This window comes from Python bivittatus, unplaced genomic scaffold, assembly GCF_059951505.1.
Source record: "Python bivittatus isolate LINGU-HERP-01145 unplaced genomic scaffold, Pbiv_v1 ctg000610_np1212, whole genome shotgun sequence".
NCBI classification, from domain to species: domain Eukaryota; kingdom Metazoa; phylum Chordata; class Lepidosauria; order Squamata; family Pythonidae; genus Python; species Python bivittatus.
The window spans coordinates 46659725-46948082 of NW_028277088.1; the positions used below are offsets into that span (position 1 = coordinate 46659725).

At 37.0% G+C, this 288358-nt stretch overlaps 1 protein-coding gene across 1 annotated transcript; it reads left to right on the plus strand.

Moving 5' to 3' along the window:
- The first annotated feature begins 5422 nt into the window (after positions 1-5422).
- On the plus strand, positions 5423-149422 carry ARPP21 (cAMP regulated phosphoprotein 21). The gene is made up of 21 exons (XM_088150953.1): positions 5423-5888; positions 48815-48986; positions 50389-50555; positions 50940-50981; positions 51842-51925; positions 55140-55290; positions 58113-58191; positions 60335-60394; positions 61442-61582; positions 80995-81103; positions 83408-83509; positions 93696-93733; positions 94455-94508; positions 95483-95715; positions 105515-105727; positions 107445-107608; positions 109159-109263; positions 111508-111765; positions 118265-118391; positions 144808-144956; positions 148668-149422. Exons 3-21 carry the CDS (start codon positions 50421-50423, stop codon positions 148923-148925), a joined length of 2502 nt encoding a protein of 833 aa, XP_088007079.1. The 5' UTR covers positions 5423-5888; positions 48815-48986; positions 50389-50420; the 3' UTR covers positions 148926-149422.
- The last annotated feature ends 138936 nt before the right edge of the window (positions 149423-288358 follow it).

Here is a 288358-nt window from a genome sequence, read left to right on the forward strand (position 1 = left end):
TTACCTTCCCCTAATCGCAGCACAAACGTGACCTGGTAACTGTTTTTTTCCACCATATCCTCATCACATTGCCTCTATCTCATGGCTGCAGGAGACGGTGGACACCTGGCTTCCACAAAGTGCCTGCTAACATAATGCTTGACCAACACTTTCCATAGTGCTTTTCCAGCCCTCAGCCTGTACTTTATAAACACAACTTAGTGCTATATTTTTCCATTAAACTTTTTAAACAAAAGTTTAATGCTCTTATGCAATGGCTGGGCTATTTTTGAACATGGGTTTACTGCGAACAGAAGAACACTAGATCTATATTCAGAAATAGGCAAAATGACAAGTCCCAGGCTCACGGAGAAGTTATGCATTGGGGATGGTCTCTCTTGCTTTACCCATCCACAACTACAACCCGTTAGTCAGGCAACCTGATAGGTAATCCACCCCTCTGTTCTAAGCATTTGCCTACACTTGCCCAATTCCATTCCACCTCATGTTAGAAAAAAATTATTAGTGGCTGTTTTGTCACCAGAACGTGGAAGGGTAAAGTAGCCAGAGAAATCCACAAACCCTTTCTTAACTTGGCTGTATGAAGTACATAAGGCCTGCATTGCTTACCAGCCCCATTACTGCTGCATTTTAAGAATAGGCAAAGGGGGCAATACAATTTATTCTGGCATTCTTTTCTGGTGGATAGCACTTTTACATAACATCTGGAAGAGCCTTACATACATCTGTTTAGAGATATACATAGAGATATTATTCAATAATATTTTCTTCCTTTGATGCAAATGAGTTTTTCAGCTGGTTTGCAGTAGAGCTTATGTTATTTTTGTTATTATATTCTGATCTGAGTGCTTTATTGGTGGCTGTAAGCCACTCTACTGTGCATTCTGTTGGGGTAGAAGAGGATGGATAAAGATGGTTTCACAAATCAATCAGTAAATATTAAAAAATGTATTGTGACAGATGCTTTTATGGGCAGCAGTTTACTTTGTCAGATATCAAAGTCATTTTTAAATAATTGCAAAACAAAAATAAGTTATGGTGTTTGTCCTTTCAACAACTTCAAATGACTCCTTTTTTTCTAGTAGCAGAGTAAAATCTTGTCTGGACCATCTTTTAAAGAAGCAACCTTGTCAATGGTTTATATTGTAATTAGATTTTTAAAAATGTATTGTGTGGTTTATTGGTATGTTGGCTAGTTGGTTGGCTCAAGATTCTAAACTAGATTAAGTTCCCAAGATGATTTAGGTCAGAAAGGTCAATAAAAATTAAAAATATGGCTTTATTTAACAGATGAAGTAGCACAAAACTGTATGATGAAATAATAACAGAGTTAACACCAACTTTACAACTTTTAGTATAAAAACCCACAAAAATACCATATAAGCTCTGTTTACAGGTTTTAGGACCATGACTATTTAGGGACAGAATAAAGACTATAAACTCATGTCTTGTTAAAATACATGTCACCTATTTCACAGAATTCCAGTTCCAGGATATCTTACCATGGATCACTTTATACTATTTATATATTGTACATGAACATAACCATGGGCATTCACAGAGGGCACAAGAACAAATGACAGTACATGAATTATATCATAATCATGCACATGCCCACGACTTATGATGTCCTTTCACAAGTGCATAATAATGGCATTTGCATGATTACAACACCCTACTTGTGTTGTCATTTTGGCATCATACTGTGTATACATACATACATACATACATACGCTATATATTACAATCATGAATGGTGAACAATTTTTTAACATTCACAAAATGATCTAATCCTTGAAATTTGCATTTTCACAGTGAAATTGCCTTACTAGATCTAAGTCTTTTTCAATCTCATATTTTCATTGTTTCCCTTCCTGTAACTATGTGTTTGATCCCTCCTTCCTTCCTTCCTTCCTCCCTTCCTCCCTCCCTCCCATCCATCCCTCATTTTAGAGCCCTTCCATTCTCTTTCTCTTCACTAGTTCTTTTCCTAATTTAAATAACACCAACAGTACTACCTCAGGTTACATTAAAAACTCCAATTTCTTCTAGGTGAAGCTAAAAAGGCTGATAATTCCTGATGGTGATACAAGGCTATAAGTACTCCCATAAATATTCTGATAAATGTTATGATTTGTAATTAGATTGAATTTTAAAGTCATAATTACAGCACTATAATCCTAAGATTTTTCCTTAAGTATCTATTTTGCAATTTTTGGCTGAATTATTAGGGATTATAGACTTGAATTTCTCTATATTATCAGACATTTGTAACTTGCTTATTGAATGTCTTAAATGAGTTTTGTCTAATTAGTAACTTCTCATGATCTCTAATAGTGAATTTCTACCAAAGAAACCTTATGAGCTGATAGCTAAGAGCTCAACTATATTTTCTGCTTGAACATCTGAGCTCGATCTTCTTCATCTGCAGAGAGGAAAAACCTTGCTAATTTGATTAAGCAAGTAGGTGGCAAATCGTCTTCCTGTGCTTCCCCCCCCCCCCCCCCACTCCTTGAAGAAGGGAAACACAGACATATATCTTGGGTGATTTAGATTAGGAAAAAGTGTGCATGTGTGTGTGTGTGTGTACATATGCCTTGGTGATAGTGGTGAAATACCAGTTCCTTGAGTAAATTAAAAATGAATCAATCTCACTGTAATTTGTAGCTTTGCCAAGTTGCTAATAAAATTTTAAACTGTTATGCAGTTCTATTTCTGAGGCTATTTCTGAGTGCTGTTCAAATTCTTTTGAAACGCAAAACAATTGACTATGGTCTTTATTTCAACTACTATGTGTTCCTATGGAAATGACTTGAAGGAACGCAGAAATATCCTGATTCAGATATCATACAAATTGATATCTCCATGAGTCCTCTGTCTTTCATATGGCTGGATTCAATATCTAACAATATAGAAACTGCCTTATATTGAGTCAGATCATTGGTTCTTGTAATCTAGAATTATCTGACTGAATAGTAATCCCTGTCAGGAATTTTTCTCTCCCAAAGTGGTGATGCCAAGAATTAAATCTGAGAATTTCTATGTATATCTATTGCAGATGCACTGTCTCACGTCAGTTTAATTTTTTAAGATTAAAATACCAGCACTTGAGGGAGCTATAAACTACTCCTGCTATGTAAGCTTTTTCATTCTGCTCATAGTAGCAACCATTGGTGAAAGAAGTGTACTTTCTGCATTTGCTGCCTCTTTTAATATTATTTTGCACATTGCAACTATCACGTTGGCACTGAAAACAGGTGGTAGAAATGCATTTTAATATAAAATAAGACTATTCTGTAATAAAACTAAAAGAGCAACACTCCATTTAATAAAGTTCATTTTTCCCAACATTATAATGGGAAGCAATTCAATATCAGCAAGCCTTATTTATGGCTGCTGCTTTGTTGCCAAAAGCTAATAAGAACAAACCCTGTTAGGAGTACATTAATGCTGGCAGCTTTTGGTATTATTGGCTGAATGCCTCCAATCACTAGAGGTATATACCAAGGATCTGCTAATGCACAACCAATTGGGGGTCATGCTTTCAGAAGTCTGCCTAAAAAGCAGGTGTTGATTTCTAAGGATCCCCCGGGGATATTCTAGTTTTTGTTTTGTTTTGTTTTGTTTTGTAAAAGGCTTTTATAAAGTAGCTGACTATCTCAGCTCTGAGAAACTATGATCCTCCATACCGTATACAGGAGCACACACAGTTTACTTAATAAGCTACAATGTATTATCAAAGTATTCTTTGTAAGTAATAATCTCAGCAAAAGAGAATAAAATGTGTTCATACTTTATGCCTGCTTTCTATTTATCACTCACATGATAAAATCATTGAATGCCAATAACTGCAGTTATTAATTCTATATCCTTTCAGATTGCTGTAGTGGGGTGTGATGGTGTGACAAGGCATTCACTAAAGCATGTGTTCTTCCAGCAGCTGGCTTGCTGGGTTTGCTGTAAATGATCCATAGCAATTAGATCTGGGGCTGCACAGCTATAATTTTGTTACATATTAATATCTACCTAGCAAAAAGAGGTGAATGCCCTTCCCTTGGCTGGGTACAGAATGAGCACTCCCAATTTATTCACCGGGGCAAATGAATGATGCATTTATGCATTAAAAAGATGATCATCAATTATCATTTTTCTATATTGTTTATTTAGTAAATTTAGTGCACTGCAATACACTTAAAGATACAGGATTAATACAAGTTTCTCCTGGGTTAGAGCATGAAAAGACTGATTAGATCAAATTGCAAGACGAAACTTAAGAACTAAATGTACTGTAGAATTGCACTACTGTCTGGTTGCCCTGAATTTTTCCCCAAATAAGTATTCTACCTATTCTATTTGATGTTTGTTTATCATTTAAAAGCCATTACACATAGGGAATGAGCCTAAGGATCTTGGATCTGTTAGGTTCAGCCACAAGCAACACCACAGAACTCAAGTGTTTCAATCTGTGAGCTGCTACTTTTTAAACATAATTCTGCATTCAAAATAAGAAACATTTAGAAAATATAATCTCTCGCAATGAAAAAGATTGGGAACTGTCCTCCCCTCCCCCACCACACTTGCTCAAAATTCGGGTGAATCAAAAGGAATACAATGAAATTGGAGGAGGAGGAGGAGGAGGAGGAGGAGGAAGTGGAAGAAGAAGAAGAAGAAGAAGAAGAAGAAGAAGAAGAAGAAGAAGAAGAAGAAGAAGAAGAAGAAGAAGAAGAAGACACAATAATACAGTACATTTAAAACAAAAATTCTGCTTTAATATTTTGTTTGGAGAAGGATTTATAGATTTGTGGGATGGGGCAAGAAGAAAGGACGGAGCCATAGACGTGCAGAAGGAACTGCAGAGATTAATGGACCTTCTTCTGATTAGTGTTGTTCATATGCTTTGTGTCTCAGCTTCAGGCTGAGGATGGGCGGGCGCGTGTGCGGGGCGGGAGGGGGGCACGACGAATGGGTGACACAACGTGCCACCAAAAAAACACACACACACATTTATGAGGCGGGCAGGCAGGCAGGAGCTAGCCTTGCCTCGTGTACCTCCGATTGTGGAGTTTACAGAAAAGGAGGCCGTCCGTCCGTCCGTCCGTCCTGACAGCGGCGGAGTCAGCAGCTGGCACGCTCCTCTTCCTGTCGCCGCTGCTCCGGCAAAATGAGCGGGCGCGCAAGAGGCGCTGAGAGCAGAGAGCGCGGAGCCGGCGAGGTGGGAGAGCGACAAGCACGTTGTCTTTGGTCCGCCGTGTGGGCGGGGAGAGGCGAGGCTGAGAGAGGAGGAAGAAGAAGAGGCAGAACCGGGGCTCGCAAGCAGACAGTAGTGAAGTGAGGAGACAGGGCGGCAGAAGGGAAGCGAGACCCAGCCAGCCACGCACTGCCAAAGGGTTGGGCCAGAGGGTGGGAAGCGGACAGAAATAGAGGCAAAGGAGAGGGGCGAGGAAACCGGGTGGAGACAGAAGCAGAGGGGAGACTTTGCGGGGATCAGAGAAGCCAAGGCAGAGGATTCAGAAGGGCTCTGAGGGGGGACAGAGGAACGGGGCGGCGCGGCGGGATCTAGGAAGAGACAATAAGCGCTACCTCGAGAGAAGTCTGAGGAAGGCACAGGGAGAGAATAATCTCCGTAACGATCCGAATCAGAGCCATGCAGCCGAAGAAGTGAGGAGTGCAGACGGGTACAAAGAGGCGCGCAGTCAGGCAGCATCCCCGGAGAAAGAGCGCGAAGTGCCCGGTAGTAACAGCTCTCCAGCCCAGGAGGGGAAGAGGAGGCGGAGTAGACCATGCCTTGCAGGAAAACAGGCGTATTGTAAGAGCACCCTCGTCTGCAGCCAGAGCAGCCCCAAATTACATCAAGACGCTGGGGGGCATATCCGGTGTGTTCATTCAAGGTAAAACCAAGACACCTCCCGCCCCCAACAACCCATTTCTACGTGTCTGCCGCGTGTTATGTTTCTGTACCATTTGTAGCAGCCTAAGCTTTCTTGTCCTGTCTTTGAAGCCATTTGCTGTGTCTCTGCGCGTCTCGATTTGATCAGCTCAGGGTGGGTCTGACACATGAGGAGGGAAAGGGGGCTTGTGAAGTGCATCTGAGTCTGGTTGGTGCTCTGAGCGTTTTAGCGTCGCCTGTATCCGAGGGGCTTTGAAATGGCAGTGTATTGCTGTTCCTTGAGATAACTAGTAGGCGGATTATGTTCAGAGTTCTGCGGTGTTACATTCTGAAAGATGTGCCTGCCTTTTGGATGACTTTTTAATTCATACCTGCGTGTGTTTAAAAATTGAGGGTTTTTTTAAGGATAAAGAAACATAGATAAAAAGTTTTCCAACTGAGCTAAAGATTCTCTGCCACATTTCTCCAGGCTTCATAGGTGCCAGACCCCTGCCTTGCCTGTAAGGTACTTCGTGCATCTGTACTATTGTAAATAATAGAAGGTAGATAATTTAGGAATCACATTCAAGCTGTCTGGAAGACAGGCAAGTGTTGTGGAGATAAGGGGTTTTCAGTCTGAGAAACATTGATTTGCTTGCAGTTAAGATTCATAGTACATTAATATATAGCAGTGGTGTGTTTTTTTCTTTCACATAAGTAAGTTAAATTAAACTCCTTTTTCACCACAACCTCTGGAATTACAGTTCATGTGATAGAGAAACTTCAAATAGTTCCTTTAATTTAACATTAAAATGGCAACAGATATTTGCTATTGTGATTGTTGTAGATGCTGGTTAAATGCTGTTTTAGATGCTGGTTAAAAGCCCAAAAAAGTCAGTGAACCAATTACTTAATATTGACAGAAGTCTAGTAAAAGAACACACATTGTTTGTCAGATATTCCTAGTGCTAAACAGCTGTGTTTTGATTTGGTAAGAAGTAGCATATTTGGGTTAGCATCCTTATGATGTCATGGAAGAAATTGCCCGATGGCTGTGAAGCTTACTGTATCTCACTTAAGTATCTGAAATCGGCAGGCTGTCTGCAGTGTTCATTGCTTGCAATTACTTCATTGCTGTCATGCTGTACATTTATTTTGAGAGTCCAAATTGTGTCAGATGCTTTGTTTACAGATATAAATAAAGCATGGATTCATTTTGTCAACTCCTGTATATCTAAGTTCATGCTGAGAACTTTTTGGAAAAGTATCATTTCATCCAACTATGCTAACTGATACAAGCTAAGCAGTCTTTCCTTAAACTGTATGCTTTTACCTTTCCATCTGCTGTAAATCCATCAGTGTTACTACTATCCATTTTTTTTAAAGCAGGAGAGGAAATATGTTGCTTTTGTGTCCATTTAGAACAGCTTATCTATTGCTCATCCATTAAAAAAAATACAACAGTGATAAACTGTAAGAATAATAACATTGGTGTTTTATATTTTGTTGGTTCAGAATACTTTCTAACTCTGTCATTCAAAAAATAAACTACACACTGTTTTTTAAGGCAAGCTAGTGTACACAATTAGGCTTGCAATTTACTAATTTTACAGCGACTTTGCTCTCAGTTTTGAACTGAGCCTGGTTACCTTGAGAACTGTAGCATTAGCACTGTTCGAGCATGCTCCACTTGTGATTTCGGGTGTGTTCTCTTTGTAATGCTACTTAATGAAGAACCATCTCAGTCTGCCATAAAGAAGCATTATGGAAGAGGAGAGCAATGATTGGCTATGGCTGCTGAAAAAAAAAAGCAGAGGTAAAAGCTGTCCGTGGAACATGGTGAATCATTATTCAAATTCTGTGTATGATACCACGCTATACAGTATTAAAATAACGGCTGGGTATTTTACATGTGTTCCAAGTAAATCTTTGCTGGGGGCAGGGAAAGTAGCTAAGAACTAAATGAAGGATGTTTAGAACTTGTGAGAAAACATAAAATATAGGTAAAAGTCTGAGTCTTCTTAAAGATGTAAATCAGTTTGGCATTATAAAACAATTTAAATTGTAAAATGTAACATTTATTTCCCGAGTGTTTGTTAACTAAAAATATTGTAAAAGAGCTTTATTAAATAATAAGCATATCTGTGAATTGTTGCTGTTTTAAGTGTGAAAGAAATGCATGATATTTAATTAAAAATCATGAATATTGTACTTTCATGTTATGCTTATGTAGGTCTTAGAAGTTCATTTAGTTCACATAATTCATCATCATTATTTTGGTGTTTGCAGAAAGTAAACAGTTGACAACCCCTAGTGATATTAATGGGTAAAATAACATGCCTATAGATTTATTAAAAATTCATTATGTATGAACATAAAATCCTTAGGTATGGATTTGTTTATGAAAGCTGCATAAATATAAAGCATACATGTCAGGAATTTGCAAAAGTTTGTCTTATAAATATTCTGCAAAACATTTAACATAATAGTTTGGAACAGCGTATATGTGTATCTTGATTTCTGTATGCATTTGTTTCATTAACTAAATTTAACCTGAGAGATCCAAACAAGGTTTCATTACTCAAGCAAATTTTTCAAGTTCCATTCATATATACTTGAAAATAAGTCTTTGGCATAGAAATATGTTATTTTGCATTTGTGTATGCACAAGTGTGATACTGTGCATGTTACAAACTTGTTCTGAACTCTGAATATATACAGATATATAGATATGACCTGGTGAACCTAATCAAAGAAATACCATTTGAAGCAGACAATGAAATTTGTTCTTCCCAAATTATCTTTTCAAAAGAAAATGTAATCCTGTAAAGTTCAAGAAATGTCCCAATGTTAACTGAAGTAAACAAAGTTAAATCTATATAGGTGGAGGACAAACTCTCAGATATCAAAAATGAAACATGGACATTCTGAGTTTGGAACCCAAATGGCATCAAAGTCTAAGTATCAAAAGATCCAAGAAAATGGGTAGCTGGTGATATGTGATATATGACAGAATAAATACCAATTTGTTTGCCATTTATGTTGTGTATATATGAAAATATTTTCAAAGAATAAGTGAAAAATTCAGTCATCAAATGTAATGGCAGTTTTTCTCATTGGCTGTAGAGCCTGATTTCCTGTGACCTAGCTAAATGTATCAGATTGTATATTTTCCATTGTTCATCAGCTATCTAGGCCTAAATCTTAGTTTAATTTTTAAAATGTTTGCATATAAAGTACACTTAGAAATATTTTGCAGAGAAAGAGTATTCTGTTTTTTTAAATATAGGATTATGCAATATTTACATGCCAAAGAAGTGAGCATTCTTAAATAAAGGTCTACATAGTATATGAGAAATATTGTTGGATCAGATACAAATCATCCTAATCAAATTTTCTGTAGTAATACTAGCCACATATTTCTGTAAATAAACAGTCTATGAAGCCATTTAATTATCATGACTTATGTAGACACTATAACTGTAAATAATTGTAAGATCCCATAAGTCATTGGTCCTCATAATTATTTTACTCAGTGAGACACATTACTTATAATAGAATATATTTCTTTGGTGTGTATATAATTTTTAATAGGTAATTATAAAATATTAAACATGAAATTATAATGATTTAATGATTTCAAATGACAAATTCATGCATGTGGAAGCTAAGATTCTATGTATACCAACAGATCTCGTTCACTTTTTATAAATGGATTTTACCATTTTTCATTGGGCTCAGTTAAAATGGTTAGAATATTTGTAGTAAAAGAAATAATGAAGTGAGTGGTGTAATAAAACTAGATTCCTAAAAGAAACAAGTCAGTGTTTTTGAATAGGAACCTTTGCAGCAAAATGTGCTTTATAAATACCATTTACTTCTGAAAATATTTTAAGTTTTGGAAATAAGTGCATTACAAGAAATTATTAACGTTTTATGAAATATTGCTTTAATTTAAACCTGTTCTGAAAAAAAATGACACAGTTGGTAGAGTACTATGAACTAGAAAAAATGTCTGATCGTATTATTATTTAGTTGAAGATTTTCATACTAAAATTCTATGACTGTACTTTTTAAAATAATATAGCAATTTGGGGAATGTGTGTATACTAAATTATAACTTCTATAGAAACCATTATATTTATATCTTTTAATTTATATATTTTCACATTATGCAATTTTCAGTTGCTCAATTACTTTCAATTTTTTAGCATCAATGAATTAATCATTGCCATGCTGTAAGTACAAGCTCGCCCATATTTTATCTGCGGGAAATATGAGTCATAGATGGATTATAATGGGTTTGTATATGCATAATTGAAAGTGGTGTGTGTGTGTGTGTGTGTGTATTTTAGTACTGTAAGGTACAATCGATAGAATGTAAGCACTTAACTGTATTTAGCTCCTTCCGGTAAAACTCATCTTTCTTGAGATTACACTCAAAATATTTTTTTTCCTTTAAACTTTAAAAAACAAAATTAAGCTAAACTATGTGTGAAACAGTTTGACCAAATTGGAGATAAGCTACTTCTAACTTATGTTAGAAGAAGAGGCTACGTGGACTATAGCCTCTTCTTCTAACATAATTCTTTTTTCAGTTGAACTGTTTAAGATTAGATGGGTTAATTTTTGGTTTAATTAGCCTGCGCTTATAGGCAAGTTAGGTTATGTATTGTGTCATTGTTAATGTGCTCTTGTTTTTTTTTTTTTCCCCAGTACTGTGTTACCACATGCTTAATTAACATTTCCATACAATGCCTTTGGATTTATTTCTTCTAGTGGATTTTTAAATAAAGTCTATGTGAATCTAAATTAAAAAGTGATAGGGTTCTTTTCTGCAATATTTTTTTTCAGTAGACCAACACAGATTTTATGTTTACCAACATAACTGTAATATTTTTGTTTTGAATACATAGTTCATACTTTTTCTAAAAAGAGTAGTATAGATAAATCACCTATACCAACTCATTGACATGTATTAGACCCATCATAGCTATTTTATCTAAGTTATTCAATAGGATCCAGGTTCAGTTAATTTAGTCTGGGTCCAGCATAATGTTTACAATACTTACCTGTCAGAGTAAAACACGATAATGTACTCTACTAGAACAATAACATTAAATTATCATGTTCACATCTTTAACATGATAAAAAGCATTACTGTGTCATCAGTTAAGTACACAGATCTCTACAAAGGGGCTGTATGTACTTGATTGCTTTTGCCGCAGGGCTCACAATTTTGTTTTCCTTTTCCTTTTTTCTTTTTAAAAGCCCAAGGAAAGCTTTAATTCAAACGCGAGTACATTAGAACAATTTCATGAATATCTACAACAGTGTGGAGATTTTTTTGGAGAGTTAAATCCTTTTGGAGTATAGGAGTCTAATGAACAAACTTTAATGAACTTTTGGGAAATCTCTCAAAGCACAAAAGACCACTTAAGCTTGTATTTTTCAGTGAGGTTAGCTTTTTCTTGTCTCTGTCATACTTTTCCTAATTTAAAAGAACTAGCTGCAAACCAAAAGTGTATGTTTAGCCATGTCCTTTTTTTTCCGATTTGCAAGCGAATAAAGAGCTATACAGTAGATTCATATAAATGTTCAGGTTTTTGATAACAAGTATATGTGCAAGATACTCCTCTGCTAGATGATTAACCTATAGGAATAGTACAGTTATTTTTGCAGTAAGACTACTTAAAAACAAAACCTACAAAATACCACATTTCAGAAAGTTTCCTAATAATATAGGAAGCTAACTCATATCCAGTCAGGCATTTGGCATATCTGGTTCATTCTCTAGAGTTGCAGGCTGATCTCTTTTACATCTCTAACTTGAGATGTAAAGGATTGAAAATGGCACCATTAAGCAACCAAACGACATTACTGAACAGCAAGTTTTACCATTTCCTGATTTTTTTTTTCATTTTTAATAATTATTCTGTTGTACTTTGAATGGTTAGTATTTTGGAGCTGAGACAAAGATCAATTAAAGACCAATTTTTACCATGGCCAATATTGAAGTAATTCAGTCTGAAGATCTAGAAGTCCCTATTCCTACTAATGCTTGGGGCTTTTTTCAATACAGGGCTCCTGATCTTCCAATTCTGAATGAATTGCCTTCTGAGAATGGATTGTTCTCCAGTCTGGTCTCTTGTTGAATTATTAACAGGAGTCTGTTTTCCACTCCTTAGCGTTGTATCCTGTATGCTATGGTATTCTACCAATTACAGATAGATTTTAGGTCCAATACCAGTATGTGACTGGAAGGTTAGAAGGTTGTTTCATTTCATGCTGTGTGCCCATGCCAATCAGATACACCATGTTCAAAAGGTACTCAACCCTCCACAGCAGATATGGGCAAATGTAGAGGCTAATTAGGATAGAGGATTGGTGAAAATTACCATCCTTCTGTTCAAACAGATTCCTTGAACTAAAAGACAGCATTCACTGGAAATCTTAATGATGTGGTGTGATAAAAGATACCACCCAGCAATAAGAAATGTGCAGGCTTAACAACTGAGGATGCTAGTTATCTAAATGAGATTTCCAAGTATGTTTAACAAGGATACTTGGAGATATAACTAATTTTATGTGCCAATTAACTGACGCTGCATATGTGCATGCCTTTCTAGTTTCAATGAAATATGCTATGGAGATCTTAAATATATTTCAACTTCCTGTGTTCCTAGAACTCCTGGAAAAATCCCCTGCAGGGCTGCATAAGAAAAACTCTCATTTTTGCAGGTGCTTATAGTTAGGTCATTCAGGTTCCATGCAATTTTATTGGATCAAAATGTTCATTTTTTTTCCTCCCATATATTAATTGATAAAATGTAATATTCTTGAATTCTGTTGGCTGAAGAACAAGAAACTGAAATAAAAGAGATTACTAACACAAATCTGATGCAGTAACCTGTACAAATATAACTTAGTGTACATTAGATTAAAATTTATGTATGTAGACTAATAATTTTTTTGCAAAAAGATTTTAATTTTTTTTTTAACAAAAAATAAATTTCTGGGATTACTGGGTGCCATTAATAAATAGTAGTAATCTACTACTAAACAATAAAAAGTAAATAAATGTTGATTTATACTCACCCAGTAATCTCTTGATGTGTATGACTAAATCATCATGTGTAACTTGCATGTGTGACTGAACCATCAAATATAATCATACCCCATGGGCATACATATACCCACATATACACGCATATACAAATCTTTAAGTTTCCTGTTCACCAAGGAAAAGTACAATAGCAACATATGAATTCAGTTAAAAATTAAAAATAAAAACCATTAAGAAAATAATTGCAAGAAACAAATCATTTGAATATTCTCTTAACTTACCTAAAAGTGATGTCAGCTTAAGCATGTTATACATCCTTAAAGGGGACATTTCATAAAGCTACCATTGAAAATTATTAGTGCCAATAAAGATATTTACAGCCATAATTGTCCAATGAATCATTTTTAGAAGAAATGGGAAGGTTTTGCATACGTCAGAGCCACACAGAAACAACAAAACAACAGAGTATGTGCTTCTCCAGTGCCTGTACTACAGAGACATTCGTACTAGCCTGAACTCACCATTACTGTATAAATACCCAGAGCACACAGGAGGACAATTTTATACCATCCTCTTACTTTCAGATACCAACCCTGCTACAACATACAATGTTGCCAGGTTCTGTGCAGCAGTGCTCAAAATTTGTGGGATGATGACCTGTACTTGGGGCTCAACTTTATGAACTAGATTTAATGAATACCTAGTTCACCATATCACAGTGCTTTGTAACTTGATAGATATAGTCTTCCACATACTAACCTTTTATGCTCCCCTATACCCATCTAATGCTTCTGCCCCTTTAGATTGTTGCTTTATATATATACTTTTAGTTTTTAATTTATATTTTCTAGCTTTTCATAATTTTTTTAGACTTTTATTTCTACTCTTTACACATTTATGCTTTTTAATGACTACCCCACCCTCCTTATGCTGGTATATGACCTTAATAAAGATTTGATTTTATATGTCAGAACCTGTATTTTACTGGGAAACATCTCAATCATAGTGGTTTTCCACTAGCCTGTTCAAATCAAGCTGAACAATAAAGCAATGTGTAATACATGAAGCAGGCAGAAGCAGTATTTAGGTAGCACAAACAGTACGTCTGTATTCCTGGAGAACACATACATTTCTGTAATGGACAGAGCAGATAACCACGAGGAACAGGAAGAACAGCCACAGCCAAGATAGTGGTCAGATAAAAGAAATCCGAGTCTGTTTCTCTAATTCGAGAAAACATCTCAGACATGACCCTCCCTAATTCTCATGAACATGGGGGGCGGGGGGAGTGTATTCAGACTTGCAAAATTCTCTTACAGTAGCCTTATAATAAAGCAGCATCAGCATTCATAACTTTGGTTTCCTAGTCTGGTCTACCTTGAAGTGCTGACAATTTCTGGCCAACTTACAATGTGTATACACTGTTTGCTTTTATACAATGGTAAGCAAGGACTCCAAGTTTATGATACCATGTGAATGAACAATGTGCTAGGCATACAACTAATTCACCTCAACTTTTGCTGGCTTTATATTATTTTTATATACTTCTAATCAGCCAACTAGGATTTGTAATTCAACCAGTTCAAAGCTAATTTGAAAATTATGCCATCTTTGAGTGCAATTAATCATAAAAATATGCTAGGGCACAATATGAAGTTAGTCCTCAATTTGTTTATTCACTCATGAGGAAAAAAAGTGAATAGATTTAATAGAGGAGCATGCAGAGCATACTATTCATTCACTTTATGGCTAAAAGAGCAAAGCTTATGACCTTGCAAATGCCATCATTTGGCAATTACTTTGTATTGGCAACCAAATAGATCTGTTCGGTAGGTATGCATGCTGAAAGCACAAATTCTTCTGATAAATAAAAAGGTGAATGTTTGAACTGTATTGATAAAACATTATTATGATAGTTATTACAATTTATATATAGTAATTACAGCAAATACTGTGAAAGCACGACCACTTTTTGCAATTTATTCTGGACTTTGGAGTGGGGGGAGGAAATCCTGTTACATGCTTTCATGCCTAAGAAGAAATTACCTTCTTATACTGAAATGTAGATATGGAGACTTGCTGGACCAAGGAAGCAAACATAGATAGTATGAATAAAACAGGATGTTATGTGGTAATGGGTTTACATGCACTTTCGAACAGCAACAGTTTCCCTCAAGAGTTAGGGCTAGGGTTACATCTGGGTTTGTAACATTTTCTTTAAACAGCTGCTTAAAGTGTCTGCCAGCCTGACTGGCCATCCTACTGACCATCAATTCAGCTATTCATCTCTTTGAAAATAGGCTTTCTGTTTTATAATATAGTGCAAACTGAATTCAAAGTTACTGTCAATATTTCTATTGAAACAAATGAACAAACAAACCTAGTATATGGTTGTGGCATATGTAGTGAATTATCTAACTCTTACAGGGCATTATATTGCTAATTTTACTAATATGCTTTTTTGGGGGGGGGGGAGGAGGATATGAGATAAATCTACTAAATTCAAAAGCAATACCAAAGATAAACATTTTGTGAAATAATTTTAACAAGATATTTTATTAAAGTTATAGGTAAATTATATGTATTAGGTAACTGGCTTAATTGTCCTGGTTTTTTTAAAAAACTTTTCAACATTTAAAATCTGTATCAATTTACATAGATTTATTTAGATAACGTAAATAATCCTATAAAGCTGGGAGGAACATTACGCCACCATCTGCAAGGAACAAATAAATATAAAATGTAATGTGGTATCAAACCTTATAAAGAACAAACATTAACTCTTGAGAAATACACAGCAAGCTTTATAAAACTAGTAATTTTTAATTGTAATTAATACTGACAGAGATTTCAGTAGCTAGGAAAGAAAAATTCCATAACTGACATGGAATTTAATAACAGCAAGTTGAAAAACAAATGCTAATAAATTATTTTTGATGTAGAATAATGGGACTTTTTTAGAAGACAGCTTAATATACAGTTTAGTAATCCCAAACTAATTTAAAAGATAAATAGTCAAACATTACAGCATTTCAGGAGCATATTCATCTCCGTACACACAGAGCAAATTATTATATATGGAGACATAGTCATCTGTGGGTAGCTACAATAACAACAACAACAAAAAAAGGATACATGTTCTGTGTCATTACAGTGCAAATCCCACCACCAAAGTTGGATGCAAGTACATATGTCATGGGCTTTGCATCGTGACATTACTTGTACCATTTCCACTACATAACCAACTCCTGGGGATGGCTGGGGCACTATAGGTAGACAGTTTCCAGGCCCAGAAATTAGGAAGGTGGTCTGCTTTGGACAAAGTAGCATAAGTGCATAAATTGGGGTGTTATTCCAGTCTGTCACTAGAAGCATGATCACCTCAGTAGTAGAAAAGCTTATACTTGGTTTCAGTTGATTGGTGAGCTATGTCTGTACCTGGACCAAGAGAACCTAGATTTAGTGATCCATGACTTAACAGTGTGATGATTGCATAACTGCAATATGTTGTTTGTGGGATTATCCTTTAAGATAGTCCATAAACTGCAAATGGGTAAGTTGTTAAGTGAATAGAACCATGTAATATTGGTCCTAAAAGTGCTATTCTGCTTGGCTGTGAGCTACTGGCCCAGTTGTATGTGGTGATACTGCTCTCCAAAGCTTAGAACCCAAGTTCTGATGGCTCAGAACCCAGCTACTTAAAATATTGCTTGCCAGGACCACCCAACCAATGTATTAAAACAGTTGGGAAGGCTCTCCTCATGATACAATCAGTAGGTTCAGTTCATAATGATGTGGTGAGGAATAGGGACTTCTCTGCTGTAGTGCCACAATTATGGACCTCTCTGACAGTTGAAATGAAGCTGGCCTCTATCATGTCTTTTTTAAAAAACTAAAAGACATTTCCTCTTTTCCAGGCACATGTAGAATAATAATTGCCTGGACCAGGTTTCTTTCTGAAAATGAAATTTATTTAAAACAATGTTATTGTTATTAAAGAATATGGTTGATTTTATTATTAATGATTACATTTTTGTTCTGGGCTCCTTTCTTGTCCTGGTCTTCTTGGGAAGGAAGAACAGTATAAAAATACATAAGAAAATGACTCAGGGATAAGGCAAAGGGTAAAAGCATAAAGCTAGAAACCATAACCAGGTATAATAGTATTTCTACATCTGAATAGGTTGTCTTTTGCTGTACTTCTAGAAGAACTCAGCATCAAGGCCAGTGAACAATTTTTGTTTCTGACATTAATTGGCATATATTTGAGATCACATTTTCTACAATTCTTTTTTTTTTATGCCACAGCATATTCATCTAATCATTATGCTGCAAATATTTTCAGCTTTGAAATATCCACGTGTTGTTCTGCATAATATCCATATAGAATCCAAGTAATTGTCAGCTATTGATTCAAAAGCTATACAAAAATTATGTAGGAAGATTTATTTTTGAAATTCCACAGTCCCATTAACTTTGGAATTTCGCAGAATAGAATTTTATAGGATTTCAGAAACAAGTCATCAAACCTAATTTGCATTTCTTTTGCCTAGTTTCATTATAATGCCAAATCTATTTTACTCCAATGTTTACTGTTGGATATTAAACATCTTTAGGCAAGAGGGCAATTGCTTACTGATGAATGATTGGTAGTGTGAAAAACTGTTTTGTGCATTATGCTTTCTATTTCAATAAGGTTGCAATACTTGCCCCATCTTGGCATACCCTAAATATATGAGAGCAGTTTATTTTTTTTAATTGACAACTCATACAGTCAATAGAATATAAAAGAGAAAGTCTGACCACCTAATTGGTACAACAATGTTGACAACTGTTCGCTGCAGCATGCCTTGTCAGTTGGTTGAATCTGTTGAGTTTCTGCTAAGGCTTACATGCTTTAGTGCCTTAAAAAGCATTTGTTTGCTCTTAAATAAAATATGATAGCTATCTACATGAACCATTATTTATGAAGCTGTTTCCTGTCTCTTTTCTGTATGGTTTAGAATATTCTAGGAGTGGCGGGTTGCAGCAACAGTTTATATTTGGGGATGATCAAAGCTTTCTGCTTGAGTTAGTTGGAGAAACAATGATGACCTGACTCTCTTTTTTATTTAACGGAAGATGGACCATGTTAAAGAAAAAAGGAGCATTTCCAAAGAGGTTATCTCTGTATGGCTGGAAGAAGAGAGATCTTGAATTACATGAAAACCTTAAAAGCAATAGGCATTGCTACCTTGTAGCACCTTAATGTCTTCAAAGAGTATGTGTTTCTTTAAAAGTCAGGAGAATAAGGAGATCTGACTTATGGGTCATTCTTGCTAGCTGTATCCTCCCATAAAGTTCAAAAGAAAAAAAAAAGCTTGATATAAAAGACAAGCCAAATTAAGAGGACTCTTGACAACACTGTTTTCTCCACATCATAAAGAGTACCTTTCTTTCCTGAATTTCATACTGCTTCTGAAAATAGCTGGAGATTCTGTGGCATCTAAGTTATTAGGTAGCAACATTTCACCTTTAATGCATGTCTAGGCAAGAGTGAACGTAGTAAAACTAAAACACTCTAATTTCAGAACAAGTGAATTATGGATATCATATTTAAAAACAGAAAGATATAATGTAATTCTCTAATATAAGCACTTCCGCAACAGAAGACAAGAAGGACAAACTCAGATATACAAATGATAATTTCCCCTGATATTTCAGAATGAAATAGCCTGAATGCTGAGAGGATAAAATTAAATTCACCATAATTTTCTTTCTAGTTCAGCACTTATTATGCTGAAACTGTATTAAAATTTTGTCTTATTGCATTGTAGGGGAAAAAAAAAAAGTACACAAAACATTTCTGAGGAGACATCTTTTATGCCTGAAGTCCAAAAAACATGATAGCAACAAAGCTTTGATACATTTGGGAACAAAGGGAAGAAGTTAAATATATGTATTTGTTCCATAAGCCTACCATGCTTAGCTGTGCTATAAAACAAAATAAATACAATAAAATGATTTCACCATGGAAATTATTGTCAATAATGTTTTCCTGATAAATTGTTGCAACGAATACATATGAATAGTTTTGTAGTACGGATGGAAAATTAGTACTACGCAATTGTGATTAGATTATGTTCTTATGCAACCATTCTGCAACTACTGTTTATTTTCCCCACATCTTTGTCTTAAAAATAGGTATTTAAAATTACCAATATTTAAAGAAAGTGGTTAACTGCCTGAACTCTTAACAATCAGAACATCAGACTGTATACCTTTTGATACTACAATATTGAACTGTAGTGTAATACAGTTTTTGGAAAGTCCCATTGAGATAAATGGAATTTGTTTAGTAAATGTGCATTGAACTATGGCCAGAGCAATATGTTCCTAAGCTTTTGTGACTTTGTATAAGGTTGGAACTCTGTAAGAATATCTCTCTGTAATATGACAGTTGGATTCTGCAGAATTGTGAGTAAGCCAGGTTTTAAGGAAAAAAGGGAAAATAGAGAGCATGCATGATTGCTTCAGAAAGAAATTGTCCCATCTCTTCTAATCTCCCTGACTAATACCTACCATAATGAAATTTGTGAAGGGAAATGTTTCCCTGCTTCTTCAAAAAAAACCAATGAAATTGAACAAGAATGGTATACTGTATTTTTATTGTTTGGTGTTACAGGGAAAGCAAATGCTTTTTTTTCATGGCAGTTATTTGCAGTTACAAAATATAGTTCTTATCTTGAGAACAGGTTTACTGGTTGCAATTCTAAGCAAAATTATGCTCAAATTCTGTCTGTCTATCTATCTGAATTTATATGCTGCTCCAGTCCTGTGGGACTTTAACTGGGTTACGCTCTCTTCCTATAGTACGAAGATTAAAATAGCAAAAGTAGTATAACAAAATATATATTTTTTAAAAGTGCATAGTTTTAAAAAAAACTATGGCCACCAAAGCACAATACAAATGCAAACACAACCCCTAAACAAATGCATTTTAACCCTAATGTTTCAAATTCTGGCTTTGCTGTTTGATAAAATATCTCCCTTTGTATGCCATCAAGTTTAAGATAAAGTCAGAAGGCTTAGCGGTCTTTTCCATTTGTTGGGGTTTTTTTTCACATTGTTAGTGTAAAAAGGAAAAAAAATCAAAATGCTGTTTAAAATTGGGTGGGAGAAGTACGGTGGATATTTTTAGACAGGAAATAGAACATTAATCAACTGTCTGTGCTTAACCACTGGTTGATCAAGGTGTTAAAACAATATTCTACACTCAAGCTATCCTCTGTATTATGTTTTTAGAAATAGATTTAACTAGATAAAAGTTGTCAAGCCTTTCTTTTCAAAACTATATTTTTATAAAGAGAAAATAATCTTGCTGGATGAGGCCAAAGGTATTCTCACAGTAGGCATCCAGTTGTATTCACGAAGCCCCAAGCAGGACAGAAGGACAATACTCCTTTTCCACCGTTGCTCACATCTGGTAACAAGGTGTGCCATTTGTGATTCAGAAGATAGCATGAAGCCATCAAACCCCTAATAGATATTTCTTTCTATCTATAGCCATATACAATCTCTATACCCATATAAGACCTCTATAACATGATTTTGTTATGAAATTGGGCAAAGGAACCAGGTTATCTGAGGGACCGTTTCATCCCCATTACATTGACCCATCCCACCTGGTCAGGCAGAGAAGGTATGTTATGGACTCTGTCAATGAAAGAATGTCGACTGGCAGGGCCCAGAAAGAGAACCTTTTCTGCCATTGCCCCCACCCTATGGAATACTCTCCCCCCAGAGATGAGGTGGAGACCTTCCGGAAAGGGGTGAAGACATGTTTCTGCCAACTAGCGTGGGGTGAGAAGAGGGGCAAGCAACCCTGCAGGTGGCTGGCACCTTGAAGATGCTCCCATAAGTTAATAACCATTATTTACCATCAGTATCTTGGAAGACATTATTTATGTACTATATGAACATGTTTTTATTGTATTTTTATTGTATTTTAATTAATATTTATTCTTGTTTTGTTGTAAACTGCCCAGAGTTACTCTTGAGTAAGATGGACTGTGACTAAATTTGAAATATAAATAAAACAAACAAATAAATAAAGGAAGGGTTAGCCAATGGATTACTTATAAATTGAGCCAGTGATGAAACAAATGTTTAACTGTTATTAGAGAACTCAGATTAAACTTGATATAAATATTGCTAAAGATAACTAAATCATAATGCTTAGTTTCAGACACATTTGTCTGATATCTATCAACTTGTATGAAAGGATGTGGTTCTGTCAGCTCAAATGGACCTGACAGTTAAAATTACATCAAATGTAGATCCAGGCTGAAAAGTAGGAGATAAATGTGATGTCTGGACAGAGGCGTTTAGACTGACAAATGAGAATTGGCACCAAAGCATACCAGACATTGTGTAAGGCAGGGATCACAAACAACCATCTTGGAGGTTAAGTGACACCCAGTTTAGATATAGAGCTGAGTGAGGAGTGGGGGAGAATCCCTCAAATGTGAAAAAAAAATGCAGTGAACTGGTGCCCAAGGTCAAGGACAATTTCCAAATTTTAATCAGAGACGATGAGAGTTCTGTGATTCTGAAATTACATTCAGTATTGGGTAGAAAAAAGAGAAAAATGTTCTTGTCCTGAGCAGTTAAAATAAAGCATAGAAATTAGCTATTCCTAGATTGCTCTTAAACCTGATTAACAACAACAATGGAGGAAATAAGTGTCATTGTAGTGTAATACTGTTCAAGTACTGTTTTTACTTTCTTTCTTAGTGGAAAAAATAAGGAATTAGTTCTCTTCCAAACTTGTTTGACTGCAGCTCTGGAGCCCTGTGTTCCCAAGTTTCAGCAGTGTTAGAGAGCAAAGCTGATTTATTTCTGGCTCAACTATGGTGCAGTTGAAACTATTGCAAAGGATTGGGGGGGGGGGGGAATCAGAAAAAAAGCTGTGACTCCCCTTTCCCTGCTCCTGGTCTGGGATCCTGGTCCGATGAGGAAATGGTACTTTGAGCAGATTGGCTGGATCCTATATGCAAAATGCCAGGCTACTGGGTGGTTTTTTTTTCCCCCGTTTAATATAAGGTGAAAGTGAAGGGTTTTATTGCTGCAGGAACTACAACAGCTTGAGTCAGATGGTGATTTTCAATCCCTGACAACATTGCAAGTTGGCAGAAGAAATCAATAATGGATCAACTCTAAGTGTTTCTAAGGGCTTGAGGTATAGTGTAGAAGTACACTTAATCACTATAAAAGTTAGATACAGGGTAGACAAGGTTGGGGGTTTTTGGTTTTTTGTTTTTTACTTCTTGGATTGATGAATGCTCATGGGTATTATCCAAGACATTTCAATGCACTTGGCCATCTAGCTGTGTTTTGGTGCTCTTCGGGTCAACTCCTTGAGTAAGTTCTCGATAGTAATGTAATGGCTAGAATCTTTATTATTTTTTTTCCTCACACACACACACACACACACACACACACACACTGTCTTCCTTTCCATACATCCCTTAAATATAGATTTTCTTAGGCCTCAGTGGCTGTCTCAAAAGGAATCTGACATTCCTTTTATGTCTAATCTCAGAAGCAGTTATTTATAATATTTATTTGGCTTTACCTACAGAGAAGATGTGAATGGAAGAGGAGTTCCAATTTAATTGCTTCCTTATTGCCAAAGTAAAGTAATTTTTTATAGTTCTAAACATTTTTGTGTTCTAGAATTAGAGAAAATATAGGTAGTGGCTACTTACATCTCATTTTTATCTGATTATTCATAAAGATATTGAAGAATAGAAAAAGATTCCCCACATTCTATCATACAATATCAATATAAATATGTGGCATTAACATTCCCTTTTTGGTTACAATTTGGTTTCCTATTTACCCGAAAGTGGTGTTCTTCTGAAAAATATTTGTCTTTAATATCTTAAATCAGATCTTGGACTAGGATCAGGGAGTTCAGATTCAAATCCCTCAGCCATGAATAACTTTGAGCCAGTCATCCTCTTTCAGCACAAAATATCCCACTGGGTTATTGGACAATATTGAAATGTAGGGCTAAATATGCTTCCTTGAGTTCCCAGAAAAAAAGATGATACAAATCGAACAAGTAAATACAAATATGTAGTAGAAAACAGAATGGATAGATAGACAGACAGATAGGCAAGCTATCTCCTTTGGACTATGGATTTGAGATCTGTCCTGATGAATTTGCTTTGCTTTATAACTCATATAAAAGGGAGAGAGGGAGGGAGAATCTTGTTATATGTGATTTTGCTCTGCCTTTGTTTTATTGTTGAAATTCTGTACCAACTTTGTGAAATAGGTCACTCAGAATTCTTTACAGAACAAGGACAAAGAAAGCAGGACCATATACAGAAATGGACAGTAAACAAGGGAATGTAACAAAATGTATTTATTTATTTAATTCAGTTCCGAGGCCGCCCAACTCTTTAATGACTGTTTGGCTTACAATTAAATTTAGAAGAATTTATGAAAAATAAATTATATAAAATTTAGATAGAAGCTGAAGGGGGTGATTGTTATAAAAATATAGAAAGTGAATTTGTCAGACAGATCTTCTTGAGACGACTTGGAATTACATGTTTAATTCCTCATAGTATCTCCATTGAATTCACCATTGCAATCTGCCTAGTGACTCATCTGCAAACTGAAAGCTTTTTGTTGGATAATCCTTTCTTCTGAAGTCTGATAAGTCTACCAAGGGAAGATCCATTTTAAGTTGTGATGTTCATGTTTTCTGCTTTTGGAGTGAATAAGCTCACCTGGAACTATCCTGATGTTCCTTTCAATGTCAAGAATCAGGAAGATGAATTTATTTTCCTTAGCTTTAAAAGCCTTTTCACTCACATTGCTGTTTTATCTGTCACTTTATTATTGCATTTTAATTACTATACTACTCTCTTTAGATATGAGCCATTTACAGATGTGCTAAAGTTGCTATTTTAAAAATGTATACCCAACCTGCTGTTTTGTGTGTGTGAGGGGTGTGCATTCAGAGGATGTTTGATTATATATTTGAGGCAAAAGTGTGAAGCGTGTGTGTGGAAAAGAAAGACTCTTTATTAGGGCTGTGCAGCATTTTAGATTCAGTCTCCAAAAGATGCTTCAGAGTATGCAGGAATGCAAACATGGCACCTATCTGTAATACTTTAAAACACCATGTCTTTTCACAGAATCACGTGGCTACCACGCAATACCAGGAAAAGACACCATTGCTTTAAGATGCTGCAGAAGGTGCCACGTTTGTCCTACTGCTTATGTATTGATATGTTTGTGTTTCCAAAGTTGGAGTATTTTAAAGGGAAGGGAGATACTACAGTGGAACCTCGGGTTACGAACGCGTCTGTTAACAAACTTTTCGGGTTACGACCAGCTCCGGCCACAAAAATTTACCTCGGTTGGCGAACTCCGCCTCGGGGTACGAGCAGGATACGCGGCTATTTTCCCTCCTGTGACACGGTCCGTGGCCATTTTTCTGCCCCTGACACGTGGTCCGCGGCCATTTTTCTGCCCCTGACACGTGGTCCGCAGCCATTTTCCGCCCCTGACACGTGGTCCGCGGCCATTTTCCGCCCCTGACACGTGGTCCGTGGCCATTTCCCACCCCTGACACGTGGTCGTAGGGAGGGGGACTCTCCCTCCAAGCAGTAGCCGCCTCCCTGTCCTCTACACCAGAATGGATTAACGGTAATTACATGGAACCTTATGGGGAAATTTCCTTCGGGTTGTGACCAATTCGGGGTGTGACCAGAGTCATGGAACGAATTAAGTTCGTAAACCGAGGTTCCACTGTAGTTCCAATTATAACAGTAATTTAAGTTTAATAAACCAACAAGGAGCCTCTTTGCTCTTTTTATTCTTAAGCAGTCATATCAGAAAAAAATTAAACATAGTTTCTTTTATGAACTAAAATGGAAAGGTATAAATATCAGCTTTGGATCAATCCAGGGTATTAAATTAAGTTGAAACTATGATTGTATCCGAATTGTTCATCTGTTTATTTAAGAAATGTATATTGCCTCCCTGCTCGAACACTTTTAGGTGGTATACAATCGGTAAACAATCGAAAAATACACTTAAAAACAACAGTTAAAATTACTAGGCAATCGGAACCCTATTAGTAGTTCTATCACTACTTGGAACATACAGTATATCTTAAGTGAAAACTTTACTGAAACTAGTGAAATGTTTGCTTCATGATTGTGAATATTATTTTCACTATTATATTCATCAGGACTTTGACCTGGCCTATATATTCAACGCAGTGAAATAGTAAAATGCAGATATTGTTTCAGATCAGAGAATACTATTTTTCAAAGCTCCCCTGTTTGGGGAGTGGGGAGGATTTAAAAACATACAAAGAGAAAAACAGCCTAGCAGCAAATGGCTGGATTAGAATCTTTCTCCATGATACACTAATATTGGTAATAATACATAATATAATATTTTATACATTGGAGCATTTAAAAGTATCATGCCGCACTTTTAGTAGGGTAGACAGAGGTAGTCTTCCTAAATTCCTAGAACAAGCCTTATTTTTTTTGTGATAGGTCTTTTTGTGTTTTGACTTTGTTATAACTATCACTATAACAGCAGTGTTTGGAATGACTCGGGTGTCTGTGTGGTTTCAGATGTAGGTGAATCTCGTTCCTTTCACAAATATGGTGAATAACCCTATTTTAGTAAACTGCTGATCTTCATAGCACTACTGGTAAGAATGATGCATATTTTAAACTTAACATGGTGGAAAATCTATTGGTTTTCTAGAAATCCATTCAATAGCTTTTTGGAGTTTAACCTTTTTCTTGTACTCTCATTGTACTGTATTTTTAAAAATACTTTAGCAATTTTGTCAGTTACAAGATCCTTTAAATATTTTGGACATCCAATATAACATATGATTTCCCACAACTTCTAGAGATATTATTCTTGGATACTGTTTAATCAGTGCGCAAAACTTCTCCCAAATTTTTAAGGATAGAAAATGGCTCTTGACTGCAGAGGCATTGCTTAAACCTTCAAGGATTTATATGAATATCCCAGTTGCATGTAAATTAATATATACATAATCTATTTCAGTAGAATGGAGAATTAGTAATTGGGCATGTCAGGTTAGTAAGTTGATTTTATATAAAGAAAAAAGTGGATTGGAAGAAGGATATTTGAAAACTTGTGCTGTTTCTTACTATGAATGATAGGTATTTCTGCAGTACTGTGTAGCTGTATGTATTTCAGTCTGTTTCCTCATTACATTAAGGAAACTTGCTTAGAAAAATAAGCATGTTAGGAAAAGTATGTACAAAAGTATACAGGGACAATGCACACAAACGATGTACAAATTTTGTGTGAACGTTTTAGAATGCAGACTGAAGTGCAAATGGATAAACTAAGCTTATATTTGGAAGCAGGATAAATTGAATGGAACTGAAATGGACACATCAAATTTCAAGCTAATACCTTTGACAAGCATAAAATCCTTATACCAGCTCATATTGCGGCTATTGGTTCCTGTCCTTTGAAGATTAATTATTCTAGAGGAGAGGATTTCATTGCAAATGGAACATATCAAGAGAACCATGCATTCTCATGGAAGGATTATATAGACTCTTGCATTAAGATGACGAAATCCTGTACATAATAATGGCCAGTTGCAAAGGAGCAGAAGGTTCATGTTTTGTTATGACAATTAGGGTTCTCTAATTAATATTAATATTATTTAAAATACCATGACTGATTGTGATACAAAGAACATATCTCCCAATCTACTGGCAAGGATCTGCTACATCACTCCTACACAACTTCTGCCTATCAAGATGAATGCAGCCTGTTTGTCCTGCCAGGGGTTTGGCAGTCCTTGTGCTTTTGAAATTTCAGGCAGACAGGCAGGAAAAGAAAGAAACAAGTGGCTGGTGTGCCACATGGATCTTGATTGGTCACAGATTTTGCAAGCTTGCCTATTACTCACATTTTATATTGTGAATATTTGTATATATCACCCTGTATGAATTAATTTCAGAAAGCTTACAGTTGCATAAAAATGTAATATATGAAAACATCAGTATAGCTATAATAAAATAACAATATAGAACACATTTAAAATAAATCAAAGAGACTTGACAAACAAAAAAATCTGATGGCTGCGTTTCCTTTGCAGGGTGTTAGAAAAAAAAAAACAATACCTTAAACTGGACCAGCATAATGATACTCTAGTATTGATGATATATGGTTTCAACCCTGTATCCCTAGTTAGTACAGATCACTATATTTCGGGGCAGGGGGGTAGGGTGGCTTCTGAGCTATCTTCAAAAGCATGAATTACATTGTACAGATGAGTTGTGGCCATAGCAGGGGTAATCGTGGACAAGCTCTTCCCAAGCAGAAGTTGTGGTTGACATCTAGCTCATGCTTTATAGTGCAGAGGTGACTGATAAAACAGAATCTAGGAACGTCTTCAGCTGCATACCTGATCCATACATGTATGAAAGCCTGCATGGGTCTCATTGAACTACCCTCCTAAACTAGATATATTTCGTAGATGTGATGTTTATGTACCGGATATTATCCAACTGTCACTGTGTTCTAGGCACTGGTTAAGGCAATTGACTTGTCAAGAAATAATGTTTGGTAACATTAACATTCTTATGAGATTCTAAATCTGGAGATTTTTCTCAGTGGCCTTATAAAAATATTTAAAAGCATGTGTACAAATGGAAATGTTCAAAGGTATCACGGAACTAACAAATATACCTCCAACTTCTAATTAACTGATTTGATTTAATAAAATTTTGATACATCTCCTTTTGTTTGCACCCATAGATATGTCAATTTGCATAGTATCAACGTTATTATATATAGGAAGCAGAGATAAAACATTAACCGTGCAAAACATGTAGTTTGCTGAAGAGTAACCCAGGGGTAATTAACGTAATATATAGTGTCTATTTGTAATAAGTAGCATTTTAATGTAGACGCTATAACTGCAAATATTTGATAGTTTTAGTAAACAGAAAATGAAGTTGCTGCAATTGATCTGGTGAAAACACCTTGTTCAGACAAAAGTTTCTTGTCTAATTATATACCTCACAAAAACTTCCCTGTGCAGTTGTATACCCCAGTATGTGATTGTCTCAATACATTAGTTGATGCTATGTTTGGTAAATATGTACTTAATGAAACAATATAAATTATTCAGTGACCCAAGAAATGGAAAGAAAACCCTAAAGTCAATATTAATGTTATTTGATACAAAGTATTTTTCTACCCTCAGTAAATTGATCAGCTTTAAGACTTTCTGATCAGTAAAAGAAAATTAAGGAATCTCATTGCAATTATTTTAGGAAACAAATATTAGGGCAGTATACAAAATTAAACAAAGCAATTAATGTAAATCTTCATAATATAATATAGATGTGAGGGTCTGGATGGGGAGGAACCAATTTCGACTCAACCCAGGCAAGAAGGAGTGGCTTTGGGGTTTTGGCCTTTCAGGGTTTGGTGATTTGTCATCTTTGACTGGATGGGGTTGCATGTCCCCAGACTGAACTGGTACATAATTTGGGGGTCCTCCTGGACTTACGGCTCCTGCTTGATGAGCAGATGGCAGCCATGGGTGGGGGGCCTTTGCACAGATTTGTCTTATGAGCCAATTGTACTCTTTCCTTGACTGGGAGGCCTTGCTCACAGTCACTCCTTAGTCATCTCGTCTTTGGATTACTGCAATGCACTTTACATGGGGCTGCTTTTGAAGACCACTCGGAAGCTTCAACTGGTCCAGAATGCTACAATGTGCACAGTTTTAGGTGTTTCTAGGTTCGTCCAGTGCAGCTTGTGCACACTTCTGTTGCACGAGTTGCATTGGCTCCCAGTTTTCTTCTTTAGTTATCACCTTTAAAGCCCTACATGGCACAGGAGTAGGTTATTTGCAGGACCGCCTCTCCCTGAGAGTATTTGCCCATCCTACCAGATTGGATAGCATAGGCACACTCCAGGTCCCTTCCCTGAAATCTTGCCACCTAGTGGGACATTGGAATCATGGGCTTTCTGTGGTTGTCCTTACCTTATGGAACACCCTCCACTCAGCAGTCCCCATCCTTTTAGTCTTTCGGAAGGTACCAGTAGAAGAGAATATATGTAGCTCAGAGTTGAACTGTGGAGTCCTTGGGGTTCTCTGAGCTTGATTATTTTCTTGCAGGCATTTAATTACCTGGCTAGGTAACATCTTCAGTCCCTTTTGGAAGGCCATTAAGACCTTGCTTTTTATCCAGGCACTGGGGTAGATGAAAATATCTGGAAATGTGATGGAATGGTTTGGTGAAGGTCGTGCTTGGGGAAATAAGCATTTCCTTAGCCCCCGGCAGGAGTGTGGGAAGGTTAAGAAGATGAGACTGGCACCATCCTAAGGAATTCGCGGTGTTTGCTTGCTGGCTTGAGAAGTTTAAATTCAGTCTGGCAGGAATCTGTCTTGTGGTTGGAAGCTAATAAAAGCTATCGAACTAGACCTGTGCTGTCTCGTGGAGTTCTTTGGGCTGAACCTAACAGGAGATGATTATGGGGCATCCCAAGGGATGACTGAGGCACTGGGTTTTGTTTTGGTTCTATGGTTTTATATTTTTATGGTTTTATAGTTCTGGGTTTTATTGTTGCTGTGAGCCGCTCAGTTGTGTTTTAAGATAGGCAGCCATACAAATCTTTTAAATAAAATAAAAAATAAAATAAATCTGACAATATATATGGAAAGACATTTCAATTGTGGAAGTTCATGAGTGATGACTTCCACATTTTTACTCAAGTGAATTTCCCTGATAGAATTATCTATTTTTTCCAGATACCCCCCCAAGTTAAAATTAGTTTCTAAGATAACTAAGAAACCTCCTGTACTGTTAACCTGTTTTTATCTCAGTGCTTTCTCTGAATATGTAATGGTATGTGGGAATGACCTTAGGAGGCAGGAAGAAGAATCGCAACCTAGATTACAGTCTGATAAGATTTGTGTCCAAAGGAGGAGGGGTGGCAAAAGCATCTCAGAAACATCTCCCTAGTTTTCAGGAGAATAAAAGTGAAGGAAGGAAGGGGTAGTTGCAGACTTGCAAGATTGATATTAGCCTTGTGAGGTAATCCACACAAGAAGCACAACGAGGAGTACTAGCTTTATCTTTATTGTAAGGTTACATTAACAGAATCTTGCAAGTCTGAAAGTACAAAATAAAGGCATCGCTGCTCTGAGCTTCTATTCCTTCCCATTTTAGATCATTCTCAGCATTCTATCTTCTTCTGAAATCTCAGTTTATAATTTGCTACTGTTCATTGATAGATTATTTAGAAACATCTAGTAGTAAATTACCACTGCACTGTTTTTTTATTATCTAAAATCTAAAACACATCTAGCTGTATGTCACAAAGGATTTTAAGGACTGCAATGAAAAAATACACTATTCCAGCTTCTTCCCTACATTTTTTTTGTAATGGAAACTAAGAATAAGTTTTCTATTAAATCTTCTTTAAGAAGGAAAAAAAAGCTATTGATGCACAAAAAGTATTTTAAAATATCCAGATATCTTCCATTATTTCTCCTACTGTAGAAGCAGAAGCAAGTGCTGCAACAGTACAAGTAGTACTTTATAGAGGTGTTCTGAGCTTCAAATACCTTTTCTAAAAGATGCTTTGTACCATATGGGAGTGCAGCACTGTCAACTGCTTATTAAAGCAGCCACATCTTTTTCCAGCATTATGCAGCTACAGTGCGGAAATGAAAGTGGCTGATTTAATGCTGACAGGTGCTACTTCATGCTTGCACATACTGTACACAAAAACCTGAATAAATGAAATATGAAGCTTAACATGTCCTAGTATTTTGTATGTGTCCTTTTGGAAGATGTTTACAAGTATTATAGTCTGCTCTTCCTAGTTGGAATTCGACTATCCAAAGCCACTTATATATTGTTGCCAGGAAAAGTGTACTCTTCTCCCCAAATTTTGTGATGACCTATTGAAAAAATTACCCTGAGATCCATTGGTGAAAATGAAGACTTTTAAAAAAGGGGTTCATAATGTTTAGCAGAGTAGCTCTTAGACAGAGATAGCAGGGATCTCTCAATTTCTCAACTAGGTAAGGAAATATTGTAACATCAGTTCAATTGGTGATAGAAAATAAGAGCATTTTTTCCTACCTGGGGAGCCTTGACTGCATTGAGTTTTATATGTATGTTTTCATGAATTGTGCATAATATATATGTAGCTTTAGAAAAATGAAATAAAGGCTGTATTCCAGGTTCAGGCCACCTTGCATACTTCTAGCATGTAGCCTTCAATACAATTATCTTTGAAATGAAAAGTCCAGGGCCTGATTCTTTGAAATACCATCTCTATTGTTATGAACTTCTCTTCTGTAGAGAGGCCCTTTTGAAGATGCTGCTGCTTCTGCATTGCTCCCAGGCTAAGGAATGCACTTCCTCAGAAGTAAAAAAAAATGCAACAGATCACTTGGTTTTTATAGGCTATTATGGATTGTAGATTGATAAAAATTATTGTGTTTATATCCTAATCTAAATATCCAGGATATGGTTCATATCTCATATTGTCATTAATTAATGTGTTGTGCTACTTCAATTCATGATACGAACAATAGTGCCATGTAGGACTTCTAGAACGAGCTGTGAAATATTGGGCCTTTTGCTTAGCAATTTTATCACAGCAATTTACAAAAATAGTCTTTTTAATCATTTTCATAATATAGTGCAAAGCAAAGCCAAAAAAAAAAAAAAAGGATGCATTCAGTATTTCCCTCTTCTGAAGGTTCCACATTACGAATGTATAGAAAATTTTGGCAAATCAAGAATTCTGTTACCAGAATTATTTCAGAGAACTGCAGTTGAGGAAAACAGAAGAACTACACATCCCTAAATGCACCGAGAAGGACAAGTTTTCCTGTGTTTCATTAGAAATGGGTTCCCGACAGTTTGGATTAATTTATTTTCTGTCATTCTGAGCTAAAGCCCCATTATGCTCTTGTTGATGCTCTTGTGCCACACTCTGCCCTGAATGCTTTTGCATTGCAGCTCCATTATATTTCCCCCTGCCCCAAATTGACTTGATCATTGACAACAAAGTATGGGTGTCTATCAAATTCACATTCCAAATGAAAATACTGTCAAGGACTGTAATTCTAGTGGAGTATGAATCTTGGTCAAACATTACCATGTATAAAGCAGGAAATACCTTTTTATTTTCATGCAAGTACACATACTTGGAGAGCCTTTAATTTTGTCCACCTCCTATCTCCTTCATTTTGTAATCTTGCACAAGGACATATGTGGTTGAAATGAAAGAAAGAGAACCTTCACTTATAGAGAGTATTTGTATCTAAAGACACTACATAGAATTTATTTCTGTCAGGAATGTTGTACAGGTAGACCTTGCTTAATGACTGTCCTGTTTAGCAACCATTCAAAGTTATGATGGCACTGAAAAAGTCACTTTATGACCAGTCATTGCATTTACCACCATTGCAGTGTCCCCACGGTCACATGATCAAAATTCAGGCATTTTGCAACCAGTGAATGTTTATGACTGTCACAGCATCCCATGGTCATGGGATTGCTATTTCTGTGCTTCACAACCGGCTTCTGACAAGCAGACTCAATGGAGAAGCTGGCAGTAAAATTGCAAATCACAGTCATGTGATGTCTCAGTGTTCCATGGTGACTTGCTTAATGATGAATGGGAAGTGACATAAGTCATTTGATGTGATGTTTTGCTTAGCGACCATGTCACTTAGCGATAGAGTTGTTGGTCCCAACTGTGGTTGCTAAGCAAGGTCTACCTGTAATTTTTTCCTTGTCTGTTTGCTTCTACCTTAATTTAATTTTAATCAGGGAGAGAAAACATTCTATCAGCTGGATACACAAAGTTTTCTCCATGCTGGTAATCAAAAAGTATACCAATCTCATGTGTAAACTTTGAAGCAACCCACTTATATTCACCTGGACATGCAACATACTGTGCCCAAAGGCATTCAAGCAACAATGAAACTATGACTTTCCCAGTCTGAACCGTTGTAATAGAGATGAACCTGATAAGGAGTTTGAAATTCTTCAGCATTTCTACAATGATTGAGGCTTTTCCCAACTGTCTTCAACATGTTTGCATGCCTGGGTGCATATGGAAGAATGGAGAGAGAAATGACCTGCTGTGAAACTCTTTTAAGTACAAAATGGAATGAAATAAAATCTGCCAAACTGATGCTAAGAACAAAACCATTGTAGATGAGAATGGAAGAGCAGGCTGCTTAGCAAAATTGCAGGCCCCTGTGCTGCCTTTTTTCCCTCCCATTTGAGCCTTCTCTCCAGCATCAGCAGGGCAGAGTTGCCAGTAAAGCTGCAACCTTGACACAGGTGTAGGGAGGAGAGAATGGAGGAGATGCGTGTTTTGGAGTTCTGTAGCCACCAGCAAACTAAGTACAGCAGCCAAATGAAAGAAGGTGTTTTTCCTTCAGAAGGAGTGGATGGTCCAAAAGAGAGGGACAGAAGTATAGAGACCCAGCAAGATAAAACACAGTGTAAAAAAGGTTCAAGAGTCCTACATGCTGGCCATTAACAGATAAAGAAGACATCTCAGAGAGGGCACTTAAGGCAGAACAGGCTTAAGAAAGAAACGATGCATACTAGTAGTAGTATAGAGCATAGTATATAGGGAAGAGTAATTGAAGAGTAATAGTATATTATAATAGTAATTATCATAGTAATAGAATAGATATTAAAATATAGGAAGCACTCACATATTGCTTTTATATGTTTGTGAACCCGTGATACTGAGTTATAACATTTTTCAAAGTAGATACATGAAATCAGGGAGACAACAAAGAATTTTCATCAAACGTCACAGACTTCAGCAGCATCACAAAAGACCAAACATTATACGAATATCAAATTTTGAATACTGAGATCCTTTAAAAGGTGATAGAATGTTTTAAAACTTTTGCTTGCTAGCCCAAAGGAAAAAAAGGAAGGCTGTGCGTGAAAATACCAATTTTCATTGCATTGATTTGCGAAGCTTTTAATGTCCTTGCTTTGAGAAGTTGTTACTACCCTAATTTCATCTGAGATGCAAGCATTAAAAGTACTGGTCAAATGATTTGGGTGTATTTTGATACAAATGTACAGAAATGTTAATATATTATCATCTGCAACTTATACCACCCACCAACCTTTTATTTGAACATATTTACAAATATTTTTTTACTTAGCTTTTGTGTCTGAATAAGAGCAGTAGCAGCACAGTGAAGGAAAAATGAAAAGGAATTTTTAACCTTTATTTGCTATTTAATCCAGAAAAGGATGCAGAATCCTAGATGGCCATATGGTTCTCTTCGTCAGAAAGTCAGTAAAATGTTTTAAAGTTGAGTTAGCTTTTAGTTACCAACTCAGTACGGATGGGTGACTTTGACCAGTACTTTAAATCTTTACATACAAACCATAGGTATATTTTGCCAGTAATGAATGGTTTATATTTTGCTATTCTTTGTTTTGCTTGACTTGCTGCAAGGTAACTATTTTTCCTTGAGCTTTGCCTACAGCATATTAACAGCAAATATTTTTGAGAGTTTGCAGAAGTGCACTTATATATATCCATGTATATCTATTATGCTATTCCCTTCGAGTCTCCTCAGCATAAGAAACAATGTTAGTAATAATAAGCTAAAATGTTGGAAGCTGAACTAACTAAAGCTATTCTATACCAACACTATTCACAAAGCATCCATACCTTTCTATACTTGCAGACAAACTTCCTTTTACAGTGTCCATACGCTGTTTCCTATACTGCCTTTAAACTCCTCACCTATCAACACTGAGTTCAGAGAAGTCAAGATAAATAATTGTGGCAGTGTAATCAAAGCCCCACCCCTTTCATACATGTGTTGACATAACATGCAGACACAAAGGGGTGGGGCTTTGATCATGCTGCCCAAACTACTATCTTGACCTTTTTTTCCCACTCTGCAGCCCCATGGATGCGGTTGTAAAAGTATATTTTAAACTTCTGTTGATGCATGCCCCTGATATACTTGAAACTTCAATAAAAAGTTGAGTATGTAGTCATTTTGAATAGGAATAAAATGTTCATGGATTATCTAACTTCCTTTCCCTATCTCTTTTTTATGCTTTAGTTCTGGCTGCTTTGATGCAGTTAGACAGTTTAAAATAATATTTTTTTTTCAGATAAACCATATTTTTAAAATCTATCTAAGCTTTAGTTATTTGATTCAGTTAGTAAGAGTTAACATTTATTAAAATGCTTTTCTTTGTTTTCTTTGAACTTTTCTGAAATTTCTCTCTGTTTAATTTTCAATGGCCTAGATAAAAGTAAAACTTAATGGGATATGATTTGATTTCTGTTTACTCATTTTCTGTTGTATATCCATGTTGCAGTAGTGTCTCAAATAGATATTTGATCAAGTTAGTTTAAAAAAAGAAAATACATGAAAAATGTCAAACATTGTGTTCATTTGCTAAAGATTTTATGGGATTTGCCTTAGAAAATTGAAAAACTGTTAGCAACTAAAAAGCTCAAGTACTTCTATTACACAAATTGTATCTGACTATTAATCATGTGAAATAGCTCAGTACATGATATCATAACCTTTTTATAGCTAATATGCTGGCATATGTGTTGTATTTTATTTGACCCTTTTGAATGAACCACACTGGGTTTTATTCTTTCACAATTACTTTTTGGATTATCAATTATACCTTGAGCCCATATTTATTTTGAGTTTGTTTAAAAATCAAAAGAAAAATCTAGCAACCAGTTAGTCTACATTCATAGAGATCTTTTTCTCTTGGTTCTACATCTCTTTTGTGCTTCTTCTCAACTATCTTTTTAAGCCCCCTTTTCTTAAGTTCGATTCTTGATTCTTAATCAGTTGTCTTCTACTCTGTACCATTCCTTTAATTAACCCCCTCCTGAACCTCATATCGCTCTCTCAACTCTTTCCAGTTCTCTGTCAGGACCTTAAGGGAATTATTTTCAGGCTATGTAAAGATGTAATCTTAGTCAAATTTGCCAACTTCTTTCTCAAAGAAGTTCAGTTGAAAAAGCACTAGAGGCTTTGTTCATTAGCACCTAGATTGTTTGTGAAGGTTTCAAGTCTTTATAACAGCTATGCTGTTGGCTGTAAGAGGTTTCAGCATTACCAGCACAAGAAGACATAAATTCTAGCATTAGCTTATTCTATATTGAGATAGTTTACAATACTTTCTTAGCTAAGAGAATACTGAGTAATTATGACTATAATCCTTTATATGTTAATTTGTTTGAAATTATACCTTGCAGGAGCATGAAATACAGTAGGATTAATAGTGTTGCATGAATAGATTGTTTTATAAAACAATTTGCAGTAAAGTGTCTTCATCATATGTATGCTCTTGAATCTATGTACTATTTGCTACTGGATTGTGAGAATGATGGCATAGCTTTGCTTTCTGTTGATAGCTTGGCAACATTTCTATTCATTTCCAAACCCTACTAATTCATGTGATTTATCAAGAAAATGACATCCTTTGCAAGACATGATTCTGAATGTAAATTAGGGAAGTAAAAGGTAAAGTATAAAATAAGAAGTGAGAAAGAGACCAGGCTTGGTGTAGTGGTTAGAGGCTATGAGCTAGAAACTGGGACTCTGTGAGTTGTAGTCCTGGCTTGGCATGGAAACTACCTGGGTGACTCTGGGCCAGTCATTCTTTCTCAACCATAGAAAGAAGGCAGTGGCAAACCACTTCTGAAAGCCTTGCCAAGAAAACTGAATAGACTTGCCCTTGTAATCACCAGGACGATGCTGGTCAATGTCACAGATAGTAACGGTCCTCTTAAGTTTCAAAGTGATACAATAATATTGAACACAACAAGCTCCAATTGCTTTTAAATGCCTTCCACTTTTTAAATACAGTGGTACCTCTACTTATGAACGCCCCTACTTATGAAATTTTCGAGATACGACCAGCTCTGGCCCGAAAAATTTACCTCGATGTGCGAATTCCGCCTCAAGGTACGGCCATTTTTCCACCCTGACATGTGGTCCGCGGCCATTTTTCTGTCCTGACACGTGGTCCGCGGCCATTTTTCCGCCCCTGACACATCCGCGGGTGTTTTTCTGCCCCGCCGTGTGGTGCGTGGGCGTTTTGCCACCCCGGTGCGCCCCTGACGCGCGGTGCACGGGCGCTTTTCTGCCCCTGACGTGCGGCACGCGGGCGTTTTGCCGCCGTGCGGCACGCGGGCGCTTTTCCGCCCCTGATGTGTGGTCCGCGGACGCCAGAACGGATTAACGGTAATTACATTGAACCTTATGGGAAAATTTGCTTCAGGGTGCGACCAAATTTGGAGGGCGGAACGGATTAACCATATTTACATTGAACCTTATGGGAAAATTTACCTCGACCTGCGACCAACTCGACTTGCGATCAGAGTCACGGAACGGATTAAGTTCATAAGTAGAGATACCACTGTACTTTCCACCATTGCTACATTTCAGTAATATAAACCTATTTTTAATTACTAATGCAGGTCAGATCCACTTTCCACACCCAAACCCATCAGAATAAGGAAGTTTTCACTGCCTTGCAAAATACAAGCAACGTAGAGATTCTGTATTGCTCATGGGCAAGATATTTTAATGTGGAATTTTCATATGTATAGATCAATGTAGCTTAAAAATAGATTGCAGACTTTATATGAATCTATGGCCATTCCTATAAAATATGTATTTTTATTCTCCCATGCAAACATTACAATTATAAAAATCAGTACCAGCAGCTGTAACAGTATCTTGTGTAGCAGTTGAAGTTGGATTGGGGAAGGCTGGCTTAATTTCATGAGTCAGGATTTGAGGTGCAGTCCTAAACAAATTGCATATTCTTATCTATATAATTGACTTAATTGAACACACACACACATATATACAATATACATACACACACATTTCAGTTTACTACCCACAATGGCACTTGGCATGTCATGGATGCAATTAAACTCTTCAGAACTAAAATGGCGACTTACCTGCTCCGTGGGGCACAGATCTGCAACTGTCGCAATGTGCCATTCTAGGCACTATTCTACATGCCCAGATGTATCACCAGCTCTTTAGTAAGTTTAGAAGTAAGCCTGACTTCATTAGAGGCCTAAATCTGACACTGCCATCTGAGATATTGGCTCAAACTTGTCTACTTTGAAAGCTTTCTAGTTTCTTTGATTTTACAAGGTAGCTTTATAACTCTACAGACTTTCCAGAAGTTCTCAGTTGTCTATGAGAAACAACTGTTGGAAATTTAACAATGGATTCTCAACCTAAATATGCTAAAGGGCCAATGCTTTAATCAGAAACCATCCAGTACAGAGAATAATTTTTACATTAGCTCATATTGATGTCTTACCTTCAGCTCTTCTGGAAGGGCGAACCTATGGTACACTTAAACAAAACCATTTATGCCTATGTATTTTAAAGGAAATTAAGTAAATAGAACATCTCTTTTTGCTGTCCTTTTTTATTTAAATTGGTGTAAAGTTTAATTATACCACTTTTAGCAATCAGGTACAGCAAAACAGATGCTGATCTTATTCTTCCCTCTTAGCAGACATTTCAGAGATGACCTCCAGGAGATTAAGTAAATTGTGCTCAGTTGCCATTGCTATTCAATAAGAAATTGTTTAGTTTTCCCTGTTTAGAATCTTATGGAACCTCAAGGCACAATTTTAAACCTGCCATTTTATGATTTTACAATGTTAAGTAACCACCATAGTTTATATCAATTTAAGCATGGTAGTGATCTAATGTTTAATACTGGCAATTTTTTAAGTAGTTCTACCAGTTCAGTAAATTAGTTCTGTGTCTTACAGTTTTTTAAAAATATTATTTTAGTTTTTATATAGCTTCATTGTATTTTATTGTAATTGTCTTAAAATGATACTCAACTTTGGTTGCTGACCATAACAATAAAGTTAGTTAACTACTTGTTTCTACCTTATGTCCATCTGTAATATAAGTACCTTCGTGTGTTTTTATGTTACAATGTTGGCTGCCAGTTATCTTCCAGGACTGTAATGTATTTTGAGAAATCTCTTCTGAGAGCAAAATTCATCTCAGTTAAAAATAAACTTCATCGTTTCACTAGCAATTGTATTCTGAAACTCTTCTGGTCTTATTTGCATAAATGATAAATTGCTGTAGTGATATTTTACAGTCTCATCTGTTGTGCTCTCCCTAGAAGGTGCTACTGGGTGACTACTGCTCAGTAGCTAGGCCATTGCATCTTGGTGTCCCTTAGGGCTCCAATTCGTCCCATTTGCTGTTCAGTATCTACATGAAACCACTGGAAGATATCACAAAGAGCTTTGAGTGAAGTGCCATCAGGATGCTATTATCACACAGGTTTTTTTCTCCTTGCCATTTAATTCTAGCGAAACTGTTGATTCCCTTGAACATTGGGTAATGGGCTGGAGAAGAATGAACAAGCTGAAACTAAACCCAGATGAGATGGAGATGCCCTAGGACAACAGCAATAGGAAACCAGGCTGTGGGATTGAGATTCAACCTGTTTTGAACAGGTTTGCACTCTCCCTGAAAGAGCAGGCCTTTGTGCTGCTTGATCCCAGCTGTCTGTATATGCCCAGGTAGAAAGTGTTTATTTGCCCAATTATGCTTAGTGTGTTAGTGGCAGACATTTCCAGAACTGGTGGGATTAGGTGATGGTAATTCATACCTTGTTTCTTTCCCAACTTGACTAATGCATTGCAGGTATGTAAAATGGTACTTGAGAATTGTCCAGAATCTTCAATTCATGAAAAATATATCAGCTAGGCTACTGGCTGTTGCATGAGATTGCCACTATATTATGCCAATTTGAAAGATGTGCCATAGTAAACATTTGGTCCATAATTTCAGGCTCTGAATATCTAAGAAGCTACCTTTCTCAGGCTAAACTTCCTTAATATTTCAGTTCAGCAGGAGAGATTCTCCCAAAGTAACCCTCAGTTTTTGAGATCTACTTCTTGGGCAAATGGTAGAGGGCTTTATCTGTATTAATGAGGAAATGTCTCTCCCCTCCTCTCCCCCAGAACTGTGTCAGTCATTTTTATCTTGGTCAAAGACTAGGATACCTCAGGAACTGTATTTAATCTTCACCGTTTCTGCTTTCAGGACACAACATAAATAAATCTCATAAAACATTCTGCATTTTAATAGAGGCAATTTATTCTTATTCCAGACTTTCATAACAAGTTTACTTATTTAGAAAAATAGACTTATTTCTTAGATCCAATAAAAACTTTAAGAAAATGGGTAAAAGCAAGGCTATTTAATTGGTATTTAGACCTGCTCTAAAACAGAGTAAACTTCTTTTTCAAATTTTCTAAAAGATATATAGCCTGAACATGGTTGAGTCTTCAGGAACAGGAATTCCATACTTATCTCTAGGAAGTGCTTCAACCTCTTTTAATTTGTGGAAATGGGATTTCAGTAGGCATCATTCTGTGGTTTCTTAAGAGTTAGAACTTGGGGTACATGTGCATCATTAATATAGTGACTGTCTAGTTTTGTAATTTACACAAGGACACAAGACAGGAAGTATACATTATATGCATCCTCAAAAAAGCAATATAAAAGTCTAAAATCTAACCCTAACCTTCTAAAGCAGATTGCCAAAATTGAGATTGAAGAACTGATGTAAAGTGGTCTCAGTATTTTATCACTTATTAGTAAATTGATGACTGCACTGTGTAACCAGTAAAAGTCTTTAAAAAATTAGAGGTAGTTGTATATAGAGTGCATTGCAACAGTATAATAAAGATAATAAAGTCACAACTGTTGCCAGGTAGTCCTGTTTTATTGAGAGAGATATACAGTATCTTCTTTGTCTTAAAGAATTAATGCGCAACTCATATTTTGAGTTATTGAATAAACATGTTTTATTTCTGCTTTGGGAATATTTATTGCTGCATAAATGGCCAAATCTGCTAGTCATTTGAATGAAATTATTAGTAGTAAAAATGGAGCACAAATAATTATGAGTTTCAAATAAATACACACACACACACACACACACACACACACACACCAATATCCACATAAATATTCAGTGCTCGATATTCACAAAAGGTATGCTAAATTTTCCCTGAGGTTTAAGCTTAGAAAACTAATCACATGTATCAGGCAAGAAGAAGTAAAGCAGATATCATTCCAATTGAGTCAGTGTATTAATAGAAAGGCTAAGATACATTAAGGTCTTTCTCCATCCAAAAGAGAAAAAAGAACAAGACTGAGCCAAGATATTAGTGCAAAGACTGAGATACGTGAAGACTAAGATATATGAAAATTGGAAAGACAGATATACTGTACATATGCTTTCCTTTAACCAAGCGAGGGGAAAAAAAGATGGAACTAGGATTAGGAAAACATCATGTTAATGTAGATGCAATCACAGCTGAAATTATTTGTTCCTTATCCAATATATATTTTTTATATCCAGAATGTCCTAAATTAGTTTCTTAATAACTGTCTGAAACTATACGGTCAATGTGAATTACATGCAAGATTGACCAATACTTTGGGCCAATAATTTGACTCTATATAAGACACTTCTTTGTGAAGAGACAAATGTTTGCTTAACACTCCATTCTTTACATGTGTTTAACAGTTGACTTACAATAATATTTCACATTTTAGATATGTAATATATTTAGTATTTGAAGACATCTGACATTCAGAAACATTCAAATTAGTTAATCTGAAATATCAAAGAAAGAACCAGTGGACATTCATTTCAGTTTTAGAAAAGGGAAAGTAGATTTCCCTTCAATACCAGAATTCAAACAGAAATTTAGAAAAGTTGAAATATTATTAGTTTTTCATCAACATTATTTGGTTGAGGATTTGTAACTATTCCCTTTATCCTCCCATCTATCTCTTGAGAGTGGATTGGCCTTAGTTTTTCCTTACCTAAGAATATCTGTCTACATACTATTACCAAACTAAAAATAGCTTATAATTTGTTGAAATAATCATAGCTTTTCAAGTTACACAATACCAACTCAAGCATATAAATAGTAATACTTCCATTCAGGAATTTCTGTTTGCAGAATTCCAGTGTATTTCTCAAAATGGTTAGCTATCTTTACAAGAAAACACTTTTTTCTATTCCATTGGGTGTTATTTTAGATTTTGCCTTGATTAGTATTTTCTATGTCATATGAAATAGATACTGGAAGTAATGAAGATATTTTTGAATCAATTCATTACAGTCAATTCATTCATTATACCTTTTGTTTCAGATACATATACTCTTATCAAAATTTGGCTTTATTTTAAAATGTTGTCAGATATTGTGTGCCTAAAAGAGTGCCACTCTTGTTTAATATGAATATAAAAAAAGATATCAAACAAACAGATTAAAATAGTATAGCTGCAGCTTTATGGGAAAAAAAATACCTGCTTGCACATCTGAGTGCAGCTTGACAACAGCAGTAAATTTTCTCCCAAATAGTTTTAGAAAGTGGTGTTAAGAATTCCCTTGAGAATCTATTCAAATCTTACTCATAACAACACCAACTTTTACAGCTGTATTTAAAGTAACAAAACAAAAAGAACTTCCTCTTTTATATTCTTAGTTTCCCTGTCAACAGTTTAATAATCGGCAGACCAGAATAGAAATAGGGAGATTGTAGACAGCGGATCCAGAGGGCATCAGATTGAAAAGGCCTACTTTATACTTATAGAATGAACTTAAGTAACTGTAAGTTTAAGCATCCCATTTTTGTAGCACTAAACATTTGATTTTGTTCCAAGGTCAAGTGAATTCAAGCTTGATAGAAGGACAATTTGTGGCAGAAAAAGTAAAGTATATGTGAATTTGATTTTCTTTGGAATAAAAAGCATACAATGAATTCTGTAGGATCATCTGTATTTATTGTAAATAATATGTTTATTGTTTTTACTTTTGTGAAGTAGCCTTCTAAATTGAATCTGTAAATAAATAAATGAGTTATTTAATCTTTTATCACTTTCAGATAGAATTGTCTTTCAAATAGAACTGTCTTACATTTGTGCGGTGTAAATGTCTTAAATTTGTACAGTAATTTCATAGTACAGAGTTAGGTCTGAATTTATCATAATCTTCCTCAGAGATACCTGGCACTGATCCAAAGTAGAGCTGAATCTCTGCTTTGTGCCATGCATTCCTGCTTCTTCTCAATCATATGAAAGAAACTAGAAGCTTTTAATTTCTCTGTTATATACGTGTCCTAAACTGTGTTTGATTTTACTTCCATTTTTAAAAAATGAGCTAAATTTCTAAAACTTGGATTAAAGTTCTGTTGTAAACCTTCATGAAGATAACCATTATATTAGCAGAGTAGGAGAGAAAAAGGACAGGGAAACTATAATATCTAGGATTTTCTCATAATTTAGTACCTTCTCTGTGATTTGTTGAATAGACTTTTTAAAAACCTTTGATAGTAAGATGCATGGAATCATAACTCCAGAGAAGGTACTATTAGTGATTTGAGTCACCTTTATGTTTCCTTGTAACGTATGGCTAATTTTGAGGTTTACCTGCTGAGTACAAATGTCTCTTAGTATGACTTACCATTTCTGCTCTCAAGTTGTTGTACCACTATGCACTGGGTTTTGTGGATTTATCAGGGGAGTTGATTTAATCCACATATACTTTAATTCAATTTCATTATATGTATTGGAAATTCAAATTGACTAGGCTCTTCAAATATTCAACTAATTTCACTCTTCTATTTAAATATCCTTCGGTCTGTGAGGGCCACCACTTGTCATCTGGACCCATGCCCCTCCTGGGTGGTGAAAGCAGCTCGGGAGGGGACATGTGGTTGAATCCAGGTGATGGTTAAGGCATCCTTGCAGAAGGGAGTGTTTCCAGCACCCTTTAAAGAGGCGTTGGTGCACCCCTTCCTCAAGAGGCCTTCCCTGGATCCCACTGTCCTGGACAATTTTCGTCCAGTCTCCCACCTCCCCTTCTTGGGGAAGGTGGTTGAGAAAGTGGTGGCTTCGCAGCTCCAAAAGGTCCTGGAGGAAACGGATTATCTGGACCCTTATCAGTCAGGTTTCAGGCCCGGTTATGGAACAGAAACAGCATTGGTCGCACTTATGGATGATCTCTGGCGGGCGCGGGATGGTGGTAGTGCGACCATCCTTGCTGTCCTTGATCTCTCAGTGGCGTTCGATACCGTCGATTATGGTATCCTATTGGGACGGCTCAGGGATATGGGGGTGGGCGGTACAGTTCTGTGCTGGTTCACCTCCTTTCTCCGGGGCCGATCCCAATCGGTGGTGATAGGGAGCAAGAGGTCCCATCCTCGGCCCCTCCTTTGTGGGGTGCCGCAGGGTTCAGTTCTCTCTCTGCTCCTTTTCAACATCTATATGAAGCCGCTGGGTGAGATCATCTGTCATCATGGGATGAGGTATCATCAGTATGCTGATGATACTCAATTATACATTTCTATCCCTGGTGAGGTAAGTGATGCCGTTTCTGCCCTCTCGCGGTGCCTGGAGGCTGAGAGGGTCTGGATGGGGAACAACAGGCTCCGGCTGAACCCTAGCAAGATGGAGTGGCTGTGGGTTAATGGCTCCTCTGTATCCGGGATGTTGTCATCTTTGGTTCTGGATGGGGTAGCACTGCCCCAGACAGACCCAGTGCGTAACTTGGGGGTCCTCCTGGACTAACAACTCCTGCTCGAAGAGCAGGTGGCAGCCGTGGCCAGGAGGGCTTTTGCACAGCTTCGGGTTGTGCACCAGTTACGCCCTTTCCTGGATCGGGATGCCTTGCGGACAGTCGCTCATGCCCTCGTTATCTCCCAGATGCGCTCTACATGGGGCTACCCTTGAAGAATATCCGGAAGCTTCAGCTGGTCCAGAATGCGGCCGTGCGAGCAATTTTTGGGGCCCGAAGGACCCATATAACACCTCTGCTCCGTGAGCTGCATTGGGTACCAGTTTGCTTCCGGGTCCAATTCAAGGTGTTGGTTATCACCTTTAAAGCCCTACATGGCATGGGGCCAGGCTACCTGAAGGACCGCCTCGCCCCCACGATCTCTACCCATCCCACCCAATCTCACAGAGAGGGCATGCTTTGGATCCCCGTGGTAAAAAAACTTTGATTAGCGGGGTCCAGAAGGCAGGCTTCTCTGCTGTGGCCCCCGCCCTTTGGAGCATCTTGCCCCCGGAGGTGAGACAGGCCCCCTCACTCCAGGCCTTTCGGAGGGACCTGAAGACCTGGCTCTGCCATCTGGTCTGGGGCAGGGAGGGAGGATATCAGAAGTGGGGTTGGCTGGCCCCTTAGTGGGATGCTGTGCCCCCAGCGGCCTCTTGGATTTTTTAGTTGTTTATTTTTCTAATGTTTGGTTTTATAACTTTTAATGGTATTTATGTTTTTTAGTATGTTGTAAGCTGCCCAGAATCCCCCATTGTGGGGAGATGGTCGGGCACAAATTAAATAAATAAATAAATAAATAAGAAATTTGGACTAATTTCTTGATGTGTGTGTTTGTGACTATGTATAGAGATAAAGATGTCCTCAATTTGCTTTTAATTCTTGGCAAATATATGGATACAGCTATTCCAGCTTTTGGCAATAGTATGGAAGTGGTTTCAAATTGCAATTTCTGGGATTTGTTTCCCCACCCCCAATTTAGCCTACAGTCTTTGTACTCCCTCATCACCCATGCAAATGCTAAGCAGGCCTGACCTTAGTCAACAAAATTGGCCAGATGCTGCTGCCTGCTGAGACACACACACACACACACATATACATGTACAGGCAGACTGAGCATAAGAACTATGATGTCTACATTTCCTGATCCATGTAAGTGCTTTTTTTATATTATTTTATAGACTAATAATTCCCTGGTGTCTTGATTGTCTCCATGAGCATTTTTAGGTTCAGTGGGACTAATAGTGTACACCTGTATCTGTCTACTTAGAAGTAAGCATAATTAATTTTAGTGGGATATGATTCCAAGTAAGTAGTTTGTATAGGATTGTGCCCTTGTTAAATAAATAAAATAAATAAGCAAGATACCATGTAGTTTAAAAAATCTTTTAAATATAGAATATTTAAAGTCTATAGTTTTAATGTGTTTTATTATTGTATTACTTAGTATGTGGTTTATTTTTAGAAGGATCTAAAATTAAATTGAAGGTAATGCATAGCAATATTTAACTACAGTGTATAGAAATAGGTATAATATTATTATCAGAAATAATAAAATAGCGTGGAATTATTTATACAAAGTTGAGTTTGGATTTTGACCTTCATAAAGAGTCAAAGTCTCACTGAGATAGTGTTGCACATCTGGAAAAAATGGGGAGAAAGGAATATAGTTGCTTGTATAACATGAAGCTATAACAGAATCAGAAAAATTGTTCATAAGAGAAAAATTCTCTGAAATATTAAATTAGGTAGCTTTACAAATATAAGAATTGATTAAATTAATTCAAAAAGGCCATATTTTGATTCAGTTTACATTTATTTTTGTGCATATATGTATATAGTGTTGACATCAGAATTTAATATCCTGGTTCTAAGCGCATTGCTTAGAAGAAAATATGTGGATTTTAACAGAGTGGAATGTAGGTTCAAGTAAGTCTGTAATCTGGTGCACCTTATTTTAAAGTAAGCATAGTTGGACTTGGTAATCTTATGAGGGGACTTTTTAGGAAGTAAAATGTTTTACGTAACTGATTTAAAGTGTGATAAATCGGCATCTCAGAATGACCCTTACATTCATTCTGTGAAGTAGGGCTAGGAAATGAATCCCTGAATCCTGCCTTGGTGGAGCTTACCTTGATTGGGGTCTCTTCTCTGATAAACATGGATTGGATAAACCTGCATGGGTACTTATGACTGTAAGCCCCCATATTGACAGGCAGCTCCATGCATTCTGAATGGTAGTTGTTGCTGTGCAATCAGAGGAAAATTGCTAGCTGGAGAAACAGTAGTGTTTTCTTGATGACACTATTTAGCAACATGGTCATTGGGAAAATGGAATAACTCTGAAGCAAAAATGCTGTCCTAAAGAAAAACATCTGGATTCCATACATTTTAACATACCTACAGTTTATTTGGTTTTGAACAAACTAGAGTCAGAAAGTAAAAAGAAGTTTATTTGCATAATTTTAATGATGCTTGATGTCTATTGGATGTTTCAATACCCATTCAGCCTTGGTTTCTATTAGATTTATTTCAAGCCTAACCAAGATTTCTTTAAAAATCATAATCTTGCCCAGACATTTGCATTGTTTTCAAGCACAAATTCAGAAATTCAGGCTTCATAATGGATTACTAATTGGATTAATTTAGAAATCCTTTAATATACTTTTTATAGTGATTATTCTCCACCCATTATATTTTCTGTTAGAGAACATAAAATAAGGACAATTTTATTTTGTTTCCTTGAAGATTAGCATATATGCAATCCATTGTTTTTATGTGAATACATAGCTCATGTTCAGATAATCTGAGTATAATTGGTTTTTTCTTAAGGTGTTTTGACTACTCCCATTGTTTGTATTGGATTTGCATTAAGAATATTTTTGAGATAATGAATACTGTGTTGCTACCAGTAAGTTTCAGCTAATACTACATTCCAAATGGGTAGATAACAGTTATAGTGTTGCTGCATATGAAGCAGGAAAGCATGAGGGAAGCACAGTTATCTCCTGGTGATTGACTTCTGAAATATGCTGTGCCTCACCAGGTCTAAGAATAAGGGGAAATTAGAATATATTATCTACTGAATATACCTGAGGCATCTTACACTTCACAATTTAAGTCCAAAGTAAGTTACAACTAGTAGTACAGTAGCAATGTATTTTTTTCAAAGATAGAATGGCGATTTCAGTCGCTAATAGTAGGACTGGGAAGTACATCAGATTCAGTGGAAACAAATATTGTTTGGAGTACAAGCAGAAGCGAACATAGCGCCTGTCTGCAGCTCCTTAAAGCAGCTGCCTGTTTTCCTGAGATTATGCTGCTGCAGTTGCCAAATGATCCTGGGAAAAGATACATTTGGTTTAAGGAGTTACAGACAGGTGCTGTATTCATGCTTTTATATGTGCCAGAAGACATGCACATCTCTGGTTAATAGTCAACTGCCAAACCTAGCTCTCTAAAATATCATCGTGATATTTTGGTACTTTATGGATGTTTCTATTTTCCTTTAAATCTCTCATCTCTTTTTAGCCAAATGCCCAGGATGTTCCTGCCTCTCCCGCAGTAATGTTTTTCTTTTACATCCATATAAATTCTTTCTAATTTCCATTGTCAGACCTATTAATTCCTGTTGAGCTGTTTCAGAGTCTCGAGCTTATTAAATCAGCAATTTATTCTATTGAGATCACTGTTTGTGGTTCTTTCTGTTTTTTTAAATTGTATTCTCAAATTTGAGATTGGAGCTTTCCTTGCAGAGCAGACAGTATTATTCTTTTCTTTAAGGACAATATTGATTTCCATGATGGAAGCGAGCAGAAAATACTTTTTTTTAGTGCAAAGTGTTAGAATTCACTAAAAAGGTTAAAATTGAAGTGAGTAATCTTTGGCACATAATATGCAATTGTTAATTTTAGCTCCGTGCGTAGGAGCTGTTATGACTTGAACAGCCGGCTGTAGCCTTCATTAGAGAAGAAGCACACAGTTTTTGAGACAGGTGGAGCTGGATCAAGCTGTGAAAGTGACTTGCTTGAAGCTGGTCATTAGTGTTAGAAATCTGGTCTCTTTATTTTACCTTTTAATCTTACTATGATTATAACTATGATTATTGGTATTTACTTTTTGTCTTTTTTCCCTCCCTGCCAGGTTGATGACAGTGATCTGTCAAATTCTATAAAGGAACAGCATGGAAACTGGCATCCTGAACTGTTAATGGGGTCATGGGATTCACACTGTCATTGATCACTTGTGTGGATTTAACCAGTGAGGAGCAACAGAAACTGATAGAAAGGTATCAAGAGTTATTACAGCACTGAAGGTAAATAACATCTTTGTTACCTACCTAATGACAGTAGATTTTGTCTGTGTGTGCCCTTGTACAATATCCACACTGGATTTTGCATGTGTATAATTGCTGGAGTACATACCAACTAATAAAGTTAATAGAATTCATGCTAGTTATATTTAAAATGGTGGGAAAATATTAATTTCCAGACATAAATGTTCACCAGAGAGATTATTATCCCCCCACAAAAAAGATCTATGCTAATAAAAATAACTACTTGTTGATTGTTAGGAATTTACACTTTAAACCATTGCTGTTTTGCCCCACTGCTCCTACAAAGAGAAATACAGAATACGTAAGCTTGAAAGGAAGATTGTTCCTTTACAAAATCATGCTCAGTTTTCTGAATTTCTGACCACTCAGTGTACTTTGTATTTTCTTTTGAAATAAACAAAAAACAAAGATTTGAGGTATCTCTTCAGTATGAATTGCTATCTATAAAAGAAACATAATGAAGTTTATATCTATCAACTAACCGTCATTATACTGGGAGAAGGAAAAATAGTAAAATCTGTTTAGAAATAATTGTCTTTTTCCAGTATATTTTTTCCTTCTTAAGGCTTTTTGTTCTTTCCACCCACTTTTTTTAAAGAAAAAGTACTAAATTATTCATGAGACACATTTGACAACCAATCAGGACAGAGGTGTCAGAGAGGTATTTTATGGATATTTTTAATTTTGAAAAGCTATTCTGAGATTCTGTACAAATGACTATTGTGAAATGAGAGCAAAGCCTTGCTTTTAAGATCTTCATCAGAGCCATCTGCCCAGAGTTTCTGGGAGAATTTTCACAGTGTTGGAGAATAAGATGGGGTTTGGAAAAGGCTTTTGAATTTTATAGTGGAGCTGTCAGTTTGACGCCTAGCAATGAAGACTATGAGAGCTTTAGTGCCAAGTGGAGAATTAATGTTTATTTTGAATCGTTATTTCTTCAAGGTTTTTTTTGCTTTCATATGTGTGCACATGGGGATGGCTGAGTGGTAGGTGTGTGTTGATTCGTTTTCTTCTTAAAACGAGACTGATGTTCTAGTAGAAAAAATGTATACCCCACCAAACTTAAATAGCATGAGTAGGTTACCATTAATTTGTTGCAACATTTTCCCGGTAAAAGAATTCTTAAGCATGTTTAGGTTTTGCAACTACTGGGTGAAAGGTGTGGGAACAGAAACAGCAATTTTTCTGTTCTCTACTATGATTACTTGAATTAATCTAAGCTACTTGTTTGTTTTATAATCTTTAGCCTTCGCCTAGAATTATTTAATCCATTACTGTCTGAATCATACTGAATTCTGTTGGGTTGGATTTATGCCAATAAAAATGGGAATAAAATAATATAAATTTTTACCTATATTTTGTTTATATCTTGACATTTTAGGTCATCAAAACTTATTCTTTTAATTTCTGAGAATGTCTGAGCAAGGTAAACTAGAAGAAGCTGGAAATGAGCTAGACTCAGCTCTCTCCCAACCAGAGAATTGCATTCTTAGTAAAACAGAAAACTCAGAAGTAGATGAAAAAGAAGAAAATGGCAAATCAGATCAGGTAATAAGAAGTGGCATATTTTCTAATAAAGCTGTCTTCCTTTTCTCATTTTTAATTTATTAGATGTTATATTCTATTAAAATTTTAGGCACTCTTTGTCCATTTTCAAATGTATTAGTATGGTGCATGTTTCTGGAAGATTTGCTAATATTCACTAACATATTAAGATGGAAATAGGATGAAAATAGGGAGAAACTTTCCTTTAATCTAGACCTTTATAAAAATAATTACTAACACAAGGAAATGGAAACCATCATGGCTTGTTAGCATCCGTGACTGAGATTAAGGCAAATTATTTGACAGTTACCACATGAAGTGCTATTATTTCTGTTATACATATTTTCTGCTAATCGGTTTGCATATTTTGTCACTTGCTTTTCATAGAAACGAAGTGTTAACCAGAACCAGCAGAAAAAGAGATCCAAGGTAGAGTTTTTGTCTGTTTCCTCAGAATTGTGATAAATTGGCTTGGGATGAAAATTTGCATCCTATGGCTGCTGATGAAAGTAGTCCCCAGTTTAAGAATGAGTTCCGTTCCCAAGGTCTCTCCTTAAGTCAAATTTGTGTATGAGCCAGAACTGTATTATTGTATAATACTGTATAAGTAGTAGTATGTAATTAACTTGAACTGTTGTATATTTAACTCAAATCATTGTGTATTTAACTTAAATTTTGCTACAGTAGGATCTGTTCTTAACTATGTCATCTTAAAACCGGGTGTTCTTAACCCGGGGACTACCTATAACTTTTATTTAATTCAGGGCTGCAGCTATTAGTTTTTTTTTAAATTTCTGCCTCAGTTCAGTTTGATGGTCTTTTAATGCATTGGTTTGTATGTTTCTGCTATTTAAGAAAATACATTTCTTCTTCCTACTCTTGGCAAGTTTCATGTCTGCAGATGTCTAGTTTTTAGAGATGGAAAGAGACAATTAAATTATCCTTTCTTGTTTTAAGGATTGGAACATTTCATTTTACCCATCTAAAAATGTAAATTAATTTGTTACAGTTAAGTATAATGGTCCAAGTTTATGGTGAAAATCTGCACTGTATTACTTTTTTTTAGTCATGTTTTTCAAAAGTACTGATTTATTTTCAGATATTCTAATATCAATTCCCAATCCATTATTCTTAGGGCAACTGGGCAATAAATACTTGCATGCCCGTGTATCACTTTTAAGTTTTACTGCTAATAAGTCTCATCTTATTTATTAGATACACTACGCATACATGTACATACACATACATGCATTATTTGTTTAGAAAATTATTTTACTTCTCTATTTCAGTCAGGAGGTAAGGGGAAACTGGTACGAAGCCTTGCTGTATGTGAAGAATCATCTCCTCGTCTGGAATCAGACACTGACAATCAGGTATCTAAAATAGTTTCCTAAGCTGCATGGATAGCTTTCCTTTTCCTGTGCATGATAACAGTGTATATTTGTAAAAGAAATTTTTAATTTTGGAAATTCAAAATGGCTTTTCACACAAGCATACTTGATTTTTTAGTGTATGTCTTTGATATACATGAGTAGCTCAACAGTATATCACAGGGTGTTATTTGCTCTCTTTTTTTCCAGAGCCCTTGAAAATTTCAACAAATGGAAAGGAATTCAAAAGAATTCAGATTAATTATTTTTTTAAAATAAAATCAAACAAAAAGTTAGAATTGTTATTTTCTCTAAGGCTATCTCTTTTAAGGATACACCAGACATAGTATTGAATCATACAAAATCTTTGTATTGCTTCCCATGAACTAATTTATAGTTACAGCTCAATTTTTGACCCTCTAAATTATAGTTATCTAGAAACAAGTGCACTGTATTCCACATGGTTTATTTTTCTGATTCCTGGAGCCAGTTGTCCAATATTGCAAAATATGTATTTTATGAGTCTGTATTAGTATTGTATGAATCAAGTAATTTTTTAAATATATTTCAGAATCTTGTCAATTTTTCCTATAGCACTTACTGCAAAAAGCTTACATTTCCATTTGCTTAAAAACACAAATTTAACAAGAACAGAAACCAAAAAAAGTTATTTCTTACTTGAAAGAAAGTTATTTTTTTTCAAACTTTTTTTACTTGAAGATTCAGATATTATTTGAAGAATGAGATCAGCCCTAGAGAGGGAGAGGAGATAGGAAATGAATGCTGAACTTCTGTTAGCACAAAAAACAAATCACAGTTAAGTGTACTTTCTAAAAGTTTCCTCTATGAACTTGAAATGACTTAAATTCAGCTCTTCTCTTTGGACTTTTCCATGGAGAGTTTTTTTTCTTTGTTCGTTTGTTCGTTTGTTCGTTTGTTTTTTGAATGACCAAAAAACTCACTATCCCATATCTTACTAAGCTGTGGGGATTTTATACATTCTCTTGCTGCTCTCCAATGACATTTATGCGGTATAATAATCATTAGATTCTTTTATTAATTGTAGGTAGTTATTTTGAAAAGCAATTCTAATATTTGGCTCAACTTGCATTATTAGAAATGTATGGCTTTCGTTCTGCATTTTATTTGTGTTTTCTATCATTTCAAATGGAATCTGAAAGGAGAAATATATAAATATATCAGATTGTATTAAATGTTGCATGATAGTTTCTGATGTACTCTCTACAAATGAAAAAAGAATGTTATATTCTGTAGGGACTAGCAAGTTTGGAGGCAAATATCTCTTCTATATTGCCCCAATGCCATTTCTTATGGTCCCTACCACTGTTTGATTCACCATCACATTTCACCATAAAGTTAATGATGCAAGGATTAAATATTTTCTGCTACCAAAGCCTGCTTATTGAGGATGATTGGCTTCATATATAAATTAGTTAACAAGTGTACTTGGTTTAAAGGCTGATGAACTTTGCACTAGGAAAGCTAGACCTGTGCTTTCTTCTTTTAATTGATTGAAGGAAACTGGAAGAGTTATATCGATGGAAATGGATTATTTTTGAAGTTAAGTTGGATTTTTCTTTATTAGTTTACCTAAACTGTTTACAAAGCACAGAGTCTAAATTATCAGAGAATGTATGGTACATTGCCAGAACTATAGAGTATGGATTGTACTACAAACCTGATGTTTGTATTATATTTGAAAATTTGCCTTGATTTTCCTGTGTAGGAAAAATCTTGTTTACCTGTATTACTTGATCATAAAAGTTTACCTGATCTCACATTCTGTCCTTACTTTAAAAGGAATGTTGCCTCTAATGTTGTTATATTGGTTTATTAGTGTATTACTGCAAATTCAACATCTCGTGTTTGCTACACTTATCTTGTATGAATGTACTTATCAACGTTGTAATTTTACTATTGAAAAAAGTCAATAAAAAACAAATATAAGAAACAAACACCAGATTTTTTTCACGACTCTGCAGCATTCCTGTGTGTTTATTTCTAATGCAATGAATATATAGAAATGTTATGTTACATGTATGGCATAGAATATACGCAATACAGAATGCTTATATGTCTGTTTTAGACTGTTTGTAAAGTCTGTCTTTTTTTTTTTTCATCTTTTGTAAAACAGCAAGTGCACTTTAGCAATCACTTTGACTTCAGCATAAAGGACTGAAGATGTCAAAGTCCATTAAAACTTTTTCCATTAAGTGATTTCAGTGAGACTTAGCCCACAGCCATGTACTAGATTGTCTTCATAGGCAGTAAACAGTTAACAGCCTTTTCCCCTTGACTGCATAATATAAAAATATTTTCAAAGGATAAAAACATTGAGCATAGATAAATTTGTAGGTATTTGTAAAAATGATTAGACCACCTCATCAGTTAATTTACTTATCAAAAAGCACATTTGGGTTCAAATTAGTATATCTTTAAGTAAGTCTTCAAGCATTGCTAATACGAATAATATTAGCAGAGAGCTTCTGTGACACTGCTCCAAAGTACATTTAATTGGAAGCATGCTAAATGTTTGAGAAACATTTAGGATCACTGCAGATATTCATGTTATATTTTAATTTTAATTTATAAAATTAGGCATAATTCAGATTTTTTTCATTTATCTAGCATTGGTTTTAGATGTAAAATAGGTATTTTTCCTGAAAGAACACATTAATAATTCCTGGTATAATATGAAATTAACTACTACATTTGAATACTGTCAAGTTCTAATTTTAAGTACACTTTATTGAAAATAAGTCCCACGGTATTTTAAGAGAAAGTTAGTGCTGTCTATGTCTTCAATCAATCTGCACTGATATGAATTCTGCTGATTTTGGTGGAATTTGAATATTAAGAATTTCATAGTTAATATTTCAGCAATAGGTCCTTATTACTTTATTACTTGTTTGGCACTTCATTTAAAATGGTTCTCATTAAATCCATTGGATATACTGCAAGCAAATTAGGTTTTATATGTTAACCTTTTCAGGACTAAATTCTGATCCTTGGTGATATTGCCTAAAATATATATACCAACCAAAAATTATCCCTAAGAATACATTATCCTTTTAAGATTAAGTGTACCAAACACTGTTTGGCTCCAGCTTTTCTAAGCATGCACTCTGTTATGCATTTTGGAAGCCATGCCAATTTTCCTGAATCTGGCCCTAAATTATTATATTTTTTTCAACAGGAATCAATACAACTACAGCTTTCAAGTTTCCCCAGCCTACGAGAAGAGGATAAATCTAGTAAAGATGACTCTGAAAAAGAAAAAGAGAAGGATAAAAACAAAGAAAAAGATAGAAACAGTGAAAAACCCAAGATAAGAATGTTATCAAAAGGTGAAAAAAGTATTTAAGTCATTATTTAGTCATTTATTATAGTCACATGAAGACATTTTGAATGTCTGTATTTGCTTCTGTCTGTATTTGAACTAGTTTGTACTTTTTATATTCTGTACTTGTTTGTGAGATTGTGGTGTATGTATGTGTTTATATATTATTTGTAGAATACATATATGATTGGTATATAACAAGTGTGATATACAGACCAAACTCTCTTTACAAATCTCAAACCCTGGCTGGGCTAAAATATGTGCTGAAAGGGTACATTAAGCTTCCAAAGCCATACTAATTCTGACAATAGGTACACCCATATAAAGAGACTTAAATAATTTAATAATAATTAAAAGAAAAACTTTTTTCTTCAAGGGAATACATTCATTTCCCCCCAGAGGATTCAGAGATCAACCATGGTGCACCTCAACTTTTGCATTCTGCCCTCTTCTCTTTCTCACCGTAGAGAGAAAATAATTGCATCAGAGCCTCAGAAAACTGAAACTTGAAAGCACATTTAACATTTTTCATAAAAATAATATGCAGATGACCCAGTTGTGCTAGCTATAGTATGGTAGAAAGTGTTATTCATAACTCAGTGCGTTATATATCCTATCTACATATTTTCAACCTGATACTGAAATCCATAAGTAGTGTTTATAATCAGAGAGAAGTAGAAGCAGGGGAGGGAAAAGGGTGGGGTGAAGGAAGAGTCCCTATAAGGTCTGTCTTCTCTATTGTACCTGCAGATTTCTGGATCTGTGCACACAAACTGAGTAGCTGCTTAGAGGAAAACAAACCCTGTCCTTGCAGACTTTTGTACCCATTGTTGAATATGCTCCAGCACAGAAACCTATTGCTGCAATAATAGTTTGCTGTGTATGGATTGTCCCTCATTTAACAGAGACGTTGTCACTTTTTTCTTGGGAATGTATTTTCTTGGCATTAGACTTTATTCATACATAAGACACAGCTTATTTATAAATAATTATGATAAATGTCACATATGTAAAATGCAAAAATGATGTACGGGTAGCTCTAAAAGATTTTCTAATTATAATGAACCTATCTTGTGATTAAGATACACAGGAGTGGCCTCTTTTTATGCATGCAAGAAAAGACCTTCCCCTGTGTAAGCCCCAAATAGTCAGAGTGTCCTCCATTCAGAGCTTCCCACCCGCTCAGCTAAAGTGTGCTGGGTTGTGGTAGCTGCAGTTAAAAGGAAATGTGTTAAAACCTCTTTCAGTCACCATTATAAATTATCCTTAATATTTTACTGCACCTTCGTTTTTTAAAAGATTATAATATTTTCATTTTGTATGATATTATTGGGAGTTTTAATTCGTGTTCTACTATCTTGATGGCTTTTCGCAGATAGGTGCCATAGAAATAATTAGTAAATAAGATTATCTATTTGAGATATCCAGTCCTGACAAATGATGGTAATAGGCTTCCTGAATGAAGTTTTAATTTCAACACAGCACTGATGTGCTGACAGTCTGATTTAAATAAATACACTGAAGATCTCTACACTAGTGATTTATACCATAACTAATTCAGAGTCTATATGCATTTTTGTCATATATACCAGTACCCAAACCTTTTGCTTTCGTGACAGCTAGGTCTGGAATACAAGCTATGTAACTCTTTAACATAATGCTTATAATCTAAATTCAGGAGTCCTTTATGGATTTGCTCAAAGGATACACACTTGATAGATGATTCCAGGAAAATAAAATCAATCTATTAGCAGAATCAAAGTTCTCTATCATCTATTAGTATTTATTGATACACACACACACACACACACACACACACACACACACACATATATATATATATATATATATATAACCCTACCTTAAAATGTTCACAAGTCTTATTTTATTTTAAGACCTATTCATTGTTCATGTTTCTCTAAGCAGAAACTACTGATATCTCTAGATATTTTACTTTTATTGAAATTCTGTAGCTATTCTTGATGTAATATATCTTTGATCCAACCAGGTAAACACAGTCAAAGGCACCAAACGTGCATGTACATGAATGCGTGCACATGTACCGTGCACATACAGCATTGGTACTGACAAAAAGCTAGGATTCTAATTTAACTGTAAGTGAGCCATGTACTAGTGCTGTCACTCATACTTGATTCTACTTATCAGCAGGAGTGAGTAAACAAACCACAGAAATTTCTTCCATGATTTGTTTGTTGAAGCAGCCAAACCAACAGCTTTGTCTTCCTTTTCTAACAAGATGAGTCAGAAACATGCTATATAGCTAGCTTCTTAATTCCTGCTTTTGAGGGGAGGAGGTGAGTAGGGATTTGACTGTCCAGTGAAGAAATCATGGAAAAAGCTTCCATGGTTCATTTCTCCATCTCCACAGTCAGGAATAATTTAATGGTGTGTACCAGCAGTTTTGGAATAATGCGATATGCAAACATGATCAAATCCCAAGCTAGTTTTGTTTGCCATTCTATCTTCTATTTTTGCTTGACTCATCCATCCTTCTTACACTTGCTCAAGCAAATGCAGATATGTCCAAAATTTAAGATATGCCTATTACTTAACTCATATATTTTCAGTTTGTCAGTTACAGTTTTTTTAAAAGCATAGTGCTTTATATTATTCAGTTGTGCTTGGTGCTTATAGTTAAATGGATACGCTTCCCCTGTCCCATTAGAATAATGTTGTTAATGTAAGTCACAGCCTTCATAAATCACACTCCAAAAGACAGCTGGAGAGGAAGAAACTTTATTCCACACAATGGCTATGATTATTTTAACTTTTTAAAAATGAAACTATTAGTAATGTATGTTTTTTCAGACTGCAGCCAAGAATATACAGACTCAACAGGCATAGATTTGCATGAATTTCTGGTTAACACATTAAAGAATAATCCCCGGTAAGTCTCAGTTTCTCTCTCCCGCTTTTGCATAGCTTGTGTTCTTAGCAACTGGGAGCTATTGAGCATTTCTTTCTAGAAAATGTAGTATTCATCGTATGGGAAATAATGCCCATGATTATGTTAAGACTGGTTTTTGCAAGGTCTCCCCCATAAGTATGTACTATGAAAGCTTGTAGCCATTTGGCCATCCTTGTGCACACATACATACACACATGTGCACACGGACACAAATGCAAAGCTTCTGTAGTATTCCAAAACAGCATCTAAGAAGAAAAGTAGCTCAAAAATATGCAGTGCTTGTCAAATATAGCTAACTGTGAGAGTTGTTTCTCACACTGATAGAAGAATTCGCTATTATCAAAAAGGTGAACATTGAAAACTGCCTACTAGTCATAAAAGATGCCATCTTGTCCCTTACATAGAGCAGGAGAAAATGAGTAAGAATTGTCTAATTTCAAACAAGTCTGTGTACTAGAATTCTTACGTTGTAACATTTACCTTCCCCTCATCAGGGTTCTTTGAAATTTGTTCTTTGGATTAGCTTTTTGCAGACCCGAGGGCTGGAGGAAGATCTAAAACCAGCGTGTTGTAGGGAGTATTTATAACTCCAGAATTAAATGCTTCCAGTTTTTTCATGAGAAACACTCATGTTTTTGCATGTTGTCATATGAATATCCTCAGAATCAAAGTAATCATGAAGGGTTCAGTCCAAATAACTGTGAAAAAAACAGAAAATGCCTTTCCATGGGAAAGTTAGCATAAAATTTATAGCAATGTAATTCTACATAATTTTAGGAATTAAGTTATAATATGAATAATAGCATGTAAGCAATATCTAGGTTTAACCTACAAATTCTGGTGGACAGTAAAGCATTTTACAGGAGTAGAAATAACATCCCCAGATTTGGGGTTATTTCTCCAGTGCAACACTTTTCTGCTAAGTGAGAAACGTATTTCCAAATGGAATAGAATAGTGAAATAGAATAGTGGAAGAGTGCTCTTGGAATCCTATACTATTTTTTGTCGGATGTATAAGCCTACCAAATCCAAAGACTTAAAGAAGCATACATATTTAAAACATCATTTAAAAAATAAATACAAAATGAAATACACAGATACAACACATGGAGAAAAGAATACAAATAAGTCTTACTACCCATCATACATCAGACAGGATCACAAAGCCAGTTTTTGGATCTTTTCTGAAGGAAGGCATGCTCAGGACCAAGTGGATCTTCGTGGAGAGAGTATTGATATCATTAAGCAGGTCAGGGCTAACCAGTTGAGTAGGAACTGTCCCTTTGGATCTTTAATCCCAAATGTTGCCCAAATTCCCATAAAAGAATTTCATAGAACAAACTTCATTTTTTTTATTCTTCTCATGACAGTGAAGCTTCTGACATTTGTTGACTGAGATGATAACAGAACATTCATGAATATTACAGTTGTCTTAGAACCAAGTTGCCAAAATATTTTTGAGCTTAGTTTCTGCAGCGAAGGATGTCAGTTTGGCTGGAATGAACATTTCTGACGACTGGGGACTGAATACGTTCGTGGGAATGGACTGGAAACTTTATTGCCAAAATCCCAAAACCCAGATTTTGTGTGTTGTGATTGTTGACACTTGAGCATAAACATGGTGGACTTAATTGTGGAAGACAATCTGAAAACAAACAGCAACCCTCTTCCCTGGGCAATATAGCCTAAGGGATATGTCAGTTTTTATAGCTATACTGAAATCAGAGGGTTGGTAAAAATTATAATTATTAAAAAGATTAGTGCCTTGTTAGACATTCTGCATTTTTTGAAATACAAAGATGATGGAATATGCACTGCTATCTATGTTAAATACTTCACTCAGTTAAAAAAAAAACACATAGCCATATTCTTATTTCTACTCTATTGTAAGAACACTAAGCCTGATTTCCTTTCTTTGGATGGGAAATGAAATGAGTCCCATTCTTTTATTAGGAAATGAATTGAAACATATTTACTGTATGCTACTCATAAATAGAACCCAGACCTTGGATTTCTTTGAGAGGGACATGATGTAGCATCAGAAATATTTCAAATGATGCTCCCTGTTTTTTCCCCCCTCAAACTTCAATTGTTTGAAATATTTATTTATTTTTATTAACAGGGATAGAATGATATTGTTAAAAATGGAGCAGGAAATCATTGATTTTATTAGTGATGAGAGGTAAGTTTATTTTCAGTATTGGCTTCTTGTTTTGTGACATCTTTTGCTTGAATTGTGTTAGAAATATATTCTCAAACCAATTTGATAGTATTTGTGATGGAAAGCATGAGCAAGGAGGATTCTGGAATGGAGCTTCAAGGTTACAGGGAAGAGAGAGAGACATTCCAAGGAAAGTACCTCCTCAGCCCTCAGCTGGACTGTGTGAAGGTCAAGAGAAAGAGACTGGCCCCTCTCTAAGGGCATAATGGTTATAGTTGCTGTCGATGGGGGATTAGAGTTAGTCTGGCAAGATTCTGTCTCTTAGGTGCAAGCTAATAAAGAAGCTGAGCTGATTTCTGGACTGTCTTGTGTGATTCTTGGGCTGAACCGGGCAGTATTCCTGAGAATGTCATTATCAATATTTGTTCATCAGTGTACAGTAAAAGGAATGTTGCAAATACCTTATATATTCCTTAATTGCTTTAACTGGCTTTACGACAAGGGTCCCTCGTCCCTCTACTTTCACTAACAGATATAGGAAGTAATTCCTTATATTTATTTGGCTTTAAATTTCCAGTTTAATCACTGAAGGATCCAGGGCCAGTGCCCTGCCTACATAAGTAGCTACCTACTTACCAAGGGTAGTGGTTGAGGCATTGGGACAACCACTTCCTCACATGCTTTGGAGGTATGGCATGATAACTTATATCAAAAACATGCATTTTCCATTTGTATGGGATTGCCATTAATTTCACAGGTCAAATTTCCAGAACTATTCAAAATATAATTCTGTCACTCGTTTTGGTGCCTTCTCTTCACCAACTTAACAATATCCCTATTTATCTAAATTGTATAAAAATTGGAATAAAGTAAGAGAATGTTGGAATGACTGGAAAAGAAGTTGAAATAAATGAATGAAAGTAGCAAAATCAGTAACAAGTCCATATTTGACATTAGAGAATTCAGCATAAAGTGTGTATGATTTTAAATATGTTTAAAAAGTGGACTGCTATTATTCCATCATGTCAGAGGCTGCATCATATTGAGCCCTTTGACGTTTTGTTCCAGTAATCATTATAAAAAGTTCCCCCAGATGTCGTCGTATCAGCGAATGCTGGTGCACAGAGTGGCTGCTTACTTTGGCATGGATCACAATGTGGATCAGACTGGGAAATCTGTAATTATCAACAAGACCAGCAACATGAGAATGTAAGTGCTACCTCTCTTTTCTTTCTGCTCCCCTTTCCTAAAAATCCTGTCTGCATTTCATTCATTATATCCAGGTGTTTTCTTTGTTCTTTCATTCTGTTTCTTCTATATTGAGTAATTTTTTCACATTCATTCTCACTTGAATAATCCTCAAGTCTGTCTTTGGAAGAACAGCGAAAACGGGAAATATCTTGAAGCAAATCAGTCAGTGGATAAGAAAGCTATCCTGCATTATGCCTCTACAATGAAAACTTATTTTCCTGCTTTCTTATTATCATTATGTTTTTGGAGGAGCAAATATGATTTGTACCTGGAGTAGTACAAGCTATGATGGGTAATGATACATTGAATGAATAAGTTTTAAAACAATATGGCATTTCTATCCCTTTTTTTAAGAGATCTTTTCAACATTGGATGCTTTACTGGTATAAGCCCTTTTTTCCATCTGGGTTACTATTCCTTCTCAATTTTTAACTATACCTGAATTAATTCACTTTGCATAGTAAATAAATTTAAGGTGTTTGATTACCTGGAAAACAAAGATCACATAATATAAGAGTTTCTTTGGTGTCATAAAATAAGCAAGACTTGTTTGTATCTCTTGCTTTTCATATCTCAAAACATTAAAGGCACCCAAATAAAAATAGCTGGGCAAATATTAAAGACCTAATATTAAAAAATGGAAAATCTCTGCTCAGTGCAGAACACTGGGGGAGTTCTCTGCGCAGTTTTTAATCCAAGATCTGCCCTCTTTCTCAGGAGAGGAAAGATTTTTTTTTTTTTAATTTCAAATAATGTCAGTGTTCCAATGAGGCTTTTAAAAAGGTTCCTATGGAGCAAACAGGATGTTTTAAAATCCTAATTGCAGTGCAGAGCGGCATATCTTAGTATGGGGGATACTGTATGGTTGAGTGCATGTAAATGAGGTGTGTGAACAGAGATAGCTATATAAAAGGGATACATGGAAAAAGATAGTTCGTTTAAAGTATGCCCACAGTGAAATTAAGTCACCTATTTCTACCATGCAGCTCTTGATTTACTTGGCTCAGGCTAATTTGTCCCTTAGGGAAAAATAATTTGCACATCTTTACAGTAATGTCTGATTTCTAATTATGACATCTCAGATTTCGTGCCACTTCTACAAGACTGATGTACAGAGTTTTTTAGTCACCTTTTTCGGCATAGGAAACTTGTAGATGCAGATTGTCCTGTTGTGTGTATTGAAGGCAACTGTGCAGATTAATTTGTTGCTTTCATTAAATTAAATGATTAAAATGATAGATCAGCCCATACAATTTCTCTGTGAATGATTCAATGTACCTGGCTTCTGTAAGAAAATTGCTGGATAAAAGCAAATAATGGAACCTTTTTTTATATATGAATTTTGAAGCTAAAGAATTAGCTGCATGAGTCAAATCAATCAAGTAAGTTAATCTCCTCCTTCCACCTCTCCTATTAGCCTTTTGTTTTTTCCTCTTCATACTTAATATAAAGTAAATAAAGTTTATTTTTTCTTCTTTCTGCCACTCTGATCTAAGAACACTCCTTGTTGCTCAAACAATCAGTTACCATTTTCTCCCCTTAAAATGTAAAAATATTCCGTGAAATCAACAAAACAGTTCTGCATGTATAGATACTTTAGTAGTATATATATTTCATTTTGTGTGTAATTCCAGGAAAGACACATTTGATTTAAAGAGTTGCTGTCCACATCAACTTTATTTATTTGTTTATTTGTCCAATTTATATAGCCACCCATCTCACAAGTGACTTTGGGCGGCATATAACAAAGCTAAAGCAATTAATATCTAATACAGTTATCATTACTATTATTAAAAACATTAAAGACTATAAAAAACAAAGCTAAAACAAAGAAATAGTAAGCAAAGGGATGTTAATAATAATGGAGCCACTTCACTAGTTCACCAGTCCCCTGGGGTCCCCAGGCCTGATGGCACAATGAGGTCTTGAGGGACCTGCAGAAGATCAGAAATGATGGAGCCAACTTCACCTCAGGCGGGAGAATGTTCGACAATGCAGGTGCCACAACAGAAAAGGCTCTCCATCTAGGGCTGCCAAAAGTAGCTTCCTTGACAATGGAACCTGTAACATGCCCTCTGCTGGATCTGGTGGGATGGGCAGATGTAATGGGGAAGAGGTGATCCCTCACATAACCCAGTCCCATCCCCATGTAAGGCTTTAAAGCCCAACACCAGACCTTGAATTGGACCTAGAAACAAACCAGTAACCAATCCAGCCTGCAAAGCAGAGGTGTCAGTGTGTGTTCTTCCAGAAGCACACATAACTGCCCAAACCACTGCATTTTACACCAGCTGAAGTTTCTAGATAGTCTTCAAGGGCAGCCCCATATAGAGTGCATTTTAGTAGTCCAAGTGGAAGTGATTAGGACATGAGTGACCGTGGTCTTGATCTAGGAATGGGTGCAACTGACGCACAATACAAAGTTGCGCAAAGGCCCTCCTAGCCTTGACTGCCACCTGTTCATTGAGCAGGAGTTGTGAGTCCAGGAGGACCCCCAGATTGCATACAGAGTCTGGGGCAGTGCAACCCCATCCAGCACCAAAGATGGCATAGTCCTAGAACCAGGAGAGCCCAAAACCCAAAGCCATTCAGTCTTGCCAGGGTTCAATTGAAGCCTGCTGTTCCCCATCCAGACCCTCACAGTCTCCAGACACCAGGGTAAGATGTCCACAGCACCACTTAATTCACCAGGAATACAGATGTACAGTTGGGTATCATCAACATACTGATGATACCTCACCCCATGGCAATGGATAAGCTCACCCAGTGGTCTCATGTAGATGTTGAATAGGAGAGGACAGAGGACTGACCCCTGTGGCACCCCAATCACCACTGACTGGAATCAACTCTGGAGAAAGGAGATGAACACGCACAACACTGTGCTGCCCACCACCCATCCTCTAAGTCAATCCAGAAGGATACCATGGTAGATGGTACTGAAAGCCACCGAGAGGTCAAGTAAGCAAAGATGGATGCACTCCCACCATCCTGCACATGCCAGAGATCATCCAAAAGCACAACCAATGCCATTTCTGTTTTTCCTTTCAATCTCTAGTAGGTGATGTTTAAATCCATAAATATTAGACTTATTAGCTAGGAGCGAACACATTTCGTAAATATATTACAACCCTAGAAATTTTTTTTGCCATTCTCATTGCTAAAATCCCACAGTGTAATGTTTCTTAATTAACTTGATAGAGATTCAACTGTATGACTGTGGGGGATTCACTGCTCAAAATTAAGCTGACAACAAACATAGTAATAAGTAACCTAACATGCTGAACTCCCAGGAGTTTGTGCCATGTGGATTACTGTTATAACACAAATACATACAATTACCTCATGATGGAAAATTCATATCTTCTAGATATATTATGAAACAAGTATATAGATCCAATAGCTTAAATAATGGTAAGGATATTTGTGAAGAGTATCTTCTTTTCCAAAATTGTGTTCTAGTACTCTAAGCAGGATGAGGAAAGAACAGTTGTCGATGCATATTTTGGCAAAAGGAAAAAGGAAGGACCTACCATTTGATGGCTGGTGTGGGTCTTCCGGGCTGTGTGGCCGTGTTCTGGAAGTTTTGTTTCCTAACGTTTCGCCAGCATCTGTGACCGGCATCTTCAGAGAGCAGGAGCACAGACAGGAGCAGTTCTCTCTGTGCCCAGGATGAGGTGACCCTTTTGTGGGTATTTATAGAGATCCCCCCCCCGCTCCTGTCTGTGCTCCTGCTCTCTGAAGATGCCGGTCACAGATGCTGGCGAAACGTTAGGAAACAAAACTTCCAGAACACGGCCACACAGCCCGGAAGACCCACACCAGCCATCGTATTCCGGCTGTGAAAGCCTTCGACAATACATCGACCTACCATTTAATTATTTATGAACTCAGCAGTAACAACTTTTGTGGTCACAATTCTTTGTTTCTTGGTTACATAAATATTTTTTTGTTCTTCATTGTTTCATATCTTAGTCTCTATAAAAATATCACAGAGATGATAAAACAAATCCAATAAGCTAAGTTTTTCCCTGAAATGTTTGTACATCACTCCCCAAAGTCCCATACATACACACAAGGACAAAACGTAGGCAAAATGAATCATATACAATGACTCTATTATTATGATTTTTTTTACTATAATATAATATAATCTCTAAACTAATCTGTTCGAAACTGAGCTGGTCATGGATTTTAGAAGTGAAACATTGTAATAAACTATTATAAAGTGTTAATTAAAATCATTACTGTCTTTGTTAATCACCATAGCCTCAAAACTCAAATTATAATCTTGCCATAAATAAAATTAAAACAATTAATCTATATTTCTATCTTTGTAAGTGGAAAACAACAAAAGGAAATATAGTATGTTAGAACATAGTATTGGAAAGTTATTGAACTTAGCATAGTATCCCAGGCATAGACTTGGAGCATTTCTTTGGACTTAGCAGCTTCCAAACTATTGGGATATCAGTGCTTTTTCCATTGTATTCTCACAAAATCAGTATTTATTTCTCTGATTGAAAGTATCTGCTTTCTCTCAAAATCCCACTCATGTTGTTATGGAGCTCTAGGGTTCTGTGGAATCCAGTCTGAAAATCCTAAATCTGAAAGAGAAACTCTTACCATAGAACATTCCAGTAAACTTTTTTAAAAATCTGCATTTAAATGACAACTAAATATTTCCTTGTCAATATTTAATTTCCTATGTGCAGGGATTTTTTATTCTATATAAAGAACAATTCATTGAGCAAATCTCCACCTGTGATCTCAATTGGTATACTTATTTTCTTAGTGAGAATCAGACATTGTGTTCTCTCACTAGAAGTATAATTAACATTAGAAATGATTAGTATTATCCTCAGCTGTAAAAAAAATAAATAAATTGTGGGTTAAGGTACAATTCAAATATTGTATATATTTACCCAGTATAGAGAAATATTGATTTCTACAAACTTTTGAACACACTATTCTGTATTGGTGGGTGGGTGTGTTGAAGTTGTTGTTATTGTTAATCTACAATTAGATTCAAAGTTTAAGACTGGTGGAAACTTAATAATTAAAGTTCTAACCAAGGACCTAAGAATTATTAAGGTAGCATCTGAGAATATAGGTAGTTCCAAGCAGAGTATTTTTTTTATAAAATTAGGGTATTCCGGTCCGATAAATTCCAAATTTCCAAATACTGAGGGAGTCCTTTAGGTGTTGCTCCAAGAGCTCCAATCATGATTGGTATAGCAGTGGATTTCTCTTTCCATAAGCATTCAACTTCAATCTGCAAGTCTTGGTATTTTTTCCAATTGCTTAGTCCTAGCAATTGCTGAAGTCCTAGCATCACCTGATATAACAACATCAGTAAACCAGGCTTTTTTCTTTTCAATGACTGTTACATTAGGCATGTTATAAATAAGATGCTTGTCTGTTTGGATCTTAAAGTTCCATAAAGTTGGTCTAGTGGTTAAGCACCAGGATAGAAATCGTGAGTTCTAGTCCCACCTTAGGCATGAAAGCTGGCTGGTTGACTTTGGCCAGTCACTCTCTCTCAGCCCAACTCACCTCACAGGGTTGTTGTGGGGAAAATAGGAGGAGGAAGCAGTATTAGATACGTTCACTGCCTTGAGTTATTTATAAAAATAATAAAGGTGGGGGAAAAAAATCTAAAAAAAAAAAACACCTTAACCAATTCATATTCCAAAACGTTCTCAGCTTGATGGTCCCAGTAGTTCTTGCTACAGTCAAATCCAAACTGGTGGAAACTTAATAATTAAAGTTCTAACCAAGGACCTAAGAATTATTAAGGTAGCATCTGAGAATATAGGTAGTTCCAAGCAGGGTATTTTTTTGTAAAATTAGGGTATTCCGGTCTGATAAATTCCAAATTTCCAAATACTGAGGGAGTCCTTTAAGTTTCCAGTGAATAATTTTGGGAAGTTGGTTATGATGCTGCTTGTAGTCAGTTTGTGAAATTTTGCTGCAGCGATTCATCAAATGGTCAGTTGTTTCATTCTTTTCACTACAAAGGTAACATTTACTGTTGTTTGTTACATGCTGAATTTTTGCTTTCATGCAATTAGTTGGCAAAAAGCTTGTTCTTCAGCTGCTAAAATAAAGCCTTCAGTTTCTTTAATACTCCTGATCTTAACCAGCTCCATGTGGGGTTTTTATTGGCTTTTCCTTCTATATCCTTCAAGTATTGACCATGCATTGGCTTGATCTTCCAATTAACCAATTGGTTTTTGACTGTTTCTTTTCTATACTCAGTTTTCACCTTCATTGTTTTCAAAAGCATTCCTTTATTGAATTCCCTCAATAAAGGTTCCTCGCTTTCTTGATATAGTCATTCAAGCCATGCTTTTCTTCCCTCACCGTTTGTTTCACCCATAGGAGTCCTCTGTCTCCTTCGGCTTTTGGCAAATACAGCTGATCAAATTCACTTTTTGGGTATACAGCATGGGACGTTGTCATTAGTTTTTTTGTTTTCTGATCCAGTTAATATTATTATTATTATTAATAATTTTAATTATTAATTTTAATTATATTATTATTGTTGTTGGTCGCACAGTCAGCCAGATGTTTAGACTGGATTTGGCATTTTTATCCACCTATCGAGTCCTTCCCAAGGACCTGTGATAGGCAGATGATGTTAAAGATACTGTCGCAGAATATAAGCTGTTCCAAGTAAAGCTGCCTTTTGCAATTGACTGATGGTGGTTTTGTCAATGTCTATGGCACTATTGGTACTATCTTTGCTTCCTTTTGCCACAGTCATTCTATATCTATTTGCAGGTCTTTGTATTTTGTGATTTTTCTCTAGTTCTTTCTTTTGTATTCTGCTGTCTCTAGGTATTGCAATGTCCACTGTCTAGACTATTTTGTCTGTTTTATCAACAATTGTTAAGTCTGGGTTGTTGGGTGCTTATCTGTTTGAATTCTAAAGTCCCAGAGCATTTTAGCTTCTTCATTTTCTATTCCTTGGTCTGTTTTGTGGTCCCACTAGTTCTTGCTTGTAGGCAAATAGTACTTCTTGCAGATATTCCAATGCACCATTATTGCTACTTTGTCATGCCGTTGTTTGTAATCAGTCTGTGCAGTCTTCTTGCAGCAGCTAACTAAGCGGTCCAGTGTTTCTTCACCTTCTTTGCAGAGGCGGCATTTGCTGTCTGTTTCTGTCTTCTCAATTCTGGCTTTATATGCATTTGTTCTTAAGGCTTGGTCTTGTGCAGCCAGAATTAGCCCCTCTGTCTCTTTCTTCAGCTTTCCTGCTCTTAGCCATTGCCAGGTCGTGTTGTTATCTGCTTTGCCTGCTAGTTGTGTGTGTGTGTGGGGGGGGCGGGTACTGGCCATGTAATACTTTGCCTTGCCATGTCTCTTTTCTATTTTTCATTTGGTCTTTCTTGTAGGCCACTTTGGTCTCTTCAGTATTCAATAAGCCTTCATGGTGTACTAGCTTCGGTGCATCTTCTTCATTGTCCTTCAGATATTCTTCTAATGCCCTTTTTCCTTCTTCAACTGTCTGGTGTACTTGTAACATTCCATGCCCACCTATGCTCCTTGGTAGGTAGAGTCTGTCACCATTACTGTGTGGATGAAAGGCATGATTCATTGTCATTATTTTTCTGGTCTTCCTATTCCAGGGCTTCTAATTCTGCTTAAGACCAGTCCACTATTCCAACTATGATTCTAATGATTGGAATTGCCCAGGTGTTAATTGCCTCGATGGTATTTCTGCCACTGAGTTTGGATTTTAAGATCTTCACTCCTCTGATGTATTCACTACTAACCTTCTTCTTGACTTCAGCATGCTTGAGATTGTCAGCTTGAAGGATGCCGGGTATTTGTAGTGATCTGTGATGGAATGGAATTATGAAGGCCAGGCTCAGGGAGATAAGCATTTTCTTAGCTTGCCACAGGAGCGTGGGAACTACAAGAGGATGAGACTGGCACCTCCCTGAGGAATTCACACTGTTGTGGCTGGGATTTGGGACCTGGGGTTTCAGTCTGGGAAGATTCTTGCTAGAGGTTGTAGCTAATAAACATAGCTGAACTGATTTTGCATTGTCTCTTGGAGTTCCTTGGGCTAGGCCTGACATGATCTTCTTCATCCAGACTCTTGATGTTATTTCCATAGGGCATCCTGATTCCTTCAGTTTTCACTATTTTCCCCCTGTTGATGGTAAGGGTGGCACATTTGTTCAGTCCAAACTGCATTGCAATATCTTGGCTGTATATCCAGACAGTTTTGAGCAGCAATTCAATTTCAGATGGTGTTTTTCCATACAGCTTCAGATCTTCCATGTAAAGGAGGTGGGATAGCCTGGCAAAAGTTTTTGATGTTTGATAGCCATGGCCTGATTGGTTCAGTATTGTTGACAGAGGAATCAATGCAATGACAAGTGATAGTGAATCTCCTTGAAATATTTTTCTCTTGATGTTAACCTCTCCCAGTCTATCACCATTGACCAGCAGCTGTGTCTTCCATTGTGCCACTGATCTTTGCACAAAGTTTCTGATGTTTCTACTAACTCTTGTTATCCAGTCATATGGCAAGGAGTCAAATGCCTTTCTGTAATCAATCCAAGCTATATTCAAGTTGGTCTTCCTTCTCTTGCAGTTTTCCAAAATCATCTTGTCAATTAGGACCTGATCTTTTGTTTCTCTGCTGTTTGGGAGTTTTCCTTTCTTAGGAAGGAAGGTGATGGGTTTGTCAGTGGATAATCAAAGTCCACCTAATTTTACAGGCAGTATAACAAAATTTAGCTACATTCAAGGAGACTGAATCATACTGATCTGATAACAACAACTGTACATAAAAAAGATCAGAATTTCCCAGGTGTTTTACCAGGTAAGGAATTATAAAGTTGAATCCTTATAGAGGGCACAGTATAGCTGTGGTTTCATCAGCCCCTTGTCCACAGGGGCACAGTCTGAGCTCATAGGGGACTTTTTTGTATTGGCCCTCCAAAACTGCTGTGGAGAGAACATTGAAGTGTGCTAAAGTTAGTGCTAGTTGTATAACTGTAAATTGTGTCAGGTAAGGAAATGAGGGTAAAGTTTTTGTACTATTTTAGTAGAGTGAATTCTGACTGGAAGTATGTTGTATATATTTTTTTTAAATCTAGAATGAGAAATGATGAAATTATTAATGCAGCAGGATCTGACTTTGTTTGAACTCTCTCTCTCTGCAAATGTTTTTGCCTCATAAAAAATAGCATCTTCTTGGGCATTTTCCTTACCCTTTTCCCCAAATCAGAAAATTCTTCTTCCTCTTCCTTACCACTGTGAATTTACACCATTGCCATCATTTACATTGTTATCTTTAAAAATAATGCAATTTCTATTCAAGATCCAGTTGTGTATGCCATTCAGTTTATGCCCCCAGAAGCTTGCTCAGAAAATATTATAAATCAACAGCCTATCAGAGATATCAGAATGAAAGAATTAATTAATTGTAGAGTGGGCATGCTATGTCAGAGAACATATGTGCTGCACAAATATGGCCCTAGCATCATAGTTAAAGTATTTTGACACAGACTTGAGGCTGGCTACAGGTCAAAGTAAACAGTAGGCAAGCCACCTGACATTTCACAGTTTTTCTGGATATATCTATGAAATAGCAAAAGAAGTCATTTTATCAGTAGATTACTCCTGGTGTGCCCAGATGGGCTGTGGGAAAGACTGAATGAGACCTGGGCTTAGTAAAATTGTATTGCTCAGTATGCATCACTTTTGACTGAACAATTTAGGTCAATCCATATTTTTAAAGTAACTTAATATGCATTCCCTAGTCTAATATATGGTTGGAACATATTTCTAATTTGGTTGTCTACTCCTCTAGCTTTTTATTGTTATTTGTTAGTACATTCAGAAATACATATTACAGAAGAAATTGGAAATAACTCACCATGCAATTTTTTAAAATTTGCAGAAAACCTGTTGGAACAGAGTTAGAAGTACAAAAAATTGTGGCCCACAAAATTAAATATTCATGTGAGCCATGTACAGTCCAAATGTTTTGCCTCTGGTAGGTAGCCATATATGATTAGCAAATAGTATGGATCTTACAGGAATTTCTAAATTGATGTGGAGGCATCTTTTAGTCTTTCCAACCCAAAATAATGTTGGTGTGAAATTATATAAAGAGCCTGTCTATCACTCCATCAGTAGGATCACGTTCCTAAAACAGAATGGAATGGAATGATGTCTGGTGGCGAGAGAAATTCCACTGAAAGAAATATTAAGTTTTAAAATGTGCTATATCCAGCTGGGCATAGTGGAGAAAGGCATTCCCAGAAAATTCCCCCTGTTGATCTCCATGGGACAGGCGGTTGACCAGTGACTCAGAAAGTTGCAGATTGTTCCATTCTAATTCTGCTCCCACATCTTTCTCAGTCTTATGACCTAGGATGTATTATTTAACTACTGTATTCGATTTATTATCCTACCATTTTATTTTAGGGGATTTGAAAGAATACCAAAAGCCATGTTCTGCATGTTTTCCCTAACTTGTTTAAGAGAGAGTGGGTATGATTAATTGGTTGTCTAATTACCTGAATCAACTTTAAGAGAGAAAAGATGAGGTGATTTCCCATATTTCTTGTTCTAGTAGTTCATTCTACATCACAATTTTCTTCCCCTTAATTTCATTTTAATTAGGAAACTCTCTAAAATTAATTGTAGAATGTATACCAATTGGACAATGTATACCAACGTTTCTTTCATTTGTTTTGCATCATTAATTTTTTAATCTCATTTAACTTATTAAAAAGCCTTAATGTTATATCTATCAAAACACTTGTATTTTCAATGCACGTTTCCTCATTGCATTAACAAATCTGTGTACAGGAAATCATGCATCTAATCATATCAGATTAGCACACTGGAATACAGAAAATTAACAATAGTTGTGTAACTGACACTTGTGGAAAGTATATATGGTATATTGGATCTACTTTAGAAACATTCAATTGTCATACAATTCAGATTTCCAAATTATTCCACAGTATGGAAATGCATTAGTAAATAATGATTATTTAAACAATATTGACCTTTCTCAAATGCATGCTTCAGTTGTGTTTCACCACTTTCTTGGAAATGTTGTAGCTGCAATACATGATTTCAGCACATATCAAGAAAAGAGCAGCACACTTCTGAGAACCAGCCAATACATTCCCAAACTGTACAATATCAGTTCCCATGTCTGTTTGGCCACATGTTGTATTTATTCCATGTTTTTCATAGGAAATGCAGCAACTGCTGAATGAATTTGAATTTCACAAAATTTTCATCACTAATGTTTTTAAAAGGATGAAATCATCTGGTTCTGAATGCAAAAAAAAAAAAAGATAAACATTTCTACCTCTTTAAAAACTTTAGGTAATGTAAATAAAATACAGTTTGAATTCATAACAAGTAGAAATGATAGGCATGGAAGGGAATAAGAGATAAATACGACAAAATCAGTGGAAAATCTGAACAGCACTATGCTAAATCTATTCAGCTCATTTGAATTCTCTTTGAGCAGCAATTTTTTCACTTCCTGGGGAGGAACATGTATCAGCTACATTGGCCTCCTGGTAGTGTGTTTTTATAATTAGATTTGCATTTGGTTTGGGGATATGTGTGTTAATCATCTTTCATTTGCATTGGACATTTTTTTTCCTTTTGGAAGTATGTTTCTGATTGTTGTCCTCTACGTATAATTCCATTTAAGTCATATAGCATGCTGTTTTGAATCAGGTTCATTTTTATAATATTTGAGTTTTCTTATAATGCTGCATATCCATTGAAAATGCAAAATGTTAACTCATACTTTCCAACCAATAGCACTGCTACTCAAATATTTTGCAAACAATATTTATTTGCATTTCCGAGGTCAATTCTTTCTTCTCTGCTCTTTGCTGGTTTCAGTTTTATCTTCAATCTTTTCTTCCTTTCCTATCTGTCCATTTGTCCAATATGATTAAATGCAAAAACCAATTTAACTCACTTTCATACTGTCATTTATCACTAGCATAATCTTTCCACATCATCTTAAAATTGCTCTATTGCAGTGCTTCATATTCTAAGTATACCATTTGTGATAGTCATTAGCTGGTAAATTAATTTATCTCAAAACAAGTCAGGTATTTCTCAAATACATCAAACGATGGTGATACCTACTCTGTATGATCAGCTTGCCTTTGATTCTACAATATCCAGCATAGAAAGACAAAGCCAGCTAATGGCAAATGCTTCAGTTCATTTCTTATAAATGTAGATTCCCTTATAAATCATGATGCCTGATACATATTTATTTATTCAAATTTTCTTTCCTCTACCCAATGCCAGTCTGCCTTCCATCCCATTTGCTTATAATTTAACTATAATGTATATTTTTCACCTATAGATCTGCATGTTTCTAACATTCACCTAACCCTGAGTGTTCTTCCTTTCTAAATTGTGACTATTATTTAACTTTTGCTACCTCTATTTTTTTAAATTCTCAACTTCAGCTCATTTGATGCATATCTTTTTGGTATCTTGTTAATTATTCTGCTTTTAAATATTCTGTTAATCTTGGAATATCTGTTTTTTTACTTCATTCTGTTTGTTGTTGTTGCCTTTTTTATTACAGATTATCTTTAATTTAGCTGAAATTTTTGCAGCATGTTTAGCTGAAATGTTTGTGGTATGCTTCATAAGTACTTTGGTGCTGTTCCTTTTGATTGACTTCTTCTATATTCGCTTCATTTTCTGTTTTGTCCTACCTAAATATTTTTTAAAGAAACTGACACTATTGATGTCACCCCTTTGAGGTAGGCTAAGTCAAGAAACACACACCACAGAGAGTCCAGGAATGCTATTTTATTGTTGTTGGGTATAATAACAGACTCTTGAAAGCCTGTCCAAGTTTCTCTCTGTCCCATAAACAAAATAAATCTGGGGTTATTTTGAGTTTATTTCTCATGCTTGCGTCAATCTCTGGACTGTGTAATATCTTCTCCAAGTCTTTCCTTAATGTTTTGTTCCTTCCTTTCCCCCTTAATGGCTCTTTCATACCTTCCCCAAGGGTAGCTCTAAATTCCTTTACAATGTACTTAGAGCACAACTATTAGAATCAATGGAATTTAAGCTACTGTAACTACAGAAAGCTGTCTTAGAATAGTAATGAAGTGATGACAGCAGCCGCTAATAACGCTATCATAGACAATATTTCTGTGTTCTGTTGTTTTCTTCCTGTTTCTAATATGACTTCTACATCACCCTTTTAAGTTTGTTGCCACCTGCCAACATGGATTGGCCAAGCCAGGAGATTAGCAGTTAAGCCCCATTCACTTTATTGTGTATGTATTAAGGTTGATTGATTATAGATTTAATATATTATACACAATGAGGATGGGAAGATAGGGCTGAGAGAGAGCGACTGGCCCAAAGTCACCCAGCTGGCTTCATGCCTAAGGCGGCACTAGAACTCATGGTCTCCCAGTTTCTAGCCTGATGGCTTAACCACTGCACCAAATTGGCTCTCCTATGCCTACGGTAGTATGCCTAAAATAAAAGAAGTAGCCTTATTTTCTTCTTAAAAAGAATGAGAAGGTTGAAAAGATAAAATGGACAAATGTAACGGACATGCTTCCAACAATTAAATCCAGCTGTCAGTGTGATGGAAGTATTACCCAAGCTCTAGCAAGATGATCATGGAAGTAAGCCCATTTACTCAGGGGACTTTAATTATTTAATACATCTGGTTTATTAAAGGATAAATGTGCTATCCCTTCTCTTGCTGCTATTTTTCCCACAATCCCTGCAGAAAGACAACTAATAGAATTGTTCAATTTTCTTTCCCACAAATAGATCTACATTTTATTGCATAGCACCAATTCTGCAGTATGAAGTAGTAAAAATTGCTCAATCCCAAAAGTTTTGCTTGGGCCAGAAGGCTGGAAATAGGTAACTAGCCTACAGGATAACACCTGAAAACATACAATTTGGTGGCTTTAAATTCAGGGAGGAAGAAATCTGCCATCTGTCTTTTGGGGTGTATGTTGTATGATGCACTTCCTGCATCAGTGTGAAAATCCCTGAGAAAGGACATAATGATAAACATGCTCAATGGCATGGCCAAGAGCCTTCCACATGGTTTGTATTGTCACATGGAACTTTCTACCTTCACAGACTCAGTGCTCTTCCTCCCTCAGAGTATGATACACTATATTCTCTTTTTATGTGTGTTTAAGTGTTAATTTGATCATTGTTGAGGAGCAATAGTTTGACCCACTAGGATTTTTTTATGTATGTACAAGTTTCTTTAAATACAAAGCAACCCTTCCTTTTTATTTTAACACCTTTAAAAGCATAATCTAGAAAAAAGAGGAAAGAAACAAGAAAGCTATGCAAAATTAAACTATTTTTCAAAGTAACATTAGATTAGCACTATATACAAAGATAATCTTATATCAATTGTTACTGTTATTAAAGCAGATCAGTAATAATTAACCAAGTCAACCAGTATGATAGAAATCATCAATCAGAACAAAACGATAGCAGTTTTTATCTAATTTAAGAAAGTCCTTGTTATAATGAATTAGGCAATATGTTAAAATCTTATGTTAAAAGAAACCCAAACTTCAGACACAGTACAAGACCATGTGGAGAATTATAATACATAAATGGTTTCCAGGCTCAATTAAATTCTGAATCAGATTTGTTTTTTCAATACAAGCTTATTTTTCTATGGATTTATACTCAGACAGTCCAACATTCTTCTAAAGAAGGAATTATATGTAATTTCCAGTAAGAAGCATGAGGTATCATGGCAGGTATTATATAGCAGCTGGAAGGGAAAAAATTAATATTTAAAATTGGTTTCATGCTATAGTGAATCATCTTCAGAACTATTGGACTTTATGACACTGACACCAACACCAAGTGCGAAAAAATGATCCAGGCTGATTATTACATTCCCAGTGGCACTCAATACTGGAGTAATATACCAATAAAAAGATATCCTGTACTTGTTTTCTCTAATATTCACAGTAAATTTGATATTTATTTTCTATGGATATTTCCATTGTTACATATCAATTGACCTGTTTAAATTCTACATATATTTAATCATGCAATCTTTGACTTTTTCTGAATCCTATTTCATTATATGTGTATAAATAATACCCAACAGATGTTCTGAATTTTATGTTTTTCAAGTGTAGTCAGATCTCATTAGTGTCCTGCCTTGTCTTTGTAATTCCTTTTGAACTATACTATTTATTTGAAGATATTGGAACCAATGAGGCACATCTGTGCTTTCCAAGAAGAGAATCTCGAAAGATTTCATTTTTGTTGTATTCAATCTTGCAATTTATGCAAATTATTATCTCTCCACCAATTGTTCAGCTTTGTAAATATTTAGTGTTGGAACCAGGGGCGATATGCCTGGACTACTTATATTTATCCCATACTTTTAGTGCACTATTTATGATCAACTAATCTTTTATAGACTGGACACTTTTGTTTGTTTCCAAACAAAGATACTTATGCAAGCTTTCTGGGAGTCCTGGTACTTCAATAGAAGTAACCCAGCTGTATGATGATATGATCCAATCTACAATTCAAGTTAAGTAACTGGCTTGATAATATAGTTTGAGATTGGGACAGCTAGTCTAAGATTCTTTTCCTCTTCCCAAATCCTAAATTTAATAGTTTTTTTTTAAATTTGAATAAATGAGATTAATTATCATTGCCGCTTGTGTAATGTCTTTTTCCTCATTTCATGATTCATTCCAAGCTGTGGGAGAAGTTAGAAGACTTCTTTTTTATTTTCTTACTTTCCTTTTATGACCTCCTGGTCTTCAAACATTGCCAAAACACAAGCTGCTGTAGATTTGCTTTAGGGTAGGTTCATTTAGGTAAACTCATTCCTTGAGGACTAGAAAATGTTTGTATTTTTTTTTATTATTATTATACCTTGCTGTGTAAACTGTATAGAGCATCTTCATCAAAAGACAAATGGGAATAATAACTTGCACATCTGAAACTGATGCTGTAGAACAACTTTACTACAGAAAATCTTTTGGAAATATGCTGGACAGCATCCAGCGCTATAAGATGTCTCCCTGTATGATGAAGTTTTTGCTTCCTTCCATTCCACCTTCAGTATATCTAATAGTGTGAATAGAACGGTAACCTGTTCTATCAGGTGAAAGAAATGGATACGTTGTTATACTCAGGGGTGCTCCTATTATCTTTTTGTTTCAATTTTGGAAAATTGTGGCATTTTTCAAATAGTGTGCATTACACAGATTACATCTAAGCAGAATTTCTATCAAAACCTGAGCCTTTAAAATAGGTGCAATATGGTGCAATTTGTATTTATAGTGGTATTGGTTCTTGCACAATTTTTTATGGTGATATATTTCAGGTAATGTTCGAACTGGTTTTAACAATCCAAATGTAAATTATACACACAACAAACTTAAGTGTTTTCATATAATTAGCCAGTTGACTGTTGCAATATTGATTTTAAACTCTGCTGATGCTTTGGAGTAGTGTGTTGCTTCTATAGATTAGTGGTTTAAAAGTAGAATGATAATTGTCTCCATATTTGCGGTATAATTCCAAATTGATTACAATTTACCCAGAGATTTGCCTTTATTCCAGGTAACACATTTTAATTAAATGTTGCTTGGTCAACTAATGATTCATGTCATATGAAATCAATCTAGCTTGTTGTTTCAAATGCCTGTGAAATAAAACTTCTGGTTCATTTGTTTTTGTTTTCCTGAACTCATTATACATCCTATCCATTAAACTCACTAAGGTTGATTTGAGTTTTTTCTTAAGCCTAGTTTTTAAATTTGGATCTTACCACATTCCTAATGAAGTTGTTCTCCCCCAGAAGTCATGATATCCATTAGAGCTGTGCATGATATCTGAAAAAAATATTTGCAAAGGGTTGCAAAGGTTCTGAAAAATCTTGCCAAGAAAACTGAAGGGACTTGTCTAAGCAGTCTCCAAGAATCAGACATGATTGAATGGATTAAAAAAAAAAAAAACACTGGCAAAACATCCCTCTTCAAAGCATTATAGCAGTCACTTCTTTTGGAAAGTTTGCATGGCTGCTTTGTAAGCTGTCCCACTTTTCTGCATGTACAAACAATACTTTTCACTGGTCCTTCCAGTAAATCAAAATGATTGTGTGTGGATGCAGGCATTGTTGCAGACTGCCTTAGAAAAGCTGTGCACATCTTCCAAGAATGTAGCTGCTTTAATGCTTCAAGGAGGGGTACCTCACCCTTTTTGTGAAGCAGCCTTTTCAGATGTTTGTGAATGAAATCTCAGTTATAGAATTGTGTTAAGAGTGAGTCGACTAATATACAGTACTATGGCTGCACTGTTTAATGCTACAAGAAGTGATGGAAAGAGAATTGTCTGTCTTGACTTGTTACTAGCAGGGAAAGTAGAACAACAGTAACGGTGAACCCCAACAGCATTATCAGTGAACTGATTTTAAGTTGGCTGCATAAATTTACCTTCATGAGTTCCTGTTTCATAATTACTGCAACTCTGTCCAGAGGGGTAACCTAGGGATAACCCTAGGAGTAACAAGGAATGTACAAATAAATGTGCTGAATTGAATTGTCTTTGGAATTAGAAGTCAGAGCTAAGTACTATAGGCATCTGAATAAATGTGTTCTTGATTTTTAGAGAATGAAACTATTTATCTACTACTACCATTAAAGTACGGGAGATAACATTTGAAGTTATCTATCTGTATTGGAGTAAAAATGCAATTAACTAGCCTTTGAACAAAAACAAAACCGAAGAAGTATAAATTGTTACTATACATGAATATAGATGAAAAACGAATGCCAAAAATTTTGGCTACTATTTAAGTGCTACATCAAGTATTCCTAATATAAGCAATTGCTATTACCAGTAATTGGATAGATTGATGTTATCTTGGGATTTGGTTGTAGCATTATCAAATTGTTTAATTAACTGCGGGCTATTAAAAATAGTCACCAGTTGATTTGCAAACAATAATTTATTCTGATTTTGTTCTGTTTATAAATGTAATATAAACATAATATAAACGTTTGTGGGATATTATTAATACAATATACAATGTACCTTACTAAATTTCACCAACAAGTTTATACTCTAAAATAGTAGAAAATAATAGAACAGAGAGAGAAAAATAAGAAGGAAACAATAGAAAATAACAGTCTACTATGTCAAGTGATGTTTTGGAAATAAGATTTATTGTATGTATGTAAAAGAGAAGAAAGGGTTCTCTTTAAAATCTGTGAAAATTTGAGTTTTCACATTTTGATTTTTTAAAAAAGCTTTTCCCAAGTTTGGGGTTTGTTTTTGTTTTTTGTTTTACTTTTGTCGTACTGCTCATGCTGACAGGGGATTTGCACATAGATTGAATGCATTACAGTGTTCCATATGATCTTCAGATTCTCAGATCTTCCCTTGACAATCCTCTCTGTCTCTTGTGAATGTTTGTGGAAGTGACACATATGCACTGAGTAGAGAAAGAGCCCTTATGTTCACACTTTTCCTTGCATTTTATAAACGCTCCTGAATTAATAAAGCACACATTATGTGACAACATATTATTTTACACTTTTCAAAAGAACGTGCTGCTTAATGAAGCTTTGGCAGAAATAACAAAATCTGGGATGTTAATAAACTGTGCACAGTGTCTTGGAGAAAAAAAAAATTCTAAGCCTGCAGTTATGTAAAGAAACACTTTTTTCTCTACATCTTTTTTGAACTAGGTTGTCAAAGAACACAGAACAATTCATCTCAGCCTCTGAATTTGAAGTTGTCAACTCATAATGTCTGGCCATTTAATCGCCATCTGGATGGAATATAAATCAATTGTTAAATCAATACAACTTGACAATTTTTATTTTTTTTCCAGTTTTCCAACAGCTGGATGATTATTTGTTTAAAGAAAATAACAGTCAACCCATCCCCTCCAGTTACCAGCTGAATGTAATGCATGATACATTATATAAAACACCCCATCAATTTACTGTTGCTTATCAATCTAGATAAACTTTACTAAACTGCAGCATTTGAAGGTCATGATAACTGGAGATGCAAATTGACATTATATATTGGCTAGTTTTTTTGTTTGGTTTTTTTTGTACTTCAGTCCTTGCCAACCAAGACTGAATACTGCAGTAGTCGATCATTAAAATTCAATTTGCCACCTACATAACAACAAAAAATATTGCTACCAATAGAGCAGATTTCTGACATTGGTACTGAACATCAGCAACCACAGCTATGTTCTAAATGCCTCCATTTAAAAAATAGTGCTGAAAAATTAAAAGCAAAACAAAATGGGTTTTTACTGATATGTTTTACTTTGCTGGCAGACCAGAGCAAAGGTTTTCTGAACATTTAAAAGATGAAAAAGGTGAAGAATCCCAGAAGCGATTTATCTTGAAGCGAGATAACTCTAGTATTGATAAAGAAGACAATCAGGTTGGTTCTTAGTTCAAGAGTTGCTTTTTTTCCTTTTTATGTTACTTTGGAAATGGGCTGACTGACGTCTTTGGAATTCTTTTGTTACTGCTGCTGCTTTCCTGCTCCTGTGTTATCTCCCTGTCCTTCTCCTGCAGTCTTTTGGCACCCGGTGGAATAGCATCAAGCCATAAATGTGTTTGTTTTAGCAATGGCAGTTTGCATGGGCAGATTTGCTTGGCACAAGAAATGCTGCATGTTGAGGGGCGATTTGGGATGTTCAAAAGGCCCCCAAACTAATGGGATAACTTGTCAGCTACATTTTGGCATCTGCTTCTAGGGCACGTGCCAAGCTCTACGGTAATGCCAATGTGCTTGAAGGTAATACAAATGAATAATAGCCATAAAGTGGGGGTAGCAATTCAATGAGATCAAACTGATCTTGCAGTCATCTACGCGTGATTTTTCATTTGGTAAAAAATATTTAATATTTCAGATTCCCCCAGCACCATGTTTATTGCAAATAAAGCTTATTTGCTTGCTTTTGCATGTGTGTGGCAGAAACCTACCCTCTGTGTGCTGCTGATCATATAATTCTGCATTATAGATATTAATATGATATCATTATATAAATGTTTCTAGAACTGGGTATTTTAAAAGGTTTCTATTAACAGAAAATAAACTGTAAAAAGCAAGTGTTTTACTCAAAAAAGTCCTTTAAATACAATGAATACAGTCAATTCAAAACAAAGAACTCAAAAAAGGGCTTTGATTCTGGAACAGCTTTCGTAAGAATATTCAAGAAGGTAAGCGGAAGGGCGTATTCACATTTGATCTTTAGCACTTTGGTAAATTCTAATGAGTCACTCACCATCAGATACTATTTTCTCTCTTATTTTGTTGTTTAATACATAAATGTTTTCCTAGACCCTGGGTGTTTGAGCTGGCTTTCAGAAAAGCAAAGAGAGGATTTAGGGAGCAGGGATTGGGAGAAACTACCCCAAAATGGTATGGAAACAGTATTGGGGAGGGGGCATTAGGAGAGATACAATGTTGGTGAAGCGTCTGGAGTGCTGCAGGTGAAGGGTAGTTGGTAATAAGAAGCTTTCTGTGAGTCTCTTTCCCATTTAGCGCTTAATGCTTTGTGGACATTAGAGCAATGAAAATCTTATATTTTCTCTTGCTTACAGTAAAAGCCTAAGGTTCATTGTTTTAGCATGATCAAAACTCTTGTGCACAGTATTCTCAGAAGCATTTTTCTCCCTCATCAATGAGGCTACTTCAGCCTTTTGTATCATTTGGTTTTAATTTTCTTTTCCTTCACTTGATTGATAGCTGTAACTCCAGTACTGACTCCTTTCCGTAAGTAATGGGAATGTTAACTATTTTATTTACTTCAAATAGTTATTCAACCTGTATCAATGGAATTAAAGATAGATACAATCAGTAAAAACAGTAAAACAATCGAGCAACCCTAAAACATTCAAAACATAATCACATAAAATTACTAAGGCCTCAAGACCTTAAGGTTCACAGCCAGGATTTTACTTGATATTGAAATGAAACAAGTAAGGAGCCAGCTAGCCTTTATGGTGGGGCATTCTATAATCAGAATGCAATGACCAGGAGCCTTGCACCTGACACAACATAATGTACATTTTCCACTGGTAGTTAAAGAGGATTATTTGACAGATTCAAAACATAGAAAAGTATATTCAGGTAGTCACTCCCACAGATATCAATACTGAACAAATCCCAGAGTTGCTGGGAGCTGGGCAGCATATCAATTTAATAAATTATCATCATCAGTTCTAAACTATTGTTTAGTGCACAGCTTGGAAATACTATTGATGGAATCCTGAAAATACAGGAGTCAATTCATGGAAGTTCCATTTAACAGAGAACAGGGTTCATTTTTTATATTAAAAATTATACAAATGAATACAAGTGGTTCCAGGAAGTTAAAATGGAAGCAATTACTAAAGAACATTATGGAGCTGCTGCCAGCTAGAACAGACACTACTGAGCTAGATCAGCCAAAGACATGGCTCATAATAAGGCATCTTCATTGACTCACAGAGCTTCCTCCCTCCTCCCCCCCCCAATAAATATAAAGATAATGATATATTTGTGTGGCATCTGATATAAGTTACATGGCCTAACACAGTGATTCACAGGCAACTTTAGGAATGAGGCAACACTCTCATTCTCATGCCTCACTTGTTTAAGCGAACATTTATTTTTCTCAGCTGACAGTTACTTAAGTGCAGTTTTTAGCAGCTCAATTCATATAATCCTCCTGGTTTTTTTTTTTTTTATGCTCAGCAAAAAAGAACTCATCCATTTAGAGATGACAGACGAAGTAAATCAATTGAAGAGAGAGAAGAGGAATATCAGAGGGTGAGGGAGAGAATATTTGCACAAGATGTGAGTAGTTGTTTTAATTGCCTCTTCAGTGCTATATCTTTATCAGAGTCAGCCAGAATCATTCCTCTCTGACACTGTGGCAAGATTGCACTTTGTGGCAGGAGACTGTGGAGGAAGGTGATTTGAACCAGAAGAAATCCTTTTGATTTTGTTTGGAGTGTGTGTGTTGTTGGTTGGTTTGTTTATTTCTGGAAAAGGCAGTAATTGAACATTGCAGGAAGTAAAATTAGGTCTAATAGGGCAGGTACCCTGGCTTCCTTTGGTTGATTTGATAGGTCATTGCTGATGTATGGCATATGTGTAAAAACCATCATGCAGTGAATGGGGCTGGTGATGTGATGTCACAGAGAGGCTTAAGGATCCCATTTTTTCCTTAATTTGGCCAAAAAAATAGAGGAAAATCCACCCTGTTTCAAATATGTTGAGGCTTAAAGGACAAAATAGAGGTCTTCCTTTTGCTCCTTATTTTACCCAAAAGGTGGCCAAAAACCTTGGGGTGGTTCTGCCATCCAATTTAAGTGGTGCACTCTTGGATGCTTTAGGGACCACCAAAATGGAATTGAGGACTATATATAATCTGCAGATGGACAACCCCTGATTTAAAAGGAAACTTGTTTATTTTTTATTTTTTATTTATTTATTTATGGTCCAAGACCAAGTCAATCTGAAAACGCACCACACCATTAATACATGCATAAGTAACTATATATAGTACAGTATAGTATATACATATATAAAAGGAAGAAGCCTATAAAGTTAGCATTTCATTGAAGGCACCAAATGGTTTCTATAAGCTAAGGCTATAAATAAAAATTTTGCTACTGCCTTTGAAACATTTGGGTATTGGTCATTTAATAAGAATACTGCAATCCCTTCATCATGAGTGGAGTTTATCAGACTCAATAGCGGGTGTATTAGCTCTGATTGTCAGTGCGAATACAATGGGCACTTTAAAAGATGTTGTTGTTTTTTAACTCAACTTGTTTATTCTCATTTTTCTAACAATACAGTGAGAAAAAAAATAGCAAAAATGTGCAGATTTCTTAAATATGGTAATTCACTAATAAGGGGGTATTAAAAACAAAAACAAAACCTTTCAAACAATTCTAGAATGTGCACCAGTAAGGAGAAAGGGTAGTGGTTCTAGAATTGCACTCACTATGTTGTCAGATAAGACTCTTCCTTTTTATCCCTGTGCTCTAGACAACTGGAGCTATGCCTGACACCTAAATTGTTTGGCCGGTGTCTTCCAACAGTATGAGCCTTCTCTTTTGAAAAAAATTCCAACTGTAAAATATTTGTTGCTTAAATTAAGATTAATTTATGTGCCTGACTTTTAGGCCCATAAAAGTGGTACAGACTTTTTTTTAAAAAAAGAAGGAAAAAAACTTCAGCCCACCTTACCCATGATAATTATTAAAATAGTCAACCCCAGGATTGAAGAAAGCTTGCCATTCTAGGAAAAAGAACTTGTTTTTAAGTTGCAGTGCTTAGTTTTATCTGTATGCATTACAGTATGATAAATAGCAGCAGAATTCCATAATCTTACAGGCTGCAGAAGTATTGTTCAGTTCCATAAATCACAGTCAATGGCCATACAGGCTGTGAATTATAGGAAGGGTAGTCCAATACATCTGTAGGATATCAAGTGAGGAAAAGCTGGATTATATATTTCATATACATTTGGGAGGATTATTATTTAATCCTTTAATAAAATGTTGTATCTATTTTTATTAAGCTCTGTACATTCCCTGCTCACAATCCTGATAGTGGAACAAAGGAATGGGAGAGGGCAGAGAACAAACACTGGAGCAGTTTCTTGTTTAACAATGAACGGGGCTAGGCAGGTCTTGTTCGGAGTGGCAGGGAGACGTGAATTAAACCTGCAACTCATCCTCATCTGGCAGATGAAAAGGGCCGTTTTAACCTAATGAGGTTTTATTCTACTATACTTACTTCAAAAAGGGTCACTCATGTAATCATCTTCCTCTTTGTATAACATTACATTTGCTTATTAACACTTAGAGTTAAGGCTGTGGGCTGCTTCTCAGATGAAGTATTCCTTTCAGAGATGTACATCCAAATATAAGGAACATTAATACAAGTTTCACAGAGCATATTCCATCTTTATAGACTTATAGAAGAAATTCCATGGAGCAACCATTTGATTATTTTTACTTTAAGCCGTTTTACAGAGAAACTTCTAAATCAATACCTTTCATACTGAATAATTAACTAACATTTAACAGAACAGTGGTTCCATTCTCAGTACGACAGTATAGCTAGAAAAATCTTAAAATCTCCAAAAGTTTGTTCTTAATGAAAAGTAGCCATAAAAATGCCCATCTGAGTGGAGGAAAGACCAAGTGATGAGGCTGATCATGAATTCCCTTCCTTGCTGTATGTCTTCTTATTTTCTTCCTCACATTCTAAAGTAACTAACATAAATATAGCACTGAAATAAATAAGTGGATATCATTCCTTTAACTTTCTGAGGTTATTCTTCAGAAACTCACATTTTACTTTCTATGTTTAAAGAGCATTTGCAACTATAGGAATTAAGAAGGTAGATAAGAAGCTTGGCTACGTTGCTAAAATAAGAGAATTTATACAGCAAAGAAGTTAGAGATAAACAAAAAAGCAAAACTGTACCTGATCACTGCAGTTGTGTTTGCATCTGAGTTTTGACAAGTAAAATTTTCTTCTGAGATATTTCTGAACTATTTATTTGTTCCAGCTGAACTGCTGTATTGGTGATTTACAGTGCAATCGTTTACATGCCTTTTTAAAAATATAAATTCTACTTAATGCGATGGGATTACTCCCAAGTAAGTTGAAAACAATTGAAATTTTAATCTAGTTTTCATTTTTTAAAAGAAAAAGATGTGAACATTTCAGGTTCTATAACTAAGAGCAGAAAAATACTAGTAGACGTCTTCAAGGGTTTTTGGGGGGGGGGTTGGTTTGGTTTGGTTTGGTTTGGTTTTTAGACTTTTATCCCCCCTTTATTATTTTTCATAAATAACTCAAGACGGTGAACATACCTAATACTCCTTCCTCCTCCTATTTTCCCGACAACAACAACCCTGTGAGGTGGGTTGGTTTTTATTCATTAAATCATAAGAACAGTTGGTTCTACTTAGATGCATAGAAAACAGACAAATTTATTAATGGATTCAGAATAGTTGTTTTGTTTTGTTTTTTTTACAGGTATGCATGGTTCAAAAATGGTTCCAAGGAAACCCTTCAGATCTTGCATGAGCATGCTTGCAGTGTTTCTCTGCTATTCATTCAAGCAGATGCTCTTTTTTCAGTCTTTTTGTGCAAATCCTGCACAATTTAGGAGAAGCATGCAGAGCTTGGCTTCTGGAATTATTTTTGTACTGAGAAAGAGCTTTGCTTCAGGTCACATGACTGGGGAGGAAGAGGGAGGGGGCTTAGAACAGAGCAGTGAGAGACATTCTGGGCTGCTGTCTACCTGGGTCTCCTACACGGATGAATTGGGAAATCTTTTTTGGGTGGGCTGTATGTGCGTGTTTGCTTTTTTCTTCTGCAGCCCTTGACCAGATCAGATCCATTTTGGAAATCAACTCTTCTTTTGCTGGCTTCTGCTCAGCTTTTTGAAAATTTATCCTGCTGATGGATGAATGGATAGACAGACACAGTCCTGAGCCCCTTTTCATAATTTCTTTCCAACGGTCCATTGGATTGAAAAGAGTAAACAAAATGTGGCTGATTTAAGGACCTGATTCATTAAAGTTAACAGATTGACTCTTAAAGCAGGTATATCTTTTTGGAAATCTGAAAAAAGACAGACTGCTTTAATAAATAGCAATTAATGCTAACCTCAATTTATATGAGGTTTGAAAGGCTCTTTCCAAATTATTTTTGAACGATGCTGAAATATTTTTCGAGATTAGTATTGCAGATACTTCTTTCTGATACATATTCTGTTTTTCCTCCTCTTTTTGTTCATGTGAAATAAACAACCTGTTACAAACATAAATAATCCCACTTCAGCCATACATAAGTAACTTAACTAATTGCAATAATAGCAAGGTTCTTTAAGTTATATTATGTTCTTGTGACACCTCTACTTTGTGAGCTGTACTGGCTGGCAGTAAGCTACCAAGTGCTGATTATTACCTAAAAGCCCTTCATGGCATAAGGCCCAATAATTTGAATAACTATCTCCTGATTTCTGCCCAGCTGGTACAAGCCAGCAAGGCTGGCATACTCTTGATCCCTTTTATTAAACAGTGTCATCTACTGCATTGGGAAAAGGAAAGGTGCCTTTTCTGTCATAGCACCTGCCCCTGGAATGAAATGTCCCCTGAAATCCATGTGGCTCCCACCCTGATGGCATTCTGGAGGCCCTTAACACTCTAACTGTTCTCCTAGGCCTTGGTTTAGTGGGGATGGAGCCCCTTGTTGGATGTGTTTCGGATGTCTTTCTGCATTGTTTGACCAGATTCCCCATCTTGTTCATCTCTTTTGTACTGTATTTCTATCTTATTTTGTTATTTAGTGAGCTGCCCAGAGTCATTCTGGAGTTGGGTGGTGCCTAAATCAAATAAATTAATAACCTGACTTGTTAATTGTTACAAGAAAGATACTGCTGGATCCAACATACATACAGATAGTCCTTGCTTAACAACCATTCATTAAGCAACCGCTCGAAATTACAGGGGCACTGAAAAAATGGACTTATGACCTGTGCCTGAAGATATGGCCGTTGCAGTGCCCCTGCAGTCACATGACCAAAATTCGAGTACTTGGCAGCCCACCCACATTTACGACTGTAAGAGTGCTGCAATCCCCCACCCGCCATCTCCCCCCATCTATGTCCTTTTGGCTGTCCTGCACAGTGGCACTCAGTGGTGGCAGCACCGGGGCTGCAGCTGAAGTAGAGGCCCTAGGCCTTCAGCAGTCTCAGCCAGCTGCCACCATCCCTATGCCTCGACTTCAGCCCCAGTACTGCCACTGAGAAATGCTGCCTCAAGCCCCACACCGCTGGCCTTTGCCACTTCATGCCATTCTCCAAGCTGCACCTCTTGTTCCTTCTGCAAGCTGGCATTCCATTCCTTCCCCAAGCCAGCACCACTCATTCCTTCTGCAAGCCAGCATCCCATTCTTACAATCTTTTGGAAACCTTCTGGTTTTCCCCAGGTCTCGCAAGAATGGGACACGTGCCATTCCTTCTCCAAATCACAAAAGTTTCCCAAGGATTGTGAGAATGGCTGGCAGAAGAGAGATGCCAGCTTGGAGAAGGAATGGGACGCTGGCTTGCAGAAGGAACGAGAGGCACTGGCTTAGGGAAGGAATGAGAAGCGCAGCTTGGAAAATGTCGCGAGGTGGCAAAGGTCAGCAGTGTGGGGCTTGAGGAGGCATTTCTCAGTAGCAGCAGCAGCAGCAGTGCTGGGGCTGAAGTTGAGGCCTGGGGTAGTGGCAGCTGGCTGAGACTGTGAAGGCCTTGGGCCTCTACTTCAGCCCCAGCTCCTGGTGCTGCTGCCAATGTGTGAGACTCTGCAGGGTGGCCAAGAGGGCACAGATGGAGGGGAGATAGGCAGGTGGGGGGAATTGCAGCACCCCTGCAGTCATAAGTAATGATGGCAGCCAGGAGTGCTAGGATTATGGTTGCTAAGCAGTCACATGATGATTTGCTTAATGACCACATCTCTTATTAACCTAAATTCCTAATTTTGGTCATTAAGTGAGGACTATCTCTACATGCATACATATAAAAGACTTAACAAACCCATGGATTCAACTTGGACAGATAATCAGACATCACTCAATTACAAGAAAGACAAGTTTTGGAATATTCTCTTTAGTTTTCTGTACTACCTCATTGACAACTAACCCTGGTCTTTAAATTAGGGCAATTAAAAAGACAGAAGCTAAACTGATGTTTGTATATTGAATGTATGTACATACTGGATAATATGGAATTCAAAAGTATAATAATCAGTTAAGATTAATGACATTATTGTTACTACTTAGTCTCTTTATATACATATGAGGCATTGAGACAAGGAATGCATGAAGGATTTATTTGTGGTCATTAACTACCTGTTCTTTACACTGATGTGCAATTTTTGAAATATATAAGTTTATTACATAAATACATTTCTCAGTTATCTAAGGAAAAGCTTTTTTTTTTTTAACTAATATAATGTGCTATTAATAGCTAAGAATGAATTGGCAAATGGCGACACCAGGGACCACCATGACTGTAAGCTATAATGGCAAGTAAAAAAACTCCAGACTTCAGTAGTACTGGCAAGAAAACTTCATAACTCTGTTCATGGAGTCACCAGAAGTCATGCTCACTTCAAGAGCATTTTACTGTTAGGAAAGATTCATGTGGCTAACAATCATTCGTGGATAATTGTCAGAACATTTTCATAATAAATTCACACTATCGACTTTTTTGATTCTGTAAGAATCCCACTGTATGTGCTTCAAGTCTATCTTTAGTCTGTATGTGGTTCAAGTCTATTTTTACTCAGGCATTTTGTTTAATGACCATCCATACACTGATGCAGCATGATAATGATTACATGTTTAGCAAATAGGCAATTCTTGGTAGTATGTATGCTCTATGTACAATATCCCAGGTCCAATTATTGTCACATTGAGAGAGAACTGGAATGCCCCAGTCAATGTGGACAATAGTAAATTAGTTGAGCAAATGGACTTATCAGACAGGGCACTTCGCGTATTGCTTATTTGTCTGCCTCAAGTCTACTTGTAGTGATTTTTAACAGAATACTTCGGTATTATCAATCAGCTCTGAAAAGAAGACTGCTTTTGACCAATGGCAAAAAAGAGGCTTGTCCAAAAATCAAAGCTATTATCTGCTGGAAAAAATTGGTCAACCGAAGCTGACCTAAAACTACTTTATCTACTCGCAATACATAAAATAGTTTTATTGTCACCATTTGTCTACTGCTGGGGTGGGTGGGTGAACTTTTACTGTAAGGAGATTTATTCAGAATAAATTAGACTTCATTTCCAAGCTGCTTTATAATCTGTCTGGGCTGAGGTAGGAAATACATATTCCGGCATTCTCCAAGTCAATATAAAAATAGCTTTTAATCCTTTTACTTCATGGTGGAATGATAAGGATAACTATGGATTAGTTAGTTATTTGTATGAGCTCTGTAAATGAAAAGATTGCAACTTCAGACTCAGGCCACGAGGATAGTGAAAGCACTAGGAAAGTTCATTTAAGTGGAATAAGCCTGGGATAATGATGTTTCAAAACAAAGGTAGCAGAGGTGGAGAATTATTGGATACCAAAGGAGTTTAGGAGAAGTTGGAAATTTGGAAATAGTTGAGAAAGTCACTTATGAGTCAGTAGATTCAGTGGCTGTATGGAAGAATGCTTGCTTCCTGAGTGAAGATGGCCATGCTATTTGTATCTCGTCTCATTTTATCTATCTATCTATCTATCTATCTATCTATCTATCTATCTATCTATCTATCTATCTCTATCTCTATCTCTATATCTATATCTATATCTATATCTATATATATATATATATATATCTTAATCAGATACAACCTAAGGAAGTTCCATTTAGTATCCACTGAAATCAGTGAGAGTTTTCATATGTAACTAATCCCACTGATATGAGTTAGCCCTAAAAAAACAACTCTGTCTTAATTCAAGCCATATCTTTTATGTTCTTCCTTGAATGTTGATGGTTGTCTCTTCTGATTTTACAGTAAAGCTATAATAGATGAGGACCAACTGTCAGGTTCATGGCTGAACCTTCAGGACAAAGCAAACACTTTATTTTCAAATCACACTGTCTTCCCCATATTCTTCTGAAACAATTATTTTCAGTGTTCCTTTTGAACTATTTAAGTGTTTTATATAGGTTCAATTTTGGTTTTAAAAAATCAAAAGAAATTACATACCTGAATGCCAATATCTATGGATGTAAAAAATGTGGGAAGGAAAAATCATGTTAAAAGAAAAGGTTTTAATTATGTGGGAATTCTTTAATAGGAGCTTTAATAAATACATTTATACATATATTCAGCTTTCTATACTACATTCCCTTATATTTGGGACTGGCAAGCAAGTGAGAAATGTAAAAGTAGTGTTAGTACTTGCTATGCTATCATAGCATGAGCATTAAGCAAATGGAGCATTGCATATAAAAGAGCAAAGTGAATCTCAACATGATAATAGCTAACTTGCTTCCCCTAAAGCTTTTTGGCTCTTTCCTTTTCTTTCTTTTCTTTCTTTCTTTTTAAATAACAAGGGTTAATATAATAAATTATGTCTGTCTTCTGTGCCATGGAGACCCACATCAGCACTGAGAAATGGATATTCCAAGAGATGGCATGGCCTTGTGCCAGCTTCTGCAGCATGGAAGATGAACGGAGCTATTATTGAATGTATCCATAAGGCTGTAATGCTGATTACACTGATACCCTTCAAGATACTGAAGAGGTAACAGACATCTCACATTATTGATAAGATATCATTCCTTAGTGCTTTTATCCCTATGCTTTTGACATAAACAACAATATTCCCCTGCTCTTTCCCCCCAAATCCTGGCCCTTGTATGCACAGGTCAACTTCTATAGTCTCTTACAAAGATTTTCACAAAATCTTTTAATTTCCATATCTAGCATGTAGCTCATAAGGGAAAATTAGCACAATTGACGATGAAAAAGCAAAGCATGGTCGTCTTGAAAATTGTTGCCGTCAACATAGAGGATTAGTTTTTACTAAAGAGATGGGTAGTTAGAAGACTTGTCTTTTATCTTAGAAGAGAAGTGAAATTTAATGCAACAGAATAAGCTGCTCAAGTTAACATTGAGATGAGTGTTCTTAGGAGCAAGGATTATTGTATGTTCCCACTCTGAACATATTTGTTATTCTGCTCATGCTCTAAACTATTTAGATGTAGGACACTGCTCTTAGTCCCCTGAACTAAAACTATTATTAGTTCTGCCACTGTAGTTCATTCCCCTATGGGAAATCTTATGCAGAGTTTGTACCATCAGTAGGAAATTGCAGCTGAATATTTGAACAGGCCAGTTACATTCTCTCTGTGGAACACCATATATATTATTACATTGTGAGTTTAAATCATCGTTATAGTTTATTACAAATGAATGGTCTGCTAGAATGAAGTGTCATAGCTTCCTTCCTCAATGTTATTTGAGTTTACATGAATGTCTAAACCATATATTTTTCACAAGAGAGTGCTAGAAATAAATATGGATATGTTCTATGGTTTATCACTGCTCTTTCATGAATTCTTTTTCTATTCATCCTGTCGAAAAATGGAATTGTACAAAATAAATGGATTTTTATAGCACTAGAATTTAATATGTCCTGGTTATGCCATTCTGCTAACTCTCTTACACACATTCTCTCTCCTTTTGTTCAGATTCACTGCAAGTAAATTCCAAAAATCATCTATTTGCAGTCTTCATGAATGTGAAACTAAAAGTCAAAGGGGATGAGAATTAGTCATATAACAGTAAACATAGACTTATTTTCCTATATAAACATTGTTAGAATGAAATATTCTTGCCAGTGGACTTTTTTTTTTGGTCAGGTGGTTCTTACGTAGAACAAAACCTTTTTTTTTTTTTTGTCTACTATTTAAACATAATTTTCTTATAGTTAGATGCTTTCCCCCATCTGGGTTTTACCAGTTCTGCATACAGCATTTGTTCTGTTTCTTTTCTTTTCCCCATCCACTGCTTGGCTCCAAGTGAAAGAAAGTTGAATTGTAAATTTCTTTGAAATTCATGTTAGTTGCAGTTCACTTGTGGTAATGATTTCCAATTAGATATGAAGCACATTAGGTATAATTATTGTAGTTTGCAGCCTTACTACGAGCAGTATACCAGGAAAGTTGCTCCTTGTCTTTTCTTCTAAAAAATTATATAAGTACCTTATGTTCCTATGATCTCTTCTGAAATTAAAAAAAAAACTCTGATATAGGCTAATCCACAAAAATTGTTCTAATCGGGTCCTTGTTAACAAATGTCCAGTATTGCTTGTCTGTGATGCATGGGCTGCAAGCTCTTAGCACTTAAATATGGAAAGTAGATCTGCATTCCAAGGGGGTGGGGTGGGGTGGGGGGATGGAACTGTTAAGTATTAAATCAAGAATTAAATCCAATTTGTTTTCTTTCTGTTTTTCAGTCAGTTTGCTCTCAAGAAAATCTTTTTGTGGATAACAGGTAGACTTATGCCTATTTTATGTTAAATTTAGCAGCTATATTTATTTTTAATTTTTAACGGTGGGAAAATATCTTTTACAGAATATACAAGTGTCGCCTAAGCATTTTACTGGGAGATCTAAATGATTTCTCTCACTTAATTGCAATGGGGGACTGTTAACTTGTCATGCAAGGCAATACTACTAAAATGAGTAGGAGTTCACAAATGCATACCATCCATAATTCTAATCTTGATCCCTCTATAAATATTCAGCTTATGGTAGCTATTTTACCTTATTCCTTGATAGGATCATCTCTATGAGTATGTTGAATTTCAGAAGAAAAGCTAGATAAAATTTATCATAATTCAAGAACAGAAAGAAATTTGCCATCTTTTCTCAGATGCAAGACATTTCTTTATTTATGGAAAACATAAGTATTCCTTTATGATTTTATTATTAAAAATAATAAATGTCTTAATGTTATCAGAATGTATTCTTATGTCACATTACAGAATGATGCACTCTCTTATAAGGTTTTTATAGTCAACATGGTGTTCTAATATAAAAATAGCTTATTGAAAAGTAGATAAGAAAGAAACAAAAGGTGTTTATGGTCACTGAAATAAAGGTAGTCCTTTACATGTTACAAAACAGAAGTGATAAAATGTGGTTTTGATATCAAAAGTATCAGTGTATATATCCATTGTTGTTGTTTTTTATTTATTTCCTTTTTTCATCAGACTCTTGGATGACAGCATGTGCAATGAAACTGTCAAAAAAAGACAGCTCTTCAGGTATGCAGAGTGTCCTTAAATATAGATTTACAGTTTTATGTTGTGAGAACTTGTATTTTTTATTTTATTTAAATAGATCAAATTCATATTGAAAACAGAGAATGAAAAACAAAAGCAAACAAGTTATATATACACATATATGGAATCTTAAGAAGAAATACAAAAATATTTAATTTTGTAAATAAATATTATTTTAAACTTCTGTAAAGCAGGCTGTGATTAGGTGTGGGTGATTTTTATTTTTGCCAAAATTCAAACTTTTCTGACTCCAAGTCCTTTTTATCTCCATTTGCATTTAATTAAAAAAACACAACAACATGTTTGCATATTTTTATACATGTCTCTCTAGAGCACTTTTCCAACCTGGGCAACTTCTAAATGTGTTGAGTTTAACTCCCAGAATCTTCCAACCAGCATGATCATTGTGGAATATTTTGGAAGTTGATTCCAATATTTTTGCCAAGATTGGAAAATCCTACCATCAAATACGTTCTATTCTTTATGTATATAATTTTACAAGCAATTCTCAATAGTAAAACATAGTTTTACATATATTTTTCTCTAATATAAGTACTATTGAGTGTACTTTTCGTAATGTCCTATCCTTTTTGCTTACTTTTTACAACTTGTCTCAGCCAAACTAGGAAATATGTTCAATATAACTATATTTATCATGATTTTTTTTCTTTAAACAATGCAACCCTATCACTGAAATTGAGATTAAGAAACTGAATGTGACACAAGCAAAAGTGATAGATTTGTCTATCCTTCTGGCTGACTGCCCACAAATGGCTTGCTAAATATCCTGGTTTTATTGTTGCACTGCACGAACTAAGTAACTCACCGCCATCCCCAGGCACATACATACCCGGTTCAGTTGATCTAGCTGAGATTTTCTTTAGCCTAAGGTAAGGAAGAATGAAAGTTGATCTAAGAGTTTGGTGTTGAATGTCTTTGTGTCTTTGATGCTGTAGGGGTAACAGAGATAGCACAGGGAAGACATCTGGTAGTCGGCAAAGCAGCACAGATAATGAATTGAAATGGAGCGACCACCAGAGGCCATGGAGCAGCACGGACTCAGACAGTTCCAATCGCAATTTGAAGCCAGCAGTAACGAAGACAGCGAGTTTTGGTGGAATAACTGTTCTGACAAGAGGAGATAGCTCATCAAGTAACAGAAGTACCGGCAAACTGTCTAAAGCAGGTAGCTAGTATTTATTAGGTTTGGCAGATATTTCTGTACTGAGCATAAGCATTTGGCATGCAAGCCTATTTATAATAAATATTCAGTATTGAAAAAGAGTTGCTTAAGATCTTTCCCTTTCCATTCGCGTTTCAAACCCAGGGAAGTGGAATATGAGAGGAAGATCTTATATTCTGTTTAATCCAAGTTGTAAAGACTGTTTGGTCTTGTATGTTCTGGTGGTTTTACAAGTCATGATTCCCGCACCTACAGTTTGAATTCATTCTTCAGCCTTAGGCTGAGAAAGGATGTGCATGCATGAATGTCTGTTCAAGAGCACGCCTTTCCTCAACCAGGAATTACGCTAATGCTTCGGTTTATGACACTCTTATTTCCCAGAATTCCAGCTTCTATAATAGTGCAGGTAGAAATTCAGAAGGTCTGGATTGGTTTCTCAGCCTTATCAAAGATCAGAGATCAGATCTATTGTGTCTTCCTCCACATGAGGATGAATAGTTAAGTAAAAAACCAGATTTTTAAAATGAAAGCTGGGAATCTAACAATCATTTGTCATTAGCTGGGTGCATTATAAAGACAGGAAATTAGACATTCTTCAACACTTTTCCTATAAATAGATAGGTGATGATAAGCAGGTCCACACATTCATCTATTCTTGCTGCTAAACTGAAGAAAAAAAAAACAGCCTTTCAGGTTGTAGTTAATAGCCTTTCTCTTTATTTTCGCTAGCATTTTTTCCAATTTAAATTTCATGAATAAAATAAGCTTGTTTTAAAGGGTTAGAAAACAAATAGTTCAGAGTAGAAACCATGTTAAATGTTTATAGAGAAACTGTCTGAATCATTGGCTGTTAAGACTTCAAAACAAAGGTTCTTGGAGAAAGAAGAAAATCCCTCTTCCTTCCTGAAGTGGTTTAGAAAGAAAGTCTAATATTGCTCACTCTGCGCTTCCTTCTTTACGCGATATGAAGCCAGTTTACCTTGGTGAGCAAACTTTCCACCTCAAAAGCAAAATCCTCTCTGCTCCATGTGCTGCTCAGGTCTTTCTGGATTAGCTCTAATAATTCACTTCAGATGATCAAGAGTTTCCTGCTTCTGTTAATTGCAGAAAAAAGGATAAAGAGGGCTTTAGCATCAGTGGATAGGAGACTGTAGGCAACAGGGAAGGGAGACAAGGACTATATGCACTGGCAGAGATAGAACAAGAGTTTAGAGAGAAAGAAGTGGCAGGGAACAAAGAGATTAGCAGATTGAAGCCCCAAAGGGAAAATTGGCTACAAAGGAAGGCAAGAAAGGATGATTTTACAGAGGGGAAAGGGGGGCAAATTGGAAGCCACAAGAATCAGGAGCAGCAGAGCAAGGGTAGAAACAAAAGGGTGACTTTATATAAGGTAAAGGCAGTGAAGAAACATGCAGTTTGAAGCTACAAAGAGGCAAAATAAGGAAAGGAAGGAAGCAGCAGTGTGATGAATGAAACATTTTAAAAGAGCATTGAAGAGGGGAATAGGGAAGGTGACAGTAGCAGTTTTATGTTGCAAGAGGAAAAGAAAGAGGAAAAACAGTAAACACCGAGAAACATACTTACATTTTAAGTTGTAATTGTGATTTGGAATTAGCCAAAGGAAAAGTGGAGAGGAGCAAATGGCATTAGCAGCAGCTGGAGCAGCTACAAATCTTTATATTTTTCCCCAAATCCGTCTTTTTCTTAATCTGTAAATGCACTTCCATGTTCGCTTTGTAGTGGGGCTTCACATGTTCAAATGCTGTAATTATTCTGCATGAAAGGGATTTTGTTTTCACTGATAAGTAGTGTCCTCTTTTATACACAGTTTGCCCCAACCAAAATGGAATGTTCTTGCTGTACAGTTGTGATACTTTTGATTGTTATGTCAATAAATTTGTGCATGGGGAGAAAGTAAATGAAGGAGGGAGTACATGAACAGATCTGAGACTTATGCATACAGCATTAAATCTTGTTCTTATTCAACTTATAGACTAGTAAAGACAAATAGTAGTAAAGACAAACAGCAGAAGAATATAAACAGATCTGCTTACATTTTTTCTCTGGCTCTTCACTAGTTCAGAACAGTTTATATATAGTTTGGGTTATACTTTTCTTCTCTACAGCTTTGAATGATTTCTAAAACCAATTAAAATATTCACTTTGCTATGGTTTTCAGGAGCATCTCTATCTGCCTTAGGGTCACCGAAATCTGGACTTAATACAGTAAACATATAGCTGTAAAATTGTGTTTGGGGAATTGGACTAAATATGTAATAGTTGGGATATGAATATATATTCTATCATGGCCTAGTTAATAAACATTTCCTTTAATTTAAGATTAATACATGAAAATACAAGTAATACTAGGGAGCTATGGGGAACAGTGGTTTCTTGTGTAAAAAAATCAGTGACGCAGCTCCAAAATTCCAGCTAATAGTAAAAACATATTCTCTCTATTCCATTCTGAAAATGAAAAATGAAATCATTATATAAATACCAGATATCAATGAGCCTATCTGGGACAAGGACTGGTTGTTAAAGCTTCTAGATAAGAGTTGCAATTGGGCAGAAAAGATGCAGGCTCAAATTTTCACTTAACCATGAAGTTCACTGGGTGACAACCACACAGCCCGGAAGACCCACACCAGCCATTCACTGGGTGAATTTGAGCCAGTCACTTTTTCTCAATCCAGTCCTACCGCAGGGCTGGCTCCATGCATGCATCCCAGTGCCAGCATCTGAAAAGACAGCATCAAAAGTGTGTTCTGCCAAGAGATTGCTGGACCTGGCACAACTACTTAGGAATAATGTACTCAGCTGGGGTCAAAGGTTGCTGGTAACATGCTCTCAGTAAGATTATTGAAACAACACTGATTTATGAATGCCTCTGTGGATTTCAATTATAGAACTGAATATTTGGCTCAGTTTGGATCTACTGGTTTTTGCAAATCATAGTTTATTGGTTTGGATGAAACTCACCGGCTATGGCTTGCTGATTAACCAGGGAAATATTTAACTGTCATATTCAGAGTAGAAGGGGAATGACATGGAACAACAGGTGTATTGTTCTTGATGTTTAGGCATGTAACACTAAATCCGAAGGCTATCAAATCAATGTACGAACTTCAAACAATAACGAACAATGCTTGTTTTAATTTGTTATAATTTCATGTGATTTTATTGCTTGTATTCTGTTTTGTAATTAAGCTTTAGAAAAATTTCTAATAGTGAAAAGAAGGCAGTAAATTTTCTAAATAAATTTACTTATTTCATATAGCATATCCCTTATCTGAAAGAATCTCAAGACTCTGTACAAAAATCAGCAACTTTAAAAATTTACTACAATCAAAAACCTAAAATCTAATTATACTAAAAATGCAATTATATTTTAAAGTATTTAAGGAATTATTTTAAACCATTAACAGGGTGTACTAAATGCATTATTAAATTTATAATAACTTAGAATCTAAATTAAGATGTATTGACCTGAAAGCAATGTAAACTTGTACACTGTTGATATTAAAACCAATTCAGCAGATGTATCATGTTTCTTTGAGGCCTAGAATAATGTAATAATATTTGCTTTATACCTTCACATAATCTTCAGTCATTTTCAGATCACTTCTCTTGACATAGTTAAAGCTGGAACAGTGAAATTAAAATATCCTGTTTGTTTCATAGCTTAGGTAGATGGGTGTGTATTTCCTCTTTTCATCCATAATTTTGAAAGATTGTCAAGATTCTGGAAATGAAAAAAGCTGTAGAAACTCGGGGGAGGGGGAGACAAGATTGGTTGTCAAAATAAACATATAGCTTTCAGGCTGATTGAAGAAGAGTCAATGAGTCAGGCTGATTGAGGAAAAATCCCAGAAATGACTGCTGGGTGATAAGAATAACTATTCAGAATTTTTTAGAAAATACATTCTCTTCAACCTGTTCTTTTAAGTTCCCATAAAGCCAATTACACCCATAAATGTTAACATATATTTTTCAAGTTATATAGAAACTATTCTAGACTCTAAGTTCATTTCTCAGAAGTATTAATTTGTAATTTTTCCTAAAAGGAGTTAAAATGATCCTTGGTGGAAAGGTACAGCTGTGATATTGAATGAAACTTACCTATGTAGAGAAAAGAAATCACTGAATACCGAATCCTAGCCATTGTTGGAAAAAGAATGCTGGAGTAGACTGGACTGGGTCTGATCCATCAAGTACATTAGTCTATTCTTATGGGAGTCAGGTTCAATATTTTCAGTAAACTGTAAGTGACCAGTGGCTGAGAATCAGACTATAAGTGTAGAACCTCTTGATTTCTCTGATTAAGGACAGAATTGCTGCAAGAAAGTAGATAATTAAATTTAAATACCTATACAAATATACCCAACATAGGTTGTTAGACTGTCCAAGTAGATTTATACAATGAATGATAAATGCCCCAATCTGCATTTGGAATACCAATGCACAATAAATGCATCTTATAATTCTAATCATTATATAGAGAGCAAAACAATGTGTTTCAAACTATTTCAAGCATCAGACTTCCAAAACTTCCTATTTTGAGTGTGAAATTGCTGCTATGAATGCAAAATAGGCTGTTTGGAGCCTGTTCTATGTGTATTGAGCTAAAAACACTGTTGCAACACTTTCAGGATGCACAAAACAGTAATTTTGCACTCAAGGTATTTTGAAAAGTTTCCTGTTCAAAACTGTTTGAAACGATAATTTGGAAACCACAAAGCAAACGTTCTTTGATTAGTTTCTTTTTATCAAAATACCACTGTGGAAAATAGTAAATTTCATCTATAATTGTTTTTGAAAATATTAGAGTTTTAAATTGATGTTGAACTAGAAGAGATATATTCAATCATATTTAAAAAGAAAATTGGGGTAGAGGCGTTTTTCCAGGTTACAATCCCACGGGTGCCTTTAGCAAATGGATATTATCTTCAAATGGCAACTTAGTCACAGTGCCTTCATGATGCAAATCTGAACCTTATGTACTAATTTCTGACATGATGCATATTTTGTCACTTGCTCCTCTTCCATGTAGATGTCCATGTATATACTTGGAGTTTGGTCCTTAAAAATCTGCCTCCAAATGGAGAGACTTATGTAAAAAATTGTAAAATTACAAGAGCAGTTTGATATGTTTTAACCTTCTCCCTCAGTAGTTCTTTCTTAGGAAATTGGATGAATGAGTGTGGGAAATCTTATTTGTCCTTTAAAATTTAACATGGTAATCAGCAGACATTACATTTTGGCACAAAGAGCATAACTAGCATCTAGGTTGAACTGCACTAAGTTAGAAAAATTAGCCTAAAGCCATCAATAATTTCTTTTGTCATCCTATGTATTTGTATTTATTTGTTACCATTACTTATATCCCAGCTGACAAGGGAAATAAGGCATTGTACAGATACCCACACCATGAATATGATATATAGAGAGAGAGGCATTGAAACCTGTTTGATGTTGACAGGCTTTGTATCAATCAAATTATTTTTATTACACCTTCTGTACCCCAGTCAATATTATAAATAGCATATACTAAATTCACCACACTAAATTGGGTATGTCTCCGTAGTTTGTGGACTGGGACTGTCTGTAGTCCCCTGAACTACTGTACTGTTTTGCATATTCCCAACCTTCTAAACATCATGGCGCTAAAGTTTTGCAGCAGGTTACCAAATCAATGATAACAAATCTCCCCTGCATTCAAAAAAGAAGAAAAAAAATATATAAACTTTTAAATTGCTTTAACAAAGAAAAAAAAAGTTTTTCTTTTAAAAAAAAAAACAGTAACATACAACTAGGTGACAATCTGGCCTTATCAAATCATGATGTTATGATGCTATGGCTCTGCCCACTGTAGTACTAAGATGTGAAAAAGAAATGCTGCCCATGTCCATTGAAAAGTTCTCCACTGTTACCCTAAATGTTCTGAAGTAATCTACATATTTATTTCTAAAATGTTGGTCTATGAAGCAATCAACAAAAAATAGAACTCCAAAATATTTGATATGCCAATATTCACTCATTGGATTAACTGAACAATATATTTTTATTAAGAGTTTTTATTAAGACTTTTGATTATAATAGTAAAATCTAATACAAACTAAACTTAAAAACAAGATAATAGAATGAAAGTAAAAAAGTGCAAGGAAGAAAGAAAAACAGAGAAGAAAGAGAAAAGTAAGAATATAATGAAGAGAAAAGAAATATGTAAAGAAGTTACTTCCAACCTTCATCACAAGTATAAACAAATTTAGAGATTCTTCACCCCTTCTAAGGTTACAAACAATTATCTCTTCATCCCATGTCCCATCCCTTATCTATAAACAAATCCATAAAACATCTTTTCAGTCCTGGTGTCAGCAGAAAGTCCATAAAGGGTTGCCAGAAGTAACAACATACCTTGTTTTAACCTTGGTCACATAAACAACTTTATATTCCTTCCTTTTACTTCTAACAGACTTAATCTTTAGTTCATTCAAACATTGTCATAGGATTTGATTTCTCTTCAATTCTTCTTTATCGCATTGCACAGAGTTCTCCAGGTCTTTAACAAACCACTTTTGTAAATCCAATAAGAAAAAATTATCCAGGTCACTTTCTTGGTTTATCATTTATATTTCCCTTTTGTTTTTTAAAACATCAGCCAGTTTCCTTTTCCAAGTTGTTGTTTTGACCTGTCATTTGTAAATCCACTTTCAGTGCCATCTCTATCTTGTCAGATAAAATTTGTTCCACATCTGTCATATCTTCAATAGCATCTTTTGATCGTATTCTATCCATAGAGGCAGACATCATGACTGACACTGTTGATATTGTGGCTGTTAATTTCTGGCACCATTCTTCAAAAGTCTCCTTTAATATTTTCAATTTGATAATGTTTTGCATCATTTTGTAGGTCCCAGTTAATAACACAAAAGTTAGGCTTGTGGTTTTTTTCCTCTGCCTAGAATCTTTAGTCCCCTCTAGTGTTCAGTTTTTAAAATCGTAAAATTACTTATCTTTGTTATGTCTTGCAAAAATAAAAAAAGAGGTCTATTTCCCACGAGAAAATAATTTGTTCTTTATCATTCCAAAATCTTATTGAAAACATTTCTATATTCCAAATTTATCTGGACCCTTAGTCTGCTTATAACTTTCTAAAATCAAAATCTTAGTTGGTTTTTTGCTGTTCATTTCAAATTCTTTAAATTCTTAAGCTTATGATTAATTTTTTCTTTTATTCAAGATTGAAGGCAAAGTCATCCAGCATTTTCAAACATATGGTTCCAAATGTCTCTAATAGCTTAAAAGTAGTTAATAAGCAATTTCCAAAAGTGATTAGAAAATGAGGTTAGTGAACTTAGTGTCCTTTAAAAGGTGCCAACTATGGTTGCAAACAAGTTGGCTATTTCTGTCATCTCCCAGCACTTACATCCATGGGAGACTGCTGTCCTGCAGTCTCCCTGTGGAATGCAGCTGTCTGGACCTCATGTGGGCAATCTCCCATCCTTTCCTTGTCTAGAGATGTTCCAAGGGACCGGTCTACTCACAAGTTCCTTGATCTTTGCTGTGGTCGTCTCTTTGGTCCATCATTCCTCCCACAGACGCCCGGGTTAACTGAACAATTCTAAACATAATACTTATTCTGTCATTGTTCTTAACTGTTTATCACATATTATGGTTCTATCAAAGACAAAAAAAACCCTATTTTAATTTAAAAGCATAGCTTGTCTCTTGCCTGTAACATACTATCTGTTGCTTATACATTGTGAACTATAATGGATATAGAGAGCTGCATTATTAAAACTGTAAATCAATACTAAGGCTGGAAGGAGATTAATAATTTAAGAAATCACTAGAGCTACAATCCTGTAATTTATGACATCAAAGTGTTCAATTAAGATTATGTAATGTAATGCACCAGTAGAATTACAGTACTGGGATTTTGGAAAAATCAACATGTGGATTTTCCATTTCTTTGTTAGCAGTACCCCATATCTTAAAATATTTGGACATTGTTTTACTATACTTACATGAGTCTAAGTCTAAGTCTACCTATTACTGAATGAATATTGCTAGTGTTGTAGTAAAGTGTCAGAGGTTTGTTTTTTAACTTGGAAACGTAAAGTAGATTCTGGAAAACAAGGGGGCTCCTTTAATAAATTGCAGACAAATGCTGCATTTGTACTCCCACACTTTCTGAAGTACCTCTTCCAATCCGAACACAAACTATTCCACAGCCCTAGTTATTTGTGTGGTTGATTATTTAATGGATGACATTCAGAAATCAAATAAGAGTGCATAGGATAGTTCTTGATGAACTGAAAACAGAATCTGACATGAGTATCAAACCAGCACAGAAGGCATGAAACAAGTTTTAGTTTGCATGGAAAGGAATTCGCAAGATATAATAGAAGTAGAAGGAAGATACATAGTAAGTGTGGAACATAATGAATATTTCAGGATTAAACCTTTATGTTTTGTTCATTTTAATTATAGCCTTTGAACAGAAAGAAATATTAAAATAGGTGAAAAAGTATGTCAGTAATTGAATTTCAAAATCTGTACTTTTTAAATCTATGTGTGTGAACATGTGGAAAGTAATAAACAGTAAAAAATGTTTAGAGGCAATTATTATAATTAATTATTTAACTAAAGAATCAGTTCAATAATTGTTGAATTATTATCTTCCTTTTAATTAGTTGTTACATTAATAGATCTATTATTAAATGTATTTCTATATTACCAAAAGTTAATAAGTGCTTACTGGTAGTCCCCACTTGGCAACCACAATTGGGACTCCATCAGTAAGTGCCATAGTCACTAAACAGAAGACCCTGATGGGCTTACAACCTCACTTCCCCTTTGGTCATTAAGTGAGTCATCATTGTGACTGCAATTTAGAATTTTACTTCTACCTCTATTAAGTCTGCTTGTCGCAAGGCAGTTGCAAAGCGTACAGATGTTGATCCTGTGACTGCAGGATGCTGCAACAAGCATAAATGCAAGGATTGGTTGCAAAGCTATCTTTTTACACTGTTGTAACTTTGAATGGTTGCCAAATGAGGCAGTTGGTGAGGACTACCTGTATTAGATAAGAAAGGAAGTTTGAAATCTTAAGATCTGAAAAAAAACAAAAACTAATATTTGTTCTTAGAAAGAAAACTCTCATCTCACATTTCTTTTTTGTGCTATGTTATGTATTTAAAAAGCATTAACAAATTGGCCTCAAAAAATGGAATTCTTTTCATAATCATCAAACTAGTAAATGTTTGTTTCAATGTATTATTCACTAAAACTTTAATTGATTAACCTGCAATATTAACTAATATACATTTTCAGTCCTAGGTATAGCCCTACTTCCAAATGAAATTATTGGACAAGTTAAATTGGAATGTATTCAAGCATGAACTGGTTAAATAAAATGTAACACCATTCTACCAAGACACTGTTTTAAAGTTAGCTCTGATTTGTATATATTTATTTAGTTGTTCACCTTGTGTAGGTAGGTTGTGTTATACCCATTGTTCTACCTTTTCTTTGTTTTTACTCCTGTTGGATAAAGTATGGGTGCTGCTGACTCCAACAACAATGACCTTTCTAAATTGTTTTAATAAGTGTCAAATCTTAAGATGTTTGTACCACCCCAGTTAACCCTACGCTTAGCATTCATAAAATTTGAGGGTGAGGGAACTGTGGATGAGGGTACATGTATTGTATCTGTCATGTAGAAGTTGTAGGCTGTGTTCTCTCCATGAGTGCCCTGAAAATAAATTCTTGTAATAAAAAGTGAAAATTTGTTTTATAGGTTCAGAGTCTTCCAGCAGCGCTGGGTCCTCAGGATCTCTGTCCCGAACACATCAGCCTGTCCCTGGAGTTACAGCCACATCTTCAAATAGTATATCCTATACAGAGAATGGGATAGGTGGTCAGGGGGTACCAAGCAACACCAGCTATATCATACTTCCACTTGAAGCTGCAGGGATACCGCCAGGAAGTATTCTGCTCAATCCACACACAGGTCAGCCTGATTGTCTTTCTCATTCTTCCTGTTACTTTTAACAAATCATGGCCCTTTAAAAAAAGTGTGCTGACAATTATTACAGTTTTTAAGCGATGGATACCAGTTATTGTTAAAACACTTATAGCAATACCCAGTATAGCATGCATCAAAGTTATCAGTGCAACCAACCTTTAAAATAAATATATTTTTAATTGTAATTCATTTTTAAAAAATTAAAAAGGAGTAGCAACTGAAATAGTTAATTAAGGCAAATAACACCAAGCATGCGTCAGCCAAGGGTCTGACAAAATGTAATTGGACATCATAATGGTTGATGAGCCAGTAATAGAGCAAAATCGTCTAATTTCTCTACCAGCAGGTTTGGTAGAATTTTTTTAAAATGTATCTAGTTCAAATATTTGCTATTTAATATTGTAAAGACAATGAAGACTTCTTATGAAAAGAACCAATTATATTCAATAGTAGGAATCCACATATGTCCAAAAATGCATTATAGAATGCTGTACTGAACCACCTGAACACCCAAATGGGACCATACTCTCTTAGAGAGGGCTGGACAACTCATGTTCATCCAGTAGCCGTAATTAAATAACCCTAAACTGCATGTAAGGGATGCTGGGAGCCATAATTCAGGAACATCTGGAGAGTGAAAGATGTCCCACCCTCTGTCAAGAGAAGACCAATATACTGATTGAGCTACATAAAACATTGCAAAAGCATTCATCAGGGTTATTTAAATAATTTGAACCTGTGTCTGTTTGTACTTCTAGTGGAGTTTTACTGCTAGTCTTGTGTTACCTTTTGTCCACATTTTCATCCAGGAGGGGATGTTCTGTGCACCCTCCCCCAATGTGTTATAAAGTAGGGATAGGCACAGAAAGTCCTCTGTATACCAGCTCCCTCCCTTTGGAATAAGCTGCCCCCTGTAATTCGTAGGCCTCCACATTCTTGTCATTTCAGAAGATCATAAAGATCTGGCTTTTTAATAGGGTATTGGAGTATAGAATGATGGCACAGGTCACTTATATCCCACAAAGGTTTTCTTTTGATGCTTGTTCTTTATGCTATGTTATATTGATGTGGATGTTTACATTATTTTGTTGTATGTATATAAAGTGCCTGGAATCTTAGGAGCAACATAGGTAATGCATTTTAGTAAATAAGTGAATCCTGCAGAGGAGTAAGCATTATGAATTTAAAATGTTATTTAGGTTCTATAATTTATTTATTTCACTAATGGAAAACAAATCCTTTGTTACTTATTACTATTCCCTATCTCTCCTCACTTGGATGTTCACAGGAGCATAAGGATTAAAAACCTGAAATGTGCTTATTTCTCAAGTTGTACAATAGTGTACAACAAACTATATTATTGCCTAAAGCAAGAAGTGGTTGCATAATGTTTGTTCCTCTGCATTGATGGTCAGGTGAAACTAGGGTGGGAATTATTTTAATTTTGATTAAATATATCTTAAGAAAAAAGTTGACTAATGATTGATGAACAGACATTAAGCTTACATGAAAAAAGGATGACCTGATTACCTTTAAATTAGAATGTTGCCAGCAAATAGAATCTTGTATACTTTTATGTTTAATGGAGCATGTCGATTAATGCATGAGGAAACAAAATATGCAGTTTGATGTTGTCATTTAGGAGTTACTGTGTTTTATGAAGTTGTATTTAAAAGTATGTTAAATGCTTATTTTTTTTCAGGTCAACCATTTGTAAACCCTGATGGTACACCTGCTATATATCACCCTCCAGCTGGTCAGCAGCCTGTTAGAAGCCAGATAGTTGGACAGTCTCAACAACCACCTTCATCCCAACAACCTGCCCAACAACCACAGCAACAAATGACAAGTCATCTTATCACACAGGTATGAATGATCAATAGAAGGAGCTTCTGACTTACATAATTCACTAGGATCAGTATCAGTCATTGTTGCCTCCAGTGAGTCCAACAAAAAAAAACTGAACACTCCCTGGGGGCAGTAGAATTTTTCAGAACAATATTGAAATTGCACATGACAGAAAATGTGCATCCCTATTACTTTCCTACTTTGCCAACAGTGTAAAGGTAAACTTGCATACTGAAGGAGCTGTCAGTGGAAAAATTAAGTTGTAGAACTAGTTATAGTAGATGCTTAGTAGATCAGAAAATATTAAAATCTACCTATTTATTTCTACTAAACAAAGATTATTATTACTATTTTGGTTATTACATGTGGATTAAAGTTATAACAACCAACATTGTTTTAATTGGATCTTTGGTTATGGTGATCTCAGTGAGTCATCTGTTTAATTGTTCTAACCTTTATCCAGAGCAAACCCCTTTTCAAAGAACTTAAGTAAATTTAAGATTTTGCAAGGCATCCTGGGAACCTATTGAAAATATAAGGCTCAGTGGTGTTCTGGTTTACACTCTAGCCAAGAATTATAGGCCCATTTTTCATAAGCCCAGTTCTAAAGTTTGCTGTATCATTAGCAAATGCTTTATCAATACTAAATGGGAAATTTCCAGTTTAGTTTATACCTAGCACTCCTGTTCAACCCCTATATCCAGATCAGAGCAAGCACATACACCACAAAGTTCAGCTTGCAAAAAAAATATAGCTTGATGTTTACTTATTAAACATCAGCAAACATCAAAAACAGTTAACTGGCAAAGGGAGAAAAAGACAAGCAAAAAGCAGGGAAAGAGAGGGGGTTAAACAACAGACAAAAATGTATTGTCGAAGGCTTTCAAGACCACGGCCACACAGCCCGGAAGACCCACACCAGCCAACAGACAAAAATGTCATGATCTATAGTTATCTATATCAAAAGGCACAAAACATTTCAGAGCCTGGGAGCAATACTGTGAGTAATTAGCATGAACAATCCCAAAGATAATGGCCTTTGGTTATTCCAGCTTTAACCATTTTCTGTACATAAGACTAGCAGAATAGAGATGAAAAGTTAGAATACCAGGTGGTCCCTCCTCTATTTTGCACCATAAAGGGAACAATTTGGGGAATGGGAATGATATGTCCAAGACTAAAGCCAGACTGTTTTACAAACCCAGTGGCTGCATCCAAGTTACCAAGAGTCAGCTTGACTGACCTTTACCTGTATTCCAACATAGCTTTACAGATCCTTCTGCTACGATCGTTTTACGATTATTCCTGAAGCACTATATCTTTTTATACATTCTGAAAGTCAAAATCAAGTGGGCATTTTGCCAGTGGATTTAATAAAAATGAAACTGCAGGCATGCAAGAGGAAAATCAAGTCTTGAAACAAACATATCTTGCTTATTGTCAGGAGAGGCATGTGTCATCTGAATGTCCAGGTTATTGTTTGGAGTGTGATACAAATTAAAAAATGTGTATCTTACTCTAGCTGCAATAATTGAATCTCTCTCCCTTTTTCTGTTCTCTTTCCTCAGCCTATTTCAGCTCTCCAGCCTTCTTCCCAATCAGTGCCGTACCCAGCCGTTTCCTACCCTCCCCAACATCTTCTAGCAGTTTCTCCAACACAGCAGTTTCCTGTGGTATTATAGATTTTTATAACTTTTTTACATAGTTGTATTGCATTGTCTGGGGCTACCTCCTCTTTGGATTGTATTGTTATCCAGATAATAGGATATATTATCTCCATGCATTTCTCACCTTGCTCATTAACCATGGAACTGCTCCTCAGTTAGACCCATACAGTCTGCCCCAAAAGTATTTTTGAAAATGGCACAAAATTTCAAGCAATATGTGTTTATGTTCCATCTCAGCTTAATCAGCGACAAGGCAAATGCTCTTATTTTTGCCAATTAATCCTATGAGTTCACTTTATTCTCTGTGTAGAATATACATAAAGCTCTAATGAGAGCAGGTTTGTTGTAGTGGCTAAGGTATCAAGCTAGAAACCAGGAGACAGGGAGTTCTAGTTCTCCCTTAGGCACAAAGCGAGCTGGGTGACTTTGGGCCAGTCCCTTCTCTCAGCCTGAGGAAGAAGAAGGCAAGAGCAAACCACTTTCAAAAAATACTGCCAGGAAAGCTGCAGGGAGCAGTTGCCAGGAGTAAAAAATGACTTGAAGGCACATTTAAAAAAAAAAAAAGTTCTAAAGATATATTACCGCTAAAGTATCAAATGTCTTCATCAGTTGCATTTTTTTTTTGTTTTGTCTTCTGGAGCAATTCTTTGTGTCTTTTGAATACATAGTCATAGATTGAGTGCTTGTTTTTTCCACTGGTTTCAGTAAGATTTCTTTAACATTGAGTCATCATTGTACAAACATTTTTAGGGATCCATTTAAAACAAAAACCATAGAAGGACAGTCATGGATTATGTTGCAGGCAGGCAACCATGAAGCACAACTTGGAATAATGGAGGAGAATCCACATATACCTTGCTCAGCCTATACAGCACAGTTTTAGGAACTGTACCTCCTTGGATTCTTCAACAGTTTTGCATCCCAATCAACTGTTGAAATTTTCTTAAGCCAAAAGGACCTCAGTGCTGCCCATTTCAGTAGCCAGGACTACTGATCCTTATGCAGAAGCCAGAGAACAGGTGAAGAAATGTAGATAAGGACAGATGACAAAAGCTATTTCTCACTGTTGTAAGCACTCCTCAAGAATTAAGTGGTACCTCCTTGCACACATGAATACAACACATACAAGCCAAAACACATAGAGCATTCCCTGTATAAGCATATGTGTGTCAGCCTGCTGTCAAGTTCATTTTTCTAACTCTGATATGATTGGACCAGGCAGCCTGATGAGCTTTTTATAGTCTAGCATAGGTACTCTAGTCAAGCAGTTGCTCAAGGGAAAAATGGGAAAGGATGTAAATGTCACAGAGGAAGAAGTTGGGGAAACATTAAGGCAGAAGCGATTCTCATGATGTTATGCCTTGTGACATTGGGCCCCATCTGAAAAACTGCCAATGGGCAGCTAACTTTGACATGTAGTTTGAGGATCACTATTAAATGACTACAGATGATAGCTGACATTTTAATAGGCTAGATAAGAGGGCATATGGTCTTTTCCCTTTCTTTTTATTTCCTTTTCTCCCATCATTTTCTACCCTTTAATAGGTATTCTAAAGCATTGATCTTTTATTCTAGTCTTTAAAGAAAAATAGAAGCAAAACTGAATATCCCTTGAAAGTTCAAAATGAAGACTACAACAGGACATTCTTTTAGAATTCTATTTATTTATGGGCAATGCACAATAGAAGTTTTTCTTAGCAATATTAATATTTTACTTCATTGAGAATTACTTTGAGTAATTTCTAGATGAAGCCTTTCATCTGGATTTCTTTAGGAGAACCAATAGATTTTTCTCAGGGAATGGAGAACTCCCTTAAAACCTTGAGTGAGGTAATCAGACATATTGGACTCTATAGGATTTTTGTATAGCTATGCCAAAAATATACTAGGTAGTATTTTTTTTAATATAAGATGTTTTTATCTTCTGAATGGCTAGAAAAATGCTTCTGTGGTCTACAGATATATAGGTATCATTAGATCAGTTCCAAAAAGGAAGGGCCCACCAATTGTTACCAAGGCTAATGTAGAATTCACTGTTTAAGTTTCTTGAAGTTTAGATTTTTATAATGTTAAATTTGGCTTGGGGTTTTTTTGGGGGGGGTTCATTGAATTGTTTTTGTAGAGTATATGTGCTTAAATTTCTGCTTCTTGTAGCTGCTCGTTTGAATCCATTTTTTTGTCTTGTTTTGTTTTCCAAATATCCTCTGCAGTGTTCTTTGTTGATCATTCTCATCTGACTTTTCCTTACAGCGAGATGACATCACAACACAGTTTAGCCAGATAAGCTTAAGCCGTCAGTCATCAGGAGACAATCCCGATTCACCTTCTGGTCCTGTCTATCCATCACCTATTATACAACAGACTCCCACACAGACTGGTTATGTCATTGCACCCCCAAGCCAGCAACTTCCTGCTGGAGGTTTTACAGGTTCTGGTCCACCAGTATCCTCTCAAGTACACCCACCACCACCACCCCAGGGATATGTACAACAACCACCATCTGCTCAGGTGAGCATCTATTTCTGATTGTTTTCTGTCTTACTCTTTTTTTTATTTTGGCGTCAATTTGGTAACATTTTAGCAACATAAGCTTGAGTAAAATAATAGTGAAGCAACAATTTTAGAAATGCAATAACACTACTGCATGAACTTATCAGCAGTGAAATATTCATGAGGTCTGTTAATGGGATAGTAGAGGTTTCTGCGTGAAAAAACACAACTATCCAATAAACATTATTATGAGAAGACTGGCCTCTGTCCTCTTATTGCTTTGTATATCTGTCATTTATTTAACACAAGTGCATTAGTTAAGTGTACAGGTTGCTCTTAGAGTTTCTCTTTTATTGCAGCAATTATTCTCACCACTTTGGATATCTGCTATCGCTCATTCTTTTAGCATGACATACAGATTTATATGTGTGAATGGATCGATAATTGATTAATCACCTTTTACCTTAATGGAGGAATCCACACATTCAGCTGCTGAATATAGGGATGAGAGGTCAAATGATCTATACTCATAATTCATCCGTTAAAATTAACGCAGGAAATGTATTGCTGTGTTTCAGGATATATCTGCGCATGATTATTATTTCAGAGGAAAGTAGATCGTGCATCTGTGGTTCCCTTTTTTATGGTGTGTGGAGACCAATCTGCCACATTGCCTCTGGTGGTAGTAATAGTCATGAATCATATTTAATTGATTGGAAATACATAGGGCATGGCAGATCTGTAATGTGTACTGTCTTCCTATAAACTGATTAAGCTTTACTGTCTCCAGCAAACATCCGAGGCTGCCTCTCGAACATCGCAACAGAATAAGGAATTTGATTATTGACCAGAAGCCAAGTTTTCTAGATAAATTTTACCAAATACTTTTCTATTAAAAAGCTATAGTTCAAAATATAACATTCTTGTACAGTAGTTTGAGCTTCTTTACTACTTGCCTTATCTTCTACATTCATTTTTGCCTCCTAATGGGTTTAAAGCAAGTCTTTTCCATGATTGTATTTGTGTCAATTATTTCTTATGAATAGGAGAGCAGTGATTTTCACTTATGTTGTGGATTATTCCTAAGCCTTTTCAAATGATTTGAAGAACTATTGTTATGTTGCTCAGAAATTGAGCACCTAGCTATCCTTGGCGGATTGTGATTGAAGCTCAGCAGGATCAGATCTGGTTAGAAAATTGATGGGACACTAATAGGAAATTCTAGGACTATAAGCTAGTCTGGGACATTGGAAAGCATCCCAAGATAAGGCATTGCTAAAGCACTTTGATATCATTTCTGAGAGATATTACAAGGACATATCCAGTAAGCACCAGAATTTGAGCTTGTCCCAAGGATATCTTTACTTTTCTTAGTATTCTCTTGAAATAGAAAATAGTCAAATAGCATTCTTATTTTTCTACTCTACCTGCATATATTAAATATTTTTTTCTTTTTCAAATAGAAGGTCCAACTTATAAAGTTAGAAGATAAATATATAGCAGCTTTAACTACAACTAGCGATATATGTGGCATTATGACAGATGGAATGTGTGAAGGGTTTCTGAGAATGGAACACCCAGACCACTTAAACAGGGAGTATGTTTTGTGGTTGATGTTGCCATATATACAAATGTATAATTGAATATGATGTGATAGGTAGGTAGGTAGGTAGATATTGCCTATAGACTTTTGGGATTGGGGTGGTCAATAAATCAGGTAATTTTTTTTAAAAAGTGTTGGCTGAAAGGATCCACTGCAGAACTCAGCTTTTCTCTCTCACTGCTTTATATGTCTGGAAAGAGTACTCGAGGAACTTTGTTTCTGCTGTAGCTTAATCACAGCTGGTTGTTTCACCCAAATGAATGAATTGTAGTTAAGTTTAATTGTGATTTGCTTAAAACAAGCCAAACAGAAAATTATTTGTTCAGCAAAAGAGGAAGCAAAAGCTTCTGACTCACCTTGATTCTAATTATAATAACCAACATCTTCTTTGACTCTAAGAGAAGAGACAAATTGAGCATACAAACTTCATGCTCAGAACATGAGACATAGATGAGAAGCAGATTCCAGTTGGGATGCTTTACCAAAATCCAGTAAAGACACAACATAAATACAAATCAATTTCAAAGTTTATTCTCAATAATTATTGGAATTAACGACCAAGCAAGACTGTTGTAAATATTAATAAGGAAAATCATTTCCGGATTAACCAAAGAGTTGATAAAATCAAAGTAACAATTTCCAACATGCTGTGAAAATAACCTATGAATTCACTTAGCAACAAATGCTCATCATTCCAAATAATTTAATAGAAGAGGAAGATTGTTTTTTTTTCTCAAATACTCACGAATTGGGTGAAGGTAGTCTTACGTTAATTGAGAATACAGCAATGGAGAGAGACTCAGTTAAAGCTAGCATCAGCTAAAAGCAAATGAACAGGTGGAAAGCAAGTAGCTAATAATAGGCATGAGGTGGAAAGAAACTGCTGCCTGTGTTAGTCAAGATCTACTAACTCATATTCCTCTTGTTTTCATAGGTTAAGGATGAGTGAGGATGTAGAAAGCTTTCTCCTTTCATGGAATCTCCCATGCCAATGAGGACTGTAGAAAATAAGGCTTCTTAATTGGCGACACTTCCATGTATAGAGAGGTTCCCCATTACAGGCGCTCTCTATATATGAAGGCAATATGTTGAGGAAGAAGTGAGGCTAGCATGCTGACTGAACTGAAGTCCTAAGCATTTTCACCAGGAAATAAGAGCCACTGAAATCAATGGGACTTGCTCAGTTTCCTTGTATTTGCAGCATTACCACCATATTTTAATGATTGCTAAATTGATCATCCTCAGTACAGCAATTGGTTGGGCATACTTCCCTGGGAGTACAACCACTGACTCCTACAGAACTTATTACAGAATCCTCTTGTACCGCTATATATTTATGAGAATATACATGTACAAAAGAGAAGTTTGTGAGACAGAATGGTTTTATGTTTAAATCTATAGGAGGAATCAATAATTTTATAAATTGAGTTCCTTATTTTATAAGTGATTCATATTAATAGTTATTACTTTAATTATTAATACTGAGTATTTGTCCTGATCCTTCCCTAGAGTGTGGCTTCTGTCCTCTGTCTCTCTTTCTGTGCATATATAAATAACTTCATACAAGGGAGAAAAAAACATGATTGGTTTTAGTGGGAGATAACAAGATAGGGAAACTGGGCAGTTTACAGAATTGTAGTGTATATTTAGAGATCTTTATTTAGTCTGCTTTTTGTTGGGGGAAACATCTTAAATTCAGGATCATCTTGCTTTTGGATAAATGCAGTATTATGCTGCTTGGTTCACTGCTCCCTTTAATAGAACTTAGTAATTTCTAGCCATTTACTGGTTATGGGACAGGTATTATTAAGGCATCAAATTGTCCAGAATGAGCATCAATTGTTAGAGATTGGCCAGTTCATAGCCTGGCACACTGATTCAGCATTTTCATTGTTCACTTAGCTCTGATGAAATGGCAAAATAGACCATCTTTATTCAAGTTCTAAATAATCTCTCTCAGTGACTTTAAACAGCATGAGGGATAAAATTGAAACTTGCAGAATACCACAGAGGTTGAATTTAAATCTTCCAGATCCACCTTTTGGAGATGGTTCTGCAGGTATCAGGTGAACCATTACAAAGTTGTTCTAACTACGTCTAATTATTCTTTTCAGAAGGATACTGTAGTCAGTTATATCCACTGTGAAGGTCTGGGGGTGATCATGCTGCCCCATCTCCAATCTCACTACCGATCAAGGCAGCTTCATTGTTAAAATCAAGATCCAAATGTGTCTGACTTGATCAACCACTAACCATTTCAGCATCTTAACCAGATGGGGTGGTTGGTCACAGACAAAGCTGTTCAATTTCTTTATTCATTCCTGCGTCTAACAACAAATTTCTACCCCCTGGAGTCAGTTTAACATTCTTTTCCTACTATATATAAAAAGCCCTAAAAGACAAAATGTTGGGTTAACAGATGTCTGGCTGAACTTTACCAAACATCTTATCCATGTCATCAAGTTTTATGCATTTAAAGTTATCCAAAAGAGTTTGATCAAACAGCGTCCTAAATGCTTCTAAATAATATAATCTAAAATGTCAGGGTCTAAGCTAACAATAAATGCAATCAATATTATGATTTTCTCACCCTCAAAATAAAATAAAAATGTAAAATTCTTTACATTTTTCCTTTGAGGCCATGCATATACAGTAAATTGCAAAATGGATATTACTTCATTTGTTAGGTAATTTGTTTATTTATGGGGATTATAATCAGACTGTTCAGCTGGTACAAGATCGTCTTTGTAAAAAAATATAAGTCCACTGAACTTTAGAGTCTAAACATAAATGTTAATATGTTTAATGAAAGCTGCCCTTATATCTGCTTTCAAAAACTCACTTCTCAATTTTTTGAGAAAGGAATACATAAAAATTAAATGTAGTGCAACTAAAAGAGCTGGAAATCATTTATTATTCAATTTTTTCCTCTAGTTCTTCATCATTTTACTTTGACTGAGGCATAATTTTAGAATCTAAACAGCAATTATTTTTCACCATCCAGTGTTTTATCTGATTGATGGCTGACAGTCTTCTGTGGCAAGCAGAGGACTTGAGAAAATGTTCTAGCTTGCCATGAGCATAAACCTATTAAGGCAATATTTTCCCCTTATCTTACACACACACATATATGTACCATATAACATAGATACACAAACACTTTTAAGAGGACTTGAGCATAAAGTTTGATGAATTGTGCCCATCATGGTGTCCAAAATTACAGCCTTCCAAAGAACTAGGATACAAAGCATCTGCAATGACTAAAGATGGAATCTCACAAAATCTTGACTATTCATATTAAATACCATCCTAAGCTTCTGGTAGAATCACCAAGAATGTCCATTTGTTCACACTTTGGCAGGATTTACAAAACCATACAGTTATATACTGACCCTGTAAAACCTAATAGAATCCCTATTGCTGTGATCCCATTACATTGTTAATCAAGTTGTTCTCACCTATTTGATTATTTGAAATGTCATTTCTTGGGAAAGTTATGAATATTTGGTTACTGTGAAAAGTTATCCATTAATCATTTCAGATTACAGGATTTCTACCCACCAAGCACTTCATCGAGCAACAGAATTCTTCAGAATGATCAATGGCTGGTCTGATAAACCACTAAATAAGTATACAACAAATGCATTCTTTTCCAGTCAATTTAAAAAATAATTTCCCTGTGGATAACTCTGGATAATAGTATCTAAATTCTAAAGAGATAAATTGATTTAAATTTGCATTGTTCTTTATGAAATATAAATTGCTTTGTGTAGGCTACCAATTTATAATTTTCTAAGAATATACATTGTAATTATGAAATGTAGCCTGACAGTTTCTTTCATTACCAAGGTATGGTAATTTTTTCATAATGATGAAAGCATAAAAATCTAATATTCTTATTTCTACCTCTCTCTCTCTCTCTCTCTCTTTTTTTTTTTTTTTTGGTCTCTGGCCTTGAATGTACTCTTCATATAAAATATATAAAGTATAGATAAGGCTATGTCAAGTTGCCAAATATGGACTTGGATCATTTATTCATTTTGCTACATAATACTATTATTTCAGTTCACCTGGACTATGGAATTATGTAATTAAGGCATCAATTATTATGCTGTTCTCTGATAAAATAAAACTGACTTTCTGGCTTTACATTCTAAATACAGCTTAATTTGAGTTTCCAGCACCTTTCTAACTCTAATTATAACTTTGTCAAGATGTATGCTGAATGTGGCTGATATATTACTGCACGAAATAGCAGTGATATAGACTCGGTAAACAAAGCTCCCACCAGGAAGTGATAAAAATTGTTTTAAAAAATGGACAGCATTTTATCCTGAACTTTTAGTGAGACCCTCTCTCTCCTTCCATTGCTTACCTGTTTTTGTAGCACTTTTCTTTGTACTGAGATCAATCTTTCTGAACAAGGCTTTTATTCTTTCTCTTGTTTTTTTCATGCATCATCTCAGGAGATGCATTCTTCCTTATTATCCTTCTTCTTTGAGTTCTTCCACTGGTGATCATCCAACAGCATTTTGCCCTTACAATTTACATAACGATAACATTTATATATCTGTTAACATTGGTTTTATACGAAATTGTTCCAAAGTCATGGAAAACCTAGGGAACAGCAAGTTGTACATTTTAAGCAGTTCCTTTCTCTACAGCTATCTTTTTCTCTATTTGGGGATTTAATATGTCTGCAAATTGATGATATTTCACCGGATCAAATGCTTTCCATACTTTATAAAAATTCTACCTATATGCGTTTTTGTTTGCCGTTTATTATTACTTCTGTTTGTACCACTGCTTCATTGATTCATTTGACTTAGATTTACTAAGCCAAAGAGCCCTCATCTCACAAATAATTTTGAATATTTTTTGTACAGCTTATAAAAACGTGTTCTCTTTCCACAGATGCCTGTATATTATTACCCTTCTGGTCAATACCCTACCTCAGCAACCCAGCAGTACCGACCTATGGCCTCAGTTCAGTACAGTGCGCAACCAAGTCCACAGACATCACAGTCTACACAGCAAGCAGGTATATGCTCACAGAATTTGATTCTTCAGTTAGGTCTTTCACATTAGGGATCTGGATGGACTTGTCCATGTGATCATGCAATTCTGGGTCCTCGTGCAGGAAAACGTCACCCCATAATTACATCCCAATTCCACTTACATTTCTGACGTAAGTTTGGTCCTAAGGACAAAATGCCACAACTCGGCCTTTATTTACATATTTGTAAACATGTCTATGTATGGTTAGGGAGAATGGGGATGGCAGTAAAAATCCGAGACAAGTCAGCCATTGAAAAATCCTGTAATCCAATTCTGATGTTGTATTCTCCTGCTTTTGTGAATGGAGTAATGCTTCTTATTTATCCTGTGACTTCAGGAATATTTTTCTTCCATTTATAATTTCTCCAGTTTATACCAGTATTAAATCAAAGCAGCTTTATTTCAAAATGTCTAAATATCAAAATGACATCAAAATGATAATTACATCTTTTGCTATGTCGCTACAAACTGTCAGTCCTTAAATGTGAAGGCAGAATGTAAATTCCACAGATTGTTACTATTTCACTGAGAAGTGCTTGGTTCTGTAAACCTTATTAGTAAAACAAAAAACAAAAAAACATAGATTTCAGCAATGTACAAACCTGAAATATCGAAATACCAAGAAAGGTGCCTGAAATGTGCTACATGCCTTGATAATGCTATGCTATCTTCCTATATTAGTTTCTGAATTAAGTTAGTCTCTCGATCTAGGTTCCTGCGGTGATGTGCAGTTGGAAGGGGGGCCGTTACACTGTAAGAGAGTGAGTAGCAGGTCTCACAGTGAACCGGTCTCTTTTCTTACTGTGTCACATCTTTCCCAGTAACTATGATTGACACAGGAAGAAAGCTACTAAAGTATGCTAGTTGATATGTATTGCTTGGTTAAATGTTCATTGCATTTTATTATTACTGAACTTGGAAACACAAGAGTAATAGTTAGTTGTGTAATTTTCCCCTTTCTATCAAATATTTTACTCACTAGAGCAAACAACAGTTTCAGTTGCCTCTGTAGCTGTTATAGTATAATTCTAAACTTCTAATTTTCCAGTGAATTAATATTGTATCTATAAGGAGCTTTGATAGGAATCAAAGGAATATGGAATATGTGCTATAAGCCTACTAGAACTGAAAAGGTCATCCCATCCGTCTTCATGTATGTGTTATATAACGGAAAGTGAATTGACGTTCTTTCATCACTATGTTAAACTAGCCAAACGAAAGTTTATAATTGATTTATATGATAATAATTTATCACAATCCTCACATATCTCTTATTTTAATAATTTCCATGCACTATATTGCTTTGAGTGTCCATTATTAATAGCATTAGTAACATACTGTTTTCCTCACTGTTTATATTTTACAATTCTCAAAAATTGAAAATATTCATTTGATCAAAAACAAAATCTCATTTTCCTTCTTTCAAAAGCATTATTCTAATTTCTGACTCACATTAGGTCTTTCAACCTCAGTAAGAAGTAAAAATGTTACTAAAAGTATCTTTTTATTATGTCATCTCTAATCCATACTTAACCTCTTAGTTAAATTGTGCATCAATCATGTGGAATTTTTATTAAGAAAGTACATATGATTCATTCTTTACAAGCTGTAATTTCAAAAGTTACGTAGTGAACATGAGTAAAAATTCCAGTTGCTTGTTTCTGTGATATTTGACATTTCATTTAATATGATGTATTGTAATGGAAATGAAGTGTAGGACATCAATCACTTACATATTTGAGAACCATCTTCTATCAATTTTCTCCCACATTTCTCAGACAATTTTCAGATAAGGATATAAAACTCCTGAATTTTAGAGAATGTCTACTATCAATATTCTCTGCTGTATTGCTTGATTGTTCTATTACAGAAAATACTACTGTCTGTTTATTATAAGATAAAGATAACGTTTCTGAATTGAGCTGTACACCTGGTGATGTCATGGATACATCTATCCAATTTTCTTAGCAACAGTATAGAACAGTGTTTCTCAGTCTTTGCAGTTTTAGGATGTGTGAACTTCAACTCCCAGAAGCTCGCTGGTTGGGGAATTCTGGGAACTGAAGTCCACATATCTTAAAGTTGCCAAGATTGAGAAATACTGGTACTGTATAGAAGTAGTTTCCCATTACCTACTTCCAGATTTTTTTTTTTTTTAATCAGTCTAACCTACAGCCCTACAATTCCTGGTACAGCTATTAGCTAGACCTGATCCTGTTTAATTTCTGAGCCCAGAGAGGGTCAGCCAATTGCTGTCACCTGCTGAGTATTATTTATTATTCTGTCATTCAATTACCTATTTTTTCCTAGTTGCTTTCAGAATATCTAAACCTTTACAGAGGGAATAAGATGGCCTCCTTTCTTAAGACTAACCTTCTGGAAATGTTTGTTATCACCTTTTGGTGCACATTGTGGTTAGAATCCCAGAAATAAATACCTTATAGTTTGCATAGAACTTACTTGAGAGCTCTGGATATCAGAAATCACTGTGTCTTCTGTCATGCAATAATTTCTGCACTGTATTCAGAATGATAAACCAGCCTTCAAACTGCTGTGCTGTTTAGCAGTACTGTATATAACATTCCAAGACCTATTACTGAAAACCATTTTTAGAGGTCTAAGCAAGACTCCAAACCACCATCCCTCATAGCAAGGATTTCAATCACTGGAGAGACCAGTCTTAGCAACTGAAGCCCCCAACTAACAATCTCTATGTGCAAGACATTTTGTAAACTGTTGAATAAAATGTTTGATTGACTAAAGGCATATAGAAAGCAGATTTCAGTCTTTGGAATGTAGGAATGATATTTGCCCGGGGGGAGGGGAACTACAAGCAAAATAGAAGCAAAGCAGCAGTTTAAATAAATGCATTATAACTAGTTTGAAGCATGACAAGCAAGGTAGTTGCAAAATTGTGCAGATTGATCAAAGTTTCTAAAAACCTTCTTTGAAGATCTAATAGCATTTGATATTACAAAAGAATATTGGAATGTATTTGAAAGCTGTAACACTATTGCAAAAATCATGGGAATAGAAGCAGTGCTTATCAGTAGAATAGCAAATGAGTAAAACAAAAATTATTGATTGTTAGCGCCTAAGCAAATAGGATTACCTGGAAAAAAAAGTTTCTCTACCCATTGATGCTTTCAAAGCTTTAGTTTAAGAGCTTGTGAGAATATGTTATTTATCTATTGTGGTATACAGAGACCAATGCAGGCTCTGATACAGGTAATTTTTGTTGGGGTTGTTTTGCCTAGGAAAGTGTGCTTTTGAGTGCAGCAGTATTAATGACTTCTGCAGCAATTGGTTGAAGAAACAAAAATCTCAGGATAGCATCCCTAATGTGTTTGCGGATGTGTGTTTTCCCATGGAGAGCTATAGGAAGTTCAGATGGCTCCAAGGCAGAAAGAAGATGAGCTCACCTGAAATTAGATTACAGTCTGACAGCAATAAATCATTTGACAAGAGGAATGGGAAGTCCTTCATCTGTGTATGTTTTAAAAGAGTACAACTGGCCTGTAGGAAAAAGGAAAGAAAATAAGACACATTTCTAAAAGATTATGCATCACAGAAAAATGTCATAGGACCCCCTTTGTACAAGTTACTTACCCAAGAAGAATGGCTGGCTTTGTTACATAATATAAATCAGTGTTTTATATTTAAAAACAACTAATTACAGTAATGACATATTATAACATAAATGATTTGTGCTTAGTTCAGAGTCAGGCAGAGACTTTGTTTTATTTGTTTTTCATTGCCAGATGACTACCAGGAACTTCCCCTGACTGTAAGGTTGAAGCCTAAGCTGTTCATTTTCTTTCAGTGCTCAGCTTGGATCTTTAACAGTTTCAGAGAAAGAATTGCAAAGGGAGTCGCCAATTCCCAGCTGCGCATCTCTCACCATTTTTTAAAAATCTATTATATTTTCAATCCACCCAGTAACAATAATTAATGCATTATATTGGTAAGACATTAATGTCTTTTGATAGAATATATTAGATTAAAAGATAATGAAATACAGTGGAGAAGATTGCCCTTAAAATACATAAAAATGAACTGTATAAATACGTTGGCATTATATAGTCAGGCTTAACTTAAATCCAACTGATGTCAGCGGAAGAATTGAGAGTATTCTTAATTTCAAAATAAAGGTGTTTAAAGGGTACAAAATTTGGCTGATCCCCTAATTTTCATTGCTAAAATGGAATCAATCTGTGTCTAGACAAAATCCTGTGCCATATTAAACATCATACCACTTCATGTTTTAAGTTTTTAAAATATGGCTTTATTTCTAGCTGTATCTACCTTTCTTCCTAACTCACTATTCTTTCTCTTATTTATTTCTAACATGTATCTGCCATGCCTTTACTTATGACTGGTTCTCACACAGCAATTTTCAAACATACTGAAGAGATTTATTTTGTTAAGTTATGAACAGTCATGGTCTGAAACTTTCACCCAAGAGATGCCTCCCTACTCTTTTATATATTGGCTCTTTCTGCCATATTTTGGGTTTTACTGCTCCTATTTTAAGTTTCTTTTTTAGTCGATCACATTTTTTCCTCAATTTTTAACCTTTTGATTTTTTTAATCTTTAAAAATTTATGTACAAGCTCATAGTTAAAGAAAAGGGATATACAAGCCTATTCTATATATCGTTCAAGATTCAAAAAATAATTGGGGAAGCTTTTTACATAATTTAGAATTACCATGAGGCAACATCAAATATGAATGATGAAAGTCTTTATTTCCCTGATTTAATTAACTAGATTTACATTATGGTATGCTCCATTCACTGTGACAATTATGTATGGTACTGATTTTTTTAAACCTTTAGAAATAATCCTTTGCCTGTGGCATTCATTTCAATTTCTCTGCTTATTGATTACTTTGTTAGCTCATATTTCTGCATTATTCCACTTTAAAACATACCATAAGCAAATGAGTCAAACATTGCCAGCTTTCTTGAACAGGGAAATTAAAAACAATATTTCCATATTCTTGTCAGGCTGCATTGTGCAAATTGCATGCATACATACCCATCCTATATTTGTTTGATAAACATTCCACCAAAGTACAGAAATTCATCTGCTTGTTTTATTTTTTAAACCATTTATGTGTAACTTCAAATCGTCCACTCCATTTTTCAGTCAAAAACAGCTAATTTGGTCTTGAATATACTAGTTTTCAGATCCAGTCTTCTAATTGCATCATGCAATCTATCTAACGTTCACTGCAAATGATTTGGCTTTCCAGCCAATAACATCCACATTAAAAAGCACAAATATAGTCAGGTTCCTAACCAACAAGGCATCACAGGTATTTTTATACATTTATCTATAAATGCATGAAACAACCAAGGGACCATAATACATCCTTGCCTTCCTCCCTGCTCATTGTTGAACAATTCACTAAGTATGCCATTTACTCTCTTGCATGCATACTTTTACTTCCATCATTTCAGCTACTAATTTCTACGAAACATTCCATAAGATGCACTTTATCATGCATTCTCTCTATATCAACAAAGAGACAATCAACTTTCTTGCCTTCGTACATTTCTCAATGACTTGCTGAAAACTAACTATCTGGTCCATGCTTTCCCTGCCCAGCATGAAGCACTACCCTACGTTGGTTTATTATACCTTTTATACCCTTTCAAAATTCTACTAAGCTCCTTCCCTTAACAAAAAAAAATCCCCTGATATTTTTTGTGTTCAGTTTTGCTACTTTTCCCTTTGGGCAGGAGAATAATAACAGCATTCTTCCATTTGTCAGAGGCAGATACTATCTTCACTCACACATTAAACAAGTTGGGATGGTATAATGAATCTTGCAACGTGCAGAGGGTTGGACTTGATTACCTCTTATGTCCCTTCCAAATCTATAATTCTGTGATTTTTTTTTCTTGAACTCTACCATGTATAGTATTTATTTCAATTCCACTCTTCATCATAGCACTATAATTCTCATACAAATCTTTAAAAACTCCTTCCAGCATTCCCTTACTTCAGTTAAGTGGTTTCTGTAGAGGAGGCAGGAAGAAGAACAGAATGTTAAAAGCAGCATTGTGCCATCATGATGGAAGCCCCTCCCCTTGTGTACATGCTTTATGACATTGTACACATGTACGAAAGAGGCAGATCTTGCAGCACAATGCTGACTAGTCATTTTGACAAAAGTAGCAAGCAACTTGTCCATCAGTTTTATCCCAGACAATTAATCACTTCTATTCTGTTTTCTCTGCTGGAGGCTCTTTATTCAGTTAGTCCTCTTCACCCATTTCCAGAACAGTTTTTTATTTTAATTAAAATCATTCTGCATTTTCTTTGCCTCTTTTAATCTTAACTGTTCTTTCCTCCCTTTGACTACATACAATTATCTTTTAGTTTATATACATATTATGCAGTATCTTTCATCCTTATTTTCTGCAGCCACCATTTTCTTGAATTTTTTATCCTTGGTCTGTTTCACATCATCATTCCATCAAGTATCCTTTTTTCATATTTCCCATTAGCATAACTTCAGACACTTATACGGTACTTAGTAATATAAATCTTTTTGATCTGTCCAAGCAGCTTGCATATTCTCATTTAATATGTCAGTTTTGCATTCATTCTGCTGGGAGACTAACCTGTTATCTTATACATTTTCATGCAGGAGTTGTACATTCTCTTCCAGCAGTTCTACTTTCAATCTGTTTTTCCCCACTTCTTTCCTTTTCTTCCATGTCCATTTTTTCCCAAAATCCCCTTTCAGTGCTATCAAAAAGTCTGTCCCATGATCAGAACTTTTCAGTCTTGTATCGTTCACTAATTTTCTCAATCCTTCATCCTAAACAGTCCAATTATGATTTTAGATTTATATTCATTCCTTGGCCATGTGCATGTATAAATAGACTTATGCTTAAAGCATGAATCAGAAGCAACAAACGGGCCTTTTTCTTTGCAGATGCTCACCATTCTCATTCATTCATTCCTGGATCTCCAACTGGCCCACTTTTTCTGTATTCTCTTAGCTCTTTTCCACTAATCTGGTCAGTCATTCATGCCCTGATCATCTCTCAGCTAGACTATTGCAATGCATTACACATGGGGCTACCCCTGAAGAGTATCTGGAAGCTACAGCTGGTTCAAAATGTGGCTGCGCGGATAATATTAGGTGCCCCATATAACACCTTCACTGCATGAGCTGCATTGGGTGCCAGTTTGCTTCCAGGTCCAATTCAAGGTGTTGGTTATCACCTTTAAAGCCCTACATGGCATGGAGACCTGAGGAACCATCTCACCCCCATTACATCAACCCGTCCCATCTGGTCAGGCAGACAGGGCATGTTACAGACCCCGTCAGAGACAGAATGTTGGCTGGTGGGGCCCAGGAGGAGACCCTTCTCTGCTGTTACTCCCACTCTTTGGAATATTCTCCCCCAGAGGTGCGGCAGGCCCCTACCCTCCCAGCTTTCTGGAAAGGATTAAAGACCTGGCTCTTTGAGCTTATGTGGGGTGATAGGAGTTCTAATCATCCCTGGGGTTGGTTAGCACCCTGACGATGCTCCCTGAGTTATTCTCCATCATTCTTGGAATTTATTTATTATTAAGATTGTTTTTATATTGTATTTTAATTTATTTTTATCTCTGCTGTAAACTGCCCAGAGTCGTTTCAACGAGATGGGCAGTGACAAATTTGATTGATTGATTGATTGATTGATTGATTCATAGATAGATAGATAGATAGATAGATAGATAGATAGATAGATAGATAGATCCATTTATAACATCTAGCAGAATAATGATTCATTAGAGTGTGATATGCCACTAGTACATATCTATGGATTCCTATTTTCATACATACGACAATAGCCTTCATTATGTCATCTCAGATATATTTCAACCGTCTCATTCATAATCAAACCTATACCTTCAATTCCCTGCATGCATTGATCAACTCCATTCCACAAAAATCAGAACACTTCACTGAGATCTATTACATCCTTCCATTTTCTCAGTTTCACAGACACATGACATTGTTTATTTTCTTTAATTCATTTCATTAATTAATTCATGCTGTGTACTATTTACTCCTCTTACATTCCAAATTGCAATCTACTATATGATATGGTCATCACCAGATGACCCACTGATATTGACCTCTATCACACATCAATCAGTCAATCAACCTTAAGTAATCAAACCTTTTAGTGAGATACAGAAGATGTGGACTAGTCTAGTAGCCTTTGTTGTAGCTGTCTACATGCACTGATCCCTAGTAATTGTAAGGACAGTACGAGTCAGCTTTGGTACATTTTGACCAGTGTGCTACAAGTATAACCAGAGCCCAATTTTCCCATACATTCTTACGCAGTTCTAAGGAAGCTAGGATATCTAATCTAGAGATTACCTCACAAACCAGCAGACAGTAGAACGCACTGAAGATTTGCTTTTCATACAACCACATAGATTTGCTCCCCACCTGGATGAAAACATCTGGGAAATGATAAAACAGCTGCAATGTATACTACAATTTGTCTTCAGAATGTTTTCAGAATCAAAATTCAGCAGCGTCTCCAAACCCATTTATTGTCAATAAGTGTTACATTGTTCATATTACACACAAAGAAACTGGAAATAGATGAGTAATTTAAGATCTCTGATTCAAGTATCTTCATAGTGTGATGGTACCAGTTTACACTTTTACTTTCACTGGGGTAACATGCAGTGTGTGGTGCAAAAGGAGTGGTGGGGAGCAACTTGTTTGTATGCCTTCCTGGAAGAAGTTTACAAAGAGTCTAGAATCCGTTTTCCAACAAACTTATTATAAGGCTAAGCCTAACTTAGATTGTTAGAAGTAGGGATTGTGGGCCAATTTACTTTAGAATAAATTATTAGATTTTGTTTGTACAGAGCAAAAGACAGGGAAATGATCCTGCATGATATGAAAGACTGAGTTCTGTAATAACTGTGCTTCAGCTTCCATTTCTGACGGTGGAAATTAAGACCATGATCTAGCCCCGCCTTCCCCAGTCTAGTATCTCTTCATATGCCGGGATCAATCTTAAAATTTTTCACCATTCAGCATCAGTGCACCAGCAGAAATGACTAAGATTCAGACCTGTGAATTGTAGCCACACACTGGCTGTAGAACCCATCCCATTACTGGAGAAGGCTCTGGGAAGAATCATCTTCAACGTACTGTACTGGGAGGTCCCATCCCACAATGAAGTATGCTAATGCAGTAACCACCTCTCTTTGTCCTTGCTCATAGTGGTTGGACTATGTGTCCAAAATGTGGTTATCACCTGCTTTAGAAAACAGCCTGCTGAAGGAAGAACAACTTAACAATATTGTACTCACTTATTTATTTATTTATAAATCAAATTTATATCACTGCCCAACTCCCCCACAAGGATGGACTCTGGGCAGGACTTGGTTGAACTGCCCAGATATTACAATCTGGAACAGTTGAAATGTTCAAAGGAGTGCAGTGGGGATACCATGCTTTGACTTTCTGTGCAGGATTTATACCTTAATGGAATAAATGACTTGGATTTTATGAATTTATGAGGAAATAATATTGGCGTTAACATTCACTTCACTGTTCCTAAAATCTAAAGTAGGTTATTCATATTCAAATAAGCTTGCGTTGTTCAAACACTTTATCTGTCTTCTTTTAAAATCATCTCTGCTTTTTCCCTGAGAGCAAAGAACAATTGACTGCATACAATAGCTCCTGTGTGACTAGACTGCAATTACGTAAAGCAAATACATATTTTAAAACATATTTGCAGATATCCCACAAATACCAAACACTTTTCTCAAATTAAGGATAGTGTATTTGTTTGATCATATACTGTCAGGATTTAGAACTGCTATTTCATGGAAAAGATTATTGCCTCTATACTGTTGTACAGAGACTAGCTTCCAAATATACCTTAATAAAGTTGGTAAATGTGCTTAACTAGAATGATTTAAGCAAATAACAAAATCTTTGCTTTAAATGTTTGTGTTACACATGTCTGTGTAAAAGTGCAGTATAATTTTGTCGACCATTAAAACTAATCTGTGTCTATGTGTGCTTACATAGAGCCACAAGTGTTTATTATTTTAAATGAGGACTGCCTTTTTTTTCTATTTATACTGTCTGACTTGGAAATTCTGCTATCAAATGCCAGCTGCAGGGACTCATTTTGATTATTCGGTGACAAAGGAAAGAAATAGCAAATATGTTCCCAAAGCATTCACTTTCACGGTAATACAGATGTCTTAAAAAGGAGTTCTGACAGGTAGAGCAGTTATAGAAATATAAAAGAAATTAATCATAGATTCCATCAGAAGCAAAATGGTGCAATCTGCCAAAATAGATTTCATCACAGAACAGATGGGGAGCAGTGAAGAGAATCTGCTTGCATCCTTCATTCTGTTCTTGAAAATTTGCCTAACCAAGCGTGTATATTTGGAAATGTTACATTAAAAAACTTTGCATTGCATTGCATTACAGTCATGTGCCTTTTTAAAAGGATACATTATATAAAATTACATGCACCAAACTTGTATGAAACTTTGTGTTATACAAATAAAAATAATTGTTATAACAGAGATTAATCAACAATAATATCCTACATTAGGGTTAGTGTTTATATTAGAGAAATTGTTTACAAAATTGTACCAAACATCAAAATGACCCTTTTTTTCCCCAGAAAATATTTTTTTAATGGCTAAAACAGAAAAAGAGATTATTTAAAATATTAGATTTATACGTACAAGTCCCTAGGGATAGACTCTGGCTCAAATTAAGCAAGTTTCATTCTCTTATCTTACACTGGTAATACAATGACAAGTGTCATATCTTTAAACTTTTCAGAGTATGTATATTAAAATGGAGCCTATCTTCATTTAGATTAAGAGCCCATACAAAGAAAGTAACTGCTTCTAATGGTTGTTCATTTTGTTAAGAAAAAAATGTATATTTCAGATCGATCTTTATCATTGACATACATAGCACATATAAACACAAATGTAATCTAAGACTACAAGGAGAATATAGTAAATGTATTTTCTTCATCGACCTTTATTTACAGTTTTCTGTGATGTACAGAAAAGAGAAGAATAGGTGTTTGTAAATTATATCTATCTATCTATATCTACAAATTAGCGATAGGTTATGATCTTTAACAACTGAAGTAGCTCTACAAGGAATCCCATTGGTTTCTATCCAGGAAGGTTTGGGTAAATCCTATAATCAGCTAACACTGATCTACTTGAATTTAAAATTTCATTATGCATGGAATGGGCATGCATATAAGGGTGACCATGGTAAAAATTGGTCCCTAATTATGCTGGATTTTTATTATTAATTGTTAGAATTTCTATTCTGATGAGTAATGCTATTCAAAAAACCCCCTGCAGAATAGCAGCTTATGCACTTTAAAAGACACAAGGAAATAAAATGTAGGGCTGTGCAGTACTTCAGATGAAAAGGTAATTTAGGAGTGTATGCTTGTAAATGAAGCACCATCTGCAACTCCTTAAATGTGCTCCATCTTTTCCAGGTTCTCTCATTTACTGCATGATCAGAAATTTTAGTTTCAGGACTTGCAGTTAGAAGTTGCTTCCATATCCTCATGTGCTCTGAGTACTGAAAAACTGTACACGCATAACAAAAATGGATTGAAGGGATGCTATAGCGTAAGCCCCTTAGTTGAAAATATTCTATAAACAATCTTTCAGATCCCAAATCCTATAAGGATTCATAGATAAGTGTCTATTATTTTAATTCTCCCCAAAAATAAATTGTAAGCATTGCAGTATGTTAAGAACATTTGGAACTTATGCTTCAACTGTCTGGAGCAATATAATGTATCCAAGCTATTTTGAAGGCTGACAGTCAAATACTGGGATATTACAGTAATCCAGGCTGTGTCTGGTGGTCTCCAAAGACATTTGACAACAACTCATACTTCATTGGCTAGTTTGACTATTGATCTGCTGACTGTAGGATGATGGGACTTATAGACCAGCAGATCTAGAAGCCACTTGCTTGAATAACATTTCAATCTGTCTAATCTGGAGATTGTCAGAAAATGGATAATGAAGTCTAGATTATTTCTGTCTAGGAGAGTTAATAGCTATTGTATCATCTTCAGTATATATTTTTTTAAAAAAATAAATGTGTTGACCTTTATTCATCCCATTAATAATACTACACACTGATTAGTATTTCCACTATCACACTCAGCTCATGAACATTGATTCTCATGCTGTTCCTGTCCACAATTTACAAAATACAGATTTTGGATCCTCGTCTAATAAAAAAACAGCTCTTCTTAAATTCTTCTTTGAATGCCTATCTGATTATTAGGGTTATACCAAGACTGCTGAAACTTATTTAGCTGAATTAGGAAGAAAATTTTAGGAAGTAAAGGCAAGCATGATGGGAATTTCCATCTTGGTTGGGAGGGAGGTTGAGAATTGCCTGTAGAACTACTTTATGCAGCATTTTATAAGGAATACAAAGTGATGGTAGCTGCTACTGTCATTGGTAAGGCTCCCCTAAACCTCCCTCCAATGAATAAATGGGTAAAAGTAGGAGCAACAATTACAATAGCGCTCACCTTACATTTACAAGCTCATAATTTATCAGGGGCAAATGTAAATTGGCTGGAATATGCATTTCAATTAAAGCATTACAATCATTCGGTTCACAGCATCTCCAGGTTGGGATGGAAATACAGATTAGAAGTCCTAGAGAACTACTGCCAGTCAATCTAGAATAGGGAACTAGATTGATTGGTGGACAGACCTATATATGGCAATGTCCTATAGTTCTAACCTGAAATTCATATTTTAATATCATTTGCAAAAGTGTCTCTTTAACTCCATAGTATGGCAATCAAATCATAATGGTAGTAAAATCTGTACTCTTGTTACAGGCGCTTTATACAAAACTGACAGCTGCCACCACATATTTCAACTCTGTGCTGATATTTCCAGCAATTATTCTAACCAAATCCATGGCTGTGGATTTCTTGTTCTTTGTAGCATATGATGGTTTATTTTTTGCATGATATGTAATTCAAACTTTACCCAAAAGTAGCTATACATTTTCTCATATATTAATTTTGGGTATTCAGTCTTGATTCTTCTATGATACAAAGGTCCTGTGGCACTGAAACACCAGGTTGCTCATTAATATCATAATGTATCCACTGGGTAAATAGTCTATACTATGATTTATTGAGGAAACAGGTGTGAGCATGTTCAGAAAAAAACTTGCCTCTGAGATACGTTTTTAATTGACTAGCTAAATGGCATATGCTGCACTTTCCAGACAAGTTGTAATTAATCAACCAGTATTTGCTTTATTTTTGGGGAGAAAGTAGGATGAAGAACTGATGGGGTTAGAAGAAATATTCTATTTATAGAAGAATTTATTCCATGTGCTTTTCACATATGTGCATCACTTAGGACATTACACAATGATTAAAACACAAAGTTGTCATAAACCAACAGTAGCAGCAAAGTACAGCAGAGGCGAGCAAAACAGATATCAAAAATCTTTTCAGAAGCATACAAATCTGTCTGAACAACAACAACAAAATCCTTACTAGCTAGTGAACGGTACAGAAAAAGTGGGGTCCCCTGATCCCATGGGCCAAAAATTCCATAGCTTGAATATAATTATTGAGAAGTTCCCCTGTCTTGTCACAGCCATTCTTTGATGAGACATACAGACAGCCCTGTCTGTCAGATATTTGACTGCTAATCATATATCAGGTCAGGCTTCAGCTAGAGAAATGGTGGAATTGGAAAATCACAGATAGAGATTCAAGGACATGGCTCTTGATAAGTTCATTGCAGATTCTAGAATGCTGCATTATAAAGAAAACCAGTGAATGCAAATGGTAAAATTCAAGATACAGGGATGTATGGAGATGGAGGGAGGGAGGGAGGAAGGGAGGGAGGAAGGAAGGAAGGAAGGAAGGAAGGAAGGAAGGAAGGAAGGAAGGAAGGAAGGGGGAGGGAGAAAGAGAGAGAGAGATCCAAGTTTCAAATTTTACTTCTCTTTGTCCTATGTGTTGTAATAGGCTGAGAAATATTTGTTTTCTGGGTGGAAAAAGTGATTGACATCCATGTAGTATTACTATAATAACCAATCTCATCTCAGACGCTTTGCTTTTGACCTTGCCAAATTTAGCCCTGATGCATCCTTACCTACTTAACTATAATTCCATACAAATTTGCAAGATGAGGATTCAAATAGGATGAAATTTATACAGGTGGTCCCAGTTTAAGAACAAGTTCCGTTCCCAAGGTCTGTCCTTAAGTCGAATTTGTATGTAAGCTGGAACAGTATTATTGCATACTGTATAAGTAGTATTGTGTAATTAACTCGGACCATTCCGTATTTAACTCGAATTTTGCTACAATAGGCTCTGTTCTTAACTATGGGTCATCCATAAACCGGGCGTTCTTAACAATCTTCCCGATTGTTCTTGTTACAGAGGTGCTTCCAAGTCTTTTGTTCCATACAACCAGTATCAAACTCATAATCTGTGTTGTGTTCCTCAGTTGGGCTATAGGTGAAACACACTTAACCAGATACTTCTCTTTAGTGTCTGAGGGCGGGCTGCTGTCAACATCTAGGCCATGGTAGATAATGCCTCCTGGAAAGCACAACCCTATTGGGGTCTCAACAACAGATTGTCCTCCATATAAATATGCAGTCAGTAGAGCTGCCAAGTTCATAGTCAAAGCCCTCCCACTGAGAGTTCGTTATATAGAACACATCAGGGTCACATGTAAATGTGAATATCTGAATATACTTTGTTCTGTACTTTGTATATTTATACCTATTCTATTATATCCTTTCATTAGGAGACATGTTGTGTCTTGATGCAGTCAATTGACTAATCAATAAATTAATTAACTAACTACTGGAAAGTACAGCAGTTTGTTATAATATAGTATATATTTTGGCTAATCTCATTAGCCTGAGCTTGCAGATTTGTAGTCTTTAGCTGTTGCTGAAGTACAATTTTGAGAATCCCTCATTATAGATCATGCAGGTTGAGAAAGTAGTCTAGCAACATCTGGAAGACCACAAGTTCCATACCAGAAGCCTGAAATCATTCATGATCATCATTAACCAATGTGGTCTACCCTTCCTATAATTCCCTGGAACAAGTGCAGCGTTTTGAACTGGAGAAATTTAGCATTGGATGAAATCTGGCTCTTCTACTCAGACATTTCCTTTCCCCTCTAGGTTTTGCAGTGCACAAATATTTTGAGCAACATGCAACAAACAATAACAGAAAGAGATATGCAAAATAAGGCCATCTTCACCCAACTGTTTTTTTTCATTCAGAGTTGGAGGGAACATAACTTTGCTAAAACATGAGAGTGGGCTACAGTTTAGAATGTCCAATGGGATGTGAATATGTATGTAGAAGTATATTCCTACTTTGTAAATTAATATTACCTCATAATAATGGAGTTCAGAGTAATGGATGTTTTGCTCAAAAATACTTTAACAAAAGTGAATTAGCTTGCTGTATTAATATGTTGACTATACAATAATAAATGTTCTATATGCACCATGCCCTTTACAACAATAACAACAAAAATAATAGATTTTCAAAAGAAAGCAAAGATAGTACCAATAGTAATAGGCGACTTGGGTGCAATCCCAAAACATATGGAGTACCACTTGAAGACCATTGACAAAATCACCATCAGTCAATTGCAAAAGGCAACTTTACTTGGAACAGCTTACATCCTGTGACGGTACCTTTAAAAACATCAAACAACATCATCTGCCTATTCCAAGTGCCTGGGAAGGATTTGATAGGTGGATAAAAATGCCAAATCCAGTCTAAATATCTGGCTGATTGTGTGAATAATAATAATAATAATAATAATAATAATAATAATAATAATAATAGGTTTTGCTAACACACAGGTTTATAGTAACTTTTATAATATTTTTATATGAGGTAAATTGACCTTTTGTAAATGCATCAGTCCTGGGAAAAACTATATATGTTTTAACATGCAGCTGGATTGTGACATAAATTGAATAATTATATAATGAAAAGGGGGATACATAAAACCTTTAGGCAATAAAAGTCAGTTACATTGGCCTGTATGGATCTTGCATAACAATGTGTACACATTTTAATTTTATCTGTTTAATTCAGTGTTTATGTTGCTTTTCATGTTCAGTCATCCACAGATTTCTGGTTTTTCACAGTAGAGAGTTTATAGAATCTTTCTAGTAGCAAGGAAGATCAGTAGTACACAATCAAAGTGTAAAACATTTAGGTATTAACTATTACATGTTTTCTTTTGAATGAGTAGTGGGAGAGTAAAGTTTCATAGGAACCATTTGAACCAAAGCTTTAAGGTCCAGTATCATGCACTTGATTTTGCTTAGGTACTCAATAAAGTTCTAGAACTGCACAAAGATCATAGTGGAACCCTTGTGCATTCATCTATTTTCAACAATTAGATAGCAAGTTGTAACTTAGATTTCTTTTATTCTAAAATGCTCCAAAAGATTTTAGACACAGATGGCAGAATGCTGTGTTTCTGCTCTGTTCCAAAAAGGGTCTGAAACATCACAATTGACTCATTAGAGCAGCCATGTCTTTTCTTAGGCGCATACAAAAGCCTTGACAAGACTTTAAAAAGGGACTACACTTGGGCTCCCAAGAATTGTAAAACACTTCTTCTGACTTTTTATAGCCCTACTTAATAGGTAATACATTTCACAATGTGAGAGAAACAGGAAGTTAAAAAATAGTGAACAAAAGCAAATAAGAATGCTTTAAAAAACTGCAAATTTAATGGGACAAAAATAATATATTAAGAACCAAATCCATATTTTCTTTAAAATCCATGGCAATTCCAGATAGTATCAATTTAAAAGAAGTAAATCTGAAGGTAGAATGAGCTTGTTGTCAGGTTCAGCCCAAAGAACTCCAAGAGACAATGCAAATACAGTTCTGTTGCGTTTATTAGCTACAACCTCCAGACAGAAAATTTCTCCAGACTGAACCCTAGTTCCCAAGCCAGCCAGCCACAACACCATGAATTTCTTAGGGAGGTGCCAGCCTCATCATCTTGAACTTCCCACGCTCCTGCTGGGGGCTAAGAACATGCTTATCTCCCTTGTGGGCCATGTGTGTTATTAGACTCTCTTTCAAAACATCTGATAGAAGGAAAATGCATGAAGAATGTAAAATACTCAGAAAAGCATGGGAATAGGTAGGTAGAAAATGCTTGATAATTCACAATTAACACTATAGAGGTAGTCCTTATTTAATGTCCACTCATTCAGTGACCAAAGTTTCGCCAGCACTGAACAACGGGTACTTACAACAGGTTCTCATAGTTATGGCCATCACAGTGTCCCTGCAGTCATCTGATCACGATTCAGGCTGTCGGCAACCAGCTCACAATTATGACATTACAGCATCCCATGGTCACATGATCACCATTTGTTACCTTCACTGCTGGCTTCTGATGAGCAAAGTCAATGGGTAAGCCAGCAGGAGGTCACAAATGGTGATCACATGACCATGGAACTCTGCGACTGTGTGGGATTCATCTAACAATGGCAACTGGGACTGCCAGAACTATCATTAGTTGGTACAGTCACATGACATCACACCTTATGACTGTCACTTAGCAATGGAGTTGCCAGTCCCATTTACCATTGGTAAGTGAGGAATACCTTTAGTTATACTGCTATCTAAAATGTATAATCAAAGATTGTGAGGTAACATACAGGGAGAAGTAAATGCCATAGTCAAAAATTGTAGGCATAGGATTTAGCTAGGTTCTGATTTCATTTTGTTATATGTTGGTTTAAATCCAGCATAACCTGAAATTTACCTATTTACATAGAGGTAAATAAATAAATAAACATGCAAGTATTCTCACAGGACAGTGGTTTACATATAATGGAATATTCGTTGCATTTAAATCACGGTGATAGCATTATTTTTCTTCCCCCAGCCCCCCAAGAATAGGGCTTACTCTGTGAGGTCAGGTTTAATTCCAGAGGCCATTTGTAACCAATGTAAATGTGAATATATGACTATCCTAACAGAATCGCTGTCATAATGTTATCTTCTTTTTCTGCCTTCAAAGCACACCAGAGATTTTTATCCATATCTTCTGGAAGCCACCACATGTGAGGCATTATCATGAAAACCACATTATCGCAGTAGTTTGGGGCCTTTGGGCATCTTCTGTGGCAATTGCCTTCACTAGGTTCTGGTAGGTAATTTGTCATTGGAGTGGCCTGTCCTGCTGAAATGGGCTCTTTGTGGGCAGAGGCACAGCTAATATGCTTTCAGAGTGTATTGGAATTGCCTCAGTAAATCACAGCTGTCACTGTTTTGATCATTTGCCAGGACAAGAAGTTATCTTCCCACATTCATGGCTGAATGTCTTTTGGGATATTTATGTGTTAAATTCTTACATATCATAACATGAAATTAAGCAAGCCACATTCAGAAGGTTTGTTGTATCATTTTATTTTAAGATAGTTTGCTGTCTCTTTGGAAGAAAAAAAGCAGCACTTACACAGAGTTTGTTTTATTGCAGTAATTAGTTATTTTTATTTTTATTAGTTGACTGTGAAAGTGGCTGAAGCCTATTTTAATGTGTTAATTTGCATCCTCTTAAATTGTTTATGTAGCAGAATATATTTTCATTTTGTATCTAAGACCCATACGTATCACTTTTTGTTTGACAAATTGATGCAAAGAACCATGATGCACGCATGCTCAGAAGGTCTCAGTAGGATCTCGAAGCAGCCACACTGAATATCTAAGGGGTTGCTGCAGCTTCATGGCTTGGAGGAGCAAGCCATGGAGGGTGCTTCATCAACAAAGCACCTTGCTGAATCAGCCCTATCAACTAATCCCTAGCAATTGGTGTATTGTTTGTGATTGCAAAATTACAGTGAGGTAATTTTGAAATAAAAGCAGGCTCAGAGTCAAAAGTAGGGATGAGTGACTATATTTTTTGGGGTAGTAAAAGGCTTCATTTTCCATTTTTAAAACATTTTAGCCTCTAAGGAGTGCAGGAGACATGCTAATGATGCAGTTACGGGGAGGGGGTTGTATTTCTGGAGAAACTGGGAATTTTTGAGTTGTAAAGTAGATATGCTAAGCCTGCAATTTTACACCTTTTGAAATTTAAAAATGAAGGAAAACACGTCACCAAAAATCAGCAGGTTTTTCACTAGATTTTAGAATGCAAATTTTATAGGTGTTCTATTTACTGATAAGAATTTGGGAGGAATATGTACAATCAGTTATTCATCATTCATCTGAAACAGCATTGGGTAGCTTTCTTGTGATTGGGAACACCCTTACATTTTCCAATATCCCAACACTCAAAACTAAATGCTGTATTTTAAAAATGCTTTTTGTATGTAAAAAATAGACAAGGTGATTTCTGGAAATTAAGAAAGGGGTTCCCTAGCTAGAATCAATATTCCTCCATTTATTTTCCATTTAAATACCTGCTCAGATACAATTGTATCAAATGAAAACTCTTGGGCTCTCCATTCTGATGGCAAAAGAAAAATCCAAGTGTGATAGTTTATCTTTAAATTGTTCAACTGTGACCTGTTTTGCATTCTTGTTAATAATGCCAGATCTATTGGGAAACATTTCCCATTCACTTTTCTTCCATCAGCCAAGGAACTGACCTTACGTGCTGTTCCCTTGGAGAGAAAAGAAAAAGGAAATATGAAATGCCAACCTACCTTAACTAAAATTTTGGTTTCAAAGATTTATCTGTAATCAAAAGAATACCCCTGTGTGAGTTTTTATTGAGCAAATAATGAAGCCACTTAATCATAGCTCTATTTTGGCTTGCTCTTTTGCATTGGTAGGAATTTGGCTGTAAGAAGGCAAATTGATTTATCACATATTAATTTCCCAAACTGCTGTTGTTGAACTAAAAACATGCTATCCTAGAAATGACTGAAAGTAGCATGTGATTACAAACACTAGATATATGAGGGGGAAAAGTGTATTTACTTTTGAGCAATAAGTTCAAGTACAACCCTTTTCCTTAAAGCTAGTAGATATATATACCATTTTATTTTCATTATTGCTAGGAAAGCAAGGGGAAATGGTATAGTACTGTAAATATTTATAATTCCACCTTGAATGGGATGAAAATGAAATAAGTAAATAATCTTTGGCCTATAGCAGGATCAATTTACTGTGCAGTTACTGTAGTCCTACTGATGCAGGCAGTTATCCCCAAACAAACCTCATATCCTATAGGATTAATTTTCTCCTTAAAAAATACAACAAATGATGACTGGGAGTAAACATTCTCATTAAAGCTAGGAAGATGAAAACCTGAAGTTGCACTACATTCAAAGCAAAGGAGAACATCTCATACTGCTTCCTGAAGATATTTTTACAAACAGTCTGGCCTCCCCACCATAGATCAGTATACAGAAGAACACTTGGACTTGACCTTAAAAGACAAAACAGCACTTAACAGAATGAGGCAAGAAAAAAGAAAATGGGGACCTTAGGTCCACATTCCTGTACAGGTAGTCCCGAATTAAGAATGCCCAGTTTAAGGACAACCCATAGTTAAGAACAGAGCCTATTGTAGAAAAATTCAAGTTAAATGCACAATGATTTGAGTTAAATACACAAAGGTTCAAGTTAATTACACAATACTACTTATACAATAATGCTGTTCCAGCTTACATACAAATTCAACTTAAGGACAGACCTTGGGAACGGAGCTCGTTCTTAAACTGGGGACTACCTGTATTTGTTCCATTGTTAACTTAGGAAACAAACTCTGAGGAAATACAAAGATATTACTCAGACATGACTTTCTTTGCTCTCTTCTCTCCCTTTCTCTTCCTTGAATATGATACTGCCAAATTTGCTTCCTCTCCATTTCTCTATAGCTTTCCAATGGAACCCTTTGAGACTCCCTTTCTTTAGTAAATGTGTGTATTACAGCAGTAGATTGTTTAGAGAACAAATGGAAAAACTAGTTTTTAAGTGCAAATCTAGAAAATGTTCATATAAACTCATTCCCTAGTGAGGGAACTCATTTAGCCAACTTAAAATCACTTCACTTCCCAAATTGACTATATTAAGATGTATTGTGCTGTGACAAATGCACATGATTACATCAATGCTCCGTGCCATCTGTTTCCAAAAAGCTACTTTAGGTGTACAGTAAAACTTAATTAAAAAACAAAAACAGGTCACTAGATCGTATCACAAGCTGTGTTTGAAAGTCTCCTCTGATATAGTTTGCCATCTGGAATGTGGGTGGTTGAGATAGCACTTGCTGTATGACAAACTCAGGCCTCTCTTGCTCTTAGGCCTGCAGAATAGACTGTGAAGCTTTGGGAATAATAATAGACATGTGATTCAGATGTGACTGAATCTCAAACCAAGTTGGGCTGATTTTGACATGACAAATGTCCACATCAAAGCCAGATTAATGAATCAAAATCCGATCATTCCTAAAGCTTTGCTAATGTTTCAGATATTTGTTAGAACTTAAAGAAACAATTTGCCAGCAAAGAACGGGTTTATTGTTCCCCACTTAAGGGAAATTTCAAAATGGGGAAAAAGTGGACAGGCTCCAGTAACTGACAATTCTGGCTCAGAGTGAATTATTTTTATTTGGTGTCTTCAACTGCAAGGCTTTGGAGAAGGAATGTTAAAGTAATGTATCATTGGACTATTACAGCTCAGGGTTTGCTGTCAGTTTGATCTTCAAGAACAGAAACATCAACTCCAAAGTAGTGAACACATCTTTTTGTGATAGAGTGGCACAATTGGCTTTAAAAGAAGCGATACTTGGCCCACTCTTGAAAAAACATCTTCCTGGATCTAGGGGTTTATGACAAATACTGTCCAGTCATAAATACTAGGGCTGTGCAGTGCTTTAGATTCTAAGGAACACTGATACTTTCAAATGCCTGAGGCGCATTGCACCTGTTTGCACACAAATCTTTTCCAGGCTTGACTCTGTGATTCTTTGCTCCCCTACAACCAACATTTATTTCTGTCCTGTTGCGTTTTGGTACTAATCAACCAGCAAATTAAAAAAAAAAAGTAAACTGATTTTGATTTTTTTTATCTATTCTTCTGAAATTTAGATTTGGGGGATCTGTGTGTGAGTTTGCAAAGCAGAGTGTTTTCCAAATCTGCATTTCATGGTCTAAACTGAATATTGTCGAGATATACATTTCTTTGGGTATTGTTTTCATAATAGTTGTGGAGAAAAGTCAATATAAGCAAGTGAAATATTGATAACAGTGATTAAGTCATGCCTGTCACTTTTTCAGAATATGAACTTAACTTTTAGAACAAATAGTTGTTATAAAGCTACCATTGTATTGGTGAAGGAGGCTTATTGTCTTGCAGTCAGTATCATTTTAAGGAACATATCTGTTGAGATAATCAGCATACAAATACATTTCAGGTTCATCTCAGCCTTAATGTACAGAGTGGAAACGGAGGAACTACACTGCTTATGTAATCATTATTTTTTGTTTGTTTGGGGGGACTATTTTAATTTGTTACTTTAACTGTGTGTTTGTGTGTGTGCCCTCTTTGAGTCTCTGCAGTTTTCTTGGCAACATTTTTGGAAGTGGTTTTCTATTCCCTTCTTCCTAGGGTTGAGAGAGAGTGATTGGCCTAAGGTTACCCAGCTGGCTTTAACTCACAATCTCCTCGTTTCTAGCCTGGAGCATTTAACCACAACTCCAAACTGGCTCTAGTTACTTTAATACAGCATAGCTAATTGTCTAAAATAAATAACTAGTAACGGACAGATGTTTTGTTGTAAAATCCAAATCTTATTAGACTTTTTTGCAACATCATTTTTATCTTTCAACATTCTTGCAACTCACAGAAAAAATTAAATTCAACTAAATGTAACTGATGATTTCACCTTATTGAAATTTTACCTTATTGAAATTATTATTGACATTTTAGATGTGGGTAATGGAACTTACCATGTGACTAATATGGGAAAAAATAAGTCATATGCATACCCACCTGGGAATAGCTCAAAGGCACCACCATATAGTCTGGAGTGCCTCTATTTGGCTAATTTGAGGTTATGTCAATCCTGAGATATAACAAGCATGTCCTCAAGACTTGTGCCAAGGAATGAGAGCTAAGAATATGTTTAAGATTGTCCATTCCTGCTATTAAGGAAACTGGAATTAATATATTTGAAAGTTGTTGACTCCATCGGAAATACATTTGCCTGAAGTGATTACCAGATGCTTTTTACAGGGCAGGTCTTATAGAAATGAACGAAATCTGAGACATAGCAATGCTTTGGTACATAGAAGATTTCTGAAAGCCGTGGTGAGATGAGATTCAGATTAAGTCATAACTGTCTGTGTTTTTTCCCCCCCTAAACCCAATTATGTTTACTATTTTATGTTTTGTACATCCACATTAAAATATCTTTCTTTCCTACCTACCTACCTGTTCCAGGGCTTTGTGATTTGGTCACTGAATTTCCTTCATCTTAAAGCAGAGCAGGATACAAACTGAGGTCTAAGATTCATTTCTGTCCTTTCTAAATCTATAACATAAAACCTTCAAAGTAGACTTGTTATTTTAAACAAGTTGATATTGTTATGGTGCCAAACCCACCTTAATTACACTCCTGGGTTACATTACGTGCAGAGGTGTATAACTATTGCACTTTTATCTTTTAAGCACCATGGGCTCATTAAAAAATTAAATCAGTGGTGGGAACTTCATGCAATGACTCTCCTTCTGGGAATGCTCAAATTGTCTGACTTGTCTGAATGGTGATACGGATCATAAAAGTTCAGAGAATTACCTCAATAAGATGACAGCCTCATCCATTTATATTGGATATCCAATGCTCCTTCCCCCCCCCCCCGCCCCCCGGAGGCACTTACTGAAATTCAGTGCACAGCTTTTTCCTCTGGACATTTAATAATGTGTCCCATGTTTGCCCTGACTTGAAAAAAAATGGTTTTATAGCAGAGATAACATGGAAGTTGATATAATTGCAGTAAAAAAGTCCTGGAGCTTATAGTAATAGGGTAGTTCATCTGATGTGTCCTGCTATTGGAGAATAAGCCATGTATGTATGTTCTCTAGGGATAGCAAAGGGGCTTTCAGGGAATTGTACATTCTATAGTATGGAAGCTAATGAGCAGGAGAACAAACATGAAGAAAAAGCCCTTTTTAATTCCTTTCCCTTTATTCAGTGTTTGCTAAATGTGTGGAATTTGAATAGATTTTTTCATGCTTCCAGGAGAGTGGCAATAGAGAAAATCCAGGCTGCCTAGAAAAAGAAAGCTACAAGGACATTGAGGGTTGAACATTCAGAAAAAATAATATTTTTGCTAATTGTACTTGAATATTTGTTTTATATTGATGTACACCACCCAGAGTCACATTTGTGGGAGTTGGGCAGCCATATAATTTCTTAAATAAGTAAATAAACTTCAAAAAGGTCTGAGTTTCACCATTAACAGCAACAATATTTTACTGACACGTGAAGGATATTGGTGCTGTTCTAGTCATTGATAAAGCTGCTAAATTCCATAATAATCTCTTTCCTGCATCTGTGAGGGGTGTGATGCCACCTGGCTGCTTTTCAAGATTTTTATGTTTTTCATGGTGGCATGACTGCCTAAAACAAGTAGTGCCATTTCCTATATCCTGAAATAGGCCTGTCTAAAAACTGTAGGGTTAAGGTTTAAAAAGAGAAAAATGCCAGATGCCATTCCATTTCCCAAAATAGGAGAAACAAAAAATTCTGACAGTATTACGCATTCCTGTCCCCTCGCTGCCTTTATCCCACCCATTGTGACCCTCACTCTTGAAGACATTGTAGGAGGGGAGCCATGTTAGTCTGTGGGGTGGCAACAAATCAGAAGGAATCTGGTGGCAATTTTCCAACTAACAAATGATTGCATATCTCAATCTGAAATATTTGCTCGATGTTGAAAGATACAAAATAATGATTAGAAGAATGAAGCTTCTTCTGAATAGAAAAGGCAAGTAAGCTTCTGAAATTTTTAGCACAAATAAAGGATGTGAGGCTGGTGGTAGGATAGTACAATATTCATGAACGTTTGCACAAAAGTATGTAGAATAGGAGGAAGGGAAAGAAAGAGCAAAAATATTGGATCAGTTCTAGAACAAATGTTTATTTACTATATGAGCATCAGTACTATGGGTCTGAAAAACACAGCTGGTTAAGCACTCATAAATCAAGATTCTTCCGACATCATGTATATGGCAGTTTTCCACAACCCAGTTATCTCTAAATGTGTTAGAGTATATAACAATCTATGGCTATGGTGATTGGGAATTGTGGGAATTGTAATCCCAATACACCTTGAAGCCAAAAGCTAAGAAAAGCCATGATATTTGTCTAATGTCAGAATACTTTCCAGGCAGAATAATCTCCTAGCATTCCTGTTCTCCTATTCCATGAGCCAAAACAAAAAATGATCAAAGTATTCACACTGGGCATGCCTCTTATTCACATTATCCAGCTGGAACATACATCCTTCTATTTAATGTCACCTTTTTTAAAAATTCAGGAGAGCAGACATTCTGTGTGTACAAACTACAAAATGAGTTATTTCCATGTGAAAATATAAGTGTCATGGCTGCTCAATTTCTATTCATGAGTAGTTTGTTGTTTAACATACTTCATGATTCAGCAATCATCAGCTAGACATCCTCTCAACTGTGCAAAGAAATAGAAAGCAAACACCATCATTGCAAATGTCATTCCACTGAGAGCTAATAACCTTCTTCTGAAGACTGGCATATATGCAGCACAGCACATCTGGCCCCAAGAACTGCATGATTTATATTAAAAATGTCTCTCTGATATTGTACCATCATTCCCCCTCCACACAGATAACCTTATCCTGATTGACAGTCATATCAAAAGATCCACATGCAGAACAGGAATGTTGCCGCATCTGCTTATGTGCCTAATTTTGCTTGTTGTTATTCAAAAACAGCCTATCTGAAATAAGAAATAACCTATCCTGTCTACAGAATAGGATAGAAACCAGCAACTATGAAGGAAAAAATCTAGACACAGTGTATTAGGGAAGTAACTACACCAATGCAGGGCTTCATTGTATTGGTTTGCACGGCAGAATGCAAGTTCTATGGGTTGATAGTCTATTCATTCCTTATATTTGTAATAATAGGGGTGAAACCTAAACAGCAAAGTACAATCAACGTTCTTTGACTGATGACATTAGTTCTTTCTAATCCTGCAGCAGTGGTAGGACTTGTGAATGAGATATGAAAGCTTTTCTAAAGTCCATTTGACTGAAGTGTATCTTGTTTCTTTCAGGTTACCAATCTGTCTTGACTAATCAGCAAGGATTCCATGGACTCGTAGGAATGCAACAGTCTCCCCAAAGCCAAAATCTAATAAATAATCAACAGGGAAATCAGGTGCAAGGCATGATGGTCCAGTACCCAGCCATGTCGTCTTATCAGGTACCAAACAGTAGTACAAAACGCCTTATTTTGGATATGAGATATGCCTGTTACCAACAACAACACCAACAACAAAAAGCAAGCCCACCCATATCATAGAAGAAAGAGATTGAGAGGGAAAGAGACATACACACATACACATACATAGTAAGGTTTCAAATTTAAATTGAATATGACAGCTGTAGCATCCCAAAAGGAATGTGGAAGTTGAAGTTTAGTAAGAAGATAAGGAACTGTAGCTTAAATGCTTCCTTACAGATAACTCCACATTTCAGAGAAGTGTATTGATGCTTTAAGCCCCAGGTCCTCTTTTTCTTTGGGGTGGGTACCTTCAAGTCAGTCTTGACTCCTGGCGACTGCCAGGACAAGTAAATCCCTGCAGTTTTCTTGGGAAGATTTCGGAAGTGGTTTGCCATTGCCTCCTTCTTAGGGCTGAGAGAGAGTAACTGGCCCAAGGTCCCCCAGCTGGCTTTGTGCCTGAGACAGGAATAGAACTCAGTCTCCCAGTTTCTAGCCTGATGCCTTAACCACTACACCAAACTGGCTCTTAGTTCCTCTTTAACTCCTTAATATTAGTTAATTCAAAATAGTTTGATGTGATCTCATTTCATTAATGTTCCTTTCATTCTCCTAGGGGTCACAGGGAGAAAGCTAGGGTCTATCTGAGTTGAGAAAACCATTCAGAGATCTCCTATCTCCTGAGTCAGAACTGGAAAGGGGCTATCTTAAGTTAACGCTGCTGAGCTTTGAAGCAGGCAAAAGGAATACAAGAGACTAATTCCTTCTAATTACTCTAGGCTAAGATTAGTGAGTTACAAGACTTCCTGTACAAGTTATTATGACATACATGGCAGACTTAAAATGAGAGATTATACCGAGAACAAACAACACAAAGATGAAGTCTCCTTTGAGTCAAGGTCAACTCCTAGTGACTTCATGGAAATATCCAGGTAGTTTTATGAACAATATTGAAATTATTGTTATTTATATATTTTTATTACTTCCCAAACTCTGCTTTGGGCATAGTATTTTCATTGAAATGGTAGGTCTTACCCTGCTTAGCTTTTCAAGAGCAGGTAGTGTTTACTAGATTAAACTGAAGATATTGTAAATCAGACAAAGTTTGATAAGCCCTGTAGGTCTTTTCCCAGTCCTGTTTCTCCACAGTATTAGCATGTGAGAAGGTGAGGCACTCTACTTATAAAGATACGTTTATGTTCCTCATAGTTTATATATTAAAATAACATATGAAGTTCTATATTTCTATTTCATAGTTTACTTTTCCTTACAAGTGCAGGAAAAAGCAGTGAGAGAAGGCATCATTACTTGCAAGAAACACTAGCTACTATAGGCAATAACATAATGTATTAATTTTATTTCCTCAGTCAATTTTCTTTTATATTCAGCATGAGGCTGAATGTTGGCTGTGATGATCAGAATTTACTCTGAAATCTGTTCCTTTGGGTTTCTAGATCAGTTATCTGAAGCTGAATATTTGAAAGTAAAAATGTGACACTTCAGCTTTCTAAAATAGTTTTTTTAAATAATAAATTGGAATTCATTCCATTTGTGTTTTTTCTGCCAATAAAGTTAATATGCATAAATACACAAGCTATTAAAAAATCATATATAAAATGCCATTAGTAAAAGTCTGACACTTAAAAGAAGTAACAAATGTTTCTAAATAGTTTCTCAAGCCTCAAAGACTTACTGAAAAAGAAGAAGAAAAATTATGGCAGTTTTGCATTGTACTTTAAATTTTGCTTCTGGGTCCAATTCAAGGTGTTGGGTATCACCTTTAAAGCCCTACATGGCATGGGTCCAGGGTACCTGAAGGACTGTCTCATCCCCGTTACATCAATCCGTCCCACCCGGTCATGCAGAGAGGGCATGCTACGGACCCCATCTGCAAGAGAAATTCATCTGGCAGGGTCCAGGAAGCAAGCCTTCTCAGCAGCAGCCCCTGTCCTTTGGAACACTCTTCCCCCAGAAGTGAGGTTGGCCCCCTCCCTTTTAGACTTCAGAAAAAAACTGAAGACCTGGTTTTGTCATCATGCATGGGGTGGGGATGGGAATAGTCAGTTTTGGGGTTGGCTGGTTCCCTAGTCTTACCTTTGACCAATATTATCTGGTCGCAGGCTAAAATAATATCACCATCTCTTGGATTTTATTGTATTTAATAATTGTATTTTATATTGTATTATTTATGTTTTTACTGATTTTAAATTGTTTTGTTGTGAACCGTCCAGAGTCCCTCCTTGTGGGGGGGTTGGGCGGTGATATAAATTTGATATATAAATAAATAAAAATAAATAAATTGGAAATGTTTATTTTGCTTTATCACCAATTAATGCTTCTTGAAAAGAACATGCAGCAAAATAGATGCGCTGTACCCCTAGATAAGAATTCTGATTCAGAGCTCCAGTGCTGCTTTTTAATTTTTTTAATTCATTTTTTATTTTCCACTATATATTGGGAAGAAGGAACTAAATGTGCAACTAATAGAAAGGCAAGTTTATCTGATAATTGGTCACATCCCCTGTTTAGGATCTCTGATGTTATTTGGCACTTAAATGCCGGAAGTCAGAATTTGATTTAATTCTCAAAATACTGGATCTTTAATAGATACAAAGTTCAAATAACTGATAAGGAGATACTTAAATAGTCATTTTGATTCTATATTTGAGAACTCAGTAAAGCACAGTACATGCTATTCTGTCTTTATAGCTTTGCTTCTGTGCTTCACTGTCAGCAGAATGGTATCCCATATTCAACCAACTTCCCATTTGCACAGCTCTTAATAACATTATTCTTTCATAAGTCAAAGGAGGTAAATATCCATGATGTCACAAAGATAGCAAAATATAGCCAAAATCATTCATTTGCTCTTCTCCTAATGGTGGCTAAGAATCTTGGTCTCCTAATCACTGCTACTACCAAAACTACTGAGAGCCTTTTGTGACTTCCTTATTTGACTCTGTCTCATGGTGCCATCCGGTGATCAAGGTTGCACTCTAACAGCTTATTTCACTAACTCGATGCACACAACAAAAATTAGATTTGGCTGCCAATTCAAATCCAGTATTCTAATTCCAAGGTATTGTTATAATCTGTTGTTATTCCTTTTCCATCTCCACTGTGGTTAAGGTGGTAACATTGGATTACTTTGTTTTCTAGGGAAAAAGTGAGATTAATCCACATACTTTTCTGGACTCAACATATGTACAAACAGAAGTTCTTTACAAGATTTTAGACACCTTTATTGAGGCCTGTATATTAATATGCTTCTAGGGTTTTTTTCTCTTTTACTTGTTTGAGCCTCAGAGTAAAAAAATCTATCATATACTGTACTTAATGGAAGCCAATTAATTCCTTAAATTTTACTGTTGCTGGTCTCTGTTATTGCTGAACTAATATGCGTTTGACTTTGAGGATGAAAAAGGAGAAGATTGAAAGTAACATTTATTTATTTTATTTTTATTTTTCAAATTTGTATGCCGCCCATCTCCCCCAATGGTTGACTCATCCAAGCTTCTCATTATATTGCTATTTATTTCCAAATGCGTGATTTTAGAATTGAAATTGTAAAAATGGAACAAAGATAAATACAAGATGGTTTCACATACTCTGATAGTGAAATGAAACAAGATAGAAAACAGGCTCTTGTATTTCGGTTTGTAACTTGATTTACTTCTTTCCCCTGTCTTCTAGGTGCCAATGACCCAGGGGTCTCAAGGACTGCCACAACAGTCATATCAACAGCCAATCATGCTACCTAATCAATCAGGTCAAGGAACACTTACAGCCACTGGAATGCCCGTTTACTGTAACGTTATACCTCCTTCCCCACAGAACAACCTCCGGTTGATTGCACCACACTGTCCCTCTAATAATGTTCCTGTTATCTCTGCCAACTGCAGGACAAACTGTGCAAATATTAATCATACTGGATGGCAGGTCAAGTACTGAAACTGTGAATCCTTAGTTTAGATACACAAAGGTAGCTGTGCATTTTTTTAAAAAGGGGAACTATCTCATGGCCTTCAAATGAAAAGAGGAATGCAACAAGAGTAATAAATTGGGTGGTATAAAAGCTGTGCTGCTGGAAATATGTATAAAACAAAACAAACAAAACATAATGAGTTGTTTGCTGTTTAATGGTGCATATCTTTGTCATGTCTGCTAGATTTGCCTTTATAGCTTAGCTAGTGACATGAACTCATTGAGGCAGGTTTTTTCCTACCACTGAACACCACTGTGTAGATTATAATATCCCTAATTCAGATTAGTTTTGTACTTTGTGTTGAGTTTGTGAAGCAAAAAGTATTTAAAAGAAATATAATAAAATTACAATGTACCAAAGTTGTAATGGACATTTTAAAAAAATGCTGAATGGAAGGAATAATTTATATACACAATAGAGGGTTTTTTTATGGATATCTACTGTATTGTAGTATTATATCACAATAAAGCTACTTGACCTCATGAAGAAAGGTCAACTTTCTACTATCTGTTTTGGTCTTTTTTTTTCCCCCTATGCTTTTTTCATTTGTTTACACACTACTTTTTCTGTTTAAGAAAAGCAAACATTAATAAAAATCTATGTTCTTTTTCTGATAAAATTGGATTGATGTCAGATTCAGAGTCAGAGAAAGACCATTGTGAATTTTGAGATTGGCAGTGGTACTTTTTGCGTTGATTTTGGGGGGAAAAGTAGTGGATTCTCAGATATATGTCTATAACAAGTCCGGGCAACATGTAGTCTTCCAGATGTTGTTAAACTCCTAATTCCCTTCGGTACTAGTTGACATGACCAACAGCGACAATGATAACAGTTGCACTTCAACAACATTCTTGAGGGGGCCATCAGTGATTATGTTTTTATTTTATGTTAATAGATATTTGAAAGTGCAACCAGAAAAAAGAAAGAAAGAAAGAAAGAGAGAGAGAGAGAGAGAGAGAGAGAGAGAAAGAAAGAAAGAAAGAAAGAAAGAAAGAAAGAAAGAAAGAAAGAAAGAAAGAAAGAAAGAAAGAAAGAAAGAAAAAAAGAAAAGAAATAGAAAAGAGATTTACAACTACATATGTAACATTAGATTAGTACTGCATACAAAAATGATCTTCTATAAATTTAGCCCTTTAAACCATTATTAAAATCAAAACAATACTCAATAATTAGCAAAAGCAGCCAATATAATAATCATAATTTAGATTAAATACTTAACATGAGTTTCCATATAATCTGAGAAAGGCTGTCATTAACACAAATCTGGCAAGATCTAATATTTTAAAGACTTACATTAACAAAAACTCAAACTTCGGATGTGGTACGAGTTCACGTGCAAAGTAATACTTCATAACTGTTTTCAAGTTAAATTTAGTATTATACTTGTTTTTTTAAATACGAAGTTGTTTTCCACATTGACACATACTCTTATAATTTAGTCTGCCATTCTTCTATAGAAGGAATTTAATTTCCAGTAAGAAGCATGAAGTACCTAGCAGCTATTATATACAGAGCCAACTCCATATATCTGGTATGAATATAAGGCTTAGTGATGCTTAACAGAAAAATGGTGTGCATGAAAAAAAAGTCTATAAAAGTCCTCACTTAACAACAGTAATTGGGACCGGAATTTCTATCATTAAGCAATGCAGTAGTAAAGTCCTGTGCCACTTAGCAACAACAGTTCCAGCAGTCCCCAGTTACTGTTGTTAAGTGAATCACTGCAGGTTTTTGAGGACTTAACAGGACCAGGACTTACAAGTTCCTGATGGCTTTCCCATTGACTTTGCTTGTGGGATGCCAGCAGGGAAGGTCGCAAATTGTGATCACGTGACTGCAGGACACTGTGATGGCCAGAACTTTGAGGACTGGCACTTGTTCAGTGCCATCATAAGTTTGAATGGCCACTGAATGAGTAATCGTTAACCGAGGACCACCTGTATTTAAAATCATCTTCATGAATTGTTGAGCTTGATGACATTGCCACAAAGTAAAAAGTGATCCATCCTCATTATTGTGTTTCTGGTCAGTTTTTGAATATGGCTTATCTATTTTGGCAATCAACACTGAGGTAATGTACCAGAAAATCTGGTGCCAATTTTCTCTGATGGTGATATTTGCAGTAAATTCACTTTTTATCTTCCATTGTTATTCCCATTGCTGCATATCAGTATGCATTCATCTAATCATACAATCTTTGACTTGTTCAGTTTCCAATAATTTAAAAATAAGCTCCAACCAATATTGCAAGCTTTTCCAATATGGCCAGGTCCTCTGAGTGTTCCACCTTGTTTTTGTAATTCCTTTTGAATGATTATATTTATTTGAAGATATTAGAACCAATGAGGTACTTCTAACCATTTCAAGGAGAGAGTCTTAAGAGATTTCATTTTTGTTTTAATTACAAATTAAATCTTGTAATCTTTGTGAAATCTCTTCACTGATCAATTATTTTCAGTACATTCACCTTCATGAAAATACTTGTTTTAATATTGGAGCAAGGGGCTCCTGGACTTACTCTACTTCTACATTTATTATATATTTCTAATGTAAATTTATAATCAGGTAGGCTATTTCTGTTTATATTTGATCAAAGATATTTTGCAAATCTTCTGAGACTCCTCCTTCAGTAGAGGTAACCCAGCCATATAGTGATATAATTCAATCTGTAATTTAAGTCAAACAGCTGGCTTATAATATAAGATTTGGTATAGGCAGTATACGTCATACTTAATTAAAGTAAGGATTTTTAAAATCCTTAATTTAATCCTTGGTCTTTTATTTGACCAAATAGTTTTCTTTGCCACTTATTCAGTATCTTTTCTTCAATTCCTATAGGAATAATTTGAAATAGAAAACTGATTCTTGATACAATATTCATTTTTACTATTGATATTTTCCCTTACAGATATTTTCCCTTTATCCATCTTAAGATATCTGCCATTATATATATTTTTCATATCTGTGAATAGTTATTCTTGAAGAAATGTTTATTAAATTTTGTTAAATAAATTCCCAGGTACTTAATTTAATAATGATATTAAACCCGCTTATTTATTGCGAGTATTGCTTTTTCCCCTTCAGAGAAGTCCCATGTAAACATTTGAGACTTGTTAATCCAATATGGTTCGGTATCAGGATATTCCTATATATGTTCCATTATAAATTTTAAGGAATCCTTGTAACCATGAAAATAATACCATCAACATATAATTTTAGTTTTTGATCCTGACTTGCAAGTTTAATCTCTGAATTTTTATTCTCTTGCAATGTCTTCCCTGGTTCTAAGGCCAACAAAAATAGAGGAGAGACAGGACATCCTTGTCTTACTTCTTATGTTATACTGTATTTTTGTGATTAAAAAATGCATCAGCTTCTTGCTCTTTATAAATACTATGCATTCATGTGATAAAATTCGAACCATAGTTCATCTTTTTCATAGTTACAAATACAAAAGGCCATTCCAAATGATGAAAAGCTTTTGCCACATTAAGAAAAACCAGACCACTTTCTTATTTTTCTGATTATTTATTTATTTATTTATTTATTTATTTATTTGCTTGCTTGCTTGCTTGCTTAGCAAATTTTTAGCGCCACCCATTTCACCAAAGCGACTCTGGCAGTGTATAACAATCAGATAAAAAGACAGATGAAAACAACAGAGGAAGTTTGTGTGTGTGTGTGTGTGTGTGTATGTGTGTGTACGTATGTATGGAGGCCACAGGCCTGATCACATAACCAGGTCTTGAGGGCCTTTCAGAATAGCAGAAGGGATGGCGATAATCTAATCTTGGGAGGAAGGGTGTTCCATAAGGTGGGCACCACAGCAGAGAAAGAATGTCTCCTGGGACCTGCCAAATACAGGTCCCTAGCCAATGGTACCTGCAGCATGCCTCCTCTGCAAGATGGGCTGGACTGATACCACCAGGGAGAGGAGGTCCTTCAAATGGCCTGGTCCCATCCCATGAAGGGCTTTAAAGGTTAAAATCAGCACTCTGAATTGGACCTGGAAGCAAACTGGCAACCAATGCAGCTCATGGAGCACAGGTGTAACATGTGCTGTTCTCAGAACACACATAACTGCCAGACCTCTACATTCTGAACCAGCTGAAGCCTCCTGATACTCTTCAAGGGCAGCTCCATGTTGAATGCATTGCAGTAGTCTAATCTGGAGGTGACTGCGGTGTAAGTGACTGTAAGCAGGGCCTGCCAAGCAAGGAACAGGCACAACTGGCGCACAAGATGGAGCTGTGCAAAGGCTGTCCTAGCCACGATTGACACCTGTTCATCAGGCAGGAGTTGTGAGTCTAGGAGGACCCATAGGTTGCGCACTGGTTCTGTCTGGGGTAGTGCAACCCCATTCATGGCTAAAGATGGCATAGCCCTGGAACCACTGGGACCCAAAAAACATAGCCACTCAGTCTTGCCAGGATTCAACTGAAGCCTGTTGTTCCCCATCCAGACCCTCACAGCCTCGAGACACTGGGATAAGATGTTCATGGCATGGCTTAATTCACCAGGAGATATATAATTGAGTATCAACATACTGATGATACCTCACCCCATGGCAACAGATAAGCTCACCCAACGGCCTCATGTAGATGTTAAAAAGGACAGGAGAAAGCACCAATCCCTGTGGCACCCCACATAGTAGGGGCTGAGGGCAGGACTTCTCCTCCCCAATCATTAGCAACTGGAATTGACCCTGAAGGAAGGAGGTGAAACAGCACAGTACCATGCTGCCCACCCACAATGCTCTGAGCCAATCCAAAAGAATACCATGGTCAATGGTATCAAAAGCCACCAAGAGGTCAAGTAGGGTAAGAATGAATGCATTACCCCCATCCTGCTCTTGCCAGAGGTCATCCAAAAGCGCAACCAATGCCATTTCTGTCCCATGCCCAAGTTTGAAGCCTGACGAAAAGGGATCCAGATAATCCACTTCCTCCAAGGTCCTCTGAAGCTGTTATGCAACCACCTTCTGTATCACCTTCCCCAGAAAAGGGAGGTGAGATACTGGACAAAAATTGTCCAATATATTGGGGTTGAGCAATGGCTTCTTGAGAAGGGGGTGAACCACTTCCTCTTTAAGAGGTGAAGGAACAACCCCCTCACTCAAAGAAGAATTCACCACCACCAAAACCCACTTACCTGACACATACCCCAGGCCATTTTAACAAGCCAGGAGGGGCATGGATCTATAGAGCAGATGGCCGAGCTCACAGTCCTGAGAATCCTGTCCACTTCTTCAGGTCCAACAGGTGCAAACTGTTCCCAGATAACCAGGCATCTCCTCTGGACCTGCAACAAGGCCAGAGTCGAATTGGGAATGAATCCAAGCAACTTTACTGAACAGGTGCTAATCAAATTCCTCCACATGCCCCTGTAAGAGGTTCTCCATGCCCCCCTTACCCAGGAGGGTCCATGTTACCTGAAACAGGGCTGTGGGGCAGCAATTTGAGGATGCAATAAAGGCGGAGAAGTACTGGCACTTTGCCGCACTTACCACCACGAGGTAGGCCTTAATAGCAGCTGTAACCCATTGAGTCTGTCCTTTGCTGAACGCCAACAAAGCTCTATATTTCTCTTTTCTCATTTTATCTTCCTCAGTTCCTCTGTAAACCATGGGGAATGTCGAGATCGCCGAGAGGAGAGAGGTCACATGGACATGATCCAATCCAAGGCCTCAGTTGCCCCATTATTCCAAGTGGCAGCCAGGGCATCAGATGGACTGTGCAGCAGACCAACACAGATAAACGCCAGCTCCCTCTGAAACTGGTCACGGTCCATCAGTCAGTGGGGGCAGACCAATCTAATGGGTCCAACCTCCCTGCAGTGGGTAATGGTGCAAGAGAAACCCACAGAAATCAGGGCATGGTCTGACCATGACAAAGGAAACACCAAAAGCTCCCCCAATTTCACCTTTTGGTGTCCCCAAAAGGAACACCAAATCCAGAGTGTGACCACTGTCCTGAGTCGGGCTGTGGATAAGTTGGGATAGGTTCATGGCTGTCATGAACTCCCAAGCCACCTCAGACCCTATTCCCAGGGAAGTCAGATTAAAGTCCCCCAGAACCATAAGTCTAGGGAATTCCACTGCTAATCCAGAAATGGGGTCAAGGTGCTCAAGCAGGGAGGTTGCTATGCAGCAAGGTGGTTGGTACAACAGCAACAATCCCAACTGATCCCTAGAGCCTAACTTAAGGAACAGAGTCTCACAACCAGGGACCTGTGGCACAGGGCCCCTGAAAGCCATAAGGGTTTCCCTGATGACAATCGCCCAACCCCCACCTCTTCCCCGGAGATGCGGTTGATGCCACACTCAAAACCCAGCTGGGCAAATTTCAGAAAAGGCAAACCCTCCTTCAGGACCCAGCCAGGTCTTGGTGATACATGCCAGGTCGGCCCTCTCATCCACAATCAGATCATGGATGAGGGGAGCCCTATTACAAACCGACCTCTGGTTGTTGCTACAGAATGCCCACTGACAGGACATTGGGCTGAGATTGAGGAGCTGGAACCCATAATCATTATGAGATAACATATTATCAGTGGAATTCAAGGTATTATCAGTGGAATTCAAGGTATTATCAGTGGAATTCAAGGTATTATCAGTGGAATTCAACATATTATCAGTGGAATTCAAGGTATTATCTTTCACATAACTCTGAGACAAATCCAAAGAGATCAGCTCTGATCAGGATAAATTAGATCAATCAACCAGAAGACCATTTAACCTCTTTGCAAATATAGCTGTAAAAAGCTTATCATTTACATTCAAGAAAGAGAGATGTTTGTATGACTCTAGACAAGGTGAATCATTTGCCTCTTTGTAAATTAAGAAATAAAAGCCTCTTGCCATAAAGAAGGATTTGACATTGTTATATTTTATTCTGTACCTGCATTAATGATTTCAGAATTTTTTAAAAAGTCTTATAAATATATTGCAGAAAAATCATCTGGTCCTAGAAATTCATTCAATTTTAATTTCAATATTGCTAGCTATCTTTCATCTGTGATTGGGAGCTTCTTTTTATTTGTCTGCTATTTCATACTCTTTGTTGTATTTAAATACTCTGTAATTTTCTCCAAATTTTCTCTGATTATGTGTTTTCCACATAGTTGAGAATAATATTTAACATATTGATTCATCTTCTCTTCTTGCCATCCCAAACTGAAATAATAATTATTTTCTTGTGTTCTTTTGTCAGTTGATAGCTCCAAAATTTCTCTGCTTTATTACCTTTCTCAAAATATTTTTGTTTAATGAAATTTATGTTCTTACAAGTTTCACTTACTTCTTTTAAATCTAGAGTTGATTACAAATCACTATAATTTTTTGTTCTAGATCCAATATTGGAATCTGCTTGTGTGTTGATTCTAATTACTTCAGTTCATTCAACAAAACATCCTTTTGTTTCAGTATTGGTTTCTTTCTATTTGGTACCAGAGAAATAAATAATTGTCTCATAAATGCTTTACTGAAATCCCATAGTGTGAATAAAGAAACATCAGAAGTTAAATTACTTTGGAAGAAGCTTTTTAACTCACATTGGCATTTCAGTTTAATATCTTCTGGCAATAAAAATAAACCATTAAATCTGCACCTTTTTGAACCAGAAGCTCTTCTGTGCAATCTTACAATTATTGGATTATGATTTCCATAAGTAAGTGCTGCAACTTTCATGCCTACTAGGTTAGTAAGTTAGTTAATAAGGAGGTAGACATCCAACACATGTCTGTTCTTGAGTAAGTTTTGTGAATGGAAGAATAGTAGGTTTATTTTTCCTCTGAAGGATATTTATATCTCTACAAATCTGAGGCAGAAAGTAAAGGCATACAGTCTGAAACAGTTTTGGGAGGTTTACCAGAATTCCTTTTGAATGAACCAGATTTATCAAGATTGGAGGAAAATATTAATGTATCTAGGGATGAGGAGTCTCCCTCTGTAATTTCAACAAGCGACTGATATTGTTTAAATAACATTTCATTTTATTATCATTATAAGTTGAGCATAAGTTAAAACAATTACTGTTTTCCTGGGTTTAGCTTGAAATTATGATAATAAAAATCTTCCTACTTCATCCTGTACCTGGTTTTCCAAATTCCATGATTGTAGAGGAATTCAGTTCTGGCCTTGAGAAGGAGTTGAGACAGGCAAACTGGGTTTCTCAGTCCTGTAAAATTAGAAAGTGTGAGAAGGAGACTCAGAAAAGCTCCACTTTGACCTTGCTGTCCTTTAAACGGGGGCAGTGAAGGTTTTAGATAGCCTTTATGACAATGAAGTAGCACTCCTGGAATTCCTTGGGCTGGCTTATCTTAAGGGATGACAATATAACTACTCCATTTTTTTTCTTTCCACCACAGGCCACAAAGTTTTGACCTAAATCTTTACATTCTAGCAGATTAAGACTCTTTTTAGAAATACATCTTTTGAAGTCATATAATATATGAATTTTCAAATAATTTTAATTTCAAGATTTTTCCTTTTAAATGGGGTATAAATCCATTAACACTTGTTAAGAATATTTTGATTTGATCCATGGTGTCAGTTATCAATTAGATTTATGACAGAAGAGCTGCTGCTGCTGGATTCATTTTTTTATCTTATGTCTGTTCTGGATCTCTTTTGGCTTGTTCTGTTACTTTTAATGATTCAGTCATTCTCTTTTGGGAAATGTGCTGTGATAAATGTCAATCCAAGTTGCAGATATAATTTATAAACAAGTTTTGAATCTGAATACTCAGCTCCTAACAGAATAGACAATCTCATGATGAAAGAATATGAACGTAAGTCTCAACTTAACTCACATATTCTTTTGACATAATCACACTATGGCTGGAATCCATAAGTAAGGCAATGAAACAGTAAGATGACTTCAAAAAAGGAAGTGGGTCTCAGTATAGGTTGTTTCCTAGAAATGCCTGAGTTTGTAGGAAATGTGAATACACCTGAAAAAAAATCAGTATGTAGATTTGATTCAAAAGTGATTTGATGGAGTGAAATCAATTTCTGAATTGAATTAGAAAGCTGAATCTATTCATCAAACTGAATTGGATGCCTCCAAATTGATTTGGACAATATGGACACTTCTGCACATTACAAAGAATACCTTATACTGAATTGATTTAGAAATCCAAATGAATCCAGCAACTCATTTCAAAAATCTGAATCTAATGGGATTGATTTGCTGAACTGAATTGGTATTTCAATTCAAACTTTGACGGATTCCCACAAGGCTCATTTTTAGTAATGGCAGATTGGCTTTTGATAATAATATGCTGTGTTCAGCCACAATATTCCAAGGCTTCAGCTAGGCAGATTGTTACTGCTGAGCTGAAGTACCTTCACAGTGTTGCAAAGCTAAATGAAGTTAATTTAGAGAAATAAGGTTTTTCATTAGTTTAATGCTATAAGTGCAAATTTTATGTAAAATACCCCAGCCCTTACAGGTGTTAAGTGTAAAGCTGATCAGAAATGGTAAGAAATTATTTTCTTGTGTAGTGGATATTGGAAGCAGCCTTCCTTGAAAAGACATATTTGTAGGAAATGTCTCCATTGCTGAGATATTGAGGTAGCCGCCCTGTGCCGTAGCAGTTTTAACAGGCAGCAGTGGGATTGTATTGCCGCTCCACACACTCCACACACATCCATTCATATAAACCTACACACACAATATGTGCTGTTACTTGTTTCATTGCCTTGCCCCAGTCTTGTCATTTGGCCAGATAAGATCAGCTTTGCGGCGTTGGAGTGTTGCCATAACCTCAGCGTTATGCAGTGCAGGAAAAAACAAGCCTTCCCAAATGGTGCTGAAGTAATAAAAAGCAACGGAAGAACGAGCTACAGAAGACACGTAGACTTCTGCCCCAAATTGGTTTAGGATAATTTGCATCATTCGGGACTGTTTTTTGACTCTGTACATCCCTGTCACCATCACCAATCCAGAGCATTCCCTGTGATATGATAGGTGTTCCTGCTATGACCAAGTCAGCAGAAATTGGGAAGGGTTGAGAGAAAAGTCTTTCTCCTACTTCTTCTGTAAGAGACGGAGTTGGAGATTTATAGATTATCCTTTGTGATCATTAGAAGAGTTAGGTCCTCAACAGTATGTGTTTTGGAGAAGAAAGCGTATAGAACTGCTTAGCTTCATAAACTAAACTGGTGATTATAAACTTAATATGTATTGAGAATTATGTCTTGCAATGAAAGGTAGGGTTTTCCTCAAGCCTCATTTTCATACCTCAGATGTGTCTGAGCCAAAAAACACCAGAATTCCCATTAAAGTTTAGAGTCACACTAGCAAGCACTAACTACTATTATCTCCACATGTTCAAGTAAGGAAGTGATTATTAGATGCTTTATTTTCTTATTCACAACTTTGACAGAAGTGTGTGTGTGTCTCTGTGTGATTTGTTAGTTTGCTCATTTGCCGGCGTCCAGTTGTGCTAACTGTATGCATTCTTTTCTTCCATGAACTCCATGGTTTTTGACCTCTCATACCCACACCTCATTTTATATAGAACTTGGTACTGAATTGTATTTACCTGCATTAAAAAAAAAAAAAACATAGTTTAGAGAACCTAAAGATAAAAGGTGGAAATGGCCCCTTTACATCTGCAACACTAGCATAAAACCCTCCATGCCAGGGCAATAAAAGAGCAATAAAAGCTGAGAGCAATGCAACAACAAAGCTAACTGCTCTATGGTGTATATATAATCCACACTGAACTGCATTAAATAAGTCTCTTGAGGGCCACTTAAAGACTTCGTCAGTTCTGGTCCTTTCTCTCAGGATATCAGAAAAGCCCTAAAGTCACTATAATGTGCATTATTATTTTTGTTTTAAGGCACAATCACCATAAAACAGACAGAACCTGCTAACGTTTGGCCTGCCTCCTTCCACAATCATAGTCCCAGGGGGCAGATTCTAAAAACAGGCATGAGTGATTTCAGAATGAATTGTATTGCATTCTTATTAGATGATCCACTTCACAAGGGCAAAGGAACATGCAGTATTTACTCATTCCCCCAGCTTGTTTTTCTAGCCAACATTTCTTACCTAATCATTAAAAAGGCATATTGGCCCAAAGCTTGAAGACCAAAATCAAAATCTACACTTAGAGATCATGGCATAACCCTGAGTTAGGTACTACCTCAGCCTAAACTACCTCACTGAGATGCTTGGGGATGGGAGTGACAAATCAGGTGGTTCATGAATACTTGGAAGAAGAATAGAAGTCATTAAATGATTGTGCAAACACTTCTATTTATTGTTTCATTTATTTATTTACTGATTAAATTTCTTACCCATTTCATTATTAAAAGCAGTCACAAAGCAGGGTACATTTCATTTTAAAAATTAAGAAAATTTGTTAACAAAATTAACAAACATGAAAATAGCTACAAATAATATTTCTTTTAAATATTAACTTTAAAAATTCTGGAACATACTATAGGACAATACCAGACCAGATATTAAAATTAAACTAGATCCAAAATGCTTAATTGTTCCCCCATTTTCGTCAGGAGAACTGATCCTGATTCATCTGCACATGTTAGCCAGCTTTCTTCACTGTTAAGTGCTGTCCAAATCTATGGACTTCAGTTCCCAGAATTTCCAGCCAGTATAGGTCATTGATAATAATTCTGGAATTTGAAGCCTACAGTCTTGAGGGCACCCACTGGAAAAGGCCGCATTGACTCTTCATGTGTAGTGTTGAACTCTGCATAAAATAGGACACCAGATCTGGGCTGTATAAATCCAGAAGACCACTAAATGGGAGCAAATAGGTAGGGATCTTGATATCTCTCTGTTGCCATCTAGTTGTTATTTGGAGTTTTGCAGTCCAGATCTGGTAGCTGTAGCAAAGGACTTGCACATATCTTCTTAGATTCATAGTTCAGAATTTAATAACCTATCATTTGTTGTGTACCAAAACTGAAAAGGTTAGCATGATGGCTATTATAATATAATATGTAATGTGATCAGTTGTCATGGCATGGTAATAGTTTAAACTAAATTGTAAGTCACAGCCCACAAATTTGTCTCTGCAGCATTCATCTATTGTGTACTAAAGTAGCTATAATAGATAAATCATTATTAACCAGGGATTTTACTTTTAAAACTATTATCAATCGTCATAATCTTTAGAAATAAGGTGGTATGTGCAATTATAATGCAATGACATTTGGTAAGTAAGTGGGACTGATTTTCTTTTTTAGGATAGTGAAACTTGATTTTGTTTTGCCTTTGTTTTATTTCAAGTTTTACAGTTTAAGATAAATTAAAGCGTATCCAAAGGTTTAGCACACCTTATTTGATTGTATTTCAATCCAAATTCAGTACACAATTATACTGCAACATGCCACAAATGGTTTGATGTGATCCTGGAGAGCCCTGGTGACCTCACTAAATGGATTGGGCTACGGGCATCCTACATTTCTAATGCAAACAGAAAGTTTGCAATCCCTCTTCATGGAATAGCAAACTTAAGGGACCACAGCACACTTTATATTGGACTGTCCTCGGAAATGACAGAATGCAGTGACCAATTCCTTGATGGATACAGAATGTGGAGACAGACCATCTTAATTTTTACTGCTTATACTAGCTCTCAATTATGATTCAAGATGCACTGAAGATAGAGTTTGGTCTTTTGTGTGCCCTAATGACCTCAGAAGGCTGGGAACATTTTCTCCTAAACATATTTCATCAAAACCTTAATTTTGCAAGAGTAAAAATGTATCCAGGAAAACAGACAAGAGACACAATAAGGGCTGCCCCAGTCCAAGGAAAAGGCAGCTCTGTCCAGTACTATTACTGGCATTTTAGTACAGGTAGTCCTGGTTTAGTGACTGCCTTATTTAGTGAACATTCACAGTTACAACAGTAATGAAATCGTAACTTTATGACCAATCCTCACATTTATGACCATTGCAGGCCTGTAAAGCAAAAGAAAGCTGAAGTAAGATCATAAGTATAGTTGCAGTTTCACTTAGCGATGACTTCACTTAAAAGCCGAGTTGCCAGTCCCAATGGTGGTTGCTAATCAAGGACTACCTGTAATGTGCTTTCATCACATTGTAGTGAAGCTACAGGACAACTGTTTAGGCTGGGGAGAGGTTGTAGTTGCAAAGTCCACCCGGTCAAATCTGGAGTCAATGTTACAATGTCACAGAAATGTCATCTGGAACAGCAATCAGCTTAGTTTACAAATGATGATACAAAGAAATGGAATTTTCTCCTGATCACCCTTTTTGGAATACAGCTTTACCTCAAGCAAACAAGGTAGACTTTCCAGCTTCACCTGTCTATTACAGGCCATAAGACCCAATTCCTTCCACAGGGTATGTTTAGAAATATTTGTTAAGTTCTTTCGATAGTAGGATACTTCAGTGAATGTTTTTGCTAGCTATACCTAAAAGAGGGCAGAATTATATAGCCTGGCATTTTGTGCCATTTTGGAGGCAGGACAAAACTACTGCCCACCCAAGAGACTGATTTGAATTTTAGAACGGGGAAAGGAAATGCTAACACTTTTTATAAGCAGGCAGTGATGTTTTTCTTTTCCTTTTCTTATTTCAAGGGAGAAAGCCATTTTCTTGGTCAGCTGCTTCTGGTGTAGAAAGATTTTTTCTCTCAACAGGGAAAACATGATATCATGAGGCCTACCTGATAGGCCCCCCCAGCTCTCTTCCCACTTATTTGTCACACCCTCTTATGTGACATTCATAAAATGTACATCCAGAGATCCAGTCCCATATGCCTCATTCTGTATGCTTTTTGGCATAAGGGTATTCAGTATAATCCCCACACAAAATCAAATATCAGGTTGGGCAGTTATCTATCAACCTGTAGATACTTCTAAACAGAGTCGTCCACGGCAATAGGGATGCGACATAGCGTGTCACTTCTTTCCAGAAGGATAAAATCCATAATGTAAAGCCATGAGCACCATTATGATCAGAGATATATTTGTTTATGAACAGAGATATATTTGTTGGGGTGGGTAAACTCTGACCCATTTTTAAATGTGTTAGTTTAAAAACAAATAAGAGAAGCTGAGAATGCCACAGAGGCATAATTAGAAAATTATGGGGGTACCTACCACTAAGGCTTCATTATGAAATATGCCAAGCTAACCAGAAAAAAAATATATTTTTGCTTTTTTGTGATTGGGATTGCATTCTAGAGATTTAGATGAATTGGGAGAGGAACATTGTTGAGGTGTTTTGTCTCTACTAAGTTTACGCACGCAGGTTTCTTGTTTTACTTTCTTCCATGTTTTGCCTAAGGAGTGTGTATGTACACGTTCGTTTGGTTTGGGATTTGAAGCTGCATATGTAAAAGAGTTTTTGTCTCAGCTTTGAGTGTGGGAGTGAGATGTCAGTTGCTGTTTTGTCATGAGCGTCCAGCATCATCCATTTGACTTCTGTGTTATGGCGATTTGTTGTTCTTTCAAAGGACAAGGAGGGGGTGTTTCGGGCTTTGATTATATTCAATTTCTTGGCCAAGTTCTCTATCCCTAAGCTTTGGGGATCTGTCTTCTGTGAAATGGGTATTGGAGCAGAAAACAGGATTCAAAAGATTGGTTTTGGATCACAGAGTAGAACTACTGCAGTATCATTAGATGGGCCAGGGACATTTCTTATACCCTTGCAGTTTGCCTTTTGGGAAATCAGTGTTTTCATGACGGGCCACAACCAACAGTAATATCTCTATTCTTTTATAAGATTGTCACAACACTGTTTCAGCACAGGGCATTTGGTCGGTAAATGCTGCTAAACTGTTGCATGATCAGATTGCTGAATTGCTTCTGGTGGTAGAAAGGCTTTTTCTTTCAACAGAGGGAAACATTCAGTCTGATGTGTTATTAATGGACACCCCCCCCCCCAGCTCCTTTTCTACTCATGTGTCACACCCCTGGTGGCACATATTCCAGCCCTGATGCTGGAGGAGCTCTAGGCACATCCATCAGTGCACAATAAGGTGCTGTCTCACATTCACAAAATATATGTCTAAAGATCCAATCCCATATGCCTCTTATGTATGCTTTTCAATTGAAGGGTATTCAGTGTAATCCCCACACACACTTGTCATCTATAATGCTATTTTCATTTTGCTGTGACATTCAAGTGTTCAACAATAATAGGAATTCTAGCCCTTAAGATATTAAAGTGTATAGTTTTATAAGATAGAGTATAGTTGTAAGGGCTGATTCATCATTGGTAATGGAGTTCAACATCAAAAGATGACAACTTTTAGTAATATCATAAGGAACAAAAATATACTTGAACATCAGCCAAATATTGATATCGAGAGTTACATTGAAAGCAATTAAGTGTTAGGCACACACCTGTGACTTAGTATTAGAAGCTATCACTAGAGCTGAAAAATATGTCATTGGTAAACAGAAAGATGATCTAGAACAGTAGTTCTTAACCTTTGCTATGGCATGCTGTATCAGAAATTCTTTCAAAACATCTGAGCCTCAACACTGAAGAACATTTATATATACATATTTGGAGGGGTGTGTGTGTGTGTGTGTGTGTGTGTGTGTCTATAAGCATTCTCTTATATATTCTGCATTTATGATAAAATTTTAAGAACAGGTAATATGTATTCATGCTTTTAGTGCTTAAAGTTAATATATTAATACATGTACCTAATACATTCTTAAATACTTACATTCTCTCCTTCCCATAACAATGCATTTCTTATTCTGACAGTAATAACAGTAATAAAATTTCCTTCACCAAACTTAGAAGTGGGAAATCATTATTTCTGATCTTCTTGTGCTGGATAATGACCTCAATAAAGTTATTTCTATTTCGATCTTCACTCTTAAAAATAAGTCTATTTCCCTGACCTATAATACAATAAATTCAATTAACATAGATAGAATATATTTTTCCAATCAACCCTTTATGCAAGCACAAGGCCTAGAGAAATATAATCTAAGCAAGGAGAAAGGTTTAAATCTAACTATCTCCTTTCTTTTTCTGTGAGATTTTCAGCACCATTCCAAAGAGCTTTACTTGGACCCTGATTTGTCAATTAAGTTTAAAAATGTATCTTAAAAATGTATTTAATTTTAATTTTGTTTAAAAAAATTGATGTAATTTGTTTTTTTAATTTATCCCTTTCCCTGTGCCAGCATTTCAATTAATATTAATATTTACATCAATTTTCCAATCCTAGTTCACAATGTCATGCAGATCCCCTATCAATAAACCAGCAATGAGTCAAAACTACCATTCTCAACAACAATAAATCAACATGGGTCAAACTGGGGGGGAGGGGCGAATAAGGAAGCTTCTCAAATAAGGAAGTTCAGCAAGAGCAAAAAGAGGTAGGCAGAAACAAAGGTCATCTTTTTTTAGCAGTTTCCCAGGCTAAGACTTCACCAGTTCTCCTGTCCTACTTGGTTAGATCTTTGCTCACTTTTGAGAAATGTAGTGAGAACTGAAGAAATCAAGGATGGTGGGAGAAATTCAAATTTGCATCTCACAAAGCAGCAAATGAGGACAGGAAAAGAAGGGGTAACAATTCAGCTAAATAAACAGTTGGGACACTGATGAAGAAAAAAAATCAGAGAAAGAAGTCAAAGGAGGCATCTGGGCAAAGAATCCTGCATGAGCAAATCTGGTAGCATTAATGTAGTAGTACTTCCATAGCCTTCACTCGAGGCTATGCTGAGACGGCTGCCAAAGGCATGCATTTCTTAAAGTTGCTCAAACAAGGGATCCAGAAGTTGACAGGTCTGCCCATCATACTTGCAGGTGGACATTCTTAACAATTGTTATGAAAACACCATATCCCACTTAAACTATATCGGTTGCATCAATTGACCAGCCCCCAATTTACCAGGCTAATAAGGTAAATCTGCTGGATCAGCTTATATCAAATGCAACATCCAGGTGTCATATCACAGAATGGCTTGACTCAGATGATGGCAATGCAGTAAATACCATGATACTATTGGCAGGAATAGATCATGGTAGTTAAAGTTGGTTGATGCACTGCAGAAAAGAAACTTGTATTAGAGCAACTAGTCAAATAATAATTCATCAAGCTTAAAACTTCACTGTGCTAGGCCTTTGCTGATTTCATAGCTGCTTTTCAATCTAAAAAAAAATCCTATGGGAAAATTCTAAAGTCTCATCAACCTTTCTAATCTGATTGCAACACAGAAAGGAGTGAAACAGAAGTGCCTGTTAGCACCCTTACTTTCTGTTTCATTAATTCATTAATTGGATTAAAATTTGGATCTCATGCTCCTAAATTAGTCAGGAGATGCCTGCCAACTTATTACACACTCTTGTAATTTTCTATTGGATTTGAGGGCTCTTAATCAATTGTGTGCCACTACTCTCCTTTTAATCAATTATCAAAAGACAAACAGTCTGCTCTTCACTAACATACCAAGGATAAATGGCATATTAATGGCAAAAGTATCGATCAGGTTTTATGTTTTAAATTCAGTAAAACCTCAACAGAAAGGGCCTCCATTTAGTAGACTTTGGATGCAATGCATTACATCTGGATATCCCCTCAAAATAGCAGACAAATCCATTTCAACTGAAGTAGTATGGGGATTACTTTATTTGCATCCATTTACTTGATTAGTTTGATCATTATACAACAATACAATTTCAAGCAAATGACCCAGATCAGATCTTTTATGCAATGACTTTATTGTGCAAGAGAGGTTAATTGATGTAAATTATGTATTTAACAGATATTTGGGAAGAAACAAAAATCTGCACTTCCAAATGGTCCGTTAAATAAGATTGCACCATGCTGATGTATGGTATTCCATGCTCTAAGAAATAAGAAGGCTTGGGTCAATTATAATACATGAACCTATCAGCTCAATTTTGTTTGTTTACCAATTTAAAAAAAAAAACCCTAATCTTGATCAGAGCTATTGAATTACGTATATAGATGGCAAAATCAGAAGCCCAACTTGGCCATATTCCAGTTTGGCAACCTTGAGAGGGTACAATCCACATTTGTTAAAGCTTTCTTTTAAGGCCCCAAATGCATATCCAGTGTAGCCCTTCACTCATAAGCTAGATTGTTGAAGGCTGAACCAGAGTTTGACTGTTCATGATTCATTTGTATTTTATTTTTATTACATAGTTTTATTTACAGCCAAAAGACCCAAATAGCAAATATAATCTAAAATTGGGCATTAGATAAAACAGTTTAACAAATACAATAAATTGATAGATATTACATCAAACTTTTAAGACTCATATATTGATGGGTTACTAAGGACCTAGTTTTTATAGCCATAGTTTAAAATTTAGCTGTTGCCACTGCAATTTTAGGATTTTTATCTGTGAGTAAAATGTTGACATATACAGAAATATCTCTTTCTAGTCTTGATTTTAAAATAGGCCAGATAATATCCTGCCAAAAAGTCTTGTAAAATTCACAATGCAATAAAATATGATCCACCATTTCAAGGTCAATATCTCTACAGGGGCAACATCTTTGAGAGAAGAGGCTCTTTTGAACTCTATCATATAACATATTTGATGGCAACATATTTAATCTGACTTTTGAAAAAGCTATCATGTATTTACTTAAATGTATACTACTAAAATATAGAGGGAGATGAAAATATCTACTTGTAATTTATTCCAAAAATCACAGGTGAACATGGAACATGGCTTTGGCATTAATTCGGGTACTGAGTTATCACATAATTTTTGTTTAATACAATAAAATGCTAATGTCATACCCTGGAAAACAAATAATCAGGATCAATGCCAATCTGATTCATCTTTTGGGTCACCTATTTAAACCACATATCTACATAAGAATCTTTTGGGATTTCACGTAGCAGTCCTTCCTTGTTTTTGAAAATGTATATTTGCAACCAAACTTATTTATTTATTTTTATTGCTTTTAAAATAATAACAAAAGAAAAAGAAAAGGTACAAAACAAAAAGATAATTATGGTGGAAATACATTGTCAAAGAGTAGGGGAAAAAACACATAAAAAGTGCTCTAACAAAAAACTGAAAGAAATATGACAAAGAAAAAAAATAGTATGATATGTCATTATAACAGTAAACAGTTACAATTCTATCTATACTTATCTAATGTAAATATTATTCAAAGTACATATATATTTCTAATACACTTATATGACTATCATGTTTTTTTAACCTACTGTATTTTGTGTAAATGAGTCCCATATTTCATTATACTTGTCCATATAGTAGTGTCCATATTTCATTATACTTCCTCAGACATAGACTTGTCTGTATCTATAGGCAATCCGCTCATAAGTGGCAAGTGCAATCAGGGCTTCAATCCATTGAGTAAATGGGGCTCTACATTTATCTTTCCAATGCTGCAATATCAGTCTTTTGGCCATAGTAAGGGCATGGAGAATCCATTTATGTTGTCCAGTTGTCAAATTCCATGAACTAGGTATAAAGTTCAAGAGAATATTATCCTCTGAAATTTTTAGCTTTTGTCACACAATCATTTTTATATAGTCCACTATTTTATCCCAAAACTTAGTAAATATAGGACACTGTAAGAACATATGTTTCAAAGAAGTTATTACATCTCTAACAAAATGCTCTTTTTGATGGTCCTTTTCTATACAAACGTAATGGAGTCCAGTAAATTCTAAATATTATTTTTTGTTGCATAAATCATAATTTGAGGTCCATTAACACTCTTCCTATAGAAGTTAAGGCACTCTCCCATTGTCTAGACAATATAGGAACCTCTAATTCATCATTCCATTCATTTAATATCTGCATATCAAATTGATTTATTGATACCAAATATCTATAAAAACTAACAGTAGGGTTTTTTAGTTTTAAAGGATTTAACAAGTTGTTCTAGTATCTCAGATGCCTCAAAAGCTGAAAATGCTGCTGGTCCAAACAATGTTGTTAACAAATGTTGTAGCTGTAAATATTGCCATTGGATTATATCTGATAGATATTTATCTCTTAACACAGCATATGTTAAAATTCATCTTCATCATCTATCAGTTGGTCCAAAGTCAATATCACCGCTTCCATCCAATTTTTCCATATCACCATCTTTTTAAGTTGGGTTTCCCCATAAGGTCAGTTTAGCATGGCAAAAAGAGTCATTTTTTTTTTTTTATTAGAGACTACATTCCATAACTTTCTAACTGATGTAATCATTTCCAGAGATACAGTACTAGAGTTTTAGTATATTTAGATCCTACTACTGTCCATCCAACCAATGGTGCTATATATATATATTCCAAAGTTGCCCAAATGGGAAAATGAACACCAATTATTGGCTTCCCGTATTTAATATTTGACAATAGGTAAGCATGATGATATAGCTCCAGATTCAGAAAACTGAATCCTCCCTCATTAAATGGTAATTACATTTTCTGTAAAGATATCCTCAGAATCAAAGAATCCCATAGAAATTTTCTAAACAAAGGATTCATTTTCTGAAAATATTTTCTAGAAATACAAACTGGAATTCCTCTCAGAATATATATTAATCTGGAAATAATATTCATTTTGAGAGCATTCACCTTTCCCCAACAGGTAAGGTTTAATGATTCCCATCTATTGATATCTGAAGAAACCTCTCTCTATATTTTATTTATATTAGATGTTACTGAGTTATATCCTTTGGTATACAGTACACATATCTAGATATTTAATAGATTTGGTACAAATACAGAACTGATATTCCTTAAATGGATAGGTAACCTAATTTTCACCTATTGACATCAATTCTGATTTGGACCAGTTAATGGAATATCCTGCAATTTTACTAAAGGCATCTATCTTTTGCATCAACCCTGGAACAGTAGCATAAGGTTAAGAAATAAACAAAAGAATGTAATCTGCAAATAAAGCCAATTTGTGTTCAACTGAGTTATGTACTACTCCATAGATCTCCCTGTGTTGTCTAATAGTACAAGCCAAGGGTTCCATGCAGATATTAAAAAGCAAGGGTGAAAGTGGACTTCCTTGTCTAGTTCCTCTAAATAGTGGGAAAGTTGGAGAAAACATGCCATTAATCTTTACTTTAGATGTGGCTGACTCATATAATACCTTGATTCATTTTATGAAATCCAAATCTCTTTAGTACAACAACACGTACTGTTTATATATTTTGTCAAAGGCTTTTTCAGCATCTAATGATAAAACTACAAATTGATCTTTATTTTTATTCAAATCTATCAGATCTACAACTAATCTAATGTTGTCTGCTGCTCGCCTAGTTTTTATAAACTGCTTGATCATTCTTAATAACAAACGATATCACTTGCTGTAATCTATTTGCTAACACTGTTGTTAAAATCAACCAAACTTAATAGTAATTAGCCAAGTGGTGTTTTTTTTTGTTTGTTTTCTTTTTTAAGGGTTTTTATCGGTTTCCAGGAGAATAGCACAGTTTGGAACACAGCTTGGAATGTTTAAAAGAGATATTTAAAATTTCACCTGCAATTGGGTTATGTTATTACTGACAGCTGTAATCCAAACTGGAGCTCCATATAAAATTTGAGATGCAATTTATGCATGAAAAACCTGTATTGCTGCAGGGAAAATCTCCCTCCTTTTGAATAAAAATATGAAAGCAAGGCTATCCTAGTAGCTTTTGCTTTCAGAAGTAATGCCTTGCAATGATGTTGCTAGGCCAGTTAAATAAAATGCTCAGATAACTAAAATTCTCGACTTGTGTTATCATATGATCTTGAATTTTCCATGTTTATTTTTTATTAATTTTATGGTCAGAAACGAAAAGGAAGCAGATAGACAATTTAAAAAATATACAAGATGAGGAAATAACACATTGGGAAAATGGAGACAATAACATAGATTATAATTTTCTCAACCTCCTAACCTAGAATAACCCAACCATTCAAGATGAAGCTTGACCCAGAACCTTCTAACAGCAATCACAATGGAGAACAAATAAGAGCTTACTTTTTTTTCCCCCAAGAGAAAATAAACTCTTGCAAGAATAGACAGGGTCAGGGACTCCCTCTCCCCATCCCCAAATTTCTTTCAGCTCATATTCCAAGAAAGAAATTCTCAACTACACTACACAGGAGCACAAGCCAGTTCCAGCTGAAGAAGTGCATTTGTCAGAGACTGAGGAACACTAAGTATAGTTCTCATGAATTTTGATCGAATTCCTCTTAAGGCTGTTATATCTTTATAGGTGCAGAGTTGTACCCAACACAGCAGGACACTTAGTACCTTTGCTTTAAATAATTTAACTGCTGCCAGGACAAACTTATTATCATTACAATTACAGAATCTAATTATAACATTAGAAGCTTTTGGGCACATATTGTAATTTTTCAGATTTGTTGCTTCCAAGTTGCGGAAGTTACTGAACTCCTAAAAATTTGAAAATTTTAATCTGCTCAATTTGGATGCCATTTATTTTCTAATTATACTGGCAGTTGGTATGTCTCTCAGTGAATAAGATCACCTTCATTTTAGAATAATTGATTTCTGGTTTTTCATCATAATGTATGGCACCTTTTATTTCCCAAGTCTCAATAAAGCCAAATAAAAAGACTTGAGACGAGGCTTCTTTAAGATAACAGATGTATTTTGATCAAGACACAGCTGGGTGACCCCAATCAACACATTCACAAGAAATGTTGATGAAATCACACCTTACAACACAAACATCAGAGACTTTATAGACATGTAAATCTGTAATCAGATAGTACATCCCCTCACACCCATACAAGGGATTTTTGGGACAGTCTGAGCAAGTGAAAGGTGGTTCTTAGGAAGGTAAACTTAAATGTAACTTATTCTTCTGGTTACCAAGAGAATGGCATACAAGATTTTTCTTATCTTTTTCTGGAATGCAGGGCCCCACGACTGTTGCAAAAGCTTGGTAAAACAAACAACTTATATTCATCTAATTGTTTCTTCGAAGACAATCTGGCATTCAGCAAAGAGATAAGGGGGGGGGGAAGAAGAAACCAGTGCTCTTTACAAAGCAAAAGCAAGTTAACCCTTTAGAAATAAAATAGAGTGCACTGTTACAGGTATGGTTAAACATTATGTGAAGCATATATAAAATTGTGTATATATAAAATATAAAATTGTGTATCAAAATAATGCCCTTCATTTCCTCCCTTTGCTTTTGAACATAAGATGCTTCTTATGTAGTCAGTTTCACAACTTGGGTTGTGACCAAGCCAGCACATCTAGGTGTTTGTGTGGCTGGTAAAGTCTATGGTTTCAAATCTTCTGTTCCTGAATTAGGCCTCTACCGGTGGACCTAATTAGTCCTTGAAAAGATCTGCTGGTGAAGCTAGAGAGCGCTGCAATTTTAGTTTAAGTCCATCAACTGAGGAAACTTGCCAGGTATCTGGGGGTTCCTTCACCTGCTTGATCCTGGATCTGTGCACCCAAGCTTTGATGCCTTCAACTTTTACAGCAGTGGGCGTGCTCAGGAGTACTTGCTTCGGCTCGGACCACTTTGGATCAGTGCAAGATGGGAACAGCTCCTTCACTCTGACCCACTGGCCTGGCTGGGCGATGGGTGGTACATCAGGAGCAACTGGCAAGGCGTCTCGAACCTGTAGTGAGATAAAAGATAGGACGTGCGCCAGCTTCTGCAAATATTGAGAAATGTTCTTTTCACCTGTCCATGCAGTTAGCACTTCATGAGATACAAACGGTCTCCCATAAAGCATTTCAAAAGGTGACAACATCAGTGGCCCTCTGGGCATGGCCCTAATACGTGTTAAAGCAAGGGGCAGCATCTTTGGCCAGGGGAGCTGAGTTTCTTGACAGAGCTTTGCAAGCTGAGTCTTTAAAGAGCGGTTCATACGTTCCACTTTGGCTGAAGCCTGGGGCCGATAACTGGAATGTAGATGCCAAGGAATGTCCAAGAATTTGCTAACTTGTTGAGTGACATCAGAGGTAAAGTGTCTCCCATTATCTGACTCTAACCCTTTAGGGACCGAGAATCTTGGGATGATGTGTTCCACCAGGGCCTTGACCACTTCTCCTGCACGTTGAGATGAGGCAGGAAAGGCTTCAGGCCATCCAGAGAACAAATCTACAAAGACCAAAAGATGATTTTTGGGTCCCTTTTTGGGAAGCTCAGTAAAATCCACTTGCCAGGCTTCTCCTGGGTATTGAGCAGTACGAAGGTGGCCTGAAGGAGTAGATTTACCACTCCTTGGATTATTTCTGTGGCAGATAGCACATTGAGCCACAGCTGTTTGGCAGAGGTGCCTCAGCTTCTTGTTACTGTATCTTTGAGAAAGCCACTTGAAAAGAGGTTTGGGGCCACAATGGGCCATAGCATGACTTCTTTTGACAACCATCCATAGGATTTGAAGAGGTAACTGAACACGATTGTTAACAATCCACCATCCATCCTTCCACTTTCCTTGTGGATCAAGATGATCTCTTTGATCATAGAGAGGGGGTAGTGGGTGATCAGGCTCTATAGGAATGAGGGGTAAAAGCTGGTGAGTTTCTGCAGGCATGACATCACCCTTACGAGCAGCTTGTTTGGCCCAATAATCAGCAGCACGATTGCCTCGGGAGATTTCACCTCGATCAGTCTGGTGACCTCTGCAATGAACTATAGCTAATTGAGTAGGCAAACGCACAGCCATAGCTAGTTCTTCAAGCAGTGGTTTCATCTTCAGAGCTTTTCCATCTGCCCCCACATAGCCCCGGGCTTTCCAGAGAGCTGCATGTGTGTGTGCAGCTAAAAAGGCGTATCTGCTGTCAGTGAAAATATTGGCTGTCTGCCCTTTGGCAAGATAACAGGCTTCTATAAGGGCTAACAGCTCAGCTGCCTGTGCTGACCAGTGAGAGGGCAGCTTACGTAACAAAATAGGTCCATCAGTGGTGACCACAGCCAAACCTGTCTGGCGGACCCCATTTTCAATAAAGGAAGAACCATCAGTCCAAAACTGACATTCTACCAAGTTAAAAGGTTCAACTTGGAGGTCAGGGCGAATTCCAACAATAATCTCTAAAACCTGATGGCAGTCATGGGGGCCTTCCGATGAGCTAACCTCCTCTGATGGTCGAGGCAGGAGGGTGGCTGGATTGAGCTGCTCACAGCGAAACAGTTTAACTGAATCATTTTCCAAAATTAAGCTGGCATATTTAGTCAATCGGGCTGAAGTGGCCCATGCAGGAAGTTTTTGTTCCAGTAATGTCTGTACAGAGTGGGGTGTATATACATCAACTGTTGCTCCTAAAGAAATCTTTTCTGTCTCTTGAATTAAAAGCGCTGTAGCTGCAATTGAGCGAAGGCAAGCAGGCCAACCTTTTACCACAGCATCCAGAGTTTTGGATAGATAAGCAACAGGAACCTTTTCCGGGCCTAATTTCTGGGTAAGGACTCCTAGTGCACATCCTTGCTTCTCAGTGACAAATAAATCAAAGCCTTTAGACTGATCAGGAAGAGCAAGGGCTGTAGCTCTAGCAAGAGAGTCCTTTAATTCCTGCCAAGCAGATTGATGTTCTCCAGTCCATTCCCAAGCCATATTTTTCTGTGTGAGTTGGTACAGAGGCTTGGCAAGGAGGGAATACCCAGGGATCCAAAGTCTTGCATATCCAGTTATGCCTAGAAATGTTTGGAGTTGTTTGATGTTTGTTGGCACACTTAGGGCTTCTATAGCACTCAGGCGACTCTGATGAAGCAGCCGAAGGCCCTTCTTGAGTACAAAGCCCAAATACTGCACCTCTTGTTTAGCCCACTGTACTTTCTTTTTAGACACTGTGTATCCTTTAGCAGCCAGGTGATTGAGGAGAAGTACAGAGGTGATTTCTATAGCTTCTTTAGTTTTTCCAGCCAAAAGGAGATCATCAACATAAAGAAGCAGAGAATTCCCATTGGGGGAAAAGTCCTTTAAATCTTGGGACAAGGCAGCAGCAAATGCTGTAGGGCTATTTCTGTATCCCTGGGGAAGCCTTGTCCATGAAAGCTGGCATTTCTGTCCTGTAGTGGGATCCTCCCACTCAAAAGCAAAATATTGCTGGCACTCCTTAGCCGAAGGAATGCAGAAAAAGGCATCCTTGAGATCAATAACTGTATACCATACTTGGTCACTAGACAAGGTAGTTAATAAGGTGTAAGGGTTGGCCACAACCTGGTGCAACGGTTGAACCCTCTTGTTGACCTCTCTAAGGTCGTGGACCATTCTCCAGGAGCCATCTTGCTTGGGGACCAGGAAAATAGGTGTTGACCAATGAGATTGAATAGGAATCAACAGGCCATTTTCCAAAAAGAGATCAATCAGTATTTTAATTCCCAGGCGTGCTTCCCGCCTGATAGGATATTGCTTGATCGAGATGGGTTGTGCCTCAGGGAACAATTGAGCCAGGTGGGGCTTGGCAAATTGAGCAAACCCTGGTTTCCCTTGATACCACACCCGTGGGTCAATCTGGGCATTATCAAGTGGGCTGGCTTCATTTGGCTTGGATAAAAAACAAAGATAGGCCTGTTCTGGGGGAATGTGAAGACTCAAGCCTTGATCATTGAATTGGATGGTAGCTCTTAATTTTCCTAATAGGTCCCGACCAAGGAGATTGATGGGACAATGTGGCATGAGCAAAAAGGAATGATCCAATTGAGGTCCTTGGGGGGCAACAACTGAAAGGGGTTGGCTGATTGGTGCCATTTCCATAACTCCTGTTGCACCAATTACAGGAGCAGAGGGAGTAGTCAGGCAAGGGATATTTTTGTCATTTAAGACACTATAAGTTGCGCCTGTGTCAATGAGAAAATGATAGGGTTGCCCCCCGACATTTAACTCAACCAGAGGATCGGGGGAAGACAAAAGTCCTCTGGAGCCCCTTCAATATGAATTGTCCTCAGGGTAAAATTCAGGGGCTTGAGCCCTTAAAAGAGGCAAGGGGGGTCCAGACCTCTGCTGGGAGTTTTGAGGTCGGCCTCTCTGTGGCTCTTGGCCTTGCAATGTTGGTCCTCTTCGCCCTCTATTGGCCCTTGAAAGTTGGGCATTAGGCTGGGCATTCCACGAACATTCATCTTTCCAGTGGCCAATTTGTCCACATTTTACACATTGATCTCTCTGTATGCGTCTCTGGGAGGGAAGGTTCCTTTGGAAAAAACCTGGCCTTTGAAAAGAGTCTTGCCTCCCTTTGCTTTGGGGGCGAATGGCCAGTGCAAGGAGAGATGCTTGCTTACGCATCTTCTTGTCTTCTTTCTTTTCATCCTCTAACTCTCTCTGAGAATAAACAGTGAAAGCCATCTGGATAAGGGTTTCAAAATTTTGGGTGGATGGGGCAGGTAACTTTTGGAGTTTTTTCCTAATATCTGGAGCACTTTGGCCAACGAAAGCAGCTTTAATCATAACTTCATTGGCAGGGGCTTCTGGGTCAAGATCAGTGAAGCGGCGGTAGCCATCTTTAAGGCGTGTCAGGAATTCCATAGGGGATTCTTTGGGTTCCTGAACAATTTGGTGGACACGATGAAAATTCACTGTCTTTGGCACACCCAGTCGCAGTCCCTGAAGGAAAGCAGTTCTAACCCTTTCCAAAACTAGTGCCCCATCTGGAGTATTGGGATTAGCCTCATAACTTGGCACCAGAACATCTTCAGCAGCTGGCCAAGCTCCAAGCGGGCGGCCAGCCTGCACATCCAGATTTCTTGCAGCTGTATAAGCATCAGTGGCTGCTTTAAGTACTTGACGCTTCTCTTCTGATGATAAAAAGGCTGACATCAAAGTAAAAAGATCTGGGATGGTAGGTTTGTGAGTACAAATGATGCGTTGAACAAGATCCACATATTGCTGTGGAGACTCACGATAAGGAGGCAATCCTTCTCTCCAGTTAAATAAATCACTGGTAGTGAAAGGAGTGTGAATAAAAGCCAATTGGTTGCCCATTGGTACTTGTCTAAGAGGGGCAAGGAGATTAGGGTCCTGCCCCCGTAGTGGAGAAACAAAAATATCAGGAGAGTCCGTGTTGTAAACAAGTCCTGTCCTGGTATGTGAAGGGCTACTCACAGCCACTGGTGACTGTGAAGCTGCCACTAAAAATTCTTGAGAAGCTGGCTGAAAAGCAGCTGCAGAGGTTAAAGGCAGTGGGGGGGCAGTCCCAGCTGCGGGGGTTGCTGCAGCAGCAGAGCCCGTGGGGGTTGGCAATGGAGATGCCTGCGGAGCTGATGCAGGAGGCGGAGGAGGGGCCGTTGGAGTACAATAAGGGGGGGGAAATTCCTCCTCCTCCTCCTCCGTTTTGTGCTTTAGCTTTGTTTCTGTGTCCTGCTCAGCTCTCGGCTGCAGGGAAAAAAGTTTTACAGGGTTGGTTTTCAGCCCACATAGAACTTGAAGGTCTGGGCGAAGGAAGAGGTTAAAGAAAAATTTAGCATATATCTCTTCCTCAATTCTGCCACTTGAAGCCAAAAAGCTGGCAAAAATATTTATGAACTCTCCATCAACAGTACCTTCTGGTGGCCAAAATCCTACATTTGGGCCAATATAATAATGTGGCCAAACGAGTTCACAAAAAGTTTTTAGTTTATTCTTTTTAAAACTCAATTTCATTGCAACTCTGGGTTTTAAAATGTCCCAGTGCTTAAGAACACACTGCAGCGGCGTAGGGCTTTTTGCCGGCATAAAGCTTTCTGCCGCGGCTTCCTTCCTTGCTGTTTCACTCAGGCGGCTGTTGCTGTTCCCCATAGTGCCACCTAGTGGATTTTCTTCTTTTTCTTTTCTTTTTCCTTTTTCCTCTTTTTTTTTTCTTTTTAAGCCTTCTATTGCTGTGAGTTATGGTGCGTGCTGCCTAGAGGATTTCTCGGGTCTTTCCATCGACTCGGGATTCTTTGAGAGGCACAGGAAAATTTCTCGGGCTGCCTACTCCCTGTTCGTCTTTCCCTCGACGCAGGGCCTCAGCTCGGGATTTCTAGGAATTTCTCGGGCTGATTTTTCCTTCAATCAGCTCGGGGTCTGGCCAGAGTACCCTCCCTAATGTGAAATCCTTTTCCATCTAATAGTGCACCCTCCTACCTTGGAATCCTCCTCTAGGACAATATATTCCAACACACACACAAATCAACCACGCGGATCGTCGTGGCCTCTATCGCCTCACATGGGTAATAAGAGGAACCGCACTAAGATCCTCACACACTCACTTCATGGGCAGATCTCTAACAGAAGTTTCCCATGTCTCATTCACGCACTCACAAGGCACCACTCCCCACCTAATAAAAGCATACTCACCCTTCCCAATCCGTCTTTATACAACAGAAGGGAGAAGCCTCAATTTTGGAGCATTCAGGCCCAGCAGGAGCGGAGTCTGCCGACAGCGATCAGCACAAGGTCACTGGAAAACTTCCCAGGCGCGCGCTTGACATTGATGGATGGTCTCCGTCGATTTTCCCCGTCCGCTGTTGTGAAGGCAATGAGGGGGGCTTAAAGCAGCCTCCCCAAGGAATCCCTGCCTTCGGGACTCCTGGCTGGCTCGCCAAAAATGTATGGCACCTTTTATTTCCCAAGTCTCAATAAAGCCAAATAAAAAGACTTGAGACGAGGCTTCTTTAAGATAACAGATGTATTTTGATCAAGACACAGCTGGGTGACCCCAATCAACACATTCACAAGAAATGTTGATGAAATCACACCTTACAACACAAACATCAGAGACTTTATAGACATGTAAATCTGTAATCAGATAGTACATCCCCTCACACCCATACAAGGGATTTTTGGGACAGTCTGAGCAAGTGAAAGGTGGTTCTTAGGAAGGTAAACTTAAATGTAACTTATTCTTCTGGTTACCAAGAGAATGGCATACAAGATTTTTCTTATCTTTTTCTGGAATGCAGGGCCCCACGACTGTTGCAAAAGCTTGGTAAAACAAACAACTTATATTCATCTAATTGTTTCTTCGAAGACAATCGGGCATTCAGCAAAGAGATAAGGGGGGGGGGAAGAAGAAACCAGTGCTCTTTACAAAGCAAAAGCAAGTTAACCCTTTAGAAATAAAATAGAGTGCACTGTTACAGGTATGGTTAAACATTATGTGAAGCATATATAAAATTGTGTATATATAAAATATAAAATTGTGTATCAAAATAATGCCCTTCAATAACATAATGTTGCTAACACCCGAACACTTCACTGAAGGCCAACCTGAATCAGGGAAAGAATAATGGTATCATCAGCATAAAGGAGGATAAGAATGAGTTTATGATCTAGGGGTGAAACTCACATTATGTAGAGGGAAGAGGGAATGACCATGAAGGAGAGGAGGAAAAGCCACCACCAAAGCAATGATCAGATAAAAGGGGCCTGAACCCAGGCCAAGAATATAATGTGAGTAAAAATCTCAGACAAGCCCTTCCCCAGTTCACACAAAGATAAAAGAATGGAGGGGGGAAGCTCATTCAGACTTGCAAGATTCTGTTACTACAGCTTTACAATAAAAGTAGTACTGACCTACATGGTATTGGTTTCCTAGTCTGGTCTACTTTGAAGGACTGATACATTTTCTGAGATCCTCTACTATGGAATTAAGGTAAAAGTAAAAGTAAGGTAAAAGAGGAGAAGAAGGATATATCCCATTAACACACATTACTGTGGGGAGTGGCATAGAAAGACTCCTACTGGCAGCATACTTAACACGTGAATAGGTGTTTTTGTGGACCATCATAATCAGTCTGAGTTAATTGCAACATATAGATGTGGTTCCTAGTTTCCTCATAACTTCTCTCCAGAGTTCATATCAGAAGCTGACTTCAGGTCAATGAAGGTGACAAGGAGAGTTCCTTGCAGGTGATCAGAGTATGTTTCTGCCAAATGAAGTAATGAGATGCACTGTCAAAAATTAATCAATCAGGACTAAAGCTAGCTTGCTCCTCAGCTAGCACCTTCTCTTGGATCATCCTATTGAGGAATTTATTATAAATTTATTTATCATATTGAATAAGCGTATTGGCTGGAAGTTAGCTGGGTTGGACTTACTACCTTTATTAAGACTGGAATTCTTATAGATCAACCCCACTTTATGGGCATCTGTAACAAATGGTCCATATAGTGAATAAGGATGCCCACCATCCAGGATTTTATTTTACAGGTTTATTATGAATCAAGTCTCATATTACCATTTTGCAATTGAACAATTTTGGAAGTCTCTGAAGTGGTGAGAAGGGGCCAGGAAAGGAGTAGGTCAGAAATTACCACTAGCTGTTATATTAATTCATGGAAGTGACTCACTTTTGTCAAGTAGGATCAAACTCTTGGAACCAGAAACAGGTTTTGGAGTGTAGTTGATAACAAAATCCAGAAGACTGAAGGGTTTTTCTCCTTGGCTTATCAGCTTTTCCTAGTTGGCTATTGGCCACATCCATTTCTTTTTTAGAACACCCAAATACCTTCTTTTTTTTTTTTTCCAGGGCATAAAACCATACTGAGAAAATTGTTAAGTACGATACCTGATGGCCATACATGCATCAACTACTTCAGCTTTGGCTAGAGCACATTCTTTATCAACTCAAGGCTTTGAAAAATTTGAGTGAGTTTCTGGTCATGTAATGGTATGTGGGAAAGATCTTTGGAGATGGGGCAGAGAGATGCTCTTTAGGGAACAATCACGTAAGAGACAGCATAGGCCACAACTGGATATTAGCTGAGGCAAGAAGCTTAGAAGGGACCCTCCCTTGTTTCTGGGCTGTAAAAGAGACAGCGGGAGAATTGTACTTTCAGACTTTCAAGATTCTGTTAATGTAACTTTACAATAAAGCAGAATTACTAGCCGATCTGGTCATATTCCTGTCTTGGTCTACCTGGTAAGGCTGACAGATCAGTAGTAGTCCTGACAGCAATCATTTCCCATTTATTGGGAGCCTTCCACTAACAACCTGTAGGCACATCTAAGAAAGCTTGGAAGAATCTCCTAGAGTGAAGAATCTCCAAATTAAGTGGACAAGCAAGCTCATGGGAGCAACCTCACAGTTCTTTAATACCAAAACACTTAATCTCTCTCTCTCTCTCTCTCTCTCTCTGTGTATGTGAAGGATGTTCAAAGCTCTAATCATTTACTTGTACATGAATGCCTAAAATTTGGCTGTGTATGCTTAATTTCTGATTAAAGTTAAAATTCTTCCAGATTGTACTGTCTAGTATTTCTGATAGTTGTCAGTCAAACAGAACGAAAGCCATTTTAGGGAAACTATTCTCACAGAGTCTTTTAGCAGAGTGCCTACTATCTATATGTTGTTAACAGAGCGAGAGAAATTTTAAGCAGCTTATTTTGGATGTAGTATATTGAAATGAGCTGGGTAAAATATCTGAAAATTTCAGACCCTGGAAACTGGATCCCAGCTAGGCTCCAGCCTATTACTTACCATCATTCAAATGCCAAGAAGCATTTTCCAGGGCATGTTCTAATACTCTGCCAAATGCTTTGTGAAATGATAGATTTTAATACTCCCCTTCTAACAAATGCATTTGCCTTTGAAAGGATTGGCCACATTTTCCTATATTGCATTTTTTGCACTGACTTGATTTTACCTCTTTTATTGACTCTTTCTGGAAACTTAGAGGATTGTTATATTTTGGGGCTTTTATCAGATAAGCAGCCCATTATTTCTTGTGAGTTAACTAGATTCAGTGTGCTAATAAAGCCCAGCAAAAGTTTATTTCCCATTATCTACAAGTAAATTATATAGTCTGTAACTACACTTCATGCATTTTAGATATTGGCATTTGTGTTGCTGGGACCATAATACACTTAATGACTTACCACCAGTGGAGAAACACTGATCTAAAATGTGAACACACCTGAACCATATAGTTTAGCCAGCTCCCCTCCCCCCGCCCCCGCCCCCAACCCCACCCCCACAAATAGCACATTCTGTGAGTGATCTCAAGTCCTTTCTTTGTCTGGACAGGAATTACAAAGAGCTGGTCTACTCATTCACTCTTTATTCTGCACAGTCATTGGCTCTGCTTTTCACAGAGCCATCTTCAGTCCACCATTTCTTCCCCAGAAGTCAGCACATACTATGAGTAAATGAGTAGCTCAGAAGATGCACACCCAATTTTTGTTTACATCTACAGTTGGGTTGCAATTGTGGTTTCTATTGCCAGTCTGAGGTTAACAACTCTCTGGCCTTGCAATCTTTCAAAGATGCCTTTACACATGCAAGCATGTGCCATGTCTCCAGTCAGGATAAAATAAACTTATAACTCTGCAGCTTGCCAGACTGATACTTGATCCAGCACTTGTTCCCAAGTCATGCATGTTCTGGAAGTTTGTTCTCCTATGTGAGATTACACAGAAGTATATTTGATGAGACAGCACTGGACTATCATACTTCAGTTATGAGTCTTATTTGGCCATCTTCCAGGTCTAATAAATCTCAGAAGATCAGGATACATCTTATGCGCACGTCTCTTTGGGGTGGTAAGTTACAATAAATACATGGGACAGCTCTATGATATTGTTTCCTCTGTAACTACCAGTGGATTAGCATGTCTGAGAATGCCTGTAACTCATCCACCCACAGTGGACTTCTGAGTATGCAAGGAATGTGAAATCAGACTCTAGAATGATTTTCATGAAGATGTCATGAGTTGTTTATTATCTTTAATATATAGATATCAAGACAGCCAAAATCAATCAAACTAAAGAGAGATGAGAAAGAAATCCATAATTATATATTTCTCCCACTATTCATAATCCTCTGTTTTCAGCCATAGTGTCCCCAAAGCAGAGATAAAAAGGACAAAACCTGACAGCTATATTTGATATTGGTTGCAGATAAAACTAAGCAACAGAATGTGAGATCTCGAGTTACACATTATATGTCAAAGATTTCACGCATGAATTACCATCAAATGTTCAGTCCGAAATGTTTAGTCCAAATGTTTAGTATTGTGTGTTTCCCTTAGCTCAATTTCAATTCATACTTACCAGGAAAACACACAAGTGCTATTGGTTTCATGAAGGATTAAAATCAGCATTGTCTAGCAGTTACTGGGACTCTGGTCCTGCTTACCAATAGTTGGATTTGGTAGTTGTTGAGCCCAGTATTTAGATAAACCACATTGCTTCTGATTTAGCATCACTTTAAGGAATTGCCAAAAATTAAACAAACAAGTCTTGATTCAGCATCCTGTTTTCATATCTAAAATCCACCTAACCTACTCATCTTACTAATCAAGTGCAACTGACAAAGGTTAAAACCTATAGAACTTCTTTAAGAAATAAAAGGAAGTGGCTTGACTCTATTCTAACTCATTTGAAGTAATATATGTCCTGAAAAGTACAGCATTAGATTTAGAATTAGTCATACTTAGAACAGACTCACTGAAATCAAGTGGAGATGCTCAAACGTGACTAAGTTTACATCCACCAAATTATTCTTGGGCTTAATAATATCAATTTGAGGACTATTTATAATACTGGAGTTCTAATGACCCATTCCTTAAGGCAAATTTTTGAATGATCAAGTAATAGACATGTAGCCATGAACCAACTCAGAGGTGATTTTATTGTTATTGTTGTTCGTACACTTGAAAGTAAGTATAATTCTGTCACTATACAAAGAATTCTTGGATTCTAAGGTTATTTTGCATAGATTTTAGGTGTAAAATATGAAACTGCTGGTTCAAAAACTAAAAATATACATTGTTGCTGGGTAGATTTTGACCCACTATATTTTTTTTCAAGCAACAATTCCTCTTCTATTTCTTCTAAAAATGACTTTTCATGATTTCAGCTACTTTCTGGCACACTGCAGTTGTAAAAAAAAAAATTCTAAAGAAAAAAAACTAAAAAACATGGGGGTGAGGGGACTGGGGAAGAGAGAGACTGCAGGAAATCTTTTATGTCCTACTATAACCCTGAAGAAAACAAATACAATACAGTTTTGAAACTTCCCCAGCTGGATAGTCTTTCCAGTTTTTAAGCCAGCTGGTTGAGAGACAAGTGAAGATGAAGATGGCAGAAAAGTACATGCCTTTTTTGCAGATCACAAAGAATCCTGTAAAACCAAGAAACAAGATTCAACCCATCTTCAAAAAATAAGACCTCTTTTAGACAAAAGTCCAGATGTGTATTATTTTCTAAACTATATTGGTAGCATTCAAATTCCCCCTTGGCAGATGATGATGATGATGATGATGATGATGATGATGATGATGATGATGATAGAACCAGGATAATAAATGAGGATTCAACTCACTCCTGAGGTGCTGATTAATTACAGCTTTGTTCCATGATCTCCCCTACCCCCAATATATCTTTCAGATATGTATGGCATGTTACCTATTTGAAAATGTATATTACTGAATAACTACCCAGTGTAAGACTGGCTTCACACTAAATAAGAGAAGCCAATGATGTGGGAATGGCTAATCAGGCAGATTAGCCTGTTAGTGGAAGTGAAACTACTCAGGGCATTGCAACTGATCAGCACTAAGAAATTAACATCTTTCCTTGAGAAATTATCCTTCTATCAGAAGTAATTTATCAACAAAGTTATGAAACATTATCTTTTTTAAGCCAGTTGTTTTTCTTGTTAGCACAGGTGTTCTTTGCCACGAAAGTGGGGTGGGACAAGATGATGATGATGATTACTTATATAATATGTTGTTAGTTTTTAACTGGTGGATGAAAGAATCTGACATCCTTCTTTCTCCACTGTTTATCAACTACTTCAACTTTGACTTTTCCTTCTTATATAATCATCAGTGAATCTAGCTTATTTATTTATTTATAGAACTTACCTGGCCACCATCTCATACCATGATTTTAGGCAATTCACAGCAATCAATAAAGAGATAGATAAAAACTAAAGTACTCCCCACCACCACCCGCAGGCTCCAGACCCAACAGCTACCCAGCTCAACCCAAATCCTAGCCCAATGCATTCTGGACCAGTTGCAGCTTGCAGATAGTGTTCAAGGGAGGCCCCTTATAGACAACAGCAGGAGGTGACTAAGGCATAAGTGACTGTAAGCAAGACCTCCCAGTCCAGGAAGAGGTGTAATTGGCACACAAGATGAATTTGTGCAAAGGCTCCCCGCCACCTGCCACCAGGAGCTGCAAGTCTGGGTGGACCCCCAAATTGCACACCAGATCTGTCCAGGAGAGTGTTACTTTGTCCAGAGTCAGAGATGTCAACTCTTCTGACCCTGGGAGACCAAAGACCCACAACCACTCTGTCTTGCTAGGGTTGAGTCACAGCCAGTTTCCCCCCATCCAGGCCTTTACAGGCTGGCATTGAACTAGCACTTGAACAGCATCACTTGCCTGGCATGGAGTAGAGATCTATAATTAGGTATTGTCAGCAAACTGATAACACTGAACTCCATGCTGCCGGATGACCACTCCCAGTGGCTTCATATAGATGTTCAATAGGAAGAGAGAGAGAGACATGAGCCCTAACGCTCCCCACACAACAGGGGCCTAGGACTGGACCTTTCCTCCCCTGCCAACACTGTCTGGTACTGGCCACAAAAAAAGGAGAACCACCACAAAAAAGTGTCTCCCACTCCTAATCCCCAGAGCCAGTCCAGCAAGATACCATGGTTGATGGTATCAAAAGCCACCAAGAGATCCAGAAGGGCCAGGATGGACACCCCACCCTTATGCTGAGTCCTCCAAAGGTCATCCAGATGTACAACCAATACTGTGTCAGTACTATAGCCTGGCTGTATCAAATAGCTGATGACAGAGAAATTCCAAAAGAAGCAGATCACATCTAAGTAGCCCCAAGGCATATAGGCGGCCCTCAAATGCCCAGTTTTCCCATTGCTCAGCTGGTCAGCAAGAGAAAAATGGATGACTTTAAATCATAGCCCATTTATGATAGATGATGATTTTAGTCAGGATTATTGGAGGGTTTGGTTAAAGCCTCATCTCACTTTCTCCCCTTCTACCTCCAGAACCCTTCTCAGAATCCCTCTTCCCATTTCTTCTCAGAAAAGAGATCATTGAGAAAGGACCGTGTTAAAGCACTTCCCCTCCCCACTATAAGTTTCACAAAAGGGAGCAAGGTGTCTATGTGTGCATGGCAGAGAGAGGGAGAGAGAGAGAAATCTACAACTCCAAAATGCAGACTATCACTGATTTAGAGAAAGAAAACTGGTGTAGAGATACACCTGCATGTTATTTGAAGCAAATATTCCACTTAAATAATATTGGCCAAATCACTGAGGAATGTGGAAGATATTGACAATATTGTCAGTGGTTTTCTAAAGTATTAATGTTGCTAAAGCTATTGTGTAATTACCCAGTCTCATCCACAGAATTCTGCCAAGGAGGGCAGACATTGCTGTGTTTTCTAAATGGCATTTTTTTCTTCATGGAGTATTAGTTCAGAAGAGAAACACACACACACACACCAAAAAAATCCCTGCATAGTGGTTTTCAATAAATAATGGTAGGACCTGTGCAACTGGGAACAGATCAATACAAGAAGGGAAATTCATACAGAAGTCTGTCTAGTTCCAAAGCTACTATGGAGCCTTCTTCAAAATAACTGACAAAGAACTTGGAAATTTTGATTAAAAATAGAAACATTTCTAAAAATTATGGAACAAATTTTTAAAAAAACCTGTTTGTTGGAAAATAACAAATACTAGTTTTCTTTGGTTTTACTCAGATCTCTCAGGAAGTTTTAGAAATCACAAGGATGCCTTTATTTCATAACTAGATCTCTTTTTTAAAGCCATGTGAAGTGGTATAGCAATATATTATTTAATTAATTTTTTAGCTCAAAGGAAAAAAAAAACACTTGAGATATCCAGGATTTAATTAAATAAAAATAAGTTTATGAACTGAACATATATTAGACTGGGCTTTTGAACCTGAGTCACAAGACACAGCAAGACTGTTCTTACTCTGATTAAGTAACTTTCAGTGACACAGCTGTTCATTTTATTGTATAAAATACACAAATAGTTTCAGCTTCATCATCATAATTAATATTGTAATTGGTAGCAAATCACTGCTTTGTGTGGCCAATGAATTTCACCTTTCTGGTCTTCTTCTCCATGCAATCTTTCTACGAGAAAAGCTCTATGTGCATTGATATAGTAATCTCAGATATCAGACCTACTAGAGTTGGACACAAATAATATTTTGACATTCTCCATCAAATATGTAGGCAAAGGAATGGGATACACAAATTCTTCAAGAGAAGAAGGAATTCTCCAACTATTTCTTAAGGACAGAACTAGCCTCTTAACCTTGGCAAGGAGCACTGTGATTAAAAAAGCCTCATGGGTGGAATTATCTTCCTTTAGGATTTAATAGAAACATGGAAACCAGGACAGAATATCCACCAACATCCTTGTGTCCTCTTGTACAAGTATAAGAATACTCCATGAGAACTAAAATCATCTCTTCAGTTGAAAGAATTCCTAGAACAAATTTTCTTTCCTCTAATTGAAAAAATGCTAGAATGTTCCACATTAAAAAAAAAAAAAAAAGTTAAATGTTCCACATTGAAGGGAAAAAAAACAGTGTTGGTGCAATATCTCAAGAAGTAGGCTGAGACCCGTTTGAAAGAGTGACACTGTCTACATGGAGAGATCCTCTATCAAGCAATTGCTGCTTGTCGGAGAATGGGAATGGATAGGAATGAAGCCAGACACACAGCTAATAAGCACATACGGTGTCATTTCTCACTATGCAAACTTAGTGCAAAGTGTATTGACAAGAACTGTAATGACTAAATATTTACACACACACACACAGAGTATCTATGTATAGTGACCAACCATAAATACATACACTAATAAAGCCTAAATATACAGTACAGTATACTAACAGAATTTAACTAAATGACTTAAATGTCTACTCCTTTACAATACAAAACACTTAGCTGCTAGGTTCTTCCTCCTCCCACACTTACTTATTTTTCAACCCAGACATCAGAATGCTAGCAATCACTCTCCTTAGTACTCTCTTGCCTAGTTACCCAGCACCTGAACTACTTGGAGTTTGCTCTGCTACCATCTACTGGGCTGCATTTTCCTTTCTGCTGGTACTTTTTGCAGATTCCTTCTTTGGCTTCAGCTCCTTCAGGCACCTTCCCGGTTCTTCTCCCTTGCTGTGTATCATCTGGCTCCTGGCTCTCCTGGCTGTTGCCTCCTCTGCTCCAGGTTCCCTCTGGTCACCTCTTACTCCAGCAGCATCTCCTGCCAAACTTAGAACATCCCCACCCCCCTTCTGCCTACCTGCTCTGGCTTCTTTTATCCTTCTTTCTTTCAAAGCCTACATGCCAGTTTGCAGGTAATTCTGAGGAATTTAAACTCCCTCCCTCCTTTTCTCTGCAACTGCCTATGTGCCTAAGCTATGCCCTTGACAGTCAGATCACTGCAGAGAAAAAATGTTGACCTTGATAGTCTCATGCAACATTTTCTCCTTGCCCACTGCTGTTCTTATAGTAGACTCTATTGGAGGTTCTTCCCCCAGAATAACTGGCCACTGCCAGTGAAATCATATAACTTCCTTAATTACATTAAGACACTAAAACTGTATACTGCAGAAAGCCCCTGCCCCCAAGATGCCTTTTCAAATGTTTTGTTCACTTTCAACTCCATGATTAAAATTTTGTCTCCAGTAATTGGTCACAGAGAAGAATCAGTGCCATCAATTAAACCAATCCACATTTGTAGCCGTCATCTTTATAGATATAAAGGATCAAACTGCTGCTTTCTGAACCTTTTATCCAGCAGTTTGAACAGCTTTAATAACACAGCCCCCACATTCAGGGGGAATAATAAGCCTCCTGGTTGCATATTGACAAATTCTAGGAACAGTATGATAATAATCATTAATTTGAGAGAATCAGTGTTTAAGTGACATTTAAAAACAGAAAAGAATGAAAAGACTTTTTAAAAGGTAACAACACCAGCTTCTAGCCATAGCACCTGACTCAATATGCTAGTCAATCAGCAGTTTTTAGCCTGGCTCCAGAGGGAAAAAGGCCTTTTCTTACATGTTTCTCTGAACAAAAGCAGCACATACCTGCTGGCTTGTCAGCATCAGTAATGGGGACATACTTTTTATTCTGGTTTACATAGTGCAATGCACTTTCTCTTCCCTTTTCTTCCCTTTCTCTTTCTCCAGCATGAATTCTGCCTCTCAAACTCAAAGAAATGGATCCATTGAAACAAGACATTAATAATTGGGACTGAAACCATATTTGGAATTGTGGGAATGTTTCTCTAAAACCAAACACCTGCCTGAACCAAAAGATTAAAATCCTTGTCAGAAATGTTATTTAGGCTCAATGAAAAGTGTTGGATTTTAAAATCAGCAGAACTTTGTGAATTGCTTTTGGGTGGCCCCTAGGCTCTATTTTCCCAATGCAACAGAGAGAGAGAGACTTTTATGCATCTCCATGGATGTTTCTTAGCAGTTTTCCTAACTGGAAGCACTCTGACAAACAAAATATTCCACTGTATGAAACAATAAGATTTTGAGAATAAAATATTCTTCTGGATAAGCAAAGGTCCCTGACTTGAACACTAAAGCAGTTTTTGAAAAAAAAACTGTTTTAGTAAGAAAGACACTTGACTGGAACACTTAAGAAGTTCTTGATAATAAATACTGTTCTAGATGAGAAAACAGTTTATTAAGCAATTTTTGACATTAAAATGAGTGATGACTAAACCTCTCATTGGCATCAGTGATGGTTAGGCTCTCCTAAAGATTCTTCTCTGGGCACCATAACCCTAGATCACACCACATCTTCTGCATACACATCTTTTTCTCTGATATTATTGTCCCATGTGACTGCAGTATATCCAGACAGCTAGTCCCTGCTCTTTCACATGAAGGTCATCTCTCCATATACCATAAAAATGGCTTCTCCAGTGGCTGCTTCCTGCACACTAAGACTTCATCACATCATCCTCTCCAACAGTTTCTCCCTGCATACCAGAGTTCCCTTCCCTCACTAAAAACAAGGATTTCCCAGGGCAGGTTCTTTGGGTTATATGGTCTACCCCCAAACTGTGACTGTCCTGGCTGATCTGGGATAATTGACAGAAAATATACCCTAGAAGAACTCAAGGTGATCACAATGAGGGGAGAAGGCAGCATTATTTCCTTCAAAACAGTATTTTGCATACAACTGAAGTCTCTTCCAGTACTTCTAGTTGAAGATTGAAACTATAAGTCATGCACAGAAACTTCTTCCAGCTACTGGAATTACTGAAGGAGATTCAGAAATAAGTTAGAGCAAGGCAGCAGGGTCATGTACTAGACGCTTAGAATATGGAGGTTGTGTTGTTTTGCAAAGGAAACCATGTCCACACAAGCCTTCATCAGTGAAGCATCCCTTTAAAGCTTTGCACAGGCCTAGAATATGCCTCTCTCTTGACTCCCAAAGTCAGTTAGGAGGGGGAATCCTATCTTTTGAACAAATACAATTTCTGACAGACTTGAAAAATTATTTAATATTCATTGGCCCAATTCCCATGAGATGCTTAACTCAATGCAGGACAATAATGTGACATGGGGAACATTTAAACGTAATCTAAAACAGAGAGCTCGTGCACAGAATTAAAGACAATATCTAGTTAGTCATGTCATGGGAAACTCTAACCCAGTGAACAAACCCATTTTATATATGTAGTCATCCCCCAAAAAGAGCTAGAGAGAAACAGCAGCTGAAATGTCTCAGTTGCCATTTTGAATTCTACTGCAGAAGTCCTGCTAGCTGCTGAACATGCTTCTCTACTACTGATTGGCCACCCAAACCACTCAGCCCTGTCAGGCTGCTTGCAGACACCTTTCCTACAAACGTTTATCACCAGTAATGAAGCCAAATGGGAGAAAACTGTCAACAGATCTCTTTTGCCTAAGTACCTGAAACAATATCACACTTTCCCACATACTTTACCAAAGATAAAGAAATAAAAACAATGCAAAAGCTTCGTTAACAAAGAGGAAAAGTGCTCCTGTAGTTCCAAAAGAAAGAATGACTTGGGATATAGGCAAGATTACTTGAGGAAGGAGGAGGGAGCACCATGTTAGGGCTCTTCCTTTTCATTCACTGCACATTCCTATATCTCAGCCACAGAGAGGATCATGGAAAAGGAGGCTGTTGCTGGAGCTCACCACCAGGGTAAGGCCTGTCCCTGTAGGCCTGGGGATGCTGATAATGTCACTGAAGAGGACAGAAAAGACCTGCTAACTAATGCACAATGATCTATACAGTTACAGTCAAAAGAAAGATTAGGGTATTCCAGCTAGCCAGGAACCTAGGGATAGATACTTTAGAGCCTAAGGACAAAAGCCACAGGATCCTCCTAGAGCAGTGTTTCCCACTCTTGGCAGCTTGAAGATGTGTGGACTTCAGCTCCCAGAATTCCCCATCTTCAAGTTGCCAAGGTTGAGAAACATTGTCTTAGAGCTAGAGGACAGGAACATCCAAGAATGTAGGAGAGATCACAAGTTGACAGTCTGATCTACACACCACACCTCCCATCCTGTATGCCAAATTTGCCGTGATCTCTTCAGTGTTGTGAAGGGCTCAATCACTTCCCTGGCCAACACTTTCTGGCAGCAAACTGATGTTGCACTTAACAGATTCACCCAGAAGTGACAAAGGCAATAGCCAGGCCGGCAGAGAAATGTCCAAGAGATGGGATCAAAATCAGCAAAATGGTTGACAGAGCATTTTAATGGAAGCCCTGCTCTTTTGAACGTGCATCCAATGTTGACACGCATGCAAAAAGGGTGGGGCCTGCATCGTGATATTCCATCCACCATATTTCTGATTTTAACACACACATCCTTTGTGGGTGTCATCGCTCTAAGGACATGGTAGGAAGGAATGACTCATACTTTTCCAAAATAGGTTTATAGCACATTGCCATATCCCCAATGGCCTTTCAGCCCCAAGAGTACTCCTCTTACCACAAGGTGCCTGTATCAACCCATCGCAAGATAGGTAGTGGTTTGTTGTTGAGATAGCCAATTTGAGAGGAAGTACTTCATGCTATAAGAATGTACGTAGGGACACTGTGATCATGAGACATGGCTACAGCCAGTGAAGGGAGAGCAATAAGAATGTTGTCTAGCCTCAGAAGAACTATCAGTTCAGAGTTGGTAGGTAGGAAAAGGAAGGCATATGAACTTTGCAATGCTTGGCTGAAGTTTGCTGTTCAGCTATGAAGCTGGCCAAATAAGATGAATCAACTTTAAACATGGAGCTAGTTTCCTTCAAACAAGACTTTTGAGATAACCAACCGAAGCAGAGATGAGCAGCAGGCAAGAGGTTCTCCTAGCAGGGGATCATTTTCAGCAATCTATAAGGCAATGTTGTTAGCACACAAACACAAACTTTCCCTGGTGAAAAATCCAGCAGATTAAGAATATGTACACATTCCTGCTGATTCCCTGGGCTCTGCACAGCAGTTCTGACTGTAGCCAGCTCTGCAAACGAAAAGAAATGACACTGGGAATATATGGTTTCTGTACAGGTCTTACTGAAGAAATTTGTTCAGAAAGAAAAAGTAGAAAAAAACTAGTGCACTGCTCATAAGGGACAGCATTTATGAATTTCCTATTGAGCAAACATGAACAAGCTATGAAAGTACAAAGATATTTTTTCAGTTATTAAATATGTATATTAATTTTATTAGACTCTGAACAAATTTGTAGAGCTATTGAAAGTGGAGGGAAGCATATCTCCCGAAAGTGAGTTTATGGTAAAACCTTACAAAGCAATTCTGCTTATTAATAATTTATTTTACCTTTTTGTGCTTATGAATATTTTATATCTTAAAAAAATGTTCAGGACAATGAACAATTTTGTATTTCAATGCACTTAACTTTAAATGATAAAAAAGCAGATTGCATGAGTCTCCTGGGTTTGAAAAAAGATTTTTTTTAACATTCTATAATCCCAGTAACAATTATAAGAGATGAGAAGTGATGTTCAGTGAGTAGTGTTTCCTAAGTGTATTTAGGATTATAGCCTGAAAAAGATCAGCTAAAGGAGGATTTTCCTTCTCCTGTTCCACTCATCCTTTCCATACCTAAAATCTTCTCTCCTACCCTGCCAGCTTCCCCCACTGCAGAAGCAGCATTGTGCTAAAAGATGCCCTTTGCCCAAAGGTAGTCATCCATTCAACCCTGAGAATGTGATGTGCACAAAGGGGAGCTCACCTGTGTTTTCAAGAACTGAAATCATACACCTGCTTTCAATGTGGTAAAGAATAGTTCAAATGTGATTAAGATGGCCAAGCGTTCATGAAATTTGTTCATTGCTTAAAAGTGGGCTAGTGACATCAAGTGCACAGAGATAGAGGCATAGTTACTTTAATATGTTGTGCAGTGTAATGTGCAAACATTTTTTTGCTTCCCCACTCCCCACCTCCAGGACAAACATTTTGTCTCTCAAGCCCTGAAGAGGTAAACTTTATGAAGGTCTTTTTTTTAAAAAAAGAGCTAACCAAGATTCACCAGACCTTGCCACATAAAATTTGTATTCTTCTAAGATCAAAGTAAGAAATGCATTCAAATAATGTGTCAGAACTAGTCCACACTGAAAGGGAATTTGCCATAGTAAGATTGTAGCAGCCACCTGCAGACATGGTTTTAATACCAGCCGTATTTTTAACCCCCAGTCCTCTCCACCCTATGTTATTTTTTGGCCTTTCAACCATCATTCAGGATGAAGTGTTCTTGTCAACTCACAAGCTTGCATGCTGGTTTGTTACACAGAAGTGTTAATCGTCTATGATCCATACAGTAACTTTTGCTTTTGGGAGGTTAACATTTTCCTCATTGTAATAATTTATCAGAAAATCATCAAAGCAGCACTTTTGGGAATGGATTCCAGCTACTCCCACATTTTGTAGGACATCAAAAGAATATATGATTGGAATCTACATACATTAATTAGAGGAGTGGGAAAGAGACATTAAAAATGAGGAGGGAATTCTGAGCCTTGATCAAGGAATCCAGATGGGGCTTCTGGAGGGAGAGATGCTCATTTGGCCAATTGTAACAGATGACGTGTCTATGACCATGGCTGGTCCCTCCATGACCTAGAGATGCTGTGTCATGAGGAGATGTGGTTTGTTTCCAACTGACAGTCATAGAGTGGGGACGAAACACCATCCTGCTTTTTACTTCTAGCAACAAAGTGCCTGGTGCTAGTCCACTATTCATTATTTGTCAATAACAGTTATAGAACATACACACCCACAACAAAATTTGGACAGTTGCTTCTGTCCCTGCTTCATTATTCTTCATTCACAAAAGAACATAATTTATTTATGCTATTCGTTTATAGTAATAACAGTGGTGTTTCTAAGAAGCCAACAACCCATTCTCTATCTTTTCAGACCAAAAAAAAATAATTGTCTGTGAACATAAGAGGAAAAAAAATCTCTTCTGCCCAGTCAGGAAATGGGTTTTTGCAACCAAGAGCATGTTCAAGAAGGTAAATGTTAAAGTTTTTTCCTCTTCCTTTTTTCTTTAGAGCAACCTTTGAACATAGTAAAGATGGAAAGGCAGGGTACACACTAAAATAACAATCATCCTCATTCAGAGCTATCCATTTACACTGTAATCATCAATAAGGAATAAGCATGTAAGAAATGTCCAGATTTTATTGAAAATACAAAGTTTGCTTTGAAAACAAGACGTATATCTTTTGTATATACAGAGTCACTTTAATGAGAGATGGGCGGCTGTATAAATACGCTAAATAAATAAATAAATTGGAAAGCCATTTTTAAGTGCCATACTTTTCCATGGAGAAGAACTGAAGTGAGAAACAGGATACAACTGATTGGTTATCTCATCAGCAAGGCAGACATGTTATTAAATGTTTTATTTGTGGACATATGGAATTAATCTCAGGCAGAATTATTCCAACACCCATGTTAAAGCCAGAAGCCAAGAGGCAATGGTTAGGCCAACTGGGATTATTGCTACAAAAGATACTGCAGCCATTGCATGCCAGGCTTAGGTATTTGAATGGTATTTTAATCTTAAGAATGAGCCATAAGCTCTTTTTGTATAGACAAGACGGTAGAAATAAAGAAAATCCTTAAGAGAGCAAACCATTAAGGGAAGAGTGTGCTTCCTGAAGTTAGCCCTAGCTCCAGCCACTTTTTGAGAATGTGTCTCCTGGAATGCTATTCAAAGGCCTAGTACAGCCTGCAGTCTGAAAACAGTTGCACGTCTTTGTATTCAGAACTTTGAAATTAAGACTACCCATACAAGTTAAGTTTGGAAACATGCCAATAGCCAAAGTAACTGGTTCCAATGTGGAGTTAGATGTTCAGATTTTATGGCCTGGATTCACATCAGGGACTGGCATTTTGCACCACTAAAGCTTCCGGGCAATTAAGACAAACATCCCCATTGTTACTGGAAGAGAGAAGCTAGAAAATTACCTGTTTTCCAAGACTAAGGGTTCTTTCCTCTTCGATTTTCCTGCAGTGAGCAAGTTCCGAAAATTTTAGCAATCATAAAGCACATTCGAATATCTTCTACCTGAGCTGCACGACACATCATCCTGATAAGCAAAATCAGACGGATCTAAAAAACTGCGAAAAAATGCTATACGTGCTGTCACGGAGACCACCCCCTGATCTCAAGATCATGGCTTCTTGTTTCCGTGACTCATGATATGAAATAGATAACTGACAGGGTACATCGTGCAGTTACAATGTAAGTTCACACTAGTAGGGCCCCAATTATCTCAAACGGCAAGCAAGATACAGGGAGAGGGAGGGAAGTTTGTTTTCAGGAAGGAAGGGTTTTAAAAAAAAAAAACCTTTCTCCAACAATAACTGAAATTTCAGTTAAGCAATTTTGATCCTACTTCAAAATTCCTGAGGATAACAGTGTACCTTCAGCTCTTTGGGACATATTTCAGCAATGTGTATAGCACTGGATACAGATATAAATCTGTGGAAACCTTTGAGTGGCTGGGTGGGGGGGCAACATGGAACAGGCTGCAGTGGGCAGGATTATCATGTAAAACAGGCGAGGAAGTCCACACCGGCAGAGGTAAAACTTTTAATCTGGGTTTGTGAATTTTATTTGTACTTTTAACTATGTCAGCTGCTTTTAGGGTTTATGCTAAATGCTTGGGCATTTGCCACCTCTGAATGGTGAGAAAATGTACCACCGATTTTTGGCCCTTGTCTGGGAAGAGAGGCTGAAGAAAGCAACTGCAGGGTATGTGCCTACTTCTAATTTTGTCAGCCCTTTGAGGTAGTCCAGACAAGAAGCACCAACCATGAATACTAACACTACCTTTATTGTAAGGTTAGAGCAGTGTTGTCCAAACTTGGCCACTTTAAGATGAGTGGACTTCAACTCCCAGAATTCCCCAGCCAGCATGGCTGGCTGGGGAATTCTGGGAGTTGAAGTCCACTCATCTTAAAGTGGCCAAGTTTGGACAACACTGGGTTAGAGTAACAGAATCTTGCAAGTCTGAAAGCATTTCCCCCCTTCTTTACTTCTGCTTTCCAGACAATGAGGGAGGGTCCCTTCTGAGATGCTTCTCATGCCCTTTTTGCTCCTATGGGCTGAGGTATCTTTTGTATGATGGCTGCCTAGTCCGCAGCTCTTCCTGTCTCCCAAGGTCATTCCCACATACCATTACGTCTTTTGAGAGACATCGTACTCCCCCCCCACCCCCTGCCCTTTCTTTTTTTGGTTACAAGTTGAGACGTCAGATACAAACTACTGCCCTATTTCCACCATTCACTGTATAGGCATGTTTGTAATTCTTTTGTGTGGTTACCTGGGAGTTAGCAGTGTACTTACTTCTGATGGCTTAGATTCAACTTTTAAAATGTTAATCAAAATATCTTCAGCCAGTTGAAATGTAATACTTCACTTTCAGTTAAAAATGACCCCTCGAACTGTCAGCATGACTTAGGAACGCAGCTGAAGAAAAAAAAGTATCTAGACTCTACTTGATTATTTTCTTCAGTCTCTAACTTCCGTTGTACTATTTTGTCACAAATAATAGTACAAACTGAAAGTCAAATAAATAGCCAGAAGTTGTCTTGGGTGTCCAGGAGAGAATTTTACTTACTCCCTTATATTCACTACCTTACCAGTACAGTATGAAAATATATGGATTTGACACAAACATGCTGTTCTAAGAGTGAAAAGAACATGCTGATGTTTGCTATTCATAGCCTTCTGATACAATCCCATACTTTATTCAGCAACAGGTCTCACTGGAGTTACTAAGCCATTTTTCCCCTTAGCTGACTTGGGCCAATGGATGTAATCGCCCATTATGAACTGCAGTATTAGAGCAATTCATAGTATATTAAAAACCAGAGTCTACATTTTGATTGACGAGCTAAAAAGGCACAACAAAGAAGGAAAAGAGGACAGGGAGGAAAAAGAATCCAGCATCAATTCTTAATGTTTAATGGTTCTTTTTAGTGGCTGGTTAAAATAGAAATGCTCTGTTTAGAAAGCCCAGATGATACCATGCCCTGAGCAGACGGTTTATCTGCTGTTCTTCACAAGCAATTGGTGTTTTTGTGAAAGGCAGAAAAGTGCCCCCACCCCCAAAGTGAAGACAGACTGTGGCTCCTCATGGTCTGCTTCTTTTTCACTTCTTCAGAATAGAAGTTGTTACGCTTTGAGATAGAAAGTTTGAAAACCATGGGTTCAAATGAAAATAGTATATTATCAAAAACTACAGTTAAAATATTGAAACAGGACGCTTAATTCTACTTCTAAATTTCAATTAAACAAGAATAAGATATATTTAAAGAACAACTTACAATTTAATCATCAAAAATTACAAGTAACTGTTGAAAAGAAAAGCCATCTACAATTTTTTTACTTTATAAAATCCTTCATTACTTTATTTTTCAGATCCTCCCAGTGCTATCTTCCTGATTAGGCCCACAAATCACATTAGTTAATACTGATTATGTTGATGAATCAACTAAAAACCTAAGGTGGTTTTTATCTATCAACTAGAGCAAAGTTTATTCCTCTTATTTTCACAACAAATCTAAAAAGCTTTTAACTGAATCTATGCTGTTTGGTTCTTCAGGTGCGATTTCATTAAATTAATAAAATTTATATTAATAGTGCAGAAGGGTACTCCAGTGAAGTTCTAGCACTACCAACTAAATCATTAGTCAACATATAATTTAATAACTTTCCATGAATATAGATTCATCTTTGAGATTTGGAACTGTAAGACTATTAGTAATATCAGTTTTGAAACAGAAATCCTGATAGATATTAGCATTTCAACTTGACATCAGAAATCATGATTTCTCATGTATGAATCATCCTAAATAGTTTCTCTTTTTAAAAAAAAAAAAGGCAATGAGAGAAAGGGCTACTGATATTTTAACTGAACCAGATTTATAAAAGTTTTCTGTTAATATTGTTTCTGCTTAAATGTTTCTTGAAATAAGTTTTTGTAAAACCCAGATGCATGCAAAATTATACCTGTCAATTTGAAATAAGACCCACAGAGTCACATTAATCCAACAGGATAGAGATATGCTTTTGCTGCTATGGATATAACTTGATTCACACTCATGGCTCTGGATCCCAAACTGGTGTCAGATCTGGCTGTCTCATCCCCAAGACCTTAAATGGTCTCAGGTAAGAAAGTTGAAATCCCTCATACATTCTTCCCTAAAATCTCATGGTATTTCAGTGTTCCTTTCTAAGTACGCAGAAATCTCACATTAGTAGAATATTGAATTCTTGTGCGATTTCAGAAAGGACATTCAGCCATTTTTTTTAAAAAAAGTTGAGATCTATAGAGACCCTTGAGGTATGTCATGGACTCCTTGAGGGCATCATCCTACTGCCCTGGAGATGTAAAGAATGTTCTCTGCCATTAACTATGGCTGCCCTCCTATATCGGGTATATTGCTTTTGAACATATCTCTATTTTTTATTTTACTAAAAAAAAATATTTTTTTTGCCCACAAGAAATTCAGAAGATGACAAAATTAAGTTTTAATGAGTGATTGAGCAACAATATCATGAAAATGAAGGTGGGATTGCACATTTGAATCCCATCCTTACTGACCAGCTTCTAGGGGACATTATGTTATTAGCTGCTTCAAAGGTGCACCATTCAAAAGTATGGATGAAAGCAAAATGAAGCAGAATGGATCAACATTAGACATGCTGTTTATGCCACAGACACCTCTTATTAATATATCCTATTAGTATTTCCAGTATATCACAAACTTGCATCTAGATTATTTAGGTACTGAATAATGTGCACTATGGACCAAAAATTAATATTTGTGATCCTACATTAGGAGCCATAAACTGGAAAGTAAAGCTGCAGCTGAGGCCCTCCTGCTTTTTATTCAGTCCATTTCACAGGGATTTGTGTTGTGTTTTCATTAAATTGTCTATTAATTTCCCCCATCATTGTGACTGGAACAATGAAACAAAAGGAGACAAAAATGAAATGAAATGAAAATTGGAGCAAACCCATTTCAAACTATGATGAATGTGAATTAGAACTATCACTCAAAGAATGCTAACATAGGTACTTCCTCCTAGTTTAAATTCTGGAAGCATAGAGAAGACAGGGGTGGATGGATGGACAGACGGACGAACAGGTCTGAGAAGAGCTCTACCTCTAGGAAATCCCCCAAGTGTCAGAATGACAGGTTTAGGAACATATATATTTATTGCCAGAGAGAGTAAGGATTAATAGCCTATAGGTACCATATAAACTAGGAGTTACTAGAAGTCATCTTGCTGTGAGAAGCTAATAAAAAATATTCTAAATATTTAAGCTAAATCTTAAGGGAACCTGTTTACAACTCATTTTAAATTATACAATAAAACTTAATTTCTGTTTTAAATGTTTAAAAAGTGACTGCACTCTTCTATATTTTTCTTGTATTTCACCCAGCCTTGTTTTCCCTTTCCAAATCAGGATAAAGCTTGGTGGTGGCAAAGAAGCCAATATATCCCTTGAAATTCTCTTGTATTCAGATTTAAATGGAACATTTGGATTTTAGAAAGACACTAGTAGAACCATAAAGTAACACCTATGAAGCTTTGATGGTCATTCTGATACTCAAACCAAAAACATCACAGTTAAATCTCCGTATTCATTTCATTTCTGAGTGCTTATTCCGTTCTGCTTATCCCTTTCAAAGAAATTGATAATTGCCTCAACTGTTGTTAAAACATTTAAAGACTAGGTCAGAAGTTTCAATACTATAACGTTTTTTCTATCTCAGTACTCCATCTCTATTCTTTTCCTCATGTCAGGCCTTCCTAACAACCTCTTTCTAATCAGCTCTTTCCTTGCAGCTTAACCTTAGTGTCCCTGTTTTCTCCTCCCCACATTGGACCATGTGAGCCATGATTTTCTCACTTTCTCCTCTGGACATGTTAGACCCACTTATAGCCAGAACACATGCTTCTTCCAAAGTATCAGGTTACAGCCTTTTCTAAATTTCTCTCCTTCCATCCCAACACTTCCATGTACAAATCAGCAGGCAGTGGATCCATTGCTTCTTTTCAGGCAGTTAAGAATATTTCAATATAAAGCCTAGTTCTCCAGCCACCGAACATTTAATTCACAGGAAATATGATTGGTCAGGAAAATATTGAGAAGACATAAAACAAGTTTCCTCTTCAGTTATTGTCCATTGTTTAAGACAAATTTCACTTGTTCCAAGAGGACATCTACCCTGCTGAATAGACATAACTAACTGAGACCTTCAAAGACAATTGCAATAGGATAAGACTTAGAAGTACACATAATTTTGTTGAAGATGCCTTTTTGGAATAAAATTCCCACACCGATTTCCTGAAAATATTCTCTTTATGAGAAAACAGGCTTTTCTGCTATTGATTTATTTGGGAAGAAGTACAATGTCATTAAGATGTTCAAGAGGAGAAGATATTGCCATTTATCTTACTCAACTTTATAACATGACTGAAGTTTTTCCATTTCCCCTTCATTCTTAATTAAAAAAAAACTCCAGGCTGCTCATAGTGTCATTCAGTTTTGTACTATTTCCATTAACTCCACTTTTTGAAATGCCTTCGGAAAAGGATATCGTGGTGCAACATGACATGTCACACTCAGGGCATTCCAGGAAGTGGTGTTGGCTGTAAGATATAAAGAGAACCTGATGCTGATATGAATTGTGCATAGTTTTTTCCCCAGCTCTATATTTCCCATCAGTTTGTAAATGATTACCATCCCCAGTTAACTACAGTACTGTAAAAGAAAAAAGGGGAGGGCACCTAGATGAAGAATGCTAAGAAATAGTTCTGTCTTCCTTCCCCTTCCTTTTGTCACAATATCAGTTAGCAAACAAACACATAATCTTAAATTGCTGCCACAAATTACCTGTTTCACAATTTGCACCAAGAATGAAAGGAATCATGTTGAATTCACAATTAGATCCTTTTGTATTGCCATCAGCTGAAAGCAAATTGAGAAAACCGGCATCTCCAGCTCATTACTTATGTGAGCCTGGGCCTTGAAGGTTGATGCAGAACTGCTGGAAGTGTCAAGCTAATCAAGCAAAGTCAGGAGCTTGACTAAAATGCATGTAATAGGCCTCATTGGGAAATTAAGGAAGCTGGCAAAAGAAGTCAATCCAGTGTTCCATTTAGATATTTAGCATAATCATTTTAGGAAGTTACCTTATAGGCAGGACTAAGAAGAGTAAAAAAAGCTGTAATTCCCTAATTCCCCAAGCCATAGCATTGGTGCTCATCCATTCTCTCTTACATCTCCTTACTAATAGAACACATGGTTTGAAGTGGTCTAAGAGAACCTAGTATCTGAGGTAGGAGTAGAATCTCCCATGTCCTTCTTCCAGTACTATCAACACCCTCTATCCTCCAGTCAAACTACAATGATACCACTCTAAGGGAGTCCTGAAGAGAATTACTGTGAGGCCTGCCAAGGCAAGACAGTAATCACAGCCAACTCATAATATATCACCCTGAGGACTTCTCAGAGTAATACAGTATCTACAAGGCTGCCAACAGGGTCAGCTTAAGTTAGGCACCTAAATTACAACGAAGTGGCAGCTCTGGAAGAGGGGGCAGGGTACCTTGGTTCCTTTTTGTTACTAGTTTTGACCACTCCCTGAAACAGATGCTTCATTTCACCTCATGTTAGCATAAGCCCTCCCTGTCTTAGTTCAGACAACAAGCAAGGCTCACTTGAATTGAGACCTTAAATCTAGAAGTAAAAAACCATGATCCTACATTGTACAATTTATAGAATCACAGTTTCTCAATTTTTGGTTTATATAAGCCAAGAACTATTCTTTAATCATTGAAGAGAGTAACTGAGGTGGAAAAACACAAAACTTTAAGCACATTCTGCTGGGTATGGAGTAGGGATGGGGAACCATTTCATGAACAAGAGTTGCTTTTCTTAGCCAAGCAGCCTTTATACCAGTGTTTCTCAATCTTGGCCACATTAAGATAGGTGAACATCAACTCTGCAATGCTGGGAAATTTGGGGAGTTAAAGTCCACCCATCTTAAATTGGCCAAGGTAGAGAAACACTGCTTTATACACAGAGAACACAGGGAAAGGTAACAATATCACAATTTCACATAGATGGAGAGTGCTGACTTAAAGCCTGATAAGCTATCCAAAAATGTAATGCATCATTTTTTGTTCTCCTCCCAGAGAGCAGTAGAAAATTGCACAGCTTAAGAAATGTTGTCAGTACAATGAAAGGCAATTCTGGAAGTTTCAAAATTGGGATATGGGGGCTGCAGGCAAACCATGGCTTATTCTACCCCTGCCATGGAAGAACAAGAAATTCACATCTAAATACCACCATTATATTTTAGATAATTCCAAGTTAACTTCTGGAATTGTTCTTAAATACAATTTTATTAAGAATTTTAATTACAGTAGTAAAAACAAATACAAACTAAACTTAGAGAAAGAGAACAGAATGTACAGAAAGAATAAAAAGGACAAGAGAAAAAGAAAGAAGAAAAAGAATGTCTATATATATGTATATGTGTGTGTGTGTGTATATATATATATATGAATGACTTCCAACCTTCAGCACAACAAATATAAACAAATTTAATAATTCTTCACCTCCTATAAGGTTAAACAGATATCTCTTCATCCCATATTCCATCCCTTATCTATAAGCAAATCCATAAAATATCAATTTTTCAATCTTGGTATCAGCCAAAAGTCCATAAAGTGTTGCCAGAACATTGCAACCAAATGTCTTAGTTTAACCGTGATACAATAAACTAACTTTATATTCCTTCCTTTTACTTCTAACAGTCTTAATCTTTAATTCAATCAAATATTATCATAGGATTTGATTTCTTCAATTCTTCTTTATCCTATCACACAGATTTCTTCAAGGCTTTAACAAGCCTCTTTTGTAGATCCAATAAGAAAACTTTTTCCAGATCATTTTCTTAGTTTATCATTTGGATTTCCCTTTTAATTTTTAAAACTTCAGCCAGTTTCCTTTGTATATCCAGTGAAGCATCCTTTTCCAAATCATTCTCTTGGCCTGCCATTTGTAGTTCCACATTCTGTACTTTCTCTATTTTATCATATAACATTTGTTCTACATCTGTCATTCCTTCATGAACATATTTTAGACATAGTCTATCCACAGAAACAGACATCATTACTGACAGTGTAGTTGCTAACTTCTGGCTCCATTCTTCAAAGGTCTCCTTTAATATTTCCAATGTCATAATATTTTGTATCATTCTGTAAGTCCCAGTACTAACTGGCACCAGGCCTTTTCTTTTTCTTCTGCTTAAAATCTTTAGTCCTCTCTAGTGTCTAGTTTCTAAAATCATCACTTATCTTTGTTATGACATACAATTGCCAGGATAATCAAAATAAGTCTGTTTCCCAGGAGAAGTTGTTTATTTGTTATAGTTAATTCCAAAATCTTATAGTAAAATTCAATATTCTAAATTTATCTGGGCCCTTAATCCATTTATAACTTTCTTAGATCAAAATCTTATTTAGCTTTTTGCTGTTTATTTCAAATTCTTTTAGTTCTTAAGCTTGTAATTAATTTTTATTTTATTCAGAATTGAAGATAAACTTACCCAATGAAGACTTTTCAAACCTGTCATTCCAAAGGTCTCTAATAGCTTTTGAATAGTTTCCAAAAATGATTAGAAAGTGAGGTTTGCGAACTCAATGTCCTTTAAAAGTCTCTACCACAGATGTGAGCAAGATGGCTAATCCCATCATCTCCCAGTGCTCAAACCCACAAAAATCTGCTATCCTGTTTGTATTAGTTTTTACTATTGTAATTAAAATTCTTAATAAAAAAATTATATTTGGAATTGTTAATATTTTTAAAGGGGACATGGTGGCGCAGCGGCTTAATGACACTGGAAGTTGCCATCCAGAAATGGTCAACATTTCAGCGGTTCGAGCCCAAGCTTCCCACAATGGGGAGAGCTCCCATCTTGCGCCCTCAGCTCCTGTCCACCTAGCAGCTCGAAAGCGTAAGCGAGTAGATAAATAGGTGCTCTCACACCAGTGGGAGGAAAAACGCTGGCAGCGCCTTGCACGGGAAAATGGGAATCAGTTGTCAGTTGCTGGATGCAATACAGCAGAAGAGACTCAATTTCCTGCAACTGCCAGCTGGGCTCCACCCTAGGAAGGAGGCAGTGGCAAACCACTTCCAAAAAAACTTTGCCAGGAAAACTGCAGGGACTCATCCGGGCAGTCTCCGTAGAATCGGTCACAATCAAAAGCGGATTAAATATCTATCTATCTATCTATCTATCTATCTATCTATCTATCTATCTATCTATCTATCTATCTATCTATCTTTAACAGAGGATTGGGTGTAGATGAATAAAGGGAGAACGTAACTATGTGGTAATAATTCCAATTATTACCTTATATTTTTGTATGGCTTTCCATTTTTCAGCTGCAGCTCTCAAAAATTTAAAAGATCCCATCTTAAGTATGAAAATTATGTTTAAAACTTGGCAAAGTTGATGATCACCTGTTCTGCTGAAATAGATGTTCCTTGCATTTTTAACAACAACAAAAACCCCTTTATTAAGGGTTAAACTTTCATAATTAAATAATACAGTGGTGATTTGAAGACTACAGTATGGAACAACTTTTAAAAAACTGTCTTTGCAGAGATATACTGAAATTTGGGCGAGTTCTGAAACAAAGCAAATTTAATGCAATTAGAAAAAAATACAGGAATTGATAAGGAATTCTGTTCTACTGAGCCCATGTAATCAATAATCTATGAAGGAACGTTTCTGAAACCTGAATGAAAATATTTCCTTCTCTCTCACTGTTAATGTATTACCCATCCACCCAACAAATTAATAGAGTTGGAGGAAATGGTGAAGAGGGACAAAAAGAAGGAAGGAAATGTACTTTTTAAATATATTCCTTTTGAAAGGTAAGAATGTAGTCTTGTATGATAGCTTTGTTTTCATGCTCTTCTTGTTTCTGTCAAAGGCAACGTATAAAATCAATGGGATCATCACAGAGTATTTCCAAAGGGAAATAATTTCCTGAAACAAAAGAAAGAGCTGATTTAAATAAGCTGTACAAAGGATGCCATATGAGCAGGCCTTCTCTTGAATACATTAAAGCAAAATGAATCCGGCTAATCCTTCTACATCCTAGCAATTTCAGGATTGCAGCTATAATTTATTACCAGTGTTCACTGGTGTGTGTGTGTGTGTGGGGGGGGATATGTTTGTTGGGGGGGGTGTAATTTTTTAAGCAGCACAAGAGGTTGAATCAATGTTTCTGAAATGCTGTTGGATGATTGGATAAGAGTGAAGGATTGGATGAGCCTATACTCATTGTGAAAAAAGAGGACCTGCACCCAGAAAAGGTAAGGCAAAAGAGGAAAATTGCATACACATTTCCCTATGCTAAATCTATATAGGCACTTAAAAAAAATAACCACTATAAAAGGTAATGTCTCTATCAAGTTAAGTTCACCTCTTGGTTACTTCATGGATTTGTCCATCGCTTTCTTGGGAACCATGTGGAATTGGTTTATCCTTGCCTTTTTCAAGTTTTGTTTTTACTTCCCAGTAGAGTCTACAGTCCTGGGATTTTCTGGAGTACAGGGCCCAATATGCTTAAATTTTTTCTGAGATCAACCAAGGTCAGCTTGGTGCAATCCTTATCAATTCAGTGGGGAAGATGGTGAGTCATGTACCTGTTCAGTCCTTAAAGAATTTCTTTAAACAAGGACTGATTTCTGTTAGGAAGGACATGTGGCTCCTTTAGCAGGGGAAGAGGCAGCTGAGACAGCAGGGTTGAAAGGTGATACTGGAACCAGGTTTCCTGAAGTTGCATTCTCAGGAGCAGGGTCACAGCAGTATAGAATGGGAAGTTGCCATCCTACTAGTCCTGTTGAATGGCTGTGTTATTCATCCAGTAGAAAGCAACAGCAGCTAGATCAGGTAGTAGAACAAATAACACACTCCTTCAACAAAAGTAGTTTCTAATAGTCAACCACCCTCTAGGAGCCTTTCCAACAGAGAATGGTTCCCTCTACATAGCAGACGCTAATCTGAGATGGAGAAGTTAAACCCTAAGGTTGTAGCAAGAACGTACTCACCAGCCATAATCCCATTTTATTCAAAATGGACACCACTTGGAGGATTCTGGAAATTTTACCCAGATAGCAAGTTTTTTGCATGGCACAGTTTGATAGAAATCAGCCATGTCAGCTAGAAGTACCCAGTAATTGTTCAAAGGAGTGCTGGAAGCAGAGGTGCCAAAGTCTCCCAAAGGAAAGAAGATTTGATAAAGTAGCAGCTAACAAAGAAAAAAGCTCCATCAGACAAGCAACTCTAATAATCTGTTAGCCAAATGACCAAACAGAAGGAGACGCTTTTCAGAAGTATTGTAGATGGTGGGGTCCCAATTTGCAGCCTTGTCATGGCGAGTGGCAGTGAAGCAGCTCATTATAAAATAACTGGTAACTTGTTAGAAAATAATTAGTCGTAAAAAGATAGTTGATGTTATTAAATCAATTGTTCATTTTCCCCGAGAGCCAGGATGGTGTTTAAGGAGTTAGACTCAGACTGGGGAGATGATGGAAATTTAAAGAGTGGCTTTAGACCAGTCAACCCTACCTATCCCAAGGGGTTGTTATTATAGGAATAAAATGAAGGGAAAGACACATGTAAGCCACTCACCTCCTGTAGGAAAGGCAGGGTATAAATCTAACCCAAAAAATACTAAAAAGTTCTGCAAATTGGAGCAAAAAAGTGGGGCAGCAGTTTAGCACAGCTTTAGAGTAAGACTGACTGCTTACTCTATTGGCTGCTCTAAGACTGACTGCTTATCCTATTGGCTGGATTGGCTGCTCCTTATCCAGTTCATCTCACTCTACTTCAATTCATATTGCTAGTAGGAGAGAATGGTGAATATTGATCAGTGTTGCTGTCACAGATGGTAAATATTTTATATGTTCATTAACCCATCCTTAAGATGAAAAACCCAGAATTTTGTGGGGTGGGTAACATTAACACAACTTCAGTGGTAAATTGAAAAAAAAATTTTTTTTTTTAAATCTACAATCCTACCTAGCCCCTTCCAAATATTACAATCAATTCTATATCATAAATGCTATGTATGTTTTTCCTTAATTTTTGCTGGTGCTGTTTAAACTCCTACTAAGCCTATCTCAGCAACGTACTACACTTTGGATAAGCAGTCTGGTGCTTCCAGATGGTTTGGATCACACCTCTTATAATACATGCCCATACTGTCTGGAGATTACTGAAATTATAATGTAAAATATCTGGAAGACACTTGTTTTCCTACTCCTGACCCAAGCTACATGGATAGGACAATGAAAATTACTTCTAACTTAAAATTTAATTTTAAAATGTATTTGTAAAAATATGTAGTTATATAGAATATTAAATGTGATTAATAAGATCTAATGTTTGTGTGCTTCAAAGGCAGCATTTCTTTTGAGAAACTATTCCCCCCCCCCCCCCAGGGTATTTATTCAAATGCACTCTCTCATTAAATCCCATTTCCAGGTATTCTTTTCCTACCTCCATCCCAGTTAGTTTTCACAGAATGATTTAACAGAAAAACTTCCTTCATCCGGTAAGAAATTTACTGAAAGGATACAGGGTTGATCAAACCTTCCCAGCTGTTTGTTGAGGTAGGTGTCTAGTTTATGGAAAGGAAAGATCTTTAACTAGCAGACTTGTTCCAGCTTTTTCTAAGTCTTTTTTTTTTTTAGATAGGGATACTGCAGGAAAAATTATGATGCAGTTGTGTTCTCCTAAAATTTATTGCTTCTTTCTGGAAATTGCCCTCTAGTCTCATTCTGGTTAGCAGTTTTTCTGGAGGAACCTTTTTCTTCAGCCACTCTTGTAGACTTTGTTGTTGTCTTCTTCCTCAGACTCTTCTTCTGGTGGAAGCTTGTATGAATGTATGTGTACAATATGTAAACGTTTATGTGTATCAAGGAGATCTTTGTGCTGGGAAGATATATGTGGGAGGAACAGAATGTGTGTGTAACTATGCATTTCATTGTTATGGGGCATATTGGGAATATGGGCATACTGGCCAAGTCATGTCCTCCAGTAATGAAGAACTCCTAGTCCAGAAAGCATCAGCTTTCTAGATAGTGCAATAACAACAGCTTTAATATCAGTCAGTGGATTTCTACTATAGGCCAAAGTCAACTAAGCAATTATTAAGCCTCAGCCAAAAGTAATCCTTTTGTGTTTCACAACTAATCTTCATAATTTATCATAACTGATAAATCTTATGCAACATTCACTGAATGAAATGCTCCAATTTCATGGACTGGTAGGGTTTGTTTGTTGGTTTTTAATGAAAGCTGTTCATTTTTTATAACCATGGTACTACAGCAGCTCTACAAATTGTGCATTTCTAAGTACATGCTTAAAAAGAACAACTATTGCCGCCATTCTGACAGGAACCCATAGATGTGTCAGCTTAAGGCCTTTGCATTTATAACTTTGAACTTTCTGAGTTAGTATTTCGTGCATTTATGAATCTGCTTTTTGTCCCTTTTCTTTAGCTGTCTCTATGGCATGATAATATTTTTATTCCTGACTGTGGGATATTGATATTTTTGAATACTACAAATATATCTGTAATAAGCAGGTACATACACTGTATTTTCTGAGGTCAGCCTCCTTAGAATTCTCCAGAAGAAAGGCTTATAGAGAAGATATATCTGCTACCATGTTGCTGTCTATCAAATTCTGTCTCACAATATCAAATTGTAAAACATACCAGTCTTCTGATCTTTTTATCACGAGTTCTCATACAAACCAAGCTTTAGGGAAATGATGAGAGAGAGGGAGAGAGAGAGATTTGGCAGCTCTGCCTCCACAAATTGCCCTATAATAATTGCTTATTATTGCTGCTAGTTTGCACACTTGTCAGAATTGTTTGGTTAATGTTTCGTATCATTCATTTATTACGAGAAAGAAATCATAGATTCTCCCACTTGTTTGCCTTGAACATATGATGGCTATTAATGGGAACCCATTTGTAAGTGCTGTTCTTCTACCAAATCTTGAATGCTTACACCTGACCACATTAATTTCCCTTTTAACTTGGCAACTGATTTATTGACAATGTGGCAAAGCAATTAGCAGGGGATTCAACCTAGTGTGGCTTTGGTGGTAAACAGCATTTAATCTGTCCATTTCTATTAAACAGGGGCAATTACATGGTTACATGCTGAAATTAAGCATGACAAATATCTAAACTCCCTTTATTTTTATAATGTTCTGGAATTATTACTCTAGAGGATATTTAATGCAAGTACCAAGGCAACCCCTTAATAACCCTATGCCCAGAGACAGTTCTAAAAATATATCCATATTCTATAAAAGTAGAGTAGGAGAATTAAAAAAAAAAAATTAAGGATGGAGTTCGTGAAATATGCTAATGGGTGTAATAAACCTCAGTGGCTACCTCTAGGCAGGATTGAAAAAACTACCTCCCCAGATGCTGTTAGGCTCCAACTCCTATCATCATGACTATTAGTTAGCGATGATTAAATGGTAGCACATCTGGAGAACATTCCTGTTCAAGGTAAATGACTTATGATAGACGATTTACTTGAGTGGAAAGGATACTTAATCCTTCCACCACACCCTAATTTACAGTTCTAGCTGCCTCTCCAACTGTTTTCCCCTCCAGACATATTTGAGGCAAATACTAACATGATAAAAGTTATCTGTTAATGTATTTCTAGCCTGTCTTTTTCTCTCAGAATTCAAGGGGGAGGGGGAAGGTCTCGGCCAAACAACCATTTCCTGACCTACCAGTTCTATCTGCCTCAAAGCCTCTGATTACCAACCTTAATTCCCCAAACACTCTCAGTGATGGGGCAACAAAGTTCTTCCACACTTTGTCCTGCTTTAGAAATTCTTTCAAAGGAAAAAAGAATTTCAAAGTTTTCATGAGTGGGTTATGGTGTTCCTGCATTGATTTAATTCCAGGGTGATCCTGTGTGTGAATGTCTTGCTTTTTATTGTACAGTTTCACTCCAGCGGTCTGTAATTTTCCTGGCCTCCACACTCCATAATCCTAAGAGAAGACGTCAAAAGGAAACTCCTCCTATTGGGCTTTTTCGCTACAGGTACTACTGTTTCTCCTTTTTCTGAACAAATTCAGGGAACAGTCTAGGGACACAGAGAAAAGGGGAGGGAGGCTTATCTATTCTTTTATATCTTCCGGCTTTTTCAGACATGCTGGAATACAAAACTTAAGAGCCAATAGCTCATATAGTCCTCCTGAAGGATATTGCTCCTGTTTTCCAGGAAATAATTTGTGGTGGAAAATTCATATTTTTATCTGAGTCAAAGGTGAATTTGCAATGGCTGTATTACAATGTCTCCTCTGCTTTCAGGAAGGCTTTTACAACCTTCTAAAGTTTCTCTATAAGCCCAGGATTGACTGCCTGCCTGACTGATTTATATCTCATTGTTCCTCCAGAAGTTCAAAATGGCATACAGTATTCTATCTTCTGGTTTGATTTCCTGTGAACTAGATTGGGCTGAGCGATACTGATTCATCTAAATTATTCAGGGAGTTTCCTGGCTAAATATTGACATGAACTGGGATATCCCTAAGCCTAGTCCCTAAACATTGAGGTAATATTGAAGTAATGTTTAGCAACTTTTTTTATGTGTGTGACAGAGTTAAGTATCTTTGAGCCTTACCACTGCTGCATGAGACGTCTTGTCCCAAAGTTATTTGTTAAAGCTGCCTATGATCCTGGCAGTGGCATATAGGCATTGTGACCAGTAGCCACAGATTCCCTTGCCTTCTGTGGCACAATCTCTGTTTAAAGCTAAATGATATATGCTCATCTGTGGTAGTAAATTCCATGATTTAACAAGTTTTTTTCCCCTATTTTAACACATTCACTATTCAGCCAATTCCCAACATGCCTTCTTAGCAAATGTATTTTCTTCTTCATCATGAAATAATGCCGACGAATCTATATAGCACCAGAGGCATAGAAATTAAAGGTTAACATAGATAATAAAAACTGGAAACCACAGAGCTTCTATCATTGCCAGGTTCTGTAGTATTTTGTTTTCTGATCCTGGCAGGTTTCCAGGCACATATGGTAACAGTGGAAGAAATTGCATTATTGGCCATTAACTACATATTATTTGAAAATAATATGAGACTTTGATTTCTAGCATGAACGCATGACTATTTAGTTGGCCCTTTAGCTAAATACAGCTCATCAATCGTGGGTGGTGATTCACTGGAGGCTGAACAAATCTCTTGTTTTTTCCTTCTTCCTGCCTGGGATATGAACAGTTTACCATACTGCATGTTGTGGTCAATCAGGCTAACTGTAGTCCACTAGCCATGTGCTGCAGTCAACCAGATGTTGCTTTTAAAAATGTAAAGTTTTTTAAAGCCTGCTCCTTTTTTCTCCCCTTTATTTTCAGATGCATAACAGAAAGCATTTGTCCAAATTTAAATGTCAGTTTTTTTAGTCACAAATTGCATTCCAGAGATCAAGATGATCATCCTACCATGCTATGAGTATGGCTATAAAAGGACTTTGCCATGGATGCTGATGGGAATGGATGAGGATGAATCTTTTTATTTTTCCTCTTATCTTTTATCTTTTCCCAGATAAAGAAATCCAAATCATCTTTTTTGCCAGTATATAAATTAGCTTGCACTTTGGGTTGCTCCTTCTTTTCACAATTTTTTTTTTAAAAATTGTGTGTGTGGGGGGGGGGAACCTCAGAAGTTGTTTTTATCTTTGCAGCACTTCCTGGAATAGCCATGTAGTCATGCAGCCTGGAAGCAGAGAATCATGCTCTGGTGCAAGTGTGCAGCATATTTTTATTGGGAAAAGAAAGAAGCCAAGAATATCAGATGCCTTAGACATTTTCATATAAAATTTACAACAACCTACTGGATCAAGCCAAAGCCCTATCAACACCAGTGTTCTCTGCCAGGTCATGAACATTCAGATTGTAGAAGACATAGGGAGTGGCCTTGAAGGACAGGAGGAAGAGCCGCTCCCAAGGGAATGGTCAGATAAGTGGGGCTTTAGCCTTGGCCAAATAAATAACTTGAGAAAACATCTGAAACAAGCCCCTCCCTAGTTCACATGAAGATAAAGGGAGGGAGGGGAAAGGCTCATTCATTCTTGCAAGATATTGTTACTGTTGCCATTACAATAAAAGTAGCACTGGCCTATATGGTGCTGGTTTCTTAGTCTAGTCTACCTTGTAGGGCTCACACAGATGCTTTCAGGAAGCTTGCAAGCAGGGAAAAAGGGCAGTTGTTCTTTTTCAGTGTTGTTCTCCAAGATAAAGTTGTTCTGTGAGATAGTAGTATGCTACAAGGTAGACTAGACTAAGAAACCAGCACCATATAGGTCAGTGCTTGTTGTGGTTGTTCAGTCGTTAAGTTGTGTCCGACTCTTCGTGACCCCATGAACCAAATTGCGCCAGACCTTCCAGTCCTTCACTGCCTCCCTGAGTTTGCTCAGTTTCATGCTCATTGCTTCAGTGATGCTATCTAACCATCTCATCCTCTGCCGTCCTCTTCTCCTTTTGCCTTCAATCTTTCCCAGCATCAGGGTCTTTTCCAAAGTCTCCTCTCTTCGCATTAGGTGACCAAAGTATCTGAGCTTGAGCTTCATTATCAGTCCTTCCAATGAGCAATCAGGGTTGATTTCCTTTAAGATTGACTGGTTTGACCTCCTAGCAGTCCAGGGGACTCTTAAGAGTCTTCTCCAGCACCACAGTTCAAAGGCATCAATTCTTTGGCGCTCAGCCTTCTTTATGGTCCAGCTCTCACAGCCATACATTACTACTGGAAGGTCAGTGCTACTTTTATTGTAATGGCAACAGTAACAATATCTTGCAAGAATGAATGAGCCTTTCCCCTCCCTCCCTTTATCATTAAGACTAGATAGCTCAATCCTCCAGGAAGTAAAAATGTACAACTTTCTTTGCTTGTAAATAGGCCAGTAAATTTCTGCCCAGGTATTTTATTCAAATTCCAGTCATTAATTCCCCAGAGAAGAAATCTGTTCTGCAAAGCAGGGACTAAAATTGCTAGAATTTATACAGTCCATGTACTCTAGTACTTGCAAGCGTTTCTGATTTTTCAAAAAGGGAGTTGTTTTGTTTTGGTTTGGTTTTTTGGTGCATGACCCACAAATAGCACTGTGCAATACAACACTGAATAAGTGGTTGTTTTACTTTCTGGAAACTTATGATGGTTCAACATCCCAAGTGCTATATCTTAATGCGGTTCATCCAAGTTTCATTTACCTGACTGAAAAAACAAAACTCTCTTACGAAGTGCTTCATGTTAGAAGATTTACAGATTATCAAATATTTAAGACATTGATTCAGGATTCTCAGAATAACTTCCACTGACGTCAATAAAAGAAGGGTGCATTTGGCCATGGAAATAGATTCTCTGCTAGGAGGTAAATAACAAGACAATAAACCTGCCTTTAGAGACTCACATTAGCATACTGAAGAATGTAAGTGCTTTGGTATATCCATGGCTAATGCATTTAAAACCAGTCTTGATCATTCAAACATTATATCCAAAAACCTCTCTGAATATTTTAAAAAAGGTTGTAATATGCAGCTCAGTAGATTCTCATTCCTACTCTGAGCAATTGAATATTGGGCAAATTCTGTATGAAGATTTCTCTTTGTAATCCAAATGCAGGACTTTAGTTTCTTCTGGGAAATTCAGTGAGCTCTTTGGATTGAGTCAACCCAATCTTTATTGACATATTTCCAATTTTAAATATTTTTCATTTGAATTATGGATCCCAGGTTTTGTGCCAGGCTTATATATTTTTATTACTGCACTATACTTTTTTGGCTATTTTTATGTTTAGCCATAAACAGACTAACTGAATTCCCCCAAATTGACCATGATATCCATGTAGGTGAAATTGCCAACCATCATGCTTTATTTTGGTTTGCACTTTAGTTTTTTTTAAAGTGAATCTATTTCACTCATGTTCAAGGGATAGAATAAAAATTGATGTATATACAATGCCATAACATAGAGGAAGCTGATACAAATAATTTTACCACTGAAGTTGTGGAAATCAATTGATCTGTAGCTCTACCCCCATGAATGAGATTAGCAGTCTTAAGAGGGAGATCCAGTTTTCAGGAATTATGCAAAAGTAAACAAGTTAATTCTCCCCACTAAATATATTTAATTTTTTGCTGGGCTTTTTTTGCTTATTCCCAATGAAACAGTCTTATTAAACTTGTAGGGTTTGATCATTATTTTATTTGATATATAGATTAAATATGATATTATTTATCATATGAACAGTATATTTATTTCTTGCCCAATCATTCATTTTATCATTTTAGAGAGTCATGGTATAGCAGGTTTGAGAACTTCTGACATAAAACCATAAGTGGGATTTAAAAAAATGTTCCAAATGCAGTACTCTCCCTTACAAAAAGATTTGTATGGTAGAAGGCTTCAAAATTTATTGTTTCTTAGCCATCCAGCCTTACCCATGCTTAATTCCACTGGAAATGAAGTAGATGAAAAGAATAATTCAGGCCCCTCTTACACAACTACTCCTAGTTGCTGATTGTCTCATAATTTAATAAAGCAAATTAGGTTTAGTGCATGAAGAAAGCAAGTAAAAGCAATTAAAACTGGAAATAAGTAAGATCAAAGGAAAAACAATGAGTGAATATTTTTTAAAAGGAATACTAATTTATCATGGGAAAGGGGAAGCTTTGCTGAAAATGCTTGCCAAAAAAAAAAAAAACAACCCCTGAGTAGTTTGGCTGAACTCTCTTTATTATTTGCCATATGCAAGAAAATCTTTTTAAATAGGATTCTATTGGCTAAAGGCCTTCTGGGATGTTGCTGTTGGTAGACTGTACAATATCAGGAGAAACTTCAAGATAAGTGCATGTAAAAACTATTTTTAGACACGAGCTGTGGTACAGACAGGATAATCTTGTGATGCCTTCGCTTTCCTTTTCTCTCCTGTCCTTGCATGATTGTAGTTTTTCCCCTTCATGCTCTGACAGCCCTGCTGAATGCTGATGAGACAAAGGGCCAGATAAAGCCAAGAGCTAATGAGCAAATATTTTCCCATTCTTGGCGGCTGTTCTTAACTAGCATTGATTATCTGTTACTGATATCCTTCCCTGCTTCCCTAATTTTAATGAATGATTACAGTAACAGCTGCTGAATATTTATCATTTTGGTAGAACAGTTAAATCATAATATAAATATTCTGAAGACTTCTGATTAATCTTTCTGCCCAACTGTCTTCAAGCATGCAAATTATCAGGGAGAGGGGAAAGGCTGATTGGATGTCCTAAACTACATAATTGACAATGGTGACATATCTGGGACACTAGGGAAATAGAGGGACACTATAAAAACACCACTCGGGGAATGTATAGGTGATAGCAGATTGCAGCAGAGGTCATTAAAAAAGAAGGCAATCTCACCCCCCCCCCCACACACACACACACACTTTTTCATGGTGAACATTTCAGATTTTTGCTTAGATTTTTTTTTTTTTAATGGAGAAGCAAAGTAGATGTCCATAGTGGCTGTGAGAAGCTTTCAGCTTTTAAAAAGAAAACTAAAATTATGTTACTCCGAACTAGCAGATGGTTCTAACCACCTGGCTAAATGTATATTAGTCTCTGGCGCTGTGAGGAAATTGATATGCATAATTTGATTTTCAAAGGGATAAATCTAATACAAAGTTCTGTTTGATCTGCTCGGGCATTTAAACCTGATACCAAAACAATATGGGATTGCTAATGTATCCTGTTATCCTAAGGCAGTAAAGCAATTGCAATCACAGAAGGCTGTTGATTATGGCCAATTGTTGATTGAAATTTGGGGAGAAGGTAGGACGCAGCTGAGAAGCTGCTGCTCGTCCTAAAACTGGCTGAACAAACCTCAGCTTGCTCACCCAGCTGGGTTGAACAATTTCTTTTTGACAGGTGAATAAAATATCATTAGTTTATTTCATTCTTGCTGTCAAGCTGAGAGCATTGGCTTTGTTTCTGGGCTGCTTACATTTCGTGACAATTTTGCTGTGCTAAATTAAACCCATACTAGTGATGAACAGAGCAGCACTGGAAATGACCCTTATTGTCTGAAGTTTCTCGTGAGCCTAATAATCTTGTTATCTCTCCTAGCAAGCAACTGCAGTAAAATGTGATCTAAGATATAATTTGACTGACAGGCACCCGAATCCTAAAAAGTTATGCTTCATATATATATATTTTTTTAAATCAGATCTGGGAGTCCCATTTTGCCATTCTTGTTGGAGCAAATATTCCATGTTACTACTTTTGTAGAAAAAGTTGAGAGAGACTTCCATTTTGTACATAAGTACTTTTCCATCTCCGGTGTATTTATTGTCAACATGCTCCTGCAAAGTACAACACTGTGAACCCATAACCATCCTAGATAGGGCCAGGCATAACTCCAGAGATTTATATGGAGATTTTGCCATAAAGATTGTGTCGTCCTTTCTTTTCCAGTGACTGTATGTATTTGGCCCTGCTTTGACATAGTGATCAGGACTTTGTCATTGTTTATGTGCTCTACAGTTAGCTCTAGAGTGGGGATGAGACTTCTCACCAGATAATTTTCTTCTCCACTTCTAGACTCTTGTGGTTAATTGAAGAATCCATCCATTCAAGCCATTCCTTCTCTATTGATGATCCTGCAAAAGACTAAATGCAATGTTTCTCAAACTCGGAAGACATCAGAAGGAGGAATCTTCCAGCAGTAGTGAATGATTCTGAATGGGAAACATTACATGAATGGAACTTTCCTTTCCTGGTTCAAGCAGAGCTCGTTGCCAAGAGAGAGAGAGAAACAAAGTTCCTTTCAAGTGCCAGTTCAAAAACCTGGACCCATGTGAGAAAGCTGCAGTTGGGCTTCTCAACTTAGGCACTTACAAAAATGGCTAACAGAACAATCCTATGTCTGAATACAAATAAGGAAGAACTTGAGCAAGTATATATAGGTTTACAATCTAGGATAGTTGTTCTCTCCACCAGAGCTGTTATGTTCTAGCTATCTCTTTATGGTTTTAAAAATGGGTCTTGTTAACTTACCAGAATCCTGGTTTGTTCAGATCATACTTCTCAGAGTTAAACAGCTCTCAGATCATGTGCAGACACTGCCTATTGTGCCGTATCCTCAGAGCATTCTGTAAGCACTGATTTTGTGTGTGTGCGTGTGTGTGCATGCCTTTTTACCCTTTAATAAAATATATGTTAAACCTCCGCAGTGCTCAATGCCCTGTTCACCTGCCAGAAAACTGCAGCTGGCTTCTCATCTCTTAGACACTCACAAAGATGGCTACAAGAACAATGCTATGCATGAAAACCCATAAGTAAGTATGACAGCATCTATTTTCAGTCTTTAAATCTACCTCCCCAAAGCTAAAAGGGGTCAATTATTTTCAACCCTATTCCTTGGTAACAGTACTCCATCTAGAATTCCCTTGCTTTGAAGAAATAAATATGAAAATAAAAGCACATGCTAAAAAAAAAAAAAGTTGCTCACTCTTCCTCTGTGTTTTCTTTCAATCTCTAAAGTTCTACTTCCAACTGCTCAGTTTTCAGTATAATGGAATCATGTGACTGCCCAAGGATTATCTTTCCCTCACTTCTAAATCAAATAAAACCTTTTTATCCAGATTTTTAGCCATGCCAATGAAAAATTCTTATCCTAGTTCAAATGAAATATCCAGATTCTCGGTTTCCCTGAAACAGATGAAAATTGTAACTGGTCACCAATATTGTTTTGGTTTTTTTTAGGCTTCAGTCAAGAAACAGACAAGTCCACTTTGTGGGATTAATATTGTGCCCTACAATCTCACTTTCAGTTTTCTGAAAGTTGTCTTCCCTTGCCAAAGAATGCCAGTTTTCTCTCCTTATTCTCAAATCCCCTTTGAATTGCTTTCAAACTTCTTTTCATGGTATCTTTGAGCTTATACAAGATTGATGGAAGATGCTGGTGCTGTCGTTTTCTTTTATTATGAGCTTCTACAGAAGGGACAAGAAGAGAGCAAGTGACCACACACATGATGGCATTATCATGTGAAGGATGCAAATTATGTCATTAGCCTTATTTGCCTAATTGGGTCATCCAGGCCTCTGTTGGATACCTACTGTATATATGTTGTACGTCTCTCTCTCTCTGCAACCTGTCTGTCCATATGGTTTCTAAAGCACAGGAAGTGCTTTCATGATGTCATCCTACCTCCCAAACTATTTTCATTTGTTTTGCAATGCACTGGGGAAAAAATCACTGGAAAGAAGAATTCATTCCATGGTGACTGAAATTGCATGAGGAAGCATTTTAGCTTAACTCTGACTTTCATGCATTGCAAGATAATATCTGTTATCGTAATGTTTTGTCTCCCATTAAATTTAAATATTAATAAGTTCTCTCACTTTGGTAACTGGAAATTGACTATGTTGTGCCTCACAATTCCTTTAAACTGTTAGTATAATCAAATTGCTGTTTTAAAACAAATTATTTCTTAGATGTTTCGGTGTTGTTAAGTTCATTTGCTTGCCCCTGCCCATCCTTCCTCTATTTTATAAAATACCATAACTCCAAATGTCTTGCAGTGTTTAAAAAAGATGAATAAAGTTTTAACTTGTAAACTATGGAAAGTCAGGGACATGATATGCTGGAGATTCAATTCATTAAGCTTTAATGTTACCAATGCTCTTAATGCTAATTACCCATTCATTAAGTTGATTGTCTTAGCAGAAAATCTGGGTCCCCTTCATTGCTGGTTCATCAAATTAATTTACATGTTCCATAAAGAAAGAAAAGCAAGAAAAATTAACAAAGTTAATTCTAAAAGACTTGAGAAAAAATGATTATTTGAAAGCAAAAACATTATCAATGGGAAATTAACAGTGCCTATGGCTTCATTTCAGAAAGAGTATATAGAAAGATTAATCTATTTATTAACCAAATATATTAAAATAAAAATACTATGTGTGGAGAATGCAGAGATTCAGCAAAATAAAGATATACTAAATTCAACATTCAAAATATATATCTATAAATCATGGAGAAAAAAATGATAAGTCAACATGTAAATCCAATCAATAAATTCACATGGGAATCCACCATTAATTAGCTGGATGAAACCTGGTGTATAAATAAGACTTAATGAATTCAATGGAAAAGTTAAATGCTGCTTCAGATTTCTTTTCTTGAAATCAATGGAACAACCATGTGTGGTTGAACTCCTCTAGAGTAGTATTCTCCCCAGTTATCCAGATGAATCCTTTCTTCCTACCCTTCATGAAGCCTGTAAAGATATGGTTGTTGTGTCAAGTTTAGGAGGCAGGACTGTTATGACTGTTCCTCCACACAAGGAATTTTGTGTGTGTGTGTGGGGGGGGGGGGGGTTGGCCTTAAATATTTAGATTCCTAGCTTAGATATGATTGCATTGTGATTTATGGGTTTTAGTTTTGATTCTGATGATGTTAATGGTGAAGTTATATTCATCTTGTTGGTTTTCAGTCTAACTTGGGGAATTGTATAGCACTCAGAGTCAGTTTGATTGGAGTGGCTTATAACTGTAAGCCCTGTAAAACAAACCAACCAACAAATAAACAATTCAGATTTACAGAAACAACAGAGCTTAAAATCACAATGCTATGCTGAGTTCCCTCATCTTCATAATGTCTAATATAAAATATCATCCCCAGGTTTCATTACATTCATAGGTCTTCACAGGGGCTAGAGAAGCAAGTGAAGAAATGTTCATCACTTGCTTCATAGCCAAATCCCATGACTTCTGCCCAATAACATGATGGAAGTAGAGTGGAATTGCATTCTGACAAATTCTCACATGCATGTTGTCATTTTTCCATCATTGTGGCTGGCTGCCAGATGCCTATGATTATGGTGTTGCTTACCCGTGCCTGCCAATAGCAACAAACGTGTAGAGTTGGAGAAATGTACAGTGTAATTAAGCCATGTTGTAAACTAAATTGGTCTCATTTCTAGTGACATTTCCTTGTAAATCCCTGCCAATAAAGGTTGCAAAAATAACCCTATAAATGAAAAGCACAGCATTAGACCTTGTTCAAAGTGGTTATAGTCAGTTAGTTCCTATTAAAATAATTGAGACTTAAATTAGTCGTGGCTGAATTTTCATATTCATTTCTGTGTGAAAATGTGATCATTTTGGATCTCATATTGTGCTTTCCATTTGTAGAGTTATGATAGAGTGTCTATTCATTCCATTGATGATCAGAATGAAAGCCAGGGCGAGTACTTGGAATGTTATTAATTGAAAAATATCAAAGATTTTGTGCCTAGTTGCAGTCACAAGATGAACACTTGTAGGTCCTAAAAATTTCAACGAGAGAGAAATCATCTGTGCTTACTCTCCCACTGAATTAATGTTACTTAAATTCAGCTGCACTGCAGCATATATATCTACTTCCAATTAGCGTTCAACTTTTCATTGTAAGTTTCACTCTTTCTACTTGCTTTCGCTATAAATTGCTATGCCCTTAATTGCCCAGAATATGTTCTGCCCTACCTTATGTCATACTGACAAGAACTTAATTAGCTATTAATTCTGAAAGTGAAATAGTGTCCAATGGGAAAGGAATTTATAATTATAGAGGTTGTGTGTGGTCTCTGCGTGTATCTGACTGGACAGTTGCCCAATATTTTCACGTGAAAGACTGATGATTGACCATTCATCATGCTGTAAGGTGCATGTCCCTGAAAGCCATATGGCTAAGTTAATATTGAAAAGTCTAAGTCTGTGAGCAGATAATTGATGATAATAGATGGTGTCTAGCCTATAAAGATGAGATTATATTACAGATAGAATCAGATTTATTTATTGGAAGTATCATAATTGCATTCCTTGATCTACATTTTGCTCATTAGTTAGAGACCAAAATTATCTTAATATAAAGTCAGATTTACTGTGTTTTAGCAGAAATAAGAATGAATCTGAATGGAATGCACATGTATCTTGGAGCCTTTAAAGATTTTTGTAAAAAGTAAAAAAAATAAAACTTTTTCCTTAAATTTCCTTAAAAAAATTATTGCAATTTTTCCATTCACAATTTTAAAGAGAGCTAGCTTTAATTAGCTAGATTACTAGCTTTAATCTAATCTAGCAAACAGTTTTTTATTGCAGTGTTATATAAATAAGTGTAAATAAATAAATGAAAATGTTTTAAAGCTTTTTTCCCATGAATGTGATAAAATACACTAACAGTACCAAAAACAAAATGTTTTGTTACATGGAGAAGTAGTTTTGTCTGAACTACTTTCCCATCTAATTTTATATCTCTATTCTGCCATATCCAGTATTATAAAAATTTAAATATTTTATAATAATCCCTTGGATACCATTTCCCTTTTACTCCCCCCCCCCAAAAAAAAACAGAGTATTCCTGAGTCCATTTCATGTCACTCCTGGCCAAACAAGAAACACTGGATCTCTTTCAGATGGTGTTACTGCTCATTAGCGCGCACACACACAAACAACTCCTTTGAAGTTCAGAATATGTTCTGAGTTGGAGGGGAAGGGTAGGAAAATAATCAGAATTTGCTTCTAAGATTGTACAGTACTTCTTCACTATTCAGAATTATTAGTAATTGGGGAAAAGAGGTTATTTAGATTTAGACATGTGTAAGAGAAGAATGGATAAATATGCTTTCCTCCAATCTTCAAACCATTCATGTGGGTCTGCTAGTGAATAAATGATGGTGTCATCATTTCTCATTAAGCTGATGGTCCCAAGCAGGTTGGTCCAATATTCCAAGATAGTTATAAGCAAAATTCAGGATTTGTCACAGCAAAGGATCTTGACAGCAAAGGCTCATTTTCCTTTTGACTGCTGCATGCCAGAGAAATCCATTGATGGAACATTGTTCAGGGAAAGAAACATTCAGCTTGTTATGCTGATGCAAAAGACAGATGTGCTCTCTGGGGCAAGGAGATGTTAAGGAGACTAGAATCATATTCTTTTACAGTCCCACTGTAGATGAGTCTATATATGACTGTGAAATTTAGATTTACTGGATCTTGATACAATGCATGCAGCTGACTAAATTCCCACTGTGATTTGTGTTATTTCTACAATTATGTCATGTCATTACATCAATAGAGAAATAACATAAATTGCAGTGGAAATTTGTTGCCCAGTAATACACTGGGTATAACAGACATCCCACATTTAGTTCACTGTACTTATAAATGTTCATTGCGTTTGAGAACATCAGTTGACCTAGATAGGCCTTCATTTATTTTCTCACAAAATCCTGGGCTGAAAGTGTGTGACTGTGTGTCACACCTTAAGCTCTATGAATGAAGATTCAAGCTGGATCTTTGTGTTCCAAGATCGACATTTTAAGAATTGCATCAAACATAGCTTAACTGATCCATGTGTAAGAGATTATGCAAAAGCTGGGGACAAGGCATTTGAAGCCTCATCTCAGAAAATGCAACTCAGTCCAGCTGCTAAGACAGGTAGGAAAAAACTTTCTTAACTACCTCACTATAACTAAAGCTGAGAATTTCCTCTTACGCTTTTCAAAATTCTGTATTTACTTCAGACTAGCATTAAAGATACCTTCTTGAAATCCATGCTGCCCTTGTTTCCTGGATCTTGCCAGATATGAAACCATATCTAGGAGCCAGAGCTGCAGCTAAGAAGCTGAAAAGGAATAGAAAGCTAGGGGTAGGATTTGCTGAAGGGGTGGTGGTGGTAAGGGTGAGATAGCAGGTAATTTTGTCATTCATCTGCCTAACTCTTCTCTCCTGGACCACTTCTCACATCCATGACAAACTTTATCCCATATATTTTCTATGGATATATAACCAATAGGATTCTTTCACTGAAATTCGTTCCTTGGCAGAAAGCTGGGCAATGTACCTCCCCCCCCAAAAAATCTTCACACATTGTTTGGGTCTTCTACAGATAACAGTTGTATATGGCTAGGCTGAAGAGAAGAATCAGTGAAAAGGCATCTCAAAAATGTGGCCAATGGGTACAGTCCTGCTCCTCTTTCCAGTTAGCAATGTCCTATACATTTTAGGGTGATCAGTGTAGGCCTATCACGATTTCAAATGAATGGAAGAGGTACCAAGGCTTGCAAGAGACCTCTGCACAGTTTATGGGAAACTTCTCTTGCTTAGATAATTTAGAGTCAGCTGAAAGCTTGGTTGAAAACAAACAAGCAGAAATACTGTCCAGATGGAGGCTTTCATTTGTAGCCTTTGTCACTCTACCCTGACAAGTTTTTGCTGTTTGGGTGGTATAATTTATTAGAGTAGAATTGGCTGCCTTTAAAAAAAAGAAAAAAAGAGCACTAGCTACATTGCTGTGGTGTGGAAACTTTTTCTTCTATCATAATTACTGGCAGGCAGTGGAGTGTGAAATTAATGTTAGGTAAAGAAAGATATTTTGAGTGCAAGCAACAGTGATTTTCCCCTGCTAGTCTTCCTTGCTCTGGAGCAAAGGTCTGACCTTTTAAATGTAATGAAAAAAAAATCAAAATGTGCCTGCTCGCTCTCACTCTCTTGTGGGTTTATAGATTTTATGCATGCTTTTTATTAGCTGTACTAATGACTGCATTTTAATTGTTGGTTTTATATAGCTGTGTCCCGTTCTTTTTTTAAATTATGTTTCTGCCAAAAAGTAAAACATGCTGATATCTTTAAGGGGAAAACTTTAAAAATGTAACAACTAAAAGGTAGTGCAAAAGACACAGGATCAGTCCATCATGAAGAAGGATCTGTAAATCAATCCTATGAATCTGGCAATAACTCCCATTTTGTTCAATAGAAAGCTCTTTTAAGTCCGTTGAATTCCAACCAAAGTTATTAAACCATCTGTCTTATTTCTCAGCCATGAAATCTATTGTTGTTGTTGCTATTTTCCCACAATGATTATTATTTTCCCATTTTATCAAAAATGGCGCTCAATTAATAATAAACAAGGAATAAAATATAGAACAAATTAATGTAAACTTCATGATCTAATCTTCATATAAAAGCATCATGTAAAGTCACAAACATGAAATTTTAAAAGTAATGATCTAATAAAAATTGTTAGGCCCAGATTAGTCCCATCATGTGTGAAGGGGTTACAACAGATAGCATTATAGTTATTGATCGGGGAGGGCAAGAAGTGAGCATATGTGCTACCAAATGTGCACTTTTGAAGAACTATTTATTGCTGAATATTTGATTACAAATTTATGGTTGTCCCTTTTTGTTTTCTTGACAACAGGAAAATCAGCTGGAAATAGTCTAGGAATATCTAGAAGTGTCCTTATTAAAATAAATAAATACATCAATACATCAAGTGCTTTGGAACTTGCATGATTACAGTAATTCTGTTATTTATTAAAATGGCCACAGCTTTTTCCAGGTTTCTATGAAATCTTGAAAAAAAATTGGCTATTTTAAGAAATGTATACTTAAAAGCCAATTTATACTTTATCCTCCAATCCCAGTGAGTATTCACATCCAAGGGTGGACTTGAATTTATCCTCCCCTATCCTAGTCCAGCTCCTTTACAACAACACCTCACTGACTCTCCTTAAAAGCTTAGCTGAAGAAGAATACAACACAAGGAGGATGAGCTAAGCATAATCTCTTCTGAGAGAGTGCATTTTATAGCTTGGAAGAAGACATCATCCAACTCCATTCGCTGCTGTACTTGGCTTTGTGGAAGAATCTGCTTTGGAGGATCATAGTATTTCAAGAAATCCATGGCATATTTCATCTTCATGCATGCACCTGGTACAGGTATAACAATCAATTATCTCAAATGAAAATGTTTCATCATTATTATTGGCACAGTAATGTCAATATTACTGGCAGAAGGATGCTGGCATTCAGTTTTTATGTACTGGATCATTTACTAGCTTTATTCAATTGCAGACATTTATCTACAGCATCGCACCCTTTGCTTTCATCATCATGCAACAACACAGGTAGAAGAACTTGTGGGAGTGGAAGAACTTGCAGCATGTCCTGTAGTCCTTCAAAAGTCCCAGGAGTACTCATTGTTCCCATATCTCAGTAGAAGATTGTAAAGCTATTTCCTTGGCAATTCATAGAGCAGTTCTATGATCACATCCAACTGGGCTGCTTAAAAATGGCCCAGAAAGCAAGTGTCCCTGGGCTTAAATATACCAGCTGTGGCTTTTGCCAGATTTTTTTTAAAAGCCAATATTTGCTAGTCTTCAGTGGTGGCACCAAAGGGGCAGGGGGCAGAGGATGACTGCCTCCCCAGTAAGGAGCTTGCCCCACCAACTGCACTCCCCAACCTGGCTGGATCACTTTGTTGAACAGAAAAATATTCTGACTCAGGCATTTCCCCCACGTTCTTCTTATGAAAGTAACCATATCTCATTATTATCACTCTTTTAAGGTGGCTGGCATTGCCCATGAAAGATCCTGGACCACAAGGCTGATTGTTCTAGAAAACCTGTTGCCCTTTGCAGTTGGAGGGGATGGCAGGAGTAAGTTACCACATCCTACCAAGCTCTCATTCTTCTGTTCCAGCCCAACTCTGTGATCCGGACAAGTTTGTATGAAGATCCAAGTATTCTAACCTATTTCTGCTCTATCATGCTGTCTAAAGACGCTCTCCCCATCTTTTAAACCTTTACAAAATATTTTTTGTAAAGATTTTTTAATTGTTTTTATCACTTGTTTATATATAAGCCACCTAGAGTCACGTCTGTCTATCTATCTATCTATCTATCTATCTATCTATCTATCTATCTATCTATCTATCTATCTATCTATCATATTTATATAGCCGCCCATCTCACACAAGGAGACTCTGGGCAGTGTACAACAATAAAAAAAATAAATACATAAAAAACTATATATAAAAAATAGTAAAAACACACAAAAACAGGAGGGGATAAAATTAATAAGGAAGCCATCGTAAAATCTCTCCGGTCCCCTGGGAGCCCCAGGCCTGATCACATAGCCAGGTCTTGAGGGACTTGCGGAATGTTAAGAGGGATGGAGTTAATCTCACTTCCGGGGGGAGAAGATTCCACAAGGCAGGCGCCAAAGCAGAGAAGACCTGCCTCCTGGGACCCGCCAAGTGTAATTCTCTAGCAGACGGAATCCACAGCACGCCTTCTCTGCCAAATCTGATGGGATGGGCAGATGTAATCGGGGAGAGGCGGTCCCTCAGGTAACCTGGCCCCATGCCATGAAGGGCTTTAAAGGTCAAAACCAGCACCTTGAACTGGACCTGGAAGCAGACTGGCAGCCAGTGCAGCTCGCAAAGCAGAGGTGTAATGTGTACCACCCTAGGGGCACACATAACTGCCCGCACTACTGCATTTTGCACCAGTTGAAGCTTCCAGATACTCTTCAAGGGCAGCCCCATGTAAAGCGCATTACAGAAATCCAAACAGGAGGTGACCAGGGCATGAGTGACAGTGATTAGGTCCCTCTGATCTAGGAATGGGTGCAACTGGCACACAACACAAAGCTGTGCAAAGGCCCTCCTAGCCACAACTGCCACCTGCTCTTTGAACAGGAGTTGTGAGTCCAGGAGGACCCCCAGATTGCACATAGGGTCTGTCTGGGGCAGTGCAACCCCATTCAGTACCAGAGATGGCATAACTCTAGCACCAGAAGGCCCCAGAACCCACAGCCATTCAGTCTTGCCAGGGTTCAGTTGAAGCCTGTTGTTCCCCATCCAGACCCTCACAACCTCCAGGATAAGACATTCACAGCATTGCTTAATTTACCAGGGGCAGAGATCACTTGTATAGTGAGATGGGCAGCATATAAATTTGATAAATAAATAAATAAATTTTAAAAAGCCAAAATTCAGTTGCTGGGGTGTTTTAAAGTCCTATTTCATAAATCCAACTTCAAAAATGTTCTGATGTCACAGGAGTTCAGGAAGGTTCCTCAGAAATTTGTGGGGAGAAGGAATTATGTAGTCTGAGGTTAGTGAGGATGAATGGAATGTGAAAAATGATCTGAAATTGCCATATGCCAGCCTGTTGCCTGTGGACTATGTACTTGCTTATATATTACTGAGTCAAGTGACACCGTAGAGTCTAATCAAAGACTAGTGCTAAAATATTTCCCAACAACTTTTGGCAAATTATGACAACATTAAATCCAGCCTGATACAAACTGTACCCCTGTTTGGAATACAGTGCACAGGAAAATAATAAAAACCCCTGCTTTCTTGCCAACATTTCACTAGAACAGGTGAACATATCTTTCATCACAAGGGGAACAAAAGCTTCTGCCTATGATTCAGGTGTAAGGCTACCTAGTAGAAGTGCAGTCCATAAAGACTGCACGGTAGCTTGGGAGAATTACAGACAAACACAGAAATACAAAAGCACCTCAATTTTAGCTCATTTAAGTAACATTCATAAAGAACATAAAAATGAACATAGATATTAAATAACTGACAGAATGTTTTTCCCTTGCATTTAAATAAAATTTAATAATTGTTCAGCATAGATGTTGGGAAAGTGATGAGATGAGTGACAACAAAGGACATTTTCTTGAACTCTTGGCAGCTAGTTCCAAATCATGATCCCAAAATTCTATCTAAAATGGATAATTTACTTTCTAATGAAAGCCACTTGGAGTAGTGGTTAAGGCACCAGGCTAGAAACTGGGAGATCATGAAACCAGGCCAGTCATGCTCTCTTGGCCCTAGGAAGGAGGCAATGGCAAACCACCTCTGAAAATCTTGTCAAGAAAACTGCAGGGACTTGCCCAGGAGGAGTCAACACTGATGTGAAGACACCAAAATAATAAAAATCTTATAAGAGAAGTATACACATCATTCAATTTCAGAGTATCATGAGCAGAATGAAGTCAAAGAAACAAAGGGGAGAGGGAGTTGCATTAATTGCTGATAAAGCAAAGGATTAATAAACAAGGAGAAACAAAAATCTCTTATTGCTATAAAGGCAGTATATTTAAATAATTTGTTGGGTTTTTCAGTTTTTATCTATGTAATTTACTGGATGCTACTTCAACAACCTTAGCTTGTTACAGCATAGATAAAATAAAAGTGTCCATAGTCCAAAGCTTGTGTAATGAGTTGAACACTAAGCAGTGTGCAAGCACATTTTCTGAAAAAAAAGTACCATAAACTATGCTTATTGTTACAACAGATTGAGCTTTGCAATTATAGATGTTTGTTGCAAATTACTTTATTTTTCTTTAACAACTATGTAGTTGTGTCACATTCCTCTGTGTATTCACGGTTCCTTGAACTGCACAAAAGGAACTGGGAGAAGAATTATTGAAAAGAAATGTCAGACATTCAGTGGGTATGTCAGATTACATCGTGCTTAGCTGCTAAATCAACACTTTCGGTAATGTTACTGTTTCTGAATATAATCAGCAATGAATCAAGTTCTGAAATAAATGTGCAGGCACAAGGTATTCTAAACCAGATACATTTTTGTGTTGTGTTTTGTCTGAATTTGGTTAGTGAAGTGCTTCTTGAACTTCAAGTAGTATCAGATTACTTGCAGGTCAGATTGTGAGTGGCTAATGCTTGCTTCCTTATTAACTTTTTGACTTCAAGATCTGAGGATGCCATAAAGAAAACTTCAACAAAATAATGACTGATGTAAAGATTATTGCAGAAGAAAATTCCAACAAATGCAACCTGAATAAAAGAAAATCAGCTGTAGGTCCCCAGAATGTCAAGACTATTTTACTGTATTGCAAAGCAGAAAGTATGCTTCCAAAAACTTCCTATTTGTAGTCACACAATCATAATGTAGATTTACATACAACTCCCATGTTTTAAATGGAGTTAATGCATTTATGGCTGGTGTGGGTCTTCCGGGCTATGTGGCCGTGTTCTGGAAGTTTTGTTTCCTAACGTTTCGCCAGCACCTGTGACCGGCATCTTCAGAGTGCAGGAGCACAGACAGGAGCAGTTCTCTCTGTGCCCAGGGTGATGTGACCCTTTTGTGGGTATTTATAGAGATCTGAGGGGGTGGGGATTGGGGGGGTGGGGGGTGGGTTACTGAGTGGCTGCTTGTTTTGGTGTCAGCATCTGTGTGTATCTTCCTGGGGATTAGGCAGGGTTTTTTCTTCTCTTGAATTGTTAAGGAGGGGCTGCTGGGGGTGATTAGCAAATTCATTGTGTGAACTGTTCACACATCCTGGTGGTTGAGCTGAGTTCCTTGACCTTTTGCAGGCTGTATTTTTCAGGATTGGTAGCCAGGTTTTGTTGATTTTTAGACTCTCCTCTTTTTTATTGAAACTGTGCTGGTGTTTGTGAATCTCAATGGCTTCCCGGTATAGCCTGGTATAGTGGCTGTTGGTGTTGTCCAGTATCTCTGTGTTTTCAAATAGGATTTTGTGTCCAGTGTGCTTGAGAGCATGTTCAGCTACTGCAGATTTTTCTGGTTGCTGTAGTCTGCAGTGCACCCCCCCAATCCTCCCCCCAGATCTCTATAAATACCCACAAAAGGGTCACATCACCCTGGGCACAGAGAGAACTGCTTCTGTCTCTGCTCCTGCACTCTGAAGATGCCGGTCACAGGTGCTGGCGAAACGTTAGGAAACAAAACTTCCAGAACACGGCCACACAGCCCAGAAGACCCACACCAGCCATCGTATGCCGGCCGTGAAAGCTTTCGACTATACATTAATGCATTTAGTCCAAAGTGCCAATACTTTCTTGTTTCAAAGAAGTGTACACCATTCGCAAAACATCATGTGGTGATGTGAATGGATTAGGGTGAGGCAGGAGATGGGGGGCAGTAGGGAAAGACAGGTTGGTTATGCAGATGTAGGTTACATATGAGGCAGATTACAGATCTGCGTCCTCTTTTGTCCTCTTCTTGGGCAACACATAGTGGCTGACTTATTGCCAGCCCTATCTCTTCGCTGTGAAGTAAAACGCTTGCTTTGCAGGTACTGATTGTTACTTCTCCCCTCTTTGCTTGTGTCCATTCTTGCCACTTCTTCTGGTAGGATGAAATCTGTGAGTATACAGTTACAGTAGGTGGTAGAGAACCTGAACATATCTGTGTATACTGTAGTTCAGCTTTTAGCAACCAGATGTCTGCAACTCAACTGCAAGTAATAATGGCTGGAGTATGTCCGGTCACTGATATGCTGTATCAGTATTTCATTGTGAGTCATTGTTTCTTTCCTAGTATTTTGAATTCTGAGTAATTATCCATCATCTTCTCAATGTTGCTACCTTGCATCTTTTTACTATCAACATGTGGAAATGTATTAATTTTATTCATATAAAAATGTGCCCATCTAATGATTCTCCTGCCTGGTTTTTCCACATGCATTTAACCATACTGGTGGGAAATCATGACAACTATAATCTAATAAGTCTGGAACCACCAAGCTGGGGAAATGATGGATCATCCTTAAATGGATACTGCTTGAACATTCTTATTACAGAAAAAAATTACATCTATGCATTTTTTCTTCATTTAAATCATTTAGAGCTTTTAAATACCAGATCATGTCCAACCTCATCATGAAAACACAGTAGGTAACTTTGGACCAGTCAGATCTCTCAACCCAGCCAACCTATCTCCTGATGTTAAGTGGATAGCATTGAAGGAGGGAATGTTATATAGGCCACCTTGAGCTCCAGAATGAAGTATTAGTTAAATCTGATGAATAAATAAATACCTAGTTTTCATGGCATGGTGCCCCAGCATTTTTAGACATAATACTTTAATTAATGTTCAGCACAGGCATTAAAAATGGAAAGAAAGCAGCTATTTTAACCAATAGATGTAAATTGCATAGATTTCAACCCTAGATAATGGAGGTAAAATGATTATTATATTGTAACTTTGATCATGTTGATAGATGCCAACATATAGCATAATGGACTAACATTTGGTTATATTTTTCATGAACAAGCTTTTCTGTGTTTTCATGAATAAGTAATTCCAACAATTTGGTATATGACTGACATGTGCTATAAATTATATACATAGGAGTTAACAATCTTTGAAGATATTTTATGTGTTGTGTTTTCCATTATACAACATGACATAGCAAATCATAATTACTTTCATTCATTTCTGAATAGGGCTGTCCGCATCAGATCTGTGTTATTTTTCACATCTCTTATGGACAATGACAGTTGAATAGCTCCCTATGCTAGAAAGAATATTCGTTGTGTCATCCTAATGACATGGAAGTGATTCGCATTCTTTTTGAAGACCCCAGCAGTGCAGTCTTTAAAAATCTACCCCAAAGTAAGCACCTCTGAGTTCAGTGTAAGGTAAGCGTATATAACATGATGGCACTGAATACCCTATGAGCTGCATGAGATCCTTAGTTGCAAAACGTATTGTGCCTTCTTTTCCCATCAACCACTTGATTGAATGGCCAGTGAGGATCAGAATTACTGGGGGACAGTAGCATCCTTCCCCCCCACACACACATATCATTGGTTCCTCATAGCAGGGAACCATTGGAAAGGGTAAAGATTCATTATTCCTTCTTTCTCTCTAGTTACCCTCTTCATGGTCATTGACCAGAAGAGGTGCCTGGAGTATTTTATATTCTCCTGTGAGAATGGATGTATGCCCCTGCATGTTGCATAAAAAATATGCAAAATAACATGTAGCTTGGTGCTTGCAAAAATGTATTTATTAGGAAATATATGAAAAGGTGAATGACAATGATATAAGGATTAGATGGAATGCACTCGGAAAAATGTGGAACTGAACTAAATCAACTTCTGACAAGTTCCCGTGTGATTGCAGACTTCCCAACATTTTCTGCTTTAAACAATTTTTCCATATTCTCTTTTCTGTCTTCCTGTTTTTCCTCTCTTGTCCCTTTTCTGCTCTCCAACATTCCATCACAAATCCCCTTCTAAAGAACCAACTCGATGTTTCCCACAGTTTTTGTCCTGAATGGTTCAAAGAGCTTAGTGGGACAGTTACTTCTCCAGGGGGAAAGAGATGAGAAGAAAAAGGGGAGAAAGAAGAATGAGGCAATAAGACTTAGCATACAAATGGAAAAGTGGAACAAAATGTGTTTTGAAAATAAAGCAGGCACGTGCCTGAACGCTCAGAAATGGTTTTGTGTAATGTAAGGCCCTTCACAGTGAATATGGACTTTTGTCTTTTGAGTAAACAAAGGATAATTTATTATGTATGTGTCTTGGTCTACAGGAAACAGAAGTACTACATAGATGGATCACCCAAAAGTTACTTGCATACTGATTATTTATCTATATACCATAGATGTATATCTTTATTGACCTGATTTTCACATTAGTTCTTTTCCTCCCCCAATTAGCCCTGAAGCACCAGGTGTTAGAGGAGAAAATGAAGCAATGGACATGCCCAGCCTAGACTGCCTAAAATATCTTCCTGCCTTCCTGTCCATTTCCAGTGATGGAAAAAAAGTCAGTTCCCAGACCCATCAGCTATAATTCATGGCCTTGGAGCTGTACTCTCCTGTTCGTCACTTCTGCAAAATGTCATGGGCCAATCTTTTCTACCCGTCGATTCCTGCTTTCCCTTCCAAGCCCCCCCCCCGCCTCTTTTCCTTTGAAGAAGAAAAGTCTGGCTTGTGAGAAAACTGAAAAACAGCTGTATGCTCAGCCTCAATTGCCTCATGCATGATGCTCCTGTTTTAAATGATTTGATTAATAATCTGGTTCTCCCCAAAAGTGAGTTAAAATCATCAAGCCAATTTTCCAAACGTTGTTCACAGAATGGTTAGAAGCAGTAGCTGTACAGAAGATCACCACCTCCTATTGTTGAAAACAGTCAGAAAATATCAGCTCTTTTGCTGTAACCTTTTAAAAGGGGTAATTTCTTTTAACCTTTTTAATCCCTCCCCCATCCCCCCACAGCACTAAATGCAGCTTGAGCATCCACCAAATGGCACATATTACTTCACCACCATCTGCCCAACCACGTTTTGTCCTTTTATATATATATCTGTATGCATGTATGTATGTGTGTGTATATATGTATGTGTATAATTTTTTTTTAAAAAAGGAAGATAAAAACTAATACAAACTAATATAAAGTAAGAAAAAGAAAAGAGAAAGAAATCAAAGAAAAAGCTAAAAGTGTAAGAAGGGGGGGGGGGAGTAAAGTGTTTCATTTCCAGTGTGAACATGTCGCTCCAAATGGTTCAGCCACAGTTCATCTGAGTTGGCAACATTCAGAAGGGAAACTGAACCTCGCGTTCCTCAAATGATACTCAGGCCAATATTCAAGTCACTGCCTCCCAGTCTAGCCTACAGCCCTAGGATTTCCTGATATATTTTCATTCAGGTCTGATCCTGCTTCACTTTTTCAAGATAGGCCACAGTTGCTGCCTTCAAAGCTGGGTAGGTGAAAGAGGCAGAACTGATCCAAATCTGGAAGTTGAAATAAAAGTTCACAACAAAGGAGAATGGTATTATGTAAACATAAACATTCACCTTAACTATAACTCTTCTTAGTCAGATTTAAATAATCCTAAAGGCATCACATTTCAGGTATGTTGTTTAGTCGTTAAGTCGTGTCCGACTCTTCGTGACCCCATGAACCATATTGCGCCAGGCCTTCCTGTCCTTCACTGCCTCCCTGAGTTTGCTCAGTTTCATGCTCATTGCTTCAGTGATGCTATCTAACCATCTCATCCTCTGCCGTCCTCTTCTCCTTTTGCCTTCAATCTTTCCCAGCATCAGGGTCTTCTCCAAAGAGATCTCTCTTCGCATTAGGTGGCCAAAATATCTGAGCTTGAGCTTCATTATCGATCCTTCCAATGAGCAATCAGGGTTGATTTCCTTTAAGATTGACTGGTTTGACCTCCTAGCAGTCCAGGGAACTCTTAAGAGTCTTCTCCAGCACCACAGTTCAAAGGCATCAATTCTTCGGCGCTCGGCCTTTTTTATGGTCCAGCTCTCACAGCCATACATTACTACTGGAAAAACCATAGCTTTGACTATGCGGATCTTTGTCGGCAAGGTGACGTCTCTGCTTTTTAATATGCTATCTAGGCTTGCCATAGCTTTCCTCCCAAGGAGCAAGCGTCTTTTAATTTCATGGCTGCAGTCTCCGTCTGCGGTGATCTTGGAGCCCAAATAAATGAAGTCTGTTACTGCTTCCATTTCTACCCCTTCTATCTGCCAGGAATTGATGGGTCCAGATGCCATGATCTTAGTTTTTTTAATGTTGAGTTTCAAGCCAGCTTTTGCACTCTCCTCTTTCACCCTCATCAAGAGGCTCTTTAGTTCTTCTTCACTTTCTGCCATTAGGGTGGTATCGTCTGCATATCTGAGGTTGTTGATGATTCTCCCTGCAATCTTAATTCCGGCTTGTGATTCTTCCAGCCTGGCATTTCTCATGATGTACTCTGCATATAGGTTAAATAAGCAGGGTGACAGTACACAGCCTTGTCGTACACCTTTCCCTATTTTGAACCAATCGGTTGTTCCATGACCGGTTCTAACTGTTGCTTCTTGGCCCGCATACAGATTTCTCAGGAGACAGGTAAGGTGGTCTGGTATTCCCATCTCTTTAAGAATTTGCCACAGTTTGTTGTGATCCACACAATCAAAGGCTTTTGCATAGTCAATGAAGCAGAAGTAGATATTTTTCTGGAACTCTCGTGCTTTCTCCATGATCCAGCGAATGTTGGCGATTTGATCTCTAGTTCCTCTGCCTCTTCGAAACCCAGCTTGTACATCCGGTAGTTCTCGGTTCATATATTGCTGAAGCCTAGCTTGTAGGATTTTGAGCATAACCTTGCTAGCATGTGAAATGAGTGCAATTGTGCGATAGTTTGAGCATTCTTTGGCGTTGCCCTTCTTTGGAATTGGAACGTAAACTGACCTTTTCCAATCTCGTGGCCACTGTTGCGTTTTCCAAACTTGCTGGCATATTGAGTGCAGCACTTTAACACCATCGTCTTTTAGTATTTTAAATAACTCAGCTGGAATCCTGTCATCTCCACTAGCTTTGTTGTTAGCAATGCTTCCTAAGGCCCACTTGACTTCACTCTCTAGGATGTCTGGCTCAAGGTCAGTGATCACACCAGCGTGGACATCAGGGACATTAAGATCTTTCTTGTATAGTTCTTCTGTGTATTCTTGCCACCTCTTCTTAATCTCTTCTGCTTCTGTTAGGTCCCTGCCTTTTTTGTCCTTTATCATGCCCATCTTTGCACTAAACGTTCCTTTCATATCTCCAATTTTCTTGAAGAGATCTCTAGTCTTCCCCATTCTATTGTTTTCCTCAATTTCTTTGCATTGTTCATTTAAGAAGGCCTTCTTATCTCTCCTTGCTATTCTCTGGAAATCTGCATTCAGTTGCTTATATCTTTCCCTTTCACCCTTGCTTTTCGCATTCCTTCTTTCCACAGCTATTTGTAAAGCCTCATCAGACAGCCATTTTGCTTTCTTGCATTTCTTTTTCTTTGGGATGGTTTTAGTTGCTGCCTCCTGTACAATGTTACGGACCTCCGTCCATAGTTCTTCAGGCACTCTGTCTACCAAATCTAATCCTCTAAATCTATTCATCACCTTCACTGTGTACTCACAAGGAATATGATCTAAGTCATACCTGAGTGGTCTAGTGGTTTTCCCTACATTCTTCAATTTAAGCCTAAATTTTGCAGTAAGAAGCTCATGATCTGAGCCACAGTCAGCTCCTGGTCTTGTTTTTGCTGTCTGTATAGAGCTTCTCCATCTTTGGCTGCAAAGTATATAATCAATCTGGTTTCGGTATTGACCATCTGGTGATGTCCATGTGTAGAGTCGTCTCTTGTGTTGTTGGAAAAGAGTGTTTGCTATGACTAGCTTGTTCTCTTGACAGAACTCTATTAGCCTTTGCCCTGCTTCATTTTGTACTCCAAGGCCAAATTTGCCTGTTATTCCGATTACTCCTTGACTTCCTACTTTAGCATTCCAATCCCCTATGATGAAAAGGACATCTTTTTGGTGCTAGTTCTAGAAGGTGTTGTAGGTCTTCATAGAAGCGGTCAACTTCAGCTTCTTCAGCATCAGTGGTTGGGGCATAGACTTGGATGACTGTGATATTGAATGGTTTGCCTTGGATACGCACTGAGATCATTCTGTCGTTTTTGAGGTTGTACCCCATTACTGCCTTTCCCACTCTCTTATTCACTATGAGTGCAACTCCATTTCTTCTAAGGGTTTCTTGCCCACAGTAGTAGATATAATGGTCACCCGAATTAAATTCACCCATTCCCGTCCATTTCAGTTCGCTGATTCCCAAGATGTCGACGTTCAATCTTGTCATCTCATGTTTGACCACATCCAGCTTGCCTTGGTTCATAGATCTTACATTCCAGGTACCTATACAATATTGTTCTTTACAGCATCGGACCTTCTTTTCGCTTCCAGATACATCCACAGCTGAACGTCCTTTCGGCTTTGGCCCAGCCGCTTCACTCTTTCTGGAGCTACTTGGAAATGCCCTCCGCTCTTCCCCAGTAGCATATTGGACACCTTCCGACCTGAGGGGCTCATCTTCCGGCATCATATCTTTTAGCCTTTTAACATTGTCCATGGGGTTTTCTTGGCAAGGATACTGGAGTGGGTTGCCATTTCCTTCTCCAGTGGACCACATTTTGTCAGAACTCTCTGTCATGACCTGTCCGTCTTGGGTGGCCCTGCACGGTATAGCTCATGGCTTCACTGAGTTACGCAAGCCCCTTCGCCACGACAAGGCAGTGATCCATGAAGGGGATCACATTTCAGGTAAGCAAAATAAAAATATAAGCCTAAAATTGTGGCTATTATTGGATAAGGACTGTCCAAACCCCCCCCCCCCCTCTTTCTGGCTCCTAGATAGATGAGCTCTTGCTTTCACCTTCAGGTTCTGAAAACAGAACGTGGCATGTTTTCTGCAGGAGCAGCAGGGAGTTTTCAATCCACAAGCAGCATAATTGAAACGGTAGAAGCTTTGTAATTTAGGACAATAAAAATGGCAACTGTCAAAAAGATCAGAAGGTCCAAAGAGAGATGAATTCCATAGAAATTTCAGCAGCAGCATAACCTCTGGCATTTTCATAATCATACACTGGTAATAGATAGGAGAAAGCCAGTGTGGTGTCATGGTTTAAGTGTTGGACTAGGACTGGGGAGACCCAGGTTCAAATCCAGCCTCACTAATTGGATGACTTCAGGCCAGTCACTCACTCTCACTCCAATTTATTCATGGAGTTGTTGTGGAGATAACATGAAGAGAGATTCCTATGTATGCCAGCTTGAGCTCCTGAAGAAAATGCGGGGTATTTTAACAAATAAAATAACATACCTAGTCATGGTTTTGTAGAACGATGCAAAGGTGGGTAAGAATTATTGAGGAAATTAGAGAAACAGGAGTAAAATACTGGTTCTTTCAGAAATGGTTTTGAACGTATAGGAAGTATTTTTACAAGTACAATAGTTGTTCCAAATGAACTGCAATGAACCTGACTTCTGCATGCGAATATCCTCTGTAATTCAGAAACTGTATCTATATGGCTTCTAAATTGTTAGCTCACACACGATTAGCTTCTGAGGTTGCAGAGATTAACTGCTGTATCAGGAATCGCTTGGGGTTGGTAGAGTTTAAAATCTATTTGTTAAAATGTGTAGTAATGTTTTTATTCTATTAACAACTTTTTATCTTTTTATAATGCCTGTTTTCATTCATCTGTTATTTTATTTTACGTATTGTTTTACGACGCCCAGAGTTGCTTTGTGTGAGATGGGCGGTTATATAAGTGTGATGTATAAAGCAAGCAAGCAAGCTTCAAGGAAGCTGAACCACAACTTCTAATCATCAAGGAACGCTGGGTAAATTCTGTTGCATCTATCCACCTGATGGGAAAGTAGCCATGTTCAAGATACGCCTTTCTATGTAGATCTCATCCAACAAGGAACACAAGGCACTCTTCTCCCCTCCCCACGGTATGCTGGTAACATCACAAAGCAGTTTGTTTCCTCATGTACAGTGTTATTACCTGCAACGAGAAGCCTTTACATACATGCAAAAATGGAGTATAGCATAGCGTGCACATGGAGCCTCCCACTGTACCCATGGACTGCCAGATGTTCACTGAGACCTAGTGAATTTTAGGGGATTAAAAACTCATAGCTCCTTGCAAGGGGAGCAAGCTGAAATGGCTAAGACCATTTCCCAAGCAAGGGTAGAGGATGGAGTTAGCCAGCTGTAAAAACTCACTACTTCCTTGCCTGCACAAACTGGTCCAGCAAAAGGAGTGAGATTTTAAAGAGCACTAAAGCCCATGCTTCCCATCTTTGTCTATGCAAGCCCACTGACCTTTGCCCCAGTTTAAGCAATTCCTAACATTATGTCAAAAAATGCTATGTTTCAGTTTTATTTGCTTCTCTTTCTTTCTGCCCTTTTTCTTTTTTCTTTAAACTGTATTTTCTTAAACCTCTTTCATTGTTCTAGGGTAAGGGGCAGGCAGAATTCGTTTGTAGTAGAAAATGCTTGGTGAACTGATTTCCCTTGCTTATCTCACTCACAAAAGCTGTGGAGTTGATCATCAATACCCTGTTTGGCACATAGCAAACAATCAAAGAGTTGTTGATGGGGATTGGGACAAGTTGCTGTGAATTGCCTGATGTATAATTTATAGTCTGTCTCTCATTCTGTCTAAGTGCATGGAAAATGGAGAAATCTCTCATTATCTCAAAGGATACCATTATACACAAAAGACCTGAGTTCATTTAATCCGTCCACCAATCTCTAATTCTCCACCACCATCAAAAAAGTGTGTTCTCAAAGCTAAAGCTGTGTGATGACTCTAATTCTTCCGACAAATTCATTTTAATACAGCGCTTATATGTGTTTACGTATAAGCTGTTGTTCTAAGTTATTTGTCATTTTCTTGCATATGAATGTTTCCTGCACTAGTAGACATTTTATGATTATTTTTAATCCAGAAGTTGGTATGATTGTTATTAATGATAGAGCCCTAATAAAAATACAATCATGATACAGTTGTGCAATCCTTTGGATTCAATTCCCCAAAACAGTAATTCAGAATATGTAGGGGATCAAGTGTTGCTGTCTGCAGCTCTTTAAACAGTTGCCTCTTTTTCTTGAATCATGCAGCAGCAACTGCAGCAGGCTGCTTGCACTGTGATCTCTGAAAAGGATGCAGCTGCTTCAAAAAGCTGAAGAGAGATGCTAATTTACACTCCCTGTGCTCCAAAGCACTTTTTGGAATTGAGTCTGAAGCAATACATAGCCCTAGTTTCTAACAAGTTCAACATGGCAAGGTTGAACATGTTAGAAAGGAAATGGAGGAGGGATGTAGACTACCATATGTAGAACAGGGCATGGGCACACTTCTGCCTTTCTCTCCACTCTAGCCTTTACACAACCCAGCTTTAGCCCCATAGATCCAAACTCCTATGAACAAAGAATCTCTCATCATTTTGGCTGCATGCAGTTTCAAAGAGGTTTGTGCTTTTTGTGATACCTTTAAAAATCAAGGGAATTGGGTTACATGTGATATTGTGATAAGGATGATGAGGATGAGGATTGTGTTTGTTTTAGTCTGGCTTATTTTAATCCACTGGTCTTTAACCATAAGAGTTTTTTCATTCATTCAAGTGATTTGTAGTGATCTGTGACTTCTCTCCTTGTCAGTTTTGTTCATCACTCTTATCTCTTGTCATCACTGTAAATTCCTCACTACCCATATAGCAAGAGACTCTGATCTATTGCTTGGCCATTTCCCCCCCCCCCCTTATGGTTTTCATCTAACGTTACCTCTCCAATCTTCCACTTTAGCACCTCACACCTATATACAAACATTTTCACAGCAGCCTTATCAACTATTACAGTACTGTACTTAGTACAACCACTACTACTATTCCATTGGAGTGGGACACTTTGTTGTGAGAAAATTGTGCTTCAACAAAACTCTGTGAAGCAATGAGGTCTCCTCCTTCTCTGAGAGAAGCATGTTTCTCCACTTCATGTGCTCAGAGGCCTACTCTACATCTCCCTCTGACATTGGCAGAAGCCAGAGGAGCTGCTGTAAATCATGGAGGAGGCTGCAAACCTACATGAGGCACCGTGTCAAGGCAAATTGTTTATTTCATTATTATTCTTTATTTGACAAGGCATATGGTATTGTTCAAAGTGCCTCTTCACTATGAAAGAAGAATCAAGATGCCTTGCACATTATTACTGCCACTTACCCTACTCTTAAGAGGCAGATGGGCTCTTTTCCTAACATTAATCTCTCAAAATATGATCTGCATGTATTAGTATGATTCAGCATCATGCTAAAATAATCTCTGTCCCTGCTCCAATCATGTGATAGAAAATGGAGATTGAGTTTTTTAAAATATGCTGTTTCTCAAATCTCTGCTTTCACTTCTTGGCTACCCCTATATCTAACATAAGATCATTTATCAAATGATAAGATCATTTATCAAATATTCCATGCCCTTCCCTTCATCCTTGCTTCTGTTCTTCTATTTCAGTATCTCTCTGCCGGAAATGTCTGTTCTTCCAGCTCTATCTTCTTCAGCCATCCAAAGGTCACCTGATCTTCCTGGGTGAACTTGATGCTTAAACTGCCTACCAAAAGGCAATGTCAACTGTTTTATTTCTTTCTGTCTTTCTTATTTTCTTACTAGCATCAGCCCCTTGGTCCTGTGCATCTGATATAGGTTTATTTGTTTGTGTTAAAGAAACCAATCTTTTTCTCATTACCAGTCCCTTGCGGTTGCAGCATTTGCTCTACTCCTTGGTGAATTACCCATTCTCTAGTCAGTTTCTCAACCTAATCTTATCAATGAGCCCACCTTAATCCTTTCTGATTAATTTCAAATCCTTCTAATCAGTTTTACAATGCCTATAGAAAAAAACCTAGTTTAATTTTTTTTTTGGTCCTCCTAATTTAGGAAGCATGCACTTTTCTCCAAACACTGTACACAGAAGCATTGCATGCAGAACTGCATACAACCTTCAGTTTCTTAAATCAAGCCATCGTAAAAGTAATCAGGAAGATGAATGTTTGTGAGAAAACAACACAAGAAGGATGAATTAGATTGAAGCAGTTGGCACACTGATAGGATTTGACATTCATGCAGATCTCATATAAATCTAAACTTGTATGACCCAATTCTCCTTCTTTACCCATGTGACTACTTTTGTCTTGTTCATTTATTATTTTCCATTTGTTAGAACATTTAACATTCGAGCTCTGATATTTTCTCCATTCCAGCAGCCTCTATTCCTGATATAAATGATCAAAATAAGGAATAAGAGGGAGAAGGTGCTGGGATGATTATACAGAAATCTGTAAAAGCCCTGTTAACTGAGCCAAAGTCTTCCTATAAATAATACTCTTTCGTAAGTGCATAGATAAACTATGGAAGATATAATAGCCACCAACTTGAACAGTTTTTAAGGGGGAATAGACAAATTCATGACAAACTAGAACTTCCCATGGTTTCTAGCTGATATGGATATATATTACCTCCAATATTAGAGGCCATACTAGCTGCTGGAAACCCAAACAGGAAGATGCCCTGCCTCATACTGCGGGTTTCCTCCCATAATGTATGATCATCCAGTGGGTGGATAAGATGCTTTATAACAAATACATTTTTTAAAAAAAGATGCTGAATTTGATGTAAATTACAGCTGTAGTTTGAGATCACAGCAAAGCATCCCATCTCTTTTGGGATAGATCTCAAAACATCCCAATTATTTTCATTAAGTAAAATCAAGGCCAAAATCCCATAGCAATTATCTGGGCATTAGCTTCAATAAACTCAGTAAATTTAAATTTGGGTAAACATATAGAGGACAGCATTGCCAGTCAAGACTAATTTGAAGCTAATTCATCTGTCTTCCCTTTTGTTGTTGTTGAGGGTGATGTGGTTTGTTTTTCCTTCCCATTTCAAACACGCTTATCACTAAAACATCTGTAACTACTGAACTGTGGAGTATCGTGTGAAAAAAATACAATGTTTCAAAGCACTTGCTTGGATATTTAGAAAATATTTAGCATTTTTAAACAGTTCAATGTATTACATATAGCTACGAAGTCTGAAATTATGATATTGAACATATCCTGCCTTCGCTTAGATTCCACTGAAATAAAAAGGGTTTAAATTAGACAGGATTATTGATCTGAATGGGACCTTGAATGCATGCTTTCCTCAGAAATAAGTTCCACTGGGTTCAATAGGCCTTATTCCTGGAAGGATAGATTACACTGTAATTTAGAATGGATTTCACACAGATAGAGCTAGATAAAGATATATAGAAAATAATAATGCATTTTATTAAATTGCGATCCTGATATTTCTTTTGGCTGGGAAATAATCATATTGCAAGGATATTGCTTCCTCTACTTCGGCACACAAAACCAATTCCTCCCCCTTCTTTTAGTATTCTGAAGCTTTTATCTTAGTGCAAACAACTTGGTGAGCTGGATTTTTATTCATAAAAAGGTAATACTGGTTTTCATTTTCCAGGAAATACTAATGTTATGAAGGTGGGCATGTATTTAGAAGGAAGAGTCATGTTCTGGTATTTTAGGGGAAATCATCTTTCAAGAACTATTCTAAGGTTAAAATTAAATAGGAAAATGAGTCTGAAGGAACAGCTGGAGATAACCAAAGCAAACACCAACAAACTTGGAAGCTTAGAGAAATATTAGCAAAAAGTTACCATTGTGGCAGTATACGTCTCCTCTGATCATCCTTCAACAACAGCTTCAAGCTTGGGGTTAAAAAAACAAAAACTAGGATCTTAATACAACATCAACTTTTCCTTGTAAACTTTTTCAAATATTTTCACATGAACAGAAGGTGGAGCCATTTGCACACACTAAAGCTATGTAGTTTCTTATGCAATGGCCCAACAGCGATGCTCCCAAGGTATGAATTGTAGTTATTTGAGTCCACACAGGTCATCTAGTAAATTCCAGAGTGATTATGGGTATTCCTGGAGAACATCTGATTGCATACTCCTTAAAACATAAAATCTCAACTACGTAAAGCCTATCTTCTAAATACAGCAACTGCTATATTACATTAAAACACATTTACTTTTAAATGAAATGCCCTTTAGTACAAGGAAAATAGCATTTGGCCCTCCATGTGTTGTTGGACTGTAATTCATCTATTCCTCTCCGTATTCTCTATCCCATGTTAGGCCTTGCTGGTCTTCTAGTCCAACACTTTGCCCAGGAAAAGAATTCTCAGACCATCCCACTATCTCTCATCATAAGCAATGCCAATGGGAATTAGAATTTACCAATATCTGGGCATAAATGTATGGTGGGGGCAAGGGGGGATTAATTGATGTAAAGTGTATGATGTCACATTGCACATCCTGAAGCTTATATACTTGTGTACAAGGTTGGGCCACAAATACAAAGGGTCAGTTTTGACATCACCAAACAGGGGTCATCGTTTTTCCATCATCATGACTAGCCTTTAAGACTTCTGTTGGGTGGGTGGGGGAAATGATGAAATAAGTGTCATGAGGTAGTGATGCAAGCTCCATCCCAGTTGTGTGTATATCATGACATCCCATGTGTGTACATAAAGGAAAGAGCCTGTTTTGCAATATCACAATTCTTGTTTTGACACTCTGATTAATGTCAGCTTTTGCAAATGCCTTTACTCACATGGACATATGTCTCACCTTAAATATACTCAAGATGGTGAAAATTAACCATTACTATACAAGCAATCAGTGGGCTTTCAGATTTTGCTGAACAACTCCCAGGATTCCTCATAATTGAAGAAGTTGTCTGGGAGCTGCTGGAACTTGTAGTTCAGCAACATTTTTAGAGTGACACTTATTCCCTGTCCCATATTAGTATGTTCCAAACCAGTGCAGTCTGCCAAAGTGAAATGAAATCTTATTTATAGCATATTCAAGCAAGGAAATCAATTTATTATGCCACAATTAATAAAGTAGTCCTACATTTTCCAATAACACATTGAGTATGAATATATCCAATATTTATATACTATTCCCTAATTTAATATGACTGAACTTTATTGGGTAGAAAAAAAGTAGTTTATTGCTTTATTACAACAAAGACAAGCTATTCTCACTGTGTTGGCAAGAGGTGTGAAGAACCTGTAACTAGCATAAATTGGTGACAGGAAATGTATTTCTACATGACAGTTTGGGGCTACTTTTGGAACATGAACCAGCTGGGGAGCTTGCAGTATTGTAAATCTTTCCTGTTGGTGCTGAAAACATAAAGAGGATCAGCAAGAATATTTCTTACCTTATTATTTGTCTTGCCAAGATATAGTGGTGGAAACAATGGCTTTGGGTATACAGAAAGTGGAAGACTCATGCAGGAGCCCAACTATATGTTTTTGAAAATGACTTACAATACAGACTTGTTTGGGCATAAATGGAAGCAGTTCAGAACATGATCATCATACAAGTAGAACTTTTTTAGTTAAGATCTTGATTATTAAGATAATCTTTATTATTAATAATAATCTTTATTAACCTGTCCTGTCTATGAAAATAAAGTAGACTTTCCCTGCATTCATGATTTTATGCTCAAGCTAGCCTAATAAAACCTATGACAGCCTTCTACAATCTGCTACTAAGTGTGTGGACTCTATACTGAAAATTCTCAGTAATGAATGGAGATTTCTGGGAATTAAAGTCTCTATTTCTGAAAGGCATCCAACACAGTATTGGCTTTCTTTCTGGTTAAACAGAAACCAATACCAGAGAGGCAATTGGCAATTTCACTCTCCCAAACTATCCCCAATCTATTACTAGGATTGAATTCTTCAAAAGCACTTCCTGCTACATTCACTAAGATTCATTTCCTAGTAAGATGCTTAGGACTGAAGCCAATAGTTGAAATTAAAAAGCTGACCATCTTTCTCAGGAGAGAGAAGAGATAACAGTCTTTCAATTTCTTTAAATATATCCTTTGGAGTGTTAAGCCAACAAAGGGAGCAGCTAGTCTCCTTAATGTTATAATCAGTTAGCATATCTCCTCTAGAAAGTTTTCCTAATAACTCCTGAGCCAATTTTTGTGCCTTTAAAAAAATTTTTTTTTTTTTTTTTTTGCTGGGCAACCTGTTTGACAGGTATAAGTACAGCAAAAGTAGCTGTGTGGTTTATAGTGGTGTTTTTGCTCATAGAGAGCTGTGGTTGCTGGCAAAAATAAAGCTCAACAAACCACACAAAATTAACATAAAATGTTTGCATTCTGAAATGAATCCTGAAGTTCCATATCAGCTGATCATGAATGTGTACAAAGTGCACATGGACACCAAAGTCCAACAAACCAGCTAAAGCATGGTTGCTGGAGTAGCAGCTGTGTGTTTACATAAACCCAGGGGCATCAGCAACTCTTGTGTGCATGCATACATGCTGCTTTATATTATCTGCTGCAAAATTACATTGCAACATATATGCAGTCTACATATTCACTCATATGGACCCTGGCTTCCCTATACTGACATTTGGGTGTGGGGGGGGGGGGAAATGGAATAACATAGGTAGGCTGGCAGGCAAGCGGCTGTAAAGAGACTTTCACTTCTGTCTGCCCATGTGCTTTTTCTTTTTTGTAACTCAGTCACAAACCACAAAACAACAATCCCATTACAATTCTCAAAATAATTGAAACACTCCAAAGAATTTCACTGGAAACCAGGATGTTTGTTTCACCCACAGAGCAGCAAGTTTTACCCCACCTCAAAACAAAACGCCTGAAACAGGTTAAAGCAAGGTTTCTAAGCTGGGATATTTTGAGGTCAAAAGGTCTGGTGCATTCCATATCCTTAGGTCAACTGAAACTCTGTAAAATATTTCTCCAAGTGCTTTCAGAATGGTGGCTGAAGAGTTGGAGACCTTTTTGTTAAAGCCTGAGCTGGACTAATAAGCAGATTGCTTCCCCTGCCCACTTATATACATTGAGCATGTGTGGGAGGGAACTGGATTTCAGCAGATGGCTCTTTTCTTCATGTAGAACAGCCCGCGCATATAAAACATGAACTGGAGAAGCCTCCCTCCCTCTTTTCTAAAAGACCAGTGTTCAAGACACTGGAGGCTGCTCACCTTACTGTATGGAGGATCAAGCAGAGCGACCTAATGGGTTTAAGAAAGAAGCAGGAAAAGGAGAAACAGAGAAAAAAAGGGGAGGTGAGAAAAGTTAGAACAATGAATGTCAACGATGTTGAATGTAAGGGATTCGTAGGAGTGCTGATAATGGAATCCTTTAAAGCTTCCATTTATATACCTAACGGTAATAAGAACTTTGGTAAATATAATTTGGATACGGACAATAACCTGAACTTGGGTACTGGATTAATCCATTTCCTGAATTTGCACAACACTCTAAACCATCAAATTAATTAATCAAGATTAAAACAAGCCAACATCTATATGAATACTATGTGAATGTAGCCACTAGGTCTTTAACTAGCCTGGCTATGCATATCTAATAAGTCCAGTTACACAATGAGTTGAACAGCCATCTGCAGGTGAAACATGCTTTGATCTCTTTTTCTCCCCTTCCATAGACAGCTGCCTAAATAAAGTATTCTGTGTTAATTGAACATAATATGTATTCAGCATATTGGATATCAATCCTTGATATAATAATAAAATAATATAAAAATAAAAAGCATTACCTCCTTGTAGGTTTTGAGTCAAAGTTTTGTTTCTGAGTATTTGTTTTAGGAGTCTGAGGTGGATCTTGAGGCATTGATGTACGAGAAACAAGGCAGATATAAATCGATCCATCTCCCTGTCATTTTTCCCAGGGTTTGGCAGATAGGCAGATGTATAAACTCATCTAGGCCTCCCAGACACATCTGCTTTATGGACTGTTGACTCAGAAAGCATTTGACTGCTTTTACCAGAATATTTGCAGATTACTTTGGGATTTCCTTTCTGCCAGTTTTGTTACTGGCTTTTTTGGTCATGAGGAAACCACTCTGTCCACCAAGGGAGGCAAAAATGAATAGTCCTTGCTGTGCTCCATTTGGTGTCTGTTGCATTGTATACCCTGTCCTCCATCTATATAGGTAGGAATGCAGTAAAATAACTCACAGTGGGATTAAATTGCAGCTTCTGCCCATAGTACCGAGACATCATTATCAAGACGTATTCTGCATAATTAAGATAATTAATTTGCTCAGCTCTAAAGATTCCAAATGGCTAAAATCCCAATCATTGATCCATCCTCTTCCCCAACATCGTAGCATCATAAAGTATAATTTCTTAAGAAAGTAATTTTGAAAAATTAGTAAAGTTTGGGATAGAGAATTTGCTACCGAGGGAAAATTTAAACATAAATGCAACACCTCTTAGGAGAAAACAGACATGGTAAAGTTGAGAAGAAAATACTTGCAGTAGTCTCATAGGCTGACACTGGTCTCAAGACTCAAGATGGACTAATAAATTGGAGATCATGAATCCTCAGTCAAATGGATTTCCATATTACTCAAATAGACATACCTCCCATTTGAGATTAGATTACATAGGGCTGCCTAAATTATACTGGTTATTATTGTATTTCTCTTGTTTTAGTTTTTGTGAGCTGACCAGTGTTGTTGAGCGGCATACAATTTTGATAACTATATAAATTAATAGGCCTAATACAATAAGCAGTAATGGTATCCATTCATATATCAGATCATGCCTCATTGATCCTAGAATTAAAAGTAGAAAATACGGCCTGCTAAACATATTTCTTGTAGTATTATTGATTACTCAATCAGTGAAAGAATCTTTGTCTCACTCCTTAACTATTGTTTTTTCAAACATTCCCATTGATGAGAAGGGGAACAATGAAAGTAATAACAGGGGAATGTACTGGTCAGAGGAGTATAATTTTAAAAAAATTAAATCCTATTTATCAAACAAATTTGGTTTAGAAATTAAAGACTTACTGATTAAGTGTCATCAAATCAGAGTCAGCTCTTAACAATCATATAGATGGACTTTCTCCCAGATATGTCTTGCACCTGGCCATTAAGATATGTAAGTGGTGCATTCATTGCTTTTTAAAAGAATTGTTAGCAAAATATAATAATATAGGCTCCTCAAAGGTCTATAAACAGGAACTGAAAAGAATTAGATGTTCTAGAGACTAACAAAAAATTGACACAACTTCTACACTCAAAGGAAAAATATTATGAGTTTGATAATAAGAACTCTAAATTATTAACAACTTTTAAAAAACTAGGCATAAGCAAGTTATAAAATCAGTACAATATATAAAAGTCAAATAATTACTAACAATTCTAATAGTAACACTGTGTTTGCAAGATTCTTTGAAGGCTTATATATGCATCTAAAGATACAACATCAAAGGACATTATATTATTTTAATAAACTGGAGTTTCTAGTGTAATCACCTCAAGATATTCAATACCTATATTCACCACTTACTGAACAAGAATTAATATCAGAATTAATCAGAATTCCAAAATTTTAAAAATGGGAAATCACCTAGAAGGATTCAAGAATTTATTGTATCAAGATAAGAATCTTCCTGTTTCATGGCAAAACTCTAAAATTACACTCACGTATTTATTAATTATAGTCAAAATTATTGTATTACATTATAATTATTTTAAATCAGTTATAGGTAGAATTATACATCCAAATCAATCTGGACTTATTTTGAAATGGTATATAAGTATTCTTATCAGAAAGTTATTAAAAATGCTTCATTTTTGCAAAAGACATTCAGCTTCCTTAACTGCATGCTCTCTAGATATATAAAAACCTTCAACTGAGTAAAAATACTATTTATAAATCCAGTTTTACAGAAATTTAAATTCGACTCTACATCCAAAATATGATAGACAATATTTATCAATGTATAAAAGCACATAAGAACCAATAACTATGACTCAAAGAAATGTATTGTAATAAAAGTCCTCTTTCCCTTTACTTATTGAAATGTTAGCAGTTGCATTACATGTGGATGATCAAATCCAGGGGATTAATATAGAGAACAAAAATTATCTATTGAATTAATCTGTTGATTATGTGATTATAACCACTCTAATGCAGCACATTCTTCTCTGTTTATTAAAAAAGAACTTTAAGAATTCTGGCTTAACAGTCCATTTTTAAAAATCTACAATAATTTGCATTTATACTCCAATTTATAAGCAAAAAAATTACATCCAATATTTTAGAAATTCCTCTTAAACATAAAGCTTTTAAATATCTAGGAATTAATATATCAAATAATTTATATATCAATTATGGCCCTATTTGGGGAAAAAAAAAGAATGGACATGAAAATATGGAGCAAGAGTTAGTATTTTAGGCCATATAGCAGCAATTAAGATGATGTTAATCCCCAGATTCTTCTAATAGATATTCCTGATAAAATTCTTACCAATTGGAAAACAACATGTTGTATTATTTGCTTTAAAACAATGAGCAATAGAATAAAATATTTTGTATTTACCTCAAAATAAAGGAAGATAGGGCATGCTTTGCTTAGTTACCACATGATATTCTTTTTATAGTGGAAGATCCATCATGAAAAAAATAGCGTAAAATGGAAAATATTCAGATCTGGGTAAGAATTTAAATCTCTCCTTTTTCTCCCAAACAGACCTTCATAAAGCAAATTAGCTCAATAAGTATTTCACACAAGCTGTGATATCAGTGGCAACAAACTCTGATAAGAATCTCCTATATGTTTTGCAAATATTCAATTAATTGTTGGTGAGGCTGAAAACTGAAGGATATATTCTTTCATATTTGGTGGGCATTTGATAAAGTGTCAGATTTTTGGAAGAATACTTTTTGGAGATGTCATGTACAACTAAACAGAAGATGGAATTATCTCCAAAGTTAGAGTTACTACCATATATTTGACGATCAGAACAAAATAATCAAATTTCTACTTTTAATAGCCAAACAGTAGAAATATCTATGTAATATCTCAGTGGATAGGGTTGGTCTACAACATTGCTTGAGAAATTTTCACATAAAATCCATTAGTTGACAATGAAAAGTAGCAAACCATTCTAGGAGGAATGGTGAAATTTTATTGTTTGTATAAAAGATAAGCAGCCTTCTAATGGTCTGTATCAGAAATTATGGGAATGTTAAAATGTACCAGTATCAGGTAAATTTTAAATTTAATTAAAATATTTTAATAAATATATAAAACATAGTAATAATAATATTAATAATAATAGCATCAAGAATATAGAAACAGAAGATGGCCAGTGTAAATAAAGGTTAAAAATGATCCACACTACAGCTCTGAATCTAAAAAAATTTCTTTTAAAAAACCTGGTATTTATTACTTTATGACAAATAAAAATATGACAGCCCTACAGATTTCAAGAAATAGCATATTCCAGAGGGATGGGACATTATTATTAGTCACTTCCTCTTGGTGGAAATGGCAAAAAAAATAGAGGAGGAGGAAGAGGAGGAGGAGGAGTTGTTGTTGTTGTTGTTCATTGCATTAAAAGAAGGCATATGCTAATGTTCATGTATTAATACAAAATTAGGAATAATCACAGTAATTAAAATAGGAGCCCAGTACATCTCACCATACTGGAGAAGGCTGATTAGATGACTTGCATTTGCTATATTGACTGTAAACTGCAGGTACTAAATGAATGGGCAAAGTCAAGACTCCTGTTTTCCCTTCTGATGGTTACTTATCTCTAAATCAGACTCAAACTGGACAAACTTTCAGCCAGAGGATGCCTACAGAGGGTTGTTCTCTGGTAGCTCTTCAAACAGAGGACTGTCTTCTGTAAAGCAGGACACATGAGCACACTATTTATTAAGCTGTAGGTCCTAGACAATATACAGTATTTTCAAAAACCAAAATAAAATACATGCTATAAATATGGGTAAGTTAAAATGGATAAAACCACTTTCCTCATCTTTATTCTGGAAACAAGCTAGGGTACTCAGATTGATTTTTAGGTCACTGGATGTCTACATGATTAATCTGGAGTTTGGACGGAATTAAGTTGATATTGTTCCTGTAGCAATTATATTATCACTTTGTCCAATAGGATAATATGGCCTTTTGACTCTCTGTATGATGCTGCTGTGTTATAATGGCTTCCTTTTGGACAGAAGTTACTACAGACATTAATTTTATTCTGGATGATTTATGATTTTGGTACATGTTTGTATATATTTGATTACATAATGGGTGGATACTAGCAAGGGGTCAACAGAAATGGATCCTGCATATTTTTACGATCACAAAATAATTTATACTACAAGGCTGGAAGAGTATTCATTCTCCATTAGTTACATAATAATCTCATCTCCCTTTTTATATTCAAACACACGCTCTACTGCTAGGAGTTGAGTTTGGAGGGTTCTTAGAAATTTGAACTCCACAAACCAGCTTATTTTTTCTTATTTTCAGGTAAACTGACAAAAGTTAATGATTTAATTATAAAGCATTATATAAATGTATGTGTAAGAGTAGTTTTTTTCATTATGTCAGGGGAAAAACCACGTTAAACACGGGAGGCAGACACACCATAAAACAAGTTACTTCAAAGTTCTAAAAGCTTAATTAAATGTTAGTTCAATAAGCAAGTAAAGTTCAAACAATAGCATACATGGTACTCATTTAGATTCACATTGCAATGTTGTCACCATTTTAATTGAGCCGTCAGGTCGACAGCTTGACCAAAATGGTACCGACCCCTTCAGATGCAATCCTTTTTATCCTCAAAAACCACAAACCACAGACATGACTCCTAGGTTTACCATCAACAAGTTGCTTAGTCTTGCATTTGACTTTTCCTGTCATTGCCCTACAGGTCACAAGAAGCTAACTTGGCTTTATCAAATGCAATCAAAACTAACATTAAAACATATAGAAGGCTACTAAAATTTTCCTCTCACAATTACATGAGAAATAAATAAACTTTTCTTTTTCCTCTCCACATCCTTCTATATAATATGAAAGAAAGATTGGGGGGAGGGTTGTATTTGGCTCCATTCTTAAAACAGATCTGGATCTAGATCCAGAGTCCAACTGGATGTGTTGTGGCTTAAGCTCCTAAAATTCACCGTCCAACTTCTACCTGCCATGTTTGCTCCAGAGGGAATGGAGAACTTTGAAATAGGTATTTCAACCCAACACCCAAATTAGTAGGAGGTGAAACTTCTTCATAGGTCTCTTTTTAAAAAATCCATTACCTAGCAATTCTTCCTCTGCCTCTTGTTTGAGAGCATTTTTAAGCAATCCCCATATGCAAAGGAGAAAGTAAGCAGTGATGCTTGTAGAATTGCAAGATTAGCTTTTATTATGTCTATAATAGGCTATTAAAATAATATCCTTGATAATAAAGGCAATAAGATGCATTGTTCTCCCATGAAATAAATTAGACAGATTAGTAAATTAATTGCCTGGAAAGAAATAATTTAACTCATAGTGAACAAAAAACTGCCCAAAAGAAGAAAAAAGAAAGCGTAGAACAATAGAATGAGACCAGGAATCATTTGTTTTCTTATCTATATTACAAGAATATCATTTTTTTCCCCTTCCAGTTTGGGAAAGTTTAGATGTTCAAGTGAGAATTTCTCTTGATTGCTTATTTTAGGGATTGAGCTCTGATAAAAATGATAAGTTGCTTTAGTGCCAAAACATTTCCCACACAAACTGAGAAATTACAGTAATATTCTCAAATCAAAATCTAGAACTATTTATTTATTTATTTATTTATTTATTTATTTATTTATTTATTTATTATATTTATATGGCCACCCATCTCACAAAATGTGACTCTGGGCAGCGTACAATCAAACAATTTTTAAAAACATTTAACAAATACAAAAATAAAAATTATTAAAAATCGGTTATTTAAAGACTAGGAGAGAGCATCAGATATTACAAACAATGGAGCCACCTCATCAGATCACCATTCCCTTGCGACCACCGGACTTGTTGAGGTTTTGAGGGACTTTGGAAGGTCAGCATTGATGGAGTCAGTCTCACCTTGGGTGATGTTCCACATCTTCCACATGGTGGATGTTCCACATGGTGGATGTCCACATGTTCCACATGGTGTTCCACATGGTGGATGCCACAGCAGAAAAGGCCCATCTCCTGGGTCCCGCCAAATGTAAGTCTTTGGCAAACAGGACCTGCAACATATCTCTTCTGCTGAACCTGATGGGATGGATAGGTGTAATCAGGAAGAGGTGATCCCTCAAATTCCCAAAGGAGCACTGGATTATCTGTAAAATTTTAGCTGAATAGTATGTACTTACCCAGGTAAATAGAATATTTTAAAAACTTACCAGCCTTACATAGCTGAAGAAAATATAATATTAATGAATTTGCCTAAAAGAGGAATGCATTACCAAAAAAACAGACTACAGAAGACACAGTTGGCACAGAAAGTTAAAAATTCATGATCATTATAAATTGAGCATGTCTATCAAGCATATTGTTATGGTGAGAAAGTCTAAAGCCTAGGGACTGCTTGGTCTACATCAGTGTTTTTCAAACTTGGCAACTTTAAGATGTGTAGACTTCAACTCCCAGAATTCTCCAGCCAGTACATTCCCCAATCCACACATCTTAAAGTTGCAAGTTTGAAAAACACTGGTCTAGATCTTAATTATTGAGGGATGAATGCATTGCCCTTGTCAGTGTTCATTCTAATGGATCTTTATCCTTAAATCTGACTTGAACTGGACAGCCCTTCAAATAGATGATATTCATTTTAAATACATTGATGATGAAGACTGAGAAGCAACTGTGACGGAAGGACAGTGCAATGAACCCTAAGCAAATAGCCTTGTCTCTTTGAGAATACCTATTTTAAAAAAGCAGTGATAACCAGATCCAATCACTTTTAAGTCCATTAGACTTGAATGAAAGAATTAAGTGCATGAGTAAAAATCTTCTGATGAAGTTAACGAGGCTTAGAGAAATGCATACATTTATCTATACATAAAAGATCACAACTATAAGCAACCAGACTCTATAGCAAGTGGTAGAACATAGCAGTTGGCATTAATCAAAGGGCTATGTACATTTGCTCCACATTGATTCTTTTCCACTTATCCAAGTATTCTAGTTTTGCCCATCAGCCATTTGTTATTCTCCTTGCCTCATCTACCTGCTCTGCTCCAACCACATGCTTAACTTAGTTCCTGTATTAGCCCAACATGCTAAAATGACGTAGCTTTAACTTTGATTAGTTGTTTTGTTCTTAGTGTGGTGTATGAGCCCAGGCCATTTATTTAGACATAATGTACAACTCAGGAAGGGGACTAATTCAGTAATGACGCTAAGTGTGTTGTGTCTAAGCTGCCTGAGTGAATGAGAGAGAGAAGGTGAAGGAGATGCTAGACCTGGTCATACTTACCTTCTTGTGTGGACCTCAAAATATACCAAGCAATATCTTGCCAAGATACAGCCTGCCTGTCCAGTCCAGACCAGACATCTAGAGAAGGCCTGTTGAGGGTTCCCTGTCTTTGTGAGGATTCACTGGGTGTGGACTGGGCCATAGGCCTTCTCAGTGGTGGACCCTAATCTTTGGAATATTCTCCCCTGGAAATATAAATGACCCCTAACCCTACTTGCATTTCACAAAAAAACAAAAAACGTCTTGTTCAAAAATTCTTTCACCCCTTAGTTGTTCCTTAGAACTTTGTTATAGTTAATTTTATACTTTGGTTTTTGAATCCTATATTTTATATTATTGTTCCCTGGCCAGAGTCTGTCAGAATAAATAAATCATAACTTCATAATCCTAGCTTTTCACAGAAAAGGGGGGGGGGAGCAGCATTGTTAACAAAGTAATGTTTTGAATCTCATAGAGGAAGGCATTTTGCTAAAAGCACTCTTCCCACATTAGCATATGCAGCCTGGGGTCAAAGAGCTGATTTAGCTGTTCAATCTCTTTTGTATTATGAGAGATTATGAATTACTTGGTTTGCTTCTACTAAAATTGTCTTCCCTACTTTTCTTTCTCTTTTTCTCAGACTTGCTTTTACAGTACTAGCCCAGGTAACATCCCAGCCATTGTTTTTTCATCCCTGTGTTTCAGCATACAAACAGAATTAGGCCTCATCTACTTTTCTATCCACAATGCTGCTGTAAAATTCATGAAAGGAGAGGGCTAGGACAGCCACAGTGCCAAGTCAAAATGTAACTTTTTGCTGTAACATCCTGAAGAGCTGCCAAGCATTGCATTTGATAGAATTGCATGGAAATAGTAAACATAGTTCCACACAGGAGCATGCCACAAAAGGGGGCTTGGTACACTCCATGAATCCATTAAGAATTACTCCAGTTGCAGTTAAATCAAACAAAATAGCCCAATTGCTTAAGAGCACATATTGCCTTCCTGATGTGGCATATGGAAAATTAAAAGAAAATTCTTCAACAAAGTCACTGGCTTCCTTCCCCAAAATCCCTTAGCAGCATTTTCATGCTCTAAAAGTGCCTCAGTGTTGCTGTCACCACTGCATTCCATGTTGATTGATGCAACCAGTGATCTCTCCAGTTGGCCAAAAAAAATATGGTAGCCACCCAGGATTCTACCCCTGTCTTCATTCCTCCTTCACTCTGTGTACTTCACATGCCAAAAAAGAGGAGCCACAAATGGCAGAAGAATGTGGGTAACATCTGGTACATTATCTACAAAAGGAACCAGGAGATGGGTTAAAATGAGATTTCCCATCAGTTGTAACTTCACAGCTCTAGAAGAAATACTACAAACTATCTTCACAACAAAAAGTAGCTGAGCCAGAAGTTACTTGGCTTGGGTTGCAAAAGCCCTCATGACAAGCCTATAGTGTCATGGGGACACACCAGTGCGGGACTCATCTCTGAGCAGATTAGATCAGCCCTTGCATATGAAAAGGACAACAAGCTAACAGGTTCAGATACCTGACTGGTAATCCATGATTCAGAGTTCTAGGACTCTTGGAAACAAGAATATGGATTTATGCCAAGTTTAGGAGATATAGAGCTAGAGTGAGGAATATATGATCCCTCAAGATATTGTTGAACTATAATTTTCAGACTTCTTGATTGTGAGGTATATAAGAAATTTTCCTTCAGGATGTTGAGTCTTATCAATCTGGTAAATGTTTGGAGAATTTGCCCAAGGTATTCTGGACCTTGGAATACCAGCACAATATAATTTAATATGCTTTCTACTGCATTTTTGGATAATTAATTAATTGATTGATTAATTAATTTTGTACAGTGGTTTTCCTTTAGGAGTTCAAGGCAGTAAAAATCATTATATTTCTCTCAATAGTACCTTCATTTTATTCTGCAACATTAACCCTGAAAGATTGGTTGGGCCGAGAGAGAGTAATCCAAAGTCATCTAGTGAGCTCCAGGTTAAATGAGAATTTAACAATCTCAGTCCAGCATGATTAGCACTATTCATTCTGTACATACCTATATGCTGAACATGATAATTACAAATACTAAACATTGCTTCAGTGCATCTGGTCAAGGTGGCTAGCTAACATTATGGTTTCTTTGCTCATAAGCATTACACTTATAAATTAAGGTGACGAAGTTCTCCCATTGTAACATCACTTTAACCCAATTGCCAGGAAAAGATGCAGCTTTTCATTCCCCCAATCACAACATTAAAACTTCCACAAAAGCCCTGCTGAAAAAAAAGTTACTCTTCTCACTGGCAAAACAATGCCAAATCAGTCTACCCCAAGCTAATGCTTTCCAAACGTATTGGGCTGAAATTCTCCAAATACCAAATTCTCCCCAGCAAAGAGAAATGTCTATACATTATCTATATCTATCTATCTATTGGGGACGCGGTGGCACAGCGGCTTAATGACGCTGAAAGTTGCCGGCCAGAAATGGTCAACGCTTCAGGGTTCGAGTCCAGCCTTCGCGTTAAACAGGGTGAACTCCTGTTTCCTCCCCAGTTCCTGTCAACCCAACAGGTCAAAAACTCACGTGAGTAGATAAATGGGTACTCTCACTCCAGTGGGAGGAAAAATGCTGGCGGCGCCTTGCGAAAAGGAGTTGGGAGCAGTTGCTGGTAAGCGTGAAAAACCATGCGCGCCCGAAAAGGGCGCGAAGCAACGGAAAACCCGCCTCCTGCACTCGCCAGCTGGGCTCTGCTCTAGGAAGGAGGCTCTGGCAAACCACTTCTGAAAAACAACTGCCTTGAAAACTGCAAGGACTCGTCCAAGCAGTCACTGCAGGGTCAGCAATGACTGAGCGCAGACCAAAAAAAAAATAAAAATCTATCTATCTATCTATCTATCTATCTATCTATCTATCTATCTATCTATCTATCTATCTATCAATCATCCAGCTATCCCTTCTCACCCCATGGGTGGTATATGTCTTCCTCAGTCTCAGGTCCTCTACAGCAGTATTTTAGCACTGCACTTTCTAGACAGATAGCTCTGATGTTATTCCTGGTATCTGTTGGAGCCATTCTCCCAGCTTAGAAGTCACAGCCCCCAGTGGTCCTACCACCACTGGGACCACTTTGGCCTTTACTTTCTACATCCTCTCTAGTTCCTCCTTCAGGCCCTGGTACTTCTCCAGCATCTCATACTCCTTCCTGATGTTGCTATCACTTGGCATTGCTACATCTATCACCACTGCTATCTTCTGATCCTTGTCTACTACTTTGATGTCTGGTTGATTGGCCAGTACCTGCCTGTCTGTCTGGATCTGGAAGTCCCATGGGATCTTAGCCCTGTTATTCTCCACGACCTTCTGTGGAATCATTTGTCTGGACTTGGGAGGGTCTAGCCCACACGCTGTGCAGATGTTCCTGTACACAATGCCAGCTACTTGGTTGTGCTGTTCAGTGTATGCTGTTCCTGCCTGCATCTTGCACCCTGCCAGTATGTGTTGGACTGTCCCTGAGGCCTCTCTGCATAAATATAGGAGTTCTGGGGGTAAGTGTACTTGTGAAACTAGGTTTTGCATCCTGATGTCATAATGTACATTTTTGACATTTTTTCCCCTCATGAACAGCTGTACAGAACACACACGTGGGTGTGTGTATGTGTGTGTGTGTGTGTTGACCTGATTTTCTGAAAAAGAGTCATTTCAACTATCTTTTGTCCTGGAGTAAAGAGATGCTGCTATTCTAGGAGTTCCCCAATTCAGTGCTTTTCCAACTGGGGAATTATAGGAACTATACTTCCTAACAAATGAAAATCAGCAGTTGGGATATCTGCTGAAGACAGCCTGGGTTTCAATGAGATTAAATGTGTATTCTTTTTCTTGACCAAGTTCTAACCCCCCCCCCCCACAAAAATAGGCTTGTTTTTGTTTTTCATGAAATTTCCCCTTTCCCCTTTGTAGTCTACATGGCAAAATGACTTCTGAAATTGAGATGCCCTTTGACTTGTAGGCCCTGGGATTCTGTCAGTCAATAACAGATATCAAATTAATTTACTGGTCACAGAATTGACAGAACTTTTTGTTTTCTCCTAGTCTATTGCCAGGTTTCTCATAAGCTGGAAAAGTATTCTCAGATTCTGTAATGATGTATCATTTTTCCCCAAAGAAGAATTTATGACACCTGTAGGCAAATTGGAAAACAACTGCATCTTCAATATCCACTCTTCTTGGATGGATAGTCTATTTACTGAAGAAGAAAAGAATCATTTGAAAACTCTTTTCAATGAATACTACTATGTTCCAAAAGCAAACCATGACAAAAGGAAATAAGAAAATATTCTCTACACAGGTTAGAGGAGAAAAAGAGGAATGTCCTTTGCTATAGCAATATATGTGTAGTGGCAGAGAAGGCTCTAATGCTGGAAAAGGTAGAATAAAAGAGAAGAGGACAACCAGCAGCAAGGTGGATGGACTCAGTTACAGTGGCAATGAGTGCACCGTTTGAAGACCTGAAGGACAAAGTTACGACAGATCGTCATGGAGAAAATCTATCTATGTGGTCACCAAGAGTTGACAACGACTTAATGACACTTAATCAAATCAATCAATACCCTTCACATGCTGATTAGCCTCCAGGTCAATTTTCAGTGGATCAAATAATATTTGACCTCCAACTTTACTCATTTCAGAAACATTTCAGATAAATGATACCAAATCACTTTCAGACCCATTCTGAAGAAATTGAGAATTGAATCTGACAAAGCAGCATGTAGAAAGTCCGAAGCCTGAAAAATGGGCATCCAATCCTCAGTTATTGGCAAACTATTCCACTAAACTGCATTTGAAAATGATGGGAGATAGCAGAGCCTACCAGATAAAGCTCAATCAACATCTGGCTTTTCTTCTCTCCTCCCTGGCTTCCTCATTAGAAACCACACATTTAATTATATCAAAAGGATTAGAACAAGAATGGGAAGATTTTTTTATTGTCAGATCATATTTTATTTTAGTCCTCCCCAACTTGGCAGCCTCCAGACTGAGGGACTCACACTGAACTCACCACAAGGATGACTCCAGCCATAGCTATTCACCATTTAGCTTTCCTCAGCTTAGAACTGTCTCCTATAGGTATTCCTTAAGTTTTTCATTATCCTGCTTCAGTATATGTCCTATAAAATGATTCCTGTCCTCTTTTCTTACCATTCTTTTTTTTTCTTTGTGCACCATAATTCTTAGCATGCAAGAATTTAAACTCCAAGGCTCCTTTACTGAAAGACGAAGTACTCTGAGAAAGAAAGATAGCTCTCTCACACACTTAAAAAAAAAGTTTACAGAAGGCTCTTTAGGCATTATGGAATTGGGTGACAGTCTACTCATATTTAAAGGAAGCAGGGAACAGCATTTATTACTGTCCTCCTCTCATTTCCTGCCATGTGTACCCATCTATAGCAGACACCATGCCCTATTTAGTGCAGTCTTTTCAGACAATTCAGAAACCTAAAATAATCTGAGCCTTTAGTCCCATGGAAAACTGTCAGAGAATGTTCCTTGCTAGTCACCCAATCTATGTGGAGGACAAGGGGGGGGGGGCAAAACTAGCACATTTATCCATGTATCTCTAGTTATGATTAGTTTCACTGGATTTCATATTGCTTGGTACAGTTCCTTTCCTATCAACTTATGGTATTCCTTAGATCTGCGATCGCAGACAGAAAGAAACTTAGATGTCATCCTGTAGTATATTTTTGCCTTGGAAAAATATAATATCTAGATTCAAGAGGGGAGGGATGCTGGCCAGGTAAACCCTAAGAAGAGGCAAGTATCCTGATTGTTCCCTATAACTAGTAAGAAGTACCTAACATATGAGGACTGAAAGCAGAGGTAGTGTGGAAATGCCCTAATAATCCCATCAAGACATTTTCATAGTGCATTGTGCTATGTACAATTTAGCTGAATTTATATCAGAGGTTCACTGCCTGAGGTCCCAGAGCCACATGTGCCCCTCTTCTCAAAACCTCCAAAAGATCTTCGCTAATAGAAGTCTTTAGTGTGACAAAAAGGAAAATGAATAATGACAAGGCAGTAATCATATCAATTACATTTAATTAACCATAATAATTAATTCTTAGCTGCTATGTTGGAAAATGTACCTTGTAGCATACTATTCAAATATAAAATATAGCTGTTGGTCTAGAAGAAGTTGTGATCTCAATTTTACATCATCCTTCCAGAAGAAAACACTCTGACAAACTATATTCTTGCACTGGAATCTTCATTACAATAATTATTGTAGGCAAGAACGAAGCCAAAGCAACAGCTGGTTGCCCACTGCTAATGAAAAGATGAAAATTACTCTAGAGATTTAAACTCCTGCCTTCCTAAATTAATGAATACTTGGCATGGTGCTTGGAGGTTTTGCACCTCAGTGGCTACTGTATGTTTATACAGTGGCCATCTCTGGCCAGAGAACTGCTGGTCCTGCCTCAATCCTAACAGTACTGAGCTGTTCCTTGATATTAACAGCTTCTGTTCTGTACAGATAAATAGCTCAAGAATACTAAAGAAGTTCCCAAACAACTGTGTACTTTTCGTTGAAGCTTTGCCTTGACAAATAATTTGAGACTATCTTTCATCTCTATATAAACATAGAATAGACTGCAGGACACAAAAGTACAGTGTGATAATTACACTGATGTGCTGCAAGATTACTACAAAGTAAACCTTTTCTAACTTGATATCCTCCAAGTGTGGTAGCAGGAGAACATTGAGCATTGTAATTCTAGCACATCTAAGTAAATCCCAGGATGAGGACAGCTGTTAGAAAATGTAAGTTTCCATGGATGAGGGTGACCTCGATTCTAGGTCCTAGTCCATCATCTTAAGCACACAGCACAGATTTTTTTCCCTGCTGCCATTGTTTCATTCATCCAAGGAATAGAGTTACTGCTTATATCACCCTAACTCAACTTGATGTCCTTCAGAGGCATTGAGGTACAGCTCCCATCACGTCAGTCAGTGTGACCATTGCTATGTTATCAGGGAATATTCCAGCATATCTGAAAGTTGCTAGGCTGGGAGTGGCTGGTCTACAATCAGTTCATCCTTAGACCCTTTTTCTCATGTCTATTTATCCATACTCAAAGGCTGAGCTTCACAACCCAACCTATGCATCATGCATAGCTTTTCTACTTCTACACATGTTACAGACTATGTCATGTGTGGTGTCTTCAATTTAATTAGGAGTAATTAACATGAAAAATATATTTATAATTACAAGAGATATTGTGTTGCAGAATATAAGGGAAGCTATTTAAAACTTGACTTGATTCTGAACTTCTTGATGTTAGCAGGCATTGCCTCTATTAGGCCATTCCTGTTTCCATGGTGACAAATACTGACAAAAGGTGTGAGGGGGAAAATGCCATGCAACACCATAAAAGGCAAGATATGAAAAAAGTAAAGAAAACAAAGTGGCATAAACAAATACAGAATGGTGCAGAAACACCTCTTTTATTATAGTTTAGCAATAAATTATATAACCCAGTAATAAATTATATAACTTCTGAATAATATCACATGTCTACCCTAAAGAATTGAAATAAATAGAAAGGATATTTAGTCCTGTTAACTTATTCCCTTTGTACTTGGGCATACTTTGGTAACCAGTGAACTCTAAGGTTTGAAATAGATCAATATCAGAGTCTGGAAGGAGCTATTTCTCTTCCTAATATGCTCTTTCTGGGTCAATGCAGGAAAAAAAAAATCCTGTGTTTTTGCTTCTAGTTCTTAATAATTTAATGAAAAAGCATTTGCTTCTAAAAATTTCTCCCAAAGTAGAAGTGAATATTGGAGAAATTTTGATGGGTGGACTAGGATGTTCCTACACCCACTTATATATGAGATGGTTAAAAAATGTGGGTGAATGGTCCTCCCTTTCATTGAACATTGAAACTCTCTTTTACCAAAACCATAACATGGTGCCTCCTGGTGGTCAGTGTTACTGAAAATATCACACAGGATATACACTGCATAAAATAGAGAAATCTCTCCCTCTCTCCAGGGTGGGGAGGATGGAAGTCATGTACAATCCTGTGCATGGGGGCATGACATGATGTAACATCTATATCTCTCTGCTCTGAGAACTTAAGGGAAGGTGGACTATATATACCAGTGTTTCTCAACCTTGGCAACTTTAAGATGGGTGAACTTCAACTGCTAGAATTCCCCAGCCAGCATATACCATTCTGATAGCCTCATCAAACTGCTGAGCACTAGGACCTGAACAGCTCCGAAACCTATCGCATTGTATACAGTATAATCATCAAAGTGTGAAGCTCTGTGAGTTAAATTCCCAGTAGAGCGTTTGAATCCCATAGAATAATATCTAGCTACTCTCATCTGATGATTCCCAATTGAACTGGGTAATGTGGTACCTCCTGATGGTCAACGTCTCCAGTGATCTGCAACCTCCCTGCCTTCCCAGCCTGAACGGAAGAGAACTAATGACTCCTATTGTGGATTCGGGCAAGGCAGCTTCAGAGTGCTGAAAAGAAAAATAGCAATCCCAGTAATTCTGTCACCTGCCAACTCCCACAATAAAGAAAGCTGAAAAATACTTCAATACTTCCAAGAGAAGTTATAAAAAAAATTCTCAAGCACCCTGAAAATAAGGTATCAAAACATAAGTCTTCCTGAGGGGAACATGACTTTTGAGAAACTGCGTGCCCAATTTCAAGACAGCATTCATTATTTTATTATTCTTTTACTACTTCTTTTAAATTGTTTTTGTAACCGAACTGAAGATACCTTATATCCATCAACATTATGAAGAATTATGTTCATTTTGAATGCTGGAAATGTATAAAGCCAATCCTTTTCGCTATAGGGAAACAAGTGGGACCTTTTTTCTGAAAATGACCATTATCTCTTGGAGGTGATCTTTTAGGAGCTGAATGCTTTAAGTGGGCAGAGCTACAAATATGAGTCAGATTCACTCCCTTTCTCTTTTTGTCATCTTTAATTTCTGCCCTTCCTTCTCTTCTGAAGTGCCTTTCTCCTTCTCTTCTTCCATCTTTCTTCCATTCATCCAGGTGCTGTAGATGCTGCAGGCCACTCTTGTAAGACATGTGATCTGATTATGAACTGAGATCCATCATGCTTTAAGAAATTCTGTAACAAATGTAAACCCTAGACCAAATATCAACACCAAACTATAGTTTCAGAGAACCTTGATCAACTCCTTTTAAAATTAAATTGTTATAAAGTTAATGCATGTTGTGTAGTTGCATGTTAGGTGGCAACTTGCCTTTTTCATTATATAAATTCACCAATTGAGTGAAGAAACCCAGCATCATTTCTTACTTTACATATTACACCTGCTGCGTGTGACATTTTACAGGTTTGATGAATGACTTTGTTTCCTCAGTTACAAAGTTGAATGCTTAACCTTTGTTGAGAGCTTTATAAGAACAAAAGTCTCATTAATTATCACACTTTTTGCATATTCATGAACTGCTCAGCCATAACATTTTCCCCTAAGTATACATACAAACACCAAATGAAAAAGGCTATTGTGAGTGCTATAAGTTTTACCCAGTGTGCTGCCAATTCATTCTGCTCCATTTCATAACTAAGAAATGAGGTTCCTTCTTCACATAGATCAAAAACAAGGAGACAGTTTCACCTTTGAATTTCAAGATAGGTTGTATTAAAGCCAGATCTTAATTTTTGAAGCTATGTTTAATATTGAACAAAACAGGTCATAGATGACAAAGCTTCGTATCAGTATTTGTATAGGAAAATTGTCTGCCAGAAATCAATCATTCATCAAGAGAAATCAGAACTGAACCCAGTCCCTAGAAAGTCCTACTTTCTTTGCATTCTTGAAAACTCACATCACGTAATGTGGTTAAAGGTAAAGGTCCAGGAAAGACCATCTTATGAAGATTACCCTAAAGTTAAGCTAATTACTCAAGCCAAGTGAGCCTTTGTTTTTATTTTCAACTTAATTTTTATGGTCTTAAATTTATTTTTTTTAAGTTTAAACGTATTTTTTAATTTTTTTATGGCTTTAATTTTTAAAAGGTTTTTCAAATGTATACTGGAAAAAGAAGCTGTCATTTCTTGGCCCCTTTATGCTTCTGCATAAGCAGATCAGAACATTATCAACCTATCTTTCCCTAACTCATGTCTTTCCAGATGTTATAGACTACAATTTCCATTAACCCTGGCAATTGGCCATACTGATGGGGGTGTGTGTGATTGGCACTGTAGTTGAAGATATTTTGTGCAGTTTTAGCCAACAAATATTCCAAAAACTGCATCTCTCCTGAAAGTCTTAGTTTCAACCATCAGAAGGTCTTCAAAAGCTGCCATCTGTTATAATTCTGAATATGATAGAAGGGGGATTAGTTAAGATATGGAAGTAATCCTATTAATTGCACTTAATGTTATTAACTAATTGCATTTGTCTAAATAATATAAATAAAAACAAATAAAATTTAGTTTTACATTGGGTCTGCTCACTTCTTTGACCTGGCCCCAATCACTATTGGAGTGCAACTCATAATACCTAATATAACATCAAGAGTTTGGACCACAAAGGTTACACATCCTGAACTGGAAGGAACCTTGGCTAAGGACTGGATGAAAGGTCTTCAGCATCTCCTATCTCTTTATTTTGCGTCTTTCCTCTTGTCCTTTCTTCCTTCATTAGCACCTATAGTGCCTTTAGTCTCAGAGGTGATCATAACTGCCAAGAGACCGTGGTTGGTTCAAAACACACTAAGGAAATGCCTGGGGTACTGAAAAAATTTATGCAAGTGTGCTGACCCTGACAATTACTAAATTCAATGGTATAGTATTGCGCTGAATACATTGCTAATAACCCAATAAATAATTAATTAAAGGACTTTTAAAAAATTGTTATATAGTTGTATATAATATTCACTAGAATTACATAACAAAGCTCTTGAGAATGCAAAACTGTTAGTGCCTGAAAGTTGTTCTGCCCTCTCTCCTCAAATTACATCAGCCAAGAATGATGTATGCAAGGGATTTCTAAGCCTCGTGTGTGCATTATGCTGCGCACCAAAAGCTTTATCTAGATTGTTAGAATCTCTGGGGACAGGATTTTGCTGCTGCTGCTGTTGCATTAGCAAACTTTCTCTGAAAACTTAACTTTGTCTTTAATGGCCTAATAACATTTTAAGAACAAGGCTGTTTTTAGATGAATGCTTTATTATTAACTAGTCAGATCAGTGCCTAATGAAATTATTTCTATGCTTCAATGTCATGTCTTTGAAAATAAAATCATTCAGGCTCTTTTATTAAAACTCTGGAATCTCTTGTTTTTCTAAGGACCAATTTCTGAAGCAATGTTCAGATGACATGGATCTAGATATCTGAAAAGCTAGTGTATGTAGTGCAGACAAAATAACTACAAACCAATGTCACTTTCCACTAACAGTATTAGTTGTGTGGGAAAAATATCAGAATAATTAACCTCCTATTTAAAATGGGTTTGTTTCCCTTTATTCAAGAAGTTCTATTCCACATACCAATATTTTTTTGGATAAAGCCTTGTCGATATTGTTTTCTCTTCATATTTTCAATGAAACTTTTTAAAAAAAATTATTCTCATTAATCAAAAAATGCAAGGTTGGACTGGATGGAGTCAGTGACAGCAGCAATGAGTGCACCATTGGAAGACCTGAAAGACCAGGTTAGGGACAGATCATCATGGAGAAAATCTATCTATATGGTCACTAGAAGTCAAAAATGACTTGGTGGCACATAATCAATTTTAAAAAATCATAATAAAAAACAATCCATAAGTTATCACGTTTACAGTTTCTATCACTGAAATAGACCCGGCTGTGCATTTGTAAGGACACTTTGAGATAAAATCTTTTGAAAAAAATTCAAACACCTTTTTAACTTCTAGATGTCTTCATAAGAGGCCTTTTCTATTTTGGATTTTTGTTAAACTTTTTAAAGAAGCGATATAAGCAACCATAAAAGGAACAAGAAAAAGAAATAAAAAGGTAACATACAAATAAATAAACAAAGGATTTCAAAATGTGATCAAGATTATAATTTTTCAATGTATCGTTAATTATGAGTAACTGAATATATTGTATTGTTTCAAAAGCCTGAAATTTGTTATGAAGCTCAAAGAGTTTTTATTGGTTGCAGTAGGAGCTTAACAAGCTGCAATGACATCAGAATGATGACCTGTGTCTTACGATGTCATTGCAAAAAAGGCAGAATTATGTAAGGACATCACGATATCTGCTGCAACATTGGGTCATTTGTGTGATGATGTCATCACACGGGTTGTCATTTGCCCCCTCTGATATAGTGATGATATTTTCCTTGATATTCTTCTTTTGCAGACTTTTCCGCCTTACCCACCCGGTTTGCATACATGTATTCTGGACCAGGTCCAGATCTGAAATAGCTCTTAACAAAGTGCTTTCTGCTTGATCTCCTACTGGGCTTACTAACAGATGCAGACAGTGATGGTGGCACAGTTCACCATTTAACATTTCCCTTAACATTCTGAGAAAACAGTGCTGTGGGAAATGGGAATCATTTTTAATGGTGGGTTGTGTGTGTAGCCATTTTCTGCAACCCAAACAAAGCAGAAGAGCAAAGGCAAATGAGGCTAACACACAGCGGCACACCCTCTGGCCCACAACAATTGTTCAAGGATTCCAATTGCCAACAGTTTTACAATTTATATAAACTGACTTTATTGGATACAGAAAAATCAACCATTATTTAAGAGTAAAAGGAAGATGCCAGACTGCCAAGCAAAAACTACCTTCCAGCTTCATCTTTACTTATAAGTATGTCTTTGAGTCCCATATATACATTCTTAGAAAAATTAAAATAGTAGATGATTGGAGTTCAATGTTTTGTTTGGAAGCATCTACACCTGGAAGAAGAGAAATGTAAGAGATCCTCTGGAATCTAGGAATCTGGAACTAGGCAAGGAGCAACTTCACCAGCTTCTCTTCTTGAAAATAGGCATTTAGTGACTGTCACAGCCATCATGGCAGCAATTACATGAATGTCCAAGCTTCTCTATCCCAGCCATTTTGTGAGAGCATGTGTACCACCAACCCTAAAAAGTTGCCTAATCTTGTACTAATGTTCACTGTTTGTATTTTCCCTACAGCCAAATTTAATTGATTTCAAAGTAATTTTATTACAGGAAATATCCAGTTCACTAAAAACTGATCATTCTAACACTAAAGGGTATCAAGGGGGCGTAGTCTGATTTGGAATACATTGGACTTCATCTGTCCTGTCTTCAGCTACTCTGGTAATGCAGAATATTTTACCACAGTCTCAAGAGAACTCTATATTCTTGAAAAACAAAACATAATATGAGCCAGCAGATGGAGATGTTACACCCATGCCCAATTATACAGTTTGGTACAAACTTCATACTCTTTAATATCAAAAACCAATTACAATTGATAAATGGGGATACACAACCATTTTATCAAGTGACAACAATTTAGCATTGATGTGTAACTATTAGGTTGTTTATAATATTCTGCCAAGTTGTGAAGAGAGTTTTGCAACCATCTACACCCCATCAAAAGGTAAGAAAAGGAGCAATACAATTCTTCCCTGTCATTTCTTAGCTTGCAAAAGCAATTACACATATCTACCCATCATTTTTTACCCTATTTCCATCACAATGCGCTGAATACTTTTTTTAATAATTAGATGCAAGGTGACAGGATTTTGTGCTTTTTAGCATGATAACTGTCAGCCTTATAATGAATACTTTTCTAGACTCATACCAAAGTCTCTTGGTTTTTTCTGGGCATTACATGCTGAGAACAATTAATTTCAATAAAAATATTAAATTGTTTCAAAAGAAAAATACCATGAGAAAATTACAGCCATTTTTAACAAAAACTCTCCAGCAAGCTCAGAAATTCCAACGTTTCTATATTAGAAGTTCCTATTAATTTTTTCTGCTTCTGTTCAGGCCTTTTTAGAAATGAATAGGGAGGTTTATTTTCATAAAGTATGGCTGCTTCATGGACTTCCAGGGGAGGTATGGTGAACTGAAGAGCCGAAAACCACCCAGCAAAGACCAAGGAACCAGTGAGTAGACCAGGCCCTTGGAACCTCTCCAGATAAGGAGAGGATGGGAGATTGTCTACACATGGTCCAGATGTCTGCTTCTCACAAGGAGTCCATAGGACTGCGGTTTTCCATGGGATTGAGTGCCAGAAGACAACAGGATTAGCCATTTTGCCCGCAACCACAGGGGAGTCTTTTAAAGGACACTAAATCTCACTTTCTAATCACTTTCAGAAATTGCTCATTAAGTACTTCTAAGCTTTTAGAGACCTTTGGACTGACAAGTTTGAAAATGCTGGGTGAGTCTGTCTTCAATCCTGAACAAAAGAAAATGTTAATCATAAGCTTCAGAATTTAAAGAATCTGAAATAAACAGCAAAAAGCTGAATAAAACTTTGATCTTAGAAAGTTATAAATGGACTAATGGTCCAGATAAAATTGGAATATTGAAACTTTTACAATAAGATTTTTGGAATTATTGTAATTATAAAAAACAAACAGCTTCTCTTGGGAAATAGATTCTGTTTTGGTTTTCACAACGCAAAACAAAGATAAGCCAAGATGGCGGAGAGAGCAGGAGCCATGGAAAGATATCCCCGTTAGTCAGTTGGTTTGGCTGTAGTTTTGGTACCTGTCTGGTGATCAGTGGCTGGGACACATTGGAGTGGAGGAATGGTTAGGCTGACTCCCACCTGGTCTTTGACCTGGCCCTCTTCAGGCCGTATTGCCGGAGGACAAGCTTGCATTTGTTTGCAACATCTTGGGAGGACAGTCCACACATTTTCTTCTCCCCCTCCCCAGGTTTCTTTCTGTTGGTCCTTGACCAAGATGGCATTTTCCTGGCCAGCAGCAGCAGGAGACTCAGTGTTTTGGACAGCGGTGATGGCAAAGCCTGATTGCAGGCTTATGATGACAGGTCTTTTGCTTGCTGCAATGGTGTCTGGCCCTGTCGGCTGGAGTTGGGAATTGCTTCTCTTGTAGTTTTCAATTTTCAACTGAAGGACCTACCAGGATTCTGGAGACTGCTGGTGGTGGCTAGGCAGGGGAAGTATAGCAATAGAGTGGCAGACTACTCTGGAACCTGCCCCTCAAAGAGGTCTTTTTGCCATTTTTTTCTACTAGGCCCGCAAGGGGTGACATGTCACAACAACATTGTGGGCTTCATCTGCTGCACAGGTTAGCAACGGTTATGGACTGTGGACTGTGGGCTTCTCACTCAGGCACCAACTCTCTCCCCTGGGTGGAAGCTAGGGAAGGGGATTGGTTGGGCTGGGTGTAAATGGAGAGGGAGCCCTGACCAGTCCAGTGACAGCAGCTGGGAGGGGTGATTGGGTTGTGAGCAGAAAGAGGAGTGCTATACCCTGATAGCACTGAGAGCAAAGGCTGAAGTCCTCAGTGGACTCGGCTTCCCCTCCCTGGGATGGATGTATTAATGACAGATGGAGATCCCTGGCCTTGGGAACTGAGAGGGTTGGTTTGGGGGGCTGCTGATGCCTTCAGGAGGGAGGTTGGGGTGATGACGGGCATGAGTAGATATGGTGGGAGACTGGGAGAGGGGCATTCTCAGGGAATGTGGGCCTGGGGTCTTATACCAGTTTCATGTTCCAGCTCCCTAATCTCAACCCCCGTGCTTGGTTAACAAACCTTCAGAGGCCCTGGCTTTCAGTTGCTGCTACTAAATGCCAGGTCAGTCTGTAATAAGGCTTCCCTTATTACATCTGTAATATGTATTATTATATCTGTGATTTAATTACAGATACGAGGGCTAACCTGGCATGTATTACCGAGACCTGGCTGGGTCCAAAAGGCAGGGGTAGCCCTTTCGGAAATGTGCCCAGGTGGGTTTCAGGTGTGGCATCAGCTGAGGCTCCAGGGCAGAGGTGGGACGATTGTCATCCAGGAGTCTTTTAAGGCTTTCAGGGATGCTGCTCCACAGGTTGCCAGATGTAAGACTCTGTTCATTAAGCTGGGTTCTAGGAATCAGTTGGGATTTTTGCTGATATACCAGCCTCCCTGCCTGCTGGACTCCATTGCCACCAGACTTATGGTTCTGGAGGACTTCAGTCTGCCTTCTCTGGGGTTGGGGGTCAGTGGCAGCTCAGGATTTCATGGATACCATGAGATGACAACCATGGGCCTATCCCAGGTCATCCAGAGCCCAACATGGGACAGTGGTCACACACCTGATCTGGGTTTCCTGTCCAAGAAATGGCAATGTGATCTGGAATTGGAGGAACTCCTGGTGTCCTTTTTGTCATGGTCAGATCATACCCTAATTAGCATGGGGTTCTCTGGTGCCACTATCCACCACATGGAGATGGGACCTATTAGATCAGTCTGCCCTCAGTGACTGATGGACCCTAAGGGGTTTCAGAGGGAGCTGGGGGTTATTCCTGCTGGTCTGCTGCATGCTCCATCTGAGGCCTTGGTTGCTGCTTTGAATAAGAGGGCCATCAAGGCTTTGGATCAGATCGTGCCTATGCGAACTCTCCCCTCTCATGGATCCCGTCACTCCCCATAGTATACAGAGGAATTGAGAAAGTTGAAATAGGAGATATCTAGAGTGCTGATGGTGCTCAGCGAGGGACAAACTTGACCAAACATGGGTGAGATTGCTATTAAAGCCTACCTCGTGGCAGTAAGGGCAGCGAAGCGACAATACTTCTCTGCCCGACTGCATCCACAAATAGCCATCCTGCAGCCCTGTTTCGAAGGAGCCATGCCCTCTTGGGTGGGTGGGGGGCTCAGAAACGCCCCTGCAAGGTTGTGTGGAAGAATTTGCTCAGCATCTGTTGGATAAATTCACTTGAATTCATTCACAGTTGGACACCAGCCTTGTTGCAGGTCCTGGGCAGCCTGGGGCAGAGTCTTTCTCTGTTTTCTGGGAATGGTTTGAACCTGTTGGACCTGAAGAAGTAGATAGGGTCCTCATGAGCTTGACCACTCATGTCCAGGCCCCTCATGTCTAAATAGAGCTGCCCAGGGGGTGTCGTGTGAGTGGGTTCTAGCAGGGGTGATTTCTTCCTTGGGTGAGGGGGTTTGCCCCCTCAAGAAACCATTGCTAGACCCCACTATATTGGACAATTTTCATCCAGTATCTAACCTTCCGTTTTTAGGGAAGGTGGTGGAGAAGGTGGCTGTGCAACAGCTTCAGGGGACTCTGGATGAAGCAGATTATCTGGACCTCTTTCAGTCAGGATTCAGGCCTGAGTATGGGAGTATGGGATGGAAACAGCATTGGTCTTACTTTTAGATGTTCTCTGGCAGGAGCGGTATGATGGTTATGTGTCCATCCTAGTTCTGCTTGACCTTTCAGCGACCTTCGATACCATTACATGGTATCCTCCTGGATCAGCTCCAGGAATTGGGGGTGGTGATTGGGGGGGGAAAGATCCCAACCTCGGTCCCTACTGTCTGGATTTCCACAGGGTTCAGTGCTCTCTTCTCCTTTTCAACATCTACATGAAGCTGCTGGGTGAGCTCATCCATGGGCTGGGGTATCATCAGTATGCTGCTGCTACCCAGTTATACATCCCTGCCCCAGGCAAATTAAGCAATGGTGTTGAGGTCTTATTCCGGGGCCTGGAGGCAGTGGGGGTCTGAATGGGGAACAACAGGCTTCAACTGAACCCTGGCAAGACTGAGTGGCTCTGGGTTTTTGGGCTTACTGATTCTGGGACTATGTCATCTTTGGTGCTGGATGGGGTTTCACTACTCCAGACAGACCTGGTGCGCAACTTGGGGGTCCTCCTGGACTCACAACTCCTGCATGAAGAGCAGGAGGGCCTTTGCAGAGCTTTGTGTTATGTGCCATTTGCACCCATTCCTGGATCAGGCGGCTATGCTCATGATCACTCATGCTCTACTCACCTCCTGGATGGACTACTGTAATGTGCTCTACATGGGGCTTCCCTTGAAGAGTATCCAAAAGCTTCAGCTAGAGCAGCACACTTCTGCTTCGCAAGCTGCATTGGTTACCAATTTGCTTGCAAGTCCAATTCAAGGTGCTGGTTTTGACCTATAAAGCCCTTCATGGCACGGGGCTGGGTAATTTGAGGGATCACCTCTTCCCAATTACATCTGCCCATCCCATCAGGTCCAGCAGAAGAAGAACGTTGCAGGTCCTATCTGTGAAGGAGTGACATCTGACAGGACCAAGAAGAAGAGCCTTTTCTGCCATGGCACGTGCCCTGTGGAACATCTTTCCTCACCTGAGGTGAGATTGGCCCCATCTCTCCCAACTTCCCAGAAATCCCTTGAAACCTGGTTGTGTCCATAGGCCTGGGGATCGCAAGGGAGTGGTAATTTGATAAATGGCTCCATTGTTTATAATCTGATGCCCTCTCTTAGCCTTTTATAATAATATTAATTTTTTGTACTTTTGAATGTTTATAAAATTGTTTTTATGGTTGTCTGTACGCCACCCAGAATCATATTGTGTGAGATGAGTGGCCATATAAATATGATTGTCAGTTTTCATGATGGGAGTTGTAGCACTGCTTTTCTTTGCACTTTACTGTAGCACACCTTAAAGGGGAAAAGGAATTAAAATATTTTTATCTTTCCATCTTATAGTGTAATTTTTCTACTTATGGACAAAATGCACAGGTAATGTCTCGTATGCAACCCTAGTGGCTTGCATGATGAAGCTAGCTACATGTTCTTAGTTGCCACTGAAATCTCTGGGACTTAAACCATGATTAAGTTGTATCTTAGTTCTCATTGAAACTTAAGTGAAAATAGCTTATCAAAACACTGTGAAAGTGAGATATGTGTTAAATCTGTGATACACCACAGAGACATTAAAATTCCATGCACTGAGTCTAATTGGGCTTGCTCCCAAGTAAGGCAACTTTTTTTTTTGCTTATTTTGAAAATCAGCTGTAACCATAAATATTTGTAAGAAAGGGTGAATACTCTCCTAAAAAATACACTGAAATATTTTACGGCATTCAAATCTATTAATCCCCAAAGGGAAAGAAAAGAAAATGTTAAACAATAAGGTAAAAATTTAGAGCAGCCTTCTCCCTTCTGATCCCCTTCAGAAGTGTTGGATTCCAACCTCCATAATGCCCAGCCAGCATGCACAAGATAGCCTATCAGGAGAGCATAATGTTGAAGGAGGAAATGTTTTCTCAGTGTAGAAGACAAATAGTTGTCATAGAAACTGAAAAAAAGAAAGAAAATAAACCAGCCTCTTACAAAAGCAAAAAATAAACACACAGTCCTATTTTTCCCCCAAAAAATTCAAGCAAGATTTCATGTGTTTGCTTATATAATTTTACATTCCTTAAAATAGAATTGATGTTGCTCCTATTTTTGATGAAACTTAACAGTTTTGTTTTAACCATGACCGGGTTCATCCTTTATTGGAACTCTTCAGACACAGGTAGCGGGATGTTATTCTATGGGGTTCAAATTTTCTACCGGGAATTGAACTCACAGACTTTCTCCATGTCAATATTAGAGTTCCAATAAAGGATGAATCTGATCACGTGGTGCCTCCTGGTGGCCAGTATAACTGAAAAATACCACACAGGATATAAAAATAGAGAACTCCCCCGCCCACTCCAAGAGAAGCAAAGGAAGTCATGTAAAACCCTTTACATGGGGGCATGACATACAGTAATATCACATCTGTATTTCTCTGGTCTAAGAGATTTAGGGAAGGTGGTCTGTACATACCATTCTGAGAGCTTCTGGATCATTGTGAACTTGAGTGGCTATCCTTGTATTCTGATAGAAATTATTCTGTTGCTGGGGTATATCCCATCAGACATCCCATTATCCCATTAGTAATATCTTTTGAAACAGTAATTGCCATTCTTTTTTCTGTGAGTTTGATTTCAAGAGTAGAATATTTTGAACTTGTCTAACTGGAAATGTCCCATTTATGTCCATTTTAGTTCATTTCTCCCTAGAATTTCAGTCCTGGTCTATGTCATTTCTACTTTAACAATCAGCTATCCCTGCTGCATGCTGCAGATATTCCACGTTCCTGTCCGTCTTTCCAATAAGCTCCGAGCTTTTCTTCCAGTTCTGGCTACATCAGCAACAAGACTTCCAGAAGGCTTTCTTCCAGTCACCTCATAATGCCTGGACCTATTTGATAAAGCTCTTTGTTCTTCACAGTAGCCAAATAGTCACCCACAGATCTGGGGATCTCACTTTTCAACACCAGGACAATTCTTGGTATCTCAATTCTTTCCATGAGTTTTCTTAGCACATGTTTTCTTAGCACACAGAGAAGTAGTCTGCCATTATTTACTTTCTCACAGTACCACAGCTGATAGAGTTGTTGCAAGCTCACCTGTGGCTGTTTGGTCATAAACCTATCAAATGAATTTCATCTTAGCCCTATGGCAATACCAACATCAACACTGCCTGCAGCCATGGAAATAAGGTTGGACTTCTGAGGCAGTCCCTACTTGCCAGCACAGGGCCTTCTTTGGATTTCTGTGGCATTTCATAGAACCATGTCATCCCCACCATTGCATTTATTAATTTCACTGGCTTTCAAGGAAGGAGGAGAACCACTTCAAAATGGTGCCTGCCACTCCCACCCCTTAGCCAGTCCAGAAGGATACCATGGTAGATGGTATTAAAAGACACCGAGAGATCAAGGACAGCCAGAATGGATGCACCACCCCCATACCGAGCTCACCACAGGCCATCAACAAATGCAACCAAAACTGTCTCCATACTGTACAAGGTCTGAATTTAACTGGAAATGGTCCAGGTAATCTGCTTCCTCCAGGGATCTCTGAAGCTGGAGGTCAACAACCTTCCCTTGAAGACTGGTTGGAAATTGTCCAGATCAGCTGGATCCAGGGATGGCCTTTTGAGGAGGGGGCACATCACTGCCTCTTCCAGAGCCGGCAGGATCACCCCCTCTCTCAAAGAGGCATTTACCACCACATGGATCTACACACACACTCCTTCCCTGACAGCCTTAACCAACCAGGAGGGGCAGGGATCTAATACACAGGTGGCTGCACTCACAGTTCGAGGACCCTGTCCAGGACTAACAGGCTCAAACTCCTCCCAGATAACATCACAAGACTGTACTTCCATCACCTCTATAGTACCAGCCCACCTGTAGTCCCACTCAGAATGGATCTGAGCAATTTCATCCACCAGGTGTCCAGAATAGTCCTCACAGTGACCCCACAGATGCTCCACCAATCCCTCCTGACCCAGAAGGGACTGGGTCAACCTGAACAGGGCTGGCTGACACTTGGAGGATGCAATAAGGTGGAGAAATAAGCCTTTGTCGCTGTCCTTATCATCACAAAGTAGGTTCTAACAAAGGTTCTTAACTGTGTCCAGTCAAATTTGCTCCTAGTTTTCCACCAGTAGCACTCTAGGCATCTCTTCTGCCACTTTATCCCCCATATCCCGTATCTTCCTCATACTTCCAATCATGGTCTGCTGTTTCTTATTTGTTGGAATATATCCCTGTTTATCTGGCACTTGTTCTTCAAGCTAAGGTATGGGGAAGTAAGTTAAGCACGAGGAGAAGGTCCACAGTATGCGATATGTGCTACATGTGAGCAGTCCAATTTATCTGACCTATAGATGTACCACTCATGAGAAAGGGAAACTCTGCACCCTATGCCAAAAGAGATGCAAATAATGGGATACAAGATGGGTGTTTTTGGTGATGGTGGTTGTAATTTAATTTAACATTTCCTCCCAAAGGTTGGAGTGGATTTTTAAGGGTTTTTTTTCTCCCAGCAAGTTTTATAGTGCATTTGATGTTATATACAGGGAAGATATAAGACTAATGATCTTTGTTTTTAAAATTATCATTTTTGACAATTTATTATCTTAAAACACCCTGACAGCCTTTTGTTTGATCAAGAAGTAGTAGTACAAATGTAAATATATTCTAGAAATACATAAAAAGCACTGCCATGAAGCCAGTCTCTCCTCAGTCCTTCTTTAGGCACCAACATTACTCAAAATACCCACAAGAAGCTGTTGAGTTCTCCAGCTTTTCTCATCTCATAATACCCAAGGCAGTGAAAATCATTATCAAAATAGCCCCCAAATAATTCAAATGTATAACAGATATTAGACATACATTAGAGCAGGATAGAGAAGGATTTTACTGGAAACTGGGCAACAATTTAATGAAAGTTAACATTTTAAATGAGTAATAGCAAGATGGGAGGTCAAGATCTAGAAAACCAATAAAACCTGTCCGTTGGGCAGCATTCACACATGGTATAAAAGGAGGTGTGTGTCCTGATGCCAAAGGATTAAAGACCGATACAGAAGTAAATAAAAAATATAAACACAATTAATGGGGCTCCAGGTTTGGGAAGATTGTTAACGTTTCAAAAAAAAAGGGGGGGGGGAATGAATCCAATATGTTCCCTGTGCCTGTTTATGGTACATTTTCCCCAATTCACTTTGGTCATAGTCCATAGAAAACATCTCTTACATAAATCCAGCCTGTTGGACATGACCCAACTAATTGAAGATGCCTGCCAGCCATTGCTAACCCACTTGTTTATTCAAGCTCAGTGAGACAGCAGAGGCAGATTTATTCAGTCCCCAGCACATTATTGGTGAGTTGAGTTTGGCTTGTCACGTCTGTGGCTCTTGCACATGAGAAGCTTTTGGCAGGATTTCTATTCGTTTTTTTTTTTTTTTTTAATCTTCTTCACAGTCTGATAAAAACTAAGAACTTATTGAAATGCCAAAGTGCCAGCAAATATTATTAACTGAAGATAACCCTTTCTTGAGTTCTGTTCTTTGAAGAACTCAAGTGCAGTCCATCTTTCCTCTCTTTTCCCCCCCCTTTTCTTGATCATATTTGGGACCAACTCATAATTCATGCTACACAAATCTTCTTCTTTCCATTTTTTCAGGTTGGCTGACATGATTACATTTATTAAAAAGTATCAGCAAAACACTCTTTATAGAAACAGGAGGAGAGAAGAAATATTACCCCACATTCTCTAGACTGTAGCTTTAACTACAGCTGTCTGTCAAAGACTATATAGGGTCATTCAAGATCTATTTTCACATAAAGCAATTCATTTGAATGAATACAGAATTATATAAAGTTCATTAGGAATGGCTAGGTGAACACATAGATGGTAAAACCTTCTGGATTGAGAAATCTGATTCTTTGGTAACTCATTTGAACTATAATCTGGCACATGGCTCTAATCTCGCTTACCAGGTAGGTTTAATTGCTGCAAGTCTTTTTGCTGCAAGACCTGAAGCAAAACCCTTTCTGTCCCCTGAGAATTCACTCCTCCCTCCCAACTGCTTCCACCATGTTTCATCCATCTTGTCAGGAAACAGAAACAGCTGCAGGGATATGACCTGGATCAGTCCACTTCACTTATTCTGGAAAATCTAGGTATAAGCAAGGTGACAGAATTGCTCACCACTGCTGGATACCTTCCCTGCTTGGAAAAGTACAAGTAGATGAACCATTCCAGGATCCCATATAAGACTTCTAGATATGTAGACTTCTAGATATGTAGTCAATATCATAGTATCTCCACCAGGAAAATAATAGCCATCATTATTTATGATCAGCTAATGTGCCAAACTCCTGGTTTTGAAGTATGGCACAATAGTGCCCCTGAATGTGTCTGGTAAATTCACCTCACACTGAGAGGTCTAAATAGAAGTCATCTTGTGCTTCTCAAAAAGCATTCTTCTAATGCAGTGATATAACTAATGAAAGCCTCTGAGCATTATCATCATTCACGCACAGGGCTATTAGAAAGGTGGGTTCAGCTGCTGTATTACTTTTCTGATTGGCTGGCTAGATTTATGATTGATATCAGAAATGGAGCATTTTTGTTCATTGACAAAGGAATTATCATTACAGGTAGTCCTCGACTTACAATGGCAATTGGGACTGGAATTTCCATCACTAAGTGATGCAGTTGTAAAACGCAACAGCATCGCTTAGTGACAGCAATCCCTGCAGTATCCGTTGCCATCGTTAATTGAATCCCACAGTCTTTAGGCAAGGCAATTTCCTGCTGACTTCCCACAACCAAATCAGTGGGAAAGCTGGCAGGAAGTTGCAAATCCCAGGGAGCTTGCAAGCAGGTCGACAGGCAGGTAAGTGGCTACTCCTGGGTGGGGGAAGGGCGCGAGGGGATGTGTGAAGGTGTGAGGGAGGTACAGCAAGGCTCAGGAAGTGTGTGCAAGGGCGTGAGGGAGGCACAGCAAGGCTCAGAGAGGCTGCATAGGGGTGTGCAAGTGGGCAGTGTGGCACGAGCACAGAGGGGCTTGGGGAGGGCGCGTGGGTGGGGGAGACTTACCCCAGAGACTTGTGACCTTCCCAGCTGGCTTCCCCATTGACTTTCTGGGGAAGTCAGCAAGGAAGGTTGCAAATGGTGATCATGTGACTGCAGGGTGCTGCAAGCAGTCGTAAGTGCGAGCTAGTTGCCAAGCACCCAGATTGTGATCATATGACCACAGGGTTGCTGGAGCTGCTGGGACGGGATGGCCAGAATTCTGAGGACCAGTCATCACCACCATTTGTTCAATAATGTCCTAACTTTGAACGATCACTGAAGAAATGGTCGTAAGTCAAGGACTACCTGTATCATATTTTTATGTAAACTGCTGAAAATCATATTGGAATATGTGATATTTAAATGCTGTGAATAAATAAATGAACTGAAAAAAATGATAAGACTATCATATCTGGGCTGCATACATCTGAATGGCCACTAGATGGCAGGAAATTCATAGAGAAAAACAATTAACTCTTTGCTGCCATCTAGATTGTCTAGATGCTTTCATACTGATATGGTAACATTCAAGCAGGAAAGCCAGATGATCTTTCACCAGCCACCGTCTCTATACTTAATTCTGTATATATGCTAAACCCCAAGATTGTATTCAAGCAGTTACATGTATTTAATTTAGTTAGGCTGACCATCTTGATTATATTTGGAATTCTGTGTGTGATTGCTGCTTTTCCCTCATTTTTTTCCTGATTTTCTCTTTTATCAATAATCTGTGTATCTGGAGATTTGGCTTCACTGATTTAAAAAGAGCATTTCTTATTAAAATCTTCTGCCCTAAAGTACAGCCACCATTAGTGTTTTTAGGATGTTTACAAAGTCTTGGGTTTCATATTCTGGCATTGGGCAGGAAGATCCAAAGCTACTTTCTCTTTTTCTTAAAGCTTTGTTGAAGAGAAAAATCCTTGCCTGGAAAATCTAAGAATTCTCCAGCTAAATAAACTAGGGCATGTAAGATGGTCCAGCCTATCTGGTGACATCCCATCCTGTTTCTCTTTAATGGAGAATCCTTGCAAGGAGTCAGCCTATGACACTCAAACTACCACCCCTCACAGCTCATAATTTTGGAATAATCCAGATTAAAAGATGGCCATATTAATTACTGCATTCCTATTTTGTTCTGATTATGTTTAGTTTCTTTTTTTCTTTATTATAAGCAATACCAATTGATTACAGTAATTAGTTAATCATGGGGTAGAGGGAAAGAGTGGCTTGGATGATTGCTGAAGCCAAAATATTTTCCTTTCAGAATTAGATTTCTGTTATGTTATCACACATGTAACAATGAGATAATGACTCAATCAGATCATGTGCAATGCTCTTTGTTCCATTCACTTTTCAAGTGCCATGAAGAGGTAGTTAAAGCTTTTCATCTCTGTTCTCTTTCAAAGCAATCTGGGTTCTTCTTTACAATTGAACACTGTTTTTTTTTCTAATCTGTTACATAGTTTAGGTATCATAGTATTTTTAATGCATAGGATTTTATTACATATTTGTAAGTAACCCTAGGAAAACTGTTCTGATGGCAGAGTATCAATGTTATAATATATTCACTCCATACATTTGTTATTATGAGTTCATATATTCTAAGGGCCCATAAGCCTGCAATGAACTCCTTCCAAAGACAATTAAACCCAGTGAATGCCTCTCTTCTGAAATGTCCTCTCTCTGAGAATACAGGCATCTAGAGACTGACAAATTGAGACAGAGGGAAAGGAAGAGAGCATATTATCTATTTCTTCAGTTCCTCGATTACTTAAGGCCTTTCTCTCCAACTTCACTTCAGCTTCAAACAATAACCAAATCAAGCCACCCTAACACAATTTTGCATGCTAATCATTTAGGTTAGATCAGTTCAGTTGCAAAGATCCACATCAAATACCACATCACATTAAATCAGGAAGAAGCCGACAGTAACACCTAACATTTTGCTTATTTATATGTAAGCGTGTCATGATTACTTGGAAACTTAAGTGTTCTGAACTTGTTAAACTGTAAATGGAACACTGATTCCCCATTACAGGAAGGGTTGCTGAAAACTATAATCACGCTTTTAGGGATTCAACAGGATTTGCATGAGCAACCAGAAGTGTCTGGGTGACAGAACTACTATATTATTAAACCTTGAGTGATTTGTTGTGCACTTTACCCATTGCTTCCATGTGGTATTGTTGAATAAACTGCAGGATGGTGTCACAAGCACCCACAATTATTTATACACAATAATTCATTTTTTTAAATAATATTTTTCACACAATGTAATAGCCATGTTATTTTTGCACAGAAGTAAGGAAATAAGGAACATAATTATTTATTCATTTGTTTTTAAAATATCTATCTAGTTAACAAGATTCCAGTTTCCCAAGTCAATGGTAATAAAACAAACACAATAGTATTCAAAGAAAAACATATTCAATAAAAACTAAAATCCTGAAACAATTCTAGAACAAGAAATTACTGGTTTCTGTTGTGATATGTGCTATCCTCCCATTTTTATTTTGCCTTAATATTTATTTATTTATAGGGTGTGCAAATATTAGCTATCTGATTCAAATATGAATTGATGAACCTCCTAATCAATTCAGATTTAAATTGAATAGAATTTAATTTGTACTGCTAAATTTAAACAGATGTCCTTGAACTGATGTGGGTGACAATTCAATGGGCATATGTGAATAAAATTGAATATCTTTTCTGAATCAAATCAGAACTCCAAATGCATTTTGTCTGATCTGTAGACCCCTCTTTATTTAAGAACTCATATAGTGCACAGTAAGGCTGTATGTAGTTTCTAAGGACTTTGGTGAGGGATCCTTTCCTTTCCTTTCCTTTCCTTTCCTTTCCTTTCCTTTCCTTTCCTTTCCTTTCCTTTCCTTTCCTTTCCTTTCCTTTCCTTTCCTTTCCTTCCAGTTCAATCTTCACTCAGGGAAGCAGCTCCTGGGTGCTCATGATCAGAATGAGCATGGGACTTTGGCTAGGAGAGTCACTGGGGAGGCTCCAAACAACAAGAACAACAAATTAGGTGGAAAATGATCTCACATTATATATGCTAAGTACCCATTATGTACTGCAGTGAAATATGTGCAATTTCCCACAAGATCATTAAAAAATCAATAGTAATAGCAATAGAGAATTTTCTTCCAAATGGATAGGATTGGATTTATAAATATACAAACGAACTGCAAATTATGATAAGGTCATTTCACTGATCACTACTTTCCTCCATTTGTAGTCAAAATATCATTTTAATCCATTATCCAGACAGACCGACTTTACATCCCATGTCCACCTTAATTAATGCCTATCCACAAGCACTCTGTATGACACAATATACATTTGCAGTTAAGGTTGGAGAAGACAAATCCTCCCATTCATACTCCTTAAATTTTCCTTTCTGTCATAACTTACTGAAGTAGTGATGGAACTGAAAATCATTGGAATGGATTGCAGTTTTTTAAAGTATCTCTCTTGGAGGCCAAAGCCAATTGGGCTCATAGTCAAGGGCTCCACTGGCTATAAACATAATACAATAAGCCCAAAGTATAAAGAGCTAAAAAGACAATAAATTATTGAGCAGAATTCTTTTGTTAGCTGTGAATAAAAACCACCTGAGATATATTATTTACTGTATTCAAAGGGGAGAACTGTCAAACACCTTCCTTTGAAAGAAATATTGAAGAATTTAGAAAGAAAGGGGAAAAAGCACCAAAGACCCATCATGGCAATCAAGAATGAGTGGTTGTTAGAGCTTTCCAAGTCAAAGAGCCAAGTCACAACAGATGGTAAGTCATATGTTGTGAATTATGCTTCTATAGGTTTGTGCTGGAATTTTTATCCTACTCATCTTTCATGAATGCCCCGAATTACAAATGATTTTCAGTTACATGACAGATGTTATCTTAATAGTCTAATTTAATCTTCAGAGCAGAATATGTAAGTTGTGTCTGTTCTAAAATTAAATAAATATAAAAGGACCAAGACTAAGTCACACCTTAAATTATAGGCTTTTGCCCAGCCTCCTAAGAATAAGTGTAATGGTATGTGGGAATGAACTTGGGAGACAAGGGGAAGACCCACAGCCAGGAAAACGGTCGGACAAGAGGCAGTTTAGCCTGTAGAAGGAATGGGGGCATGGCAATCATCTCAGAAGGGACCCTGCCTAGTTTCTTGGGCTGTAAAGGCAAAGGGGGAGAAATGCACTTTCAGACTTGCAAGATTCAAGATTCTGTTAATGTAACCTTACAATAAAGTAGAATTAGTCCATCTGATCATGCTTCCTGTCTGGATTACCTCGTTAGGCTGACATCAATCTTGCAAGTCTGTCTCTTGTCCAACAAGGTCATTCCCACATGCAATTACAATAAGCCCGTTTGAATTCATTTCAATTTATTTTTGACTAGCCATTTTACATTGTTTGCCTCATTAAAAAGAATAAGTTTAGTTTTACTTTAGTTTAGTTGCCTAAAACTAATTTAGGTCCAATTGGGTTCAGTGGGAGTAAACTAAATTAGATCCAAATTATCGAATATTAGCATATATTGGATTTTTTGTATTTCCAGTCTTCTAGTCTTAACCTTAATATCAGGGGTATCTTGGGGAAGGGAGGTTCAAAAAGTCAAGATAATGGGAATGACTGCAAAATTGAAGCCCTGCTCTCATTTACACTTGTGTGGTGCATACAACTTAAAGTAAAAAGGGGTGGGATTCTGATCACATGGTTGTAACCTCCATCTTGACTTTTTTTTACCTCCTGTTGTGGATGCTTAACAGAATCTTTTTCACTCCACAGATTTTTTTTAGTCCCTCATAAAATGTGTGCACACAACACTTTTAATATAAAAACTGTTTGCACTGTCCAGTTTGTCTTCTTAATTTTAAACTGTTTCTTCCATAGACACTATCATTATTTTTTTATCTTCCCTGCCTGGCACCTGCTGTGAAACTTTATGCTGCCTCTAATCCATGCTGTTTTATGCTACTGTTGTATATATTTTAAATTATACCCCCCCACTGAGAGAGACTCTAATGGGCATACTGACCACCGTTTAATTGTACCTCTCTACATGTATACTCATGTCTCATGGAGGTAAACAAAATTAATTTCAACTTTCTAGAAAACCATCCTTCTTTCCAACTGAGATGATCATCATGCAGTTTTAGGACTATCTCTTTGCTCCTTGGCCCAAAAGAAAGAATTCTGACCTGCTCACTTGCTCTATTATAAAAGCCTGTGGGATTTCCAAATTGGCAGAAGACTCATAATTTTAGAATAGTGCTGTGACAAGTAATGCCATTATTTGTACAAATAATGTTCTCTTCCTGCTTGCATTTACAATATTAATGGATGCAGTGATATTTACTAGAAAATATAGATATGGTGAATTGGATAACTGAAGATTCATCACTTACCCACTCTGGACACAAGATTCAAGAGGAAAAACATTAGCTCCAAAAACATTAAACTACCAGGGAAGACTATTACAAGATAGGCAGAAATGTCATGTCATAGTTCTTCACCAAATTCGTAGACAGATAAATTGGATGGGAAAGATAAATTTCTCCACAATTGCTCCAAATTTATCTTCATAGTGACTGCATATTAATTGAGAGATTATTGTGTAATGAAAGAGAGAACTTCTATTGATTCCCCTCAGTCATCTCATAATTCAGTAAGTACAAGAACAGCCAACATTACATTTGACAATTTCTCTGAAATTCTTTTGTCCTATGAAAGAATTTCTAAAGCAAGTTGTTCTCCTTCAAATTGAAGTGGGCCTGGTTGGAAAAAGAAAATCTACATATGGAGGATTTCCCAGGCTAGCACAAAGTGGTATTTTGTCATGTAGCTAACATGGCTTGCCTGCCCAACAATGATTTGTCTATCCTGCAAAGGCTCTCCAGAGTCTCAAGCAGTCTCATCTCCCACCTCAGCTGTCCCCAGCTATGGTGCTCTCCAGAAGTACGGAATTCAGCTTTGTAACTTCAGCAATAGGCTGCCGAGCAAAGAATTCTGAGAATTAAAATCCATATATCTGAAAGACTGAGGCATGCTGTCCCATCTAATTTTTCATTGGACCATATGCTGTGCCAGTGAATTATGGTCCCTGCTCAACATAGGCCTCTGCCAAAGTAGAGCAGATATTTCCTCCACCCTGACATGCAATAGCAGATTTTTATGAGCGTGTGTTGATAGATCAGGAAATGGCAATGCTTATAACCTAACTAGCATTTGTCAATCACATGCAGATGTGCTGCCCATTTGTGTTTATCTCACCCATGGGGTGAGCTCACTTCTCAAGTGATTTAACTTCAAAAGTTACCTCACCCCACATAATGCCATTAAAAGCCACCCAGTAATTGCAGTTCTCTTGGTATCATATAAAACAGTTCCAAACATAATGTACCCAATTTAAAAATGAAAAGCCAACCAAAAGCCACACACTGATGATCCCAAGCAATTATAATAATATATACAGTGCATAAAATCATGACAATAAAACAGTGTGAGGTTCTAGCATAGTTTGGAAAATGCCTGGAAGAATAAATAGTCTTCATTTAATGTTGGAAGGCTCTATGGTGGGCATTCTATCAATGGGGTGAGAAGACACATTTTCTCATGACTATTTGCCTCATTTCATTTGGTGAAGGCACTTGAGAGAGAGCCTCAGATGAAGATGCTAAGGTCTTGTTAGGTAGATGATGCTCTGGAAAGCCATAAACCTTTAGAGTAGATGGTGATAGATCATAAGGGTGAAACAAAAATCCATTCTGTCAGTGATGTAGACAAATAGTTGGACAGCACTCGTTATGCAAGCACATTTCTAATGCTGATCAGTATTGTTGGATAGTAATATCTCCAGCCTGAGTAATGTTTTTATGAATGTGATTATATATGATGATCAATCATTCCCCGAAGCTGGCAGAACTATATTCTGCAATGCCCTCGTAAATTAATTATTTCCAGTTTCTGGAAAGTGATACCTCATAATTTAGACCCTGCTTTAAAATGTCATGACTGTAAAATGCATGAGGAAAAGTTAATGGACCAAACTGTTTGCATCATAAAATCTGTGGAGCTGCAATACGTATTGCGGATTTAAGAATGCAAATAAGGCATTGAGGCAATCATTACTCACCTTACTGGTAATTAAATGAGTCCCCTAGAAAACAATAAGTCCACCAGTTTCCCATTCATTTCTCCATACTATAACTGAGCAGCTGCTTTTCTAAATGATTACTTGTACTCATTTAGACAGCAAGATAGAAATGAAAAAATAAAGATATTAAATGGACAAAGTCACATCTATGTCATTCGGCTTGTCGCTTTCTTTACTGAATTCATATATAATCCATAGAGGTTAGATTCCCATAATAAGCTAAACCCCAATCCCTGCTTAATAAAGTCCAGTTCCTGTATTTATATCACATGCCATGCAGAAACAAAGATTATGGCTTAATGTCATGGCCAAGTTCAAACATGCTCAGACAATGTTTGGGTTCCCACAACAGGCTGTACCACAAACTGTTTAACTCCCTTGACCATGATATGCAGAACCTTGTATGATACTCAGTCAAATCAAATATTTAATTTCCTTCTACTTTCCAGTGCCAGACTTTATGCCCAAATCAGTGCCATCCTAATCAACAGCTTGCAAGATGCTATCTACTGTATCTTTAATTTTCATTCAACTATTCACGAGCATAGTTGACAACTATTCATTACTAATAAATATAGGAATAATTTTACTTTATACACTGAAACAATATCTCCTTGTGGCTTTTCTGCCAAGCATTACATTGGCTTCCAATCCCACCCATAATAAAGCACAAGGAAAGCACCAATCACAGTATGGCACTGTGATAGTGACCACACAGTGCTTATATCAGCCCTGATCCATTAAGCTCAATTTAGTAAAAAAAGAAAAGAAAAAAAAGCCAGAAAAGCTAAATGTGGTTTGATTTCAGATCCCAAGACTAGAGAGAATGGCTATAACAGAGAAAGGGAGGGAGGGAGGGAGGGAGGGAGGGAGGGAGGAAGGAAGGAAGGAAGGAAGGAAGGAAGGAAGGAAGGAAGGAAGGAAGGAAGGAAGGAAGGAAGGAAGGAAGGAAGGAAGGAAGGAAGGAAGGAAGGAAGGAAGGAAGGAGCGAGCCATAAAATATAAATATAGATCTAGCTCGGTCCTTTAACATTATTAAATTTAGACCATAGGCTTCTTATTTTTATTATATTTTGGTTGTTACCTTTTGCCAAAAATGTGTCTCTTTATGTGTGTGTGTGTAATAGCTTCTGTAGAAATAGTTCTGTCATCATTTATTTTATTTATTGCAGTATCTAAATTTGTTAAAGCCACCCAACTTCAACAAACTCTGATCATGATAATTCAATATTAAAAACTGCATTAATATCTTAAATGCTTTTAGAGTCACAAGGACAGCAATTAGAGAAAATTTGCTTGATACTGTACATATTAGCTTATCAACCCATCTTAACAAAGCCCAGTTCCTATATTCACATAATGAGCTATACCCACAAAATAAACTACAGCATATGATCACCCAGCATGCTAAGGGACTGGATGTGTTTCCACAAAATGCTAAACAAAGCACCCAACCCATTGAGTATTCTATTCAAACCCAGGATGTTTACTAGACATCTTGCATGCATCCAGACTGGATTAGATGCATTTGGTTTGCACAAATCAGTGGGATTAAGTTAGTTCTTGATCAATATACCACATTACAGCATTAAAAGAGCCCTACTGGATTGGGCTAAAGATGTATCTATTCTGGCATTCTGTATCATTCAGTAGCCAAACAGATGTAGCCAGGTTGCTCAGTAGCAGGACATGAGAATGACAACCATCTTCCACATTAATCCCTAGCAAGTGATTCTAAACAAATACTATCTGTGATTCAGAAGGTACTAAACAGCCATGAAAGCTGGTAATGATTGGTAGTTCTTGTCTTCATGAATTTGCCTAGCCTCCTTTTAACCTGATCCAAATTGATGGCCTTTGCCACACGTGATTCAATGAGACTTATGTCTAAAGAATTAATCTCCAGAGTAAATTTTCATATGAAAATTCACATGCAAGGAAACTTAC

Coding starts and splice junctions, on each gene's coding strand:
- ARPP21 (XM_088150953.1), top strand. CDS start 50,421: ATGTCTGAGCAAGGTAAACTAGAAGAAGCTGGAAATGAGCTAGACTCA. Junction 81,104..83,407: donor TTGATAAAGAAGACAATCAG/GTTGGTTCTTAG, acceptor TTTTATGCTCAG/CAAAAAAGAACTCATCCATT. Junction 111,766..118,264: donor AACAACCACCATCTGCTCAG/GTGAGCATCTAT, acceptor CTCTTTCCACAG/ATGCCTGTATATTATTACCC.